The sequence below is a fragment of the Rhineura floridana genome, chromosome 16 (genome assembly GCF_030035675.1).
Source record: "Rhineura floridana isolate rRhiFlo1 chromosome 16, rRhiFlo1.hap2, whole genome shotgun sequence".
Classification (NCBI taxonomy): Eukaryota; Metazoa; Chordata; class Lepidosauria; order Squamata; family Rhineuridae; genus Rhineura; species Rhineura floridana.
In genome coordinates, this window is record NC_084495.1 from 9,602,983 (window position 1) to 9,891,340 (window position 288,358).

Sequence of the window (288,358 nt, forward strand, 5' to 3'; positions counted from 1 at the left end):
GGCTTATACCAGGATTGCAAGGTGAGGGTTTTCAAATGTGTAATGTAATCTAAGGGAGAGTTTTCGAACACATATCGAGTAGTCACACCTACCCATCTGGATGGCAGATCCAGCTTCAAGTGAATCTAGATTGAAGGCTGCATGTTGAGGACAAGCATGAATGATTCTGTATTGAGAAAAGCTATCGTTTGTGCTACAAATGGGCAAGTGTGTATGCAGCCTTAGTCAAATGTTTTAACTCAGTTTATTCAGCTGATAAGTCAGACAGCTAAATGGTGCAGCTCTAATATTAATGCCAATTTTCACATAAAGCTGTATATTTATCATCATCATCATATACTGTGGCCCAGGATGTGGATCTGGACACTTCTTCATCAGATAAACTGTTAGAAGGATACCAAGGACCCTGATAAAGCAAAATAACTATTTCAGGTGCTTCCTTATAAGAGGATGGAGAATCCAAAGGTCCAGTTGTGCTTCCACTTTCCATGCACCTGAGAATGTTTTCCTGGCCACATGCACAGATACCCAATGATTCCACCTCAGAAGTTCCTTCAGTCTCAGGCTTCCGCCACCAGACCCAGAGCCGCTCATCGATATACCAGCATTGTCAGACCATGTGCCTCAAAACAGAGCACTTCCCTTTTAACCGGGAGTTGATCTCCTCCGGGGAGGTGGAGCCCAGAATGCAAATGGCTCCCTGCAGCAGTATATAAGCCCTCAGTAGAGACAAAACACTAGAATTACCTAGTCTCTCTGGTGCAGGAGTCTTTCACAAGGCTCTAATGTTGGAGCAAAGCTGGTTGTTTCCACAAGTGCCCTCTGCATATTTTCAGGCACAGTAGCAGCAATGCCCATTGCCCCTAATGCCAATGGGCCACCAGCTCCACCCCCATCACTGCCTGCATATTTGGAAGAAGGTCTGAACAAGATGTATGCTGAATGCGTGGTGCAACAAAGGACAACCAAGGTGATCAAGGGGTGGAGCAACTACCCTAATAAGAAATGTTGGGGGCTTTTTATTAGCTTAGCAAAAAGGGAAGACATAACAGAGATGTATAAAATTATACATCGTGTGGAGAAAGTGGATATATTTTTGTCTTATTATTATCATTATTATTAACAACAACAACAATAATAACCTTTTAGTTCCAAGCAACTTACAACAATTTTTAAAACAAACATGCATTATATACTATTAAAAACAACAATATATATACTACATTGTTAATAATATACTGTTAACAAGCATCTCAATCTATCAAAAGCCTGGGAGGAAAGGCTTTGTCATGCCAGCTTGCCTGCCTTACCCTGGCCTGCATTTGAAATGGCTAACTCCCAAAGCTTTATGGGGAATTCTTCCCCTTAACATCTTCCTTGTTAGCTTGCTAGCAAGCAGGTAAATCTTTGATGTTTTTTCATCACTGTGACTTGGTGATTTTTACAACACAGCTGTACCAGCTTACAGTAATTTTGCACCTTCTTATCAGTGGAAGGGGCCTGGTTCCACCAAGGCCGTAAAACTCCTTGCTTTGTTATGGGAAACCAAGAGGAGGTGCCAGGTGCTGTGGGAACATCGTTTTTTCATCCCTTGTAATGAAAATGTTAATTGGGTAATTGTCTCTGGCTGGGAGGGAATTTTCCTCCATAAGAGGAGGCTCAGAACTCTGGGTTTGTGTCCTACTTCGGAGCACCACCTTGCCTATGGTGATGTTCTGTTGTGGCTCCATTTACATCTTGACTTGCAACTCCCTGGGGGGAAGAAGGCTATCCATTGAAAGATCCTATGCTCTTGTAAGTATAGCTAAGGCAGATAGCTTTGTTATTTTGATTTGTGCCAAGAAACTTTCTTTTACCTTTGTTACTTTACCCAATTGGGTGTATGGTTTTAGGATTCAATTTGCTGCTACAAATTATTTGTGTGTACCTTTTTGTTTTTTGTAACCTTTTTTATGCTTTTCTTATTTTCTTTTTTATAAACTTTAATTACTTTAAACCAATGTGTGTTTATTCCAGAGAAAGGGGTCAGTTCCTAAATTCAGTCCTTGCCATTTGACCACAACTACCGTGTAACCGAGAAACGTTTTTACCTAAGACTTCAGAAGGGGCCAGGAGGGTATCTAGCCTCTGGTCCTGAGAGGCTCAGGTGTTTAAGTGGGCTCTGGGGTTCCCTTTGCCCCAGAGTAGCTAACCAGCTGAAGGGTGGTGGCAGTACTACTTTGCAGGGTTGGTGTTGACGTGCACAACCTTGGCAAACCAGGATTTGCTGGGATCAATTGCCCAAGGCTGGGGATTGACTCCTAGGATAGTGAGAGCAGACGGGGAAGAGCTCCCCGCTTTCACTACATGTTGGCAGCGTTTGGGACCGAAAAGGACTGAACCTATCTCTGGGTAAACATACTCTTAAAAAGGTACATTTTGGGAAAAATTGGAAATTGTTTAGTTAAAGGTTTCTGGCACAAAGGTTTATTATTTTTGTAAAGTCAGGATGTCTACAAGATCTAAGCAAAAGAAGGCATTAGATCAGATTACTGCTGAAAGTAGCGAAGAGGAACAAACAGATTTGTTACCACAAGGCGATTTCGAAGCAGCAGGAGGCAGCGCTGCGGTGCCGCCGTTACAAACAGTTACTCCGGAGGGAGAACTGGCGTCATCACCCGTACGGAGTCGACGAAGTATGGAGAGTCAAGCCAGCCAGAGCGGGGGTGTGCCACCCATGGATATGTGGGCTGAAATGCATAACTTCTTCTCGAAACAAATGGCGCTTATGACTACTCTTGTGCAACAACAGCAGGTATACGCCCCACTGAGCCAAGAACTGAGGTCTGGAAGAGTGTGCTTGGGTGGAGCTGATCCAGCAGACTTTCCGTTTTACCAAGCGGGAGAGGATATTTCAGAATTCTTTTTAATCTCTGAGCAAGCGTGTTAGGACCAGTCATTAGATAAAAAATACTGGATGAAAATCCTACGCACTCAAGGAAAGGGAGAATTAAGAAGTTTAATGTGCAAACTCCCTCGAGAGTTAGCCGATGATTACGAGAACTTTGTAAAGTTGGCAACCACGCAATTCGCTCTGTCTACTAGAGCGTGTTACCAAATGTTTGAGACTTTGCAGAAAAAGCCAAAAGAAACGTTCTCGGCATTAAGTGCCCGTACTGCTCAAGCAATGGATTTGTGGATTTCGAGTAGTTAAGGACAGTGTATACTCTTGAGAAATTTTACAAGATGCTGCCGAAAGAGCTTGTGGCTGCTGTGAGAGGAAAGAGCTTCCCGCTTTCACTACAGGCTTTACTTGGAGCCAAAAAGATGCAAGCCAAGGTCTAGGTGGGGCTTGCTGGGGAGAGCGTTCCACAGGTGGGGAGCCACAACTGAAAAGGCCCTCTCCTTCGCCACCTTCCTCAGAGGAGGAAATCTGGAGAAGGGCCTCAGGAGAAGAACTAAGGGTCCAGCTAGGCTCATATCAGGAGAAGTGGCAGTCATTCAATCAAGGTTAAAGGTGGGGAATTCAGGACAGACAAAAGGATGTACTTCTTCATATGGCACATAGGTAAATGATGGAATTTGCTCCCACAGGTTGCAGTGATGGCTGACAGTTTGGACAACTTTAATAGGGATTAGTCACATTTGTGAAGGATATTCAATGGCTACCAGTCATGGCTATATATTACTGCCAGTATCATCAGAAGCAGTATGCTGGTGAATACCTCCTTCTGTGGAATGACAGTGGAAGAGGATTAGAATCATAGAATCATAGATTTGGAAGGGGCCTATAAAGCAATCAAGTCCAACCCCCTGCTCAACGCAGGAATCCAATTCAAAGCATTCCCGACAGATGGCTGTCCAGCTGCCTCTTGAATGCCTCCAGTGTCGAAGAGCCCATTACCTCTCTAGGTAATTGGTTCCATTGTCGTATGGCTCTAACAGTTAGGAAGTTTTTTCTAATGTTACGTTGACATCTAGCTTCCTGTAATTTGAGCCCATTATTCCATGTCCTGCACTATGGGACGATCGAGAAGAGATCCCAGCCCTCCTCTGTGTGACAACCTTTCATGTACTTGAAGAGTGCTATCATATCTCCCCTCAGTCTCCTTCTCTCCAGGCTAAACATGTCCAGTTCTTTCAGTCTCTCCACATAGGGCTTTGTTTCCAGTCCCCTGATCATCCTCGTTGCTCTCCTCTGAATCCATTCCACTTTGTCTGCATCCTTCTTAAAGTGTGGTGTCCAGAACTGGACGCAGTACTCAAGATGAGGCCTAACCAGGCCAAATAGAGGGGAACCAATACGTCATGCGATTTGGAAACTATACCTCTGTTAATGCAGCCTAATATAGCATTTGCCTTTTTTGCAGCCACATCACACTGTTGGCTCATGTTCAGCTTGTGATCAACAACAATCCCAAGATCTTTCTGCAGTATTGCTGAGCCAAGTATCTCCTATCTTATAACTGTGCATTTGGTTTCTTTTTCCTAGGTGTAGAACTTTGAACTTATCCCTGTTAAATTTCATTCTTTTCAGCCCAGTGCTCCAGCCTATCAAGGTCCCTTTGAATTTTGTTACTGTCTTCCACAGTATTAGCTATGCCCCCCAATTTTGTATCTTCTGCAAATCTGATAAACATTCCTTGTACCTCCTCATCCAAGTCATTAATGAAAATGTTGAAGCCCTGCGGTACCCCACTCGTTACCTTCCCCCAGTCTGAGAAGGAACCATTGATAATCACTCCTTGAGTGCGATTCTGTAGCCAAGTGTGGATCCACCTGATAGTTCCATCCAGCCCACATTTAGCTAGCTTGCTAATCAGAATATCACGGGGTACTTTGTCAAAAGCTGATTATTGCACTCATGTCCTGCTTGTGGGCTTCGCATAGGCATCTGGTTGGCCACTGTGAGAACGGGATGCTGGACTAGATGGGCCTTTGGTCTGATCCAGCAGAGTTCTTCTAATGTTCATATTAAGGGGGTTGACTCAGTAGGCACATAGACACTGGGAGCTGGAGCTAGTGGGTCAGGCTCTGCTTCCTCCTCTAGTTGTTCAGTGAATGCATGGAAGGCCCAAGTGAGCCTGTTAATTCTAGTTTTGTCTCCATGCTCATCTGTGCTGAGTTCTGAAAGAGCAACACAGAGACTAAGGAAGACAAAGCTCACAGCCCATGTCACCCCCTGGACTGGTTGTAAGTAACAAGACAGGCAGGCAGGGGCTGGCCGATCGCAGACTAAGTTGGTGGGCAGTGCCCCATGTGCTCTAATGTGCCACCCTCCACTGTGTGCATGCCTCATCATCACCTGGCTGTCAATCTTGGTGACCCATTTACACCCGGGACTTCATCAGGGACTTCACAGAGAATGAGCGCTCCCTCCTGTGAGCTTTAATCTCAAGCAATCAGGAGAATTTTATTTTAACAAGCAGCTGGGCGCCAGGAGCACTGTTTCTGTTTCTTGGCTGGCTTAATCCCCTCATCCAGAAAGAGATTTTTGTTTTTTATGACGGTCATAACTAATTGTTCAAGTCCATTGTGCATGTTGGGGGCAGCTTCTAAAAATAGATGTTGGCACAACTGTCTGTGATAGTCTCCAGCTGTGTTGGCCATCCTTGCAAAACTAATTTTACCTGCATGGATACTTCCAAACTCAAAACAAAGCAAATGCAGGATGGAGAAAATTGGGGGGAGGAGAGAGTCAATGGAAGAAGATTCAGCTTCTGCTACAACAAATCTTCTCAAGCAATTTTGATCATGGGTTTCCCTTTTCATCCAGGTACTAGATATTTGACATCAGACATTCATTTTATTTTATTATATTATTGCATTTATATCCTGCCTTTCCCCCTCCCCATTAGTCTGAGAGATAATGACTGACCCCAACTTCACCCAGCCAGCTTCATTGCTAAGGTGTGATTTGAACTCTGACCTCTTAGATCTCATCCCAACATTCTAACCACAACACCACACTGGCTCTCTCACCCAATCCACAACTTACACAAAGAAGATGTTTGCTTTATGTTCATTTCTGATTCTGAAATGCCAGCTTCCTATGAAAGACTGTTCTGAGTAAATCAATCAACAATACTCTTGCCTTCCATTCAAACCATTGTTAGTGCAGCCAATGGCAACTTGCTTCCTGGGATAAAGATCATTCTTGAGGGGGAGGGATTTAAACCTCCCCCATCCACATACCATCTTCCCACTCCTGACTGGGGTTCTCCCGCGGCTATTTAAATTGTGGAGGAGGGATGATACTGGAAATGTATTCAGGCATTTGAGGCATCATCTGCTTTGACCCTCTGATAAGGTCTCCAACAACTTAGAAAATGTATTTTCTAGGGTTGTCGTACAAGGGGCAATATTATAAGCAATGTGTGAAATCTTCTATTTACATCTGACCACATCTGCAGTGCCAGGAGAAACAAGGCACTTTATTATCCCTGCCACCATCAGAGCCAGCCAGGAGCTGTAGCAATTCTCTATAGCGCCACCATGGTGAGTGGCCAGTTAGTGATATTGCAGCTACCAGCTCATTAGGTGATATAAAAAGCTAATCAGGTCCTCTGGACCTATAAAGTTGCTGACCCCTACCTGGCTCCTCTGACTGAGCTGATATTAGACTCTCTCTCTTTTTACTTTACTGATTGTCACCTTGCCTCCTGAATACCGGCCCTGGTATTTTCCTTCTCTGGTATTAGTTTCTCTTAATTATTACCACTCGTGTATTTTTACTCCACAGAAGAAAATTCTAAAGCTGCAAAGCCATTAACCTGAATTTTTTTTGCAACCTTTCTGTTCTGCCATAATACCAACTCATTAGTCTGTATTTCCATCATTGTCAAGACAGCTACTCTGTTTCTTTATAAGAAGATCTCTGATGTTGTTGACATTTTTCTAGGCCATGGACAATTCCAATATGAGAGTATGTATGTGGGCCTGAGCATTTGGGGTTTGTTTGTTTTTTAAAACAAGGTTCATGGCCTGCAGGTAATCAATGCTGCAATAAGAACGGAAAAAGCGAAAGGAACGTAGCAATAGCTAAACTATGTTAGATCTCTTCTGACATCTGCCTGGGGTTCTCTCAAAATGAATTACTGAGGAATAATAACTGAGGAATTACTGGAAAAGCTGCACTGAAATAAATAGGAGTTGAGCAAGACCATGAAAGTTACTTTTCTTCCTTTTGTGTTTTGATCTGCTTTCTCGAAATCCAAGTGCAACTCTGTGTGTAAAAACCTGAATGCCTTTGTGGAAAATGATTTTAATTTTGTTATAAGTTGTTTGTTAGGATATTAAAAGAAATAGACGCCCACATCGCCCTGGGAGAAATTCCTTGAAGTAGCCCTTGTAGGGAATCCTGTAGCATCAGGGAGGTGTGTGACAAAGCTCATGTAGTAAAGATCAATGTTTAACTTGCTTAAGTAAGGATTGTAGTGTATCTAGGTAAAAGATGGCGCATGTACCCTCACCAACGCCCTAACCTAAAGAAGAAAAACACCATATAAGGGAAATGGAAACTAAAGGGGTCCACCACCAGAAGTAAACGAAACCGCAATTATGCGATTTCCTGTAAATGGGCTGATTTCGGGGAAAGGGGCATGGGCTTATGTTATACTTTCTATACGTAACTTTCCTGTAAGTAAAAAGGCTGGCTGCGTCCAGCTAAGGCAGAATCAGTCTGGCTGCTTCTCCACTTGCAAGTGTACTAATAAACTTTGGCATATTTTACTCTACTTGTTTCGTCGTCTCCTGGTTTATTGGAACCTTGTGATCTGGGAGCGAGCCTTAGCCTATCAATATTCAAATATTGAGGCGTTATTTTAACAAATTGGCGAGCCAGCCAGAAGATATCTTTTGCGACCCTCCGCGTTCCAGGCGTGGTCCACGGAAGGTCGGGAAGAGCGCTCCGGGCTGTTTGAGCCCGCCCCGAGGCCATGAGAGCGACTTGGAGCGTTGAGGTATCGCCACAATATCTCCCTTTGAAATTGAAACAAGTCTGAAGTTCGGGTGCGGGCTACGGAGAGGTGAGTCACCAAAGGGCTGAAGAAACGGTGTGAGAGTGCGTGACTGAGAGTGAAAGAGACGGGACATAGTCCCGAAGCGAGAGTGGACCTCGAGTACCACGTTTCCCACATCCCGTGAGGGACTGGGCCGGGAAACCAGGGAAGCGTGTGTCGTACGTCACCTGTTTTACGTTCGTCTCAGACATCTCCCCAGGTAAACGGCTACCAAAGGAAATGGGGAGGGGTGCATTGAAATGTGTGAAAACAGGGGGGACTGGGCACAGGGTCAGGGAAGAGAAAGGGAGGGTGCAAATGAAGGAGCGACAGACACCTTTAGAATGTGTATTGAATAATTTTCTGGACTTTGAAATTGCAATTTCGTCTTTGGGGGGGGGAAAGCCTCAGCCGGAAACATTAAGAAAGTTTTGCAGAATTGACTGGGTGGAATTGGGCATTGGGTGGCTGCCACAGGGCTCATTTTGCCAAGTAACCATACTCAGAATAGTCTCCACGCTTGCAAAAATGTTGCCTGATACTGCAGAGTCATGGCAATATGCGCAAGCTTGGCAGACGGTCAGCCAAGATCCACCAGAAGATTGTGCGCTGGAAATGGCCATGGCCCAATGTTTTATCCAGAAACTCTCCCAAAAGCCCCCAGTTCTGGAGGCAGAGGAGGAAACAGGGGCGGATCGGGCGTTTGCTGCGCCCGCACCCTCAGCGCCGCCACCGCCCTATGGCCCCACCCAGTCTCCACCTTATAGTCCCTCCCAGGTCCCAGCCGGATCACTTTCAACAGGATCCCAAACGCCTGGAGGGGTGGGATCATCCATATTCTCCCCCCTCTCCCCCCTCCCCTTGCAAGCTTCCAGTACACCCAGGGAAACAGGCTCAGCGGCAAGTGAACTCAGTAAGACTATTGAGATTATGGAACAGATTTCCAGACAAGCACACGATCAGTGGCAGGATGCGCTGGATCAATATTCAGACTTGATTAGAATGAATAAAAGTCCCGAAACCGTGCCTGGTTTAACTTCCCAACGTTTGGGCTTTGTGGAAAGTGCAAGGAGGGAAAGAGTGGCCCCAGCCATCGACTTAACACCAATGACGTTACGCAGTGGCGCCACCCTGCCAGCGCCAGCAGTAATTTGTCCTATGAGAGAAGTTATTGATGGAACTGGGGGACTGGCATATGTACATGTTCCCTTTACTACATCAGATTTGTTTAATTGGAAAAATCAAATGCCATCATTAAGGGAAGATCCAGATAAGCATTATCAGCTCTGGGACTCTATCTTTGCCAGCCACCACCCTACTTGGGCTGACATACAGACTTTATTTAATACCCTTCTGAGCCAAGAGGAAAAGACTTTAGTATTGAGCCAGGCAAGAAAGGTGGCAGAAGGAGAACAGAGGGCGGCAGGCGGCCTCCTGGCTCTGGCTCCAGACTTAGTCCTTCCAATGAATGCGGACCCGAACTGGCCCTCCGTACCGGGACAGGCCGCTGCTTTAGAGCGATTTAAGAGATTAATCCTGGCAGGCATTAAGGACGCCATCCCAAAACCCACAAATATGGCTAAACTGTATGAGGTGAGACAGGAAAAGCAGGAATCTCCCTCCTCATTCCTTGAGCGCCTCACTAGCACCATGAGGAAGTACACCCCTCTAGATCCACAAGGAGCTGATAATCAGCGCCTCCTTGTCACCCTGTTCATCGGACAGAGTTGCGCAGATATTCGCAAGAAATTACAGAAGGTTGAAGGTGTGATGGGACTAGGGCAGATTGTGGAAATTGCATACAAAGTATATGTAAATAGGGATGAAGCCAGTAAGAAAGAGGAAGGGAAGCTGATGAACAAACAATGTAGCATGATTGCAGCAGCAATTGCTACAAGGCAGGGGGAAGACAGGGAAAGAGGACCAAGGAGAAGACTAGAGAAAGACCAGTGTGCAAGATGCTTAAAACGCGGCCATTGGGCAAAGGATTGTAAGAGTGAAAGAGTGCCCAGAGCCCGGCAGGATGGAAGCAGGGATGATTATATGCACATTGATGGAGGCCAGAAGCTGTGGGAAGATGGAAAGAGGGCTGGACAGCCACCAAAGAAGAAAGATATTGGAAAGGAAATGGCCCAGTGGGCAGACAGTGGGGAGGAATCAGAATGAAAGTGGACGGGATTTGAGGGGGACCCGGCAGAAGAACCATGTATGCCATTAAAGGTCAAGGGAAAATGCATCACTGGATTAGTGGATACTGGAGCATCGTTCTCAACGTTGCCGTGGTCAAAATCCTGTCAGTATAACCCCAGTTCAGAGACAGTCACAGTAATGGGAATTGAGGGGACCCAACAAAAATTACCCCTAACCAAAGCAATGGCAGTCCAAGCCGGTGGCAGGTGTTTGACCCATCAGTTCTTATTGTCTGATGCTTGCCCTCTTCCAATCATAGGGCGGGATCTCTTGAGTAAATTACAAGTCCGTATTGAATTCAATGGTCAAAGCATGAAAGTTACACTGCCCAAAAGCCAAGAGTGTGCTTTCCAAATGATTGCCCAAGGAATCAAGGAAAAACAAAAGGCCCATTGGGAACCTGTGCATCTCCCCATTCACCCTGATGTGTGGGCACGAAAAGACAATCCAGCACGTGCCAGATATGCTGCACCAGTCAAAGTCACCCTAAAGCCAGGAACTGCACCCACCCCAGTGAAACAGTTTCCCTTGAAAGCTGCGGTCAGGAAGGGACTGCAGGAATTGATTGACCAGTTTAAAACATATGGATGGCTACATCAAACAGCCAGCCCACACAATACCCCCATATTCGGAGTCCCTAAGGAAGGCCGCCCAGGGCAGTACAGGTTGGTCCAAGACCTAGGAGTAATAAATGAAAAGGTATTGGAAGATGTGCCAGTGGTACCAAACCCACACACTCTACTGACCCATGTTCCCCCCCAAGCCAAAGTGTTCACAGTCCTGGACTTAAAGGACGCATTCTTTTCAATACCATTGCACAAAGACTGCCAGGACCTCTTCGCTTTCCAGTGGGATGATTCTGAAGTAGCTCGCAGTTGCCAACTTACCTGGTCCATGTTACCCCAAGGATTCATCAGTTCCCCATCTGAATTTACTAAGGCACTACAAACAGACATGGCCGACTGGTACGGGTCCAAGAAACAATCCACCTTATTGATTTACGTGGATGACTTGCTTCTATGCAGTCCAGACATGGAGAGATGTGTGACAGAAGGAGTGGAACTGCTGAACTACATCCATGAAAAGGGATACCGAGTATCGAAGGATAAGGTCCAATGGGCCCAAGATACTGTCAAGTACCTGGGATATTTGATCTCAAAAGAAGGCCGTGTTCTCTCCCCAGAACGTAAGGCAGCAATCTGTGCGCTCCCACCATCCCAGAACGTACATTCTTGGGACTCACGGGATTCTGCCGACAATGGATTCCCGGATATAGTGAACTGGTGGACCCCCTCTATGGCCTGCTAGGGAAGGAACATTTGGAAGGCAGAGTGGGAGTGATTACGTGGAAATGGGGAAAACAATGTCAGTCTGCATTTGAGAAACTAAAAGTTGTCCTTCAACAGGCACCAGCATTGGCACTGCCAGATGGACAAAAATCCTACCATCTTTATGTCTCAGAACGCAAGGGAGTGGCAGCGGGAGTCCTGACCCAAAAGGTAGGAATAAAGCAAGTACCCGTGGGATATTACTCCTCAAAGTTAGATCCAGTGGCACAAGGATGGCCGGCCTGCCTTCGAATCGTGGCCGCAACCTCCATTCTCCTAAAGAAGGCCGAGAAGATCATGATGGGAGCAAAGGTTAAAATTTTCGGACCACATGATTTGAAGAGAATACTAGGTGGAGCGGCATCCAAAGTCCTAAGTCCAAGCTGACAAACCCAATATGAACAACAGCTCTTGGCAAGACCAGATCTGGAACTTCGACCCTGCAATGTTCTCAACCCAGCTACGCTCCTACCTGAACCTGGACCTTTGCAACACGATTGTATCCAGACCATAGATCTCAATCTAAGGCCACGATCTGACCTTACAGACCTCCCAATTCCGGAAGGGACCTTTACATCGACGGGAGCTCACGTGTAATAGATGGCAAGCGATATGCTGGCTATGCAGTATGTGAACATAAACGGGCTCTCCACAAAATTAAACTCCCAGCACATTATTCGGCCCAGATGGCAGAATTAGCAGCAGCAATAACAGCACTCGAAGAATTAAGAGAAGTTGAAGGGAACATTTACACAGATTCAAAGTATGTGTTCCAAACAGCCCACGCCTTTGCCATGATCTGGAAAGAAAGGGGATTTGTAAAAAGTGGGGGAAAACCTATAGAAAATAATCCTTAATCAAGAACTTGCTTGAAGCCATATTATTACCTGCAAAGGTGGCCATTATCCATGTACTAGCGCATGGCAGAGAAAAGAACCCAGAGTGGAGAGAAGGGAATAGAATAGCGGATATGGAAGCAAAGGATGCAGCAATCAATGGAACCGAACCAAGACATGTCATGGCCCTAACACTTTCTCTCCCCACAGTGGAACCAGTATATTCCCCGAAGGAGATGCAATTGGCAAAGGATCAGAATGCCGAAATGTTACCATCTGGGTGGCTATAGATACCAACGGGACAGATTGTGATTCCACGGCCCCTACTTCGACACATTGTCCATGACATGCACAAACAAACCCACTTAGGAGGCAATGCCCTGGGAGACCTCTTAATTAGACAAATTATTGCCCCAGGCCTAAACACGAAGGGCGGTAATCAGTTGCGAAGTTTGTGCCCAAGTGAACCCCAGTCCGTGACCACCCGCCCCAATGGGAGGAAGACCTTGGGCTTATTATCCCTTTCAAATACTACAGATAGACTTTGCAGAGTTACCCCCGAAACAGGGCTATAAATATCTGCTTGTAATTGTAGACCAACTTACAGGATGGCCAGAAGCCTTTCCATGTAGACGGGCCACGGCCCTTATGGTTGCAAAAACCCTGTTGAAAGAAGTATTTCCTCGATACTCACTTCCAGAAACAATCGAGTCGGATCAAGGAACGCAATTTGTAAATAAAATTATAGAAGGACTTGAACAAGCCCTCGGTATTAAATGGACATTACACACTCCATGGCATCCCCAGTCATCTGGCCAAGTTACAATCAACACTTCATTGACATCAGTGAAAGGGAATACACATTTGAAGAGCTCACATAGAAAGTAGATCAATAAAAGTATCACCCACGCTAGTGATGATTTCAAAGCCAATTTAAAAAACAAATTGGAACAAAATAAGAATGAATTGGAAACCAGGTGTGGAGACTTGCTGCTTCAAAATTCTCTCCACAAAGATAGAGAATATCAGAAATGATAATTAATCCATTGGCAAATCTGATTATTGTAGAAACAGAACCCATCCCTAGTCTCCACTTCTGAAAACGGGAGCACACGATGCTAGTCAAACCCCACCACTTCTTACTGTAAAACCTGGTGAGAGCAGCTTGAGTGCATTTTTAAAAAAACAAATTCAGCTTCAAAGAGATTTCACAGCTGATCGGCAGATCAATGCATTACCCCTCCAGGTGTGACTAAAGGAAACTCTTTCATCTGGCATATCTTTGTAGTAGATATCCATCCAATATCTCCTAACTATCACCTACCAATCAGGGAGAGCTAGCAAATTCTGAACATCTTGCTGGAGCCATCAACAAGCCTCCTGCTGTAGCATTTTGCCAGGCCTCCTAATTTACACAGTCTATTAGTGAGAGCTGTGCTTAAGCCACCGATCAGCAATCCTGGATCTCATCCCTGTCACTCTACACATTGTATCACCGGCGTGTACCTCTGGAGACAGCTACTTTCAAAAGCACAAGGACAAGCAGAGCATATTACATCCAACAGAATATCACCTGCAGGTCCTGCAATATAATTTATGTCATCGAATGCAAAAAAACCAGGATGTCATATTCAACACATAGGTAAAACTGACCTAAGCACATGAAACCACAAATCAGCAATCCTAAGAAAGTAGAGCAACCGGTTGCAAAATTTTTTAATTTTTAAATAGCCTCTCTCGCTATGAACCTACCCGTTCACTTCGTTCAGAATCTAAGGCCCTCCTCTGGGTACCAGCTCATCGGGAAGCCCGGAGGGTGGTTACTAGATCTAGGGCCTTTTCTGTGGTGGCCCCTGAGTTGTGGAACAGCCTCCCCGAAGAGGTACGCCTGGCGCCTACACTTCTATCTTTCCGGTGCCAGGTAAAGACCTTTTTATGCTCCCAGGCATTTTAATCTTTTAATTTTCTTAATCTTTCTACTTTTAACATGTATCCTTCTTAATTTGTGTTCTATTTCGTTTTTGTTGTGCTTTCTGTTGTTTGTTTGTACATGTTTTTGTGATTTTTTTTTTTACTATGATATATTGTATTTTATCTTGTTTGTTCACCGCCCTGAGAGCTATTCTGCTAAGGGCGGTATATAAATTGAAATAATAAATAAATAATTAAGCCCTCTAAATTCAATGGAGCTTCCTCCCAAGCAGTGCAGGCTGGCTGGCAGCTTCATGTCAGTGGGGTAGAGGAATCCCCTCCGGGTTTTAGTGCTGAGCACCTTGGACAGCTCCTTGAAAGTTCGGACTAAAACTAAGTGGATTCCACTGCCCTGTCGACATGGAGCCTCCAATTACTACTTCTGCCAAGTAATTATGCACAGGATTGAAGTTGTGCCACTTGGCTGATCAGGAATGCAAATCCAGATATTCCCAGCCAAATTCCGACATATTGCTCTATGCCAGCATTTGTCAGTTCCCTATATTTCTAGGGCAGGCATAAGCAGAGTCCTGCCTGTCAGGGAGATGGGAACCCAGCAGTTGCCAAAGGATGTCATTCGCTAACGACAGGTCTACCAAGTATCTCTTTTAATAAGAAACAAATTGAAGACTACATTGCACTTAGTTGATTACATATATACTTAATGTTTGATCGCCACCTTGTGCTTTAAGGTTGAATTACACTGCCCTGGTTTTTTAATTATTGTTTCTTAAACATGAAAACACAAGATTTTGTACACATGTAGGTCTCTAACTCATTGCAAACAAAGAGAGAGTAAATGCACCTCCCAAAAAGAGGGTGCATACATGCATAATATTTGCATCTGTAATGTAAATATACAGATGTAAATGTAGAAATAATTACTATATGGGGGGGAGGTAAGCATATACGTTCTTAACCCTAAGTCATTTTTATTATAGAATTCTTCTTTTGAGAATATTTCTCTTACTTTTTTTTGCAATTTTTTAAATACGAAATCATTGTTAGAAATCTGATAAACTATGTTACATGAATGGTATTGCTCCCTCCCATTTAAATTTTTCTCCATTCTGCGCTTTTGCCAAACACCCTAGAACGGCACCCGTAGTTTTCTACGGTTCTCTTCTCAACAACCCTGGGAAGTAGGGGTAGGCTCTATTAAGTGCCAGCGACTGATTCGAGGTTGCCCAGTGAACCTCGGGGCTGCTGGGGGATTTCAGCCCCTGTCTTAGTTCTAGACAGATGGTCTTACAAACCAGTGCACTGCCCACCGCCCCACCTGAGCACGGTGGCTCTCCTTTTCCAATTGGTCCACTGTAATGTCTATCAGAGGTTCAACGGACATCCATTCAGGTAGACAAAGATGCTCTTAACAGTTAGAGTCGCAGGCAGCTCAGTTGTGGGCAGTTTCAGTGTGTAGTGGTTAAAGTGTTGGACTACAACCTGGGAGACCAGGGTTCGAATCCCCATACAGCCATGAAGCGCACTGGGTGACCGTGGGCCAGTCACTGCCTCTCAGCCTCATGAAAACCCTATTCATAGGGTTGCCATAAGTCGGAATCGACTTGAAGGCAGTACATTTACATTTTAGATCTTTCACAATGCTGATAGGAACACAACGCCTTGAACTTCTTCCTTGAAGCTTTTTTTTTGTCTGAAGGTGTGTGAACACAATAAAGTCTAATCCTGTTGTCCTGAGCATCAGGGAAAAGGAAATGTTAAAGATGTTCTTTTCCTTCCAACACTTAGTAGCATGATTTAAGTTTGTCAAACTTCCAAAACCTCAAAAAGGTACCTTCATTAATCAGGATTCTAGATGTATATTACATTTTACATGTGAAAATGAGCCACGAGTAAGCATTCTGAAAGTTCTCCCTTGGAGACAGGCAGAGAATACTGTGACTGGGGTATGTGTGTGTGAGAGAGACCAGAGAAAGAGATCAGCAGCAGCTCTCTGGTCTCCTCCATCTTTCTCCACCTGCTGTAGGAAGAGCCTTCAGAATTCTCAACTGTCTTACATGTGGCTCCTTTTCATATGGTGAGTGTAACTGCAGGAGTGGAGAGGGCTCTTGCACTCAAGTCCTGCTTGTGGGCTTCCCATTGGCATCAGCATAGCCATTGTGAGAAAAGGATGCCTGACTAGATGGGATATTGGCCTGAATCCTGCAGGCTCTTCTTATGTCCTTAACATGTACCCAGGCTCTGTCATTGGTTTTGGACACAATTAGGGCCCTATCTGTGCATTTACAGCATAGAACTTTAAACAGACATGGCTTCCCCAAAGAATCTGCAAAGTGTAGTTTGTTAAGAGTGCTGAGAGTTGTTAAGGAGTCCCCTGGGAAGAGGGGCTGATTGTTAAACCACTCTGGGAACTTCCAGACTTGGAAAACATTACATGGCTTGGATGTTAAACATTTGAATAAGAATGTATGGAATCTAGCTACTGCTATGAAATCAACTCATGAAATAAGGACATTAAGAGGAAAGGAAAAACAGCGCTGATTTCACGCTGTTTGGTATGGCTTCATTGCTTTTACAACATGATCTCTGAGGGATTGCAGTATGTTCCTTCACTGGCCTATCTGAAAATCTTGAACTCATGAACTTTAGAGTCTTCATTTAATCCTTCCTGCCTTCTGTAATGACCAACATTCTTTATAAATATATCATGGCAATTTTCCATTGTGAGGCGGATCGTTTTTTGTACTATCGGTATCTACTTGCAGGAATATGGCTTGATTTGTGAACTGGTACAATATGTGTTCTCTGCTTTTTCTTTATACTTGGTTGTTATCATGTTAAGTGCAGAAGCAATATTTTTTATTTTAAAAAGATAGATCATTGGTAGCCGAAAAGCGTGGTTTAATCATTTGCGCCATTTGACTGTGTAAGATGGCTTGGTTCGAGGACAATTCATTAAAAGAAAAAAATGTTGGAGGATAACTTCTTTGCTTCTTTTAACTTCAAGGCGAAGAATCAGAGCGAAAAAGGATCTGGCAAAGAGGTAATTCAAAGGACGTTTTCTTCCTTGAACCATCTAAGTAGTGCAAGCCTATCCAGACCCTTTAATTGAAAGAGAACACTTTTAAAAAAAGACTTACTCCTGTCTTTCCATGTGCCCCTCAAACTCCTTTCACTAATAATCACATTAAGTCTTTTGTTTTAGAAATTATTTCTTCCCTTCCTTCCTCCCCCACTCAAAAGCCCATGCATCAGCATTTGCTAACCCAGGAATGGTTAACATGATGCCCTCTAGATGTTGTTGGACTCCAGTTCCCATTAGCCCCACCGAGGATGGCTAGCGTTCAGGGATGAAGGCAGCTGTAATTAGGGACAGGGAATCTGTCAATTTTGGTTTCTCATTTTTCCAGTCTTAAGTACAGGTCTCCACACTTCCACATAATTTTAAAGTCCTTGTGAAAAGTGATCAGAAAATTTCCCTTAATATGCACATCTGCATGGCTTTTTCTACAGCTGTCCACCTGCACATAGGCAAATAGGGAAATGGCTGATGATGTGGACAACATAAGAGCAGCCCTGCTGGATCAGGCCAGTCTCCCATCTAGTCCAGCATCCTGTTCTCACAGTGGCCAAGCAGATGCCTATGTGAAGCCCATAAGCAGGACCTGAGGGCAAGAGCAGTCTTCCCTCCTTGGTTTCCAGCAACTGGGATTCAGAAGCTTATGTTGTCTCCAAAAGTGGAGGTAGAACAGGGATAGTTATCAGGGTTAGTCTTATTCATTGATTGTCTTATTCTCCATTAATATACTTCATGATAAGCTATTCAGTCCAACTAAAGATCCTTATTAGGATGTCCAATCTGATTTTGAACAAACCTGGTTTGTTCAACAACAAGTGCGCCCCAGAGGCGCTTCGTGTAAATGTCCCAGTCTGTGAATTTGCCCAGAGTCTTTGCAATCTTGAAACCTTGACAACAAAAGAGCGAACAAAAAACATGGACTGGGGAAGAGGGGGAGAGGATGGGGACGGAAGACACCAAAGTGAGTTATTAATCTATGGTAACAATAACCTTCCAGTGTTCTTCATTGCCTCGTTTTCATGCTGAGCTTTGTTAAATAATTAATCCAGTTAAGAGATTGAATAGATGTGTCCTAGATTTTCTCAGTCGCCCATCATCTTTTGTTGCAACTCCCTGCTTTCTGTCTTAATGCAGATACTACAGAGGAAATAAATGGACGGCTGCGAACCGAATGGGAAAGCCTTTCCTTTCTGAGTCACTTTCCTTTCCGAGATACAGAAGGAAGCAGGGCGATGCAGGGTGCTTTCGGGGCATGACTCTGGAGCAGAAGGCAAGGACCCTGCCAGCAGAACGAGTAGGAGGATTCCTGAACGCAGCAGCAAGTGAAATAACACACGTTGCCATCTTAAAAAATCCTCTCTCTCCCCGCTTCTCCCACAGGATTACCTAACCACACAACTGGAGGAATCCATCCAATATTGTCACACTAATATTTGGCATAGCTAAGAGTTCAAAGTGATTTAATCTCAAAAAAAAAATAAAGAGCCTTGTGGCTCTTTAAAGCAGGACTAAAGAACCTTTCTCAGCTGAGGGCCAGATTCCATTCTAGGCAGCCTCCGGGGATACATGTTGGTGGTGGGAGCAAAAAGTGGATGGAGCAATAAATGTAAATTTTAACATTTACCTTTGTACAATAGGCTACTTTCTCTACACACCCCTCTCTATCCAGGCAAGCAAGATGCATTATCAGAGTTCAGGGACACGTTCCAGATGAGCAAAAGTGCTCAAGGTGGGTGCAGGTCAGGTGTACCGATGGGCACGGCTTAGGGGAGAGGGTGTAGCGTGGGAAGAGTCCCAAGCCTTGTGGGGGGCTGCCCCGGGTCTGAGGCTTCCCACCCTTGTTTTAAAGCAGAGGTGGGAACCCTTTGGCCCTCCAGATGTCGCTGAACTACAACACCCATCAGCCACAGCGAGCATGGTCAGTGGCCAGGGATGACAGGAGCTGTAGGTCTGCAACATCAGCCGGAGGGCCCAAGTGTCTCCACTCGATTTAAAGACTAGCCAGTTTATTATGGCATTTTATTTATTTATTTATTTATTTTATTACATTTTTAGACCGCCCTATAGCAATAAGCTCCCAGGGCGGTGTACAGCATAATAAAACAGATTAAAATACAAGCGGATGCAAATACAATACAGTACACAATAAAACATAATTAAAAATTTCCAAATTTAGATTCAATTTTAAAAATTTTTTAAATGCCTGGGCAAAAATGCCTGGCGCCGGAAAGATAACAGAGAAGGCGCCAGGCGTATCTCGTCAGGGAGGGCGTTCCATAGTTCAGGGGCCACCACCGAGAAGGCCCTAGCTCTAGTTGTCGTTCTCCGTGCCTCCTTATGCGTTGGGACACGGAGAAGGGCCTTCGATGTCGAGCGCAGCGACCGGGTAGGTACATAGCGGGAGAGGCGTTCCGCCAGGTATTGCGGTCCGATGCTGTTAAGGACTTTATAGGTAAGAACCAACACTTTGAATCTGGCCCGGAAACATATTGGTAGCCAGTGCAGCTGGGCCAGAAGAGGTGTTATATGATCAATTTTTTTAGTCCCAGTAAGGACTCTGGCTGCAGCATTCTGCACCAGCTGAAGTTTCTGAACCGTCTTCAGAGGTAACCCTACGTAGAGTGCATTACAGTAGTCCAATCTAGAGGTTACCAGAGCATGGATAACTGTGGCAAGGTTCTCCCTCTCCAGATAGGGTCGTAGTTGGTCTACCAGCCGAAGCTGGTAGAACGCATTCTGTGCCACCGAGGCTACTTGAGCCTCCAGTGATCTAATAAGACCCCCAAACTACGGACTTGCTCCTTTAGGGGGAGTGTAACCCCATCTAGGGCAGGTCGGACATCATCCATCTGGGCAGAGAGCCCCCCCACCAACAGCATCTCAGTCTTGTCAGGATTGAGTCTCAGTTTATTAGCTCTCATCCAGTCCATTATCGCGGCCAGGCAGCGGTTTAGTACATTAACAGCCTCACCTGAAGAAGATGAAAAGGAGAAGTAGAGCTGCGTATCATCAGCATATTGCTGGAAACGCACTCCAAATCTCCTAATGACCTCACCCAGCGGCTTCATATAGATATTAAAGAGCATGGGGGACAGAACTGAACCCTGTGGGACCCCATATTGGAGTATCCAGGGGTTCGAGTAATGGTCCCCAAGCACCAACTTCTGGAGACGATTCTCGAGGTAGGAGCACAGCCACTGCCAAGCAGTGCCTCCAACTCCTAAGTCCGCAAGACATCCCAGAAGGATACCATGGTCGATGGTATCAAAAGCCGCTGAGAGATCAAGGAGAACCAACAGAGTTACACTCCCTCTGTCTTTCTCCCGACAGAGGTCATCATACAGGGCAACCCAGGCTGTTTCTGTACCAAACCCCGGCCGAAAGCCCGATTGACATGGATCCAGATAATCAGTTTCATCCAAGAGAGCCTGGAGCTGGCGAGCGACCACACGCTCTAAGACCTTGCCCAAGAACGGAACATTTGCTACCGGTCTATAGTTGTCAAAATTTTCAGGGTCCAAGGAGGGTTTCTTTAGGAGCGGTCTCACCACTGCCTGTTTCAGGCAGGGTGGTACCACTCCCTCTCGTAAGGAGGCATTGATCACCTCCTTGGCCCATCCGGCTGTTCCGTTCCTGCTAGCTTTTATTAGCCATGAGGGGCAAGGATCCAGAGCAGAAGTGGTCGCCCGCACCTGTCCAAGCACCTTGTCCACATCCTCGAGCTGTACCAACTGAAACTCATCCAATAAAACAGGACAAGACTGTGCTCCGGACACCTCATTAGGCTCAACTGCTACAATGTTGGAGTCAAGGTCCCGGCGGATGTTCGTGATCTTATCTTGGAAGTGTCTCGCAAACTCATTACAGCGGGCTATTGATGGTATTATTGCGTTCTGAGGCCCAGAGTGTAAAAGTCCCCGAACAACTTTATAAAGTTCCACTGGGTGGTTAGAAGATGACTGAATGGAGGCAGCAAAGTACCGCTTCTTCGCTGCCCTCACCACCTTCACATAGAGCTTGGTAGAGACCTTCACAAGTGCAAGACCACAGCCGTCGGGAGTTCGTCTCCATTTGCACTCAAGCCTTCTCCTTTCTTGCTTCATCACTCTTAGCTCCGAGGTAAACCACGGAGCCAATTGAGCTCTGCAGAGGAGAGGGCGCACCGAGGCGATCGTGTCACCTGCCCGGGTCATTTCCGTATTCCACAGATAGACCAGGGTTTCGACAGGAGCGTCAGTTTTATCAGCCGGAAAACTCCCCAGAGCCTTCTGAAAGCCTTCAGGATTCATTAGTCTCCGGGGACGGACCATCTTAATTGGTCCTCCACCCTTGCAGAGGGGAGAAAACATTGTGAGCCTACACCTCAATAGGCGATGATCTGTCCATGACAGAGGAATAGATGTAAAATCCCTCACTCCCACATCACCATCCCCTGTTCCAGTAGCAAAAATTAAGTCTAGAGTGTGTCCCGAAATATGCGTAGGGCCAGTAACAAATTGAGACAGCCCCATGGCTGTCATGGAGGCCATGAAGTCCTGAGCCGTCCCAGACAAAGTGGTCTCGGCATGAATGTTGAGATCCCCCAATACCAAAAAATGCATAAGCATGCATTGACTGGCATCCACTTCATCACATGTGTGAACGATTTGCTCAGTTGTCAAGTTGCCCTTCAAGCATCTGAAGTGAACTTTAGCCAAAGAAAGCTTACGCCAGGGGTTTCCACACCATGGTCCGTGGTGTGTGTGGATTTGTGGCTGAAGACAGGAGGTGCCACGTCCATCACATTAAACGTTCATATTGATTTTCATTGCTGCTTTTTCTGTTTTATTGTATTACAATTTGAATGGCAATGCAGGACTTACTAGCAAGTATATTTAGGAGTGTGGGATTACCTCTTAGGGCACAATCGCTTGGGGGCAAGCACTATTGGGCTTAAGAGAGAACCGAGGGACCTGCCAGACTAGTTGTCCACTGAGCCCAGTGTTGCTCTCCGCCTTTCCCATCACCTGCTACCTGATCCTTTTAACAGATTAAATCAGGGACTGAGCCTGGGGGTGGGGTCTCCTGCATGCAAAGCCTATACTCTTCCGCTGAGCTAGGAGGGCCCTTTTTGTGCAGTTCCAACAGGGTTTGGATTAGGCTGGCAGTAGTATAGCACAGTGGGGAGGAGAGCCTGGCTGAGAGTCCAGAGTCTGTGAGTTCAAATCCCAACTCGTGTCTCCTGGGTGTCAAGGGCCAGCTAAAGATCACCCCCACAGTGAGTGGCTCAGGGGTTACGTGCCCTTCCACCTGTGCAGCCATGGGCAGGCTGCATAGTCCCAAGGAGCCCAGTTGCCCCCCAGCTGGCAGTTGCGGACAAGGAAGGGGCTGGCTTGTGCAGCTGTGGCAAGCTGAGCAGGCTGGCGAGCGACCACACGCTCTAAGACCTTGCCCAAGAACGGAACATTTGCTACCGGTCTATAGTTGTCAAAATTTTCAGGGTCCAAGGAGGGTTTCTTTAGGAGCGGTCTCACCACTGCCTGTTTCAGGCAGGGTGGTACCACTCCCTCTCGTAAGGAGGCATTGATCACCTCCTTGGCCCATCCGGCTGTTCCGTTCCTGCTAGCTTTTATTAGCCATGAGGGGCAAGGATCCAGAGCAGAAGTGGTCGCCCGCACCTGTCCAAGCACCTTGTCCACATCCTCGAGCTGTACCAACTGAAACTCATCCAATAAAACAGGACAAGACTGTGCTCCGGACACCTCATTAGGCTCAACTGCTACAATGTTGGAGTCAAGGTCCCGGCGGATGTTCGTGATCTTATCTTGGAAGTGTCTCGCAAACTCATTACAGCGGGCTATTGATGGTATTATTGCGTTCTGAGGCCCAGAGTGTAAAAGTCCCCGAACAACTTTATAAAGTTCCACTGGGTGGTTAGAAGATGACTGAATGGAGGCAGCAAAGTACCGCTTCTTCGCTGCCCTCACCGCCTTCACATAGAGCTTGGTAGAGACCTTCACAAGTGCAAGACAACAGCCGTCGGGAGTTTTCATTGCTGCTTTTTCTGTTTTATTGTATTACAATTTGAATGGCAATGCAGGACTTACTAGCAAGTATATTTAGGAGTGTGGGATTACCTCTTAGGGCACAATCGCTTGGGGGCAAGCGCTATTGGGCTTAAGAGAGAACCGAGGGACCTGCCAGACTAGTTGTCCACTGAGCCCAGTGTTGCTCTCCACCTTTCCCATCACCTGCTACCTGATCCTTTTAACAGATTAAATCAGGGACTGAGCCTGGGGGTGGGGTCTCCTGCATGCAAAGCCTATACTCTTCCGCTGAGCTAGGAGGGCCCTTTTTGTGCAGTTCCAACAGGGTTTGGATTAGGCTGGCAGTAGTATAGCACAGTGGGGAGGAGAGCCTGGCTGAGAGTCCAGAGTCTGTGAGTTCAAATCCCAGCTCGTGTCTCCTGGGTGTCAAGGGCCAGCTAAAGATCACCCCCACAGTGAGTGGCTCAGGGGTTACGTGCCCTTCCACCTGTGCAGCCATGGGCAGGCTGCATAGTTCCAAGGAGCCCAGTTGCCCCCCAGCTGGCAGTTGCGGACAAGGAAGGGGCTGGCTTGTGCAGCTGTGGCAAGCTGAGCAGGCCGTAGCCAGCTGGGGAGGACTAGTCTCAGAGGGAGGCAATGGGAAACCCCCTCTGAATACCGCTTACCATGAAAACCCTATTCATAGGGGAGCCATAAGTCGGGATCGACTTGAAGGCAGTCCATTCCCATTTTCATCTGACAGATGAGGAGCTGGAGCCAGCTGGGAGGGAGGATGACTCTTTCAAGTCCGGTTGTTACGGAAGGGGTGATGGAGTCTCTGGCTTTTGTTCCCACCTCACCCCCAGAGCAGGACACATGGCTGGGTACTGGGGAAGCCTTTGCCTAGCCAGGAGGGGCAGCAGAACATCTGGAGGGACAGGAGCCTGTTCTTTCGCCAAGGGCTCGATGCCACCTCCAGCAGTGCCAACATTTGCAGCCTCCACACTGAAGCACCCACCTCGAAGCACAGTCTTCCTGTGCGGGGCAAGAGTCCTGCCCGCCATGCCTAGCTCTTTTAAAGTTACGCAGGAAGGGCACAGAGACTTATTGGGACATCTTCCTTGCTGCCGTCCAGCCTCGTACTCCAGACCCTGCTCTTAAGATGCTTGATTTGCGATCCCAGTAGCCTGAACCTGCCTCAGAACATGTACCAAGCTTTTCTGAATAAATCTCTCTCTGTTAACTTGAAAGAAAAGCCTTGCTGTGGAGTTTTGGGGCAGGAGCCAGGGCACCTTTAGGGATGGAGGAGAAATTTGTTCAGTCCACATTTCAATGCCAGCCTAGCTCATTCATGCACCTCGAACCAAAGCCCAAACCGAAATGGAGCTATCCTTTGAAAATCACCCTTTCCTAAATTTTGCTATGCAGCTCTCTGACCCCTCCCCAAATATGTACCTATATTAGTGAAAACAGCATGCAAGAAATGCGTATGTTAGGCAGAACTGCAGACAAAGATGTGTGTATCGAGAGAACTCTCCATTAAAATGAATATGAGTTTTTGGGCAGACTATTATTTTAAAACAAGGCAAATTGATGCAGAAATAGGTCAAATCATAAGGCTGAAAAAATGAGGAACTGAAACTTGACAGCTCATCCCAATGAGAACTAATGGGACTTTTTTCTGAAGAAATATGTGTAGGGTTGCCATTAACAGTGCATCAGTTCACATCTAATAGTTCCTCTTGAAAAATTCTGTCTAGTGGTTAACACAGGGCTGAGTTTCTTGTTCCTAGAACACAGTAATGATCTTGTTTCTTTTAACTACGGGCAGAAGCTGTCTGCTCCATTAATGAAAACTTGACACTTGGCATGGAGAAATTGGGGGGATAAAGCATTTCTTGGTACAGTACTAATTGTTATGTCATCTAAAGTGCTATGTGAGTATGTTTGCATTAGTCAGATGGTGCAAGAAGTCGGGCTGCCTGCCAAATGTGCTCCTCTGCCAAGAATTCTTCACAAATATGGAAATGAATGATTACAACGCCGCAACTTGAAGACTTTTTTCCTTCCCTGTGCAAGTAGAATATTAATATATTGTGAGTCTTATGATTTCCAACTGCATGGAGAATTAATTCACATCATGGGAAAGACAGATTTTCCATACAGCTTAACCTGAATTGCTTTTTAAAATGGCAACAAAAATCAACATATTAATTCATCACATTCAGCTTAATCTCCCAGAAAGAGAGGATGGTATTTTCTAAGCAGGTTTTCGTTCTGCTTTTACTTTGCAGTGATGGCAAATTCCAAAACTGCTGCTTTGCTGTTCAGTTAAGCCCCAGTAAGTTCAAGTGGATTTCAGCACTTGCTGAACTTTCCCACTGAAATTACTGGGACTTTAAAAATAGGAAAGAAAGATGCTTTGCTGCACCTAGATTGTCATCCTTCATGCTAATTAATTACAATTTCCTAATCCCTGATGAATTACTGTCAGTATTTTTAGTCACTATTTTTTACCTTTAATACACTGTTCCCAAACTTTTTCCCCCACAGACCACTCGAAAATTGCTGAAGCCCTTGGCAGACCACTTACTGATTTTCCTGCCTGTTGGAGCAATTGTCATGTGTTGTGCCAGATGCTGTATGCTTTGTAATTGCTTTTTAATTGTTTCTTTCTTATATTACATTTATTACAATTTGCATTCCATAGAACTCAAATTGTAATGCAATAAAATACAATTCAAGAAATAAAAAAGCAATCAAATATGTTTAAAAATCAATATAAATATGCAGATGTGCCACGGACCACCTGAATGAATCTTGCAGACTGCTGGTGGTCCACGGACTACAGTTTGGGAACGCCTGCTTTAGTAGATGCCCAGTTCAGATTGATTAGTGTGATGTATACTCAAATATTACAGAAATATCTTAAAGCTTCTTGTGACCTTTTCTTCCAAAGGAAATTAAACCCAGGTATACATGGTCCTCAGAACATGCATGCTACTCAGGGAACACATAAGAGTACGATTAGTTAGTTGCATCTTATTACAGTTTTCCTCCAAGGAACTCAGGGCTGCCCCCCTTCTTTAGCTTCTCAACATCCCTGTGCGGTAGATTAGCCTAGCAGTGTATGGCTTGTCCATGGTCACCCATTAAGATTCATGGCTGACTGGGGCTTTGAAGTAGGGTCTCCCCAGTTCTGCTCTGACAATAAAATCGCTATGTCTTAGTGGCCACATTCACATATCATGGTAAGCCAAGCTTCTTAGTAAACTATACTGTGCCCAACCTCTATGCTCCTACACTCAGCCCAATTGCTCTCACTTCATTCCTCCTCTGGTAACAGTGGATAAACAAAACTTAAAAGGGAGCAGCTTGAGCATTATGACCTAACCCATAGTTTTAACCATAGCACATTGTTGGCCAGAGGCAGTGGTGGCTGCCCAGCACCTTGGACAGCTCCCTGAAAGTTTGGACTCAAACCCAGCATGGATTCCATGGCCACACTGACATGGAGCCAGCAGCTGGCCCTGGCCAGAGGCAGAGCTTGGAAAAGTTACTTTTTTGAACTACAACTCCCATCAGCCCAACAGTGGCCATGCTGGCTGGAGCTGATGGGAGTTGTAGTTCAAAAAAGTAACTTTTCCAAGCTCTGCCCAGAGGCAACAGTGGGCAGAGAAACTGTTAAATTTTACTCTTGTGCAGTAGGCTAGTCGGCACACTCACAATCCCTTCTCTGTCCTTCATCCAGGCAAGCAGGAGGCATTATCAAGGTCCCAACCAGGCACCAAGTTTGGGGTGTGAAGCAGGGCCAGTGAGAGGCGTGGTCTGGGAAGGGTTGAGGCGGCAGGTGGAGAGGCCTTGGGAAGCACACTCGGCTCCTAGGCCTGATGTTCCTCACCTCTAGTTTATCCGATTGTGCCAGGAGTGACAACAGAGTGTGCACCAGTACACAGCTTGTGCACAGCATGGCTTATCCAGCAAAAGGGCTTACTCTGATATGAATACGTTTGATGGCTTTTGAATATAAGCCACTTAAATTCTGTCCTAGACTGGTAGAAAAGGTTGCTCTGAAATTATTTGTTTCCAGAGCAAAGGAGTCTGCGCTGGAGAGCTAATAAAGGCAGTCTGTCTTCCTTACTATTTACAAAGACAAAATTTCCACAGAGCTGAAGACAATTGTGCTTTGCTGAATTAAACAGGTCTAATTTTGTCTGTGCTGTGGCTGGATTTGGGTTAATGGGGTTAAGGGTTGGATGAATCCATTTACAACTTGCCATCAGCGGGTCTGTGGCTTGAGGCGGTAGGCCTTGGCTCAATGGAAACGGACTGCCTTCAAGTCAATCCTGGCTTATGGCGACCCTGTGAATGGGGCCTTCATCAGGGGAATAGCTGTGTATATACCAATGAATTGGTAGCAATTTTGTGCACAGAAAGATATTAAACACCAGCTATGCCCCTGATGAAGGCCTATATATAGTGGCTGAAACGCATTGGGCTATTGAATAAAATATATTTTTCTAGCATCTTGGGGTTCCCCCTCCCCTTTTTTCTTTTCCTGGTGTCAGTTCGAAAGCATTCCGTCAACCTTACACTATGGTTTCAGTTCGAGATCGTTCTTTGTCTACAAGCCACTGCTTTTACGAATCCGTTTTCCCCTCAGGAAAAAAAATATTGATATTAGTGTCAATATGTTTAAAAGAAATAATCATTTTTAAAGGAAATACTGAATAATTAATATCAATATATTCGACATGGATTTTTTTTATTTTTAAAAAATGTTTTCGAAAATAGCCATGGAAAATCACTACATAAAAGTCCAATTCGCAACAATAGTGGATTAATGGAAAATTTGGTACTAAATCCAAAATTGGCAGAATTCTAGCACATCCCTGATCCCAATGCATCCTTTAGCGGAGGAGGATTTATATCAGGAATATGGAGTGTGTGTTGGTGGGGGGAAGGGTTGACCTTAACCCGTGCCCCCACCCCTACCTCAATGATACAGCTTTAATCCAGTATCAAGCCCTGACCTCAACTCTCCCTAGGGGTGGTTCACATGTTACAGTCAACAAATGTACAATCTGTGTATTTGTGCGGAGTTGTATACTTGTACATTTATTTGCAGGTAATGTTCAGTGAGCACACAGTGTGTGTACCTGTGTTCACAAGGTAGCTGAACTGCACAAATCAACAAATGTACACTTTCACACAAGCACTTGTACAGGTGTAGACAGCTTGTACCTGGGTTCCGTGTAACAAGTGAACAAGTCTCCTGTGTTGTCTAGTTTGGTCCCCCAGGCCAAATGGTGCTTTTCTCAGCTTTTTTAATACTCAAGGGCTCTCTTTGACAGCCTGATGCCTTCCACATGTTTTGGAATCACAACTTCCATCATCCCCAGCCAGCATGTGCTATATAAGGCAAAACTTCAAACAAAAATATGTATATTCGAAATATGCACTGAAATGGTGATGAACTTTTGTCAGGACGTTTTGTTTAATTGCAAACTAATGTGGAAAATGGAACTAAAGATCGAAAAAATGAGAAACTGAACTTGAGAAATTTGTCCGCCCTTAGCTTCAAAGCTTTCTTTTCCAATTCCTTTTCCTGTTCTATTAGATTATGAGCCTGGCACCAGGGACACTCATCTTTTAATCTCTGTACAGCACTTAGAAAATTTTAGGTGCTTTATATAAGTGATAAATAACAATATTAGAGTTATGTGGTACAACACTGTGGTCAGAACATAGGAAATCAACAGGGATATAAACTGGACTGAAATAGCAGGTATATAATAATACATGCACATTTAAAATCTTAAAAAGACAGACGTAAAAGGCACACAAAAGCTAGCATTGGGTGGATAGAATTTTTTTTAAAAAAGCACACTGCATTATTAAAAGGGCACATCAGTTCAAATAAGATCTGAGAATGATGAGGGAATTAACCATCCCAAGGATGCTTCTAAAATGTAACTGTCACATACCAAATTTTGGCAGGGGATTTGAGGTTATGCTTCATCAGAACCCAAAGCGGATCAAAGCCAAGCCCTACCAGAATTTTATGGCAGGTCTGTTCAGCTTTTGTACATCCTTGGGCAATGCTAAACTTTGCTGCATGTGTATGGAGGGTGCTGGCACATTACACAGGTCGATGGCATCATTTATGTGTATCACTGTGTGGCAATATGCAATAATGGTGTCCCCAGATAGCGCAATATGCTGAATTGTTTCCATGCATACATACATAACACATTTGAGACTGCATGTCAGAACGTGGGAGACTCTCTTCAGAAATCAGTGGATTTCAGAACCGACCTGGAAGTCTAGCATAATCTGAACTTTATATTATAAACAAATCAACATCAACAATAGGTAAAGCCAAAATCTAAAAATTCTGAAATTGGGTTTGCATACCAACCTAAGAACCTTTAAATATATTTTCAGTAAACATAAGGGAAATAAAGTACCGTTTTAAGCTAATTGGTTAACCTACAGAGTACATTATGCAACACTGAAAAAGTGCTATTGTTAGGTATATTTTAAATGTTGCAAAACCATGGTTTATATCTTGTAACAACCTATTTTTCTTTCTACAGTCAATAAAAGGGCTCCAGTTAATCAGAAATATGACCTTTTGTCATATTTTTTTCTTTAAATCAAATATGAGTCAATTTAGCCATAGAAGCAAACTCCCACAATGCTATCTCTCCATTCTTTTAGTAGATGGCATTATCAGTCTCCTGCAAATAAGATCCTAGTGGCAGTTACATATGATACTAGTTCTTTCTGGTCTTACTAGACCATCCTTCCATCTGTAACCAGAACAAACTGGCGCTGACTCTATTCAGAGATCTACAGGAGAACATTTATCAGTCATGTTTTGTATCACAGCTGCAGCTCAGTGGTAGAGCATCTGCCTTGAATACAGAAGGTCCCAGGTTCAATTCCCGGCTTCTCAAGCTAGGGCTGGGAAAGACTCCAGTCTGAAATCCTGGAGAGCTGCTGCCAGTCAGTGTCGGCAATACACTGGTCTGACTCAGTGTCAAGCAGTTTCCTACGTTCCTAAGCATATACCAGTCTTCCTTCATGGAGTTCAGATAGGCATCTGTGATTATTCAATTTTATCTTCTCAACTAACCCATGCAGTAAGTTAGGCTGCGACAGTTTCATTGATTCAAATCCAACACTTGTGTCAAATGGGCTGTAATGGATAGAAACCTATCCTACAAAACAGTTAAGTCATCAACAGCACTAGCAGCATGTGAAATGGGGTAGGTAAACATGGTTAAAAAAATATACACTGTCTCTAGTAGGTATTCTTGACATCTCTGTAACAGAAATGAACCTGCTTCCAGTGTTTCAAATGTAAGTTGTTTTTTTTAAGTGCATTCTCACTTGCTGTCTGTTCCTAAATCCAACTCTTTCAGTGCTGAGATGGCTAATTGTGGGGAATCTGTAGCCCTCCAAATGTTGTTGGACTCGAATTCCCATCAGTCCCATTTAGCATGGCCAATGCTCAAGGATGATGGGAGATGTAGTCCAGCAATATCGATTCTAGAAGGCCACATTTTAGCCACCCCCTGCATTACATCTAAGGACTAGCATCTGAAGGACCTGATTCACGCATTAAAAAATACTGCACATATGTAAAGCAAACAGGCATTTATAAGCCTTCGTTTATGTTGAGTAACCTTGTATGTACTGTAAATCAATTGCAGAGTAAGCCTGAACGATAAAACCTATCTGCATAGCCTGGTTTTATAGTTTGCTTTCTAGTTGACTGAGATTAACACCAACAATGGCAAATGTTACTCCCTTCACCGTGTTAAAATAACTCCTACACTCATTCCTGCTACAGAACTGATCTGGCTATCGTGGCAGCACCACTCTGAATAAACTTCGCTCCAGGCTGATTCGGTCTTGTCTGGTCACCAGAGCCTGTTCTTGGGAGTTCAGGAGAGGATAAGTCACAGCCAACACAACTGAGCGGAAAGATGATTGTCATTAGGAAAAAATAATGTTTTTCTTTTCTTAATTTTGCATCGCTCAGGCTGTAGCCTGTGTGTGTGGTCCGTGGATCTAGCACAGTGGTAGAGTGTAGGCTTTGGCTACAGTTCACACCATATTCCACTTAAAACGGTCATGGCTTCCTCCAAAGATTCCTGGGACGTGTAGTTGGTAAAGGGGGCTGAGAGTTGTTAGGAGACCCTCATAGAGCCACAAGTCCCAGTGTTACCTGGGAAGAGGACTGACTGTTAAACCACTCAGAACTGTAGCTCTATGAAGAGAATAGGGGTCTCCTAACCACTTTCATCACTCTTCACAAACTACACTTCCCAGGATTCTTGGGGGGGAAGCCATGCCTGTTTAAGTTGGAATAAATGCATGGTGTGAATGTGATATTTGTGCAGAAGGTTCTAGGTCTGATCCCGGGGATCTACAGTTAAAACAGAGGTAGGGAACATTTCTGAGCCCAAGGGCTGCATTCCCTTGCGGACAACCCTCTGGGGACCGCATGCCAGTAGTGGGCAGGGCTAGAAACGTAATGGGCAGAGTAAGGGATAAGTCTCTTACCTTTGTACAATAGACTGCATTGATGCCACACAAAAGCCAGCGGTTTCTGCCCACCCCCTATATCTCTCCACCCAGGCAAGAAAGAGGCATTATCACAATTCAAGGGCACATTCCAGGAGTGCACAGACCAGGGCTTGTGAGGGGTGCAGCCTGGGAAAGAGCCCAAAGGCCTGGACAGGGAGGTCTGGAGTGCCACACTTTGGCCCCCAGACAGGAGATTCCTCACCCCTGACTGAAAGGGATCAGGGAACAGGTGATAGGAAAGAGCCCCTGGAGACCTGCTACCAGTCAGAGTTGACAATTCTGGGTTAGAAGAACAGTCTGACTGGAATCTGAGAAGATCCCTGCTACATCGGGCTAAAGGCCTGTTCTGGTTCAGTGTCCTGTTCTCACAGTGGTCAACCAGATGCCCAGGGGAAGTGCAAACAGTGTTCTCCCCACCTGCGATTCCCAGCAACTGATACTCTGAGGCATACTGCCTCCAACAGAGGAAGGAGAACATAGCCACCAGGTAAAAGGCACCTTCCTATGTGCAGGAGCATAGCAACCTTGCAGAATGCCAAGTTCCAGCTTGCTTGCTTTTTCTTTAAAAGCAAGTGCTAACCCTCCCTTTAAGGTTGCAGACATAAAATGTTTAACTTGTATGGGCAATATTTTCTCAAGTCTCTGATGCCAAAACAGTGGTTGAATAAGATTTCCTAAACCATGGGGCAACCCCCCTGTACAGACTCCTTTGCCCTCCATCTGACTAGCAAAACAGGGATACATTATGCAAAACAGTAAAAATGACAAAATAATGAGGGAGGGGGAATGCTTGTTTGCATAAACGGGTAAGAGAATTGATCAATGTGCCCAGGCAGAGAATTTGGATTCCCTTAACGCAGATATCCTTTTCTTTTTCTTTTTTTTAAAAAACAGAAGAAAACACACTGCTGGTTATAGCTTGGAGAAGAAAGGGTGAGTAAATGTTAACACCTTCCATAAAACCAGTCATATATAGGTTTGCCCTGTTAAAGATTCTTGAGCACTGGAAACTAGCATAAAGCCATGATGCAAAAACACTGTAGGGGTGAAAAACCAAACGTGGAATGGAAAACCATGAAGTTCTGGCAAATTGAGTAGAAAAATCGTTAGTATGCTTTATAAAAGGTGAAACACATTATCATTAATCGGATAAAAGGCCCGCCTTCGCTTTCTCTGTACGAAGTGTCCTTCGCCTTACAACTGGTATAGGTTCTACTTGTACGCAGGAGTCCAAATGGTGGGGTAACAGATATGTTACAAAATGTAGCACCATCAGCTCTTAATAACTTCCTATAAAGCAAAAGGTCAAAAGACTAAGATGAAAACAAGGCCCAGAACAAAACAATTGTGCTTACATCATGATAAACAGAAACAAAAGCTTAAGTCACGCTCGTAATTTTTCACTCGGACAAATGCTGGTCACATTTACGGTTCTACTGGAAAAAAGGGCAAAGGTGGGGTCTGGCTGGGTCACAAGTTTCCTCAATGAGCTTTCATTCATCTTGCTTCCTCTTGGGCTTCTTCGGATTCCGAGAGCGGCTTTTGGCTTTGCAGAGAGGGCAAATGGGCGCGTTCCGATGGATCTGCTGGTGGCATGATAAGCAAGCCTGAAATGCAACAAAACCATCCTATTAGGAAAGTGGGTTTTCCCTGGAAGGCAAAGATGACCAAGTTCTTCAGCTTGATGATTCCAAACACAACTTGGCCAAGCTTGCTCAGGAGACATATGCCCCTGCTGCCAGCAACTCTCTCATAACACGAGGACTCAAGAGCCACCAGTAAAAACAATCAGCAGTAGGTTACAAGATGGACAAATATAAAAGATTTCCTTACACAAAGCAAAATTAGCATCACAAGGCAAGGTGATGACTGCTAGAGTAGATAGAGAATTATATTTTTGTATGTTTGTTGGTGTTCTTCTTACTTTGCTTCTTTCCTGTGTTACTAATGTTTCTACAGAGAATCTAAACTAGAAAATTTTATTTCCCTCATTATTCATCCTAGAAATCTGTCAAATTAATTTTTTTTAATTTCAAATCCTTTTTATTGGTCAATGTCATATGATGGTGAAGACAGCCTTTTGTGTTTCAAATTGGAGGTTATGTTCTATTTCTATTTTGGGTGCATTAACAGTTGAATCTGAAACTGCAGTTTGATGTAAAATATATTGCTACTTCAGCAATGACTCTAGCTATTTGAAAAAAGAGGAAGCATGTTTTCACCCTGCTATGTTTCAACCACTTCATTTAAGGCAAGGTGGGCATGGTCAATTAAAAACAGAGCACACCTAGAATTTTGCTAGAATATATTTCACCTCCCACTGTTTTAATCTTGTGCAAATTGACACACTCCTGAGGTCCACTGGAGACTATTCTGCAGAAGTCAGTGCCATTATTTGTTGTAAACTGCCCAGAGAGCTTCAGCTATGGGATGGTATACAAATGTAATAAATAAATAAATATGTTTGGAGTTTTTTTAGTGTAAATTTTGCAAAGTGTTGCTGTACTTCACATCTTCACAGAAACAGAATCAAAAGAAAATGATTTCCTATAGGAAACTTCACTAAAATTGCAAAGTAAATCAGACATATTTAAAGTGACCATCCGAACTATATCAACTGTCTTAATAATGTTGCTTCCTCCCTGCTAAAACAAGATCAGCTCAGCACATGTCTTCTTTCTATTATTTGGGCTGGTTGCCGGTGTTGCCGCCACTCACCATATGCTCAGAGGCACATGTTACCAAATTCTTCCAAGCTACACATCAAGTGGATTGGACTGTGAAAGACCAACCCAAATGGTGTTTGCATTTTGACACATTTGTAGGGCAGTCCAATATCTCAGAGAGGAGCTCATGTCTCCTGCACCCCTGGTGCATTCACTATAGCTGCGCAATTTCCCTGCTTTTTAAAGTTTGATAGAAATATCTGTGGGCTATAGGTACGTTCTTAAACTGCAAGGTTTTTTGCCTATTAGTGAATTTCCCTGCTTTTTAATCCGGGAGCTAAGAAATGGGATCCTGCCCAAGTTTGCTGAGAATGGATTGATCATTTGCATGCTTATTGAGTTCAGTGGGGTTTACTCCCTTGCAATCATGCTTAGGATAGGTGAACCTGACCACAGGGAATGGGGAGGGGAGGAGGAGGAGGAGGGAAGGAAGGAAATGCAGAGGGGAGGACTGGCATGGGAGCAGGCTGGACGGGGAGGGGAGGAGAAGGATGGGTTTGATCATTTGCATGTTTATTGAATTCAGTGCAATTTACTCTCGTGCAATCATGCTTAGGATAGGTAAAAGTGACAAGGCGGGGAGGGCTGGAGTGGGCGAGAAAGAAGGAAGAGGGGAGGGGAGGAGGAAGGGAGAGGAGAGGGGAAGGAGGGGAAAAGCAGGTCTGATCATTTGCATGCTTATTGTGTTCAATGGGATTTACTCCTATGCAATCATGGTTAGGATAGGAAAAACTGACCATGGGGGAGGAGGAGGGGAGGGGGAAGGGGAAGGAGCATACTGGAGGGGGACAAACGAAGGGGGACAAAAGAAGCGGGAGGGGGGGACATTTGATCATTTGCATGTTTATTGAGTCCAGTGGGATTTACTCTCATGCAATCATGCTTAGGATAGGTAAAACTGACCATGGGGAGCAGGAAGGGGACGGGGAGAAGGGGGAATGCGAAGGAGGGGATTGGAAGGGGAGGGGGAGGGACAAAGGAAGGGGGAGGGAAGGAGCAAGAGGGAGGGGATAGGAGGGAGGAGAAGGGAGGATGGGTTTGATCATTTGCATACTTTTTGAGTTCAATGGGATTTGTTTCTGTGCAATCATTTTGAAAATGGAAATGGACTGCCTTCAAGTCAGTCCTGACTTATGTTGACCCTATGAATAGGGTTTTCATGATAAATGGTATTCAGAGGTGGTTTTACCATTGCCTTCCTCTGAGGCTGAGAGGCAGTGACTGGCTCAAGGTCACCCAGTCAGCTTCATGGCTGGGTGGGGATTCAAATCTTGGTCTCCCAGGTCGTAGTAGAACACTGTCCCGGGGGAGGGGCAGGGAGGGGAGGGGAGGGGAGGGGAGGAGATTGGGTGGGTGGGCACTGGGCAGAAGGGAAACCCTTTCCTTTCCAAAAGGAAAACATTGTAAACAGAATCATTCTTTTTCAGCCTTTCCCCCACCTTTATATTCTACAGCAGACACATGTAGCCTCCCACCCAAATTTAAACCAAAGCTGTCCCTGGCCACATCCACACCAGGCCTTTATTTCACTTTGGACAGTCATGGCTTCTCTCAAAGGATCCTGGGAAGTGTAGTTAGTGAAGGGTGCTGAGAGTTGCTAGGAGATTCCCTGTTCCCCTCACAGACCTTCAGTCAGAGTGGCTGACTGTTAAACCAGTCTGGTCACTGGAGGTCTCTCAGTGGAATAGGAGTCTCCTCTCAGCCCCCTTCACAAACTACACTTCCCAGGATTCTCTGAGGGAAGCCATGACTGCCTCAAGTGAAATCAAAGTCTGGTGTGAGTGTGGCCCCCTGATTAGCCAAGCCCAGCAGCTGTGAGTCTGGCTTTTAGAACACTGACAGTTGGTTCCTACTGAGCATGCCCAGGCTTATCATAGGGTCCCAGCCAAAATTTCTTAAATTAATTAAAAATCAGCCAGGCATTGTTTTAAACCTTTAAACTGCAGAATATGAAGGTCAGAGTATGGGGCAAGGTGTGTATTAGGATTACAGGTACTCTGTGAACATGGCTGATTTTTAATGAATTTCAACAGATTATGAGAACTCTCAGAGAAAAAAGTCCAAAAGGGCTCTGGGGTTTTCTCTCTCTCTTTTTAGACTTTGAACTCTCTCTTGTCTCTGGCTGTTTTGTGTATCGCCATGAAAATTGAGAGGGTTGTTAAGCAAGTGTTTCTGAGTTCAGGACTATACGTTTTGTAAGGTTTTGTTTTGAAATGAGCTTATGGAAAGCATCAGAATGGCTTGGGGGGTATTTTCAATTTAACATAGCGGAATGTGAAAAATCCCCGCTGGCTATAGTATACAGCCACTCTTGTGGCTGTATAATAAAAGATTTCCTCACACAAAGCAAAATTACCATCACAAGGCAAGGTGATGACTGCTAGAGCAGGGCCCATCTGCATCACACCACTTTGAAGAGGCGTGGCTTTCCCAAAAATGTGGTTTAACAATCAGTCCCCTTTCCCAGGGAACTCTGGGAATTGTAGCCCTGTGAGGGGAACAGGGGTCTCCTAACAATTCTCAGCACTCTTTTCAAACCACAGTTCCTAGGATTCTTTGGGGAAAGGCATGACTGTTTGAAGTGGTTATGAAGCTATTTTAAATGTACAGTGCAGATGGGAACTTCAATGGTTTTGAAAAAAGAATAAGATGACGGAGAAGAAGTATATTCACCAGACCATTCATCAGGATGGCTAGAGGGAACTTCCACAGCAGAAGGCAGCATGCCCCTGAATACTAGCATCACGCTAAGGGGATTCACATAAACTCCTCCATCAGCTGACAGAGTGCACAAAAGGGGCCGTGGGGCCATGATTTCTAGCTCTGTCCACCACTGCATGGTTTAGTCCCACCCACTGCCACGTTCCAACGACATCTGTGCATTCATTGGATGCCAGAAGGAGGTCTTTGCACTTACAGATGTATGAGACTCAAGCTCTTCCATGAGAGGAGGGGCCTTGACCAATCAGGCTCTCCTCCTCACATGCAGGAGCTCCACTAGCATGCATCTGTATGTGCACAGATCTTCTTCCGACATCCACAGGCCATGTCAGGGCTGGACCCAGTGATGGGCAAAGCCAGAGGCAAGAAGTGGGTGGAGCAATGGATGCAGTGCTTTGTAGAGTAGGTTGTATCCCAGCCACACAAAAGCCATAGGTTTATATATATATATATACACACACACACACGAGTTTTCCAGTAACTTTCTGCTTGAACAATGCTCCTACTGACTGCAGTCTTCACCAACCCAGATGCCCTCCATATGTTTTGGACAACAACTCGCACCAGTCACAGCCAGGGCTGACGGGAGTTGTAGTCCAAAATATCTGGAGGGCGCCAGGCTGGTGCAGGCTGCCCTAATGTCTCCTTTTGCTACTGGACTGACCCAAGCGGTGCGTCCTTACCTTCATAGGCGGGGGCTGCTGTCTGAATGTTGCTGTCTGTCTGGTGTCCTGTTTCCTGGCTACCTGTAGCTGTTGGGCAGCAGCTGCAGCCGCAGCCAAGGATTCTGGGATAGGAGGTTCCTGTGGTTCCGTCTGCCATTCGGCTTTCTGCTTTTCAAAGTAGCTAGACAAGGAAGAAGAAAAAGGAAGATACAGACTATTCAGAATCACAGCTCTTGGAGAGCTCACATTAGCCTTCACCAACCTGATGCCCTCCAGACATTTTGGGCCACAACACCTATCAGCCCCTGGCCAGCACGGGAGTTGCAGTCCAAAACATTGGGAAGGCAGCAAACTGGGGTAGACCTTTGGTTTAATCCAGCAGTACTTTCCTTATGTTCCTATGCTGCCATTGACAGGCACAGAAAAACAACGGAGACAGCTCTGCTTAAATATTATGGGAAGTATTCAACTTCTTCGTTATCATCATCATCAAGGCTTTTTATTAATTAATTAATTAGATTTATATCCTGCCCTTCCTCCCACCCAGGAGCAGTACTCACCAGTATGGGGTACAGACACATCTTTTTTTGCTGCCTATGGCAGCCTTTTTCTGCTGGCACCCATAGACTTATCAAGACATGAGTATCAGCATCTCATTTTTTAACCAAAAAAGCACTGATGCTGATGAACTACACTTATATCCTGCCCTTCGTCCTAAAGGAGCCCAGGGTGGCAAACACACAAATGATAAAACAATTCAAACATCTAATATATAATCACAATTACGTTTATATATATATATATATATATTAGGTGATTAACGGAATCCTTATAGGGATCCAGAGCAAGCTTGAGTGAAGTTCTGTTTGTTGCTTTCTAAACTGTCTTTTATATATATTTATATATATATATATTGATAATCCTTGACAAGTTCTGCATCTGTATTGGAATATATATATTCCAATACAGATGCAGAACTTGTCAAGGATTATCAATACTTCTGCCCAGTCATTAACCAAAATGGAGACAATAGTGAAGAAATCAGAAGAAGACTAGGACTGGGGAGGGCAGCTATGAGAGAACTAGAAAAGGTCCTCAAATGCAAAGATGTATCACTGAACACTGAAGTCAGGATCATTCAGACCATGGTATTCCCCATCTCTATGTATGGATGTGAAAATAGACAGTGAAAAAAGCAGATAAGAGAAAAATCAACTCATTTGAAATGTGGTGTTGGAGGAGAGCTTTGCAGATACCATGGACTGCGAAAAAGACAAATAATTGGGTGTTAGAACAAATCAAACCAGAACTGTCACTAGAAGCTAAAATGATGAAACTGAGGTTGTCATACTTTGGACACATCATGAGAAGACATGATTCACTAGAAAAGACCATAATGCTGGGAAAAACAGAAGAGAGTTGAAAAAGAGGAAGGCCAAACAAGAGATGGATTGATTCCATAAAGGAAGCCACAGACCTGAACTTACAAGATCTGAACAGAGTGGTTCATGACAGATGCTCTTGGAGGTCACTGATTCATAGGGTCGTAATTGACTTGAAGGCACATAACAACAACAACAACAAACAGATGCAGACTGGGAAAGATCTCTACTAAAAACAGGGAACACTTCATGAATTTGCATGTCTTATGGGAGGATTCAGCTCACAGGTACCAATTTGAACAGCAGCCACTTAGCAAGTATCATGTTCCATCTTGAGTACCTGTTCCTGAGTTTTTGTGTACTACTATCTTCAAACTCTGTATCATGAAATACAGTATAAAGGTGTATGATTCATATTTAATAGACTGCCTCTCCTTAAACCCCTACAGGGGCTCCTCCGTCCCTTTGATATCCATAGCAAGATTCTTTGTTTTAAGTCCTCCATTAACACCCACTCCTTTTCTCTTTGCCCTAAATATATCACTCCTTATTCATTATTTTATGTTATTTGTTAATTTATGGACCACCGTTTACATATGTGTCAAGGCAATTTATAAACATATCATTAAAAATAGTTTAAGAACAGTACCAAAAAATAACTGGATTGATTTAAAAGCAATAGAAAATGAACACCTAAGGAAAAGACCTTTTCATCCAGCTGGAAAAGCTTGTTGAAACAAACATATCTTCAACTGTTCCCAGAAAGAATAGATAGTGGAAAGTACAGATTTCCTTCAAATAGTGAAATCAAAATATGTATATTATATGGAGGGAACTTATGGAGCAATAAACAAAACCTCCAAAAGCAATCAAATCAAGACTGAGTACGCTGAGTGGCCACAGAATGCTGCCTGATGGTTTGGGGAAAATGGAAGGGAACACACTGGAAGAAAGCATAGCTGGCTGGAACCCTGAACAGGAGCACTCCATGATGCAACATTTTGTTGCAGCTCACACTTGACTCAATATATTCCTGCCTTTGAGCTTCACTTCTTCAATGTTATCATGTTCAAAGGTGCAAAGTTCTCCTGCTCTTTTAAACAACACCTGTCTCCCTTCCTAGCTCTTGTGCCCAGAACTCCCTCCCACAAAACTGGAATGACACCAGCCCTCTTCGTTTGCCCTTCAAATCAATCTCTCTCACGAAATCTTTGAACTAATGAGCCTTCAACTCTGACTAAGGGTCAAGTCACACATTGCATGGGAATGCATCTAACTGCAGTCTGAGCTGTTTCAGAAAGGGGCGACTGACAACAGAGAAGTGGCTGGGAGAGTGAACACTTAAAACCCTTTCTCGGGCTGTTGCCCCACCCCCAATCACTCCTGCAAATGACTTTTCACCCCAAACCCCACCAAGTCTCAGAAGTGTGCTTGGTTTTGCAAATGAAGCCCAAATGTGTGCGAATATATTTGCTCACATTCATCCCTCATTACCTTTGCTTCTCTCGTCCCTCCTTCCCCCCCTAATAGTGACATTTAGATCATAAGCTCCTTTGAGAGGAGTCTGCTTATGCTATCCTGCAACACACTGACTACAGTGATGTTGTTATGTGTCTTCAAGTCGATTTCGACTTATGGCGACCCTCTGAATCAGCGACCTCCGATAGCATCTGTCATGAACCACCCTGTTCAGATCTTGTAAGTTCAGATCTGTGGCTTCCTTTATGAAATCAATCCATCTCTTGTTTGGCCTTTGTCTTTTTCTTATCCCTTCTGTTTTTCCCAGCATTATTGTATCTTCAAGTGAATCATGTCTTCTCATTATGTGTCCAAAGTATGATAACCTCAGTTTCATTAGCTTCTAGTGATAGTTCTGGTTTAATTTGTTCTAATACCCAATTATTTGTCTTTTTCACAGTCCATGGTATCCGCAAAGCTCTTCTCCAACACATTTCAAATGAGTGGATTCTTTTCTTATCCACTTTTTTACTGGCCAACTTTCACATCCATACATAGAGATGGGGAAGACCATGGTCTGCATGATCCTGACTTTAGTGTTCAATGATAATCATTGCATTTGAGGACCTTTTCTACTTCTCTCGTAGCTTCTCTCCCCAGTCCTAGCCTTCTTCCAATTTCTTGACTATTGTCTCCATTTTGGTTAATGACTGTGCCAAGGTATTGATAATCCTTGACAAGTTCAATGTCCTCATTGTCAACTTTAAAGTTACATAAATCTGTTGTTATTACTTTATTTATTTATTAAATTTATTAGTCGCCCATCTGGCTGGTTGTCCAGCCACTCTGGGCGACGTACAAGATAAAAAAACAATATGTTAAAATGTTAAAATTTAAAACCATAACAGTAAAAACCTAACCCACCCCAAAAGCCTGCCTGAAGAGCCAGGTCTTCAAGGCCCAGCAGAAGCTCATCATAGAAGGGGCATGGCGGAGATCATTTGGGAGAGAGTTCCACAGGGTGGGGGCCACTATTGAAAAAGCCCTCTCTCTAGTCCTCACCAGTCTAGCTGTTTTAACCGGTGGGACCGAGAGAAGGTCTCCTGAGGCTGATCTTGTTGAGCGGCATCCCTGACGATGCTGGAGGCGCTCCTTCAGATAGACTGGGCTAAAACCGTGTAGGGTTTTAAAGGTCAAAACCAACACCTTGAATTGGGCCCGGTAAACAACTGGTAGCCAGTGCAACTCCTTCAGCGCTGGAGTGATGTGATCTTGCCGGCGGCTGCCTTTAATCAGACGAGCTGCTGCATTCTGTACCAGTTGCAGCTTCCGGACCGTTTTCAAGGGTAACCCCACATAGAGCGCATTACAGTAGTCTAGGCGAGAGGTGACCAGGGCATGTACCACCGGTGGGAGCAGATGGTTGGGAAGGTAGGGGCGCAGCCTCCGTATCAGATGGAGTTGATACAGCGCCGCCCGGCTCACAGCCGAGACTTGAGCCTCCATGGACAGCTGGGAGTCAAGAATGACCCCCAGGCTGCAGACCTGGTCTTTCAGGGGCAATCGTACCCCATTGAGCACCAGGTCTACATCCCCCAGCCTTCTCTTGTCTCCCACAAACAGTACCTCGGTTTTGTCAGGGTTCAGCTTCAGCTTATTCCTTCCCATCCAGCCACTCACCGACTCCAGGCACTTGGACAGGGTTTCTACAGCCAACCTCGGTGAAGATTTAAATGAGAGATAGAGCTGCGTGTCATCCGCATACTGATGACATTGCAGCCCAAATCTCCTGATGATTGCCCCCAGCGGCTTTATATAGATGTTGAACAGCATCGGGGAGAGGATGGAACCCTGTGGCACCCCACAAGTGAGAGGCCAAGGATCCGAGACCTCATCCTCCAATGCCACTCTTTGGTACCTACCAGAGAGGAAGGAATGGAACCACTGCAATACAGTGCCCCCCATGCCTAACCTCTTCAGGCGGTCCAGGAGGATGACGTGGTCAACGGTATCGAAAGCCACTGAGAGATCAAGGAGGACAAGGAAGGTGCATTCGCCCCTATCCCACGCCCTCCTCATATCATCTACCAAGGCGACCAAGGCTGTTTCAGTCCCATGTCCAGGCCTGAAGCCCGATTGAAATGGATCCAGATAATCCGCTTCCTCCAAGTGCGCTTGCAACTGCTTTGCTACCACCCGCTCAACCGCCTTGCCTAAGAATGGCAAATTTGAGACTGGGCGAAAGTTGTTCAGATCTTGGGGATCCAAGGAGGGCTTCTTTAAGATTGGTTTTATTACTGCCTCCTTGAGCGCTGATGGCATTACTCCCTCTTCGAGAGATGTATTTACCACCATCTTGATCCCCTCACCCAGTCTATCTTTGCAGCTCATAATGAGCCACGATGGGCAAGGATCGAGTAAGCAAGTGGTTGGCTTTAAGGTTGAAAGTACCTTGTCCACTTCATCAGATGGAAGAAGCTGGAACCGATCCCACACCACCAGAGCACCACTGGTCACCTCTGGCTCGCTCACTGTGTCCACAGCGCACGGAATAGCACTCTTAATACGATCAATTTTCTCCGCAAAGTGTTTAGCAAACTCGTCACAGGAGGCCTTAGCATGTTCCATTGGTTCCGGAGCAACTGGACCAACCAGGCTCCAGACCACTTGGAACAGTCTCCTGGGACAGCACTCTGCAGATGCAATAGAGGCAGCATAAAAATCTTTTTTTGCTGCCCTTATTGCCACATGATAGGCTGCCGCAGCTGCTCTAACATGTGTCCGATCGTCGTCAGAGCGAGATTTCCGCCACCGGCGCTCTAGCCGTCTCACCTCCCGCCTCAGAATTCGCAACCGTGGGGTGAACCACGGTGCCGTCTGAGTTCTATTTAGGGGGAGAGGGCGTTTCGGAGCCACCCGGTCTAATGCCCCGGCTATTGCGGCATTCCACCCCTCCACCAGGGTCTCAGCCGAGTGGCTGCGTGCATGCTCCAGAGAGTCCCCAAGCGCATTCAGGAATCCATCAGGATCCATCAGACGCCTGGGGCAGACCATCTTAATAGGTCCTCCACCCCCACGGAGGGTTTGTGGCACCGAAAAGTCCATCCTCACCAAGTAGTGGTCTGACCATAACAAGGGGGTGATGGATGTACCCCCAATTTTCAGATCACTCCCCTCCTCTCCCGAGACAAACACAAGGTCGAGTGCATGACCGGCTACATGGGTGGGCCCCATTGTAATAAGGTGCAGCTCCCAGGAAGCCATGGTTTCCATGAAGTCCCGAGGCGCCCCAGTAAGGATGGCCTCTGAATGTATATACTATACTTTATATAGTGATACTATACTATATTTAAAAAAACAGAGGAAAGGTTGTAACTCAATGCTAGAGCACATGCTTTGAATGCAAAAGATGTCCCGGTTCAGTCTCCAGGAGTTCCAGGGTAGGCCTAGGAATAGACCCCAGAAAGAAACCTTGCAAGAGCTGCTGCCAATCCACATACACAATACTGATTTAGACAGAGAAAACCTTCATCATATTTGGAGCATTCCTGCCTGGTCGCTTTCAGAAACGGAACTGGGCATTTTAGTAAGGGCTGTAGCTCAGTGGCAGAGCATCTGCTTTTTATGCAGAAGGTCCTACCCAATTCAATCCTTGGGTAAGGCCTGGAAAGACCCAGACTAGACCCCTGGAGAGTTGCTGTCAATCAGTGAGCAGAGACAATACTGAGCTAGATGGCCCTTGATCTGACTCGGTGTATGACAGCTCCCCATGTTCCTCAAGTAAACAGAGATCCAAGGGGTGTCGGAATACTGAGCGCAGCACATCATGCAACCGTGCACACATGTCCCCTTTCCACTGGCCTTGAGAAACTGTTTGCCTCCCAGTGCCAGAAAGTAGACGCCTGCACTTTTTACAAGCCATGTGTCAGCTTACTCAAGGGAGAGCTTCTCCTCCTCCTCACACAAATCAGGCAGTCTCTGCAAGCCCAGCGTCATCCTCAAGGCATCCACATGCTCCTTAAGAGGCTTGTACTCCTCATGCAGACGACGGGTGGACTCCAAGAGCTTATTGAGGTCATTCTCCGATTGCTTGATTGTGTTCTCCATCTAGAAAAGGAGCAAGGCACCATTCATTGGACAAGCCTTTGTCTTTATCAGGGGCAGGAACCTCAGGCCCAGGGGCCGAATGCAGCCCTCCAGGCTTTCCTATCCGGCCCTCAGAACGCTCTCCCAGGCCACACCCTCTCTTCCCAGGCCAGACCCCTCACTGGCCTGGCTTCACATACCGAGTGTTTCTGCCTGGCTGGAATGTGTCCTGGAACTGTGAAAAATGCCTCTTGCTTGTGTGTATATGTGGAAACAAGCCTACTGTGCAAAGGTAAAATTTACATTCATTGCTCTGTCCATGATTGCCTCTGGTCCTGCCCTCCACTGGCTTGTGGACCTCAGAAGGTTGCACAGAAGGAAATGGGGCCCTCTTAGGATTTTATCATTTCCACTTGACATTAAATAGTTGGGTCCTAAATTCTTTATTGCGAGCCAATTTGGTACCTTCTGCCAAAAGGTGGATGAAAATATTTTCAAAGAATAAAACACAATGCAGAGGTTCTTGCCTGTTTGCACAACATTCTGCTCAGTAGCAAACTGGGCCTGGCTTCTGACAGCTGCAGTTTGGTAACTTTCCTTTCACTTTCCTGAAATATGGTTTCTACGGGGCTGCCTTTGGGAAGTTCAGGAACAGTGGCTGTATGATGCCCATCCTAGCACATAACCCATGGGATTGCACCGAGTAGCATATAACCCATTTTAGCCTCTCTGAATTGACTACCTGTTAGTGTTTGAGCCCAATACGAAGGGGTGGCGCTTTATCTTTAAAGCCCCAAAAGAGTTTAGGTACAGCTGTCTTCGGGATCACCTTCTTTCTTATAATCCTCCCCATACCCTATGATCTCGGGCCAGGGTGGAGAACCTTACGCTGTGGGCATTGTATTGTATGTGCCTACTGTACAAAGGTAAGCGTCATACTCATTGACCCACCCACTTTTGCCTCTGTCACCACCCACCACTGGCATGCGGCCCCCGGAAGGTTGCCGTGATGGAATGTGGCCCTCGGACTGAAAAAGGTTCCCCCACAGAAAAAGGCCTTGTTTTGTGCCCTTGTCCTTTGTGCCGCTAAGCTTAGTTAAGCCACGGAACATGGCCTTTTTAGTGATAGCACACCTACTTTGGAAATACTTACCACTGGAGGTTCACATGGCCATCTTTCTATATGTCTATACCGGGGGGCTCTGCTCTGCTCGCCAGCCCCCAACTACCCCCTGCACCACACAGCACAGCTAGGCTGTACATGCCCAGGTGGCGACTGCCTCCCCTAAAGAAATGCTGCCTGGCCAGACTTTGACTGATTAGGCTGAAATATTACTGAGTAGCTGGAAGACACTCCGTGAGTTTCATGACACAGTAGGGATTTGAACCTGAGTTTTCTGAAAGTCTCGCCCAGTCCTGGTCTGACACTCTAACCCCTATACCACACTGGCTTCCACTTGGCTGATTGAATTGGTGGATGTTGTATAAGAACCAGGTGATTAATGGATTCTGTGCTCCCCCCCAGGACAAGCTAGTTTGTTTCTGGCTTGATTTGTACATTTTCGTACTGTGTTTTTGACTGCCTTTTCTAGCAGGGGAGTGTAACAGGTGAAATAAATAAGGCATAATGGAATCCTAGAGTGGGATGCCTGACGAGAGGTTCTGGTACACACACAGTACTTTCTAGGATTTCAGGAGAGAGAGAGAATGAGAGAGAGAGATTCTCCGCCATGCCCCTTCTATGATAAGCTTCCGCCGGGCCTTGAAGACCTGGCTCTTCAGGCAGGCTTTTGGGGTGGGTTAGGTTTCCTACTGTTATGGTTTTAAATTTTAATGTTTTAATGTATTGTTTTATCTTGTACATCGCCCAGAGTGGCTGGACAACCACTTTTGGGTCATTGACCGCAATTTTAATAAATCAAATCGGCTGGACAACCAGCCAGATGGGCGACTAATAAATTAAATAAATAATAATAAAATAAATAATAATGAATTCTATAGGAAATATGCACCAAGTAAGCACATACAGACCTGTCAGTATTGGAATTTAGAGGTATGGTATGGCAACAGTGGGCCTGATGGAACATATTGGTAAGCTGCAATAAAATGGCTCCAGTGAACTTCCAAGTCTCCACCCATGGAGAAGACCGTCTATTGCACCTCTGCACAATTTACTGCTCTGACCTTGCCTCCTTCCAAGCAACTTATCTTGGGAGTGGGTGATTCTGCCGTGTCTCTGCACTGAGTGGACTTGGAGCATTTGACCCATCCCAATTTAGAGACTCAGCAGACCCAGCTGATTTTGAATGTCTGTATGAATCCCTGGGATAAGCAGTCAGGAAGCTTGCCCAGAGCAGTGGCTCATCCAGAAATGTGGGGTGCGGGCTCCTCTGTGGGTGAGTGCTTCTTGCTCTTACACATTCTGAAAATAAGCTGCAACAGTGATGCATTCTCCAACTTTAAAATTTGGGGTGGGAGGAAGCACGCTGCAACTATCGGACGTTTGCGAAACACTGAACTGGGTGCTCGTTCACTACCGAGCCAGGGTCAGCTTAAGTCCAGGATATCTTAGGGGCGCCTGAACCCTTATATCTCAGCTCAGTCACTGCCAGCATCTGCAGAAGTGGTACCAGTCATCCCCTGAGGTGACGAGGGTTCTGTGTCATTGGCCAAATTTCTGGCATGCTCTGCCAAAAGAGATTCAGCGGGCGCCTTCTGTGTTAACTTTTGAACGCCTGCTGAAAACCTTTTCCTTCCGCCAGGTTTATGCAGGCAATTAAGAAGATGTCTTTTTGCAGTCGTTGACCTTTGTTTTTATTGTATTTTTAATGTTTTTATTGTATGGTGGTGGTTTTTCTGAACTTGTTGGAAGCCACTTTGGTGTTTTTAATAAAACAGCAGTGTACAAATACATTTATAAAAAAAAATAGAGACAGAGTTTTCATGTTCCCATCTGCTACTATAACTAAGCTTGTACTTAACCCTAAGAATGAATAACTTTCCCTTTCTCTGTCATTTACTCAGTGCTGAATCTTAACAGGCAAGACGGTAGGCCTCAACATCTCTCTCTCTCTCTCTCTCTCTCTCTCCAAATCAACATAAGACCATAAATAAGGAATATAGCATCTTCCATACCTGGGCTTGGGAACCTTTTATAGCTCAAGGGCCACATTTCTTTCTGGGCACCCTTCCGAGGGCCACATGCCCAGTGGTGGACAGGGCCAGAGCCAAATGTGGGCAGAGCAATACATATAAAATTTGCCTTTGCACAGAAGGCTGGTTTCTACACACTCTCACACACCTCTTTTGTTCCTCCATCCAGGGAAGCACGAGGCATTATCAGAATTCAAGGGCAAAGTCCAGCCAGGCCAAAACACTTGGGCTACAAAGCAAGGTAGGCTAAGAGTGTATAGAGAGAGGCCTGGAGGACTGCATTTGGCCCATGGGTCTGAGGTTCCCTTGCCCTGTTCTACTTATAGGATATCAAGCTCCAATAACATTCCTTTTGCCTTTTTCACAGTGGCAGAGAGTTCCACTGGTGAACGTTCTGTCTGCATACAAGTTGCTCTGAGTTCCTTTCTGCTTAGGCTATCAGAATAAATGCAATAACAAATTTGGGACAGATAACATTTCTGCAGCTGGGTTAGGGAAGCAAATGAATTTAGCACGTTTGTTCCTTACAAGCGGCATCTAAAAGGGAAAGCACAGCATTAGTAGTAGATAAGCCTTCACACTGGGCTGGATTACTCAAAAGTAAGCCCTTCTGAATGTGAAGGGACTTACTCCCAGGTAAGTGTGCATAAGACTGCAGCCTGAATGATCGTGACATCTCATTCCCACCATGCCTGGCTGTCACTTACAACGTTGATGTCGGCGTGGATGAGCCTCAGTTCTTCCACGTGTGCCATCTTTTCCTGAAGCAGGAGGTCCATCTCCTGTTTGTATTCCTTGAGGTGCCTTTCCTCAGATTCCAGCGCCTCGAATTCAGCCTTCAAACGGGCCTTGATCTTTTCCATCTGCAGAGTCTTGTTTCTGGAAGAAAAAAAACACCCATAGAATATGCAGGGGGAGGAAATAAGGCCGGGACAGATTTTTGATTTGCCAAGACAGAGACATTTCAATCACTCCGATGGCAGTCACAAGTGTCGGATGACGAGGCTGAGGGCAAAGTGAAGCACAGCCCCAAAGAAATGGGGTTTTACTACCAGGGACATAGAAAAGTCACAATCTGAAGCTTCAGCAGCATTCAAACTATCAAATCTGGTCCCTTCGCTGACATCTTTTTAGCACCAGATAAAGACTCACCTTTCCCCCCAGTCCTTTGATAGATTGAGTTGATTCTGTTCTATTGTTGGTGCACTTCCAAAGCTTCCTGTGGCTGTTATGAGGAAACTGTTTTTTTGTATGTTGTATGGAAATGTTGACATTTCATGCGATTTTTTCCCTTTTTCCCATGGTACCATATATTTACCTTTATGTTTTTAAATGTAAATCGCTTGGAGACCATTTAGGTAACAAGCCACTAATAAGTTTAAACAACAACAAGATGCTCTCAGTGGACTGCTCCTCTTCCATATGTTGTGTCCACCTCTTCTGTGCCACTACCCATTCCCACCTGGCCCAGCTTGAACAATGTCCCAGAGGCATGTGGGTGACTGTTCCTTCTCCCTGCTCAAAGAGGACAGTTGTACAGGCAGCAACTCCAAGGAAAAGGAACAGGAGGTTCTAGATTAAAGGTGGGTAACCTGTGGCTCTCCAGGTATCCGTCATCCCTGAATATTGGCCATGCTAGCTGGGGCTGATGGGAACTGGAGTCCCAACAATATCTGGAGGACCACAAGTTAGCCATGCTTGCTCTAGAGAAATGAGCCTTAGTAGCTGTTGTTTTTAATCAAATTTAAAATGCAGTTGTAAAGGTCAGTTGCCACCTACATAGTGTCATTTTTGGCTTCACATGTTGCTTGACCACCGTCATGTAGGCTGGCTGCCCGATCCAACAATTTACAATATTCTATCAGTCAGTTGTCTGGCATGCTGAATGTTCAACCAACATGTCTAATATAGGTCACATCCACATCATACATTTCAACCGCTCTTGTACCACTTCAACAGTCGTGGCTTCCCCCAAAGAATCTTGGAAATGCAGTTTGTTAAGACTGGGAGACCCCTGCACAGGGCTACAATTCCCAACACCCTTAAGAAATTACAGTTTTGCTTAATATTTCCAAATACCTCATGCAAGAAGTGGGCACAACTCAATGACTTAGAAGAAAAAGCACCGATGCCTCCAGTGTCGGAGACAGTGTGCCTCTTACGTACCAGCTGTAGGAGAACATGAGTGGGAAAGTGCTAGTGTGCTCATGTCCTTTTTGTGGGCTACTATAGGCATGTGGTTGGCCACTGTGGGAACAAAATGCTGGACTAGATGGGCCTTTGGACTGACAGGGTTCTTATTATGAGCATTGGTAGCTGCCTATACTACGTTGGGCTAGAATTGTCTACACTGACTGGCAATGCCTCTCCCGGTTTGCAGGCAGGAGTTTTCGCCAGCCATACCTGGAGATGCCAGAGATTGGACCTGGGAGTTTCTGCATGCTCTTTGCCTCTGAGTAACAGCCCCGCCCTGTTGGATCTGGGTCCCCACCACCATCACGTCTAAGGCTCCATCTGCACTATGCATTTCAAGGTGTATCATACCACTTTGAACAGCCATGGCTTCCCCCAGAAAGAATCCTGGTAACTGTAGTTTGTTAAGAGTGCTAAGAGTTGTGAGAAGACCCCTGTTCCACTCAGAGATCTACAATTCCCAGAGATTTAACAATTAATCCTTCTACCCACGGACCTCTGGGAACTGTCCTCTGTGAGGATTCCTAGCAAAGCACCCTTAACAAACTACAGTTCCCAGGATTCTGTGGGGGAAGCCATGACTGTTTAAAATGCCATGATACTGTTTTAAATGTACAGTGCAGATGGGACTCAGCTCTTCTTTTTAGCCTCTGTCCTGGTGAGAGCTGCTCCATACCCCTTATCTCTCTGCGACTTTCATTTCCTGTACGGCTTCTGTTGCACCTCCCTACTTTTGCAGGACATCATTAGTGCCGAGGCTTCAACAGTAGCACAAAGTGAAGCTGCAGGAAGTCTTTCTGCCACCCAGCTCTGCATGGCCCTCTCATCAGCCGCGGTGGAAATGATCAGAGGGATGCCATCCCTGCTCTCATTACGGCCTCACCTGCAATCCAGAATGCCGTGAAAGCTCTGCCGTTGCCTTTGTCAACCTTCCTCTCAGGCCTCACGTGCTCACACTTCCAAGAGCACACCGAACACAAAAGCACTTTGCACATACCTTTCCTGATCTCCTCACCGCATCTCCCCAGAGCTTAGAGAACAAATGGGAAGAGGAAGACCTGGGGAGGTGCCATCTTTTTGTCTAGAAAGCCCAATATAGTTATAATTGGCAAAAGGGGAGGGTGGCCAGAGCTCAGTGGTAAAGAATTTGCTTTTTATTCAGAAGGTCCTGAGTTAATTCCCTGGCATCTCCACTCCAAGGTGGATAGGAGTTTGCCTAAGATCTTGAAGGAAGATGCTGCCTTTAGGAATAGACCTTATTTTCTTAAGTGGGTCATAGGTTTAACTCAGTATAAGGCAGCACTAGTGATGGGTCACAGGTAGGGATGGAAAGATCTGTCCATTTCGGTTTTCTCTGTTCCTAGTTTTACAATCTTAAAGTCAGTTCTCCACATTTCTGCATCGATTTTGAGATTTTTTTTTAAATCCCCATGAAAATTCTCCAGCATTTTAGTGTGATTTTTCCCAATAAACACATTTTTGTAGGCAGTCTTAATTACACATTGTTGCAACCTGCTGCTCATCATATAATGATTTCTGCATGGCATTTCCACACATATATTCATTATGTACACTAACATGTGCATTTTTGTAAACATTGTTGGGGTGGCAAACTGCATCGCAAAATTCAAATAAGTCCACATTTCAAAGGATGGCTGTGTTTCAGTTCTCATACTGTTTAGGAAAGTGCAAATTGGATAGATTTGGCTTGAAATGTGAACTGAATCAAAATTCTCACCCATCCCTAGTCCTGGGACAGGAAAGGGGCCATTCCATCCGCTTGCCCACCCTCTTCCTAGGGTGCCCAGCCGGCCAGGACCACCGTTGCCGATTCCAGAGTAGGAAACAGCTGCGGCTAACTGATTTGTCTCCAGCCCACAGATCAGAAAAGAAGGTCGCTGCTGTGTGGACCTCTTGGGGTCTCTGTGAGTGCACCACCCCCTTTAATTTTGTACTGTGGAATGTGCTACTTGGAAGTGCGTGGTAGTTGGAGTTGTGTTTTTGCTGCCCAGAGCGAGAGTCTGGCTTGTCGTGTTTTTGCATGTTTCAGAGTCGCTCAGTTCCACTCAGGGTAGAGACAGACTTAGTGTTCTGCTGGTTCCAGTGCATCTCCACTTCTTGTTTCTGAAAACAGGGTCACTTGATGCTAGCCAACCCCCCCCCCCATTTTACTGTAAAACCAGGGTGGATCAGCTAGAGTGCTTTTTAAAACAAATCAGCTTCACACAGATTTCGCAACTGATCAGCAGATCAACCCCTTCTCCCTCCCTGTGCAGCCAATGGAAATGCTTTGCTGTAGGAGACTAGTTTGCTCACAGCCTCAGTGTGAGAGACTGAACTGGTAAAGGGCCCGATGTGGGAGAGTGACTAGGAGGGGGTGGTTACATTGCTGGTTGCACGACACGGGCAGAGCAATCCACCTCATGGGAAGCTGCTGGAAGGGGTGCCAGCAGAGGGGGAGCCCACGGGATGGTCTGTGGCATCCATTTTGCATTTGGGAGCTGCCGGGCCGGCTGAAAGTGGGCTCAGCCAGGAGCTGCACGAGGGGTCCGAAATGAACATCCCTACTGGGGAGTCAGCAATTTCGATAGACTTTCATTGTAATTATTTTCTTAGACCAACCTTTGGTGTGCATTGGGATCCACAGGGGTGCTCCAAAAGGAAGTTGGATGTTGCATAAGCCCCCCCCCGGCCCCTCCTCTGACACGCCCACAACACTCCATTTTGGGGCCTTCCACTGGCTTCCGCTGGAACCACTTCTGCTGGGCTGGGCTTTCCCAGTGGACCCCCAGCAGAGCCATCAGGGTCTCAGCTCTGCCATGACTGAGCCAGGGTGAGGGGCTTTTGCCGGCAGAGCCTGGCTGAGCTGGGACCCGGCTGGCTTAGCTGGAGGTCTGCCACATACAACTCCCCTCAGCTCAGCATAAATACGAGTTGGATTGCGCCCTACATTGCCCTAGATGGAGGTGGGTGAATGAGCTGGCTGTAATGGAAATGGAAATGGACTGCCTTCAAGTCGATCCCGACTTATGGCGACCCTATGAATAGGATGTTCATGGTAAGTGGTATTCAGAGGGGGTTTACCATTGCCTCCCTCTGAGCTAGTCCTCCCCAGCTGGTTAGGGCCTGCTCAGCTTGCCAAAGCTGCACAAGCCAGCCCCTTGTCCACAACTGCCAGCTGGGGGGCAACTGGGCTCCTTGGGACTGTGCAGCTTGCCCACGGCTGCACAGGTGGCAGGGCGCGTAATCCTTGAGCCACTTACTTTAGCTGGCCCTTGACACCCAGGAGACATGAGCGGGGATTTGAACTCACAGACTCTGGACTCCCAGCCAGGCTCTCCTCCCCAGTGTGCTATACTGAGCTGGGTGTAAATTATGCTTAATGCTGCTATGTATTTTTGTAGACCAAGCATTTGCTCCTCAATAAGTGGTTGGCAGGGGATTAGTTCTCTGTATGGTTGGTGGGAATGCATCAGAGTGAGGCTTGGGTGTGGAGGATGGCTAAGGATATATGTGGGAGAGGTTACTGTGTGGGCTGGGGCGGGGTGGAGAGTTGTTTTCTTTAAGTACTGAAGATGCTGATGTATTTTTTGGATTTCATTTTTATCCATAATGTTTTTATGTTTAAGAGAATATTTTTTTGTGTTTTGTTTTGTTAATTATGCTGCTGTAAATGAGCATTTTATATTTGAACCTTCATCTGCAATGTTTTATTTTGAGGTTTTGTAGTGCTTTATTTGATGCTTTAATTTAGGTTGTAAACCGCTTTGAGGGTTTTTTTAAGTGGCATAGGAATAAATAGATTTAAATAAACAAAAAATAAATATATGCCCAGGGTTCATCTCAGATATCCTTTGCATATTAGAAGCCGGAGTAGTCTTAGGAAAACAAAAACTAAACATGAAAAAGCTTTATCCATCGATCTATCCCACATTCCTCTTGCAAATCACACCTCAAAATTTGAAACCATGATGTTTTATTTTTATTTAGCATAGTCGTTCCCAAGTTCTTTTCCCCATGGACAACCTGATGGACAGCTTAATGATTTTTCTGTAATTCATACTGTAATATAATGTAATAAACACAGCAACAAAAATACAATTGAAAATCAATGTGAGTATTTAATTCGATGGATGTGCCGTTTCCCATCTGCAACCACAAATCCACAATCTCACTGTGGACCACCTGAATGAACATAAGAAGAGCCCACTGGATCAGGCCATTGGCCCATCTAGTCCAGCATCCTGTTCTCACAGTGGCCAACCAGTTACCAGTGGAAGTCTGCAAGCAGGACCTGAGCACCAGAGCACTGTCCCTTCCTGAGATTTTCTGGTATTCAGAAACATACCGCCTCTGACTATGGAGGCAGAGCATAGTCATCATGGCTAGTAGCCATTGATAGACTTATCCACCATGAATTTGTCTAATCCGCTTTTAAAGCTCATGGACCACTGGTGGTCCACGGACCACAATTTAGGAACCCCTGATTTATGACATTTGTATGCTGCCCATATAATTAAGTCTTCTGAGCAGTTTACAGAGAGAGTAAAAACCCCAAGGACAATCCAAAACTTGATGTAAGAAAAACACTAAAGCCAATGCTAAAAAAATAAAATCCATCTAAAATCAGCATAAGCACAACAGCTAAAAAAAAAAGTTTAACAACCAGCAAGATGTAAATTTGGTGCAAGAACCTAACATGCTAGTTTGATGTACCTAGTGTAAACAAAAGGCCTGGGGTACCTCCAGACTGTCACTAAAGATCCAAGAGAACCTCTATTTGATCTGTTTTCATGTTATTTCATTGGATTTAAATTTAGAGCAAAGAAATTCCTGCTCTAAGGCTGTGATCTTAAACACACTTACTTGCGAGTTAATCCCATTTAACTCAATGAGGCTTACTTCTTGGTAAACATGCAGAGGATTGTAAGCCTCATTGAACTCAGCAAGACTTACTTCTGAGTAAATGTGTACAGGATTGCACCACCAACCATTCTTGGTCATATTACATGTCAAATTCTTAGAATATATTCATTTTTCACATGCAAGTGTACCCAGGTATAAAAACCTCTCCTCCCCCCAAAAAATATGCCTGTTTGTTGTGTCAGTTGCTTTGCAGAACAGTTTCCCTCTTCAACATGTGACTTTACCATCACAAAAGTAGGCTTAGACAAGATAAATAATAATAACTATTATTATTATTATTATTACCACTAGCCCTTCACCCAAAGGTCTCAGGGGAGCTTACAACCATACAACCTAAAATCATAAAATAAGGTGGGTCTTAAAAATATACATCTCAGGAGTCAAGGGCCAGGATAAGGAGCTGTGTCTTCAGCATTCACCTAAAACTGTAAAATGAAGTTGCCAGATGCACTTTGGTGGGGAAGGAGTTCTACACCTTAGGGGCCACCACAGAGAATGCCCTCTCCTGGGCCATCACCCCCGGCTTGATGTTCACATTATAAAAATGCCACATTTAAAGTGAAAGAAGAAATGTGCTCAGTTCCTGTGCTGCTGACTGCAACTCTCCCAGGAACATGCTGTACCATGTGCTGTACATGAAGACCACTATAAAAATTAATGATATATTGGATTGCACAGAAAGAGTGGGCATTCTCAGCTTCTCATTTTGTGGAGGGTGCTTTGCTTGAGGAGACAGTGGCAGCCGTGTTCAATCCATTATGCCTTTTCTTTATTAACAGCATCCCCACCCCTATCCTTCTATGAATCTCGGATGTGCGGTCTAATCCCTTAATAGGCAGAGGAGTGGATCCCCCTGCAAATGACAGAAAGGAAGGAGATGTGACTATGCTTAGCATCCCTGCATGATCAAGTACCTCCTTTTTCCCACAAAGGGAAGGGACACTGAGTGCTTCCAGACTGTTGCTATTTTCTGGTGGGATTCAATCACATACCAGCAAATGTAGGTTGCAGAATTAAAAAAGATTTGGAGCTCTTGAACAAGAAACCCCCTTCTTCCCCTGAAATCAGGCTTTTTGCTTGAAGGAAAGTGACAGGAAAATGCACTAGACACAGAGTCATATAGTCTCTCTATAAACAAATAAGAATGGATGCTCAGTAAATAGCTGATGTGATCTAACACACACACACACACACACACACACACACAAAACTTGTGCAAATCAATCAGGATGAATGCTCAACAAACAGGTTGTATGGAAACTGACCACAGGCAAAGAAAAACTAGTTATGAAGATTTCTCTCTCATCCGCTCCTGGCAAAAAAATGTGCAAATTCTCCTGCCTTTTACCTTGACTATTTCCAAAGGTATTTCAGCTTAGGAGGAAACATTTCTTTGGCTTACACATCCATCTCCCAACCTCCTTCATTTTCAGAGCTGCTCATCCATTGGCCAGAGGTTTATTGTTGCTGAAATATTTACCGTTTCCAGTGCCCAGTTACTAGGGAGCAAGTCTCATTGACCCCAGTGGGACTTCCTTCTGAGTAAGCATGCACAGAATCAGGCAGCGTAGGGGGTGGGTTTGTTTGTTTTCTGAAGCACTCTTCAACAAAGAATGTAGCAAAGAAGCAGACTTTAACGCAGAGCAGCTTTTCGCCAACCTGGTGCCTTCTGGATGCCACTGGACTCCAACTCTCATCTGTCACGCTGGCTTGGGCTGATGGAACTTGTGATCCAAGAACATCTGGGGGGCACCAGCTTGGCAAAGGCTGACATAGAGCCATTTACATTTGAATCTGTGCTTATCGATCCATTGCTGTGCCCTTCAGTCCCAATTGCTATTACCTATATTATTTATTACAATGGATATTTTCCTGCAAATGCATGATCATCAACATTCCGCTGTGCATATTCCAGAGAGATGAACAAGTCTGCCTGTGCCTCCCCCCCACCCCCTAGTTTCATGCTTTCAAAAGAACCTCTACATAACATCCAACGGATCTTTTGTGTGAGTGACACTAACAGTAGCTACTTGACAGTGGGATAAATCCGTCGCTCTTACACAGGAGTAAAAGAAAACGGGGAGCGGGGAAGATTGACCTGGGAGTAAACCTCAGGGGGCACAGCGCGACTTCATTGCGAGTAAACATGCATAGATTCGCGATGCATACCATCCTTCTTGCTAAGATTGCACACACACACACGCCTTACCTGATCTCTTTGATGCTTTCAAGTTTGCACATGATTTCCTGTTCATCAGCCATGCTCTCTCATCCGCGATTTAAACCTCCCGTGGAAATGAACAAAACGATTACCAAAGACGGAGGGAGGAGAATCCACTACAATAGACACAATGTAGCCGCCCCGGCCAAGGCTTCTGAGCGCAAAGACTGCGGTAGGAGCGCGTGAGACCTGTCGGGACTTCGAGTTCAGGTCTTAATAGCCGTCCAGGCTCCCGCAGGCTGCCGAGACTACAAAGGCCACAATGCAAAGCGCGGAGCCCCGGCTCTTTCTTCCGGCAAGCGCTCTTTGCGTTTGCCACAGCTAATTGTGTCAATGGTTGTTCGGAGCGCAAAGGAGCGAGGTGCCTTTTCCTAGAGGGTTGGTTTTTAATTGTGAGGACTGGAGAGAGAATGCCGGAATGGGCTTTTCATAAAAATGCTGCGTAAACGGAATCGCACCTTGCAATCTCAAATCGGCGAATTGGAAAGCCACGTAACGCAGATATTTGATGCCGTATATATTCTATATACTATAGGAGAATTTATATTGCACAAAAGGGAGGGGGTTGTACAAAACTATATATATATATATATATATATATATATATATGGATGAAAATATTGCTTTGTCAAATCTTTATGCAATACAGACTCCCCCCTCGTTTGTCCAATATAAAAAGTATTGCTCCAAATATTTATACAGGAAGGAAAGCCCGATTAGGCAGTGGAGTTCCTGCAATGCTAAGAGTTTTTATTGTTTTATAAGGACTCAGATTGGATTACTTTTAATTTGCAGGATGATATGATTGATGTCTCACTTGGGAAATCTAACAAAAAAAAATGCATGTCAAGGAAATCTAAAAGCCTGTCACTACAAACAACTTTTATATTAAACAAGGGATCATTCATAGGTAAACAAATCACCCACATAATCTCAACAACTATAGGCCGGTAGCGAATGTTCCATTCCTGGGCAAGGTCTTGGAACGGGTGGTCGCCAACCAGCTCCAGGTGCTCTTGGATGAAACCGATTATCTAGATCCGTTTCAATCCGGTTTTAGGCTCGGTTTTGGCACTGAAACAGCCTTGGTCGCCCTGTATGATGATGACCTATGTCGGGAGAGGGACAGAGGGAGTGTTACTCTGTTGATTCTCCTTGATCTCTCAGCTGCTTTTGATACCATCGACCATGGTATCCTTCTGGAGAGACTCACGGAGTTGGGAGTTGGAGGTACTGCTTGGCAGTGGCTCCGCTCCTACCTGGTGGACCGGCTCCAGAGGGTAGGGCTTGGGGAGCATTGTTCGATACACTGGACTCTCCATTGTGGAGTCCCGCAGGGATCGGTTCTGTCCCCCATGCTTTTTAACATCTACATGAAGCCATTGGGTGAGGTCATCAGGAGTTTTGGAGTGCGTTGCCACCAGTATGCTGATGACACGCAACTCTATTTCTCCTTTTCATCTTCTTCAGGTGAGGCTGTTAATGTGCTGAACTGTTGCCTGGCCGCGATAATGGACTGGATGAGAGCTAATAAACTGAGGCTCAATCCTGACAAGACCGAGACGCTTTTGGTGAGTGCCTTCTCTGATCAGATGGTGGATGTTCAACCTGTTCTAGATGGGGTTACACTCCCCCTGAAGGAACAGGTTCGTAGCTTGGGGGTTCTTTTTGATCCATTCCTGTCTCTCGAGGCGCAGGTGGCCTCGGTGGCACGGAATGTGTTCTACCACCTTCGGATGGTAGCCCAGCTACGTCCCTATCTGGAAAGCGACGACCTCGCTTCAGTTGTGCATGCTCTGGTAACCTCGAGACTGGATTACTGCAATGCGCTCTATGTGGGGCCGCCTTTGAAGACAGTTCGGAAACTACAGCTAGTGCAAAACGCAGCAGCTAGAATGTTGACGAGGACCAGACGGTCCGCGCATATAACACCTGTTCTGGCTTGTTTGCACTGGCTACCTATTTGTTTCTGGGCCAAATTCAAAGTGCTAGTTTTGACTTATAAAGCCTTACACGGCGCGGGACCACAATACCTAGCGGAACGCCTCTCCCGGTATGAACCTACCCGTTCACTGCATTCAACATCTAAGGCCCTCCTCCGAGCTCCGACTCACAGAGAAGCTCGGAGGGTTGTAACAAGATCTAGGGCCTTTTCAGTGGTTGCCCCCGAATTATGGAACAGTTTCCCCGATGAGGTGCGCCTGGCGCCTACACTTTTATCTTTTCGGCGCCAGGTTAAAACCTTTTTATTTTCCCAGGCATTTTAATCTATCTTTTAGCTGTTAATGTACAGCAGGCTGTTTAACTGTTCAACATGTATGCTTCTACTGTTTTTCGCAATTTTATTGTATTTTTCTTATGTTGTGCACTGCCCTGAGAGCCTTCGGGCTGTGGGCGGTATATAAATCGAATAAAATAAATAATAAATAAATAAAATCTGCAGATGAAAATTCAGTTTCCTTGTTTGACAACAGCACTTCAAACAGAGGACTGTCCTCTGTAGAGTAGGACTTGCGGCCCTCCTCAATCCTGTATGCCATCCTTCCCCATCCTGGTGCCCTCTACAGTTTTGGACCAACCCCTGTCAAGCACAGCTAGTATGACCAATGGTCAGGAATGATGGGAGCTATAGTCCAAAACATCTGGAGGGCCCCATGTTGGAGAACTCAGCTATATACCATTTTCATTTTATTTATTATTACATTTATAGCCCACCTTTCCTCCAAGGAGCTCAAGTTGGCGTACATCCCCCCCCAGTTTTTATCACAACAACCCTGTGAGGTAGCTTAGGGTGAGAGACAGTTACTCGCCCAAGGTCACCCAGTGAGCCTCATGGCTGAGTGAGGATTCGAACCCTTGTGGTCTCCCAGGTCCCAGTTCGACACTTTAACCACTATGCCTCAGTTATGTGAGAATTAGCCCCATTGAACATAAAAACATTAGAAGAGTATATCTAGTCCAGCATTCTGATTCCCACAGTGGTCAGCCCACAAGCAGGACATAAGGGCAATAGCCCTCTCCTGCCATTGTCCCCCAGCTTTTACTTAAACATGCATGGGATCTGCCTCCATTCCCCTCCCCATTGATTCCTGGCATCTAATCTAAAAAAGTGTAACATTAGCATCGAGAACTGGGAGCCTTGGCCCATGAGCATGCCAATTGGAGGGTGGCCATTATCAAAGGTGCTATGGACTTTGAAGAAGCACGAATACAGGGCGAAAGGGACAAACGAGCTAAACAGGAGGCACGTCAAGCAAATCCTCATCGCGACCATCTTTCATCTGGAAACCTACGTCCTCACTGTGGGAGGCTGTGTGGATACAGAATTGGCTTCCACAGTCACTTACGGACCCACTGTTAAAGACCTTATCTTGGAAGACAATCTTACTCGGCCACGAGTGATCGCCAATGAATGAATGAATGAATCTAGATTCTAGCCTCTGTAGGGTAGTGACCTGTAAAACTGGCTCATTTAAAGTGCCTTGTATATAGATGAATTATTATTGTTGTTGTTGTTATTACCCACCCTTCATCCTAAGATCCCACGGTAGGTTACAACTATTTAACATACAACATTAAAAACAACTTTACAACAGGTTACAATCACAAAAGTAGGGTGGGTCCCAGGAGTGTAGTCATCTGGTGTTGATTTGTGTGTGTCTTAGACCCTTTATTTTATGGGGAGCAGGGTCCCAGCCGGGTCCCTATGTCTCAAGTGTAATGTAATGTAATGAATTGTTATTACGGTCAATGACCAGTACAAAATCATCAGCAACAATTAAAACTGTTTTTAAAACTATTTAAAATCGTACAACAATTGCCAGGGCCCAACTATGCAGACATTTGTCTTAACATCATACTACTTATGGTAGTAGCCATGGCACAAAAGCTTGCAACAGTATATGTAATTTGTGGATGATAATCCATTAGCAGGTAACTGGAATAGAATAAGGAATCACGGCCTGGGATCGATTGAATAATAGGGGTTATACTGGAAGTGCGGATGTCATGATAATAGGAACAGGACAAGAGTACATGGATTATTGTCTCAACTTCTCCCATCCCGCACAGGCGCAACTGCTCTGCGCATGGAATTCTGCGGAATCTACCCTCAAGCAGAGCTGACAGAAGCACATCAAATTGCACCATGGTAAATATTTTTCTATATCTAACATTAGGAAGGTTGCTAAGATATTGCGCAGGTGCAAAACCCCTGGTAGGGGTGGTAACGACGGGCTTAAGTGTGGTCAGTGATAAATGGGTTTGAAATTCTATATCCATTATATGTTGGGAAATAGCTGACCATGCTTTAGAATACCCTAGCATAGAGATGGTAGTAAGCGAAAAGCCAAGTGTTTCCAGTTTCCTGATCAGTAGTTTATGCCAGGACAATTGATATTTGTCAATAAGTACTAGGGGAGCTAGTCCCATGGGAAGGAACCGCAGTTTTAGCCACAGCTTTGTTTTGAGCTTCCAAATGCGTGTTTCAATGGTAGGCCGGCCGGCTTCCAGTCTTAGGGTGTTATTAGTGACACATGGCGGTATCCCGAAGACGGACCTCAGGAACTTGGTTTGTATGGATTCAAAAGAGACTGATTTAGGAAAGATCAGCGCCTGGGAGCTGTAAAGCATTTGAGAGATGACCTTTGCTACGAAAACTTGAATAGCGGAGGGGATATATTGACCTCCCTTAGAATAGAAGAATGACAAAAGTGCCTTCGAGTTTCTCCGAGCGATGGTAATGGCGTTCTTTATGTGGAGATGCTATGTTCTCAGGGCATGGAAGGTCACACCCAGGTATCAATATGCAGAGACCTGCTCAATTTTGAGATCATTAAGATGCCAAATGTGTTTCGTCTTTTTCTTAGTAAACACAAGCACTTTTGTCTTGGCGTGATTAATAATTAGCTGATCCTTGGCACAGTGATCCGCCAGTGCTCGAAGTACTCATCGCAATCCGATGCTTGTCAACGATAGCAATACTGCATCATCTGCATATAGTAGTATCGATAACGTTTTATTGGCGAGTCAGTGGGTGTGATGGAATCTGTGCCAGAGAGGTAACCAGGGAATTCACATAGAAATTAAATAAAGTAGGGGCTAAAACACAGCCCTGTTTGACGCCATCGTAAATAGGAATTGATTTAGTCAAGTGACCTATATTATTACATTTGACCCGCAGTCTGGTATTCTCATAAAGGGAGCGTATCAGAGCTAGAAGACGCCTGTCTATGTTAGTTGACTCGAACTTTTCCCAGAGTTTAGCTCTGGGTATAAGGTCAAAGGCACTTTTAAAATAAATAAAAGCCATGTAGAGGGATCCCCCTTTTTTAGTTGAGTATTTCTCTACAAGATGTTGTAAAACTAATATGCGATCCATAGTGGAACGTTCTGCTCTAAACCCAGCTTGTTCATTGGCCAGTATGTTCTCCTGGACCAGCCAGCTTTGTAATTTGTCAAGCAGGTGAGAAGCATATAATTTGCTGACTATATTCAACAAACTGATTGGCCTATAGTTGGCTGGGTCTGATCGAGGGCCCTTTTTATAGATTGGAATTACCGTGGATAAACCCCCGTCTTCAGGGATTTTGGCCGTATGATCAATTGTTGTAAATAGTGCTGCTACAACAGGAGCCCACCACTCGATATTTCGCTTAAATATTTCTGGAGGGATGTTATCAGGACTGGAAGCCTTACAATAAGGGAAGATACTTCCTTGGGAGATACCGGGGGCCAGTCACGGGAGTCGTTCAAGCAGTTCAAGGTGGGAGGATCACACTCCTGCCCCCTTGAATGAATATTATAGAAATACGACTCCCATGTTTGTACAGGAATATGATATCCAGGGCTCGGTAGGTGTTTGGGCCAACCCCTGGCTACAAGACGCCAAAACGTGACCGCATCTTTAGTTTTTGAGGCCTGTATTAAAGTTTTCCAAAGTTGTGTCTGGGCTTGTCTCTTTTTCCTCTTAATCAGCATTTTGTAGTTTTGCTTCAGAGCTATGTCTCAAGTGTCCTACAGCATGAAAGGGGAGTGTGTTAGCCACTGAGAAGAATCTTCGAGCTAGATTAGTTTGTAATGTTTAACTGATGTTTTTGATGTTAGTTTTAATTGATGAATGTGGTTGTATTTATTGTATTGTATATTGTATTTTGTTGCTGCTGTAAGTCGCCTAGAGTGTCCAAAAATTGGACAGATAGGCGACTAACAAATTAAATTTTATTATTATTATTATTTATTATTATTATTATTATCTTCTAACATGCTTCCTTGTCCTTTCCTGCTGCTGGAGCCAGAGTGAAAGGAGGTGAGTCAGCCAGCAAGAAGACTCTTCCCTCGTGCTGATTGGCTTCTAGGGATGTCTGTTGTGGGGGGAGGGCTGAGGAGTGTGGAGATGATGCTGAGAGCAAGCAAGTAAGTGAGGGGGCATTGGCTGTGAGGTGGTGTGGCATGACTACCATGGAGGGACGCTGTACTTCTGATTTTGCCAGGACACTACTGGTGGGTCCTAATAATATGCATCTCAGGTGTCAAAGGCTAGGGTAAAGAGTAATACGGTTTGCTATAATTACAGTAATACACATTGGTAGCCAGTTTAGCTCTTAGTTGAGCTATCATTGCATTTTACATGATGCCTACAATTTGGAAGTTTGACTAGAGAATGCAGTTTGCCTAGACCAGTGTTTCCCAAACTTTCTTTCCCACAGACCCCTTGAAAACTGCTGATGGTCTTGGCAGACCACTTAATGATTTTTTTGCCTGTTGTAGGAATTGTAATGCGCAGTGCTAGGCACCTTTAATTGTATTTGTGTTGCTTCCTCTAATTTCTTATATTGTATTTTATTATGTTCAATTTATTATATGTATTTAAATATCATATTTATTTAATTACATATTCAGATTGTAGGGGTTCTTTACAGACCATGAAGTTCGCAGGCCACTGCTGGTCCATGGACCAGAGTTTGGGAACCCCTGGCTTAGAATATTTTTGAATATTAGTTTTAATCTGCTGGGTTTAGTTTGTTTGGTTATTTTTTGCTGGGATGCATACTTTTGTAATCTGTGGCCGCTGCTCCTTGAGTGTAAAAACTGTGTTTTTGAAATGTATCCTTGATTTTGTAAGCTGGTCTGAGAGAGCATTGGCCAATAGGACAGCCTAGAAATCTTTCAAATAAAGAAATTATGATGTGAATTCTGTATTTATTTATTTAGAACATTTGCACCCCACTCTTCAACTGGAAAGTTCCCAGAATAGCTTACATGCATTCAATTAAAATATGACAGTTCCCATCCACAGGCTTACAATCTGAAAGACAAGGCGCAAAAGGAAAAAGAGAAGAGAAGGGAAGAGGAAAAAACAAGCTCAAATAGTTACCTGTCTTCTGTAATGAACAGAGATATTTAAGGCTCAATCCCATTTCGTTCCAGCTGCCCCATCTTACCAGGATAGATCTTATCTTTTTGGTACTGCTCTCCCTGGAAAATCCCTGTCCCCCTCGTCCCCCTTTTTTTGTTTACAGGGGGAGAATACATGTTGACTCTCAAACATGCTTTGGGGAAATGGGGTGTCTTTTGAAAAATTCTGTCTAATGTGCACAAATTTCACTCCAACATTCAAATTTCAGCCCCTTCCCTGAGTCCCTATAAGTATTGGGGGGGGGAGTGGGGGGAACACATCTTGATTCTCAAACATGAATATGCCAATGTCACAAAGTCTCGGTGTACTCTTTTCTGTTTATTCCCAAAAAAACTGTTACTGGGAGAGCAATTCAATGCTCATATTAGGGCAGCTGGAGAACTTTAGGATTTGCAGACCGTTCTTGTTGCAGAGGGCACTGGGATATCCATGTCTCTGACAAGTTGTGCCTTGTGTGTGGATATAGGATTGGAGAATGCCCTGGAGGCAGTTCCCTGTTGCCATACATGGCTTGGCTCCATTTGCGCAGGGCTGATGTGGGGGCGCTCTCAGCTTGGCTGCTACGTTCTCTGTGTCTGCAGAGTTGTCATTTTCTTCTCAGTTTGACTGCTGGGAGTGCCCAGGATTCTAACCACCTGATGGGTTAAGTCAGAACCATAGGATTGCCCAACTGGCTTCCAGACAACTGGTTTCCTGAGCATTCATCTTGACTTCTTTGCACAAAGTTTGCAGGCAGGTTATACAGTGGCCACTGTTTATAATTCCAGTCTGTGTTTGTATTTACAATATTTACTTACCACTTTTCAACACAATGTTTTCAAATAGTTACGAGACATTCCAAAACCACCTGAATTCTAAAGTTTCTGCTACGGTTTCATTGGTACTGTTCCTTGAGTCTTGCAGGCCCTATTGGGCAGAGGACATCCGCAACTCCTGGGTTTTAGAACTTTTGGTGGAGAAAGCACTGTTGAAAGCACTGGGGAAGCACAGCGATTTAAAAAGCGCTCTCCCCAACTTCCTTGTTGTTGCCTTGCCAGACCCACAGCAGTCTAATAGCCTCCCCGTTCATGCTGAATGGCTCCTAGGGACGTCTGTTATAGTGGAGTGCAGACGAAGACAACACAGAGAGCAAGGGGGTGAGGGAAAGTAGAAAGGGGGCGTGGCTGTGAGGGGGCATGGCATGATCACTTCTGAATTTACCATTTACTGTGTATGACCTCCATGCAAGCAGATCAGAATGAATGCTTGGTAAAGACCAGGCATGTTTGAATCTCTGTGTAAGCTTGTAATGAATCAGAACGAATGCTCAATAAATAGGCCATCTGAAGGAGTACCTACATGAATGCATAGCATCTATAACCAAGGGGTGGCTTCGAGAGCTCTGAGGGGTCCTTGGTCAATTGCTTTCCATGGCACCTCTCTACATTGCTATCTCCCCTGACTTTGGGCTTGCCTGGCAATAGTGACGGGCAGCTACAGACTACCATTTCAGATTTCCCACACTGCCCTGAAGCTTAAATCAGAAATATAAAATGATGACTCAAAGTTGCTTACCGCTGGCACTGGGGGACTTGGGGCAGGCCCCACCAGGGTTTCTGTGGTCCCGGCAGGTGTGCAAAGGTGTCAGGCTTGGTATAACCAACTGTGCAATAAGTATAACCAGATCCACTGAATTCTGCTACATTGTCCAAGGAAACCTTTATGGCCAGTTTCACGTTCAGTGGCAGACCATTGCATGACAAGGGAACAGAATCTATAGCACGCAAGGAAATGCCTTCTGCAGTGTACAGTGATAACTGGTGTGAGAATAGGTGTCCTTGTGGTACATTTGTGTGCAGTCTTGCTGCCATGGAACCAAGTTAGTGACATTCTCATTGGTTTCAGGAGACCACTTTAAAAAAAGCAACTGGGTCAGCTTAGAGCTGTAGGTGTGGACGATTCAGAGGACACCTCTGATTTAGTGAGAGGAATTGCATGTGATTGCTTTGAGGGGGTTGAAGGATGTTAGCTGCAGTGGGCCAGTGAGTCTCCTCCGGTTGCTAAGACACTGAGGGAGCGAGAGCTGGCAGGCTGAGGAGCCATGGGGAGAGAAGGGGAGCTAAGATTCCACAGAGCATGCTCAAGAGGTGAGCAATGGCATGGGCCTTGCCCGCCTTCTGTAGACATCATCCTAATGTTCTTACTCATTTATTTATTCATTTTGCCCAAGATCATATTTGCAGGCTGGAATTGCTTTGTTTTTAAAATGGTTTTCTTCAGTTCCCCATTTCATCAGTGAATGGAATACGACTCAGGCAGCTGCAATCTGCAGCCCACTTAAACGGGCATCCACCAAGGCCAGCCAGCTCAACAGGAACACAGGAAGCTGCCTTATGGCAAGTCAGAGCATTGGTCATCCAACTCACTGTTGCCAACATTTAAGGGCAGCGTCTCTCCAGGGTTTCAGACAGGAGGACATTCCCAGTATTGCCTGGAGATGCTGGAGATTGAACCTGGGACCTTCTGGGTGCAAAGGAGGAGCTCCAGCACTGGCCTACGAGCCTTCCCTCTTTAGCTGTCTTTTCACACAACGACAAGCCAAAAACTATGGCTTAATAAATCATATTGTGTTCCCACTACGTTTACCCTTTCCCTGGCACAAGCAAGTACACAAACTAGGGTGACATGTAAATCCAGAATCGTACTTTGTTTCTCCCTCACAGGCCAGGATCACCGGCCAATGGTCGAGCACCTGCTTAGCATGCCAGTGGCCCCAGTTTCAATCCCTGGCATGTCCAAGTAGAGCTGGAAAAAGAGTCCCTGTCTGCAACCCTGATTGCAACCAGTCTGATTGGCAGGGATAGATGGACTGATACAGTACAAGGCAGCTTCCTGTCTTCCTGTGGCTTTATGGGAAAGGGCCATAGCTCAGTGGCAGACGGTAGTGTAGTGGCACATTCAGAAGTGCAGGGTCCCTTCATGATTGTCACAGCCACGCCCCTCCCCCTTTTTTGCTGTGCTGGGTTGAGAATAAGATCCTTGTTAATGCCTTCCCACACAACAACAGAATCCTTGGGAGCCAATGAGCATGAAAGAGGAGGGTGTTAGCTACTGAGAAGAGTCTTCTCAGTGGCCAAATCACCTCCTTTCAGTCTGATTGGCTTCAATCAGCAGGAAAGGACAAGGAAGCATGTTAGAAGACTCTTCTCAGTGGCTACTACACTCCCCTTTCATGCTGATTGGCTTGTTGCATGCTGGAGACATAGGGAACCTGTTCCCAAAAAAGTAAAGGGTCTAAGACCCCCGAAGACCCTGGACAGAGCGCCTGCTTTGCATGCAGAATGTCCCAGGTTCAGTCCTCGGCACCTCCAGGCAGGGCTAGGAATATTCCATGTCTGTAACCCTAGAGAGCTGCTGCCAGTCATTATATACAGACAATACTGACCTAGATGGACCAGTGGTCTGTATAAAACACAATCAGCAATAAGACCCACAAATATGAAAATATACTTGTAATGTGCTTCAAAGAACAAACACATAAAAATAAGGCAGTAAGCAATAATTCTATGGGGGGAAAATGTTACAGATCTGCTTTGACCATTAAATCTTTTCCAGATGTCGCCCAATCAGTCCTAAGTCCTTGGGAAAGGTTTTCTAACCCACACTTGGGTCCCCAGATGTTGTTGGGCTACAACTCCTATCATCCCCAGACAGCACGGTCAATGGTCAGGGATGATGGGAGTTGTAGCCCATCAACATCTGGGGACCCAAGGTTGAAGAACAGTGCAAATCTAACCAATCTTCATTGGGAAAGGTGGGCAAATAATGCAAATAATTCCTCTTGTTCATCAGTAGCCAGTAAGAAGTATTTTAGCTGAGCAGTTTTCTTTTTGTTGAGTGGCTGCTCTTCGAAATGCAGCCTGGATTTTTCTTTGATACAAATTAGTCATTCACCCTTTCTTCCCAGGGCAAGACACAGGGACCCTTATTGCATATTGAACTGACTCAGTATAAGACAGCTCCATACGTTCCAAGCCTTGTTGTTGGCTTACAGATCCTGGTTTAGAGAGAAACAATCCACAATCCCAGTTTTGGATGTCACTCTTTACTCGCTTGTGCTGGAGGACAGGTGAAATGGGAGCAATAAGGCTGGGCAAGCCGCCTGTCGCTCATGCACAGTAGGGATCATTAAGCCGAGGTTCTTGACTTATCATTACATGCAAACATGGCCATTGACTCCAGCAAGATGAATCTAACTGGTTTGCACATCACCATGACCAACGTGCAAACTAATTGCGACAAAATAATCCAGAAAGGTCCTTGTTAGAATGTGAGATGTTTTGGTCAGCTATAGCAACTTCCTCATTTAGCTAGGTGGAAAATAATAGAAAAGGAGAAAGGGTTTTGATTTAGATTCTGTTTTAGTGGCTTAAATTGATTTCAGCACATTCTGAATGATGAGCACAACTATCACTTTCCTTTCCAGTGTGAAACTAATTGAGAAGTAGCTAACAAAAATACTATTACATTGTCTCAAGCGTAGAGATTACAATTTATTTTTTAGAAATGTTTATCTTGATCATGGTAATACCTCAGTTAACAAAAGTGCATGTGCTCCTGGACATGAGTTCTTCAACAGTCACTTTGGTACCAGAGGTAGGAATAACATGGAAAGAACAGGGATAGGTTCCTACACTACAAAAAATAAGAGCCGTTCAACATATTTCACCAAACTTTTTATTCAATCAATCAATCATTTATTATTACGGTCGATGACCAGCACTATAAAACGTGTTATTCGAAACTAACAATATGCATGTCTGAAATGAAACAACCAGGTCAAGAAAGCTTTGCATGCAGACCACTTGAAGGCTTCTTCCAAAATGCATCCAGGGATGCCTGCCTTGCCTTTTTTCTTTTATCATGTAGCATCTTGCTATAGCAACCTAAAGCTTTGAGCACAGTTCTCCTCTCCATACACTCAAGCAGGCAGGCAAGGGGCAGCCACCCACCCCCATGCTCTCTCTCTCTCTCTCTCTCTCTGCCATCCTCCCCTACACTCGAGCAGACATGTCTGCAGTAAACAGTGCTTCCAGGGCACCCAAAGCACTGTTTACTGCAGAGGCTGCTGTGCCACCTGGCAAGGAGCACCATTCCAGCCATGTGTGAGAGAGCTGCCCTCAGCAGCCACAAACCAATAGAGAAGGAGCCACATTCTGTGTCAGAGTGTGTGCCCTCCCACAGCCCAACAAGACTTTGTTCAAAGGAGCTACTTTTTTGGAGGATTTGTTATTGATTAATAAGGATTAATGATCAGCAGAGGTTCTGCACTTCCCAGCAGATTGGGATCTCTAGATTTTGTTGGGCTCCAACTCCCTCCAGCCTCAGCGAGCATGGCCAATGGTCAGGGATGGTGGAAGCTGTAGTCCAGCAACATCTGGAGGGTCACTAGTTCCCCATCCCAGCTGTAGATAAGTTCAATGAGTTTTGACAGCTATTATTTTTAAAAATTAGCATTGATGGCTGACGGCTGCTGACCTAGAACTCACACCACATTTTGGGGGTTGAGGCTGAAGAAGCCATTGAGAGCAACAGTGAGGTTAACAAAAATGAGTGTTGCAAGGAAATAAAAGAGAATGTAGGAAGGGACTCCAAATGGGTGCATCAGGTGGGGATGGGGGCGGGAAACTGATGATGTTTTATAGATTAGCAGGGTCAGAATATTTGCTTTCTTGTTCATGCTCAATGGATATATTTTTGAATATAGCAAAGTGTGTACATTCAGTATGATGGAGTTAAGTTAGTGATAGATCTCTCTCTCTCTGTCTCTCTCTCTCTCTCATATAACATTTAAGAAAACAATTAATAAATATGAAGTAATTGAGACATACTTTCCATAAGGTGAAAGAAGGATCATGGAACAGCTGAGTCACTTTACTTTTTAAAGGGCAAATCAATATGAGATAAGAGAAATAAAATGACTCACCATAATATTCCTTTAATAAACTATGGGGCCTATGGGAGCGTGGATCACATCAATAAGTCCAACCGGCTTTCTGGAAGTGCCTCTGTGTCTCAGGGCTGGATTTTGTTTTGTTTTGTTGGTACATTTGTTTCATCTCATTTCAGTTTAACTCTTGTATCATTTTGTAGACTGCTTTGAGACCTACAACTGAGCAGCAAGACGACTCAGATACAATCTATCAGAGCTTGGAAAAGTTACTTTTTTGAACTACAACTCCCATCAGCCCCAGCCAGCATGGCCACTGGATTGGGCTGATGGGAGTTGTAGTTCAAAAAAGTAACTTTTCCAAGCTCTGCAATCTATGCATATGCTGCAGTGAATGCTCTAAAACTAGGGAATACAGTCCCAGATGACTTTGTGAACTCCTGAAAATTTATCTTTTGCTATGCATTGAATTATAGGGGTGGGGGAAAGTGCCTTGATATTGGATGGCCTACATAACACTGCAAGATGTGATTCTGCAAAAAGTGCAAATGTGTTCTTGTACAATGTATTTTGAGCATTTGTTTTTTCAATGGTTTTTATTGTTTCTTTCAGAGTATAAACAAATATCAATGACAAAACAACAGACAAAACAACACAGAGGAGTATCCGAAACTGCAGAGGAACCATATCAGTCAGGACCAGCGAACATCATATCCAGTTTTTATCAACCAAGGCATAGGGGTGTAGCCATCTAGGGTCTCGGTGTGTGTGTGTCTTAGACCGTCTTCCCTGTTTGAGAGACAGGCCCCATCAGGGTCTGTATGTCTCCAGCATCCTATGAGCCGATCAGCATGAAAGGGGAGTGTGTCAGCCACTGAGAAGAGTCTTCTAACTTGCTTCCTTGTATTTTCCTGCTGATTGGAGCCAATTGGAATGAAAGGAGGTGAGTTGGCTACTGAGAAGACTCTAGCAGCAGTAGATAAACATGTAGACAATTAATTCAATAATTCAAACAATATCTGTGACAGTGAGAAGGGACATTTAAATGGTGACAGTGACAGAGAAGCAGAAAGCAGTATTCAAGCCTGACCAAATTATTCTCTAATTTTAGAAGATTGTATAATCTTAGAAAGGGGTGTGGCTGTGAGTATCATGAGGGCTCTTGCACTTCTGAATTTCCCACTACACTACTGCCAAGGAGTCCAGATCTCAACCGAGACTGTCTACTCATAAAAGACTGTGGGTCAAAGACAGGGCACAGTCCTGTTCTGATGTAAAGTATTAACTTATGAAATAAAGGCGAACAAGGTGAAAGTTGTCCATGTTAAAACTGATCCTCCTCGCTCGTACTGTATATGTTCATTTTTCCATAAGTGCCAAAGCGAAATGGCCACTTTCCATTCCTGTGCCGTTAGGATTGCAAGCCATGCTGCAGAATCATAACCATGTTTATATGGAACAAAATCCCCCATAAGTACAACAGGGAAGTGTAGGATTACTTGAGAGCCTATTAGTGCAGCCTTGGCTGCTCTCTGTATGCAGAGAAGAGCCTTGTGATATAGTGGATTCCAGAGATGCCCTCCCCCGGGGGTGGGAAACCCCATGGGGGAACTTTGCCAGGTGGGTGGGGGCAACCCACCTGCCAATCATATGGCATCACTATGATGTCATGTGATTGGCAGATGGGTTGTCCCACCCAGCTGTCGAAATCCCTCGCACTGGGTTCCCAACCTTGGGAACCACAGCATAAGAGGGGCATTGCCAGCCCTGTGCTTTGCAAGCGTCCTGGTCCCTGCATCTCTCCTTTCCAGCTCCTTCCGCTTGGAGTGGCTTGAAAGAGCACCAGCAGTAGGGAGAACCAGTTTCCATTGAATGGAAACCTCTCCTCCTTCTTGAGCAAGGCACAGTCTTGCTGCCCATCAGCTGATGGGTGGTTGGGAGTGTACCTTACTCCAGCAAAGGAATGATTGGAAGCTCCGCCCTTACCCACCCCACACCTGACATGATGTATGACATCAGATGTAGGGAAGGTGGGCATGGTTACCCCAAAATGGCCATGTGGGCCCAGTAGTGTAGTGGCACATTCAGAAGTGAAGGATCCCTTCATGATAGCTACAGCCATGCCCCCTTCCCACTTTCCCTAATTGCCCTTGCTCTCCATGTAGTGTCAGAATTCACACTCCACAACAACAGACGTCCCTCAGAGCCAATCAGCATGAAAGTGTGTTAGCTACTGAGAAGAGTCTTCTCAGCAGCTGACTCACCTCCTTTCATTATGATTGGCTCCAACCAGCACTGAAGGACAAGGACTCTTCTTAGTGGCTAACATGCTCCCCTTGTGTGCTGACTGGCTCTTACATAGGGGCCTGGCTGGGACCCTGCTCTCCAAAAAGTAAGGGATCTACAACCCCCCATGACCCCAAACAACTACACCCCTGCGTGAACCAAATGGGGAGGCCAAGTTTAGCCCATGGGACAGAAGTTCCCAGCCTTGCATTTCAGCTGATGTGAGATTATTATGTAGGAGCCTCTACACTAAGGTTTCACAGTGATGTTACACTTGCCCCACTTCTCCAAGAGATAGGAAGCTTCAAGGGCTTAGCGCTTAACCAGGCTTGTTTTCCTTTGAAAGCAGATCGATGGAGGCTTATTGGCATTTTGTAGTATCTGTGTTTATTTACAAATATACAGGTTGACCATAGACTTAAAGCATAGTTTAAACATTTCAACAGATGGGTCAGTGCCAACTGCTCCCACCTCAGATGTCTTGGGAGACAGCTAGCTGCCATAATACTTACAGTGCCCAAACCCAGCTGTAACTTTCCCAGGACCCCCTCACTTTTTTCCATATTTTTGGTGGGGCGACATGTCATTCATGCAATAATAGTACATTAGTGGTGTATTTATACTAGAGTAAACCTAACCCACACATAGTTCCATGTTATTAGTTGTTCTGTGATGCTTTCCCCTGTGAAGTGGCTAAACTGCCACTGCATCATCCACTATTCAGCATGGGCTCAAAAGTAACAAGGGCTACTGGGCTACCCTTGTGGCCATGATGGCTAAGTTCTCCCTCCACTGTTGCAGACAGTATGTCACTGAATGCCAGTTGCTGGGAATCAGAAGTGGGGAGAGTGCTGTGGCTCTCAGATCCTGCTTGTGGCCTTCCCATTAAGGCACCTGGCAGGCCACTGTGAGCCCAGGATGCTGGACTGGATGGGCCACTGGCCTGATCCAACAGCCCTCTTCCTAGGGTTATGTTGAAAGCCACCGTGAGCGGTTTTACATTAGAAAGGTGGGAAGTAAATGTTTTAATAACAGAAACAGACACAGTGTATTGCAGTGGCAAATTCAGAGTGCGGACTCCCTTCACGAGTCACAGCCACGCCCCTTTCTAAGATTACAGAATAATCTGAATATGGCTTTCTGCTTCTCTGTCCCTGTCACAATTTGCATGTCCTTTCTTGCTATCAGAGATATTGTTTGAATGACTGAATCCAGTTTCTGCATATGAAGTCCTGCTGCCGCCAAACCACTTGATGATGGAGATGGGATGCTGTCGTCAGAATTCACCGACTTGTCTCCTGCAATTACAGAATTCTCACTCTCTACAATGACCTTTTGATGGAGGAACTAATAAAAGTTTGCTTGCAAGTGACATGCCTTGAGACTCTTCTCAGTGGCTAATATGCTCCCCTTTCACGCTGATGAGTTCATAGGACGCTGGGTCAGTAGTGTAGTAGCAAATTCAGAAGTGCAGGGTCCCTTCATGTTAGCCACAGCCACAGCCACACCCCCTTCCCCTTTTTTTGCTGCTGGGTTGATAATGAGATCCTTGTTAACGGCTTCTCCCACAAACAGCAGACATCCCCAGGAGCCAGTAAGCATGAAAGGGGAGTGTGTTAGCTAATGAAAAGAGTCTTCTCAGTGGCTGACTCACTTCCTTTCACTCTGACTGGCTCCAATCAGCAGGAAAGGTCAAAGAAGCAGTGGCTAAGACACTCCCCTTTCATGCTGATTGGCTCACAGGATGCTGGAGACGTAGGCACCTGCTGGGACTTTGCTTCCCCAAAAGTAAGGAGTCTAAGACTCCCCCGACCCTGGACGACTGCACCCCCACACATGTAAATAAATACACACAGCCCATTCCATCGCACCAGGACCCTAACAACCTCAAGCCATTCCACTGCCCACTGACATGGAGCCCCCAGCCCGCAGTGCTCCCAGGTAAGTGCCTTCTGGATTGCAACCTTAGAGACTTTCGCCGTCCAGCGCGGCAGAGGCTGTACTTGCCCCGAAACAGCGCATGCGCGGCTGGCGCCGTAGCATCCTGGTGGCCCTGGCAAAGCCGGCACCTTCTCCACCTCCTCGGGAGCGGGCGGGGCCAGGCGCGGTTGCTAGGAGACGGCGCCCGAGCGGCCTGGCAGCCTCAGCAGGAGCCGCGAAGAGGCGGTGGAGGCCAGGCCAGGCCAGGCCGGGCCGGCTCCTGCTTAGCCCCGGAGCCGGTTCCCCTCCTCCGGAAAGGACGCCCCGCTTCACCCCTCATGCTGTGGGCGCCGCTGGGCGGGAGCGGCCGCGACGGGGCCCCCCAGGCAGAGACGCCGCCGCCGCTGAGCCGAGGGAGAGACGGGTGAGGAGGAGCGGGAACGCGGGGCTCTGGGCGGCGGAGCGGGTGGAGGGCATCCGAGGCCTCCCTGCCTGCCTGGGGGAAGGAGGAAAGAGGGATGCTGCCTCCCCTTCCTTAACCTTCTCCACGGCAGTCCCAGGAAGGGCGTCGAGGTTCGTTACTGCCTAGGAGAGTTTCCCGCGGCAGGGGCAGTGTATCTTGCTGCCTGGTTGCCACATGTTGCTTCTGGGGATTTAGAATGGCATTTCCCCCCCTTTGAAGGGGCTGGGGACTCTTCTGCTCGCATTTGATTGTATTTCACAGTATTACTGCTTGCTTATTAATTTTTATACGGATAGGTCTCTTATTTATTTTTATATTGATAGATATCTGCCTTCTATGAACTGTCTGACTCTCTTTCTTTCCCTACCCCTTTTAATTTTATTAGTAAGTATTTTGGTGTTAACCGCCTGGGGAATGTTTTTTAAAGGGAAAGGCGGTTTATAGCAACTCAGGAAAGCTGCCTTATACTGAGTCAGACTATTAGTCCATTTAGCTCACTGCACTGCCTGGGAGTGGCTCTCCAGGGTTTTAGATGGGTTTGCAAAGACTGGATTGGGAGGAAGCATAGGTGCAGGTTCTTAGTTGTAGAGGCCACGTGATGACTGGATGGAATTGAAATATTTAATGGAGGGGTGAGAATTCCAGATATTTCTGGGGCTTAAAATGGCTTTTAAAAATGGATTGGACAGATTAATGGGTGGAAATTGCAAAAAAGCAGATTTCTGCTGACAAATGGATGGTAAGAGTTGTTCAACAGTAACAGACTGTCTCAGGAGGTGGTGGACTCTGCTGAAGGTATTTAAGCAGAGGCTGGATGGCTATCTGTCAGGGATGTTGTAGTTGCATCCTGCATTGGAGTAGGAGGTTGGACTAGATGGATATTCATCAACTTTGGGTCCCCTGATAGTGTGGGTCTGCATAATGTCCATCAATTTTTGCCAGTGATCAGGAATGGAGTTGTAAGTCAACAATATCTGAGGACCCAAGGTTGAAGAACGCTGGACCATATTATGTCCAAGGTCTCATATCTATGATTCTAATGCACGAATAGGGCTTATGTGCAGCTATTAGCTGTCACAGCTATGCAGAATCTCCTAGTTCATAGGTAGTATTTCTCTAAAAGATATGTGTGTTTGTGTGTGTGTGATCCATTCATCCTACAGTCTTCCTGAAAATGTCTGTTTGCTTTCTATGGAAAACAAGGTGTGCATTAGATGGGTTTTTGCCTTGATCCTTCAGGACTGTTGAGTAACTGGTGTTTCACAGACATGCTTAACTGAGGAATGTAATGATAGCCACCGGTTTACACTACAATCCTAACCATGTCTACCTGGAAGTCAAATTGAATTCATTGGGTTTACTCTTAGGTAAATGGGATTAGGATTGCAGTCACAGATGGACAAGCAACAGAGGAAGGATACCACCTTTGTCTCCTGTCTACAATTGTCCCAGAAGCTGTGACTGATGGAACTTTGATTTGGCTTGATGGAACTTTGATCTGGCTTGATGAAACCTGGATCTTATTCAGCTCTTGTATTGACTGCCCACATATTGGCCTATAACTAAGCAGCACCTCTGATGGCTCTTTAAAACATGCAAAGAAACCTCTTGGATGATCTAGTGATAGTCCAACATAATATTTGTAATAGCAGCCAATCATATGTCTTTTGGAAGCTTACAAGCCATAAAGGCAGCAATCTTCCCCTTGTTTGTCCCTAACATACTGTAGTCTTAAAATATGCTGCTTCTACATGGGGTGTCTATTTAGATCTATTCAACAGCTATGAGTCAAGATACCTATCATCCATGCATTTGTTTAATGTTTTAAAGCCATGTAAACTAGTGGTCTTATCATCACATCTTGTGACATTACTTCATCCTGGAGTAATGAATCTAATCAGTTAAATTCTGGAAATAAATCTTATATTTTGTCAGTCCTGATGGTATTGCCAGATGTCTTCATTGAACAGTGCTGGATTTTAGAATTATGGGAGAATGAGAAAAAAATCTTGTCTCCATTCATAATTTTTACTAACCTCCATGATAGGTCTCCCTTTCTTTCCAAACCAAGTTCCACACGCTTGTCTTTCCTTTTGAGGAACTTGCTTCAACCTGAATCCTTTGATCATTTCAGTCCTACACTGACCTTTCCGAGATGGGGTGACCAGTGCACAGTATTTCCAGTGTAGATTTCTATAAAGATGTTGTGATGCTATTCATTTTGTTTTCAGTTGCTTCCCTAACTATTCCAAATAAAGAGCTTGCCTTTTTCGGTAAGGGAGCATAAATGAAAATGTACTGCCTTCAAGTCGATTCCAATTTACGGTAACCCTATGAATAGGGTTTTCATGAGGCTGAGAGGCAGTGACTGGCCCAAGGTCACTCAGTGAGCTTCATGGCTATGTGGGGATTTGAACCCTGGTCTCCCAGGTTGTAGTCCAACACCTTAACAACTATACCACACTGGCTCTCGCGGGAGCATACGGAGTTATATTTACAGTAAGCTCTCAACCACAGCTCAAAGATTACTTGTCTAGGGGTGGAGTGAATTAAGGGAGGGGTATGTTTCATATTTTTTGTTTGTTTGTCCCAATTTGAATAACTTTACATGTTTTTGTGTTGTGACTTATCAGTCATTGTATTGCCCACTCATCCACTTGAGAATCCTTTTGGAACTCTTCATATTGTGCTTGGGATCTTGCCTTCTTGAATAAATTGGTACCCCTTTAAGGTTTCTAATGATTCTTTGTCCTTTGACATGCAAAGAACCAACTCCTCAAATATAATCTACACTGTCTGCTGTATAGATTTCACATGCAGTGATAAGTGCATGTTGTTTATTTTCACCATCTCACCAGCTGTCTGATATATTTGTTGTGTATTTGGGACCAGGATACCTGAAAGACTGTCTTATCCCTTATATACCCAGTTGATCACTTTACAGGTGAGGGCCTCCTGCAGATACCATCTTATCAGGAGGTCCGCTCCACACAACATAGGAAGCAGACTTTTTGTGTTGTGGCACTGACACTTTGGAATTTCCTCCCCTCGAATATTAGACAGGCACCACCTCTGTTATCTTTTCGGCACCTACTGAAGTCCTTCCTCTTTCAACAACCCTTTTAAGTAGAGACCTTATCCCGTCTGCATCTGTGTTGGAATTGCTTTTTAAGATGTTTTAAAACCTTTTTTTAAAAGATGTTTTAAAGCTTTTTTAAAAGGATGTTTTTAAAGATGTTTTGTTTTAATAGGTTTTTAAAGATGATTTTTAGAAAATATATCAAAATCTGTTTTTAAGATGTTTTAGAGTGTTTTTAGTATTTTTGTTTGCCACCCTGGGTTCCTACTGGGAGGAAGGGCGGGACATAAATGGATTTTTTTTTAATACAAGCATTCCAGTTCACCTGTTTAGCTTTTGGGATTCTAGTATTAGCATATATAAATACTTTTCTATTTCTCTCTCTCTGTAAATGTCTTTTTGGCTGCCCTTTCCTTGACTGATGATAGTTTGTGCAACTTTGACAACGTGTACTTTCCCCTCCTGCCCCACTTGAGTCTTGAATCAGTTATACCATGATGAGTCATTTCAAATTGTATGGATGGTTCTCAACTTCTCTCTTGTTCTCTGTCCTGCATGCATTAGCTTAAAAGCTGCTCTGCTCTGTGACCTTTTTGGTTTAAAGTGCCAGTTATCCTGCTCCTTTGCAGTTTAGATTAAGCCCATCAATTTTATAAAGGTTCACCCCCACCCCAAATTTCCCTAGCACCTGGAACATCTAAATCAGCCTCCCCAACTTGTGCTGGCTGGGACTGATGGGAGCTGGAGGGCACTAGTTTTTAGAAGCCTGATCTAAACATTTCCTTGCAAAACTCTCTCTCTTTGTGTTGAAGTCCTGGTGTGGAATGGATAGCATTTCCAAAAAGTGCTGCTTTGGGTGACCTTGGATTTCAGCCTCCTATACTTGACTTCCAGAGCCTTTCAGCTACATTTTCCAATGCTGTTAGTTCACATGGCTACTAGAAGCACAACTCTTGTATGACTCTTTTGTATTTGCCATCCTTACCCCATGCAGACAGACCACCCGTGCACTCAAAATACCCATGATACTCGCTTTTCTGTGTTCCTAATTGTATTGCCCATTGTGAGGATGTGTCTCTTCTCTTTTCCTTTCTGTCCCCCCCACATCCTGTCTGGATATGTATTATTTATTATTGATGCAAAGGTATTGCTTGATTGCATTCTGCCTTTCCTCCAGGGAGCTTAAGGCAGTGTTTATGGTCCGCTCTGCTGTATTATTCTTACAACATCCCTGTGAGCTAAGTTTGGCAGAGAGATAGTGGCTGGCTGAAGGACAGTCGTTGAGCAATGTGGGCATTTGAACCTGGATTTTCCTGTTCCTAGACTGACCTGCAACACTACATCACAATGTAAACTTATTACACATTAAAAATACCCTGAGAGATGTCTCCCTATTAATGGATTGATTCCCACATTGTTTGTAAATGGTGGGTCTGCCCTAAGATCCTTGTTTTCTGTCTCTCCTTAGAGAAAGTGAGTTACTGGCAGTCTCCTCAGGTGCCTTAGTGCTATGCCTAAGGATTCTCCTTGTGGGCACCATACTCACTAATGCACAAAAGAATGTCTCTCAGCTATGCCCATGCAGAGGTAGGTGTTATGCAGGTTGGTGAATTGAGTGTCTGCCTCAGGTGAGGAGCTGTCTTAGATCTTGGCACCACTCCTGTGACTTGCAAGTCAACTTTTGGAACTGTGTTTGTGTATACAAGAGTGCATATTGCATAGGAGTTTCTCAGCCGAATATGAAATTAACTCCAAACTTAAGGGCTCCTCTGTCTGCATAGATGCAACACAGCTTCTGTAGATAATTACTTTTTATGTATTTGTATCTGGATGTGTAAATAAATCTAAACATCTGATAGCTGGCACTGATTTAAAGAGAACAGTTTCTTTAAATCTCACTGTGATCTGCTGGTGGGAGAGCTCTGCAGCTGAGGAATGCCTCACTGTGCCTGCCCAAATAGTGGGGAGAAGCCTGTGGTGTTCTTGCTGTTGGTAGCCAGTGGAAACCCCCAAAATGGGGCACTTCAGGGGCAGAGTAGAGGTAGATCATGAGCTGGCCCTGCTGCTGTCATGTGACGGCAATGGGCCAATCTGGGGCCTCTTTGTGAGCCTGGGAGATTGCGTAGCGATAAAGACTTTGCTTCCTCCCCCAACGTGAGCAATGTGGTTGTGGATGCATTGGTGGCTACATTGTTCCATTAGGCCCCACTTCTGCTGTCCAGGGGTTGGGTTGCAATGTTAAATATATAGATTTATTTGTAAATGCAGTATGGATGGCTAGCCCTTATTCTTACACCTATGACAATTTTATGTTTCTTAAAAGTACAACCTGTCATGCAGAATAAAAAAATAGAAACTCTTTTTTGTATGCATATCTGTTTCTTTTAGGTTTACATTACTGATAATATTTATAATAAAAGTTGATTATATTCAATTTTGTATTGACTTGTTTCTGTTAGGGTAGTTTCGTAATTTAGAACAACACTTAGAATATTTTGTGTTACAAAATAGAGCAGCTTATAAACTCTATATCAAGTTTAATGTGGATAATTTCTGCTTATTTTGTAATGCTGCAGCTCATAGCCATTAAAATCAGTGTAAGGTTTACAATTGGCCCTAGTGGAAACTTCCCAGTGGGAAGTTTATTGCAGCCAAAAAGAACAAATTGATACATCAGGAAGTTAAGTAACACATAGAAGGATAGTTTAAAGTGGTATATGGGCCTGGTACTGAAGTTTCGATGCAGTCTCTTTATAATGCTTAAATGACTAAGGAGCTGGCTTGTGCACCTCTCTGCCCAAGTTTCCCTTTCCTTTTTGGGATCAACCATGGCAACCAGAATTGGTATTAACTAGGATTTAACGCTGACCATGGTTGTGACAATACATCAAATGCTTGCAAGAGATGTCCTGGGGGAATTTGTGTGTGAGTGGGAGAAGGGCAAGGAGCAAGCACCATGGATAAAAGAGCAGCATCAGGCGATTGTTGCAAAGAAAAACGTTTGTTGTCTTGTAATATTCGAAACTTCATTCTGATTAGTTGCCAAAGTAGAATTGGTGCTCTGTGTACTGTTACTTCATTTGCAGGCCGTTCTACGTTTTTCCTTCCATACAATCAGATAATTCCAGCTAAGTTCAGTGGGACTTGCTCCCTAGTAGTGTGCTTAGGATTGCAGCCTTAATCGTTCAGCCATGCTCAAATAGCTTTCCCCAACTCGATGTTTGCGACTGCAACTCCCATCAGCCCCAGCCAGCATGACTATTGCTCAAAAATGATGTTATGCATTTCAATTATATCCTTAGCGGCAGCAAGCATTTAGAAGCAAGGCTATGATAGTGAAATTAAACCTCCACGTTAAGAGGCAACATACCCTGCATATCAGATGCCAGGAACAAAGAGCAAAGGAATATTATGGCCTTCATTCCTTGCTTATGGGCTTCCCAGAAGCACCTGGCTGGCCACTGTAGGAAATGGGCTGCTAGGACTTGGTTCAACTTGGAGGAGAGCCCTGTGAACCAACAGGGCACTCCTCAGGAAATATAGACACTGTTGCATGCAGTTATCCAAAAGTGCTGCAGGGCAAAATGTTTTACATAGATACAGCAATGTAAAGAAATGAACTCCAACTATAATACTTAGTGTTGACCGAAGCTTAACCTAAATACTTATGTATCTTTAAAGATGCTACATTTCTACTCTTGAGCAAGCTCACTAGCTTGCACTGTATGTGGTGTGTGCTAGTTTTGTGGATTGTTTGTCATGAGTACAAATTATAGTTTTGCACAAACCTACTTAGCCCAAATTGGCATTCAGATTAGTTTGTGCTCAAGATGAACAATTCAAGCATCCAGATTACAGTATGCACAGCACAGTCTAGTTTTGGTTGACTGGGAACCATTTTCCTTCCCCCTTTTTCATGCCTTTGTTTACATCTGTTGTTTTGTACCCTCCTAATCCATTCTTATGGCACATTGTCATCTGGAAGAATTGGTGAGAGGAGTTTGGAGTCATTCACAATTAGGTCAAATACAACCCAGTGATCTGGTAAATGGATTCTATAATTGTATTTTTGCTGTATTTAAGTAACGTTTGGAGTAGCTTCTCACCAAAGTTCTGACATTGCAGAACTTGAACTGAAAGCTACTTTTCAGTGCTACACCATCAGCTCCGTGCCCTAGTCTTGAAATTCAACACTTCCAACTAGCTCTTTAAGACATTCCAGTGACTGAATTTCCTCTGTAATTTATACCCTACATTGCCAGTAGTTTCCCGTCTTCTGGCTATAAACGTGGCAGCTTTAATGGTTGAGTTGGTAAAGTGTTGCGCAGGAAAGCACCCTACCTTGCATGTATGGTTTCATTGTTTGCCCGTACAATTCTTGTGTCACAGAATAGCTTTTCTAGCATGATGTCTGGAGAACTATTTAGTCAGAATTGTTTTGTCTGTAGGTGACTGGTAACTGCAGGATGAGCCTTTTAAGTAGGGACCTTATCCCAGTCTGCGTCTGTGTTGGAATTGCTTTTGTTTTAAAACCCTTTTTTAAAAAAAGATGTTTTTAAAGAAGTTTTGTTTTAATATGTTTTTAAGGATGTTTTGTTTGTTTTTATCATGTTTTAAAGTGCTTTAGTGCTTTTGTTTGCCGTCCTGGGCCCCTACTGGGAGGAAGGGCAGGATACAAATCATATAATTAAATAAATAAACAAACTTTACATCTGTAGCAATTTAAACCTGAAGCATTGGCCTGTTACAACTAGTAGCCCTGAATGGGAATGCATATTGTAGTCTACATCACATGAATCTAGCCAGTTCAGTCAGGCTCAGATGAACATAGTGATGTGGATCTCCATCCAGATGTCACTTGTCCTGTTTTCACAAGGATCCTAAAGAGGCAAGAGACTTCCCAGCAGAACCACAAGTGGGGGCAGCACAGGGGCAGTATCCAGGTGCAGTCTGAAGTTATAGTCCAGAGTCTACCACAACAACAAAGGGGTCAGGCACAAAGCAGAGTCAGAGCAGTCCAGGGTCAGAAGCCAATCAGTCCATAAGCAGCGCAGGCCAGGGGCAAGGCAAAAGTCAGGTCCAGAGTAGTCCAAGCTTGGGTTTGGTGTCAGCGGTCAGTCCGCAGACAGGGCTGGAGTACAGATGTTGTTCCAGCAACTCTTCCATCATAGCACTGGGTTTTTTATACTGGAGCTGCTGAACCATACCCCAACCTCAGCTAGCTCCCATCAATCCCCTGCAGGCAGAACTTTACTCTCGAGGAGTCCAGGCCTACAGTCGGGCACTCCTCTGGGTGGCCGGGTCTCCATCTGGCGTTTGAGGCAATGCCTCTCCCTTGGGCTCGGGGCTGTTCAGCTTCGCTGTCAGAGGCCAAATTTTCTTCATAGGACCCTGGCTCCTCACCCTCAGATGAGGATTCCCCTGATGAGGACTCGCCTGGCTGGAACCTGACACCTCTGCATGTGGAAGGCTGGTTCCATGTGGGCATCTCCCTTACTAGGATTGAGCAACTGAATTTACCAGAATAAATTATATGCATTTGTCTGCCAAGTTATGTTCTTAGGGTACTGAAGCAATTGGCTTTACTGGTGCATGGACATAAAAATCGAAAGACTGTGTGGAGACTGCTAACATGGCAAGTCATTTGTGTGAAATGGCTCCCAGTGATTCTGATGACATTTACCATCTATTAGAACCTTTATTTATTTGTACTGTGGTGGAATCACACAATGAGTTCTTCCATACAATCTTTCCATGCTTCCATAAAGTTGCATCCTGAATGACAGCCTTGCCAGTATTTGTATATAATGGAGCATTTTCTGTAACTCGTTTAACAGCAACTGACTCATTGTCAGTCTTGCTGTGGTTCTATTAAGGTAGTGCTAAGTCACATATTTTTATTGTTCTGCTGTGGAGGTGGCTGTGGGAGAAGAAGAATCTGCAGCTGATAAAAAAGTCATCTAAAGCTAAATACACTTTAAAAAACTACCTTAGTCTGAGAGTCCTGCTGAAAGAGACATGCCTCTTAGTAAAAATGAATGCAAATTGCTATGAGCAGGCATTACCTGAGGAGTTTTGTCCTATGTTACAATTCATATGGTTTGTTGTTGTGTGGAGGTGTTGTTTATAAACGTTTTGCCTGCGTAATCTAAAAAACTCTCAAGCAATTCACAGTAGACTGTAAAAGAGCACAGTCTTTTACTCCACAAAGGAAAACAAGCAGTTAAAACCTTCTACTATGCCTGTTGTGTTTGAATAGCTTGAGGATGAGAATATAAAATCCCCCTCCCCCAAAAAGTCTTGCAGAAACGTCTTTGAGTTTTCCTTAGTTAATAGTGGCCTGTTCCAGCTGTGGTTGGTTTGGACTAAATCTCATCAAAGTCTGTACAGCTTACAAGGTTTGTCACAATAACTAACTTGGACTCGGTTGAGGTGGCTGAATTACAGAAGAATTACATTTCCTAGGTGTAAAACTTTGCACTTATCCCTGTTAAATTTTATTCTGTTGTTTTCGGCCCAGTGCTCCAGCTTATCAAGATCACTTTGAATCTTGTTTGTGTCTTCCAGGTCATTAGCTATCCCTCCCAATTTTGTATCATCTGTGAATTTGATAAGCATTCCCTGCACCTCCTCTTCATTCATGTCATTAAAGAAAATGTTGAAGAGCACTGGGTCCAGGACCGAGCCCTGTGATACCCTACTTGTTACCTCCTCCTAGTTTGAGAAGGAACCATTGATAAGCACTCTTTGAGTACGATTCTGGAGCCAACTGTGGATCCACCTGATAGTTGCTCCATCCAGCCCACATTTAGCTAGCTTGTTAATCAGAATATCATGGGACACTTTGTCAAAAGCTGTGTTGAAGTCAAGATATATTATGTCCACAGCATTCCTACAGTCTACCAGGGAGGTTACTTGATCAAAAAAATGAGAGAATAGTCCGGTATGTTGGCTTTTAGTAATCACTACATTGTTTTCAAGGTGCTTACTGTTCGACCACATTATAATCTGCTGCAGAATTTCCCCAGGGATTGATATCATGCTGACCGGTCTGTAGTTCCCAGGTTCCTCCCTTTTGCTGTTTTTGAAGACAAGAACTGGGCTACCTGCTGGGGGCACACCTGAAGGCCTTTGCAGGTGCTATAGCAGCCATGGGCGATGGGCTAATGACCTCGACATAGTATCATACAGTATCTAGTTAGAGTTTTCTGTCCTTGTGCCTATGTAACATTTACTGTGCAATCAAGTGGGCTGAAATATTTTCTTAGAGAAGTATTTGAAAGCAAATCTAAATATATTCTTTTACTAACATCTGCTATTTGGGGTATTCAAACCTGTATTTTTGAAACTTACGTTCTTTCTTTTTTAAACTAGGAATGTTGGTAGCTGTCATGTTAGACCGAAGTTTAGAGATCCAAGATATCATTTTGGCATTTTAAGAAGTATAAGAGACCAGCTTTAACTGTAAGTAAAATTCTTGCCGTTGGGTAATATACAATGTCTTAATGTTATTTGATTGTTAACTCCAGTCTGTGTCTGTGTTGGAATTGCTTTTTAATATGTTTTTAAACCTTTTCTTTTTTTTTTAAAAAAAGATGTTTTTAACACTTAAAAATGTTTTTAAAGATGTTTTGTTTTCATATATTTTAAAGTCTGCTTTTATGATGATTTAACATGTTTTTAGTTTGCCACCCTAGGCTCCTACTGGGAGGAAGGGCGGGATGTAAATCAAATAATAAATAAATAAATAATAAAGAAAGAAACTCCAAGGCAGGTGTGAGCAAAACCTAAATCAGTTTATAGGAAAAGCTATTTTTTTTATCTGTTAGTAGACACTCCAGCTGGGATGTTTACTCAAAACTAAGTTTCTTTCCATGTGCACCCACCACCTTGCTGCTTGAAATGTTGTGTTGACTCACATAGTGTAAATTTATTTATGGCAAGCTTGATGCGTTCAATATATTTCTTGATATCTGTCTAGCAATTATGCAAGGGTGTCATGAGAAAGTTTGTATCAATGTAGCCCTTCATGCAAACTTCTGGGGTATATTTTGACCTCAGGCACACTTTTCATGGTGTAATTTACATATAAGTAGGCCTATAGGGATGTCCTTCGATGACATTGTCACAAATTTTAACCTCTATAACATCCCCAAATTTCAGCCGGTTACCACTTACCTTTTTCCTTCTGGAAACAAAAAACCCCCCACCTGGGATCCAAATATGCCCCAGAAAAAAGCCCCAGGGGCAATTTTTTGCCTCAAGTGCACTTTTCGTTGTATAATTTTACACATGGGTAGATCTGCAGGCTTGTCCTTCTAGGACAGCGTTTCCCAACTAGTGGGCCACCAGATGTTGTTAGACCACAACTCCCATCAGCCTCAGCCAGCATTGCCAATGGTCAGGAAAGATGGGAATTGTGGTCCAACAACATCTGGTGGCCCACTAGTTGGGAAACGCTGTTCTAGGACATTATTACAAGCTGTTACCTGTAAAACATCCCCAAATTTCAGCCAGTTGCCTCTTACTGTTTTCTTTCTGCAAACAAAAAACCACTTGGGTCCAAATATACCCCAGAAATTGTGTTGTACTCAATAGGGATGGGGAAGGAGTCAGGGTACACCGCTCAGAAAAACTCTGCCTCTGAATAAATGTTTTTTGGCTGAAGAGCCTTTGGTATTGTCAAGCACGCTTGTGCTGACACCACAGACAAAAATGGTCTCTGGGGATCAACGTTACCCATCCTTCCATTGGAACCTTCATAGTCTGCCAGTGCACTTGTATCCTTGAATTTCTTTTGTCTAATGGACAAAAATTAATGTCGTTTCCATATATTACCATTTATTTGTGCTTAAGGAACATGCTAAATTCGTGTTTAGCCTTGAGATGAGAAGTCTGAGGGGGAGATATCATAGTGCTCTTCAAAAACTTGAAAGGTTGTCACACAGAGGAGAGCCAGGATCTTTTCTTGATCATCCCAGAATGCAGGACATGATATATGGGCTCAAGATACAGGAAGCCAAATTTCAACTGAATATCAGGAAAAATGTTCTGTTAGAGCGGCATGACAATGGAACCAATTACAGAGGAAGTGGTGGGCTCTCCAGCACTGGAGTCATTCAAGAGGCAGCTGGACAGCCACCTGTTGGGTATGCTTTAATTTGTATTCCTGCATTTACCAGGGGGCTGGACTTATTAGGCCCCTTCCAACTCTACTATTCTATAGTAGATAGAGGGATTATGCTATTTGTTATTGACACTAGACAATTTAACACATTTAATAAATCAAACAAAACTGTCTTTTTCATTTTTCTCTCTGTTGCATCACGTCCACTGAAGTTGGTGTGCAAATATTAGGAGTGTCTCATTTTTTAAAATTTCAAATACTCATTGAGCCATGCAGCATGGAATGTGCAGCAGTTACTCATTTAGTGCTAGGGGTTTGAATCATGCAAATAGGTGTGCTACCTATAGTGGAAGGAAGTAGGAAATCATCATAGGAAAACTTGCATGGTGAAAGTATTTTTTTTAGGGCTAGGAGAGTAGCTGCCCCTGGCTAGCACCTTCCAGTACCCCATATAAGTCACAGAATGCCCCTTTTCTCAAACCATTGCCTCATCCTTTAGGCATGCACTGTTTCTGTTCGCTGAGAATCATTTGACAGAATCTGTCATCTGATGACAAATATGTAAAAATTGGAGAAGGTAGGTGTGTAATATAATTAGATTGAGAAAAGAGATCCCTTTCTCTTTTGGAGAGCGTAAAAGTTCTTGCAACATTCTTGAGGGTTACAGTGGGGGAAAACAGCCATAGGCTTGTGTGGCCCTAAGGATTGGTTCATTAATGCAAAGCAACAATCCCTGCCCAAAAAAGCCTATAGGAATTCCTTTTGTATGTATTCCCTTGATGAATGCTGCCCATTTTCCTGGGGCTGAGTGATCTTTCTCCTATTAATAGTAATAACAACAATAATATGACAGTAATATTTAAGGCCAAATCTTGTAATGGGAAAAGCTTAGATATCTGTGAGAGAATAACAATTATCTGAAATGAAATGTTTTGACTTTTGTATTGCAGATGGTTGATTAAAGTTCTTATATTTAATCAACTCTGCTCTTTTTCTGTCTGAAAAGAGGTTGCCAGTTCTCTGGCTCAGTCTTGTGTCACTCCAATAACATTTGAGAGATGGAGTGATGTGGGACAGGTTGTTGCATAGGTGGTACCCATGGTACATCCTTACCACCATTGCTGCCCCAGGATAGGTTGTCCACGCTGCGTGACTGTTCTCTTACAGCAGGGGTGGGCAATATGTGGTTTGTCTGGTGGCAGTGGAGGACGTTCTGTGACAGGGATGATGTCTCCCACTGGACTGACAGGCAGGGTCCATAATCCTTTGCCTCCTCTCCAGGGGGAGGAGTCGTCCCGCCCTCAGGTTTGACCCCGCCTGTGGTCGTTCACAGTAGGGTCCTTTAGTGTTCTATACGACCCATATTTATGTATAGATATTTCTGCTAACTGTGAGTGTTTATTCTCCTCTCCCTCTTTTGCTTGGCGTGTGCATGACTTTCCTTACCTTTTTGTTTTATTTGTTTTCCTGGTCTGCGTGAAAATATGCGTGTGTGTGAGGGAAGAGAGTTTGAAGGGCTTTTTTGAATTGCGGGTGGCTGCAGGGGGTCCGCCTCATGCATTTTTGGCTGTCCTTTCCCCCTCCTTGAGGGGGCCTTGGCTGTTTTAGCTAATCACTCCTGCTGGAGCTAGTGGTTGGTGGTGGTTCTTGTGAATGCAGCCTGATCACCCCTCAGAGGTTCAGCATTTTCAGTTACGTTTTGCTATTGCTGCTGGTGAGGGGCTCTCTGTGCTTTCAGTTTCAGTCAGTAGAGCCCTTGCTCTGGCAGTTCCGGCCGCTACTTGATACATATATATGGCGATAATGCCACTGGCATCTTCAGAAAGGGGCAGGAACACCATTTTGTTTGGCTTTTTCTGACAGGAGCTCAGATGTTGTTAGATGTCAGCTTCCTTCAGCCCAGTCAACATAGCCAGCGGTTAGGGATGATGGCTTTGTAGTATAGTAGCATCTAGAAGGCCACAGGCTTCCCATTCCTGTCTTGCATCATTCCAGCCTTCACACATTATGGCAGTGATGTGGGATCCATCCAAAGGGATGCAAGCAGTGCCATTCCAATAACACATGAATTTGGTTATGGTCTTCTATTGTTGAGTGACATTCCAAACCTTTCATTTAATAGATAGTTTTTCCCTGCAAATAACTTGTATCCACATTCTTTCCTTTTCCTTGTTTTTGGTTCCTTTGGGAACAGAAATTGGCTTCTCTGAACTTGTAACTGGAAAATTCCTGTTGATGCCTTCATAAAAATGGCTTCTGAGATGCATGCTGGCTATATCAGGACAAAACTGTGTTGAGAACAATGATTAACTGCTTTGTGTGCCTTAATACTTTTTAAAAACTGGAACTGAAAATGTGCAATTGAAAAATTATTATTTTTCATCCTGTTATAATCCTGTTGTAGTATATAATTACTGGGAAAGCAATTTTTTATTTCATTTCACAGAAAGTTGTATTGATACTTGAAATACAGCACTATGTGAACAGAATTCAAGTACTTCTGGAACACTTGTTCTCTCAGAATTGCATTATCAGCCCCACCAGTCAGTCGTGACTCTGCTGAAAAGCCGTGTTTAGGTAAGGATGCCCGGTTGCTAAGCAATGGGCATCAGAGGCTTAAACGTTTAAAGCTGTAGTGCAAAGTTTCCCCTTCTGAGTGAGATGTTTTCATGTTACAAATTGGAAGGTTGTAGTACTGTTTCTTTCTCTCTCCTTAAATTGCTATTCAGATATGCATTTTATACAAGGAAGACTGTTACTGGACCGAGGTTTAAAGTTATGACATTTTGCATGATTGGATGTGATTTTATTTTTAGTACTGTCTCTTACCGTATTTTATTCTGTTACCTATGGATGGACAAAAAGCCAACCCATTTCCAAGTAGTAGTTTTGGTGGTGTTTATATGCATTTTTAAAATGCTACTTAATTTAGTATTAACAAATGATATATAGCAGTATCTGTTAAAATGGAGGGGTAAAACTTAAAGTATTTCTTGGTGGCACATGAAAGAGGTAGATATGCTGCAGATAACGCCAAAGTTGATCACATCTAGTTCTCACTTCACAGTTTAAGCTGCAGAAGGAGACAATTTTAATGGGTCAGCAAAGGGAAGATCTCTATTTGTCCAGGCCAATAAATAAATAATAGCAGGGGATTGTTTTAAGCCTTGATGGGACTTATTCCTAACCTCTTCCTCAAGACCTAGAGGATGAGGAATGGTGGGCAAGGCCAGGTTTGGGAGGGAGGGGAAAGCAGACTTATCTTGGTCTGTGGCAGGGGCTTTGGTGATGGATGAGAGATTGGGAAGTAGGGTAGGGAAAGGACGGGAAATATCTGTATTCTTCCCTTCAACCTGCATATTGGACCCTTAGCTAGCAACTAAATATTTTGTCAAGAGCATACTGAACGAGTGTGAAAACCTGGGGTGGCTTAGAACAGTCTCCATTGTTCTGTCAGGCTGAGCTGGAACTACTTACGGTGTTCAGATCTTGTTCATGACCAGAGCTTGCCTGTTGGGTTTTGGTTAGCTTCTCAAGCTCTGGTGCATCATCTGGTAACTTCCTCCTTTCCATCCTTCAGCCAGAATGATAGCACACAGTTTAATACTAGTCAGACAGCACTAAGGTTGAAAACAAAAAGTATAACCAAACTTGCACAATTGTGTGCCCCTAACTGTCCTGTGAAAGGCTTGAGCCCTCCATGTATATGGAGCCTCTCTAATCCAGCTTTATGATTCTTGACATCAGAGCTGGCTCCAGAGAGTGGCAAGGTCAGCTCTTTCCTTGGTCTACAAGACTAGCAAAGGGCCCATTGCTGCAACAGCAACATCATTCTTATGTTGCACAAGACTCCAAAGACAATCCAAGAAATTGCCTTTGACAAAGACAATTTGGCAAAGGATGGACCAAATGTAGGCCATTAATGTACCTGATGGTACCTCTGCTACTTGGGTGGGCAGAGCAAGTGAGTAGCAGGGGCTCACAAATGAAGAATATCTTGTGGAAAGACGCATCTAACCACTGATTTTTTTAAAAAAAGAATTGTTGCAAAAGTCTAAAGAGTCTCCTCCATGGGTTCTGTTAGTTAATTGATGGAAAATTAGTGGAAGCTTTAATAATTGTCTCAACCTCTTAAAACATTAAGGCAACCAATCCCCTAAAATGTTTTGTTTCTCTGTGGAAACTTTTTCCAGGCCCAAATAATTGTAGATTCCGTATGTTACTACTGTCTGTGCTTAAATGTAAATGGACTGCCTGCAAGTCGGTCTGGACTTATGGCGACCCTATGAATAGGGTTTTCATGGCAAGCGGTATTCAGAGGGGGTTTACCATTGCCTCCCTCTGAGGTTGAGAGGCAGTGACTTGCCCAAGGTCACCCAGTGAGCTTCATGGCTGTGTGGGGATTCGAACTGTGGTCTCCCAGCTCGTAGTCCAACACCTTAACCACTACGTCACACTTACAGAACATAAAATTATGCCATTGGGAGTAATAACATGGAGTGACTTAACTGTGTCATTTTTATTGTTATTCTGAGTAAGTTATCACGGGGCAGTTGATATAATACCAGATTATTCTCCTGGTTCCCCTGCATCTGTTTTTGCTGTTGCCTAAAGCAGGATTGGGGAACCTTTTCCTGAGGGCTACATTTCCTTGGGGGTAGTTTGTTTAGGGCTGCATGCTGGCATTGGATGGAACCACTCTTTTTCTTTCTTTCTCCTGCCCAGTGGGCTTCCAAGGGAAGGACAGGTTTTTATTTTGTCATAGGCATTTATAGCACGTTCTTCACCATGCGATCCTAGGGTGAGTTACAGTACAGCTCAGTACAATTAAACCTTGTAATATCTTTCACTCTCAAACACCTGTGCAAAATGGAGTTGACATTGAAATGTATATAGTGACAAAGCCAGATGAGGAGTGGGCATTCCACAATCCAGGGGCCACCACAGAGAAGGTCCTCTCATGCATCTTTACCTCATGAACTTCACATAGAGGTGGAACTGCCAGCAGGGCCTCCCCTGCAGATCTTAGTACCCGAGCAGCTCTATTTGGGAGGAGGGATTTCTTCAGACTGTTCTTGACAGAAGTCTCAGCTGATCACTTGCAGAGGGCTTCTTCCATGTTCTCCTTCCACTGTTCCATCTGTTTTGGTTTCATCCCTTCCCTCTCCTCTTCCTCTGGGCTTCTCCCACCTTCATGAAATTAGGCTGAGGACCGGAGGTTCCTAAAGGGGAGAGAGAAAGAATATTGTTAAACATAGGTATACCACATAGAGAAAACAGTGTGGGAGGGAGGGGCAAGCAGGGGGTAAACTGAGCAATTCTTTTATCTGTTCTGTAACCAGTGCTAGTATTACATTTGCAGGCTGCCATATAATGCTTCATTTCCAAAGTGAAAGGGGCCACAATCATGAGGACTAGCCTGGCAAATGATTAATAATAGGAAGCTCTGTCTCTGCCACTGGCCCACAAGTTTCCTGCTTCCTTAACCAACTCTGCCCATTCTCCTTGAACAGCCCACCTTTTTCTGTAAATCGTTTGGCTTAGCCTGTCAACTGCCATCTGCAGCAAGAACACACCCTAATTACGCATATGCTCACTTTTCATTCCTGTCTTCCCCCATTTGAAATTTAGATGTTAGACTCATTGGGGAAGAATCCTGCCCTTTTGGGGGGGCTTATATTACTCTGTACTGTGTCATGTAGACTGGAATGACTGTATAATTGTTATCAAGTGTTTCCCAGTATTATGATTTGGAAGGGAAGGTTTCTAATACTTCGGAACCATGCAGCATGGATATCTGTCAGTTAGTGGTAGGGAATGTAATCGTACAAATAGGTGTTATGTGGGAATTTGATGCAATGGCTACCATTTGTAAAAGGAGTAGGAAATCTGCATAGGCAAACTCTCAAGATGGAAATATATTTTAAGGGGATGTAATCATGCTAATAGGTGTTAGGTGGGAATTTGATGCGATGACTACTATTCGCAAAAGGATCAGGAAATCTGCATAGGCAAACTTTCAAGTTGGAAATATATTTTAAGGCTAGAAGAGTATACACTTTTGGCTAGCTCCTTCTTGCCCTCTCCCCACTGTCCCACACGAATCACAGAATGCTCCTTTTCTCAAACCATTCATGGCCATATCCTTTAGAGACATGCTGTTTCTGTTCCGTTGTGGGAATCGTGCATTTGTCCCTGATGCCAGAGGAGAGGCATAGAAAAATTGGACAGAGGTAGGAGCTTAAGAGACTTGGGGAAAGAGATTCTCTCCCTCCTCCCCCTTTCTCTTTCAGGAAGCGCAAAAGTTAATTTAAGTTAGGGCTACTTAAAAACAGACATAGCAAGGGTAGCCAATGTGGTGTCTTCCAGATGTGGACAGCAACTCCCATTAACATCAGCCAGCATTGTCAAAACCCAAGGAATTGTAGTCCACAATACCTGGAAGGTATGATGTTGGCTACTGCCCGGTGTAAACTTTTCATAGTCCCTGAGGATTGCTACATGAATACACCCCCCAAAAAACTCTGCAAGAATGGCTTCTCCCCCTTGATGATTGGTGTCAATTTTTCATGAGGTTTTGGTGACCTACCCTTCCCCCTCAAATAATAATATGATGATCAAATGTTGAAAAGGCGAAAGCATAGTTATGACAGAGAAGCTTAACAGTTAACTGAAATGAAATGGGTTTTCTAAGTCTGTGGTGCAGACAGTTTATATATATATATTGGGTATGGGAACCTATGGCCCTCCAGATGTTGCTAAACTACATCTCCCATAATCCCTGGCCATTGACCATGCTTGCTGGGGATGATGGGAATTATAGGTTCCACACCCCAATAATAATTTTCCAACTCCTTGCATTTTATGAATACATTATTTCAGCTGGTCACGAGTGATACCCATGGCACAACCCTACCACTGTTCTTCCAGTGGTTGTGGGTGATCTCCATGCATTTCCATCTTTTACATGTTACAAGGGATGTGCCACTCCAGTAACATTTGAATCTGGTCATAGGCTTCTATTGCTGCAGACAGTTGAGTGGAAAATATTTTATTTATTATTAAATTTATATCCCATCCTTCTTCCCAAAAGGAGCCTAGCTGGGAAACAATATGTGATAAAACATTAAAACCTTTTTAAAAACAAGACATCTTCAAAAATATTAAACAAAACATTTTAAAAACAATTCCAGTACAGATGCAGACTGAGATAAAGGTACTATTTAAGAGGCTTGTTGAAAGAGAAGGTCTTCAATAGGCATCAAAAAGAAAACAGACAGTGCTAAAATTCTAACCCTTTCATTTAATAAATAGATTTAGTCTCCAGAAGAATTTGTATTCACATTATTTCCTTGTAATTTGGTTCTTTTCGGAGCAGCAATTTGTACCTCCAAACTTACTGGAAAATTCCTGTTAACTTCATGGTATGGTCAATGTATTAAACCAGGTTGATAAAACTCTCTGCCCTAAATGGATCTAACTTTCTCCTATTCCTCAATATGTACTAACACCATAGGGATGGAAAAACAATTAAAACAACCATACATAATTATTCCCTCAATCATTCATTTAGAGGCAGTTGTGATTTTTCACATGAAAGTGCTCCCCTCTGCCGCCTTTTAATGAAAAATGACACAGCTGAATTTTCTTGTTCATAGTCTTTCAACCACGGTTGACAATCACTTAAAAAAAACCCCAACAAGATACTCCTGTGAGTCATGGAAGTGGGTGTGTTTCTGCAGAGTGCAGCTTTCGTAACACCAATCCACCAATCTGTCACCAGAGCTGAAAGAATAGAAAACCCCTGCACACAGACACTGCTTTGGCAGAGAGTTATCTGCTTTACTACCAGCATGAGTTACAGCTGAGCTGCTGCTGTCTTAGAGGCAAGTGGAAGTGAGTATGGTAGCAGTAATGGCAACATGTGCTTGGAGGTGGATCCCCCGCCCCCCCGAGTTCGCTTTTAAAATCTGTTTTCAGTGACAAATATTGTAATTATATATTATTTTTTATATTGTAGTTCAAAAAGAGGCAGCCTTCAGGAAGTATGTGTGTAAAATTTTTGTATGGCTGCATGACACTTGTTGGCCTAAAATATTGAAGCCGATCAAAAGTGTAAATGACCCCAAAAGGTAATAAACGAAAATGTATAAATGCTAAAGATTAACGCTGAAGAAAGAGGATCTTTGTTAAATTTTGAGTGTATAAAATATAGTATTCCACCTGGGGGACCTACAGGTTACACTTGGAAGGGCAATTTTCATTGGGGAAAGGGGGGGGAGCGTGTTTTAACACTTCTCTATCAGAAGACTTTACTCTGAAACCTCCTTGCAACTGCTTTTAATTGTTTGTATCTTTCACCATTGCTTACCTCAGTGGTCTGGTACTCTAAGGATAAAAGCAGTTTGGGGAAGGGGAAATACCTGACAGGGAAAGGGTTAAGTGCCCCATTATTATCATTAAATTTATATCCTGCCCTTCTGCAAAAAGGAGCCCACAAAGGCAAGTTCTTGAGATCACTTTGCAACAGAAGCCTTCAGGCTTCATTATATGTGTCTTCAATGTAGTTGAGTAGTCTGCCCCACGTTTCGGCTATGTAACCTGTATCCTCATAACAAATGCCACACGAGGGCGTTCAGTATTTTGTAGGTATAAAACTTTGATTTATGATGAACTCAGTTAACAAGATATTGGCTGCTACAAGTTATAAGCGTTCAACAAGCTCTTCCAAGCCCTTATGGTAATCCTTTACTAGAAACCAGAACAGTAAATTGGAGAGCAGGGGAAGTACTGTAGAAATTGAATCATTCTCCAAGGGTGTGTTTGTGCAGGTATCCTTTTGTAACTTTTAATTTCATTTCTGTTTGGCTCCTCTTTCCTCAGCTCAGGATTGTGGGTTCAGGTTCCTAAATCATCTTGATAATATGGGATTTGTGGTTATTCATAAAGGTGGAAAAGCTTGAATATGTCTTTGGGATTGTAAATATCAGTGGTGGTTCAGGGTCAGACAGACATCACTCCTTCTTTCCTGTCCAAAAGAATTTTGCAAAGGAAATAGTGAGATCTGCAGTGAGTGTGTGGATTTGCACAAAACCAGCTTTAAAAATGGGAAAGAATCGGATAATGATTAAGGAGGACAATGACTGAGATGAAGAACCCCTTAAGCTACTTGCCCAAACTAAGTGTGTGAAAGTTCTTCTTCTTTACCAGATCCTTGTAGCAAAATTCTTAAAAAAAATAAAAAATTGCACATTACAGTCTGTATGTGCAGTGATGTACTCATGCATAGATAATTCACAAATTACAATCTATGAGTGGAATTTTTTGCAGTAGCCTACTTGGAAGTGACTCCAATCAAAGAACTTGGTAGCATGTGAAACATCTCAAACTGTTTGCAGGAAGAAAGCATGAATTGCAGCACTAACCTAGTTCTCATCTGGTGCTGCTTGTGAGGGCACTGCTACAGTTTCTTAAATTACTTTCAGGGACGGATCACACTCAAAAGCTCTTGTGAATACTACTGACTTGTAACACATTCTTTAGAAAGCTGAACAAGTTTTAATTGATTGTCCAGTGGTCTCCCATCCAGGCACTTATCATGTCCACATCTGCTTAGCTCACGCACATCATACATCTAGGATGCTAATTTTGCCAATTAGGCATTTCCTCATTTATAGGTGTGCTTCTGAACAACAACGGTGGTGCTTCCATGTTAAAAGGATCAGTTTTGGGGCAATAGTATTCTTTTTTTAAAAGGAAAAGTAGAGTGAAGTTGAATATTAATTGATGTGATTCATTTATTTTTTAAAAAATATTGGTGTCCGTTAGACACCTATCACTGAAAATATGTAAGTAATACTGTTTATTTTTAATTGGGATCTTTGGCAGCAAAGCAGAACAAATGACCAAAATGACTTGGATCTGGAGTTTTGAGCTCTGCTAGTATTGCTGCCACCCCTACGTAATAGTAATAATAAATTTTATTTTTAAGTCGCCTGTCTGGCCGCAACAACGTAGCACCTGTTTAGTGGTTCTGTGTACTTTGAGCATTTAGCCCACACTGAAAACTGATGTTTAATGTCCACATTGAACAGAGAGTATTTGTTAAATACTGTGTCATACTAGGCTGCAACTCTTGTGCAAGAGGAAATGAACTCTGGTAAACTTAAGGATTTCTTTCAGTTAAGAAAGTGTCTGCCAGGGTGTGCTTTGAGGTGTGTTGGGGATGAACAATGGTGCTTGTCTTTGAAACACAAATTCCTGTTATTTCCAGTCTTCCAGGGGAGAGTGCCACTGCATATCTAGCCAAAACAGAGACACAAGATGGTATCAATGGACTTTATCAGTGCTAGATTTGAATTATAGCAAGCCAGACCAAAGGCTAGATGTGATGGTGGCAGAACCACCCCCCCGCTCGTTTTCCTCTCTGATGCTGGAAGTGACCTTACCTGGAAGCATTCTTGTGATGGTGGGGAGATGGGGATAGGTTGCAGAACAGTAAAGAAGGGAGAGCAGCTCCTCTTGCCCATATACCCAGTTTTCTACAAGACTGGGTTCCACCCTTCTCTTTATATGTGATAGGTGTAGACCCAAGTTTTTCAAATGGTCTGTACTGTCATTTCTGTTCAGCCTGGCTCACAAGGAGCCATCCCTGAAGAACGGTGATGCTTAGGATAGACGTGAGGAAATGCTTCGGACAGAGGTGGGGAGGCAGTGGCCTTGTAGATGTTCTTGGACTCCAACTCCAGTCAGACCCAGCCAGCATGGCCAGTGGTCGGGGTGGTAGTCAGGCAACATCTGGAGGGCCACAGGTTCCACATCCCTGCCTTAGGATATTGGATTTACAAACTAAATCATTTTACAGCAACCAGGGTTGTCTATCATTCTTCTTGGACGGAAACCGTGTGAAACGTAGTGTTGCGCTTCCAGCAGAGTATTTGCTGGATATGCTGATGTGTGCTGTCATAGATGGAATCAGTAATGTGAAAGTCATGTCCATGCATGGAACTTTGTCTGCAGTGGCTTTTTTGATGATGCTACTAGTACACTGCTGCAAGTGCTATTCTAGCAGCCAGCACTCTTAGGATTTCTTCCTGGGCTGTGGGCTTTCTTGTACTGTGTTAATCAAGTTGAAGGTGCTAGTGAGAATAGGCCCATAGTTTCTTTAACACGAGTGCAAACTGAAATTTGTTTACTAAGCTTGGAATTCCCCTTTATTTGCATAGCTAACTTGGATTGCTAAGGTAGGGATTCACTCTTTTGTTCAAGAACTTAGCATTTCAGTTTCTGTTTCAGATAACAAGGGCAACAGCATACTTTGAAAATTGGAACAAGCAAACTATAGCATTGCAATGTTATTCCCAGATTGCAAAATATGTGTCTGTATTTTTCATGAGCATATTAATAGCTTATTTCCCCCCATTATTCCTGGCAGATATATAGGAGGAGGGGGAGGAGGGGAAGCGATGGTCAACAGTACCCTGTCTGCAGCTACATTCTTCTGGAAAGTTGGTCATAGCATGCGTGCAGCTGCCATAGTACAGAACTTTGTCTGCTGTGAAGGTGGCTGTGTGCCTGTTGTGTGTCCTGGGGGTGGAGAAGGCAAACGCAGAATCAGAGGAGAGGTGATGTCAGTGTTGCATTAAGGTCTAGCTCATTTCACAGCACTCTTCTGTAGGGGCAACTGCCCGACAGGCAGCAAGCCTATACTTAGCCCTATCTGGGAGTAAGCCTTATTGAACTGAATGGGACTTGCTACTTGGTAAGGATGTATAGGATCGTGCTACTAGTCACTTGAAGGCAGGGGTGGGAACCTTTGGCCCTCCACGTGTTGCTGAACTACAACTCCCATCAGCCCAGGCAAGCATGGCCAGTGGGCAGGGATGACGGTAGTTCAACAACAGCTGAAGGGCCCAAGGTTCCCCACACCTGCTTTAAGGCACAGTAGCTAACGTTGTTCTGCCTATTCGTTTGAAAAAATTGTGAGTCAATTGCCCCTGAAGTAGTTCTCTGTGGAGAACTCTGGTCACTTTAAAACAGGAAGTGGATACTTCTGGAGAGGGGAAGACCATGTGCTGTGGAAGAGAGGGAGAAGTAGCAGCAACAGCAGGTAGAGTGGAAGCATGGTTGCCCCCCCCCACAGCTATTCCCCTGACTCTGCAATGTTCACCTAAATAGCTATTGTAGTGAACATCTTTTCCTCTGCCTAATGTGCTATTAAAATAGACACATGCGCGGGGGGAGGTACAGGCAGCAGACATTTCAAATCGTAGCTAATACTCACGTGAGCATACAAAAAAAAAAAGCTGTGTGTGCCAATTCATGTCATGGTATAATGGCCATTTAAAGCACCCTACCTTTCAGATGTAGAACCTGAAATGCTTCTTTCACCTACTGCATAGCTTTGGGGAACCAATCTTATTACATTTTTGAACAGAGGGGCTGTATTCTACTGTGCTATATCAGCAGTGTTCAGGCAGAATGGGAAGCCATGGTTCCTGCTGTATCAAAAATGGGGAACCCTTGGCCCTCCGGCAGTTGTTGGGCTTCATCTCCCATCAGCACCAGCCAGCATAGCTAAAGATCAGGGATAATGGGAACAGCAGTCCAACATGTCTGAAGTACTACATGTTCTCCATCCCTGCAGTGTGTGAATAAGCCGTAGCAAGCCATGGGCTCTTGCACTCACCCCCTCTTTTTGCACCCACAAGGAGGCAGAAGCATCCCCTTCCCCTTTTAATTTATAATTTATTATATTTATATTGTTTCACAAGTTGTCCATACTTGGAGAAGTATGGTTTGTTTAAACTATGATTATTGGGAACAAGCCAGGATCAGTCTGTGGTTTAAGATCCTTGCTTGTTCTGAGACTGTAGTTGAAAGAAAGTGTAGGATGCCATCATGACAAACTAGTTTAAAATGGGATTATTCCAGTGTCCTCTCTAGCACACCTGAGACCTGATGGAACAGACTGGAAGCCCATCTTGTCCAGCATCCTGTTTTCCACAGTGACCAAGCAAATTGCCTATGGGATGCTGACAAGCAGAACATGAGGTCAGTTGTTCTCCCCTGTGGTCACTTCACAGCAGCTGGTATTCAGAGGCATATGACCGACACTGGAGATACTGCACAGCCATCACAGCTTGTAGCTATTGATAGCCTTAGCCTCCATTAATTTGTCTAATCCCCTTTTAACGTCAGCTAAGTTAATGGCCATCATCAACTCTCGTGGTAGTGAATTGCATAGTTAAACTATGTGTAGTGTGAAGAAGTTCTTCCTTTTCTCTGTCCTGAATCTCTCACAGTTCAGCTTCATTAAATGATTCCAACTTCTAGTATTTTCTGCTTGATGCATAATTTTATAAGCCTCTGTCATGTTCTCCAGAGAGCCAGTGTGGTGTAGTGGTTAAGGTGTTGGACTATGACCTGGGAGATCAGGGTTCGAATCCCCACACAGCCATGAAGCGCACTGGGTGATCTTGGCCAGTCACTGCCTCTCAGCCTCATGAAAACCCTATTCATAGGGTCGCCATAAGTCGGGATCGACTTGAAGGCAGTACATACACATCATGTTCTCCATTTACTTACCTTTCTTCTAAACTAAAAAAGCCTAAAATGTTGTAACCTTTCATCATAGGGGAGTTACTCATTTTGTTTGCCCTTTTCTGCTCCGTTTCCAGCTCTACAGTGCTCTTTTTGAGATGTGGTGACCAGAAATATACACAGTATTCCAACTGTGGTTGCAGTGTAGATTTGTATGAAGTCATTATGATGCTGGCAGTTTTATTTTTGATCTTTTTCCACGATCCCTAGCATGGAATCCCCCTTTTTTGCAGTTGCTCTATACCGGGCCAATTTTTTCATTGAACTGTCTTGTTGTTATGTGCCTTCAAGTTGTTTACGACTTATGGTGACCCTATGAATCAGCGACCTCCAAGAGCATCTGTTATAACCAGATCTTTTAAGTTCAGGTCTGTGGCTTTTTTAATGGAATCAATCCATCTTGTTTGGCCTTCCTCTTTTTCTACTCCCTTCTGCTTTCCCCAGCATTATTGTCTTTTCTAGTGAATCATGTCTTCTCATTATGTGTCCAAAGTATGATAACCTCCGTTTCATCATTTTAGCTTCTAGTGATAGTTCTGGTTTAATTTGTTCTAATACCCAATTATTTGTCTTTTCGGCAGTCCATGGTATGCACAAAGCTCTCCTCCAACTGTCTATCATGACCCAAAGATCCCTTGTTTTGGGTCAGTACTAGCTCAGACCCCACCCCATCAGCTTATATGTGAAGTTAGGATTTGTTTGCCCTGGTTGCTGGGAGACAGCAGGAGAGGATTATTGCACTAATGTCCTGCTTGTGGGCTTCCCATAGGTATCTGACTGGCCACTGTGGAAAACTGAATCTTAGATGGGCCTTTGGTCTGATCCAGCAGGGCTTTTTGTGTTTGCCTGCCAGAGAGGAGATGAGAAGCACCCACTTCCCCATGATGTCTATACTTTGGGCATTTCCATTTTTGGTTTACATTAATTTACATTGAACAACATTCGCCATTTTCTTGTAGATTGACGTCATGTTCATCATCTCCCCAAAAGGCAAATTGGTTTGGTGGGGACAAATACCAGAAAACAGGAACTATCCCTGATAAATACAAACACTTGGAGGATATGGGGCATGTGTGATTAGTAATATAGAAGTTGTTGCACATGTGTGTGTGTGTGTGTGTGTGTGTGTTGCATGGGGACAAGCATCAATATTAATGTGGGGATCTTTCTTTAGTTTACAATCTGGGTATTTGGTAAAGTTCTGCAAAAAGTGAAAAAGAGCTAGGACTGTGAACCTATGTACTTTGACAAGGGAGTATGTACTGTTAAGCTCAGTGGGAATGACTTTTGGGAACCTTGCATAGGATTGTGCTGTAATCCACATCTTTGTGCTGAAGAGACCTACACAAAGTACAGACATGGAACTGACTGATAGAAATGCTCATTGCGATAGAACACAAAGAAAGTAAGAGTGGCATTTAATGCTAGTCCTACTCAGAGTAAACGCATTGAAATTAACACATGGCTAATTTAGGTTCATTAATTTCAGTAGGTCTACTTTGAGCAGGATTTAGTTAAATGTGACCTTAATTTGTGCTGCAGTTAGTTGTAACTAACTTTTCCAGTTCAGTAAAACTGAAGTGTGACTAAAGGGAGGGTCACTCCTCGTATTTCACATGGGAATAAGGTATGAAATCATTGTGGGGCTATACTGCATAGTCCTGTTTTCCCTGTCAATACATGTGCCAGCCATATGAAGGGCCCCCATGTGCATATAGCTCCTCCTCACAAGGAGGTGGGGAGCCTGGCCCGATCTTGATCTCCCCACTCTTGGATGAAGGAGTTGCACATACATAGGGTCCTTTAACGTGGTAGTCCTTGTGATGGGGTTAGTAGGAGCATGCCTTGCAACCCCACATCCTCCTCATGCATTCTTTCAGTGTGTGAGGAGGTTCGAGTGAACCCTCTTAGTATTCTCTGGATTAGGCGTACAATTTCTTATTTACAACAGCTCTTGTGATAACCAGCTATCTGACAGTTCATTAACTTAGTGAATTCACTGGTGTGTGTATGTTGGTATAATTGCCATAAGAGGCCCAGTGTGCATGTCACATTAAACCATAGTTTAAAACAAACAATGGTTTAATGTGAATGAGCACAGTCTGCTCTATTGTTCTCTGTGTGCTCCTCCATAACTGAAACAGGCGGGACTCTGGCTTGTCATGTTCATGGTTTCTTTCCCTTAAAGAAACTACGAGCAGTAACCAAGGTTTATTTAAACTAAAGTTTGTTTTAAAACTACGGTTTGATGTGATGTGCAAACCAGACCTCTGTCTTGCGTGCAATTATTGTGGAGGACAAGGATAATGGAATTCAATTTATTGCCATTAAAAGCATAACAGAACTGCAAACTGTTACTTAATGATAATCAAATTAAATTAAAATGTGTTTTGTTGGCATGTTAATTATTTAGCATTGGCCAATAAAAATCTAATTATGCATGTTTTATATTTTCCCGATAAAGGAACACATGGTTGGCTTTGTGTATATCTCAGATCAAGCTCAGTCTAGTGGACGCATCAAGATGTAGTGTACAAATTCTGGGCTACTTTGGCAGTAAGAGAAATTTTGCAGGATTTGGCCAGAAGGTGAACGTGATGACGGCCTGGTCTATGGTGGAAAGGCTGAAAATGGAGAAGAGGCGCTCCCAAGAAGAGAGGACTACAGAACAAGATGGCGGGGATTGCAGTGCCGAATCTGAGGAATGGACAAGCTCCGAGAGTGAACTTGAGCAGCCTTGCTTCAGGGACAGCTGCAGCAACACACAGTGGGGGGAGAAAGAGATTTCCCACAAACCACATCGGCAACTTTGCCGCTCTCCTTGCTTGGATCGCCCAAGTTTTTCACAGAGCAGCCTCCTTCAGGATTTAAAATTGGAAGAGAATAAAACAAACTCGAATAAAGAATATCAAGCTAAAACTGATTTTGCTTTAAAACTGGGATATGCTGGAGATCAGATTCAAGCTGTGTTGAATAAGCTTGGGACAGATGCTCTTATCAATGACATCTTAGCAGAGCTGGTGAGACTTGGCAACAAGACTGAGAATGAAGGACCAGCCAGTACTGGAAGTGTCACTGGCCCCACTGGTACAAAGGAGACTGCCAGTCCTGAGCTGTCTCTAGAAGATGAAGTGGTAGACAGCTCTGACAACTTGAGGCCAATTGTCATTGATGGAAGTAATGTGGCAATGAGGTAGTTCAGCAATAATAGATTATTTTTAAGGAATGCACTCATTATAATGTGTAGTTTTGGTTGTGCTTTGTTTTTATATCTATATCTATCTATGCCCTGCTTTAAGGGTTATTAAAAATAACAATATCAAAATCAGTAAAAATGTCATGTTTTTTAAAAAATATGGATAATAGATTTTTAAAAAGCAGCTTCAGTAAGATAAGTTGAACAATCCCCTTTAATCAACCATCATAACCCCAGAGACCTACTAAAAGATGACTTGGTGCCTACCTACATGTGTATAAAAACTCAAATTTGAGGTCACTGTTAAAAATGGATATTTAGTGCTGTAATCTGTATTCTTTTGTCTGGGAGTATTCAGTGGGGGTTTCATTCTGAGTAGACATGAATAGGACTGGACTGTAATCACTTGTAGTATGTTATAGAATGGAAAATCTGCCCCTACTACTTGAATTATTACTTTAAATTCCAGATGGAATGTCAAGGGTTACTCTGTTAGATAAGAATGGAATTCACTTATGCAAATTGTCAAGGCATTATTCACTCTCTTCAGAGGTTTATTTCTCTCTGAAATACGTATCTGAAAAGCACTTTGAAATTTAAAGACAATTTGCTAAGCACTGGAGTTGCTAATCAGGGCTGGTTAGAACCCATTGAAATAAAATTGCCCCCTTAAAAAATATGGGTACTGAGTTTTTAGACACTTTTTCCCCTTTAAATTTGTTTTAATACTCTTGCTAGACTACAATAAACAGAGTCTCCTTTCTCTTTTTATTTATTACATTTTAATTCCATCTCCCAACGAGCTCATGTGTGTAGTCTCTTGCCCTTATGATCCTGTGAGGTATGTTAGTCTGAGAGACAGTGACTGGCCCAAAGTCACCAAGTAAGGTTGGAGCTGAGTTAGAATTTGAACTTGGATCTTCCTGATCTAACATTCTGACCACTACAAAATACTTGCTTCAGGTATTTTAGAAATATTACAGTACTTGAAACCAAAACTCTCTAAATTACTTTGCTCTGTTTTTCAGTCATGGGAATAAAGAAGGATTTTCCTGTCGAGGGATTCAGTTAGCTGTTGACTGGTTTCTGGAGAAAGGTCATAAAGATATTACAGTATTTGTACCTACGTGGAGGAAAGAGCAATCTCGACCAGATGCACCAATTACAGGTAGCAGTTCAAACATGCATTAGTTTTACTTCAGTTGCCATTACCAGGATGAGGTTAGTTACTGTGGCAGATGCTGATGTAGCTAAGTATCATGGCATTCTGTAAAAAAAGAAAATGGTACGGAAATTAGTTTGAGGCATTGTACATTTTGTAAAATTACAGTTCATCCCTCAGTAATTCAAAATACGCTTGTGTACCCATCACATGGCAAACTTGGTTGTTCAATTAATATCTGAGAATTTTAGCCAAGAAAAAGGGTGAAAGATTTACTCCTTCAGACCTACAGTGTGTAAGTTATCAGTGAATCATTGCCTAATTATCTGCACATAGAGCATCATTATGTGGTAGAGTGGGGACAGAGTTTCTAAACTGCAAAGGTCACTACCAATGAAAATGCCTCATCCAACTGTCAAGGCTTCCATCTGTCTTAAGAGTGCAAAGACTGGAGAGTTTCAGAGCACTGCTGCCTCTTCAAGAGAACTGGTTTCTTGGACTGGCTCACATTGGTATCCTTTGTTCAGTTAACAATTTTGTAGACTGCTTTTTGAGAAGACATCTTCCAAAGAGGTTTTTTTTTAAAAAAAGAAATACACACCAAAATATAAACAATGACATAATGTTATTACCAGCAAAAAACCAATCATCTCTCGTTTCAAAACACAGCTAAAACTAGCAGAAAACACACAATAACCCATCATAATTTGACCATACCAAACACAGCACTACATAGATTAGTCACTGAAAGTAGAATGTATCACAGCTACTGTTGACATGTGATCTATAAAGGCTAAACTGACTTTATATCCTTCGTATATAAAGAGGTCACATCTTCTCTGTTGTCCCATTGTTTCCTTCAAGATTGTGTGGGATGATACTATTCTTATTATTTATTTATTATTTATTTAATTAATTTGTATCCTGCCCTTCCTCCCAGCAGGAGCCCAGGGCAGCAAACAAGGCACTAAAAACACTTTAAAACATCATAAAAACAAATCTTAAAATACATTAAGACAAAACAGCGTTAAAAACATTTTAAAAAAGGGTTAAAAACATTGTTAAAAAACGTATTAAGCAATTCTGACACAGACTGGGATAGCTCTCAACTTAAAAGGCTTGTTGAAAAAGAAAAGTCTTCAAAAGGCGCCTGCCTATTCTTAACTATGAGATTTGTTTTTCCTAGAATGGGGTAGGCCAAGACCTGAATTGAGCATCTTGTGTGTGTGTGTATGCATGCACTCAGAGTAGTTGCTGGTATTCTAAACCTTTGGATAGTTATTTTATCTTAAAATACTTAAATGTCTATTTTACATCAGCCTTGTAAATAGTCCTTCAAAGTTACTAGCCTGCAGAAGTGTTTATTATCTTTTTGGGTGATGGCAAAGCAACAGTCTACTGCATTTCTGTGGTGGATGCGGAGGATTGGGCTTGCCTTTTCTAGTAGCCCACTTGGTTTTTGTGCTGGGCATAAAGGTGGGACAAAGCACGCAGTTTCTCCTCTGCCAGTCTGCTCCAAAACAGGAGCACCACCATGATGAGGAATCCTAAGGGAGCTACACTGTAAAAAAAGGTAAAGTTAAAGGTGTCCCTGCACTTGTAGTGCGAGTCGTTTCCGACTCTTAGGGTGACGTCTTGCGACGTTTACTAGGCAGACCGTATATATGGGGTGGTTTTGCCAGTTCCTTCCCCGGCCTTTCTTTACCCCCCAGCGTATGCCGGGTACTCATTTTACGGACCACAGATGGATGGAAGGCTGAGTGGACCTCGACCCCTTTTACTGGAGATTTGACTTCCTCCTTCCGTTGGAATCGAACTCCGGCCATGAGCAGAGCTTCGGCTGCATTACCGCCACTTACCTCTCTGCGCCACGGAGGATCTTACACTGTAAACCTCCCACCATTAGGATGGCACTGTTGTATCCCAGGGTCAATTCTACCAGATCAGGGAGATTCCCACTCTTAATGATTGACAGATCAGCTCCCACCTTCTAGCCAGTGAGGAACATCGAGATCCAGAACAGTCTTCTGGAGCTTATTTGTTTTTTTTTGTTTTTTTTTTATAATTTTTATTCAAATTTTTCCAAAAACAAACAAAACAAAGTCAAAAAAACATAACAATACAACAACAAAAAATGAAAATAAAATAGTTGACTTCCGATTTGTCACAGATCAGCTATAAGTATATAATATACATCAAACCTGTCCCTTAATATATACATACAGAATCCCTTTTCTCCATAGGCTGTCTTAATTAATCGTCAAATCCCAGTATCATCATTTTATTTTGATCTTTCAACAAAAAGTCCAAGAGAGGCTTCCATTCCTTAAGAAATGTATCCGTCGATTTTTCTCTAAGTAAACATGTCAATTTATCCATTTCTACTAAGTCCATTAATTTCAATAGCCATTCTTCCATTGTTGGTGTTGATTCCATTTTCCACTTTTGTGCATATAATAATCTTGCTGCCGTAATCATATATAATATTATTCTTCCATATTTCTTTTCTATTTGTTTATCCATAAAACCCAATAAAAAAAATTCTGGTTTTGACTGAATATTTATCTTTAGAATTTTTTGCATCTTCCTACCTATCTGTGCCCAAAATGATTTTGCCTTTTTACATAACCACCACATATGATAAAATGATCCTTCTTGTTGTTTACATTTCCAACAAACATTAGAAACATTACTATACATTTTTGACAACTTTTCTGGAGTCATGTACCAACGGTACATCATTTTATAAAAATTTTCTTTAAGATTATAGCATAGTGTAAATTTCAAACCTTTTTTCCACATATTTCCCCATTGATCCATTTGTATATTATAACCAAAATTTTTTGCCCACTTTACCATACACTCTTTTACTTGTTCTTCCTCCATATCCATTTTCAATAAGAGTTTATACATTTTCGCAATTATATTTTCATCATTTGTACACAGTCCTATTTCAAAATCAGATTTACTTATTTCAAACCCATACATTTTCTTGTCCATTTTATATCTTTCTAACAATTGTAAATAGGCAAACCATTGAAAACTATATCCTTCCTTTGTCAGTTGTTCTCTCTCTTTCATTGTATATTCTCCATGTACATTTTCTAATAGTTCTTGATAAGTTAACCATTTCTCTTTTCCAGCCATTTCTCTTCTATAAAACGCTTCTTGACTTGAGACACATAATGGTATTTTCGAATAAAACCTTGGTTTATATCTATTCCATATTTTCAACAGAGGACATCTTATAAAATGATTGTTAAAGTCTACATTTACTTTTACTTTGTCATACCATAGGTATCCATGCCATCCCCACTTCAAATTATGGCCCTCCAAATCCAATAGTCTTTTATTCCTCAATAAGATCCATTCCTTTATCCAGACTAGACAGCAGGCAGCAAAATAAAGTCTCAGATTTGGTAATCCCAGTCCTCCTCTTTCTTTGGCATCTTGTAGTAATTTAAATTTGACTCTTGGTTTTTTTCCTTGCCATACAAATTTAGAGATATCTTTTTGCCATTGTTTAAAAGGTAAATCAGAGGATATTACAGGTATTGTTTGAAACAAAAACATCATTCTCGGTAATACATTCATTTTTATCACAGATATTCTACCCATTAATGACAGTTGTAGTTTATCCCATCTTAGCAAGTCTTTCTTAATCTCTGTCCATAATTTTTCATAATTATTATGAAACAACTTTGAATTTTTATTTGTCATAATGATACCTAAATATTTCAACTTTTTCTCTATTGTAAAATCTGTCTTGTCCATTAACTCTTTCTGTTCCCTTAAAGTTAAATTTTTCACCAACATCTTTGTTTTTTGATTGTTGATCTTAAATCCTGCTAACGGTCCAAATTCTTTTAATTTGTCCATCAATACATTAATTCCTTCCAAAGGATTTTCTAGTACAATTATCAAATCATCAGCAAATGCTCTCAATTTATATTCTTCTTTTTTTATCTTTAATCCCGAAATTCTTTTATCTTGCCTTATATCTCTAAGCAGCACTTCTAAGACCAGAATAAATAAAAGAGGAGATAAAGGACATCCCTGTCTTGTACCCTTTTGTATTTCACATGAATCCGTTAAATCTCCGTTAACAATTATCTGAGCCTTCTGAGATGTATAAATCGATCTAATCCATTTTATAAAATTGTCCTTCTGGAGCTTATTTGTAAGAAATTCCTTTAGTCACAAAAACAGACCTCTCCGTTGTTCTTTGGGGAGAACCAACTGGGCCACCTGTAATACCCGATTTCCTACATTGGGCAAAAGCCAGACACAGGCAGGTCTGCCAAAGTTCCATTGATATTAGTGGAGGTTTAACTGTTCAGTTGACTAAGCCCCTTGCTTTTAATAAGACTGGGAGTGTGTTTGCATTATTCCTCATTTCTTCCATGATCTTTTCCTTTTCGCTCAGTATCTTCAGCCTCCACTCAGCATTTTTTCCTGCTTACACCCAGACACAACAAACATTGAGCTCCTACTGGGAGAAAGAGCATGATATAATAATAATAATAATAATAATAATAATAATAATAATAATAATAATAATAATAGAACTTAGCCATGGTTGAGAGCAAAGTAGTGATGTCTGTTCACACAATTTCATATTCTGCCTTTACTAGAAATTTGCATGAAGAAATCTTCTTTCCAAAGCTTGCCTGCTGTTGGGGTGCTCCACCATAATGATGTTCCTGAGCAGAGGTGCTCATGGAAATTAATGTGAGAGACTAAATTGGGGTTAATATGTAAACACCATAGACTGGACTGCATGCTAAGCCAAACCACCATGACTTTGGGAGGAGCAAAGGCTCTCTCCAGGAGCCTGCTTGTTTGTGCTGAGTCATGGTTTGGCTTAGGTTGATGTGCGAAAAGGAGCAATGTCTGTAATCCAATTACGGTTCATTGTTGCTGTCTTATGTGCCATTGAAATCAATAGAAGTTAGTCATGCTAGGCTGGCTGGCTCAGGACAATGTGTCCTGACAGCCAATTTATGGGGAAGGTAGGATGGGAAGACTTTGGTTAATATACACCTGATGTTTTTGTATGAAGATAGGACTATTTCTGGACTGTTCCTCTTTAGATGGCAGGTGGAGGATGACATATTTTAAAAAAAGTTTGCCCAGGGGGAAAAAGCTTCATGAAAAAAACATGCATGTGTGTATGCAAAAGCATTTAGTCATGGGATTAGAGTAAAGTTGTATTGTCCAGGAAGAGTTTCAAATGCAGTAAACTTGTTGTCTAGAATGGTCCAAAATGGGGAGGAAGCGGAGAATGAGCAGAGGTGGAGAAATGACATTTGAGATCATCCTAAAAACATGTGACTAGCATAATGGGATTCACACCAGAGATACCACTTTACCATTCTTACTATCTGCAGCAAAATCTGTGATATGGAGATAATCAGGTAGAGACACACTCTGTGATGTAAACAGCACTGGCTAACCATGGGTGGTGGGCCGGTGGATGATGCCTGTTTTCTGTAAAATTCCTCAGCAATCCTTGAATGCATCTTAGATATAAATATATAGCTCCCATGGCTGGGCTGGTGGCGGTTGTTGGGAGTTGCAGTCCAAAACGTCTGGAAGGCACTGGGTTGGGGAAGGCTGATCTAAGTGGACAATTGGTATACATTTCTGTTACAGTTACTGAACTGTAAAGCATGAGACACCTCAATAAATATTTCCTTATCCAAGTACCTTGCTCTTAACAGATTCTTCATAAACCTGATTTTGCAGATCAAGAAATTTTACACAAACTGGAGAAGGAAAAAATTCTTGTTTTCACCCCATCTCGGAGGGTTCAAGGGAGAAGGGTGGTCTGCTATGATGACCGTTTCATAGTGAAACTGGCATATGACTCTGATGGCATCATTGTGTCAAACGACAACTATCGTGATCTTCAAAATGAAAAGCCAGAATGGAAAAAATTCATAGAGGAACGGCTGCTGATGTATTCTTTTGTGAATGACAAGTAGGTTTCTTTCTTTCCAAAGTGTAATGATGTTGTTGTTATGTGCCTTCAAGTCGATTTCAACTTATGGCGACCCTATGAATCAGCGACCCCCAATAGTATCTGTTATATAAACCGCCCTGTTCAGATCTTGTAAGTTGAGGTCTGAGGCTTCCTTTATGGAACCAATCCATCTCTTGTTTGGCCTTCCTCTTTTTCTACTCCCTGCTGTTTTCCCCAGCATTATTGTCTTTTCTAGTGAATCATGTCTTCTCATTAAGTGTCCAAAGTATGATAACCTCCGTTTCATCCTTTTAGCTTCTTGTGATAGTTCTGGTTTAAATTTGTTCTGACACCCAATTATTTGTCTTTTTTTTGTAGTCCGTGGTATGTGCAAAGCTCTCCTCCAACACCACATTTCAAATGAGTTGATTTTTCTCTTACCCACTTTTTTCACTGTTCAACTTTCACATCTCTGCATAGAGATGGGGAATACCATGGTCTGAATGATCCTGATTTCAGTGTTCAGTGATACATCTTTACATTTGAGGACCTTTTCTAGTTCTCTCACAGCTGCCCTCCCCAGTCCTAGCCTTCTTCCGATTTCTTGACTATTGTCTCCATTTCGGTTAATGTTTGTGCCAAGGTATTGATAATCCTTGACAAGTTTAATGTCCTCATTGTCAACTTTAGTGTAATAAAGTGTAATAATGCTTAATGTTTATATGAGTTTTGAGTGGCAGCAGTCTGGTAAGATAAGCCATCTTTAACTCACTTTTGTTGTTTTTGTTCTGAGCTAGCAGGCCCCAAACATTGTAGCCTTTCCTTGTAGAGAAGGTACTCCAGTCCCCTGTTCAGTTTGGCAGCCCTTTCTCCATCATTTCCTACTCTGCAGTATTCTTTTTGAGATGAGGTGGGAGAAGAGGAGGGAGAGAGAGTGGCTTGTCTCCAGGGGCCCTGTTGAGCTAATAGCTGTGGCAAGATTCAGACTGGGAATTTCCCAGCTCATTCCTAAGCCGTTACATTCTTGCCACTGTGCCGTTTTAGGTAAGCTTAACACTAGGCAGGTAAAATTTGCCTCTTGGTTTTTCCAGGTTTATGCCACCGGATGACCCCTTAGGGCGCCATGGCCCTAGCCTTGAAAATTTTTTAAGGAAGAAGCCTGTTATTCCTGAACACAAAAAGCAACCGTGTCCTTACGGTGAGTGTTAATACTCTTGATTAAAAAGAAAAAAATAGCTGGCCATTTAAGATGTGTCATTGTAAAGCTTGAGTGGGATGGATGGTAGTGGCATGCTGAGACGTGGAGGAGGTAGATCATGTTTGGGTGTGCAGAGCTCACTGCTGTGTCTCTGTTTGGTTTTTAAAAATGCTTTCAGAGCTAAACACATTAAACAGGTGATTCGCCCTTGGTTGGTTGGTTTTGGCAATAGGGATGTTGGTGGAGGAGGAGGAGGATAGGGACCACAGTTCTGGCAAAGAGTGACATCCCCTCTTATTCCTATGCTGCAGTCTGACCCAGAACCACCACCCTTTTCCTCCCGTGTGGTTGCAAAAACAAGCATGTAAGGCTCAGTCATGTGCTGAATGTCATGTCTTGACTCTGTTATTTAGAGGGGAGTTCAGATGCTAAAATCACTGGAGAAAGACTGGACGGAAGTTAAACTTAACATCAGTGTTTGGAAATGTTTTCAAAACCCTTCTATGCTGGAAAAGCCATTTGACTAATCTAATATTAAGGACAGAGAGAGTCAGACAAACAAGTTGATAGGTGTAAACCGCCCTGGAATTTTTAAAATTGAAGGGCAGTATATACATATGTTAAATAAAATTTTTAAACCCAGTTAGATATTTGACAATGAACCCTCCCCTCTCCTGTTCAAGCTCCCAGCATATCCACAGCTAGAGGAGCCACTTTGTTAAGATCCTTATGAGTAACGCTGCATGGTCCTTGGCTGGGAGACTCGACAGCACAAGCCCATGCATGGCTACTCAAAAGTAAGTCCCACTGAGTTCAAGGTCAGTGGGACTTACTTCTAGATGAGGATGTATAGGACTGCAGCCTAAGGAGTTGCATCTTCACACTTGCAATTCACTTTCATAACACCTCTGTGTTATAAGTTCGGCTGAGAGATGGTGACCTAAAGCCATTATGTGTCCAGTTAAAAAGACGATAATGTGCGAAGCTGCCAGTTTAACAACAACAATTAAAAATCAGGGGAACAAGTAATGTGGAAGAACCCGAAGAACCACTGCCAGTCATTATAGGCAACGCCAGGCTCGGTGGGCCAGTGTTCTTACTCTGTACATAGTGATTCCCTGTGTTCCTATGAGTGGGAATTTAAACCTGGGTCTTTACTGTCCAACCCACACTGGTAATTGCACTTGCGGCCTTCAGCGAGGTTTATATCACTCAAGAAAGAAAATAAGGATATAGTGACTGGATGGTGGGTCATAAATGGCCTGCATTTGAGCTTGTAGTTCTGACTGTCACAAGGTGTGTAAAGGACCTTGGGTTGTATCCAAGTCATATTCCAAGTAGACTCATTGAAATCGGTGAGCAAGTTAGTCATTATTAACTTGAGTTCATCAATTTCAATGGGTCTCCTCCGAGCATGACTCTGATGCAACTCCTTGTGTTTAGCTGATGTATTTCTTGCAAAAGCCATGTCTAATCTGGGAGATTTGCCCCCCCCCCCAGGGAAGAAATGCACCTATGGACACAAATGTAAATATTACCACCCGGAAAGAGCAAACCAGCCCTTAAGATCTGTAGCAGACGAGCTTCGCATCAGTGCCAAATTATCTGCTGTGAAAACAATGAGTGAAGGCGCGTTGGCTAAATGCGGAACAGGGGCAGCCCTTTCCAAAGGGGAAATAACTTCAGAAGTGAAGCGCATTGCTCCCAAGCGTCAGTCAGATCCAAGCATTCGGTCTGGTGCTGTGGAACCTGAAGATAGACTTTCGATGACACGGAAGCCTGAGGCAAATTCTGTCCCTTCCCTCGTTTCAGCATTAAGCGTCCCAACTATCCCGCCTTCGAAAAGCCACGCTGTTGGGGCATTAAATACCCGTTCAGCAAGTAGCCCTGTACCTGGTTCATCTCAATTTACACATCAGAAATCCTCACTGGAACACATGGCCAGTGTGCAATATCCTCCCATCCTGGTCACCAACAGCCATGGCACTTCAATGAACTACACAGACCAGTATCCAAAATACGAGTCTTTGGGAGACCATGGCTATTATTCCATGCTGAGTGACTTCTCCAATTTGAGTATCAGCAGCATGCATAATACAGATTACTACGGGGCTGATGTTGACCAAGGTATTTACTCCAGAAATTCAAGTCCCTGTCCAGACAATTTCTTAAGCCATACAAGCAATGATTCTTACTCCTCATATACAGACTTGTACCTGGGTCTAGGAGATGCAAGCCCAGAAGACAATGTGAAGGGTCATCGACTCCCACCCCAAAACCGTCTTCAGGCTTTCTCCCATGGTTTTCATGAGTCCTTAGCAAGAGTTCAGAGCTATGGCCCCGAAGGGTCTAAACATCTTCCTCGCAAGCATTCAGCTTCCCAGTTAGCACTGCATGTTCAGCACCCAGTCATTGGGGCACGTTCCAGTTGCCCAGGAGACTACCCTGTGCCTCCAAACATTCACCCATCAGCTGCTGCCCAGCCAAGCCGTGCCCTTGTCATGACAAGAATGGACAGCATTTCTGACTCTCGACTTTATGAAAGCAATCCCACGCGACAGAAAAGGCCACCGCTCTGTCGAGAGCAGCATGCTAGTTGGGACCCATTGCCGTGTGCGACAGATGCCTATGCTTACCATCCCTACTCACTGAGCAGCAACCTCATGCAGCCGTCCTATGAACCTGTCATGGTGAGGAGCGTGCCTGAGAAGATGGAGCAGCTCTGGCGGAATCCTTGGGTTGGAGTCTGTGGCGAACCGCAAGAGCCACACATCATCCCAGAACATCAGTATCAAACGTATAAGAATCTCTGTAATATTTTCCCAGCTAGCATTGTCCTCTCTGTGATGGAGAAGAATCCCCACATGACAGATGCCCAACAGTTGGCAGCTATGATTGTTGCCAAATTGAGAACAGGGCGTTAAAAAGGAGCATTCCTTTTGCATTTCTAAAGATAATAATTGAAAATACAAACATTCTGGAGGAGATATCTAAAAATGACGAGAGATATTCTCTGCTTGTAAATAGTTTCTGACTGCGGTATACAATTTTGTATATTGTTGTTGTGATTATATTTAAAATGTGTGAAGCGGTCTGAAAAAGGAGATTGTATTTATAAATATGAGTATTTAAAGTTTTTTAAAGCAGGGATTTTTGAAAAGGCATTTTACAGGAAGTGCATACCTTATGCATGGATGTATCATTTATTGAATCCAAAAGGTCATATGTTGGTATGTCTAAAACAGGTCCTTCAAAACAGTTAGCAATTATATTGCATGAGTCAGTGTATAGTCTTCAGTATTAACTGACATATTGCTCCAATATAACATTGGGCTTTTAAAATAAGCTCTGTGCACTTGAACGTCCTCACTGGCAGAAGCCTGGCCTGCTCTTCTTACGCATCCCTCTTCACAGACCTACAATAAGACAAGCCCAGTCAGTTGACATGCCTTGTTGCCCACAGAGGGCATTTGCCTATCTAGTGGTTCCAGCATGAGGACACTATTTGGGGGAGGCCCAGTTCTCTGGGCAATCCACTTCATGTGCAGTGATGTCCTTTTGCACATGAGGAGCATTGCCTGGCCTTGAAGAGAATGAGATTGGAGGATGGGAAACAGACATTGGCTGCATGAAGCTTAGTGACTACTTGTCTTTAGGATAGCTTGAGCTCATGCCCTTTGTGGGGATAGGACCATCAATGTCAAATGGAGTGCTTGCAAATACATAATACCATTCTCAGCTAAATACTGCTGTGAGCTTTGCAGTTTTACATGTTGCAATTGGCATTTCTGACCTTTTCAGTCCAGTCCAGAAAGCAGTAAAAGTTGTAGCATCTGAGTTCTAAATTCTGCTTTTCTGTTCTTGTGCTTTGACCAAACACATACCAAGAACTTGTGCTGAATGGATGCCAATGAACAAGTAAAAAAATGAGTTTTGTTTTTGAATCCCAATTCATTTTGATTAGTGTGGGAAGGCAGGCTAGTTTTCAAAGGGATGCAATAGTATTGGGTTTACTGCAAACTTGCTTCAGTTTTGCACTTTAAAATCCATGCAAAGGTGAACATTTGCTTCCTGGAACTCTTTGTTTGACAGGCCAGAATCATCATTCTGTGAGTGGCAATGTTTGCACAATTAGTATTGTCTGCTCTGGGGTGGGCAACTTTGTAGCTAAATGCCTACCACAAGGGGCATTGATGGTGGCGGCTCTTTTGTTTTCTATTTTAAGGCTGCACTGACTGGACACCCTTTTTAAATCCAAATGTGTATTTCAACATTTTGAACCACTACTAACTCGATATGTCTCGAGCTAGGACTTGTTGACTTCTACTGTAGTTTTTTTTCATGAAAGTTGAGAAGGCCTGGTTTTCTGGCCTTTTGTTTCTTCATGAGAAGGTGTGACACTGCCTAAATGTTTCTTACTATGAAACACACGGAACGTGAGGCTGCAGTCAGGGTTGTTTCTGGTGTTTTGATAACGGCTTGCAAGCTGCTTTTGGGTTATTTGTTGATCCCGGATGGAAAACAACAGCAAAAGAAACCCCAAACTACTAGATACTGTGTCCTCTACTTGAATGATTACACTGATACCCAAAATGGCTGATGGCGACCCATTGATGTTTTCTGTCAAACAAGTACCCTTTGGGTATTCTGAGGAGGGATGCGCTTGCATTAGGTTGGACATCCTGCCGGCCAGGCAACGGTAGTAATCCTGTCACATGCTGATCCAGTCTGTTTGCAGTGGCACTGGGCAGAGCATAGCAGAACGGTGGCAAAAAGGAGGGGAACAAACCTGGCTGTGCATCTGCTTGAATACACAAGCGCTGAACCGAGACCGTTGGCGGGTGCTGTCTTGACACACCTTTCCGAATGCAAGAAAGAATGGCGGCATGGATTCCCCCACGAGGTCTGCTTTATAATCTCAAGGGATTTGGAGGTCCTCTGCATGTAGTAGGGTTGCTACTTCATGATATCATACTCCGTTTTCAAACAGTGTCAGCTTTATTTCCAGGCATTAAAATGCCTGAGGGCCAAGTGACAAAATCCACATCATTGTTGCTTTTTCCAAGTTGCCGCAGAAAGTTGTTGCTGGAGAGCTGGTGGCAAACTGGTGGTTTGTCATCTTTACAGGTTGGATTTCGGCACATAGTTCATTCAACCATTAGTACAGGACGGCACACACCACCTTGACTTATGTGAGCAGTTGTCCTGAGTGCCTGTCATCCTATCTCATCTTTTAAAAATGCACAGTGGAAATGCAGATCAGCCCTGCACCTTTAATCTGGGTATCAGCGCTAACCTTAAAAATACGTGGCATTTAAATATGAAAAACATCTTTTAAAAAAAATTGGTCAGCTTTGTGAGTCAGAATGGGATCCCTTTATTGTGGTGTTACTTTATCCTCCCTTGTGTGGTATACAAGCAGCTGGGAGCAATGCCTCAAATAACCAGAAACGACCTTTTGTTTGTTGATACAAATTGTATCTTTCTTGATTGTATAAAAAAATGTACAAAAGCCATCTCTAGATTAGTTTAAATACTGTATTTTCACCACTATGTTTGTGACACTGTGTGTCACAGGGGAGTAGCCCATGGCAGATTATGAATCTTTTTATTTAAAATGGGCACTTAACAATTTATAGAAAAAAACAAAGGCAACTTTTCAGATCCACTTTATTACTATAATGTGCACAGCTAGAGTGTACATTTAAGAGCACTACGCTGCATAAGTTATATTGTCTATTTATTAAATGAATGCATTCCTCAAATTTTTTGTAAAGCATCAGTGTTAATAAGGTTGATGTTCATATTTATACGGTTATTGACAGTAAAGCTGCTGTACATTCCGCTTTTGTTCTTAACAGAATTACTATCGTATGATTTAGGTTCAGTATGGAATTTTGTGCACTCACTTCTTGCATGGAGTTCAGTTCCTGTATGTATAAAAATGGGTGTTCTTCATTTTATTCCTATTTTAAGGCAAACTCTTGCAGGGGATTTTGGTTGAGTCTTTTCATCTAACCTAACGCTGAGCCGAAATTACTGCACAAGGTTTTATTGGGGACTAAAATATTTAACTGTTTCTATCAATAAAAGTTCCTTTATTTGTTTCGATATAGTTCTATATTGAAAAAATTTCAAGTCTTTTTTGAATGCTTGTTTGGGCAGAAATATGGCTGTGAACATGAAACTGGTTTCCCATAACAGTAGCCCAGCTTTTCCTAAAAAATAGTTCCCAAATCTTTCTGCTGTACAAGGAAGAAGTGGTGGATGAAATTTTTGAAGTAGTCTGCAAATTTTTTGCCTGCCAATTATTTTTCTTCCAAGAAACGTTTATATATATATATTTCTGTTATGTCTTGATCCACTTCTCCTTTTTCTGTCCTCTTGGGAGACTTTTCCCACATGAATTCAAAACACTGACATTTCACTGCCTTAATCTCTTAACGCAGAATTTCTTCTAAACATAGAAGGGATGGTATAAAAACAAGTCAGTCACCTGCATTGTAAACATAAGACTTTGCTTAAAAATGCTCTTTTTGAGAGCACAGTATTTAATTTTTTTAAATTGTGTACCAAACAGCTACAGAATGTATATATAAATAAAAAATGTCCCAGTATAGACCTAGATAACAGTAATCTCCTGCTTGTAAAATATTTTAATTTTCTGTTAGTTTATTATTGGAGTGTGGTTAATATTGTTTGTTAGGCAACTGAGTTGTGTCTGAAAAAATATTTAATATTTGTAAATATTAAATATTTAGTGTAGTTTTTGCTTGTACACATTTGACTACTGTTAGTCCTGTTGTACTATCGAGGTACGGTAGTTTGCTTTTCTTTGTAGGATTAAACTTAACTGTTTAATTGTTGTAAAAATGTATAAAATCTCTTTGGGTTTTTTTTGTTGACCCAAATATAATGTAAGTCTCAATGACAAAGAGTGTGGATAGACTGTACAGCCAATTGCCCTGACCTGCAAGAGCGACGCAAGCAGGGAAGCTGGCTTCCACAAGTGCTACAGGAGCAGGTGGCAATCCAGCCCCCTCGAAGTTAGCTGGATGTGCTGTTTGCTACAGAAGAGGATGCTCCCACTCGCCACCCGGAGCCAGTGCAGCTGGAGCTCGGTCAGGGCCAGCATGTGGTGTCTGTAATCAGTGTAATAGTTTGTGCAAAATGCTTTTATATACAGCTGCATGTTTCAGGCATCCTCTGGCATGGGCATGGTTGTTACTTTTGTAAAAAAAGAAGTGTTTTTTATAAACAAAATGGCTGAAATAATCACCAAAGCATCAGCTTTTAGGAGATAGAAACCATTTCCCCTTTAAAATGTGAACATTACTGCCTTTTCATTCTTTGTGATCTACAGCTGGCAGTGGCCTTAGTTGCATGAAACACTAAGCCAAACCAGGGCTTAACAGGAGTGAGCAGCTGCATGGGTACCCAGAGCGAACAACGGGTCTTTCTGCTTAGGTGCTGGTGTTGAATGTGAATCCGGGCTCTGTGGTTTGTCTTGCCCAAACAAACAGTGGTAAAGCAAGAACCTTGATTTGTTGGGAGCACGACAAACCACAAGTCTGGGTCCACATGTAACCCTAAGCCTAACTATGGCTTAGCTGTGTGCAGTGTGGTAGCAGAACAAGGGGAGGAGTGAATCAGCTGCAACTTTCACTGTAGGTATCCAAACGCCTGCTTGTTTTTGCTAAGCCATGGTTTGGCTCATTATTAAGTGTGAACTAGGCCTCTAAGGTGTAACTTTTCTAGCAACTCGTAGATGTCTCTCTGTAAGACTTCACAATGATGTATCTGAGTAACTCTCCACTGGGCCTGACCTCTGCTTTCTGGCATCACTGAAAAAAAACGCAGACATTTTGGCCCTGAATTCTTTAAGAGTTGTGTCTGCCCTGCAGAGTGAGCCAAGACAGCAGCACCGATCTGAACCCATGCTTGGCGAGTTTACTTCAGAGAGGAGTCACTAGTGCCAAGTTACTCACTTGGATAAGTAATCTGTGAAGCGTTACTGTTTTGAACTGCTGCTTACAAGTAGTACATGTAAAGGACCGCTGGATGTTTTAGTTCAGAGCATTAAAAAAATATTTTGTTAAGAGGTCTTGCCAAAAAGTGCAGTCAACATAGCGCTGCTACTGAGTAGCCATGTTAGTATAGCTTTGGCAAGAGCCTTACACGAAGGCCACTTAAACAAGTGGATATTCAGCAGCAGAACTGGTTGGCTCACACCTAGTTAGTGTGTGTGTGACACTTAGAGAATCTTTTAATTTTCTCTGACGGCTGCAACTTACACATGCATGTATGCTGTCATTTCATGCTGAAAGAATGTAAGTGCCCATTCACTTACAGTCACTCCCAGCTTGCTTGGATTTTGAACTTGCAATTTCTGGTGAGTAATGCAGGCAACAAAGTCTGTCTAAATGCATTTCAAAAGTTGTTATGGGGGAGGGATCAATATGTTTTTTGCACCCCCACCCCCCAATTAACATGTTTTGTGTAATGTTTTGTAGCCAGGCATGTATATAAACGTATTCAATAAACTGAGTCATTTGGTCACTACCTCTGAAGTAGTCTTGTGCGTTACTTTTTGCAACTAATACCAGCCAGTCTATAAACCTTGCAAATAGCTTTATGTTAATTTTAAAGAGATTTTAAACTTATTTTTTAAGTCCATAATTGGCACAATCATAGAGCACCATCTGATTTCCAGGTGCAAATACATATTTTAAAATGCTTTTTGAAGACTTAAGCAAACTTAAGTGAGGCAATCTAGTGCTATTATTCAAGCTTCTGAACTGGATATCAAGTTTCATATCGAAAAAGACATAACAGCCAAGAAAAAATAAAGGATGTTTTATTCAAATGCAGTCCGTGTTTATAAACAGTAAGTAGCTCTGCTATCCCTATAGTACACATTGCCTCCATCTTTAAATTTAGGGGGGAAAGCCAGTTTCTGCAATGTAGTAGATGAAGCTACACTGATAGGAAGACAGGGGCCATCTTCTGTTTTTCTCCCCTTGTACCCGGAATGCACCTTTTAACACTATATTCCTCTGTAATATCAGGACACAATCCACTTGTTAGAAAAGTTGAAGGCCACTTTTCAATTTATGGAGCTCACTCTGGGTCCATAATAAGCCCTCAGCAACAGAGCTGCCCCATTCTGAAGTGCTGTAGGAAAAGGGAAAAAAGAACAGCTTTAAAAACAAAATTGTAAGCAAAAAGAATCAAAGCACAAAGTTGATTCTTTTAAACAAGTCCTTGAACGGGAATTAAGAGCCAAGAAAACTAGAACGGACTACTATTTCTGTGTTTCCCCCTCCCTCCAAGGTTAAAAATCTACTTTGGTGTGTGTGTTTTTTTTGGGGGGGGAGATGAGGCAACTACTAGCAGACAGTTTCATTTTGTGTATAATCTAATACAAACTTGAAGATTGTAACTGGTTCAGAATGCAACGGGCCAGGGTTTTGGTGGGGACTACTGATCAGCTACACATTACATTAGCCCTTAAATGCCCTTACTGGTTCATGATGTACTTCCAAGCACAATTCAAAGTGCTTATGTTGACATATAAAGCCCTAAAGAACTTGGGCCCCAAGTACCTGAAGGACAGCTTTCTCCTATGTAGACCTGCTTGGCAGTTGAAATGTGCAAGGGAGGACCTGCTGACAGTTGTTCCGCCACGTAAAGTTCATGGGGCAGCGGTGCCTTTTCTGTGGTGGCCCTGAGACTGTGGAATACCTTCCCCTCCAAGGTGCATCTGGCCTCATCATTGCATACATTTTGACATCAGGTTACAATGTATCTTTTGTATAAGCCTTTTCTTTGGTGTGTGTGTGTGAGATTACATGGTATAATTATATTTATTTATTTTATTTATTTTTATTTTCATTTCTAGACTGCCCATAGCCAATAGCTCTCTGGGCAGTGTACAAACAGGATTAAAATGCAATATAGAATAAAATCAGTGACAGAGAAACACATTAAGCTAAAAACATTAAACATAAAGCATTAAACATTAAAATTTTAAAATGCCTGGGAGTACAGCCAGGTCTTAACCTGGCGCCTAAAAGAAAGAACCGTAGGCGCCAGGCGTATTTCCTCCGGTAAGCTGTTCCACAATTCGGGGGCCACCACAGAAAAGGCCCTAGATCTAGTAACAGTCCTCCGGGCATCCTGGTGAGTTGGTACCCGGAGGAGGGCCTTAGATACAGAACGAAGTGAACGGGTAGGTTCATAGCGGGAGAGGCGTTCCACAAGGTATTGCGGTCCCACACCGTGTAAGGCTTTACAGGTTAACACCAGCACCTTGAATCTAGCTCGGAAACAAATAGGTAGCCAGTGCAAGCGAGCCAGGACAGGTGTTATATGCGCAGACCGATTGGTCCTTGTCAACAGCCTGGCAGCCGCATTTTGCACTAGCTGAAGTTTCCGAACAGTCTTCAAGGGCAGCCCTACGTAGAGCGCATTACAGTAATCCAGTCTAGAAGTTACCAGAGCGTGAACAACCGAGGCGAGATCATCACTGTCCAGATAGGGGCATAGTTGGGCTACTAAGCGAAGGTGGTAAAACGCATTCCGTGCCACCGAGGCCACTTGAGCCTCGAGCGACAAGGAAGGGTCAAAAAGGACCCCCAAACTACGAACCTGTTCCTTCAAGGGGAGTGTAACCCCATCTAGAACAGGATAAGCATCCACCATCTGAGCAGGGAAAGAGCTCACCAACAGTGTCTCAGTCTTGTCTGGATTGAGTTTCAGTTTATTAGCTCTCATCCAGTCCATTATCGCGGTCAGGCAACGGTTCAGCACATCAACAGTCTCACCTGAAGAAGGTGAAAAGGAGAAGTAGAGCTGCGTGTCATCAGCGTACTGATGGCAACGCACTCCAAAACTCCTGATGACCGCACCCAGAGGCTGCATGTAGATGTTAAAAAGCATGGGGGACAAAACCGACCCCTGAGGGACTCCACAATGGAGAGTCCAGGGTGTCGAGCAATGTTCCCCAAGCACTACCTTCTGGCAACGATCCACTAAGTAGGAGCAGAGCCACTGCCAAGCAGTGCCCCCAACTCCCAACTCCGCGAGCCTCCCCAGAAGGATACCATGGTCGAGGTATTGAGAGGTACGTAACCTGCGTTGGGGCCGCATGCTGAAACAGCAGGCTATCAATGCCTATTGCATAAATAAACAGCAGTGGCTTACTGCTCCTAAGTGGCCCAGGTCTCCTTTAGTGAGAGTAAAGCAGGGATGGGGAACCTTTCCTGGTAGGAAGGCCAGATCTTTATGTCCCCACCCCACCCCTGGTGGAACAAAGTTGACAGGTGGGCGGCACAGCTCACAAGCAGGTGGGTATGGTTTGGGGGAAATGGCCTCACAGGCCAAACTGGACCCTTTGGGAGCAATGATTGGCCAGCAGGTTCCCCACTCCTGGAGTAAGGGATGGTCTTCCTGAGGTCTCCTTTAACGAGCAGAAGTTCCTTCTTCAGGACCAAGAAGGCATAGATCCCCACAGCTATGACGTTTTCTGTGTGTGCAATGGCGCTTTGCCCTCCCACCCCAAGCCTTGTGTGCATGAATGAAAATGGATGCTGCTCACCCCCCAAGGCCTTGGGATCCATCCGTAACCTTTTCTAATCTATCTGCACTTGCAGCACAAGATCCTAGTCTAGTGAAATCAACGTAAACATTTATTAGTGAAGTGTGTTACCGAGCTGTAAGTACCTTGCCACTACTTCAGCATTAGTTAACAAGTTACTTCTGACGTGTGAACCCTGGCGGAAGAAACTCCCTGTGGCACACACCAAAGATTGTGCCCAACAGCTCCGTGGAGAGAAGGAATTCCCCCGACAAAGTGCAAGTACAATCAGCTGGAGATGCTGTCAGTGATAGCAGGGATACTGATGCTTTGCCAGCCCAATCCCAGGTAGGGTTGTTACAAGTAAATTTCACTGAGGGGACTTCCAGATGACTTGTTTGTTGAGCATGCGGCCGGATTTGTTTGCAGAGAGATCAGACAATATTGGCTATTTAATGAGCATTCATTCTGATTTTGTATGTCAAAGCAACTGTTGCCTCACACTTTCCAGTGCATTTTGCCAACACTGTCACTCTTGCAGAAAGTCAGATCGTTTTGGAGAAGTGGGTTTGTTGCACAAGATCTCCCAATCAACTATAATTCCAGAATTTGCCAGTACGTGATTGAATCTCACCTGAAAATAGTGACAGTCTGAAAACACCCTGAGTTCAGCAGGATTTGCTTATTAACCCTACCTTGTTTTTTTTTTTAACCATCAGGCTCACAAAGTGTCCAACAGCATGTGAAAAACGCAATGAAAAGTCCAACTACAACTTTATAAAGGTAACAGCAAATTAGCCAGTAAAACAGGCAACTTAAAACAAAAATTGCCCTCCTAAAAAGGGACCACTGTAGGATGGGGCTGTACATATGGAGTCTCTAAGTATTTTACAACCAGGTTGCTTAGCGCTGGTAAACTTCTGTTTAGGCCTATAGCCTTAAGACATGCGCCTGCCTGATGTGTGCTGTGGTTTCTCATTTCCAACCCCATCAAACCACATCATCGGTGCGCCTTCAACAAGTAGGAACAAGAAAAGGTTGAACAGCACCTAAGAATTCTCCTAAAGCGAGACAGAGTGACGAGCCTGTGTCATGTACAAACCTCTGCGTAATCCCAAATAAATAAACTCTTTGGAGAAAAGGTGGGATTAAAAAAAAAAAAAGGTAACAAAGCAGGTATGAATTCAAGCCATGTTTGTTCATGCCTGAACATAGCTTACCAGGTAACACAAAAGATTTGCAGCAGGGCTGGTCTGCTGCAGCTGAATAAGATGGCAGAATCCTGAGGTGCAGTGGACAGCAAATAAGGGATGCTGGTTGTGACACCCCACTCCCCCCGAAATGAGAAACTGACAGCAGGTAAGAGGAAACAAAACGAAGCACATCTGGGTTTCAATCCAGCTTCCCATTTTGCCAATGTTAGAGAGCATTCACAAATGTGGCGTCCCACCTGCAGTCTGAAGTGGCAATCCATTCTTCCCCACCTCAGAACTCTGCCACCTCATTCGGCCACATGTATAGAACAGGCTGCAGTGCGGAAGTAGGAATGAGGACTACAAGCAAAATCAAAGCAGAACCAGAAGACCAACGGCACTTCTACTAAGTGGCTTATCAAGGCACAGGATGGCAGAAGAACACACCACATCTGGAGTGTTTCCGCCTTGTCACTTTCAGATATGGGACTGGGTATTTCAAGTAAGGGCTGTAGCTCAGTGGCAGAGCGTCGGCTTTGCATACAGAAGGTCCCAGGGTCAATTTCCAGTATCTTCCCCTCATCCCCAAACCTGGAAAGCCATTGCCAGTCAGTGTAGAAAATACTGAGCTAGAGGACCCATGGCTCACGGAGACGCCCGGAAGGCGACTACAAGAAAGAGGGCCTTCTCGGTGGTGGCCCCCGAACTATGGAACACCCTTCCTGACGAGGTTCGCCTGGCACCTACATTGCTATCCTTTCGGCGCCAGGTGAAAACCTTCCTCTTTGCCCAGGCATTTTAATGTTTTAATGTTTAATATTTTTAACACTCAATATATTAATATTTTAGTATTTGTATTTGATGTTTTAACAGACAGTGATATGATACATCCTTTTGTAACTTGATGACCAGTTGGTTTTTAAATGATATGTGAAGTGTTTTTATTTGATGTACCCAGAGAGCCTTGCTATGGGCAGTATAAAAGTCGAATTAAATAAATAAATAAATAAATAAATAGGAGGAAGCTTCCTATGTTGTGAAACTAATGAAGATTAACAATGCTAAACAGCAGATAAAGACTACAAACAGGCTCTGCCCAAAGGAAAATAATAGAATCTCACTGCCACAGGAGAGCTACCATCCAATGGCAGCAGAGGGAATGCTGGTGCTTTGAAAGGCCAGCAATACCCATGGATGCCCCTGGAAAGCCTTCAAACCTTGGATTATGGAAGTGGTCAATCTCAAAACAGATCCCGTCTAGGCCAGTAGGCTGGGGAGAATCTAGTTTCAACTTTGCTGCACAAACATGACCGACACCTTCAGAGAACAGTCTACACTCAAGGTGCTTTGAGTGGCCTGGTGGAGCAGTGTAGCGGAACGGAAGGAATCCCTGTCCAGCCAAACTAAACCGCGCAAATAAGGAAAACCACATGCTGCTACAGAGGGAAGATGAGTACATCACTTTCTTGGTTTTGCTAATCGCATGCAAGGACCAGCAATAAGCTGTGCGGGCACAAAAGCTCCTCATTCCAATCTCTAGAAATCCTATTAAGCCACTGCTTGGGTTTCTTGACTTCAGCAGCCATGCCCACATTATCTTTGCAGCGATAAGGGCTAGAGCCTTCATTGTAAAATGTTGAACTGTGTCTTCCCACACTCCCACAGACTCATAGTATAAACACATCCATGGTTATACCTACTAAGCCTAAGAATGTTAGGTCAGAATTCAAACAGCTCTAGGCACAATGCTTCCTTACTCTTTTTCACACAGGACGTCCCCTTAGAAATCTCTCTTCTTTAAGAAAACTGAGGAAGGCTCACAGCTCCTGCTGGGAGGAATCGTAGGATATAAATCAAATAATAAATAAATAAAGCACTGCTATCCTTTGGGATTCCTCTGAAGGGTGTTCAATTTCTGACATCTGACCTTAACCCCCTTTATTTGACCGTAGCTCGATAGATGGGAGCATGCTACGGTCTGAAAGCACGAGGCCAGCATTCTGCTGGAGCTGCTCTGCCTGGATGGGAGACCGCCTGGGAACCATATGTAAGCCGCCTTGGGTTTCTATTATGAAAAGAAAGGCGGGGTATGAATGTAATGAATAAATACTAGTGTTTTCACGTATCCCTGAGTCTGGAGCTTTGGGCAGAGTAATACTGTGTCCCAGGGCACTGAGACCCACAGAGAACTAAGCCACCTCCCTTTGGCACAGCCCTGCCTGGGTTTTATGTTTTGATTATGCTGGAACGAGAACGACTGTGGATCTAGGATTCTGATGTCATGACTTAAGCCCAGCTTAGATGTCATAAACCAGAGTAGCCAATGTGGTGTCCTCCAAATGCTGTTAGGACCACAACTATCAGCCCCAGGCAGCATTGCCAATGGTCAGGGATGGCGTGCAGTCTAGCAAGATTTAGAGGACAAAATGTTGGCTGTCCCTGTCATAGATTGTTCATCATGCTCTTAGGGATAACATGTACTGCAGAATCTATTTGGGGCTTCTGTGACATCACTTTGTGCAAGCCACCACAGCCCATCTTATGCGCTGCAGGCATGAATGGCTCCATTCAATTGTGTTTTCTTGCGGAAAACAGCTGCATCCTGTACCTCACTCGAGTCCTTCCTCTTTTGCCCACAAAAGAAGTTGGGGAAAGACACAGGGCTAACCCCATCTTTCCCCTCTCCCGGACATGCAAACTTTGTAAATAACAGCAATAGCAGACCCAAGGCCCTTTGGGAGATTTTCTTCTTGAGAGGTCTCATAAGGGGAAAAATAACCTTTTCCCTTTTTTAATCAAAATAGATTCTAGCCACCACAAAAGTCACACCTTGCTACCAAAACGAGACCTTGGGGATCTGCCACACTGATCTTTTCTGCGCTCTCGCAAAAGCAGCAGAAATCTCACAATGACGTACATTAAACCTCAAGGTGGGGGAAGAGGAAGGAGAGAGCTGCAAATACACAAAGACAGAACGGTGTTTTTAAAACAGATTTAGATAAAAACAAAAAAAACTTGTTAGTCTCTGTTTAGAAAACGAGTAGGGGGGATTTCTACACACACACATGCAACAGAGGGAGGATATAAACAACTGAGACAGGGTTGAAGCCAGCAAAGAATCTATAGGTATCAAACAAAGGGAGTGCAATTAATAACCGTGTAATGCTGGATATATCTGAATTTACACTGACTCAGTCCAATCAATACTTTAAAGAGGGGAGAAAATGTTCTCTTAGGTCCCTGAGAATCACGGCATGACAAAGCTTTGTGTGAGAGAGCCAGCGTGGTTAAGAGTATTAGAGTAACGCAGGGGTTGGGAACCTTTTCCTCCCAGACAGCCAAATCTGTATGTGCCCTACCCCTCCAGGGACAAATGTGAGAGGTGGGTGAAGCCTCCCACCTGCCAACCACCTGCCATCGCAATGACATCAGTGTGCCTTCAGAGACTTGCTCCAGGATCACAAAAGGGAGGCTTTAGAAGGAGGTTTAGTGCAACCCCTTTCGTGACCCTAGAGCAGCCTTTCCCAACCAGTGTGCCTCCAGATGTTGTTGGGCCACAACTCCCATCTTTCCTGACCATTGGCTATGCTGGCTGAGACTGATGGGAGTTGTGGTCCAACAACATCTGGAGGCATGCTGGTTGGGAAAGGCTGCCCTAGAGCAAGGCACACTCCTCCTGCCCATCAGTTGCTCCAGCAAAGGAACAAGCAGGAGCTCACTTTAGGTTCCCAGCTGTTCCTTTGGAGCCACATCAATACCAGGCCAACACCTGGCATCACGCATGATGCCAGGTTCTGGGCAGGTGAGCTGGGCAGGCCAAATTGGGACACCTGGTGGGCTAAAGTTGATCTGTGGGCTAGAGGTTCTCCATTTCCTGGACGAGGACCTGCCTGGGAGACCAGAGTTCAAATCTTCACTCAACCATGAAGCTCGAGGGATCTTGGGCCAGTCAATGCTTGCAGCCTACCTGACCCGCATGAGATAAAATGGGGAGGGAGAGATCCACATATGCCGCCTTGAGCTCCTTGGAGGAAAGGTGGGATCTAAAGCTTTACACACACGCACATGTACCCTTGATGAAAACAAGGTATAGGAGTTCTTTTCTAACCATGTATATTGAACTTTTTTTTTAATCTAAGGTTACAATCCTTAACTTCATAAGGAGTAGGCTCAAGCAGGCTTACGTCTGAATAAACATATTGCATGGGCAGTCCTGTTTAGACGCTAGACCCACTGACTTTCCTATTTTGGCAACTAGATTGAACAATGCAATGATTCAGGGATTTTAATGGTGCTTATCCAAGTCTTGTGCACTCATTCAGTGACATCACCTGTCACTTGTTTACAGAGGAAATCCCAGGCAACAGGGCTGGTGTTACAGCAAACTGCAGAAGAGCCCCATGCTCAGGGCAGGTTGCATATGAAACAGAAGAGAGGCTTGGAAACATTTCTACATCCAGGGAATTTTTTATGTATCGATTACTCTGCCAAGGAATCTCTGAGATCATGGGCATATTCCAAGACACGCCAGCCCAGCCTGTTGGGCCTTACAGTTACCCTAGGTGGACTTAGAGAATCCTCGATAATGCCCAGCACTCTTGTAGCGACACATTGCAGGGGAAGACAGATAGTAGTGGACAAGGAGTGACGCCATATACAGTAAATATTCAGCATTGTCCATCATAACTTCAACCAATCAAAAAATCAGGAAAAAATATATACAGTACAAGAGCCCATTTGTCTGCATTTGAATAAAAGTTCATTTAGAATATTCCAGAGAGCTTTGATAAGTGCCATTTGAACCCAATTTTATGCTTTGATAAGTCCTCAAGTCTTACTGGCTTTGATAAATTCAGTTCAATATCATAAATTAAATAGTGGTAACGAGAGAGGAAGTTCTAGGCTTAATGGACAATATAAAAATTGACAAATCACCGGGCCCGGATGGCATCCACCCGAGAGTTCTCAAAGAACTCAAAGGTGAAATTGCTGATCTGCTAACTAAAATATGTAACTTGTCCCTCGGGTCCTCCTCCGTGCCTGAGGACTGGAAAGTGGCAAATGTAACGCCAATATTCAAAAAGGGATCCAGAGGGGATCCCGGAAATTACAGGCCAGTTAGCTTAACTTCTGTCCCTGGAAAACTGGTAGAAAGTATTTTTAAAGCTAGATTAACTCAGCACATAGAAGAACAAGCCTTGCTGAAGCAGAGCCAGCATGGCTTCTGCAAGGGAAAGTCCTGTCTCAGTAACCTACTAGAATTCTTTGAGAGTGTCAACAAGCATATAGATAGAGGTGATCCAGTGGACATAGTGTACTTAGATTTTCAAAAAGCGTTTGACAAGGTACCTCACCAAAGACTTCTGAGGAAGCTTAGCAGTCATGGAATAAGAGGAGAGGTCCTCTTGTGGATAAGGAATTGGTTAAGAAGCAGAAAGCAGAGAGTAGGAATCAACGGACAGTTCTCCCAATGGAGGGCTGTAGAAAGTGGAGTCCCTCAAGGATCGGTATTGGGACCTGTACTTTTCAACTTGTTCATTAATGACCTAGAATTAGGAGTGAGCAGTGAAGTGGCCAAGTTTGCTGACGACACTAAATTGTTCAGGGTTGTTAAAACAAAAAGAGATTGTGAAGAGCTCCAAAAAGATCTCTCCAAACTGAGTGAATGGGCGGAAAAATGGCAAATGCAATTCAATATAAACAAGTGTAAAATTATGCATATTGGAGCAAAAAATCTTAATTTCACATATACGCTCATGGGGTCTGAACTGGCGGTGACCGACCAGGAGAGAGACCTCGGGGTTGTAGTGGACAGCACGATGAAAATGTTGACCCAGTGTGCGGCAGCTGTGAAAAAGGCAAATTCCATGCTAGCGATAATTAGGAAAGGTATTGAAAATAAAACAGCCGATATCATAATGCCGTTGTATAAATCTATGGTGCGGCCGCATTTGGAATACTGTGTACAGTTCTGGTCGCCTCATCTCAAAAAGGATATTATAGAGTTGGAAAAGGTTCAGAAGAGGGCAACCAGAATGATCAAGGGGATGGAGCGACTCCCTTACGAGGAAAGGTTGCAGCATTTGGGGCTTTTTAGTTTAGAGAAAAGGCGGGTCAGAGGAGACATGATAGAAGTGTATAAAATTATGCATGGCATTGAGAAAGTGGATAGAGAAAAGTTCTTCTCCCTCTCTCATAATACTAGAACTCGTGGACATTCAAAGAAGCTGAATGTTGGAAGATTCAGGACAGACAAAAGGAAGTACTTCTTTACTCAGCGCATAGTTAAACTATGGAATTTGCTCCCACAAGATGCAGTAATGGCCACCAGCTTGGACGGCTTTAAAAGAAGATTAGACAAATTCATGGAGGACAGGGCTATCAATGGCTACTAGCCATGATGGCTGTGCTGTGCCACCCTAGTCAGAGGCAGCATGCTTCTGAAAACCAGTTGCCGGAAGCCTCAGGAGGGGAGAGTGTTCTTGCACTTGGGTCCTGCTTGCGGGCTTCCCCCAGGCACCTGGTTGGCCACTATGAGAACAGGATGCTGGACTAGATGGGCCACTGGCCTGATCCAGCAGGCTCTTCTTATGTTCTTATGTTCTTATGATCTTAAATTACATCACTTCTGGCCTTCCCAACACTGGGATATCATATTTTACTATGCCAGTAAAAAATGTACTTTAAAATCCTGTGCCAAACCGGCTGTTCCCTGTTCCCAGTGGATGGCTTGCTGTTTTTCTTCCTCCCAGTATCTGGCAGATAAACCTGTTCCCCTCTTGAACGGCCTCCAGCCTGCATGCCTAGGTTTCCCCAAGTGGCCATTAAAAGCCTTAAGCACCATTTACAACCATGAATTAAAATGGCCTGAATATGGAGCAAGGAAACTCTTCCTGTCATTTCATTACGAGGGTTTGGGGGCTGACCAGGGAGTGGGTGGGCACAAGTTCTCAGAGTCTTTCACAAGGTGAAAATCAGGAGACGGCTCCCAAAGCTTAAAAGAGAAGGGGAAGAGCACAGGAGGCAGCCTTCTACTGAGTCAGACCACTGGTCCATCTAGCTCAGTACTGTCCACTCTGGCAGGTAGCGACTCTCCAGGATTTCAGATGAGGGGTCTCTCCAAGCCCTATCTGGAGACAGCAGGGACTGGACCTGGGACCTTCTGCACACAAGGCAGACGCCCTGCCACTCAGCAAGCTCTGTCTCACTGGCCTGCCACAACCAGGTCCTACTATTTCTCTTTTGCCAGATCTCTACATACCCCAAAGCATGAAGAGTTTTGCTGGTGTAGTTCTCCGGAGGGAGGCAGGCACGTGGAAAACAGAGCCTGGCTAGCAGCTTGATCATTTCTTTCAAGGTTGGCAACCTTTTGGGGGGTGCCCGGAGAGAGTCCTAGGGGCTGGATAGAGAAGGTTAGAGGGCCACATTGGGCTTCTGGGCCGGAGGTTCCCCACTGTTAATTACATGAACCTATTAAAGGACTCCAGGATCTCATAGGGGAGAGCATGAAAAACATTTCAAAGCAAGACTTTGACAAGCAAGAAGGTCACAGAAAGATGAGGGGATCCATCCAGAATTAGGGCCAGATGCAGCGTGAAGCAGCAGTGGTCGCTCTATAATTGCACGCACACACACACGCGCACACACAGGTTCAGAACTCAACAACTGGCTAAGATGCTACCATGAGGAGGCACATGAAAAGCTCCATCAATTCCAAAAGCTCCATCAATTCCAAAAGCTCCATCAATTCCAAAAGCTCCATCAATTCCAAAAGCTCCATCAATTCCAAAAGCTCCATCAATTCCAGGATTTTTGTCTCCAACAGTGGTCAGCCAAGTACCCCCTTTTTGGTGCTCATAAGCAGGGCACAACAATGACTACCATCTCCTATTGATTGTCTCTGATTGTGAAAGATATACTGCTTCTGAACACAGAGGTTCACTAGTAGCCATTATGTAGCCCCTTGAAAACCTCTCCATTATTATCCTTCAAACCTTAGAGCAATGGCTGCTAGAGAAATCCTCAGTCAGCTTAATAGCATTTATGTAGCATTTTCAAATATTCAAAGCGTTCCAGATACATGATTTTGTTGGCCTTCAGCCCCCCCCCCCTTCCCCAAACTACCTCTTGCTTCGGAGCAGGTGTGGAAGTCAGGCCCTCAAGCTCAACGTAGGGCCACTCACAACCAGCTATGACAGTAAAGAATCCCCTCTGCACCCACTTCAACGTCCCCAGCCCAATTCCTCTCTAGGCAACTCCTCCTTATTGCCCTCCCAGTTCTGACTTGCCACCGGGTATATAACACAACCCAGTTTTCCTCCCATCCTGCTCTCCTCCGCCTCATGGCCTACAGCTCAGCCTCCGCTGGCACTGATGAAGAGGTGCATGAGTACCATCTCTGCTGTTGTGCTCTCTTTCCCTCCCCAACTGCTTCCCCCCCCCTTTTTTATGATGTCTTAAAGTGTTTTTATGGCTTCTGTTTGCTGCCCTGGGCTCCTGCTGGGAGGAAGGGCAGGGCAGAAATCAAATAATAAATAAATAAATAATGTGACGGGGCGGAGGGGGGGGGAAGAGTGCATCAGACACACAGCTGGTGCCTCATCGCATCTCTCCTGGTCCGCCTGCAATGGTGATGAAATGTATTACCCAACCTTCATCAGGAGGTCCCAAGGCAGGTTACAACAGTTTAAAAGCCAATGTTAAAAACAATTACAACAAATTATAGTCACAGGAATAGGGTGGGTCCTGAAAACACACATCTCGGGTGTCGAATAAAGAAGTATGCCGTTAGCATTGCCGAAAACTGTACAGCGAAAGTGCCAGGTGTGCCTCTGTGTGGAGGGAGCTTCACAACTTATGGGCTGCCACAGAGAAGGCCCTCACCTGGGCCCCCAGGCCCCGAATGTCTGAGGAAGGTGGAATTGCTTCTGGCATGATTGGGGAAGAGGCCGGCACCAGCTACTTCCAACCCCTCACATCATTTTCATAACAACCCTGCAAAGTAACTCACTATTACTATCCTTACGTTGCGGATGGGGTCGAGGCTTGCTCTGTGGCTTGCCTAGGGGCGCATAGCGAGCTCACGGCAAAGGAGGAACTCAAGCCAGAGGCTTTGCAATTCTTAGTGCAATTTCTTAGCGACCATGCTTAAGCCAGACCTGTGGTTGCCATCGGAGTCGTGGCAACTATCACAGGAAGTGAACCCTGAGGTGTTGCATATGCTGCCCATGCACGGGCTTGAAGCTGACCCATGAAAGGGCCCTATCAGGAGATGTTCCCCATTTGTGAAGTCCCCTTCCGGTGAGGTGCATCTCTCTACCTCATGCTTAACATTCAGGAGGGATCTGAACAACATTCTTCTGCACTGAGGCATTTGATGACGGAAAGACACTGCTACTGGCAACCTTTAAAATTATTAGCCATGAGAGTATGTGACTGTTTTTAAATAATTTTAGAGTGACTGTTGTGTTTTAAATATGTTTTGGTGGTATTCTTAATGGTACTGTTTTTCTCCTTTAGCGTTTGCCGCCTGAACCTCCTTCTGGAGAAAAGATGGATGAAAATTTCATCCAGGACATAAGAACGTAAAGAAAGCCGTGCTGGATTTATTCCAGCACCCTGTTCTCACAATGGCCAACCAGATGCCCATTATGGGAAACCCACAAACAGGACCTGATCACAAGAGCACTCATTATCAACTGATACTGATAATGATGGCAACATTATGGCTAGTGATGCCATGAACCTCATTCACCCACACAAGCCTGCTTCCCTATTGCACAACCCCGGCCCAGCAAGAGAGAGTGTGTTGAGGGCACGTCAGCAGAAACAAAATACAACTCCAAACACTGAAGTGTAGCAAGGCTACCTGCTCCCCCGTTGCTGCTGGCACTTACTTCAGAGGATGCGAGGAGTGGACGGCCCTTTCCAACAGTGGTTTCCCAGCAGATCATGCTATAGTAATCATGGTACTCCAAGCTGGATTCATGAATACTGTACCATCAATGAAGAATAACCGGAGCACACGCAACCTTTTTTTTTATCACATTGAAAAGCTCCGCTTGAATGCGCCAAGAGCCAACTATTTTCTGCAGATCTCCACCCCGCAGTCTAGTGTCCAACAACCTCCCCTCCCACCCAGGCAGGAAGAGATTGCCAACATTACAAAGCCAGAACACCTCATGAGTTGAAGCAGCAAGGCAGGAGTGGCTATAATTGGCCACAATCGTCACAGCTGCTGTGGCAACTGGCAGTTTCCTGGTGACAAAAGGATGCAAGTCCAGGACACTGGCTCAAATGAACAGAAAACAATTAGAAGCCACCCCACTGGATGCATCCGGCTTTGTGGAAAATTACCAACTGTAAAACAAGAGCCTGCTGGAGAGACCTAAACTAGACACTAGCCAATCTAGGGTGAGAATGGTGAGGTGAGGTGTAGAACCTCTGGGAAATATTTGGTGGCAAAGGATCTTTTTATTGCCACATGAGCCTGGAGTGCTTGGCCTTCAAGCAAGCTCCACGCAATAACAGTCTCTGGGACAAGGCCAATGGGGTCTGGGGTAGACAAAAAAAGTTATGACCAGGGCTCTGTTACCCAATTGCAGAAATCTTAACCATACAAGTTATGATCAATTCACTGACTGAATAGGAGCGACCATGAGCAAATGTCCAAATATCATTTACTTATGGTCTATCAACGAAATAAAATAAAAAAGTTACAGACCATAACATTTGTATAGCAAAGGCAGAAAAATTAAAAAAGGAATCACAGAATCATACATTTAGAAATTCTGCAACTTGCTCTGTGATTTAAAAAAAAAAAAAAGAGCCCCTCCCCCTGAAAACAATCAACACAGACTCTGAAGAGTGTCCTGGAAAAGACTGCCTAATGGGGCATATCAGAGTTTCTCTATCCCACGTTAATCTGGTAAAATGGACTTCTACCGCTTCATTATTACAAGGGCAGTATTTTTTTTCTTACAGAACGTTATTATATCTGCCCTCTAAAGCTCTGGAGGTTAAGTCAGCCTTTCCCAACCTTTGGGTCCCCAGATGCTTCTGGACTACAACTCCCATCAGCCCCAGGAAGCATGGCCAATGCTCAGGAATGATGGGAACTGTAGTCCAGCAACATTTGGGGACCCAACGGTTGGGAAGGGTTGCCTTAGAGCATGCCATGGAGAAAACTTTGCTATGTTTAGCTTTGCTATGCCTTAAACTTTAAATAAGGCATCCAGTTCCTAGAATTAAGACAAGGCTTCTGGACCACCTGTTAGGCTCAGTATAACAATAAATTTGGCTTGCTCACATTTCATGGGCCCAATTAGCCTGGCACCTACTTTACCAACCTGGTGCCCCTACAGATGCTTTGGACCACAATCCCCATCAGCCCCAGCCAGCGTGTCTTGTGGGCCCCAATTTTCAAATAATGAATATGACTGACTGACTGCATTTTTTTAAAATTTTTTTTTTAAAATCTCTGCCTCCCAATCAGAAGCACTCGAGTCCTCCGAAAAGCAGAAGCAATCAATCAACCAAATTTTGGAGCCCCACTTTTAGGTTCAGGCTCATTTACCCAAAGTTATTTTTAAGCACTTAAAAAGGCAAGGCGCTGTACCATCTAAATACACACAATGCAACCATGCCCACGAGGTAATTATCTAAATTAAGCTGCACGGGGAAAGGAAAAGAGAAAAGATGGTGGCAGCACAGGAGACACTGGCAGTGCGATCCTCCTCATCAGGCATGGGGAATCTTTGGCCCTCCAGGTGTTGCTGAACGACAACCCTACAGCTCTGGTCATCGGTCATACTTACTGGGGCTGATGGGAATTGTAGTTAGTTCAGCAACATTTGGAGGGCCAAAGGTTCCCCACACCTCCTATACACGTCTCGGAGCAGACATCAAACCCTTTCCCAAGAAAAGTAAACACTGGACAGTCAGTTTTATGGGGCAGTTTTCTACACCAAGCCAATGTGTCTAAAAGTGATAAACTGTCCCAAAACAAAGCCACGTGCCAGAAGGGCACTTGTCTCCTTCCCTGGGTTGGTTTTTGTTTGAAAAACCTTATGCGGCATTTTTGACCCCAGTAGGTTAATAGTAACTGCAACAAGACAAAGCAGCTCCATGGCAAAAATCAACAGGTTCTGTGGGGTATTTGTTGTCCCCTGTGCTTTTCATCTGCAAAACCAAGTAAATGGCTGAGGAACTAGGAGGCTGCTTTACAATGAGGCAGACCCGCTGGTTCATCTTGCACATTATTGTCTACACTGGCGGGCAGCATCTCTCCAGGGCTTCAGGCAAGAGCCTCTCTCAGCCTCACCTGGAGATGCCAGGATTGACCTTGGGGCCTTCTGCATGCAAGGCGGATGCTCTGCCCCTGAGCTACGGTCCTCCCTCCTATTTGAAGATACTGTTTACCGCTATGCAGATTACAATAAATTAGGAGAACTACATTGTAGGTCTACGTCTATGGAAATTCTGCTATGAACAGTGATGTGGTGGTGGATTTCAACCCAATTTTCTTGGGACAAAGTTAAAATTCATGTTTTGCATAAACAAACACGCTATCAGCAGCACAGCTAACTAAACAGGGGGACCCACCTTTTCCACAGTAACTTTGTGTACTTGCTGCTTCCATTAGAAAACATCTTTTGTGGAATGCAAACAGGATAACACGAGGGAGTGTCTTCTCCATTACCAGGGGGCCCGCTTGGTGTGAGCAGCAGGAGATGTCCTGCTTGTGGTCCCAGCTTTGGCAGAAGCTAAGAGAGTGGCAGAGCAAGACATGGCATTCCCAGTGGTGGCACCCCATTTGTGCAATTCCCTCCTGGGGGATATCTGGTCTAACTCCCATGGTGGGTATATTTACATGTCAATTGAAAAAGTTGTTTATCAAGGTTTGTAATTTGTTTTAAGCTGGGGGTGCGGCCCTTGTAAATATATATGCTGCTGCTTTGCTATATTATATAGCCACAAGTGTGGCTATATACTGTAGCCAGCATGGATTTTTCGCATTCTGCAATGTTAAATTGAAAATACCCTCCCTGCCATTCTGATGCTTCCCATAAGCTCATTTCAAAACAAAACTTACAAAACTTATAGTCCTGAACTCAGAAATGCTTACTTAACAACCCTCTCAATTTTCATGGCGATAAACCAAACAGAGAGAATAGACAGTTCAAAGTGTAAAAAGAGAGGGAAAAAACCCCAGAGCCCTTTTAGACTTTTTTCTCTGAGAGTTCTCATAATCTGTTGAAATTCATTACAAATCAGCCATGTTCACAGAGAACCTGTAATCTTATTACTGACCTTGCCCCATACTTTGACCTTCATCTTCTGCAGTTTAAAGTTAAAAAAAATGCCTGGCCGATTTTTAATTGATTTAAGAAATTTAACATTGGAGTCAATGATAAGCCCATGCATGCTCAATAAGAACCAAATGTCAGTGTTCTAAAAGCTAGACTCATAGCTGCTTAGCTTGGCTAATCAGAGGGCCACACACACACTAGACCTTTATTTCACTTTAGACAGTCATGGCTTCTCCCAAAGAATCCTGGGAAGTGTAGTTTGTGAAGGGTGCTGAGAGTTGTTAGGAGACTCCTATTCCTGACAGAGCTCCAGAGTGGTTTAACAGTCAGCTGCTCTGATTGAAGGTATATGAGGGGAACAGGGTGTCTCATAGCAACTCTCAGCACCCTTCACTAACTACACTTCCCAGGATTCTTTGAGAGAAGCCATGACTGTCCAAAGTGGAATAAAGGTTTGGTATGGATGTGGCCAGTGACAGCTTTGGTTTAAATTTGGGTGGGAGGCTACATGTGACTGCTGTAGAATAAAAATGTGGGGGAAACCCTGAAAAAAAATGATACTGTTCACAATGTTTTCATTTTGGAAAGGAAAGGGGCTTCTCCTCTGCCCAGTGCCCACTTTCCCAATCTCCTCCCCTCTCCTTCCTGCCCTCCTCCTTGCCTCTCCCCCAGGTCAGTTTCACTTATCCTAAGCATGAATACACAGGAGTAAATCCCACTGAACTCAAAAAGCATGCAAATGATCACACCTGCCCTCCCCTCCTCCTATCCCCTCCCTCTTGCCCCTTCCCTCCCCCTTCCTTCGCCTCTCCCCTTCCCCTTCCACTCCCGTCTCCCCTCCCTCTCCTCTCCTCTCCCCTCCCCACCCTCCTCTCCCCCATGGTCAGTTTTACCTATCCTAACCATGATTGCACGGGAGTTAATCCCATTTAACTCAATAAGGATGCAAATGATCAGACCTGCCTTTCTTCTCCTTCCCATCTCCTCTCCCTTCCTCCACCCTTCCCCTGCCCACTCCAACCCTCCCTCTCTCTTCTCCTCCTCCCCCTCCATGGTCAGTTTTACATATGCTAACCATGATTGGATGGGAGTAAATCCCACTTTCTCAATAAGCATGCAAATGATCAAACCTGCCCTCCTCCTCCGCTCCTGCCTGCTCCTATGCCCCTCCTCCCCTCTGTCCTTCCTCCACCTCCCCTCCCCATCCTCCTGTGGTCAGTTTCACCTATCTTAAGCATGATTGCAGGGGAGTAAATCCCATTGAACTCAATAAGCATGCAAATGATCAATCCATTCTCAGCAAACTTGCACAGGATCCTGTATCTTACCTCCTGGATTAAAAAGCAGAGAAATTCACCAACAGGCAAAAAACCTTGCAGTTTAAGAACATACCTATAGCCCACAGATATTTCTATACAACTTTAAAAAGCAGGGAAGTTGGGCAGCTCTAGTGAATGCACCAGGGGAGCTGGAGACCTGACCTCGTCTCTGCCCTACGAATTTGTTAAACTGCAAACACAATTTGGGTTGGTCTTTCACAGTGAATGGGGCAGTGGAATCCGCTATGGGTTTTAATCCGAGTTTTCAAGGAGCTGCCCAAGGTGCTCAGAAAGTTTGGACTAAAACCCGGAGGGTATTCCGCTGCCCCACTGAAATGGAGCCACCAGCCGCCACTGCTTTAGAGGTATGTTACGGTAAGAGAAAGACTGGCGTAAGGTCTCCTGGTGATTTTCACAGCTGAGACAAGATTGAACCTTTCATTGTGGCTCTTTCACTCAGCAATGGAAGAAGCCACCCAATCAATCCCCACAGCGTTACTTACGTAGCACTGGGGGAGCTCTTCTTGTCTCCGTCCACCGGTTGGTCGAGGGCTGACAACGTGGAGTAGTTCTCCACCAGCAGGCCGTCAGGATCATCGGCCTGGCCTGGCAACTTCCCCAGAGGGAAATCTTTCCACTTCACCCCATCTGTGGAAGGAGACACACATTTAAGGGATGTAATTCAGCAAGATCAAATGCTTTGAAACTGGGATTAGTCCATGGGCAAAAATGTAGTACTTCCTGTTTCTGTTCTCCCAAAATATCAGTGAGGGTTAGAGTTTAAATGCAAGCTCACTTAAGGATGAGGCAAAGAACTTCTTTCAGCCTGAGGGCCACATCCCCTTGTGGGCAACCTTCTGGGGCCACCGGCAAGAATGGATGGAGCAAAGAATGTCATTCTCACTTTTTGCGCGGGTAGACTGCAGCCTGCCATACAAACGCACAGATTTATATACATACCCACACTCCCTCCCTCCAACTCTTTTGAATCACAGCTCTCATCAGGCCCTGCCAACGCAGACATTCAGATTTAGAGCTGTAGTCCAAAGCGGCTGGAGGACACTAGCTTAGGAAAGGCCAATCTTTATGCACGGTAAAAGTGTGGAAGGAAAGTTGAAGGGAAACAGCAAATTTGTTGGAACAAAGGGTCTCACTGGTCATCTGCCAGACAAGTTTTCAAATAGAAAACTATACTGCTTTTGAACTCTAAGAGCAGCACACGGTTTTATAAGAAAAAAAGGGAAATGATTTTTAAAAATACACCAAATAAAAAGCTAGATAAAAAAACACACACACCATTCTTCTGTTCTTTAATTCCTCTTTGAAGATAGTGAAAAGTACCCCCTCCATTTATAGGGTCTAGGGAAGGGGTAGCCAATGTGGTGCCCCCCAATGTTGTTGGATCAGAACTCTCATCAACCCCAGCCAGCATGGTGAATTGTCAGGGATGATGGGAGTCATAGTCCAGCAACATCCGGAGGGTACCACGATGGCTCTAGGGGAAAGCTGGGAGGGAATGCCTAAAGGGGGTTAGGGCTAACTCAACTGCGGTTAGCAGCCTTGCTATACACTCAAAAGGAAAATTTGAGTGCAGAAAGATGACTTGTCTTCCAAGGCATCTTTACACAGATATGCTCCCTGGCATGAGTGCCCAGTACCATCAAAGAGCATGTAAGGGGCAACAGGAATAGACCTGTTCTTGAAGCATATACCTGCACCACCTTCATAGCAGCCTGGATAATGTACAAGGGAGGGTCTCTATCTCCCCGCCAACCCATCACCCCCCTGTGCAATTGTATCACCTTTGAACGAACAGGAAGCCGCCTTGTACCAAATCAGACCTCTTGCCCATCTAGCTCAGAACTGTCGACACAGACTGGCAGTGCCTCCCCAGGGTCTCAGGCTGGTCTTTTCCAGCCGGCAAATGAATGTGGAACTTTTTGCATGTGAAACATGTGCACTACCTCCTTAGCTCATGCACGATGCCATTTGTGTGGCCCCGCAAAGGCCCCCCGCTGCACAAAGAATGATGCTGTGGGCTCAAGCGTCTATAAACCACAGATGCTCAGTGAGACCCCTTCCTCTCTCCGCTAACACCCCACCACCACTCCACACGCTCCAACTACGAACTGCTGTGCGTATGGACACTCGAGAGACCATCAGAAGAAAGGCCTGTGACACTCCAGGATGCTTTTCTCCCTGGTCTCAGGTAACCAAAAGGCCCTTTTTACCTGGGCTGACCTGCCAGACAGACCCCTGGAGCGCCACCTTTTTCTCAGCTAGAGCCATTGAGTTCTCGGGGCAGAAAGATTCTTGTGGAGGTGCTGGCTGAGTTTGCATCTCTTCTTCCTCCTCCACTTCTTCCTCCTCCTCTGTCGTCCCTTCTTCTTCAGTAGCTCCCAATGGCATCTTGCACCTCCTCGCTCTCTTGGCAAGCCGTCGGGTTGCGCCGCTCTGCTTTACTTTCCATTGTAAGCTCTCCACGGTGTAAATAGGCTGCCTGTGGAGATCCGGGGCTGAGCCCGGGCTGGGAAGGGAGCCATCTTCTTGGGTGTAGATGGAGGTCAAGTAGAGAAGCTTCTCCTGAGACTCGGGCGGCAAAGGCGGCTCCATGCTTGACAGAATCCTAAGCCAGGAAAAGGAAGGGGGGACTTGTGAAGAAAGAGAATGAAGCGAGGGCAAAACAACAGCTCTGAAATAGATTGATAATTGTATGAAAGTCTTTTAATGTCTTAATGTTTTGTGTTCAGTTCTGTTCTGCAGTGGTCTTTGGACTAAGCAATAAAGGTATTGATTGACTGATAAAAGAAAGCTTGGGGCAAGGACTACCGCTCAGTGTTAGAGCATCTGCTTTGCATGCAGAAGGTCTTGGGTTCAATCCTCAAAGGCTTCTCCAGGTAGGGCTGGGGAACTTTCTTTGTCTGAAACCCTGGAGAGCTGCTGGCAGTCAGTGTAGACAAAACTGAGCTAGATGGACCAAAGGTCTGACTCAGTATGAGGCAGCCTCCAAAGTTCCTAAGCTTGCATTTAACAAGCCGGTTGGTCGCCACAGGTGCCAAGAAAATCCATGCAGGTGAGTGTTATCTCCTAATCTCAGTGCTGTGCTGTGCTGCACTGCTGAGATTTGGAGACAAAAAGCCTCTAACAGCTCTTTGGAGATTGCTCTCTAAAGAGCCATTAGGGGCCTTTTGTCTCCTGACAAAGCACCATGGCACTGAGATCGGGAAATGAAGCTGTGGGCGCTGTTGGACTACTTCCTGTGGCTTGCTGAGCTGGATCCAGCCTGCTGGTTAGACCTCCCTGTCTTAAGGGAACACAAGCTTAAGGGAGGAAAAGCCTTATTCTGTCTTTAGACTTTATTCACTAATACGCAAAAAACCTTGCGGTTTAAGAATGTAGCTATAGCTCACAGATATTTCTACCAAACTTTAAAAAGCTGGGAAATTGGGCAGCTATAGTGAATGCACCAGGGGAGCAGGAGACCTGGCCTCCTCTCTGAGATATTGGACTTCCCTACAAAGTTGTCAAAATGCAAACACCATTTGGGTTGGTCTTTCACAGTCCAATCCACCTGCTGTGTAGCGTGGAAGAATTTGGTAAGATGTGCCTCTGAGCATATGGTGAGTGGTGGCAACACCTGCCATCTCCAAAGATGGAGAATTATATTTTTGTATGTTGGTGTTCTTCTTACTTTGCTTCTTTCCTGTGTTACTAATGTTTCTACAGAGAATCTAAACCAGAAAATTCCCCCCCCTCCTTTTTCATCCTAGAAATCTGTGTCAAATGTATTTTTATTAATTTCAAAGCCTTTTTATTAGTCATTGTCATGTGATGGTGAAGACACCCTTTTGTGTTTTTTTTATTGGAGGTTATGTTCTATTTCTATTTTGGGTGCATTAACAGTTGAATCTGAAACTGCAGTTTGATGTAAAATCAGACTGATCACAATATATTGCTACTTCAGCAATGACTCTAGTTGTTGGAAAAAAGAGGATGCATGTTTTCAGCCTGCTATGTTTAAACCACTTTATTTAAGGCAAGGTGTTCATGATCAATTAAAAACATAGAGCACATCTAGAATTTTGCTAGAATATATTTCACCTTCCACTGTCTTATCTTGTGCAAATTGAGATACTTCTGAGGTCCACTGGAGGCTATTTTGCAGAAGTCAGTACCATTATTCCACAATTATGTTTGGAGTTTTTTTAGTATAAATTTTGCAAAGTGTTGCTATACTTCACATATTCATAGAAACAAAAGCAAAAGAAAATGATTTCCTATAGGAAACTTCACTAAAATTGCAAAGTAAATCAGACATATTTAAAGTGACCATCTCAACTATATCAACTGTCTTAATAATGTTGCTTCCTCCCGGCTAAAACAAGATCAGCACAGGACATATCTTCTTTCTATTATTTGGGCTGATTACAGGTGTTGCCACCACTCACCACATATGCTCAGAGGCACATGTTACCAAATTCTTCCAAGCTACACAGCAAGTGGATTGGACTGTGAAAGACCAACCCAAATGGTGTTTGCATTTTGACAACTTTGTAGGGAAGTCCAATATCTCAGAGAGGAGGCCAGGTCTCCTGCTCCCCTGGTGCATTCACTATAGCTGCCCAATTTCCCAGCTTTTAAAAGTTTGGTAGAAATATATGTGGGCTATAGGTACATTCTTAAACCGCAAGGTTTTTTGCGTATTAGTGAATTTCCTTGCTTTTTAATCCGGGAGGTAAGAAATGGGATCCTGCGCAAGTTTGCTGAGAATGGATTGATCATTTGCATGCTTATTGAGTTAAGTGGGATTTACACACACACACACCAGGCAATCATGCTTAGGATAGGTGAAACTGACCACAGGGGATGGGGAAGGGAGGAAGGAGGGGTGGAAAGGCAGAGGGGAGGACTGGGATGGGAGCAGGTAGGAGGGGGAGGGGAGAAGAAGGACAGATGTGGTCGTTTGCATGTTTATTGAGTTCAGTGGGATTTACTCCCGTGCAATCATGCTTAGGATAGGTAAAACTGACTGGGGGGGAGGGACGGAGGGCTGGAGTGGGCAGGGATGGCGGAAGAAGGAAGAGGGGAGGAGAAAGGGAGAGGAAAGGGGAAGGAGGGAAAAGGCAGGTCTGATCATTTGTATGATTATTGAGTTGAATCGGATATACTCCTATGCAATCATGATTAGGATAGGTAAAACTGACCAGGCTGGGCCTGGCAACCAAGATGTCTTCTGTATCTTTCACAGTTGGGCAGGGACAATTCTACCTTGTGGTTTTTCTCATTACAATGTTGCAAGAACACCGGCACTTGGCTGACTTTCTCTTCTCATAAAGATACAGGATCAGTCTCAGGCCCTGAACCTGGCAACCCTACCTCCCACCCAAATTTAAAACAAAGCTGTCCCTGGCCACATCCACACCAGGCCTCTATTACACTTTGGACAATCATTATTTATTTATCTATTTATTTAGTGTATTTATATACCGCCCCATAGCCGAAGCTCTCTGGGCGGTTTACGATACCTAAAAACAATAAAAAGAAATATACAAATTTAAAAACACATCTTTTAAAAACAATTTAAAAGAATTTATCATGGCTTCTCTCAAAGCCATGGCTCCAAGCCAATCATGGCTTCTCTCAAAGAATCCTGGGAAGTGTAGTTAGTGAAGGGTGCTGAGAGTTGCTAGGAGACGCCCTGTTCCCCTCAAAGACCTTCAATAAGAGTGGCTGACTGTTAAACCACTCTGGCCACTGGAGATCTCTCAGGGGAATAGGAGTCTCTTAGCACCCTTCACAAACTACACTTCCCAGGATTCTTCGAGGGAAGCCATGACTGTCTCACATGAAATTAAAGTCTGGTGTGAGTGTGGCCCCCTGATTAGGCAAGCCCAGCAGCTGTGATGCTTTTAGAACTCTGACAGTTGGTTCTTACTGAGCATGCTCTGAGCTATCATTGGGTCAAAGCGAAAATTTATTAAATTAATTAAAAATCAGCCAGGCATTTTTTAAACTTTTAAACTGCAACAGATGATGGTCAGAGTATGGGGCAAGGTGTGTATTAGGATTACAGGTACTCTGTGAACACGGCTGATTTTTAATGAATTTCAACAGATTATGAGAACTCTCAGAGAAAAAAGTCCAGAAGGGCTCTGAGGTTTTTCTCTCTCTCTTTAGACTTTGAACTCTCTGTTCTCTCTGACTGTTTTGTGTATCGCCATGAAAATTGACAGAGTTGTTAAGCAAGCGTTTCTGAGTTCAGGACTATAAGTTATGTAAGGTTTTGTTTTGGAATGAGCTTATGGGAAGCATCAGAATGGCATGGGGGGTATTTTCAATTTAACATTGCAGAATGTGAAAAATCCCCGCTGGCTATAGTATACAGCCACTCTCGTGGCTGTATAATTAGGAGGATGCCAGGGAACCCAGGAGTCGTGAGTGGCACAGCTCAAGGGTGACCTGCAAAGGCCACCCCATTATTGCCTGAGCCTTTTTTCCTGGCTGCACATTCAAAGATGTCCAGGTGGATGGGCCACCAAAGAACCTGCATTTAGCCTCTGCTAGATCTCTGATACACAGGCAAGACCTCGCACTTGCTGGTCACGGTGAAACTCTTCTTCCTCAGGACAGGTAACCATCAGCCAGTGTGGAGCAGTGGTTAGGGTGTTTGATGTTGACCTGGGAGCCCGGGGTTCAAATCCCCACTTAGCCATGAAGCTCACTGGGTGACCTTGGGCCAGTCACTATCTCACACCCTAGCCTACCTCACAGGGCTATTGTGAGGTAAAATGGAGAAGGGAGAACTATGTACACCACCTTGAGCTCCCTGGAAGAAAGGTGGGATATAAATGTAATAAATACAACACAGTCTGCATCTGTGCTGGAATTGCTTTTTAATATGTTTTTAATTTTTTTTGGAAAAAAAATGTTTTTAACCTTTTAAAAAAAATGTTTTGAAAACTAAAAAAATGTTTTTAAAGATGTTTTGTTTTAATGTATTTTAAAGTCTGTTTTTATGATGTTTTAAAGTGTTTTTAGTGCTTTTGTTTGCCGCCCTGGGCTCCTGCTGGAAGGAAGGGCAGGATATAAACCAAATAATAAATAAATAGAGGTTTTTTCCTTCTGTTGATCTCTATCTTTCTCATTTCCCAAATCTCGCTGTTTTCCCAACATCGCACTGCCTAAACCCCATTCATTTGCACTGGAGCATATCCGTTAGGATGCTACTAAATTCATGCTGGATCCCCTAGAGGCCTTCTCCTCTCCTTATATGGCCACTCTCCACTTTCTGTCTATTCCTAGCTTTACTCTACTATCGGTGCAGTCAATGGGCTTTGGGCAGCCTATGCAATGTCCTGCATTAACTAACCATCTTGCCGTTCGGTAACAGGCCTCCTCCCCCTCAACTGTCACCTGGCAGGGCAGCCATCCCATCAGGCTGCCTCTGTGGGTGAGATGGGAAGCAGGGCGCGTTGCATCAGGAACTGGCACCTCCTACCCTTGAACTGTTTCTACTATGCCAGCAGGTCATTATAAGATCTACTATTTAAGAATTGGTGCCCGAGTTTGGTTATTTCCTCTTCCCTTCCTGCCCCTTCTCCCTCACATTCTTATTTATTGATTTATATTATTAGATTTATATCCCGCCCTTCCTCCCAGCAGGAGCCCATGTATTGTGTTCTTTAGATTGTAAACCTGCCTACAGGGACTGTCTTGTTTTGAATAATGGTATGTAAGTCTCTCTGGGAGCCTTTTTGGTTGAAGAGCGGGGTACAAATCAGCTTTTCCCAACCTTGGTGTTCTCAGATGTTGTCGGACTCCAACTCCCATCAGCCCCAGCCAACATGGCCAATGGTCAGGAATTGTAGTCCAGCAATATCTGGGGACCCAAAGGTTAGGAAAGGCTGCTCTAAATACATAAGACACTGGATCTGGTGTTTCAAGCCACAAAGCCATTCCACTCACTGTCTGCCATTTTGACTCATGTAAACAAACATCATTTTATTCAAATTTGTCTTTACACTTATTGGTCCTTCTCCAGTTCTCCCAAGCAAACAAGAGGTACTGGCACAGAGTGCAATGACCTCCTTTTTCAGGGAAGTTGGAAGAGAAAAAGTGTCTTTACAAAGCAAGGCTTGAGATCCAGAGGGGTGGGTGGGTAATGGCGATCTGAGCTCCAACTCGTAACTACGCTCTCAAAGAACTGAATGCGGGACTGCAGGGACAGAACAGGCAGCGATTCTGTGTCTCGGCACAAGCCTTGAGGCAAACAGATTCTTTCCTGTTTTGGGGCCGGAGCTCCTTCACATCACTTCAGCTGCATTCCACTGCCCACTCCTGGGCCTAGGATAGGTAATCTCTCCTGCCTGTCAGTCCTTATAGTAATAGGGTCCTTTGATCTCTTTAAAGTTATGAATGGGTTAGGATATTAATAATTAATGCTGCCACGCACCCAGTAATTTTGTAATGTTATTCTTCTCTTTTCTCCCAATAAAAGAAAGCTTTGCTTTGGTCTGGTTTGGACCTGCATTCCTTGGGTTATACCCACACCATTTAGGCACACTTCAGTGCAAAGTGCTTGTTTTATCCCTAGCAAAAGATCCCCCCCCCTCAAGGAGGTGGTTTCATGGGGCATGTGGGTGGCAGGTTCACACACCCAGGTTCCCAAGGACATGTGTCGTAAGACAGAGCAGGGGTTGAAGCGCTGGCTGCACATCAGTTGGTTCCCTGAACTGACTCCTCTGCACTAATGCTCTGCAGCCCAGCTCTCTGCGCCAGGCACACTCCAGTAAATAGACTGCACACTTACAGATGCAGGAGACGGGGGCTTGCCCAGCAAGGAGCTTCCAAGCAACCATCAAGGAGTTTTTGCCACTGCAGCGAAACGTGATGGAGAAACAGCTCCGGGGAGCTTTTGCTTTTGTAAGAACGCTTTAGCTTTTTCTCTTCGTGCAGAACCATGGAAGAAAAAAGACAAGGAAGAAACAATTAGGTTGCACAGAGAACTGCATAATCAAATGAGATGGCTTTAGAAAAGGGAAGACCTGGGCTGAAATTCCAGATCTACCATCATGTCACTTTGAACAAGCATTGCTTTCTTTCAGGCTTAGTTGTCCTAGCTGTAAAATGGGACCAGGAGTGACCCATTTCACAGGAAGTGTTTTTTTTAAAAACGAAGAGCAGAGAGAGACAGAGAGAGAGAGAGAGAGACAGAGAGAGAGAGAGAGAGAGAGAGAGAGAGAGAGAGAGAGAGAGAGAGAGAGAGAGAGAGAGAGATTAACCTTATATTGTCACTTGCCTCAGGCAGGACGGATCAGTTTATTACTGTATTTACTTAAGACATTTATATACCACTTAATCATTTGCATTTCTAAGCCGTGTACACGCCCATACACCTTGACAACTTGCCAGTTTTGAGACGTCTAGGAGAATGTATCAAATTTTACTAACACAACAGGAACTGGTGGGAGCCAGTTTGCTCGGAACAATAGCAGATTAAATGCCATCTGACAGATGGTTTTAAAGGGAGATTAGACAAATTCATGGAGGACACTTCTATCAAAGGCCAAGCAGAACCTCCATATTCAGAAGCAATCTTTCTGAAGAGCAGTTCCTGTGAGGGACAGCTACTGTCCTCATGCTCTGCTTGTGACTTCTCTCAGAAGTCCCTGCTGGAAATAGGATGCTAGACTAGGTGAATCTTTGTTCCAGTACAACAGGGCTATTCTTGCGTTCAATTTCTTGAGGCTTAAGGAAAAGGTATCCTTAAAAAAAAAGAAAACCGGGATGTAGAAAAGCAACCCTGCTGTGAGATGAGTGGGTTTTGTCATTCACCTGTACCCCCCAAAACAGAAAATTAAACTGGCAAGGAACATTCATTCACATGCTACAATAAGAAAGCCCACTCCTCATTCTAGAACAATGTTTCTCCAAGTCTTAATAGAAGTAGTATCCCTTTTCGGAATGATTCAGAAAAGCATCCTCCCCCTTTATGCCACTGGAGGGGGCAGGAATTCCTTCTGCATCAATCATGGTTCAATCACATCCAACACAGAGAAGCAGCAGGGGTATTCCATTTTAATTATTTTATTAAATTTATACCCCACCCTTCCCCCTACAGGAGTCAATGGCAGCATCCCAAGCAGTTGAGCTTACACACACAATCAGGACACCGTCTGCTCTACAAACGCCATAAAAATAATAAAAAGTGGCTTTTCTCTCTTTAAACCAAGTTTGTATGCAAGTTCACAATTTCTACTGGCGACAGCAAATTTTTATTAGCCTATGTATCTGCAGACCCATCTGTCTGCACTAGTCACCTGGAGGCAATGCTTGCTCTCTATAGGTGACCAGGTGAGTGACTATTTACAAGTCTGTTCTAAATACTGTGTGGCAAGGTGTTCCTTTACCCAAGCTCACATCACTTAAGGTGAGCTGGTATGTTTATTCCAGACCTTCAAAAAGCAGTTTGAGACTTTAGAATATACACTGTAATTTAAGAAGATTACGTAAGAGATTAAAAAGCAGCAGCCTCAAAAGATTTTTAAACCAATTCTTAGCTCTAGAAATTACTTTTAGAGCAGCCAAAGAAATGTGACGCTTCAGAAGAAGCCGTCTTTCTAGGCCAGAGAGAAAGAGTCTTCCCCCGCCCCACCCCCCAGACAGACACAATCTTTAGGAATCAACAAAATATCCCACATCAGTTAACAAGCAATAATAATAATTTGCTGTATTAGTTTGTATGTCTTATATCAGCCTTCTTCAACCTGGTGCCCTCCAGATGTTTTGGACTACCACTCCCACGACCAATGGAAGCTTTATTCCAAAGCATAGGGAGGACACCAGGTTGGGAAAGTCTACTTTAAATAAGAATGATTATTTATTTATTGTTTATTTGTTAAATTTATTTCTTACCCTTCGCCCAAAGTGACAAACTTTATCAATACTAAAACAATACAATTAAAAACTTCTAAAATCAGTTAAAAACAACCTTCTAAAAACATATAAAGACTCCTAAAAGCAATCACCTACTCTCAAGCTAATTATTTCAGGGTTGCCAGGAACAGATCTTTCAGACATCAAATGTCTGGGTATACAGGAATGCTTTAAAATTTATCCTAAAAGTTAATAATGAGGGAGACTGGCACACCAAACTAGAGAGGGCATTCCACAAATGGAGAACCACCACCACCAAGGCCCTGTCACGGTTCACCACCAACTTGGACCCCCAGTGGTGGCACCTCCAAGATGGCCTTTCCTGCTAACTGTAGGGCTCAAGATGGTTGATACTGGGTATGCTAGTACTAATACCTTGAATTGGACCTGGTAGCTCATTAGTAGCCAGTGTAGTGCTCTAAATGGGCTGGCCCCCTTATCAACTAGCAGTTGCATCCTGGACTAGCTGCAGCCTCTAGTCTTCAAGGGCAGCCCCATGTACAGCACAGTACAGTAGTCCAGATGGGAGGTCACAAGAACACGGACAACTGAGGCCAGGCTGCTCTGATCTAGGAATGGCTTTAGCTGGCAAACTAGCCTAAATTGGCATTAGCTCTCCCAACCACAGAAGCCACTTGAGACTCCAGTGTCAAGCTGGAATCCAGACGTACTCCCAGATTACAAACCTGTTCCTTCAGGTTAAATAGCACTGATGATTAAGTAATACTTTTTTTTAATTAGTCCGTTAACCACACTTGGAAATATAATCATATGTCAAAGGTGCAGGATATAAATTAGACAAACAGGTAAGAAATAAAACCAGGCAGAGTGGAAGTATCTGCTTTACGATACTCACTAGATTGCATGTTGGCCTTCAGAATTTTTGTGATCCACTTGATGAGATACTGTGAGCTACACTCGGAATCCCGGGTGTGTTTTTTCAGCTTGTTGAACATTTTCTCAAGCAGAGTCTGTGTGAAGTCTTTGGAATGCAGGCTCTTCAGAAGGGGTTGCCAAAAGCGGAGAAGCGTAGGAGGAATTTTAAAATCCCACTCTTTGCTTTCTATACCACCACCAACAACATTGGGAAGGAAAAAATGTTTTATAGATGTAGATATTTTAAAAAGCAGCCACACAATATTTTGACAACCACCTGCCTCCAATAGTGTTCCAGTTTCAAAATTATGTTTCTGCATATATATATTTTTAAGGAGAGGTGGGTAGAACCACAATCACCATCTCCAGAGTAATGTGAATTTTGTTGTTGTTATGTGCCTTCAAGTCGATTTCGACTTATGGTGACCCTATGAATCAGTGACCTCCAAGAGCATCTGTCACGAACCACCCTGTTCAGATCTTGTAAGTTCAGGTCTGTGGCTTCCTTTATGAAATCAATCCATCTCTTGTTTGGCCTTCCTCTTTTTCTACTCCCTTCTGTTTTTCCCAGCATTATGGTCTTTTCTAGTGAATTCTGTCTTCTCATTATGTGTCCAAAGTATGATAACCTCAGTTTCATCCTTTTAGCTTCTAGTGATAGTTCTGGTTTAATTTATTCTAACACCCAATTATTTATCTTTTTCGCAGTCCATGGTATGTGCAAAGCTAAATACTGAAAAAAAGGAAGAATGAGAGAAACAAAGAAGAAGAAACCAAAACAAACTTAAGACATACAGGATTGCAGCAGACACTTGTGCAGGAATAGTCTTTGAAGATGAAAAAAAAATCTTGGAAGAGTTACATCAACCGCTCCTGTATTATCAATGAAACTTACAAGGCAAGAGGAAAATAGAGGAGGGGTTAATATGAATAGAGATGTAACTGGGAAAAGGAAAGGGCAAAAGGTTTCCATTTCCTTTTCCTGTTTTTGTCCCTCCCCCTTTTTTTTCCAAATTACGTTTGGTCGTGCAGGTGATTGAGTGCAAAAGCAGTTCATTTATATTGCTTACAAATGTTAATATGGCTTTGAACATAACAAATTCAGCTTGCTGGGATCTAGCACAGATTTGTTTTATATATTGCGAGTGGCCAACCGCTGACACGATAAGCACTCACCCGTCCACCCAGAGAAAGAGAGAAATCTAGGGCACCAACCTTGAGAGTCAATATTCAAGATGTGCAGCTCTTCCACGGTTGGAATGAGAAAGCCGTCGTCAAGCAAGGCTCCAGCCACAATCTCCCTAGAGCCATAACAAAAATCAGTGAGAGCCCTCCGCATGTTCCACGTTTGCCATCATGGATCTTGCACTGATCCACAACTATTCCTCCCACCCCTCACTGTATTTTATGAATGAATGCTTGCATTCCCCTCAGATGAGGCCTGATGTGGCAGACTCATCTCATGCTATCCAAAGAGTGGCGGAACAACAAAGTGAGCCTTTGTCAATTGGTCCTGCATGGGGCAGGGTTTGGTCCTGCATGGGGCAGGGTTCGAGCTACGGTTCCCAAACCCCCCCCCCCGACGACCTGAAAATTGCTGATGGTCTGAGGCAGACTACTCAACGATTTTTCTGTCTGTTGTACCAACTGTAATGTGCTGTTTTGCTTTTTAATCGTGTTTTCATTGCTTCTTTTATTTCCTGTATTTTTATTGTATTGCAACTTGCATTCCAGAGAATTCAAACTATAATACAATAAAATACAATATAGGATATAAAAGAAGCAACAGAAACACAATTAAAAATCTGTGTGAATATTTCATGCAGACATGCTGCGGACCACCTGAACGAAGCTCATGGACCACAGTTTGGGAACCTGTGAGAGCTTTTCGGCTGCTTGTTTAAGACTGGGTTGCAAGTACAGCACAGCCCGGAGGAGGCTGGTCCATTAGAGTGAATGAGCAAGTGCCCAGCAACCTCTGCCCTCAGTCAGCACCCACCTGCCTGGCTTCTTTCTAACAACCAGTTTTTTACTGGGATAGGGGTGATGCTACAACTTTTTTTTTTTTAAATTGTTTTATTATGTTTATAATATTGAAAAGTTGTTTTGGCTTGCTGTTATACTTGCTACGTTACTGTTTTATTGCGTTTTGTTATTAGGAAATCGTTTTGCAATTGTTTTTGAATGTTTCTGTTCCCCTTGTTGTAAGTCGCCTTGAGCACAATTTGTTGCGGAAAGGCGGCATACAAATAAAATGAATGAATGAATGAACCAGTCCACGGGGTGGCAGAGTTTGTCAGCTTCCTCTTCCCCTTTCACTTCAGTCTCAGTGCTGCCTTGGTAGAACTCAGCAGGGAGGAGGACAGTATTAGTTGGCTCTGCCTGTCACTGCCTCTGTCACTGCCTACCGTTGGCCTCCCTGCCTTCCACCTTGCCACTTCTGATGGGCACCAGTTGCCATGTATATAACCCAGCCTTCAGAAACCTGAAGGGCTCTGCTGGGAGGAAGAGTGGGATATAAATCAAATAATAAATAAATAAATATATAAACCTAGTGCCCTTCAGCTCCTTGGGACTACCACTTCCTTCATCCTCAGCTGGTGATTTCATTCTAGACAGAAGTCTGTGTGAGGGAACTGACATCACTGGAGACATTATATAAGGGCATCAATCTAGGCAGAGTTTGCCACTGATAAAACTGGACTTTATAAAACAATTCCTCACCTTTTAACATTCACCAATCTTCCTGTAATGCTGTTCCATTACTGACACCATTCTAAAAGACGTGTGTATGTGGATACTGCATTTCAGGCAAGATACTTCCAATCCTTCATTAGAAATTCATTTTGGACTTGCATACTTCCTCTGCGGTTTGCCATGATGTCTGAGGTCGGGCAAACTATGGTTTATGCAAACTATGGTTCACTTCCAGTTCATGGGTTGTACAGATGTGATACCAAACCAAACAAGTCTTGAGGAGTCTGCACACTTCTTCCTTTGCTTCTGATCTTGGTGTAGTTATAAACCATTGTTTATTGGAACACCCCCATGGCCAAGCTTATCTACAAAGTAGGATCTGATCCTAATTTCTAAGCAGACGCAGATCCTACGTTGCCTGTTTCGGAGTGTTTTGTCACAAACCAGGAATGGTTGTTTCTTCTAATCTCCGTATGTGAGAGGAGACTGCTTGTTTTCTTTATGCCATTCTATTGTTCAGTGTTATGCCTGAAGAGCCATTTTGGTTTGGAAGGAAGTCTATGGCTTGTGCAAACCAAACGTGACGGAAGAAACATGCAAGTCCAACTCTCATTGCTGACCCTCAAAACCATAGTTGATAATCAAAACCAGCCCACTGATAAATCCTTAATATACAGTTTGAGTTGCTATATACAAGTTGGACAAATTTGTTGGTTCAAAAACAGGGGGGGAAGGAATCAGTTTCTAAAACAGGCACATACTACTGCTAATGAAAGAGGGTGGGGAGACACAACTCTTCTGGAAGCTTCATATAACAGTGTTGGTTTCTAAAAGAAAACTTCTAGCTGGAGAGGGAACACGTTATTGTAGTCAGCGCCATCAGTCCAAGCTGCTGGAAATAGACACAGCCTCTCTCCCAGGCTGTATAAATAGCAGTTTGTGCTATAATTCAAATGACATGTTCCTCCAGAAACTGGGAAGTGAAAACCAGATGAAAAGGAACAGGGAGGAAGCCAGCCTCTGGTCCATTTGCTCAGGGACTTCTATGATGGTGCAAGCTCCAAAACTGTATTAATTTTGCATTCTCTCTCCTGTCCCCACCCCCACCCCAAAACACACACCCCTTTCTCATTAGCACCCTGACGCCAAGAACATAAGGAGCAACATAGGAAGCCGCCTTATACCAAGTCAGACCATGGGTCCATCTAGCTCCATACTGTCTACACTGATTGGCAGCAACTCTCCAGGATTTCACAGCCCAACCTGGAGATGCCAGGGACTGAAACTGGGACCTTTTGTATGCAAAGCATAAAGCTCTGCGACTCAGCCACAGCCCTTCCCAGAAGACTCTAAGCCCTTTGGTGGGGAAGCAGCTCAGAAGTAGGAGAGGCTTACAAAAGAGGAAAAGCAGGCACCGTCAGGAACGGTGATGCACCCACACAGCTGCTGCATCGTGGAAAGGTCTCCCTTCTTGCCATGCAGTTATTCAGGGCCTGCTCCAGGTTTAAGTGGGGCCCCTAGCACAATGCCCTCAGGCGGGCCTCCTCCATTGGGTGGCCCCTGCAGCAATAGGAATGACACCATTTAAACTCCCCACAGCATCCTGGTGTGATGTTCTGTCAGGGGGGAATTGTGGGAAATCTAAGTGGTGGCAGCCAGTGCTTATTCACCATTCAAACTGCTAATTCACCATTTAAAGCAGCCAAATGGGACCAAGTGTCACCGGTCTTGAAAAGTGCTGCACCGGCTGTCAGTGAGCTACTACTGGGCCCAATTCAGTACCAGCACACAAAGCCTTAAATGGCTTGGGGCTCAGGTAGCTAAAAGAATATCAATATCAACCATATCAGATCCTATGATTCACAGGCGACACCTTGTTGGTGCTGCCGTTGCCACTGGGCGCTGCTCATCTGGCGCTGATCTGTGACAGGGCCTTCTCAGTGGCAGCTCCCAGTGGTGGAATTTCCCTCCTGATGAGGTGTGTCTGTCTTTCTCCTCTCAGGAGGAACTTAAAAACATTCTTGTTTATCCAGGCATTTGACGGTTGAAAGACACTGGTCTTGGCAACTATGAACTATTTGGCTGAGAAAATGCGTTTTTAGAATGCTTTTAATAATACTGTTACTGATATGCTTGCCACTCTGGGCTCCTTTGGAAGGAAGGGTGGGATATAAACTGAACAAAGAAAGAATAGTCACAACTTTGTAGGCTAGAAAAAAAAATGAAGGGATGGATGGGCTAGAGTTGGCATCAGTAGCTGTCCAGGATGCTGTGTGGTGATGACAGGCCTGCAGCCACTGACAAGCCCTAGCCCTTCTTAGCTTCAGGAAAGTCAGTGCATCACGCATCCATGGACCATGCCTCAGGAAGGTGATGATGGTGGAGCAAACCCCTTACTTGCCCAAAATGTATTTCTGGCCTAATCTGGCAGCAAGGAAAGGACTGGACCACTTCTTCAAAGGCTTAAAAAGAGAGAGATGCACTCCGTGGTATTTGCACACAAGCTTCACACGCATATTTTGTACCCTGGAAATTCAAGAGTATTTTAAAATGTGAAAATCACCCCCTCCACACAAAGGCTTCTTCAGAGTCCCTCCAGTGCCCATCCAAAGTCTGGGGAAGTCCTGCAACAGAGAGACAGCCATCTGACTTTGCACCTCGAAAAAGCTCCAAACTTTTTAAAATGAAGGTCTCAAAGTTTGTGGAAGGTAACAGGCCCAGTGCTCTTGCACTCAAACCACAGCTCCACATGTCTCCGAAACCAAGGAAATCCTCCCCCATGAAATGAGGAAGCGAATGCTGACCTACTTGGTCAGCCACAAAGCTCCACCTCAGTGCAACTAACTCAGCTCAGGTGACCTGCTGAGAAACCCCCTTGCTGGCTTGACCATAACTACAAAGGGTGTGCCTTCTCTCCAGAGTTTATTTTTAAAAAATAAAGTTTCAAAAAACTCCCACTAGCCCAATGTGACAAAGAATTGTTCAAACATTAAACCACAATCACAATCTCACACAGCACTTTAGTGTCCTGAAAATGATTTCGGCTATATTGAAAGTAGCAGCTTATACCAGGGGTTGCTCAGGAATTTTAAGAATGCCCCCCTCCCAAATCAGTGCAGTTTTTAAAGGTTCATCTTGATGCAAAATAGCATCCAATCATATCTAACAAACAAAAACCTGTTCCTTGATCTCTGGAACCATCATGCAAACTTTGGTTATGATATCAGGAGGTAACTAAATGCATAGCAAACAGAGAACCAGGTTCCAAAATGCATATTGTGTGGGGGCTAGGGAACCACTACCATTAGGAGGGCCAGATCCAGAAGTGGATATTGATAGTGATATTGATATTCTTTTAGCCATTTTATGGCTTATTGTGTTTTTATGTCATTCTACAGCACTAGGGGACTTTAATATTGGAAGCGGTACACTGTATAACAAAAAAATAAAATACTTAATATCACAAGAACATTCGTATAAACACAGCAGGAAAAAGACCCACACATTTTTTTTAAAAGAAGTCTATACAAGAATAAAAATCAAATGCCACAATCTAATACTCCCTATTCATCCTAAACCGCTTAAATCCATCACCCACCATTTTGCACATGTCATTTCAGATCTAACTGAAATGGCTGCTTTTACTTGACATGAGTGGACCTCCACAATAAGAAGCCACAGCATGGTGCTCTCGGATTACAATTCCCATCATCTCCAACTATTGACTACACTGGCTGGGGCTGAAGGGAGTTGGGGTCCAACATCTGGAGGGCCCCATGTTGGCCATCTTTCAGCTGCAGCTCATTGCATTTATATCACACCTTTCTTCCATTGTGGAGATAAGTGGTATCTGTGGGGTTTCCAGGTGGTCTCCTATCCAGACCCAGCAAGACCCAGACCCACCTCCTTTCAGCAAGATGGCTGCATTGTATGTCTTCAGGGCATGCCCTGGGATCAATCACTGCTTCAACCATTGCTTCATTGATAAGCCAAAAGTTTTTAGGCATCAGGCTAAGACCTTTCTGTTCATGCAGACCTTGGGTAACTAAACTGGCCTCTGTTGTGGTGCTCATCTTTTAGTGGGGTGGGTAGGATTGGTCCTTTTTATTGTGTAATTTAATGAGAATTTTAGGTATTTTTTGGTATTGTACATAGTTTTAATTTTCTTTTCTTTTAATAGTTTTCATCAGTATGAATTTTATCTTGTTAAGTTGCCTTGAGCCTTTTTTCTAATAAAGCAGGTAACAGATATAAATAATAATACCAAACCATAGAAGCCACACCACCAAGCATCCCTCAGATTAGATAGCTTTGGTTAAAGTTATATTTGCCAAGTAGTCATATTCCAGCCTAAACACAAAGGCTCTTCAGAGGCATGTTGCTTGCTGATAGGTTTGGATAGGCTTAGTGTCTGGGCACGCACTTTGCACGTATAGGTTCCTGGTTTAAACAATCTAAAGCGGCAAGAGTGGGGAAAATGTTCCATCAAGATACTACAGCAGTGGCTCTTAAACCTTTTTTTGGACCACGGACTCCTTTGAGAATCCAACGAAAACTATGGATCCTCCATAAATACATTTAATTTTACTGCGTTGGAAATTGTTTTTTTTTTTTCACCCAGTTCACAGACCCCCTGAAACCCATCTGTGGACCACCTAGGTGCCCAGGGATCACAGGTTAAGAACCACTGTATTAGTGCATATAGACTAGGTCCATGGGGTAGTCAACATTGTGCTTTCCAGATGTTGCTGGACTCAGCCTTAGTCAGCTTGGCCAATAGTGAAGGATCAATTATTTATAAAACTGTTTGTGCACTGCTACTTATTATTCATTAAAAAATGAAAGTGGTTTACCACAATCATACATATACACAAAATAAAAATCATGTAAAAATCAGAAATCATTGACTATTACAGAAAGGTATTTTCTTCAATGCCTGCATAAGCGGCATAGAAAAGTTTTCAGCAGAGGTTCAAAGGCGACAACCAAAGTTGTTGATGGGAGCTGTAGTCAAAAAATGTCTGGAAGGCCAGAGGTTCACCATCCTGCTCAACAACATCTGGACCAGAGGATCAACGAGCGGCAGCACAGGACCAAATCCAGGAATCTAGTCAGTACTGAATTAGGTGCACCAATATACCAAGCAGAACATTCATTCCTTATATGCAGGGCTGCAAGTCCCATAGAAGCATAGAAAACCCACTGATTGCACTTCTAAATACAGCTTCATGGAAAAACCAACTATCATTCTTTTCTTAAAAAAAAAAAGCAAATTTCTAGCCCTTTTGACTGCAAAGATATGCTGCAGATCATGTGCTTGTGCCCACACAACATCAGCCGAAATTAGAAGTCAGAAGATTCCACTGACAGTCTGCAGGTCTTCAATGCCATGCCCAATTTACTACCCCTTCCCATGAGTAGGAAAGTATGGAAACGTAAGTAAAAGTTGCCAAATTAGGCAAAACAAGTATGGCATTTTTCTCATGAATCTGCAATTTACACAGGCATGCAATCTGGATTGCCTGATTGCACAATTTTATTTCATATATTCAGACCCAGGTAGATAATGGATGATGCTTACATCCATACTCACGTGGCTACCATGGTCATTCCACACCATAAACCTCCCAGTATAATTCAAACCAAGGGCCAATACCATTTAGAGATGTGGTCAGCCACCAGCTACCAAGAAAGAAAACAACTGCTCTTTTCTTACATTCAACTGAGTACGAGTGGAGGAAAGTGGGGATTGGGGGTATACCCACTGCTCCCCCCTGCCCCACCCTCCATATGTTTAAAAGGAGCACCTGAAGGGAGCCTACATGCGTGCTCCGCAACGCGCATAAGCGCCTATATATGTGCAATCTGGTAGCTGGAGAATGGGAGGGTCACAGATCAAGCATTCAGGATGTAAAACCAGCATGTTTTAGTGCCTGTTAGTGTGGTTTAGTGGTTAAGGTGTTGGACTACGACCTGGGAGACCAGGGTTCGAATCCCCATGCAGCCATGAAGCTCACTGGGTGACCTTGGGCCAGTCACTGCCTCTCAGCCTCATGAAAACCCTACTCATAGGGTCGCCATAAGTCGGAATCGACTTGAAGGCAGTACATTTACATTTTTATTGGTAACCAATGTGCTGCCCTCCAGTTGTGGCTGAACTTCCATCAGCCCAAGCCAGCGTGACCAATTGTCAAGGGTGATGGGAGGTGGAGGTCATGATGTTGGCTACCCCTGGTGCAGAGGATACTTTAAATGCATGGAGGTCAGGGAAGGGGCCACAGGCAAACCTCCAATTGCTCTACTCACCCATCCATACCTTCCTTTATTTGGGTACTAATGAACACATGAAAAAGGACAAAAAACAAAGGGCCTGGAAAGATAACTCTGCCGTGGGACTCCTTCCCAAAGATCACCTGAGGAAGAGTCACCTTTGGATCATATCTTATCATGGTTCAGTTCGAGGACGTGGACAAGGTGCTTGGACAGGTTCGTGCGACCACTTCGGTACTGGATCCTTGCCCCTCTTGGCTAATTAAAACTAGCAAGGAAGGAACAGTTGGCTGGGCCAAGGAAGTGATTAATGCCTCTTTACGAGAGGGAGTGGTCCCTGGCTGTCTGAAAGAGGCGGCAGTGAGACCACTCCTGAAAAAACCTTCCTTGGACCCAGAGGATTTCAGTAGCTACAGACCAGTAGCCAATGTTCCGTTCCTGGGCAAGATCCTGGAACGTGTGGTTGCTGACCAGCTCCAGGAGCTATTGGATGAAACCGATTATCTAGATCCATTTCAATCAGGGTTCAGGCCTGGTTTTGGCACTGAGACTGCCTTGGTCGCCCTGTTTGATGACCTATGTCGGGAGAGAGACAGAGGGAGTGTAACTCTCTTGATTCTCCTTCACCTCTCAGCGGCTTTTGATACCATCGACCATGGTATCCTTCTGGAGAGGCTTGCGGAGTTGGGAGTTGGAGGCACTGCTTGGCAGTGGTTCTGCTCCTACTTAGCGGGTCGTCTCCAGAAGATAGCGCTTGGGGAACATTGCTCGACACCGTGGGTTCTCCAATGTGGGGTCCCGCAGGGTTCGGTTCTGTCTCCCACGCTTTTTAACATTTAAAAATGTTAAATGGGGGCGGTCATCAGGAGTTTTGGAGTGCGTTGTCATCAGTATGCTGATGACACGCAGCTCTACTTCTCTTTTACATCTTCTTCAGGTGAGGCAGTCAACGTGCTGAACCGTTGCCTGGCTGCGACAATGGACTGGATGAGAACTAACAAACTGAGACTCAATCCTGACAAGACTGAGATGCTGTTGGTGGATGGTTTCTCTGATCGGATGGTGGATATATACCCTGTCCTGGATGGGGTTACACTCCCCCTAAAGGAACAGGTGCGTAGTCTGGGAGTCATCTTAGACTCTTCCCTCACACTTGAGGCTCATGTAGCCTCGGTGGCCCGGAATGCGTTCTACCAACTTCGGTTGGTAGCCCAGCTACGTCCCTATCTGAGTAAGGAGGACCTCACATCAGTGGTACATGCTATGGTAACTTCGCGTCTGGACTACTGCAATGCGCTTTACGTAGGGCTACCTTTGAAGATGATTCGGAAGCTACAGCTAGTGCAAAATGCGGCGGCCAGACTGCTAACAAGAACTAAGCGGTCTGAGCATATAACACCTGTGCTAGCCCGTTTGTACTGGCTTCCAATATGCTTCCGGGCCAGATTCAAAGTGTTGGTACTTACCTATAAAGCCTTATATGGCACGGGACCACGATATCTGTCGGAACGCCTCTCCCGATATGAACCGGCCCGTACACTACGGTCTACTACGAAGGCCCTCCTCCGGGTTCCGACTCATAGGGAAGCCCGGAGAGTGGTGACAAGATCTAGGGCCTTCTCAGTGGTGGCCCCCGAACTATGGAATGGTCTTCTCGAGGAGGTGCGCCTGGCGCCAACACTATCATCTTTTCGGCGCCAGGTTAAAACCTTTCTCTTCTCTGAGGCATTTTAATTCCTGTTAATTCTAAATTATTATATTTTGATTTTAGACTGTACAGTTTTTTGTACAGTTTTGTATTGTGATATACTGTATTGTGTTATTTTTATTGTATTTTTAATGTTCACCGCCCAGAGAGCTGTTGCTAGTTGGGCGGTATATAAGCTTAATAAAATAAATACATAAATAAAATAAAATACAGATACTGTAAGCAAGGGGACTGTGCCAAGAAGTTCTGTTTCCTTCTGAATGCTATCCTCTTCTCCAAAGGACTTCCCCACACTCAACACACTGGGAAAATTTCTAGATGTTCTGCAGCTGAAGTCACACTCATGTGCCAAATTTCACTGAAAAGGAATAGTAAAATAAAAGTGGGGGAGAAGAGGAAGCAGAAACCAAACCACTCACATTCACATCCCCAAAGAGCTTGAGATCCAGTTCCAATTTCTCGCCCAGAAGAACATCTACAACAGCCTTTGCCAACCTGGTGCCCTCCAGGTGGTTTGGATCACAACTCCCATCAGCCCCACCCAGCACCTACCACTGATCTGAACTATCCTCTACGGCAGTGGTTCTCAAACTTTTTTGGTTCGCGGCGCACTGTAAAACATATAAACATTTTCTGGCGCACTTTGTGTACAAAATTAAAAATATATTCACACATTTTAAACTATGAATAAAAATAACTATACAAATGGGTTTCTTCTCATTTTTAAAATATACTTTCATAATATTCGTGGCACACCTAGTCACCTCTTGCAGCGCACCAGTGTGCCACGGTGCACCATTTGAGAATCACTGTTCTAGGAGAAGACTTCAAGCCAAAAATGGATTGGAGCTAGTGTTAATAAGATGCTAAGTAAAAAGGAGACTGTCACAAGAACTGTAAGCTCAAAAGGCGACGAAACAAAACAAAACCAGGCTTCACACTTAACACACCTGTGTGCACTTAAGGGGGAGGAAAAGAGCAGGTCTTCTGCCGAGGAGGTTTGTACAACAATTCCGTCAATGCTTGTACGAGTTCAGTTGTGGGTCAGGAATGGAACCTTTCCATATTTTGTCTGAGATCACAAAGTTATTTTATGTAAAAGTCCTGAAGTCCCATCACCCAAACCTCCCTTATTCCCCTGACAACCTCTCCGTCTTTTCCTAAAAACAAGCAGCTCTAGTCAGCACCGCTTTTCCTTTCTGGTAACACCTTCACCCCTTCCCTTGATCACATCTGTTTTCCCATCTGCTCCTAGGAATGCTTTTAAGAATAACTCTTCTATGGGTTTCAAACTCTTCTAAACTCAGCGTAGTGTTAGCATGCTGTTAATAGATTTTGCTTAAGAACGTTAGTAAATGTTCTAATTCCCTTTTGGGATGCTAAGCTAATTCCCTTTTTGATATAATCAAAATTTTACTTCCGATTTTATCTCTTTCGTTTGCATATTCTTGGGGTGCCAAACTCTGGAGTGTGTCCAGGTCTCAACATCAAAACATTCTACAAGGAGATATCTAAATGTGCTGGTTTTGACTAAAGCCCCATATGGCGAGGACCACAGTATCCTAAAGAACGCCTCTCCCCAAATGAACCAGCCCGAACTCTGCAGTCTTTATCAGAGGCCCTTCTCTGTGAGCCCCACCCAAGGGAGGTGTGAAGGTTGACCACACGAGAACAGGTCCTTTCAGTGGTAACCATCTGTGGAACGCTCTACCACAAATTATGCAGCTGACTTTCCCATTTGGGGAAATTGCAGGGGTCAGCATACCTGGGACACAATGGATGAGCCTCACCCTGGGAAAACCACCAGCTTAAGACCTTTCTCTACACTCAGGCCTTTAGTAAATGTTGCCTCTTACACTGGTGCTCATCTTTTAATGGGGTGGGTAGGACCCGGTCCTTATTAACATATTACTGTAGGAGCATTTTATGGATTTTGTATTGTTGTGATTTTAATTCCCCCCCTTTTTAATGCATTGTATTTTATCAAGTCACTCAGACTTTTAATTGTATAAAGCAACAGGCAAATGAAATTATTATTATTATTATTATTATTAGCATGTGAGAACTGCAGGATTGTGTGAAAACTGCACACTTCATAACTTCACTGAGTTTGGTCGTCTTTCACTTCTATAGACTTCCAGACTTGTTATCCATTTGGCACAAAGATTAACCAGTATAGGGGTGTGTGTATATAAATATAGACATTTTGTGACTTTGTACTACAATTATTTTTAGCAATCCTATTGACTTTGCAACTTCCTTAAACGCTTGATTCTACTGCCATCTCCGGCGTTTTATTTCCCCCCCGATACTACTGATCCGACACTGCCCGCGTTTTGTTGGTATGTTCCACAAGAAACAAAGTTGGAGAATGCACATCGAAAAACATTTTTCACTGATGACAGATCATTAAAATCTGAACACTGATGCTTGTAGAGAAAGACAGGACCAAATCACAAGCAACCTTTGAAATTAGCTCACCTGTCCATGTATACCTAATGCTTGGCCTACACATGTGGCCGAATGAGGTAGTGAAATCGACTTCATCACTTTATAAACAGACGATATACACAACAGATGATATATACAATTTTTGAATGCCCGCCCCATACAAGAAATAAAAATCCTGCAAATAGAAATCTAGTACAAAATGGGTGTGCTAGATTTTTACTTGCAGGGATTTGTTTGTTTTACATGAGATTGATTCTAAACTGGCAGCCCCTGCCTTACAGTCTGAAGTGGTACAATCACCCTAACATGTACCTATAACATTTTCCCCTTTTGTGGCACGTCATTGGGCCAGAAAGAAAAATTAATCAACTGTCTTCCCAAGGTAAGCTAGTTTCTTTCAACCCTTCAGACAGAATAAATTCCAAACTCAATTCACCGGAACCACTTGGGAGCTGGAGGCTGTGGCAGGCTCACAAACTCTTTATTGGTAAATTAATTTGAGGATATCTATCTACATCTCTTAAGGCACAACATCATCCTCAAACAAGAGAAGTGGGGAAAACCAAACTTCCTCAAGGTTTCAAGCATAATAATTTTAGGTCCATTTCAAGATCTCTGAAGAGTGAACGCAAAATCACAGTTACCCCCATATGAGGCCAGCAAACCTGGAATAAGAGCAGCATAAGGAAAGTGAAATGTAAGACTTTTGCCAGCAGTTAAATATTTTTTCAAAGTATAAGCTGTTGGGATGCATGAAGGTTCTCCAAGGCCCTCAATAAGGTGACTCACTGGGTGGGCTTTTCCTCACGCTCAGGGCCCAGCCAAGTGACCATATTTGGAGTGAGGAAGGAAATGTGCTTTTGACAAAGCACTGGTTAGTTGCGTTTCCCTGTCGTTTGAGTAGGAGAGCAGCTGACAGTAACCCACGGTCTGGATCACTACCATGAGTCATCTGGAGCTATACTGTCACAGCCCTACATCTTCTCCCTGTATCTCTGGGGATAACAGGATGCAACGCACTCTCACCGTGAGTGACTTTCCCCACCCTCACAAGCAGCAGTGGAGAACCTTGCAAAGCAACAGCATGTTCAAGCTGTTGAGAAGGACACAGGGGCAAAGGACTGCTGTTTACAGAGGGAAACTCCAGAATATCTAGTTCCAGCTGTGCTCAACTGAACACCTGTTTGGCCATAGTCAGATATAGTCATCTACTCATGCCCTTGGCAACACATGAAAACACATGCCCCATCCTCTCCTGCAAGCATCGCTGAATAGGAACTCAAAGCTCAGGAGGAAGCGTGAAACAAAACCAACACAATTAACCACTGAAGTCTGGTGCATGGGATAGGGACGCAGGTCAGTGGTACAGCCCTTGCTCTGGATGCAGGAAGTCCCAGGCTCAGGCCTTAGCCATCAGCAGCGAGTAGATGATGTGAAAGACCTTTGACCCAAGACCCCAAGGAATAGCCACAGCTGGGTAAGTAGACAAATGGTCTTGTAGTTTCCTGCGTTCACATTCATATGGGAAGGAAGAAGCTCTGAACGAAATAATAAAATGGGATCCTCGGGAAGGGAACAGGACCTTCTCTTTGTTGCTCTCAGGTTCAATCCCCAGCAACTGCAGACAAAGAATCAGGGAGCAGGTGAAGGAGAACTTCTGCTTAACACTTGAAGAGGCTCTGCCTGTCAGAGAAGCCATACTGAGCGAGATGTGGAAGCATTTCTTCTTATACAAATTCGTGGAGAATAAAGCTATCACCGATGGCTAAGTTCTGTCTCCACCAGTTACTTGGCATCATGACCAGGAGAGCTCTGCTGCCCTGAGGTCCTGCTTGGGGGCTTCCCAGAGAGGCGTCTCGTTGGCCACTGTGAGAAGAGGATGATGGAACTTGGATGGACCACTGGCCTGGTCCAGCAGCCAGGCATCTCTTCTTAAGTTCTCGTGAGCAAATAGGCTGAGCTGGTGTCAGGCAATTTCCCACGTCCATCAGAAAACTTTTGCACTCTGCACAGTCCTCTGTTCTTTGTTACTATTCAAGCCAATTAATGCTTTAAAATAACTGACCTATATTCAACGTGCCTTTATTTTTTCCTAGTCAAATACTAAACTGATACTTGCTCCCTGCCTGTGACATGCGGCGCCCTGGATTGTGCAGGGTGATCTGGGGAAGAGGGTGGGTGGGTGGACAGCCTTGCCTGTGGGCAGGAAATAAAACCAGATGAACACCACAGATGGTGGATATAGCCATTTAAAAAGCTGCTGCAACCTTGCCGCCGCCAATCCTGTTTCTTCCAGTAAAGCACTCCTTGCAGAACAAATTGCCTGCGTTGGTCCCAAAGAAAGCAGCTTCAGCAGAAATGCATTTCCCTTCCCCCTTCCTTGTGCAATGCATCGCAAGAATGCACTGTGGTCTGACTCCGCATCAAGATTCCTCAGCAGGATTTGGGGTGGGGAGGTTGCCCGTGTTGAGAATCCCCTCCTTCTTGTGGCTCATCACTAGAAAACAGGAGGCCCTGCTGAAAGGCTGAGGGCCAAAATAGTCAGAACAAGAGACAACACGACATGCTTAAAGCTCATGCACACAGAAAAGTAAATAACAGAGGAAGATGCTGAAGCATCTCTTCTGTGCTGTCAGGACAGAGTGCAGCCAGAACAGCTGCTATGAATGCGCCATCATCTGAAGGGAGTCCAAGTTCTTTGGTTGGGGAAACTTTGCAACTTTTTCACAGCAGGGAGGTTCTGATGATACTCTTCCCCTCTATACATGGGAACAAGATTGTGCTTTTCTGCCCCTACTACGTATCCATGACTGGGCATGTCTGAATAGGGTGTACATGTGTAAAAGCCAAAGTGCATGAACCTGAACAGTGCAATCAATAGAGCAGATGAAATCTGGGTGGCAACCTGGAAATCTGAGCCTATGTACTCTACATTTTACACACTTAACACTCTATTTATGGACATCTAGAAATAGGACCGGTGCATCAGGTGGGCAGGGAAAGAAAGGACACATTCACTTCCCCATCACAGATGAGGAAAGAGCATCAGGAAAGAGCATTGTCCAAACTGAGACAGCATCTTAACGGCCTAAATAGCATGAGAAGCCTAGTATCCCAAACGCTTTAAAAACCCACTCTAGAAGGATCCAGAATGGGGTTGTTGGAGAGAAAAGCCACAGCAAATATTATTTATTAAAAATATTTCTAGCCTGCCTGTCATCGGTAGAGATACCAGGGCAGGGTACAACACACAAACGAAACAAAATCATATAATACGCACTAATAAAAAACTCTAAAAACACCTCAATCAACAAATGGTGACGGTCACCAACGTGGATTACTTAAAACAGGATTAGACAAATTCATGGAAGATAAGGCTATCAGTGCCTACTAACTCCAATGGCTAAGTTCTACCGTTGGAAACACTATGCTTCTGAATACCAGCTGCTGAAAACCGCAGGAGGGGAGAGTGCGCTTGTGCTCAGGTCAAGTCCCGCTTGTGGGCTTTCCCATTGGGGTATCAAGTTGGCCACTGTGAGAACAGGATGCTGGACTAGATGGGCCACTGGCCTCATCCAGCAGGGCTCTTCTTCTGCTCTTAATAAGAACCCTGAAGAAGACTACATCAACACCAACTAACACAAACATGAAAAATGCCTGGGCAAAGAACTATGTTTTATAACCTGGAGCTCAACAAGAATAATGTCAGTGTGAGTTGCACTAGCTGCATAGAAGGCTCTGTCATGCACCCCCAAAGAACACACCTCACACCCAACAGTGGAACTTGCAAAAGAGCATCCTCTGAAATGCTTAAGACATAGGTGAGGCACTTCAAGCAAAATACATAACCCCCCCCCAGTTTTATTACCCCCTACTTTTTTTGCCCCAAAGGACCAGAGAGATGCAAAGCCCACCCACATTGTTGTGGCAACTCCTTTCACTCAACGCTGCATGACGTAGCTCTGACACCTGCCTGGACAAACAAACAGAATCCAAACAAACTGCCAAAAAGCTACCAAGCAGCAATTTCCCCAGCAGTCCAACAAGATTTGGGGCAGTTTTCATTCACTAGCACTTTTTTCCTGCAAAGTCAAAAAAGGAGGCAGATCAAATAATTGCTGGATTTGGGGAGGGGGGGGCTGGGGGATCATTACAGTACACTACAAATCATTACATATAGATTAAAAAAATCTCATAAGCATCTGGGTTTCTCTGTGCAAGAGGTTTTGTGGGGTAGGCACAGAGAAGTATTCAGTTCCGAGCACCCCTGCCAGCAATCTAGAATGGTACAAGCAAGGCACAGGGTGACCACATGTGTCAAATACAAGTCTTAAACAATCTGCACTTAGGAGAGAACTAAAATAAAGGTGTACAAAAGCCGAGGGGGAAAAAAACCTCTTAAAAACCTTGAAGTTACAGGCAAGCAGATTTGAAGGGATTATTTGCACAACACGGAACTTTGTTTCATATGATGTTGCAATGCTTGCTAGGATAAGTGCCTTTAAAAGGGGGTTATATTGATCCCTTAGTGCTTAGCCAACAATCCACCTTCTACGTTCAAAGATTGCTGACTACAAAACACTGAGCACCATGTCCTGCTTGCAAACCCACTCTGGGGCATTGTATTGTCTATTGACAGTAGACAGGAATGTCAAGCAAGATGGACCTTTGTTTCAGGTCCCACCGAGGACCAAGCGAGACATCCTTCAAAGAGAAGCAGGATTCTGCAGCAGCCTGAGAGAGAGTCAGGGACCCCAGCAAGAGGCTACCCCTGCCCCTTCACCCAAGGAGATATTCACCCAAGGCTGCAGTAAGGCCACAGCTCAACGGTAAGAGCCCATGCTTTGTATGTACGGACTCCTGCATTCAGCCCTTGGCATCTCCTGATAGGGCTGGGAGAGACTCCTGCCTGAATCCCCGGAGAGCCACTGCTGACCTGACCTAGCATAAGGCACCTTCTTCCTATGTTCCTATAGTGAGGAACTCAACGCATCTTTGCTTGGACTTCCCACCTCAGCTGTGGCCTCTCCTCCTTGCCCCTGGAGCCCTCGTGCTGAAGCTCAAATCTAGCTACAGTGCCCATTTGGCAGCCTAAAGCCTCCTCTTCCATTTCGCCTACTTAGGACAAGGAGGCAAGCCCTGCACACAATCCAAATCGGGGCCCTGATTAAAAAAATGCAGAACGAGGTGGAGTCACTAGCTCCTCCCCCCCACCATAAAACCACCAGTCCCCAGCTGCTCAGTGCCCATGCACCAGCTCTCCAGGGAGACCCAAGAGTTCTGCTGGACAGCTCCCTCCTGCTCCAGGTCTCCTGACCATCCAGGTCTCCTGACCAAACCTCTGCTCTTGACATTTAGGTGCCGCTGGACAGTTTGCCCATTGCTCCAGGTCTCCTGCTGAGTACTCACTCCTGCTGTTTGCATTCTCCACTCTGCTCAGGGTCGACGGAAACAGGCACTTCGGTCTAACTTTCCATGCTGACTTCCCCTGCCTTCGGAGGAGGGGCCGTGTTACTATAGCATAGTATCTAACTGAACACACTGCGAATTAAATTCTGCGCGCTTCAGGCATGGTAGATGCCAGCCACTGCAGGCTTCAGCCTCGACCAGAAGTTGCAGCCCTTACCTGTTCTCTTGCAACAAGTCTTTCATCTGGGCCACAATCCACTCAATCTCCGAGGAAGAGCTGCACCACACTTTGCAGGCCTGACTGATGTTCTGCAGCTGCTGGAGAACCTAGCACAAAGAGGAAGACCCTTGCCAATGAACAGAAGGCACCCTGGTGGACATGACAGACTTTGGCTACCAACATTCCTGTTACTGATATGGAAACAGAGGTGGTACAGGGCCCGTTAGCACATTTAGGCTGAGCAAGGCAAAGCGCCAAGCCTTTCGGCTCTATCCCCTTGACCAAATTTCACATTGACCTACAGATGGCAGAAACAAGGTCTCTTTGCCACCGTCACCACTTTAACACAGGCCTTCAAACAGGCTGCAAGCTGTGCTTTGGTTTGGCACAAGTCTTCCGGCTCAAGTTGTCTCCCTGGCAATTTCATTGCTCAGTGGTAAAATCCAGGAGAATCATTGGGGAGCGACAGAGTCAAGAGGCTGGGACAGCAGCTGATTCAAACCATCAAGCAGGCTACAAACAAAAAGGCCAGTGAGAAAGACTGGCAAATCCCAATCAGTTATATCCATCAGCATCCAGGAATGGATCATCTTAAGTTCAACTGGCTCCCTGTGCCAAGGACTTCCATGATCTGTACTTACAAGCCAGCTAAATGGCATTTGATACATATGTTTAGAACACAATTGCCTATTTCGAGTTCAAATCCCTGGTTTGATTCTCTACACCAGCTGTCAAAAGGTCCATGGAAAATCCAGCGATCACAAGCAAAGTTCTTTGCATCTGTCTTCACAGTGGAAGATATAGGGCAGATCCCTGAACCTGAACTAACATTTGCAGGAAGGGATTCTGAGGAACTAAGACAAATAGTGGTAACGAGAGAGGAAGTTCTAAGCTTAATGGACAATATAAAAACTGACAAATCACCGGGCCCGGATGGCATCCACCCGAGAGTTCTCAAAGAACTCAAAGGTGAAATTGCTGATCTGCTAACTAAAATATGTAACTTGTCCCTCGGGTCCTCCTCCGTGCCTGAGGACTGGAAAGTGGCAAATGTAACGCCAATCTTCAAAAAGGGATCCAGAGGGGATCCCGGAAATTACAGGCCAGTTAGCTTAACTTCTGTCCCTGGAAAACTGGTAGAAAGTATTATTAAAGCTAGATTAACTAAGCACATAGAAGAACAAGCCTTGCTGAAACAGAGCCAGCATGGGTTCTGTAAGGGAAAGTCCTGTCTCAGTAACCTACTAGAATTCTTTGAGAGTGTCAACAAGCATATAGATAGAGGTGATCCAGTGGACATAGTGTACTTAGACTTTCAAAAAGCGTTTGACAAGGTACCTCACCAAAGGCTTCTGAGGAAGCTTAGCAGTCATGGAATAAGAGGAGAGGTCCTCTTGTGGATAAGTAATTGGTTAAGAAGCAGAAAGCAGAGAGTAGGAATAAACAGACAGTTCTCCCAATGGAGGGCTGTAGAAAGTGGAGTCCCTCAAGGATCGGTATTGGGACCTGTACTTTTCAACTTGTTCATTAATGACCTAGAATTAGGAGTGAGCAGTGAAGTGGCCAAGTTTGCTGACGACACTAAATTGTTCAGGGTTGTTAAAACAAAAAGGGATTGCGAAGAGCTCCAAAAAGATCTCTCCAAACTGAGTGAATGGGCGGAAAAATGGCAAATGCAATTCAATATAAACAAGTGTAAAATTATGCATATTGGAGCAAAAAATCTTAATTTCACATATACGCTCATGGGGTCTGAACTGGCGGTGACCGACCAGGAGAGAGACCTCGGGGTTGTGGTGGACAGCACGATGAAAATGTCGACCCAGTGTGCGGCAGCTGTGAAAAAGGCAAATTCCATGCTAGCAATAATTAGGAAAGGTATTGAAAATAAAACAGCCGATATCATAATGCCGTTGTATAAATCTATGGTGCGGCCGCATTTGGAATAGTGTGTACAGTTCTGGTCGCCTCATCTCAGAAAGGATATTCTAGAGTTGGAAAAGGTTCAGAAGAGGGCAACCAGAATGATCAAGGGGATGGATCCCTTACGAGGAAAGGTTGCAGCATTTGGGGCTTTTTAGTTTAGAGAAAAGGCGGGTCAGAGGAGACATGATAGAAGTGTATAAAATTATGCATGGCATTGAGAAAGTGGATAGAGAAAAGTTCTTCTCCCTCTCTCATAATACTAGAACTCGTGGACATTCAAAGAAGCTGAATGTTGGAAGATTCAGGACAGACAAAAGGAAGTACTTCTTTACTCAGCGCATAGTTAAACTATGGAATTTGCTCCCACAAGATGCAGTAATGGCCACCAGCTTGGATGGCTTTAAAAGAAGATTAGACAAATTCATGGAGGACAGGGCTATCAATGGCTACTAGCCATGATGGCTGTGCTCTGCCACCCTAGTCAGAGGCAGCATGCTTCTGAAAACCAGTTGCCGGAAGCCTCAGGAGGGGAGAGTGTTCTTGCACTCGGGTCCTGCTTGCGGGCTTCCCCCAGGCACCTGGTTGGCCACTGTGAGAACAGGATGCTGGACTAGATGGGCCACTGGCCTGATCCAGCAGGCTCTTCTTATGTTCTTATGTTCTTAAAGTTTCTTGTGTTTTAATAGATTAAAAATGAATTGTGAGGGGTGATCACATTAAAGATCTGCAGAGCTTACCTCAAACTGTTGATTTTTGTAGGAAACCAGAACATCTGCAACTTTCTCTGGGGGGAGAGAGGGAGGAAAGCAAACATTTTCTGTCAAAAAGATTTTATTGAATTTTAGTTTAGTTACATTAATCCTTGATACAAATAAGCAAAAACAGAAAATATGAGAATATAGCAGTACAATACAGAGAGAAATGGTTTCAGAACATTTGTGAACATGATATACAAAGGGTACAGACATCAAAGGAAGACTGAATCCTAACCTCCCAAAAAGAGGAACCCCAAAACTTTCATCTGTTCCATATGAGTGTTCCATATTCGGTTTCTAAACATGATTTTAAGAAAAGTATCTGGCCTATTAATAACTGTTTATCAAAACTTAACACTCGTAAAGGGAACTGAGCAACCAATATTTGTGAAAAAAACCAAAACCATACCATATAGCGAAAGAAAAAAAAGTCTTGAGTGCTTTGTTCTCTGGTCACTTTCAACTTCTGCAATATCTTTTCAAGCACAGCCACTTGTCAAACTGTGCTGTACCAGTAATCCAAAATGTGGTGATTGTGGCCCAGGCTGCCATCAACAAATGAATAATATGTTCCCTATTCTTAATATCTTGATTACTTCCAATAAGTAGAGCAAATTATGGAGAACGTTGAACAGACTCAAGAGGCATTTGGACAGCCAACTGTTGGGGATGCTTTAACTTGGATTCCTGCATTGAGATTGGGGTTGGACTCGATGGCCTTATAGGCCCCTTCCAATGCTACTATTTGATGACTGCTTGGCTCTCAATGAGATCTGGGCAACCACCTTCACCCCAAAATCATGCATCTTGGGCTATTCTACTACATGTGGTTATATGTCCCCAGCTAGTGACAATCCTTCCAACTCAAAGGGGATGTGCCTGAGTGTAGCAATGAAAATTGTCTTGGGGTTAGGTACCAGCCATGTGCAATTTTTAAAAAACATTTCTCTAGTTTGGGCTGACGGAGATTTATATGGGGCCTTAGACCATAATTATTTCCAACTCTCATCATCTACTGGGGTACCTCAGTTGCATTTCCACCAGATTTTCTGGCTCAGGTTTGGGCCAAAAGAAGCATTTACAAGTATTTTATATAAAGCAGAAGCCAAACGTTTAACAGAACCTGATTCCTCTACCATCTGTTGCTCAAGGGGGAAGAGAGATTTGCCTTGTGGCATCTTTTTTCATTGTTGGGTTAAGCGGGAAAGAGCATTAACTGGCATCCTAGAAGCCATGGAATGGGGATGTCTCCTATATTTTCCTTTAAATTTGACAATGTTAAATTCTTAACCATTCAAAGATGGGATGCGACCCCTGGTTCCTTTCCCCCTCCCTGCCCTGCCCCCATCTTGAAAACCATCTACCAAAAACAGTGGAGAAATCCAGGATTTTAGCATAGTTGTAATTGGGTAGCAGAGTGCCCCCCCCTCCCCGCAGTGACTATACTCACCCTGGAGCTCCTGGTGTTTCCGACAGCCTGGAGACTGTGATTTGTCAGGCTCCTCTGGACTGCTGTCATCCCCAGTATCTGTTGATGGTGAATCCTCCTCCTCCTCCTCCCAGTCTCCAGCTAGGTTATTGCCCAGCTGACGGCTCCAGTATGTGCGCCGGAGCCAGTCCAGTACGACATCACAGCCTGGAGGTGACAACATGTTACACAGAGAAGAGAGCTACAGGCCACTGGTCAGAACTGTGTCACACAGGATGTGCAGAGGGTGGCAGTGAGAGAAGAGGCCTTTTCAGTGGCTGCCCCTCAGCTGTAGCCTGCTTGCCCTAAGGAGGTCTGTGTTGCGCCAACATTGTCAACTTTTAGCTGGCAGACAAATATATTCTTGTTCTCCCAGGCATTTGGATTTTAACATTGTTTGGTTTTTGTTTCTGGCCTGCTTTTGGTCTTCCTCTTTTCGTTGGATGAGGAAAGGTGTTTTCCTCGTTATACTATGCAATGGTTTTACTGCTTTCGCCTAGTTTAGGATCTCTTTGTACTTTTAGGAACATAGGAGAGTTGCCTTATACCAACACTGTTACCTTTTCAGTGCCCGGTCAAGACTTTCCTCTTCTCCCAGGCATTTTAGCCTGTGTTTTTCAAGTGCTTTTTAAAAAATGTGTTTTTAAATTTGTATATTTGTTTCTAAAGTTTTTAATTGTTGTAAACTGCCCAGAGAGCTTCGGCTATGGGGCGGTATACAAATGCAGTAAATGAATAAATAATACCAAGTCTGACCAATGGTCCATTTGGCTCAGAGTTGCTGACACTGACTGGCAGCAGCTCCAGGGGTTCAGGAAGGGCATCTCTCCTAGCCCCTACCTGGAGATGCCAGGGACTGACCCTAGAACCTTCTGCATGCAAAGCAGATGCTCTGCCACACAGCGATGGCCCTTACGTTACTGTCAATATGGCTGGCAGCTAGACAATCAGCAACTGGAGCAAGTTCACGCCAATAAATATCTGGGTGTGACGTTTAAGCCCTCTGGATCTTGGCTCACCCACTTGAGTGCTGCTGCCTTAGCAGCTAATGTGCTGTTCTCTGTTATGCAGCTGGGCCAGGAAGGAGGCTACCGGCGCCCCTCCTTGAGCTTTACAGGACTAAGCTCTTGCCCCCGTTGCGCTATGGGGCCCTGTGTGGGGACACTCAGGCACAGCAGCCTGACAGTCGGAGCATAAATTCCTGACAAGAGCCCTGGGTGTCCCCAGATCTACCCTCAAGACCATTGTACGTAGGGAGGCAGCTTGTTGTTTAGTAAAAAACTTAGCCCTGAAAGTAGCCATTTATTATTGGCTCAAGATAATTTTCAACAGGCTTGTCCTAATGGCATACAAAGAAATGGGATCAGAATCATGGGCCACTAAAATTGGCCTGCCTGCTGCTGACTTGGGTCTCTCAGTGGGCTATCTGATTGCAAGGGGCTTTAGTGGCGCTTGCTTGGAAGTCACCAGGCGCTTAATTGATGCTGACCTCCAGGCTACTTCCACACTAGTGCCTAATTGTTGCTCTAACGCATCATACAGATATCGCCTCTCCAGGGAAACCTCCCCCATATCTGGCATTTATTTGCCCTCATGGCCTTAAGGGGCTTAACATCAAATGTAGGCTCAATACTTTGCAGCTGATGGAGGCAAAGGGACATTATGAAGGACAGGATGAGCAGCTATCGCCCTGCTGGATGTCAGAAGGGAGAAGACTTTCTTTTAGAAAGGTTATTACATTCAGTTTTAAGATCTCGATACTTTGATCCTCTTATTGCGGATTCCGGAGATAATAGCTATCTCCAGATTCTTATTCCTGCCAATAAGAATATGATTTTGTTTCAATGAGGTAAAAATACTTGTTTAAACAAAATTATATTCTTATTGGCAGGAACAGTGACATGTCGGGCTGCTAAATTTGTCAAATTAGCTTTAGAGAGGCAGAAAGTTTGTATTCCCCCAGGTGTTAATATCTGTTCCTGTTGTTGTTGTTATGTGCCTTCAAGTCGATTACGACTTATGGCGACCCTATGAATCAGCGACCTCCAAGAGCATCTGTCATGAACCACCCTGCTCAGATCTTGTTCCTAGAGCCATTTTAATCAATCTATTAAATTAAATAATTAAATAAAATTAAATAATCAACTTTTGGCATATCTCGGGCTCCTGCTGGGAAGAAGGGCGGGATATAAATCAAATAATAAAATAAATAAATAATAAAATATTTTACATTTATATAACTTATTTATTCTATTTTCTTTAATTATTGTTTTAATTTGTTCCTAGCATACGCATATGCAAAACGCCTGGTTGGCTATCATGCAATAAACTGAACCTTGCTGTAAGTCTTCTTTTTTTTTTGTAAAAAGCAATGAATAAATAATAACGTATAGCCATTGTGCATGGAAGGCTATGGACAATTTTTGTACAGGAAGTCAAGTCCTGCAGGGAATACTTCACTTCCACATGCCCACTTACCCCACCCCACCCAAAGAGTAGACTCCTTGGTTGCACCTTGCCTTACCTTTATCATTTACTTGCTTACTCTATGTATATACCATTTCTCTGCCAATGCGCTCAAGGCACTCTACAATGTGAAATGGTAGCTGCAATAGGATTGATGGCCGAATGAGTCTGCTCTTGTACTTGTGTAAGAAGAGGAGGAGCTGTGCAGACGTACATATGGGTCTAGGCAGGGAGGGGGCAGGCTAGGCCACTAGAGCACTAGTGCCACAGGGCTCTATCCTCTCTCCCATGCTATTTAACATCTATGTGAAACCGCTGGGAGCAATCATCAGGAGTTTTGGGTTGCAGTGTCATCAGTACGCAGATGACACTCAGCTCTATCTCTCATTTAAGTCCTCACCAGAGTTGGCTGTGAACACCATGTCCAAGTGCCTGAAATCCGTAAGCGGATGGATGGGAGAGAATAGGCTGAAGCTGAACCCCGACAAGACTGAGGTATTACTTGTGGGAGATAAAAGGAAATTAGGAATTACTGACCTGATGCTTAATGGGGTAAATTTGCCCCTGAAGGACCAGGTCCGCAGTCTTGGGGTCATTCTTGACTCCCAGCTGTCCATGGAGGCTCAGATTACAGCAGTGAGCCGGGCAGCTTGGTATCAGTTACATCTGATACGGAGACTGCAACCCTATCTTCCTGGTCATCTGCTCCCCCAAGTGATACATGCCCTGGTCTCCTCTCGCTTAGACTACTGCAATGCGCTCTACGTGGGGTTACCCTTGAAAACGGTCCGGAAATTACAGCTGGTACAGAATGCGGCGGCACGCTTGATTACGCATAGCCGTCGCTGGGATCATATTACCCCAGTGTTATTAGATCTTCACTGGTTACCAGTTGTCTACCGGGCCCAATTCAAGGTGTTGGTGCTGACCTTTAAAACCCTATACGGTTTCGGCCCAGTATATCTGAAGGAACGCCTCCAGAATCACCGATTATGCCGCCTGACAAGATCAGCCTCGCAAGACCTTCTCTCGGTCCCACCGGTGAGAACAGCCAGGCTGGTGCGGACCAGAGAGAGGGCATTCTCTATTGTGGCCCCCACCCTCTGGAACTCCCTCCCTTTTGATCTCAGACATGCTCCCTCCTTGTCCAGCTATCGCCGAGCCTTGAAGACCTGGCTGTTCAGGCAGGCCTACAAGGTTGGGACAGATTAATTTTACGTTATAACGGAATTAATGGATGGTTTTTTAATTTTAAAATTGATGATGTTATTATATATATATGTATTGTTTTATTCTTGTTGTTCGTCGCCTAGAGTGTCCCTAACCCGGACAGACAGGCGACTGAAAAATAAAATTTATTATTATTATTATTATTATTAGAGCAGGAAGACCAGTGAGTGCTTCCCTCTTTCATCTATAGGGTGATTCACTGCCGTTTTCTTTGCCCCTACAAATGGCCACACATACCACATCTGTCCAAAGCAGGCCAGGGTTTCTCCAGCAGATTTCAGATGAGCCAGCCTCTCTTTCGCTGAAAGCGCTAACCAGTCCCTGATGTCACAGCACCACCTGGTGGAAATACCAAAGCACCGCACCTAGAGGCAGCATTTGCTGAGAGACAGCAACCTACCAGGGCTGGTGATGGACAATGGCTTTTAAGAAAGATGAAGGTGGAATGAAAGTTGTTTCTTTTATTCCCATTGTTGCCTTTGATCAGGTAAGTCTTCAAATACACAAAATGGAAATAGACTGCCTTCAAGTCGATCCCGACTTATGGCGACCCTGTGTACAGGTTTTCATGGTAAGCAGTATTCAGAGGTGTGTAGTGGTTAAGGTGTTGGACTACGACCTGGAAGACCAGGGTTCGAATCCCCACACAGCCGTGAAGTTCACTGGGTGACCTTGGGCCACTCACTGCCTCTCAGCCTCAGAGGAAGGCAATGGTAAACCCCTTCTGAATACCGCTAACCATGAAAACCCTATTCGTAGGGAATCGACTTATCAGTCGACAGTCCGTTTCATTTTTCCTCTGAGGCTGAGAGGCAGTGACTGGCTCAAGGTCACCCAGTGAGCTTCATGGCTGTGTGGGGATTCGAACCCTGGTCTCCCAGGTCGTAGTCCAACACTCTAACCACTATGCCACAAAACACCTGCAAACCCAGGTGAGTGTGCTCACTGCAAGATAATGATTTTTTGCCAGACCAGCTTCAATTTTTTGGGAGAGGGGGCAATGTTTCCAAGCTAGATGACAATTCAGGAACTGCCTGCAAAAATACCTAGATTGTCTATGACTCTGTTAGTCCATCTTGATCAGCCTCAACCATTCTGATCTGCTCCCTTGAAGAACTCTGCCCTCTCTCACCCTCGCTGCCCTCTACGCCTAGAAAGGACTCCCAGAACACCTGTCTTACTTGCAACTTCAAATCTTTCCTCAAAAGCTAACCTTTTCATGAACCCTTTGGCAAAACCCCTTATCTGCATACCATACAATAACTCACTGTTCTTCAACCTTGGGCCTCCAGATGTTGTTGGACTACAACTCCCATCATTCCCAGACACCAGGGTTGATGCAAGTTGTAGTCCATCAATATCCGGGGACTCAAAGTGGAAGAACACTGCTCAAACGAAATAAATATGCATAACCCAAAGAACCACATATTCTTCCCATTTACCTGGGCTCTGTTTCTAGGGTGTATACCCATCAGGGCTGGAACTTGTCCTCCCATACCCTGTAAAATATTCTGTGCACAGATGACACTGTACAAAACAAAACTGCACTCACCTTTTTGGCAAGCAGCCAGCTGAGGAAGGTTGCTGTGTGTCAGTTCGTGGCGGAGGTTCACAATCCAGACTGGGATGTTCATCTTTGAATGAGAACCAAATGGCTGTTAAAAATCACAGAAGGAAAAGGACCACCCAACATTTGCTTTGGATCAGGGGTCTCAAACTGTGGGTCCACAGCATGTTTGAAGATGCAAGTCAGCACACCCATCACATTCAATATTCATACTGATTTTTAATTTAATTTTTATTGCTTCTTTTATGCCATATATTGTATTCTATTGCATTGAATTCCACAGAGTTCACATTGTAATGCAAGAAAATGCAAAATTAAGAAATAAAATAAGCAATAAAAATCCAATTAAAAATCATACAGCATCCAGCACGGCACATTACAGCTGCTACAACAAGCAGAAAAATCGTGAGTGGTCTGCCAAGACACTCAGCAATTTTCAACTGGTTTGTGGGGGAAATGTTTGGAAACCACCGCTTTGGATGTACTCTGAATACTATTTGTGGGCTGTTCTCCAACTGTCACAGGAGGAGGGGTGGTGTGGGGTGATGACTGTAGCTTGCAAGGACTTTTAATATCTTGGATGCTTTACCTCTTTAGCTAGGTGTCTCAACGGGATGTTGAAAATTTTTTGCTTCCGCTCTGTGATGAGATTCACAAACCTATGGGTGACAAAAAGCAAAATGACCCCACACACAAGTAAGGCAATATTTCCGGGATACAACATTTGTAGTTCCAGAAAGTCAAATCAAATTGAGAACTGGAATGAAGCTTCTATTTCCCCACCGAACCCCGCCAGCCCAAACAGAACCCAAACCGTTATCCGAAAGTCTCTCTAGAACGTGAATCAGAAAAAAGACCCACACAATAAAATAAGTAAAGAAACCATGGGTCAATCAAGAAGTGATACGCTCAGTGACCACCATCGATCTGTTTAAGTGATGTGTCATCTCATGTCACCACTAATGTCGCAAAATTTCTCCTCACTACAACGCAAATCAGGAAAAAATGTTGTCAGTCCACTCTTTAAAGAATTATTCACGGATTTTAGGAATTTTGGTAGTTTTGTCTTTTAAGTATTTTAATCCTTTGTGCTGTGTTTTTTTTCTTTCTTGTTTTAATATGTGGTCTGTGACCGTAATAAAACGATTCATTCATTCATTCATTCAATGGCCATCATCAGAATCAGCTGGGATGAGTACACTTTAGGGTCATCATACAGTGTGGCAAATTGCTTCTGTTAGAAAAGTTAACCCCCAAAATTAAGTGTAGCCCAAGGACAAAAGGAACGCGATACCTTTGAGTCCATCTGGGTTATTTTTATTTGTTTTGTTAACAATGTGGTTCATGGCCTTATGCCATCCTTGGCATTCGCTCACCTACAGACCCAGTGACAGTGATTTCTTGCTTTCATAGCGATATTCTTGCAGTCACTCTTGCCAGGGAACAAGACAATATTAAGATACTGTATAATCTGATAATGTCACTCTGTCATATTTACCAATGTCTTCATATGTATGTCCTCTGCTCTTTGGATCCATTTGTTTCAAGGGTGTCTGCTATATAGTGTATGGAGGGGGGTTGCTTTGGTTTCCCCCCTCTATATTTTCTATATTTTTCTTTATACTAGTTTTTTCAAATATTTAAAATGCTCAATAAAAAGGTTATATTAAAAATCAGTATGAGTACACAGAATGCACATGTCTCTAACTGTACAATTAAATTAACTATTTCAAGTTTATTATATACTTAGAATTTCATGCGCTTCATAGTCATAACCATTTTAGACCTATTACCTTGTTGTGCTTCACTATGCAAATCATCATCATAACATGGCTTAAAATATTTAAGTTCAACTTCGAACCACGTCCGCAGAATATCCGATTGGTAAAATTCTTTAATAAGCCAACAAATGATTGTCTTTTGTGTATGTGGATCAGACCAGATGAAAGACATTGTGTATATAATACCCTTTATGCAACTCATCTAGGGCTAGATTATTCACTTTAGAATTTTATAGGTCAGTCAGATGATTTCAAAATGAGATGCTTGCTGGCCAATGTGGACAAATTTGTTACCTATAGAGCAGCTGTATATACGGCAGCAAAGAAAATATTGATTACTTTTCTGACCCAATAAAGTCTTGACTGCCAAAAGGATGTTTTAATCTAAATGAATTGGGGAACCGTATAATTTTAAGTTTTGATCATTTGCAATTCTGAAAATTTGGTATGTTTTTACGTACTTGGAATTGTTTGGCTTTTATGATCTATAATGTAATGGCCACTGGCTATTAAATCTGACGCAGTTGGTTTGTGTGTGCCAACTTCGTTATTGAACCTTTATTCACCTGAACTGGAGTCAAACCAGAACTTCAGCTGTACATGACCCTGAACTAGAGCCAACACCAAAAACAGAGAGAGAGCTTCAGCTATGGGGCAGTATACAAATGTAATAAATAAATAAATAAAAATAAACAAAAAACTGTTTGACTTCTAGAGCACCTACATAATTAGGGATTACATATAGATAGATCCAAATGGGGGGGGGAACAGGCTTTGCCCTCAGGTTTACAATCTGAAAGACTAGACACAGAAGGAAGTGGAACAGAGGAGAGGAACAGGATCAGTCTGCAAATGCCAGAGCCACAGCAGAGAATTAACAGAGCTTTAAGCCAATTTGGGACGAGGCTGATCTTCCCTTGGTGGTTTTCTGGAGGTGCAGCTCCATAGCAGTGCCATAAGCAGCTAAACTAGAGAGAGAGAGAGAGAGAGAGAGAGAGAGAGAGAGAGAGAGAGAGAGAGAAAGGGAGAGGGAGAGACAGAGACAGAGACACACAGAGAGAGAGAGAGAGAGAGAGAGAGAGAGAGAGAACACGTTTCCAGCAGATGATGGCCCTCTGGTCAATGGCTGCAGCCAGCCTTTGCTTTGAACTCTCCTTGCTGCAAAGGCACGGCTAGAACAATCCCAGGTGCCCAGCTGCTCAGAAGTTGGGGGAAATGCCCAGTATTCAGCTGCAGGCATTTAAAATACTTTTCCAGTCCTATGGGAATAAGCATGGTGCAGCCTCTTTCATTTTACTAGCCTTGGCACGTGTAATCACAAATGTAGATGAATAAAACAGGTTAGCGCTGCTAACTTAAGGCTATACTGACACCTAATCTAAAGGAGAGTTTCGACAAGTATAAACCACATGTGTTCAAGGGAGCGTGGCTCCAATTAGTTACATATGCAGATGGGCCACACGAACACATTGTGAAGCCAACCACAAATTGTTTTCTTCTTATTTATTGGTCACTAGCCATTTTTAGACTGATCAGCATGGCTTAAATCTTATTCAGTTTCCCTTTTCATTAAAACTTATATCGTTCTGTATTAAAACATATATGATTGTTATTGGCTTCAGCAGTGTGGAGTTCATAGGTGTGTGTGTATAATACACATGTGTGTGTACGTATGCATGTGTAAATATTATTGCTTCAATAATGTTTATTTTATTATTTCTTTCTATGTTCTTTGCTAAACATTAAGAGTATTATATTTATTTGTTGCTTTTTACACCCAAGTGTCTCAAAGTGACTTACAAAAAGAATAAATGCAAAACTAAAGGATATCTCACTAAAGGATGAGTACAAAAGAGGTCACAAACACAACCAATTGCCCTCCAAACTCAGGGCCAAAGGCCTGGGTAAACAAAAATGCTTTGGCCTGGCATCTAAAGACAGAGAATGATGGTGCCACACTTGCCTCCCTTGGGAGAGCATTCCACAAATGGGAAACTATCATAAACAAAGTGAGGGGGAGGGACATAAAAATTCAGATTTAAGATGAAGCCATACCAGAGAAACTGTTGTGCTGTTAAAACATGAGACCTTTCTACATGAGTAGAATCTTCTCTCCTCCTTTGGCACAAGCCTCATACAAAGGGTTGTGGAAGTACAGATTAGCATAACCCCCTCTTTCTGGCCTTCCATTCTTCCTCCCTATCCCACTTCATACCTCACAAGAGCAAGACCATACGTAAGGACCAGATCATGGGATTCCAGAGTTCCAGAGGTATCCAGGATTTTACAACGAATCAGATCTGCGGTGCATTCCACCGCTAAAGGCATCCGATGTCCATATCTAGGTCCAAAAAGGAAACACAGCAATGTCAGGATTATCTTCATCCCCTAGTCAAAAGGTATACTCTTACCTTCTACACTCCTAAACTCCTTTACCAAGGTTTCCTCAAGGGGATCAGCTGCAAAAGACAAGCTTACCTGAAGTGCGGCTTGTACCCATAACTGATCTTCCCTTACAATGCATAGCTGCAGGGTGCATTCTGGGGCGCACTTCAGGAAATGTCTGTGCCCAACAGGCGCAATCAACAACCCTTCGTTGGCAGATGTTCCATGGGTTCAGCAGGCAAAACTGACAGGTGAAGAGTTATCCAAGGGCAAGTATGTTTGAAAACCACAGTTCATTTTTCCCAGAACTGGGACTCAAAAATTAGATTAAAATTAAAACGATTTTAATTTTAAAAACAAACAAACCCAAATACACTTAAAACATATAAATAAAGCATAGAGATTAAACTATAAAAAGAAAACAATTTAAAACAAAGCAATTAAAAAACCCACAAAATACAAATAAGTAAAAACAGCACCCTATTCAATAGCCCTTACAGTCAGTTCCCAAAACCTGTTGGAAAAGAAAAATCTTCACCTGCCGGCGGAAGGAGAGCAGGGAGGGAACCAGTCTAACCTCTCTAGAGAGGGAGTCCTAGAACCTAGGGGCAGCCACCAAGAAGGCTCTTTCCCATGTTCCCACTAGATGTGCCTGTGAGGGTGGCAGGACTGAGAAAAGGGCCTCCCCTGATGATCTCAGGGCTCGGACAGACTCATATGGGAAGATAGTCGTACAGGTTATAACCAGCACTTTGAATTATGCTGAGAAGCAGACTGGTAACCAGTGGAGCTGTTGTAACAAGGGAGTTGTGTGCTCCCTGTAACCCGCCCCAGTTTAATAATCTGGCTGCAGCTCTTTGGACCATCTGAAGATTCTGAACACTCTTCAAAGGCAGCCCCACATAGAGCATGTTTTGTTGTTGTTATGTGCCTCCGAGTTGACCACGACTTATGGCGACCCTATGAATCAGCGACCTCCAAGAGCATCTGTCATGAACCACCGTGTTCAGATCTTGTAAGTTCAGGTCTGTGAATTCCTTTATGGAATTACGGCTCTTGTTTGGATACAGCATGTTACAGTAACGCAAATGGGATGTGACTAAGGCATGTGTCACCGTGGCCAAATCAGACATCTCCAGGAATAGGCGCAGTTGGCGCACGAGTTTTAAATGTGCATATGCACTCCCGGCCACCCAGGGCTGAATCCAAAGTACACCCAACTGACCAATACAGTTTGATCAGGCAACTGGAAAATTAGTTCTTCCTCTGCCCCAGAGACACCAGTTATGTGGAGTTGTTCACTCAGGATACATCACAAGGCCTTGCCCCAAGAAGAATACTCTGCTTTTGGCAAATGCATTCCCTTGGTAGCAATGCAAAGAGATCAACACTAGACCAACGAACTGAGTTGTCAGGGATGCCGTTATTTTCATTTGGAGATGTGAACGAGAGGTGCAGTGTGAGTCTGACTAGGATCTAGATCAGGGGTGAGGAACCTGTAGCTGTCCAGATGTTGAATTCCAACTCCCACCAGCCCTAGTCAACATGGCCAACGGTCACGGATGATGAGAGTTGTAGTCCAACAACATACAGAAAGCCACAGATTCCCCACCTTTGGTCAAGATTCGAGAGAAAAGCCGAGATGATATGACTGAGAAAAAAGAAGAAGCTGTTCAGCAGAGGAGGAGGAGAGAAAGGAGTGGTGGGTATGACAACACAGCAGGTCTTCCCTCCTAGGAAACACAGGACAGAAACTGACTGGCCTTCTCTGAGGCAGCCCTTCCTTTGCTCTTCCTCTTCTGATTCCTCCCACCTTGTTATTCTGTCCACATCCCCCTTACCTGCTCTTCCAAGCAGATACTCGGTCCAATGCATCTCGTTGCATGTCAGCGTCCCCACAATACAGGCCCACCATCACTTGGTCCCATTCAGCCTTGCTCTGCCAGGCCACCACGCTCCGTGGCCTCTTCCGCTCAGACATTGCTGCCAGATGCTTCCGCCCCGGGCTAGTGCTACTGGGACTGCTAGCCAAACTGCAGCTACACTCTTCCACAGCTTCCCAGGATCCAACACTACCAGATCTAAGGATAAAAGAAAACTTCCATGAACACACAGCCATGTCGGTGCTTCTTGGGTATTCTCAAGCTGACAAGCTGTTTCCCCTAAGCTTCACACTCATTCAAAGGTCAAAATATTCAAAAGATATTAAGGTGCTGCCTAAAGTAAAATCCACCTATGCTTCTTCATACCCAGGAACTGATAAGCATGCTTTGCCAAGGATCGCAGCCCTCTCTATTCCCAAGAATCAGTTCCACCAAGTGCCTCCACCTCACTTCTGCTTCCTAAGCTTTGACGCTGCCCAGGCTACGGATCCTGTACAGGTTTTTAAATGCAAAGATAAAATACATGTGATCCTATGGGGTTATAACTGGCGATAAGGTTTTTTAGGTTTCCCTGCTTTAAGACGGCATCATGCTGATTTGGTATCAATCGATCAATTCAATTTATTCGACCAATGGTCAGCGTAATAAAAGAAAATAGAAGACATGTGAAGACATATCATGTACATATCATACAGCAATATTAGTATATCAATAGATAAATTTTAATTTAAAAGAAATATAAAACTAATATAAAACAGCATAGCCATAAATATTTATAAGTCAATTTAAATTAGATGTCGCTAAAAATAATTAAGAAGACTTTGCTGATTTGGTAAGGTTTTTATTAAGGCTAGTCTTACAGAATTATCTTCTGGTATCATACAATTGTTTTTGTAACTTGTATTAATTAGTTTTGGATTTCAAATACTGTACGGAAGCCACCTTGTGAGGTTACCCTAAAAACAGTTCATAACTTAACTAACTTGCAACGTTCCTTGCCATAATTTCTGCCCTAACCAAACTGCAACATCCATCTCTCAAGTTCTCCCTATATCCACTTCCTAAAGCAGGCATTGGGTGCCAGAAGAGGGAAGCTTCTGGTCCCACAAGTATTATTGGGCCTCCAAACTCCCATCAGGATGAACAATAGCTACAATACTCTTTCTGTTGTTTTCCTGTGTTTCCTCAGCAGTCATTTATATACATACACAAACAAAATTAATAATAATAATAATAATAATAATAATAATAATAATAATAATAATAATAATAATAATAATAATAATTTATTGCCTGCCCTTCACCCAAAGATCCGAGGGCAGGTTACGACTTTAAAACGCATAATTAAAACTGTTAAAAACATCACAGAAAATAGGGCAGATCCTAAAAATATACATCTCAGGTGTCAAGGACGAGGGCAAAGAGGTGCATCTTCAGCATTTGCCAAAAGTTGTACAATGGAGTGCCAGACGCACCTCTGCGGGGAGGGAGTTCCACAGCTTAGGGGCTTCCACAGAGAATACCTTCTCCCGGACCACCACCCCCAAACTTCTGAGGGTGGCGGGACTACCAAAAGGGCCCCCCTCTGCCAATCTCAACACCCGAGAGGATCTGTAGGGAAGGAGGGAGTCTTTCAGATAGTCGTTTAGGGCTTTAAACACTAATGTGAACACCTTGAACTGGGCCTGGAAACTGGCAACCAACCAGTCACCAACCAACCAACCAACTATACACACACGTCTATGCATCTGTGTGATATAAATATAGACAGGGAAGTAGAGAGAAACCATTTTTAACATTCATACAGTACTTCAGACAAGTTTGCTCTGGATCCTCGTAGGATGCAGTTAATCACTAAAATAATATATTCACTACAATGATTAACACGTTTGTAATACACACACACTTGATATACTCATACACACACACAACTTTGCTGTTTCTGGTGCATTTACTCAGCAGTGATAAGAACATAAGATGAGCCCTGCTGGTTCAAGCCAAAGGCCATCTAGTCCAGCATCCTGTTCTCACAGTGGCCAACCAGACAGATGCCTATGGAAAGCCCACCAGCAGGATCTGAGTGCAAGAGTACTCTCCCCTCCTGTGGTTTCCAGCAACTGGCACTTGGAAACTTACTGCCTCTGACCACGTTGGAAGAGCATAGCCATCATGGCTAGCAGCCATTAACAACCTTACAGTCATTCATATACACACACACAAGTATATATTACATACACGCACACACCCACAAACATGCACATATATTATATACATGCATATATTATATTAAGCATTATACACACACAGAGTACATAAAATGTATACGCTTACACACACACACACAAACGTATTTTTCTTAGCACTGCTATACTTATGAGCAGTCATTCATACAAACAGGTGTAATATGTATTCAGACATCCATACAACACACAAAGACGCATGCATATGAGTGTGCGCGCATTCTATACATCCACACACACGCATATAAACTTGTTTGTGTGTGTGTGTGTAGAGAGAGAGAGAGATGATTTTGTACTCATACATGCAAGTTACACAATGCAAGAGGCAGGCAGCTTAGGTTCCTTCCCCTCAATTCTCTGCCCTCTATCGTGCTGTGGAGGGACGGTCAGAGGCCCACAACCACACCACACCGCCCGCCCATTAGGGCTCAGCCGCCCACAGCCCCGGGCTGAGCCCACCTTGCTCAGAGCATTCGCTGGGGGGCAACGAGACCCGGCAGCCCATCCAAAGCCGACGAAGAGCCGCCTAAGTGAAAGAGGAGAGCAGGAGGCAGCGCAGCCAATCATTACAGGAGGATCCGTGGGGGCGGGGCAGGCAATAAAGCAATCTGATTGGATACTTGGCTACTCCGTGACACGGAAGTGACCGAGACAGAAGCGGAAGGAAGGCAGAAGACTTAGGCGTGAGTGGCTAGCCCGCCTGAGAAGACTCAACTTCCGGGTCTTGTAGGTGTTGTTGGTCTTCCCGTGGGCGGAAGCGAAAGTAGAAAACAATGGCGAATTCTAGGGCAGGGGATATCGAAAGGTGTCTGCTTTAAGTATTCAGGAAGGTTTTTAGGTGTATATTAATTGCTCCTTTTCTTTCTTATTATATTAGAGTTCTGTGGGATGCAAACTTTAATAGAACAAAATACGATATAAGAGAAGAAGCAATAAAAATACAACTAAAAATCGTACAGCACCTGGCACAGTGCATGACAGCTACTACAACAGGCAGGAAAATCACGAAATGATCTGCCAAGACCATCAGCAATTTTCAAGAGGTGTGTGGGAAAAGCAATTTGGGAACCACTTTTATATTCTAAATTGCTTTGGGTTTTTCTCGTGGCAACTCATAAATGAAATAAATTATTATCTATTAGCATCATTTTGTTGTAGAAATTTTCAATTAGTCCATGGGAAAAGGAGTTTGGAAACCAGTGGTCTAGGGTTTTTTTTAGAGCCGCTGTGACTGGACAGCATCTGCAACAGGTTCTCTCATGCTGTGTTGTGTGTGTATTTCTCTCAATCTTAACACGTTCGGATGTTCACGTGAAGGGTACCAGCACTGAGAAGAGCTCTTTCTCTTAGTAACTCAGGTCTTACTTCATTTGGGGTATTATCTACATAATTATTTATGTACTGTATTTTTATCCAGCTTTTCCTCCAAGGTGGCAAACATGGTTCCCTCCCTCGCCCATTTTATCCTCACAACAACCCCATGAGGTAGGTTAGCCTGAGTGGCAGTGACTGGCCCAAAGTCACTAAGTGATCTTTGTGGTTGAGTGGGGATTTGAATCTTGGTCTCTGCAGGACAGGAGCTTCTGAGCCGCCCACCATCCCCTTCTTCACCTACCTTTCTCTCCGCTGTTTTTTGCGGCTGCGCGCACTGTGCTTGCAGGGTTGCCATCAATCAGGATGGCGGCCGAGGTTTCCCTAAGGGGCTGAAGCCTCTGCCACCATCTTGGCTGATGGCAGCAATGTGCGCGTGTAGTCGAGACCTTATCCCAGTCTGCATCTGGGTTGGAATTGCTTTTTAATGTCTTTAAACCTTTTCTTTTTCAAAAAAAAATGTTTTTAAAACTTTTAAAAACGTTTTTACAGATGTTTTAATATATTTTAAAGTCTGTTTTTATTATTTTTAAAGTGTTTTTAGTGCTTTTGTTTGCCACCCTGGGCTCCTACTGAGAGGAAGAGCAGGATATAAATCAAATAATAAATAAAATTAAATAAACTTCATTCACCCAACCCAAAATTCAGAATCATGCCACTTTAAGCTGTTTTGCAACTGTTTATACTTGTTTTTATGGTTATTGGATTTTAAATGGCTTTATTTCTTGTTGTAAGCTGCCTTGGTTTCCAACCCTACCTCATAGGGTTGTTGGAAAGACTACACACGCACACACACGCACGCACGCACGCACGCACGCACGCACACACACACACACACACACACACACACACACACACACACTGCAGATGTATAAATACATACACCCCATATAATAGTTTATTGTCAAACCAGTTGGTCATTGCAGAACATTTTTTAAAAAAATCAGTGTTAAGTTTCCTACATAATAAAAAATGTGATACCTAGGTAAACCCTGCCTAATTGCTTTAAAAATAGGATTGAAGAGGGAGGGAAAGATTTACAATACAAACACAATTCTTTGTGATGTTTACTCAAAAGTCCCATTAATTTACAGCACAATCCTAACCATGTCTACTCAAAAGTAAGTCCTACTGAATTCAATGGGGTTTACTCTAGATACATGGGATTAGCATTGCTTTATTCCCAGAAAAGCAAATATTGGATTAAATACTTTCATATTGCCAAGGTTTTCAAAGCACTGCCCTCTCCAACAGCCCAGTTTAAGTTTATTAAGCGGTGGGCAATTTCAGAAATGGAGATGAGGCCAATTAGGAAGGGTATTAAGATTTGTATCCTCCCCATTTGTACTCGAGCTACTATGGCTCTTGGCAAAAATAGTTCTAAAGTATGATTCCCAGACTCCAGCAGGGATATAAAAATCCTTACTGGCAAGCGTGGGCTGCCCAATCTTGGATACAAGCCGCCAAAAAGCAGCCGAGTCTTTCGATCTGGATGCTTTTATCAGGTTTTGCCACAGGTCTCTCTGGGCTTGCTTCTTTTTATCTTAATTAAGGTTTTGTAGCGTTTCTTAAGTTCATAGTACTCAGGGGGCATGGAAGGTAGATCAAGGATTCTGTATAACTTGTACATTTCCATAAGGGAATTCTTAAGATCGATACATTCAGAATCAAACCAGGATTTGGACTCTAGGTGGAAAGCACGGGATTTTTTCAGTCGTTTAGCAGACAGCTGATTATAAAGGGAGCAAGTCAACTCCTGATAGAGTTCTAGGACTGATTCAGGGCCCTCAGCAGTTAATATAGCCTCTCGCAGGCATTGGGGACCCTCTGACTGAAGGTTTGTCATTTCCTTGGCTATTTTGGGAGTCCATTTAATACGGGAGTCCCTGTGTTCCGCTAGCAGATTTAACATAGGGACTCTAGCCAGTTGAAGTGGTTCATCTCCAAGATTAAGGAGCATCGATAGGGGTAAGTGGTCACTATCACCACGTACGCCTACACAGCAACTTGACACACAGTTCAACAGGTTATAGGAAACCATGAAGTAATCTATGGTAGAAGCCCCCGAGTTCGTTACAAAGGTATATTCGCTGCTCCTGTCACCCCGTACACTCCCGTTCAATATCACCAGATCTAAAGTATTTGTCATTCGTAATAGGCACAGTCCCGCAAAGTTGCATTTCAGATCTTTAGCCTGTCTAACGGGGAGGGGGTGAGCCGTCTCCGGTTTTGGGGAGACAAGATTAAAATGGGAATACAACTCTTCGTCATTGGGGCCAATTCTCGCATTAAAATCCCCGGCCGCTATAATGTGGGCAAAGGGGAATTCCCTTGTCAGCCTGCTAATAAACACCTCCAACTTTCCCCAGGGGACCTTGATTTCCTGTTTCCCAGATCGAGGGGGGAAGTATACATTGATTAGTAATAGGTGGCATACAGGGGATTTAAGCAACAGGGCGATCGTGATATATCCAGTTCCCCAATTTTCCTAGTATGTATTCCCAATTTAGTCGAAACTAATACTGCTAAACCACCTTTAGAACGTCCCCCCCTGGTACTGGGGATTGCATCGAGGGAGTATGCGTCGAAGCCACTCAATGCAGGCTCTTCTCTCAGCCAAATCTCCTGAATAAAAATGATGTTGTAACTGTTAATATATATAAGAAAAGCTGGATCAGAACACTTATTAGCCCAGCCTGCAACATTCCAGGATAACATCAATATTTGGGCATGCCGGGTGGGCTTCTGTCAAAAATGGGGCGAGACGAACTTTCCTACCATGTCGAGTGTGGGACTAGCCTTCTCAACAGGGTCTGAAGTAAAGTCTGTTGTCATTACTTTGTCTTCTTGACATTCAGCTGTAGTCCTGCTTTTGTGCTTTCCTCTTTAACTTTTATCAGCATTTGTTTAAAATCATTACTGGTTTCTGCTAGTAGTATGGTATCGTCTGCATATCTTAAATTATTGATTTTTCTCCCTCCAACTTTCACACCACATCTTGGTCCAATCCTGATTTCCTTATGATATGTTCTGCATATAGATTAAACAAGTAGGGTAATAAAATACACCCCTGTCTCACACCCTTTCCGACTGGGAACCAGTCGGTTTCTCCATATTCTGTCCTTACAGTAGCCTCTTGTCCAGAGTATAGGTTGCGCATCAGGACAATCAGATGCTGTGGCAACCCCATTTCTTTTAAGGCATTCCATAGTTATTTTCACATTTAATTCAAATAAAATCTGGTAAGTTAAAGAAAACACAGACAGTAAATCTGCATTTAAAAAAAATGGGGGAGAGGTTGGCATTTTAATGAGGATGAAGTTGTGTGGATGCTGTGAAAAACATGCGATGCCCAATTTGCAATAAATTGTCATGTGAAAGTGCCCTAAGAGATTTCATGGGTTTGAGGCTGCTTGAGTCCAGAATTTGTGGGCATTGTTCATGTGACACTGCCCTCAGCTAGAACCATCCACCACCACCCATTTTTTGTAGAGTAAATTTGGATTTTCCCAATCCTGGAAATATCTGAAAAGAACAGAAAAATCCAAAGCCAACCTGCTGTTGCCTGGAGGGCTGCTGCTGTTTGCATTCTCTTCAGTTCAAGTGGCATCAGAAAGGTCTATGCAATCTGAGAGAAGGAGGGGAGTGGAATTTGTGTTTGCTTGCTTGTAGAGTGGAAGGAAAAGGAGGGGCTTTTTTCCTGTTCTCCCACTTCCAGCCACTCACTGAAGTCTGGGGAAGTGGCCTACATAAGTATATTAGCGGGGGAGGCTTTGTATTTGACAGAGGACTGAGATTCGTTTGTGGGGTCACCTTAATCCTTGCCAGTGCATTGGACCTCGGGATAAACCAGAGTTTTGGGACCCAAGCGCTTCAAGGAGCAATGGTGTTTCGTTTGGGAAACTGTGGATTCAACTCAAATTGAACTTGGGATCTTGCCTTTATGTGAACCTGCCCCACAAAGATGAACAAATGCTTGTTTGGACATATCTCTGGACCAGAGGTGACATGATGTACAAACTATTCTTTATTATTCTTTATTAAATGTATATCCCACACCTTTCTCCAAAGGAGCCCAGGGTAGCAAACACCGCAATACTAAAACAATAACATTAAAACTTCTAAAAACAATTAAAAACAACCTTCTGTGTGTTTATTTTTAATGTTGCTTTAGGCTACTTAGATGTGCAGCAGCCAAGGCAGCGCTGAAATTAATTGTAGTGATTACTTTTCAGAAAAAGTAATCAGTTACTTTCAGAGCAATTGTAACTGTAACGGTAATTACTACTTTTTTGGGCCACATAATTGTAACTGTAATTTATTACTTTTAAAAAGTAATCTTCCAAGCTCTGGCATGGAGGACCTCTGATTAGTTTGAGCCGACCTTAGGATACAGTGCTGGTATGGATCCTTAGATGGGTCACATCTAATGTGAGTTCCAGTGTGTCTAGTCCATTGAGTGGGTGGTTCCTTTGTTCCAGGTTCTGCTCCTCCCTTTGTTCCCTGAGTCCAAGCCCAGCTGATGTCATTGAAAATTCTTAGTTGGAATACCGGGGGACTTGGTTCCCTTAGAAAAGGTAGCAGTTCTTACATAACCTTAAAAAGGTAAAAGCAGATGTGCCTTTCCTTGAGGAAACACACCTCCCTTCAGAGGAGAAGGATGGACTGTGTAAAGAATGGGTAGGGAAGGTATCTGCTAGCAAGTCATCTAAGAAGTCCAAGGGGGTAGCTGTGTTGTTACACAAGAAAGCCCCTCTCTCAGTTCTGGATGGAGTCGCGAACCAGGATGACCATTATCTCATTCACAGTGGAAAGGTGCAGATAGAAGTTCACTCTGGTGAACATCCGTGGACATCCATGAACCCAAATGAGATGCCCTAGTGGGCAAAGACACCAAGAACCAGCCCTTGAAGCTGCAGCCTGATGTTGCCCTTGATCTTCACCTTGTCCAACTATGATTTTCCTTGCTCATCCAACCCTCACCCCATGAAAAAGGACAGAGGTTGTGCAGTTTCTGGACAATTTTTGTTTATTAATTGTATAAATCTTTATTTAGTTTCATATAGATAGAAAAACCCACAGGGTAATAATACAATGTAATAATCACAAATATCTAACAGCCAACCCCCCATCCCTGCCCTGCACATGTGAGCATCTCGCAGAAAAGGCATCACAGGCTCTGTCCAGCATCCGTAGTCACAGTCACAATTGTGCCATCAGTTCCATTGTTCACTCTGGTATTCCTTTATCAGTCCCATTTTCAAAGCATTAGAACTATTGAGGATAACTCCAGGTCTAAACTGCTGTCAGTTGGTATCCTGTAGAAAATTAGACTATGGGGCATAAAAATCTAAGGCAGAGCACATTCCTTGCGGAACATGAATGTTAACCTCTCATGGGCATCTGGTTGGCTGTTGTGAGAACAGGAGGCTGGACTAGTTGGGCCACTGGCCTGATCCAGCAGGATCTTCTCATTTTCTTCCATGCAATTTTTTGTTGCTGTTTTGTGTCCTCTATAAATCTTCAATTATGAGATCCTATAGAAAAGGTCAGAAGGAAAGCCAAATGAATGTCACCCCACCTCCTTCATGTGGGATGCCTCCCAAGCCTCCTTGAATCAAAGCCCTCCCTCCTTGCTACCCAATATTAATTGGCCTCCCAACAACTACCTCTCAGCCCAGGACATTTCCTCACCTGAACTGCCCGACCCACTCACATCCAACCCCTGGTCCTCGGGCCTCTGAAAGATGACTTTTATTTGTTGTTCTTTTTTGGATACCAGGGGATGGACCTTGCACTTTCTGCAGCATTGTTGGAAAATATTTAGAATCCTTTTGAACCTAGGACAGAATACAGAGAAAGTGAGAAACCGGGGCTGTCCAGTCTTCATCCACTGAATCTGAGGCACCTGATACCTCTGGGCTTGACATTCATTTGTTGTCTTGTAGAGACTGCAGCACAGAGTTAGGCCCCCTGAGGACATCTTGGCAACAGATCCTACTTACATTTTCAATGATCCCCCGTCTTCTCGTGCCACCTCCTTCCCTGTCGCCTGACTCTCCACAAAGAGTTGAACTTGCCAAAGTTCCCCGGCAGGTCATCCAGCTGGGGGACGTGTTACAGTGGAGGATATGTCACCGTTACTTTTCCAGCCTTGCTCAAAAATGGGCATTGCTCCTCTTACTATTAGTTTTTATAGCTTTCAATGGATTCACCTGGTTTAATTTCTTTCTTTGCTTTTTAAAAAACCTAGACTACCTTCAGTTCAATGAATCCCCTTGCAGTGTCCAGTCATAAGACTACAATATAAATCCTCTCCTCCTCCAACCGTTCCCTGCATATGCTCCAAAAGCCTTCTACTCACACTGTACACTCAGAGCTTGGAAAAGTTACTTTTTTGAACTACAGCTCCCATCAGCCCAATCCAGTGGCCATGCTGGCTGGGGCTGATGGGAGCTGTAGTTTAAAAAAGTAACTTTTCCAAGCTCTGCCTCCGTTGACTAAGGCCTATTCAATAAACTCTGCTGAGCCAAAGAAGACACAAATAGAGACAGAGAGAATCTCAAAAAGCAAAGGATGATTGGGACAGGAAGAGTTGTATCCCAGTGCTGGGGAGCAAGAATGTTTCTCAGTGCCTTGGAAATTAAACAAAACCATTGCTTTCCTTGTTTCCTTATTTTTCTCTGCAGCTGTCCCTCCTTCCCCCCAGTCAGTTTTACCTATCCTAAGCATGATTGCCTGTGAGTAAATCCCACTGAACTCAATAAACATGCAAATGATCAAACCTGTCCTTCTCCTCCCCTCCCCCTCCTTCCTGCTCCCACTCCCCTCTGCCTTCCCTCTCCTCCCTCTTCCTCCTGCCCTCCCCGTCCCCTGTGGTCTGTTTCACCTATCCTAAGCATGATTGCAGGGGAGTAAATCCCACTGAACTCAATAAGAATGCAAGTGATTAATCAATTCTCAGCAAACTTGCACAGGGTCCCATTTCTTACCTCGTGGATTAAAAAGCAGAGAAATTCACTACCTATAGCCCACAGATATTTCTATCAAACTTTTAAAAACAGGGAAACTGGGCAAGTATAGTGAATGCACCAGGGAGCAGGAGACCTGACCTCCTCTCTGAGATATTGTACTGTCCTACCAATTTGTCAAAATGCAAACACAATTTGGGTTGCTCTTTCATAGTCCAATCCACTTGCTGTGTAGCTTTGAAGAATTTGGTAACATATTGATATCTTTGCAGAGGATCCCTAATCAAGTTTACCAACAGCACAATCCTAACCACGTCTACTCAGAAGTAAGACTTGTTGAGTTCTAGCCTAGTCTAGGGGTTAGTCCCTTTGTAAGTGAAAATAACATACAAGAATGCATTAAATTGGGAGACATTGCTTGCAAATCTGTGTACATGAGTCAAAACTGCATATAAAAATGCTGAAGAATTGCTGCAGAAATGTGAAGAACTGAATTTAAGGCTGGAAAAAAGAGAAACGGAGAGGACCAAAGTGCAGAGATCTTTCCATCCCTGTCTGTAGCCTTTTACATTCAAAGGATGTGCATTAACGCTGTGGCCCCTTAAATCCACAACACCATATCATTTCTTTCTCAATACCAGTGCTAGATACTGGCCATCAGGGGAACTTAAATCAGAAAGACTTGTATAACTGCATACCTCTCTGCAGCAGAGGCATTCTAGCTCAGCTCGCAGCATTTATTTATGGCCCTTTTGGTCAGAGAGGGCTGAGCGACTTCATCTGAGCCGCTATTGTGCATCATTTGAAAGTGGGAACGCCTGATCACAACTGTCAGAGAGTGCCCCAAAAGGTGGGTTCAAAAAGATAATTACTTAAATTCGATTCATTGTCAAATCAGATTTAAACAGGCACGCCTCTGCGAGAGAGATTACAGCTAATGTGTATTTGCCAACCGAGGAAAGGAAATCTTTTTTTTTTTAACAAGCCTTTCTTCCCCGAGAGGCTGCAAAATAGAGAATGCCTCCTGAGAATTGAATTAGTCTGTAAGCATCTTTCAGCTTTTTGTAGGTTGTGCATCTGACATGTGGGAAGGATAAAGGAGGAGACTTCTCCACAGCAGAGGTTCCTCAGGGGTGACTGTTGAGTATTGGCTGGTTTTCCCATCACTTTCCTAACCAGAAAAAAATCCAGTTTTTTTTAAGTGGATTTGTCATGCTAGGACAACAGGGTATTTTAATCCACTTTAATTGTGCAAATCTACATTTCCAGTATGCCCAGTCACTCCTGCAAAAGACGGACAGTCTGGAAGTGGCTTTAAATTGACAGAGTAAGCCGTCTTGACACAATGACCTGATGATGTCCCATCGCTCTCAGAGGAAATTGTAAAAAAAACACACACATATGGCTGCCCTTATGGCTGCTGCATCAGACTACTTCGTAAATACTTAAATAAAAAACCTTTGTATTTTCATGCAATTTTTAAAGGATTTTCCCTTTTAAATCTGCACAGAAAAAGGATGGGGCAGATGTAGTCCTGTCCCCATGTAGAACAGGGACAGACTGTGATCCAAAGGGTCCAATGATCATATGTACCTGGGACAGTATTCTTTAGAATGATCTCCACACAGCAGTGGCTGGTGCCCAATGGGACAGGTGGGGAGGAAGGAAGGGAGCCCAAACAGTAGGTGGAGCTAGCGAGCCAATTACCAGGCAGAGCCAATTAATTCCAGTTTGGTCCCTGTCCTCCTCTCCCCTGATGAGTGCTATAAGGAGCAATTCTGAGACTAAGGAAGAGGAAGCTGACAGACAGGGCCACCCCCTGGACTGGCTGTAAGTAAGAACAGAGCTTGGAAAAGTTATTTTTTTGAACTACAACTCCCATCAGCCCAATCCAGTGGCCATGCTGGCTGGGGCTGATGAGAGTTGTAGTTCAAAAAAAGTAAGAAGGCAGGTAGGTAGGGGTTGGCTGCTGGCAAAATGTTGGTGGGGCAGAGCCTCATTCACCCTTATGGACCAGCCTTCGTTGTCTCCATGTCTCCCTGCTGCCTAGGACCAGCCAAAGACTTTTTGTGAGCTGAAGCAAAGGACAAGATGGATCCTCCCTGTATTGTTCCATGTTACCTCCATTGCACTGTAGTGGATTTTCTCCTTATGGAGTCCTTGTCCAGGAAATGACACTGAGGCAGGTTGAAGCTTACAGCTGTTTATTATACTTACAATTGTGAGGAGTCCCTGCGAGCATGTGCTATGGCGGGAGACTGCCTTCTTCCCCAAATTGAGGGTCTTTTATAGCTTTTTACAATGTACAGTCATGTGTCCCAAAGTACCCAATAAGGGGCTTTACCTGTTTCCCACTCCCACCTAGCTCTGTGATTCTCCATTAAGAGGAAGTATGGACACACATACTCACCTTTTGTCCGCCCCATCCTGTTGCAACAGCCAAACCCTTCCACCTTATTTACATACTAGTACAATTGACCCCTGAGAGTGGAAAATTCCACTTCAGCACCTGAGGGCAGGACACTCAGGGGTGTCTTGTGTGACACTCAGAAATTTGCCTTCTCCCACAACAACAGACATCCCTAGGAGCTAATCAGCATGAACAATGCTGAGAAGAATCTTCTAACATGCTTCCTTGTCCTTTCCTGCTGATTGGAGCCAGCCAGAAAGAAAGGAGGTGAGTCAGCCACTGAGAAGACTCTTTTTAGCAGCGAACACTCTCCCCTTTCTTGCTGGGTGGTCTATAGGATGCTGGAGAAATAGGGACCCTGCTCCTAAAAAAGTAAAGGGTCTAAGATCCCCTGAGACCCTGGACAACTACTCCCCTGATCAAAATATTAAGAGTCAAAAATATTTATGAATATCACACAAGATGATTGAAAGCACAGGCCCCCGGTGGAAGCTGATTCACCTGGGCAAATTGGCCACTGCCCCACCAATAACACTCTGGCCTCAGCCAACCCCCACCTGCCTGCGTTCATATTTACAGCCAGTCCAGGGAGTGCCACAGCCTGCCAGGTTCTTCCTCCCTATTATCAGTGTTGCTCTTGTAGAACTTGGCAGGGAGGAGGAGGATGGGGATAAAACTAGACTTAGTTGGCTCTGCCTGTTTTGGGCTCTGGCTCCACCTACCGCTGGGCTCCCTGCTGTCAGCTTTGGGGCTGGGAGCTGGGCTGCAACTAATCAGCCGGCAGTTAGCTGGGCCGTAAATCTGCCAAGGCCAGCAGATAACAGGAGCCGGCTGGAGAAAGGAATGCTTCTAACAACCGTACCAGTAGCAGTGTCCAAAAGTGTCATCAAGGAGGGGAAGCTGGGTTCAGGAAGCCAGGGGTTCAGTCCGAAAGGTCTAGAGTCTGCAAACTATGTTTCACGGGGAGGTCACGCCCGACGTTGTAGCCAGCAGCCTGCTGCAGTCACAAACTGCCTTTTAAAACCCACTTCCTAGGCAGGTGCAGGTGATTAGTCCCCCAACTTCTCAGAGTTGCTTGTTCTTAAACGGCCCGACCTCCTCCGTTGCTGTGATACTCGCTCTGCAGGGGGGAGGGGAGCCTCCTGTTCAACCCCTGCATCTGCTTGAAAGGCTTCAGCTGGGACCTGGACATTCTCCAGCTGGGGAAGAGCTGGAGTTGCGTCCTCAGGGATTCCGCTTGTTCCTTTTTCTGGGTCCGGTGCCGCTGCCTCTTCCTCCTCCTCTGGGGAGTCCTCCGAAGGGGCCATGGCACCTGCTTTCCACCCCACCAGTCCCAATGAGCACCAGCTGCCACAGCAGAGCCCCGCAATAACTTTGATATACTGAACAGGCATAGTTTTTGCTGCTCCGGCAAAATTTTGCCACCCTTGGATCATTGCCTTAGAGCAGACAGAGGACATAGGTCTATCCTGGCATAAGCCTATTTGCACAGTGCAATGCTTCCCAAACGCTTTCCCCCATGGACCCCTTGAAAATCACTGTGGGTCTTGGCGGGGCACTGAATTATTTTTCTGCCTGTTGTAGCAATTCCAATTCCATGGAATTCAAACAGTAATACAATAAAATACAGCATAAGAAATAAAAAAGAAGCAATAAACATGCAATTAAAAATCCATATGAATATTCATTCTGGATGGATGTGCCATCTCCTGTCTTCAACCACAAATCCAGTCGCACCGTGAAGCTTGTGGACCACTGATGGTCCCTGGATGACAGTTTGGGACCACCTGGCACAGAGTGTAAAATATCTGCAAGAAGCCTGCATTTTGGTTGATTATACGGAGCAGGGGTGGGAACCTTTTTCAGTCCAAGGGCCTGATTTCCTTGTGAGTGACCTTCTAGGGGCCGTGTGCCAGAGGCAAAAAGTGGGTGGAGCAATGGATGTAACCCTCACCTTTGTATGGTAGGCTAGATTCCAGCTACGCAAAACTCAGAGGCTTCTACCCCCAGCCCCCAATACACCTGTGGCCTTCTGTACAGTGTTGGACTCTAGATCCCATCATCCCTGACCATTGGCTATGCTGGCTGGGGCTGATGGGAGCAGGAGTCCACCAATACATGGAACGCCACAGGTTTTCTATCAATGGTGTAGACCAGGTTTCTCCAAACTGGTCCCCTTCAGGTGTTTTGGACTACAGCATCCAACATCCCTGACCATCGGCCATGCTGGCTGCAGATGATGGGAGTTGTAGTCCAACAACATCTGGAGGTCACCAGGTTGTGGAAGGCTGGTGTGGACAATACTGAGCTGGACAGAATAATAGTCTGACTTGATAGCATTCTATGTTCCTATGCAGTTTGGGCAATCTGCTCAATAACGCACTTTCAAGCTCAGTGGCACTTTAAAGACCAACACATTTCTTAAGCCATAAGCTGGCATATGACAAAGTGAGCTCCAGCCTGTAGAAGCCTGTGCCATAATAAATGTGTTCATCGTTAAGGTGCTACAGACCTCCCTGTCATGTGTGCTGCTCCCATCTCACCCATCTACCTCTCTGGAACTTGCTATGCAGATGCATTTCCAGTATGGCGGTTGTTGTGTTTGAATTGTAGCATTGTACTATATTCTGCCGTTCCTCAGACCCATGAAATGCAGCTGTCCTCCAGTCTGATGGGATTTGCGATGGAATGAAAGCAGAGCCTCTGATTGAAATGTCTGACCCATCGTTGAGTGATGATTTCATAATTTCCATGAGCAATCCCACCACAGCAAATTTTAGCAATGGAGTGGCATGAATCAGCAAGGGTTTAGGGAGGAAGAAAACACACCAAGGAGGTTTAGATCCTCTACTTTAGTGGCTGGGAGGGCCTTTCTTTTTCTCCCACAGTTTTTCCTTTTCATGCAATGTGAACACAACTCAAGAGTTTATATCAACCAATGGCAGTGGGGAGGGGGAACCCATCATCAGTGCTTGTATTGAAAATATTTTGTTCTAAAAAAACAAATAAAGATCTGCTGGCCAATTTCACTTTAATCAATGGCATCTCCAAGGTGTCTCCAGCAGGGTTTTAAAAAATTATTTAAATCAGGTGTAAGAAACCTTACCAGGATCAGCCTTACAGGCCAATTTGACAGGTGAATGGGGCCTATTACCTATCAATCACATAATGCCATGATGACATCACATGAGTGACAGGTGGGTTGTCCCACCCACCTCCTAAAATCCCTTACATGGGATTCCAAGGACCTGACAGCCAGCTGGTAAGCTTCCGCTCCTCTCTGAACCTCTGGCTGTTTGAATGGATTAAATCCTGCTACCTTGGCTGTGCAGTCCTGCTGGGAACAGCATGTGCAGCCAATGCAGCGTTAAAGCCTGTCCTCCTGCCTGTCAGCTGATGTTCCCAGTGACATCAGCTGATGAGTGGGTGTGCATGGTTTGGGCAAAATGGCCTTGCGGACCAAATGTACCCCCTGGTGGGCCAAGATTGGCCTGTGGGCTGGAGAGTCCCTACCCCTGTTTTAAATACAAGGACTTTAAAAAGCTGTCAGTAGCAGGCTCATTTGGATGTAGCACTAAATTTATAATTTAGCATTTCAGGAACGAACCTTGGGGTCACATGCTCCCCCTGGGCACTTTCCTTTTTAGGTGTGGCTGCAAGGAGAAGTTTGGAAGCTTGTGCTTTTGCTTTTGCTTTGAACTCACTGTTAGAAGTTGGCTTGTTTCAGTAAGCCATAGTTAAGACTAACCACAGTTTGTCCAGGCTAAGACATAATGCTAAACAGCAGTTAGTTAAAAATGAAAGCAAAAAGCTTCCTGTTTCCTTATAGTAGACACAGCAGAGGGGAAGGGTGGAGAGGTTGAGTGCAGGAGCCCAAGGTTCACCCAGGCTCATCCACAATATGGTAAACCATAGTTTAGTGTTAAGTCAGAATAAGGCCAGTCTTGGAAAATGTATTCTACCCCCCCTCTCTCTCACACACACAGGAACAGAACACATCTTCCAAGCCAATGCCTGCTGAAAAACAGAAAGGGATCACCTAAAACAGGTGTGGGACCCTTTGGCTCTCTGGATGTTGTTGGACCACACCTCACATCATCCCCAACAAGCATGGCCAATGACCAGGGATGAAGTTAGCTGTAATTCAGCAACATCTGGAGGGCAAAAGGTTCCCCACACCTGACCTCAAAAAACAAGGAGACTAGCTTTGTATTCATATGCAAATGCATGAAGATTTCGTTCAAGGCCCTAAAGATTATTTAAGTGGGTGGGCAGGCTTCCTTCCCCCGGCAGCCCCTGTCTCATGTTTTAATCCATTCCCGATTTGCAAGTGGCAAAGAGTTCCAGGAGCTGCACTCCCCTCTTTTCTTTTGCTGCTGGGTTGAGAATGAGATACTTGCTAATGCCTTCTCTCACAACAGATGTCCCTAGAAGCCAATCAGCATGAAAGGAGAGTGTATGCCATTTCATTCGTTTATTTATTTTTATTTAACTGAATTTACATACAGCTTAATTGTAAATAGAACTCCTAAACGATTTTGTCAAACACAGATGCAGACAAGGCATCATGGAAGCAAGCAGACTCCTACAAACAGAACAAACTGCAAGCATAGGCAAGGGACATGAGCACATCATTTGCCTTCCCCCCCACCGGATGAAATTTAACACTGCCACAACCAATGTAATAAGCCATGAGATTGACCTGGGAAATACATATGCATCCCTCCTCCTAATAGCAAACTCAGCTGCTGAATGCCGACATGAACTGTATCCAAAACAGGGGCACTTCTCTGCTACCTCTGCATTTTATCTCTCTGCAGCAAGTTGCCGATGTGAGCCGCAGTGTGGAAAGTCTGACAGAAGAGGGCCTGCGTGGGCCACACAAACATCACACAAGGGAATGGGAAGGCGGTTTTCCGGAATGCAATGTCATTAAATTTGCCATCATTACCGATTGGGTCAGTATATAAGCACAGCAATAGGAACAGCTGGGGGTGTTTCTCCATATAGCACATTCCCTTAAATCAAAGTCTGGCGGGTAGCAGTGGTGCTTTCAAGCCTTTGTGTGTGTGTGTGTGCTTAAATTGATTTTCAAAAAAGATCGTGCATCTTTGCACAATGTTACTTCAGTACAGATTTAACAAAAGTCATTTCCGCTGACACCATATTAATCATAGAGGTTCTTTCTGCTCGTAACTCCAAAGATTATTGACCTAAATATGCCTGATGGTTCCATGTGTTCCCTTTAAAGGCAAGGACAAAGATGCACAGGCACTGTTTTTGCATAGATACTTGCCATTTGTATTCACTAACAATGGTGGTGTAGTGGAGCAGGGTCAAAGCGCATCCACTTACTCCACAGCAGGGACAGTGTCATCTTCTGGGGCGTTCTTTGCCAGTCCTCTGTGCAATGCTGTCTTGCGGCCTTTGGAACTGGTGGGGCAGGAGGCAGGGAGACCAACATTAGGTGGAGCCAGAGACAGTGATTGGCAGAGCAAGAGCCAATGAGAAGCAGAGCCAACTCCATTCTAGTTTTGTCCCCATCTTCCTCCTCCCTGCTGAGTTCCACAAGGTCTGCACTGAGACTAAGGAGGGGGAAGCTGACAGCCAGGGCCACTCTCTGGATTGGTTGTAAGTAGGAAGGCAGGTTGGTGGGCTGGCTGAGGGTGAAGTGAGGTTGGTGGGGCAATGTCCCTTTTGCCCTAATGGACCAGCAAATAAATAAGCTGTTTCTCAGAGAGAAACCCACCACATAAGCTACTCAGAGGAAGAGGTAGGGTATACTGGCATGCATGGCTAGAGATGTGAAGTCCCAGAAAAAAACCCAGAAAAATTAGGGGGAAAGCCACCCTCCCCCCCATTTTTTCCAAAGCTTTTTTGTTTGCTTGGGTTTTTCAAAAAAAAAAAAATGAAAAATTGAAAAATTCAGGGGTATGATATGTAAAAGGGTATGGAAGCTTTCAATTTTTTGAAGTCCATGATAAATAAGATGACAAATATGGAGGAGAAACTGATAGTGATAGCTCAGAAAATGAGACTGATTACATTTCATGTCATCTTCAGTGAGATTGGTTCCCCCTCCCCCCCGCTTCTTTTCTTAGTTTTTTCTATGGAAGCAAATGCTTTATGTCTGCTTGACAATTTGGAAGGCTAGAGGAGACATAATAGTTTTCAGAATACATAATGATTTTCTTTTCTTCTCTGTAATGTTGATGGTTTCTCCTGGTTTTATTGTTTTTTTATCTTTTGCCTGCTCCTCATAAACAGGCGAGCAGAGCAATCCAACTCAGGGGAAGCCGGTGGAAGGATGCCGGCAGAAGAAGAGCTGGCTGCAAGGTCCGCAGCATCCAATAGCCATTCGGGAGCCTCCGGGCCGGCTAAATGCCGGCTCAGCTAGGAGCTGTGAGCAGGGACTGGAAAGTAAAAGCCAGTGCCCACAAATACCCCTACTGGGCAGTAAGCCGTCTCCATAGACTTCCATTGTAATTCTTTTCCTAGACTGCGGGGATTTGCCCAGTATAACTTTTACCCAGATTGGGACCTGCAGGAACTTACCTTTACACCACAAAGCAACAGATACAAATTCCACTGGAACTGTGTGTGTGTTGTTTTTACTAGGGCTGTGCACAGCCCCACCCATCCGCCCTGGGCCCCCAATCTGCGGGCCCCAGGGAGGGCCAATCCACCCTGTCCTGAAGAAGAGACCACCCACTCTGGCCCAGATCCAGTCCTGCAGCTAATTGGGAGTGGGGGGGGGCTAAGGGTTTTTTAAAAATTAAAAGTTTGGCTGACTGAGAGCAGGAGGGTTCAACCAGCACCATGCAAGATAGAATCATCCCTCTTATCAGCTGGTAAGCAGGAAGATTCCATACTGCAGGTTGCTGGTTGCTCCTCCTTGGCGAGCAGCTTCTCTGCATGCAGGGAAGCTGCCCGCGAACAAGCAATGCCCAGCATGAATCCTCCCACTTGCCAGGAAGAGGATTCCATACTGCGGGGTGCTGCTTTGCAAACAGTTTCCCTGCCTTCAGGAAGCGGCTCGTAATTGTCCAGTTCAGAGCGAGAACCACCAGTCGGAGACGAGGGTGCAATCAATTCTTGTTTTATTAAAGTAATGGATACATCAAAGGCTGTGCGCCTCATAGAAACCCCTATGCTAACTCACTACAATCCCTAACTGCACTCTAGACATGCTCTGCAACTTGTGAGGAAAGTTGACTCAGTGCCCACTTCTGGGTGCGGTAGCCTCAAATAGGAGAGGTCTTGGGGCGTAACCTCTCACTCCGTCGCACACATGCCCCCTTCTGCCCTGTCCGCTTCTCCCAACGTCGTGAGCGCGGTGAGGGTGGGTGAGCCTCCAAGGGCTCATTGGAAAGCACAGGTTCCTGATTGGCAGGCGGGAGACCGGAGGGCAGGGAAGCGTCAGGCGTTTCTAAGATACTGCTTGGTGAAGGAGGAGTGTCTGCTCTCTCAGGAGCATCCCCCAACAGTCCCGTGGGAGTGCTGGGGGGCTGAGCGCTGTCCCATTGAGGGGCAGGACCAGCCATGGGAACTGGCGGGGTGGGCAACTTGCTCTCTTCCCCAAGGTCAGGGTTAGACTCAACAACAGCTGGATCGTCCATGCTCCTTAACGACTGAGGCTTCTGAAACTCATGCCTTCCCCCTCCTTCCTCGGGAAGGAGGCTGGGTGTGTCACCCCCGGGCTCAACAGAAATGGGGATTTGGATACCACACAGGGCTTGGGGAGGAGGAGAACTTGTGCGGGAAAGGCACCTTCCTTCTCCCGTGAACAGGTGACTCCTCTTTCCAGTTCCTCTTTCTTTCCATGCCTGCATGCCTGCCTCTCCTTTCTTCCTCACAGCCCAACCCCTCATAGCCTCAGATCACTCTGGGCTGCCCAGCTCAACCCAAGCCGCCCCACAGAGGTCTGGAGCTGTCATCTCAGCCCGACTTGGCTGACGCCCAAATGTTCAAGTAGGCCCAATTTGGCTCGGGCCTCAGCTCTATGTGGCTCACAGCCCTTGTTTTTACTGACCATTAGTTTTTTTTATTTGTTTTTTGTAAATTGAATATTCTGCTTGTTTTTTTAAAAAAATGTTAATTTTTATGAGGTGTGTGTTTTTATTATTTGGATTCATTGTTGCTTTATTGTTTGTTTTTAAACATTTGTCTATTTTATATTTGTTTTATGTGTTTTTATATTCCTGCAAATCACCTTGGACTATTTTGGGGAATTAATTTACTTTCTTAAACAATATCATAACAAAAGCAGGAGCAGCAGGAGCAGCGGCAACATCCCCTTTGTGGACAACCTGCTTGAGTATGTGGCGGCTGCACAACTCCAACCCACTCTTGGATGAGACTGATTTTCTGGATCCATTTCATTTTGGGCTTGGAGTCGTGTTTTGGGCTTGGGGACAGTGGAGACTGGTGGCTCCATGTCTGTGGGGCAGTGGAATCTGCTCCAGGTTTTAGTCTGAACTTTCAGCACCTTGGACAGCTCCTTGAAAATTTGGACTAAAACCCGGAGTGGATTCCACTGCCCCACTGACACCGGAACCAGGGGCGTCACTACCGGGGTGCGGAGGGTGCGGACCGCACCCGGGTGACATCCTGAGGGGGGTGACACCCAGAGACACCCTGCCCTGTGCCATTGCCCAGCAAAGGAGCCGAGAAGCGCTCTGGGTCAGCGCAGCCAACTCCTCCTCGGAGGCGGGCGGGCAAGATGGAAAGCAGGCGCCCGCTCGCTGGCGGTGAAGCCGGGACGGAGCGCGTGTGTGCGCGGGCACAGGTGGGAGGGCACGTGCCAGAGGTCCGCACCCCCCTGCACTCCTGCTAGTGACACCACTGACCGGAATCACCAGTCTGGAGCAGCCTGATTGTTGATAACCTGTGCTGGAAAGAGACAGCGGGAATGTGACCCTGTTGTTTCTCCTGGACCTCTCAGTGGCTTTTAGTACTATTGACCACCGTATCACTCTGGATAGGTTGTCTAGATTGATAATTGTAGGTACTGTCTATGGAGGTCCCATTTTTGTCTAGATACACTCCATCTAAACACTTCAGAGGAATAAAGGTTGCAGGTGTGCACTGTCATCATGCTGAATGTTGGCAGCAGAAAGTAGTACACAGGTGCAATTCCACAGCTGCTGGGAGTTGGCACTTAGACCAACAACATTCCAGCCACCTCCTGCTTGCTTTCATTCATCCTGGAGTCCAAGGAGGGATAGAGGGAATTGGCCACAGATGATATGCCCACTTAGAAATGTCTCCTCTGAACTCAATTCCCCATCCACAGCATCCTTTAAGCTGTGAAGGGTAATGCCTCATCATAATCCCAAAACTTCACAGAGACAGAGTGGACTCTGTCTTGTTTATGAGCAACATCATTGTCACTGTCCAATAGGTATTTTACACCATTGCCTAAAAATGCACAAAGCTCAATAACAGGAGCACTGCTCATTGTTCCGGGTGGAAGTTTCTGATTTTGGCAACCCCTCTTGAGGCATTCAGAAAACCTGGTAGTGGCACTTAGGGTTTGTAGGGTGTGGAAATCTGAGTTCAACAAGATGAGTTGTACAAAAATGTAGATTTTGTATCCCTTCTTATCTGAGTTTAGTCTAGGCTGTACAAAAGAAGCAGAGGGGAAGGCAGGGGCCTTTAAAGGGGTAACCATGCAATAGGTTTCATTCCAGATGCTGAGAGAGTTGAGTCTGCCCCCTAAGTGGTTAATGTACAAACCATCTTAATGCTATATTAATTGTTTCACACTGGAGGGTAAGACATAAATTATAACCCATTGGGCTTTAATTGCATGTTCTTACCTTGTTGCTAATTATCCTTTATTCCTGAAAAAAAGAGAGAGTGTTAGAATGTTTAATTTTGGATTCCAAGAAATAAAAAAAAAGAGTACTTCCAAAGAAGAGGTTATTTGAATCAAATGCGTGTGACAGCTACATCTGAATCTTCTCAGGAAATTTCAGTGCAGTCTCAAACGGGGACCTGGCTCACTTTGACCTCAGTGCTCCGTTTCTCAAAAAGAAAGAATGAAAGAAAGAAGGGTGCTCATGGTTGCAATGAAACCACATTCAAAGTGTGGAAGCCCTTGTCATGTGATCCCCAATATTTCCCTGTGGACGAATAGGTGCATTTACTCAGTGCTGCAGGGCATATGTTTGGAAATGCTCTTTGCATCCCCCAGGCTCTAACTTTGCATGCTCTGAAGGAAAAGCAGTGTGATCCATGACTAGCACCTGGTGTGGAAGTTGGGACAGAGGAGATGTATTTATTTATTAGATTTATATCCTGTCCTTCCTCCCAATAAAAGCACTAAAAACACTTTTAAAACATCATAAAAACAGACTTTGAAATATATTAAAAACAAAACATCCTTAAAAGCATATTAAAACAAAACATCTTTAAAAACATCTTTTTAAAAAGTTTTAAAAACATATTAAAAGCAATTCCAACACTGACGCAGCCTGGGATAAGGTCTCTGCTTAAAAGGCTTGTTGAAAGAGGAAGGTCTTCAGTAGGCACCGAAAAGATAACAGAGATGGCGCCTGTCTAATATTTAAGGGGAGCGAATTCCAAAGAGTAGGTGCCACTACACTTAAGGTCCATTTCCTATGTTGTGTGGAATGAACCTCCTGAGAAGATGGTATCTGCAGGAGGCCCTCACCTGCAGAGTGCAGTGATCGACTGGGTATATAAGGGGTAAGACAGTCGTTCAGGTATCCTGGTCTCAAGCCGCATCGGGCTTTGTACACCAAAACTAGAACCTTGAGATGGGGTATTTATGAGCTCAAAAGGGAGCTGTTAAATCAGGAAAGGTCCAAAGGAGACTTATCTATTTATTTTATTTATTTATTTATTTATTTAATATATTTATAACCTGCTCTATTTCAGAAGAATTCAGAGCGGCGAACAGAAACTACCGTATATACATACAATTAAAATAACATAATAAAAACATAGTTATATAATTAGTACAACAACAAATTAAAATTTCTAAAACAATCTAAACATTACAATTAAAAGCGTGACGAAATAAAAACGTTTTGACCTGACGGCGAAAAACTGCAAGAGAGGAGGAGAAGCGTACCTCCATCAGTAGGGCATTCCAAAGTGTAGGGGCAACCACCGAAAAAGCTTTGTTTCTAGTACCCATCTGGTGGATTTGGGAGAATGGAGGGATCATAAGACCAGGGTCCGTAGAGGATCTCAGGAGCCGAGAGGGTTCGTAAAAGGAAATACGATTTGACAGATAGAGAGGGCCCAAGCCGTGTAAGGCTTTAAAAGTTAAAACTAGTACCTTGAAGTGAGCCCAGTAGCAGATTGGTAGCCAGTGTAGCTGTTGTAAGAGTGAGGTTGTATGGGCTCGTAAGCCAGCTCCTGTTAGCATTCTGGCAGCTGCCCTTTGAACCAATTTAAGCTGCCGGGCTGTTCTCAAGGGAAGTCCTGTATAGAGCACGTTGCAATAGTCCAACCGGGATGTAACCAAGGCATGCGTTACTTTCGTTAGATCAGAAATCTCCAGAAACGGGCGCAGTTGGCGGACCAGTTTTAGCTGGGCAAAAGCACTTCTGGATACCACCAAAACCTGGGCTTCCAAGGTCAAGGCCGAATCCAGAAGTACACCCAAACTGCGAACCTGGGTCTTCAGGGGGAGTGTAACCCCATCCAACACTGGTAAGTTCCCTATTTCCAGATCAGTCTTTCGACTAACTAGAAGCGCTTCTGTTTTGTCTGGATTTAGTTTCAGCTTATTCAGCCTCATCCAGTTCATCACTGCAGTCAGGCACTGGTTTAGGGGCCGGACAGCTTCTTTAGCATCTGGAGGAAAGGAGAAATAAAGCTGAGTATCATCAGCATATTGATGGTATCGAACTCCAAACCTCTGGATGACCTCTCCCAGCGGCTTCATATAGATGTTAAATAACATCGGAGATAACACTGAACCCTGTGGAACTCTGCATAATAGCTGCCACGGGTCCGAACAGAAGTCGCCGAGTGAAACTCTCTGTGTTCTACCCTCCAGGAAGGAGCAGAGCCACTGCAAAACAGTACCGCATAGTCCCATCCCGGAGAGGCGGTCCAAGAGAATACTATGATCAATGGTGTCAAAGGCCGCTGAGAGATCGAGAAGGACCAACAGGGACACACTCTCCCTGTCTAGTTCTCTACGAAGGTCATCCACTAAAGCAACCAGAGCAGTTTCAGTCCCATGACCAGGCCTGAAACCAGACTGGAAAGGATCGTAATAGTCTCTTTCCTCCAGAAAACGCTGGAGTTGGGTGGCAACTACTCGTTCAATGATTTTACTTAAAAATGGCAAATTGGAAACTGGGTGAAAGCTATCTAAACAGGAAGGGTTCAAAGAGGGTTTTTTCAATAAAGGTCTTACAATGGCCTCTTTTAAACATCCGGGGAGATGGCCTTGTTGGAGAGAGGCATTAATCACCCCGCAGGCCCAATTGGCCAGTCCTCTTCTGGACTGTTTTATGATCCAGGAGGGACAAGGGTCAAGTGAACAGGTAGTAGGTCTCATCCCACCGAGAAGCTTATCAATATCATCAGAGTGAACAAGCTGAAAAGAATCCAGTTCAATAGGACAAACAGAGTCCGAGAGTACATCCGTAGAAATTACAACAATGTTGGCATCCAAGTCGGAGCGAATTTGAGCAACCTTGTTGTTAAAGTAAGAAGCAAATTCCTGGCGGCGAATGAGTGAGTGGTCAGCATTGGCCTCATGATGGTCAGGATTGAGCAAGCCTTTGACCACCCGATACAGTTCTTTTGGTTGGTTGTCAGCTAAAGAGATGGCAGCCAGAAAAAAAAGTTATTTGTGCCGCACGCCTAGATGCCGTATAAATCTTTGAAAATCTTTTAACACAAAGTTGGTCAGATAAGCTCTGAGTCTTCCGCCAGCGGCGCTCTAAACCTCTATAAGTGCGCTTCATGGTTAACAGCTCACTAGAGAACCATGGGGCTGATCTAGCCCGAAGACGCACAAGAGGGTGTAGGGGAGCAATAGAATCCACTGCTTTAGTCATTGCATTGTTCCATAAATTGACTAGGACTTCAACTGATTCATTTACTCGGGAATCGGGAAATTCTTCGAGTGCTGACAAGAAAGTGATAGAATCCATTAATCTCTTAGGGCGGATCATTTTGATAGGTCTCTTTTCTCCGGAAGAGGTATGTATTGCTGATAGTTTAAATTTAATCAAATAGTGATCCGTCCAAGACAACGGGACAGTTGATAAACCCTCCACTCCCAAATAATTTCCATCTAATCCAGCATAAAAAACAAGGTCCAGGGTATGTCCCGCAATATATGTAGGGTCGGAAAATTGTTGAAGCAACCCCAAGGTTGTCATAGTGGTCATAAATTCCTGAGCCGCTCCATAAAGAGAAGATTCGGCATGGATGTTGAAGTCACCCAGCACTAACAGTCTGGGGGACTCCAACATCAACCCCAAAATTAGACTGGAGAGCTCAGGTAAGGAAGTCGTTGGACAATAAGGAGAGCGGTATACTAATAGAATCACTATGTTGTCACGACTACCAAGCTTTAGACAGAGACATTCAAACCCAGCGTTTTGCTGGAGAGGGAGCCTAGTTAGGGAGATAGTTTCACGGTATATTATTGCAACTCCACCTCCCCGACTACCAAGTCTAGCCTGTTGTTGGACAGAGAACCCGGGTGGACAAAGACTGGTGAGATTAACTCCACCAAGTTCAGCCAGCCAGGTCTCAGTGATACATGCCAGGTCGGCATGTTCATCCAGGATAAGATCCTGGATGATCGCAGTCTTATCATTTACTGACCTGGCATTAAAAAGCAGGACCAAAAAACCAGGGGACTTATCTTCTGAGTATATCTGTCCATTTTGCTGGGGTAATCGAACAGGAGTTAATAAGCAACGATGCGCTACATTCTTCTTGGAATGGTAAGATGGATTTTTCCAATTAAATCTCCCCCTTTCAGACATGGCTATTAAGGGCTTTATTTCTAAAGCCCTCAATGAGTCAGAACAAGATTTACCGGGCACTAAAGATGGAAGGGAAAGTGCAAAATCTAATTGGGTTGTATGAGGTCAAGGTAAGTGGAAATCTAATTGATGAACTAGACTTTCTGATGGTAACATATGTCTGGAGGTGTTCATATTTGATTGTTTTGATAAAGAAGAGGATAATGCCATTTCAATAGGATGGATTTTACTTGAAGAGCCTAGTTCAGTCTCTTCACATGGATGGGGAGGGAATTTCTTGGTCTGCAAAATTCTAAGAAGTTTTTGCAGATCATCAATAATGTCCTGCTGAGCGCGATCTGAAAAACTAGAAAAATTAATCAATAATTCTTCAGCCTTATCACCAGAAAATATAAGCGATTGACCTTCTGGCTCTTCTTGACTAGAATTTACTGATAGTGATTGAGATGGAACAATCTTTAACAAGGAATTAGCAGGGGCACTGTAACTGTCTAAAACAGTAAGATCATGACTAGGAACATCACTTAAGCCTTTAGGCGTAGCCGAATAAATGGGGGTTATAGGTAAGGTATAATCCCGAGGTAATTCTCCTATAGTTGATAATTGATCATGGGTTCTTGAACAAACCCTGGGTCGCTTGACAGTTAAAGGATAAGGATTCGCTAAATTAAAAAAATGCCTATGTACATGAATACCCGATCTGCAAAGAAAGGATCTCTTAGTTAAGAGTATATTCACTGGTCCACAAGATTTAAAAATTAACAGTAGTGTCATATCAGTAAGAGTTTTAGACAAAACTTCAATTTTGGATAGATCACCAAATTTAATTGGGCCTATGTTCCAAGATTGAAAAACTTTCAAGATATATAACTTCAAATTTGAAGGTTGTACATTATTACTGGGATATGGCACATGGGACAAGACTATCATATTTTGGCTCAGTTGTAAGGCCCAGTGGTCTATGGTCTCCCTTTTTTTAGTGGTCTGAGTCCGACAAGTTATTTGTCTATTTAAGGATGCAGGAGATACAATTACAGAAGTTGGCTTCCGTGGAGGAGATAAATTCCGTGGAGGAGATAAATGCTTCGCAGGAGATGCCCTAAAGGCCTCATGAGCTGAGCATAGTTGTTCAGAGTTCCTCTTGGAGTGTTCGATAGAGAGCAAGTCTTCCAGTAATTTGAAAAGTTTACGAAAGTCCATCTTTCTTCCTCTGGGTAATTTACAATTTTTTATGTTCTTAGATTTCTTTGCTTTTGTTACAATCTTAGGACATTTCTTTTTCTGTCTTTGGTTTTGGAGTGGTTTCTGCTTGGGGGCAGGAGATGTAACAGTAGGCAGTATATTTTCAGAAGGAGCACCCGGTTTGGCCAAGGGTAGTATCTTCAAAAATTCTTCAGTGAGAGTTCTTAAAAGGTTATTGGTCACTGAAATAAAGTTTTTAATAGACATCAGTTGGTCTGAAAGTGTCGCCAATTGAGGGGGTAAAAAGGAATGATTAAAAGAAGGCTGAAGTTGTCTAGAGCCTTCATTAAAATTGGACGAATTCAAGGCCTCTAAGGAATCTAAAGTCCGAACAGATTGTGTCCTATTTACAGGAGAGGAGTCAGCTCGAGTTAACTCTGCCTTCTGTGAAGAGAGAAACTCAGCTTGAACTAATTCAGCAGCCAGGTTTGGGGTAACCGGTAAAGGAGGCTCTTGTAATAGATGAAATACTTTAGAGTCCAAAGACCAATTCAATATTTCATTATTTGGGGTAGTTGATGGAGTTACCGTCAAGGACAAAAGGCGTCTCCTTTAAGTTAAAAACAACTGTTGGAAGAGAAGGAGGACATATTATTTTCGTCTCTCTATTCTTCCAGTGAAAAAAATGAGTGATTTTGAGTTGTTTCTCACTCTTCTGGACGTCTTTGTCTGCTAAATTGCTCTCCTGTTGGATTTCACGGTCCCGATGCATTTTCCTGGTAAGAACCATGCCAAATAATGCCAAATAAAAACAGTTGAAGCTAATTGAAGGCAGAAAGCTGAAGGCTGAGACAGCGTTGTTTGTAATCCAATACAGCTAGAGCTAGTATCTGGGAGCTCCTTCTCTACCTGGTTCTTTTTGGATCCCTGCTTGCTGCTGGGTCTTCTCCCTCTGTTACAAACAAAACGCCTCAGTCCCTTTTAGGGGTCCTGATGGCTTGAGTTCACTCCCAATACTCACCCCAATAGAGTTCAGAAACGACGAAACAAGATGGAGAAGGAGTATATTTATTACTAACAAGTGCACATGGAGAAGCAGCCAGGCTAGTTCTGACTAAGCTGAGTACAGCCAGCCTTTTTATTAACTTTGATATGTCAATTACATTAGCATCATCAAGCATCATTCTAATACATGCCCATTTCTCTAAAATCATGTGCTTCACAAGAAATCAGTACGTGCAGTTTCTATCTTTTGTAATGTTGCTTCCATATGACATTCCATTGCCCTTTTATGGTGTTATTTTTCACTTGTTTTTCACTTCAGCACAGTTGTTTTCCACATTCTTATCAAAACATGGTCTATGAGGACAGCATCATTTTTATCTCAAAACAGGCATATTACCCATTTACTTTCAGTAAACAAGGCCACAGTCAGCAAAATACATTTTTAACTCAAACAAATAGAGTCCAGTGTCACAATTCCCCCCTTAGAAGCTTTTTGATATTTAATATCATATAGCTTCTTCATTCTGAATAACTTGTTGATACATAATTTTGCCATACATTTGCATACTACTTTTAGCTGCTGCATTATCTGCTATACTGCGAATACCATTCATGATTATAGGTAATAAGCAAGGTAAAAGCATACATCCCAATAAAATCAGAACAACCAATACAATCATTGTTTTCATTCCTCCAAACCAATTGAACCAACTTCCCCAACTTCCAAGATCTATTCCTTTCCAAGTTTGCACTGGGACATGGGCAAGCTTTTTGATTTTGTTAGCGATGTCTTTTATTATCTCACCATTATTATCAATTTTCAAACAACATTCTGTTAGATTGAGGAGTCCGCAGATCCCTCCTTCTTTGGCTAACAAATAATCCAAGGCCAATCTATTTTGGAGTATACCCTCTCTCATTTGTGTTGATTGATCTGCAAGTAACATTAAAGCTTTCGCTGTTTGATTAGTAATGATTTCCACTACTGCCTGTAGTCGAATAAGTCTATTCAAAATATATATTGGACCCCGGTATCCTGCTGAACCATCATGTGCCCATGAGGCAGGATCATAATGTTTAATGATCCTTTCTGGAGGCCAAGTTATCCCCAATTATTTCCTTGGCCTTTGGTCAAGGAGGTATCAATTGCCCGTTTCCTCCTCACAAACTGTTCTTCATCAAATACTGGAATTAAGGGACTCAAATTTCCACCTTTTATATTATACATTGGTTGTATAATTCCAACATAGCAAATGCCAGTCCAATTTAAAGGGAGAATTGCATAAGCCTTTTGACCACAAATCCAATAGTGTCCCTTTAAGGCTGGCATAGAAACATTATACGAAATTGGGGATACTCCATCATATGGAAGATAATAGGTATCCCATGGACCAAGGGGACTTGTAACGTATGACACATTTTCTCCTTGTTTCAGGGTACATTTCCATAAATGTGGTTCATCCTTATAATTACAAGATGTATCCTCCTCACTTTGATTCCAAATGGCCCAATAACTTTGGAATCCACGTACAAGAGTACCATTCAGATGTTTCCACATCCAGGTGTGGCTTTTAAAAATTTGTGGTTGTTTACAACTCGTTAGTTGACACAACATTAATTCCATCTCTATTCCCTTGCATTTGTACCCACACATTTCTTTGTCATTGGTTCCTGGAGTACACTTACACCATGTACCGTTCTTAAATTGTACATGTGTACTGTTCCATTTAGAGGCAAATTTAGTACAGTTAGTGACTGGACAATTGGCTAGGATGCAGTACTCATGCCATCCCATCGTCCAATTACAACTACTATATCCAAGTTGTTTTCCTCCTGAAACATTTTGTTGAAGACAGTATTTGCCCAAACTTGATTCATACAGCTCCCATTCGTGAGGCTCTGTCCAAGTACTTAGATTAACATGTACCTCACTTCTATTACTTAAAAGCCAACGAGGTGCAAGGGGGAATCCTATCCATGGCCACTTTGGGAATCCCTTGGGACTTCCACAAATCCAACAATTTGTGAGGTTAAATCCTTTGGCTACCTCCTGGGCAAGTTCAACAAACACATTTTCCCTTTTCTCCTGGAATGAGCACCTTTGACGACTGCATACCCTCGTTTCTTGCGCGGGAAAAGAGGCTGAGAAGTAGACATATACCATAAATAGAGAAACAAAACACAAAATAATACCAAGCATAGGCTTAAAGCTAAAGGAGTTGGTACTTGCGTGGGTTCGACCCATTTTAACATAAAGTATAACTAATTATAATCTAATTCTATATTAATATCTTCTAACCCTAATCTCCAAAATGTTAACAAACCCCAAGTCAGCACTTTCCAACGGTATCTTGTTCGTACGTAGCCCTTCTGATTTAACCTAGGTTGAGCGTACAATACTATCACATCTACCGCTGGTCGGCTATCTCCTGGAAATTCTCGTACAGCTGTTTTCAAAGGTAAAGGTCGTACAGAGCCTCCCATTCACTGCAAGTAGTTATCTAACTGTAATTTGAGTATTGGTAACTGGATGCCAAATATATCGGTCACGTCTATAATGGCCCAGCGGAGGTCTCTCTTGAATGACTACTACTGGAATCGTGACCCTAAACCTATGAAATACTGGTGCTCCACTGGGCAAGGCTTGCATTGGGCGAGGGGGAAGAGACCCGCCCATTCAAGTTTATTGTTTCTTGAGCGTAAGCTTCAGGCTGAAACCCGGTACGGTTTCCGACAGACACTTGGCTTCAGGTGTCTGATCCTTCACCCCTCCAGGTGGGGAGTCCTTGGCTACTCCCTGCTCGGGTTCCTGGATAATTACAGGCTTGGCTCTTTTTATACGACTAGCATGGACCCATCGCTTGTGGCCTACAAGCTTTACTGCCGATTCTGTAATTAAAATAATCAGCTCCGGCAGTCCCCACGTGGGCTGCAAAGGCTCTTGCTTCCACTTCCGAACTCGTACCCAATCACCAGGTTGGTATTGATGGATCGCCACATACAGGGGTAACCTCTGAAACTCACGATTGTGCCTGTGAATAGAGGACAAAACACCCTGCAAGGCAGTAACATACTCCAATAACTGTCTATTCCCCAATTCTCCACTAATCTCTGTCTGGGGCCCAGGCTTAATGGGAGGTCTGCCAAACAGTGACTCAAAAGGAGTCAATTTTGTTTTTCCCCTTGGAGTGTTTCTCATAATGGTCAAAGCCAGTGGTAGTGCTGTCACCCAATTCAACTTGGTTTCTTGGCACAATTTGGTCAACAAAGTCTTAACCGTCCGGTTAGCACGTTCAACTTGACCGGATGATTGTGGTCTCCAAGGTGTATGAAGGTTCCATATGAACCCCAAGGCCGCACTTACAGCGCAAATTATCTTACTCACAAAGTGCGGACCTTGGTCTGACTCAAATGTCTCTGGCATGGAATATCTTGGAAAAATTTCCTTTAACAGTATCTTTGCTACTGTAATGGCTGTCGCCGTTCGCATGGGGGAGGCCTCTATCCATCCTGTCAACTGATCTATTATGACAAGTAAATACTTGTACCCCGCACATCTTGGTAATTCTGCAAAGTCTATCTGTAGTCTCTGGAAAGGGTAATAGGCCCATGGTCTTCCTCCCATGGCCGGTGGTGGTTTTGGAGCAGGGTTAGTTGCTGCACAGATAGTACATCCATATACCGCTCTCTTTGTTTCTTCATATAATCCTGGTGCAACTACTTGTCTGATCAAAAGATCTCCTAAAGCATTGCCTCCAAGATGAGTCTGTCTATGAGTCTCCATTACAAGGGCTCGAAGCACTGCCCTTGGGACAAAGATTAATCCTGTAGGTAACTGCCACCAACCACTAGGTAATTTCTGAGCTTCATACTGTACTGCAGCATCTTCCTCTTTCTTAGAATATTGAGGGACCAACTCCTTCCATGGAATCATAATATTCATTAAATTCCTCTCCAATGGTCGTCCACTCAGCACTGCTTCCTTTGCTGCCTCATCTGCTTGATGATTTCCTTTTTGCCGAACTGGATCCATTTCTCTTCCATGAGCCTTCACATGGATAATAGCTACTTTCTTTGGTAGTTGAACACATTCCAGGAATTCCATTATCATTTGTTGATGCTCAATTCTGTGTCCATCACTTTTAATAAAACCTCTTTCTTTCCACAGCATAGCGAAAGCATGTGCAGTTTGGTATACATACTTGGAATCAGTATATATATTCCCCATTTGCTGGTCCAGTTCTCGCAGGGCATCTATGGCTGCAGCCAATTCCACCATCTGGGCTGAATAGGTAGCCGGCAACTTAACACTCTTTATAGCTTTCAAGTCCTCACACACGGCGTAGCCTGCATACCGCTGTCCATCTATCACCTTCGAGCTTCCATCCACATATAAATGTCGCCCTGCTATTGGCTGATCAGTCAAGTCTACTCGGGGTTTCAATGAACATTCCATTGTCTGGATGCAATCATGCACCAACTCTCCTGGTTGAGGCAATAAGGTCGCTGGATTCAAAGTATTACAAGTTCTTAGGCATAAGTCTTGCCGCCCCAGCAGCTGTTGCTCATACTGGGTAAGCCGGCTCAGACTGAGAACCTTAGCTGCCTTCTCTCCCAGGATCCTTTTCAAATCATGCGGTCCCAATACTTCCACAGGGGCTCCCAGCATGATTTTCTCTGCTTTCTTCAAAAGGATTCCTGTGGCTGCCACAATTCGTAGGCAAGCTGGCCATCCTCTTGCCACAGGATCCAATTGGGAGGAATAATAACCTACAGGTAGGTAATCAGGACCCCACTGTTGTGTTAAGACTCCACTAGCAGTTCCCTTATTTTCTGAAACATACAATCTGTATGGTTTAAGTCCATGTGGCAGGGCCAACGCTGGTGCCTTTTGTAAAGCTCGTTTGATATCTCCAAACGCTTGATGACATTCTTTAGTCCATTTCCAATCAGTTTCCTTCTTCAACAACTCATACAAAGTGACTTCCGGGAAGGGTGACTTAGCCTGTGCCTGCTTTTGGGACGGGCTCCCGCCGCAAAAGAAGCTTATTCAGATATAAATCAGTCAAAACATTTTTTTTTTTGACTGATGAAACTTCTCCCGGGCAGGGAGAAACGAAGAGATTAACCTCAAAGCCTATTTTTGTTGGGAGGACTAGATTTCATTGATTTATGAGACGAGGTCCAGCCAACAAGGAAGGACGGATTTTCAACAAGCTCTATCTGATAAAGCGACACGTTCATCTTTTCTTTAGAGAGAGAACGGACTAACAGGCAAGCACCCTTCTTTCTATATTTTTTTACTTGACTTAAACTGTTGCAGTAAAAGGAGATTTGCCAGATGGATCGGCTTTGGACATCTTTTCGGTGAGCTATAACTCTTCTCTGCTATGCACTAATTAACAGCTTATCTCTGTTTTTGTTGCAAAAAGCTGTCCTGGATTTGCATTCTAAAGATATACACAGAAGAGAGATTTCTATTCCTGATTTCTATTCTGAAGAATATTATATTGTCTGAGATTACTCTCTTTTTGGTTTATTTTATTTTGACGAATCTGTTTCCTGACGACGCCATTAATTGTTTCGATCCTGGGAACTACATTTTGTTTTCCTAAGCATAGTGAGATAAGGCTGGCTGTTCTGTTTATACTGTGATGTCATCAAGTTTGGAGTATTAACCCAATTGTTGCTGAAATAAGAAGTGGTTCTCTTATATTTTTCTTTTAAAATGGCAATCAAGAAAGTGGCTGAGAATCTGGAAGTAACTAGGTTTCAGAAAATAATGGATGAGATTGAGATAACGAAACGAACCCTGCGACAGGGTTGTAAGGAGCTGAAAATTGAATTGTGCAAAATGATCCAGGAGTTTAAAGAAATAGGGGTCCCTGTGAGAGAGGAGACCCTGGAGCCTGGAACAAACGTGGAACAGGAAAAAGATTTGGAATTTATGGATTTTAGAAATAAAATCTACTGTTTGGAATTCAATGTTATCTCTGAAGAAATTAATGAAGATATTGGAGATAAGGTTGTCAATGGCATGGATAATCTTCTGGACTGGAATGATGTGATGGAGCCTAATATGGAGAAGACCTATGGAATTAACTGCAGCCATGTGACAAGGGAAAAACTTTCAAGAGATGAGCCAGTACATTTTGTAAAAAAGAACAGAGATATGTTTTTACTGCAGTATTCCAGCAACCTATTCAGAATGGATGGCAAGAAAATATTTGGGATAGAGGAAATTCCCATTAGACTCTTACTATATGACTATGGTTATGACAGCAAGATTATTACGGAATACTGATAATGGAAGATTGGACACTGAAATTACTGGAGTTAACAAGACTATTGAAGATGGAAGATGGAACTAATAGGGATAATAGAATAATGGCTATTGAAATTATTGAACCTAATAGACTCTGATGAGATGGATTAATCGAAATGTTTATTTTGACTATGGTTATGACAATAAGATTATTATAATTATTAATGAGATGGATTAACCGACATGCTTATCTGGAGAAAAATTGATAGATATATTTCTTAAAGAATTGAAACCTCTCTTTGACTTTTTGTGGAAAGAATAAAGTAATGTTTATGAGATTTGATGATTAAGTAAGATAACTACTGGAGGAAAGTGATTTTATAATATGATTTAAGAGACAGGATTGTTATACATTGTAGACCTATAACTGATTTGATCTGTGACAAATGGGAAGTTAATATTTCTATGGTTATGACAGCAAGATTATTACGGAATACTGATAATGGAAGATTGGACACTGAAATTACTGGACTTAACAAGACTATTGAAGATGGAAGATGGAAGATGGAACTAATAGGGATAATAGAATAATGGCTATTGAAATTATTGAACCTAACAGATTCTGATGAGATGGATTAATCGAAATGTTTATTTTGACTATGGTTATGACAATAAGATTATTATAATTATTAATGAGATGGATTAATCGACATGCTTTTCTGGAGAAAAATTGATAGATATATTTCTTAAAGAATTGAAACCTCTCTTTGACTTTTTGTGGAAAGAATAAAGTAATGTTTATGAGATTTGATGATTAAGTAAGATAACTACTGGAGGAAAGTGATTTTATAATATGATTTAAGAGACAGGATTGTTATACATTGTAGACCTATAACTGATTTGATCTGTGACAAATGGGAAGTCAATATTTTACTTTTTATTTTTTTTTGTCTAACTATTTTTGATTTTGTTTTTTGTCTTTGAATGTTTTATGGTTTTGTTTTGTATGTTTTATGAAAATCTGAATAAAAATTATTGTAAAAAAAAAAAAAAAAAAACAACTCATACAAAGGAGTAGCATAACTACTATAATTTGGTATCCATTGCTGACAGAAGCCGGCCAGACCCAAGAATGACCGCAGCTCCCTAACATTTGTTGGTGATGGTAGGCCACAGATCGCCGTCCGCCTTTCAGTTGACAACATGCGTCCTTCTTGTGACAGTTGGTATCCAAGGTATGTCACTTTCTCCTGGTTCCATTGTACCTTATCCTTGGACACTCGATATCCGCACGCATGCAAATGGTTCAGAAGGCTCACGGCGTCTTGTTCATTACTCTTTTCATCTGGGCTACAGATCAAAAGATCATCCACGTAGACTAGTAATGCTGACGTTGGTTGTTGTTGATACCAAGGTCCTAAATCTTTCTGTAAAGCTTTTGTAAACTCAGAGGGGGAGCTGATGAATCCTTGAGGTAACACAGACCACGTTAGCTGACACTGCCGAAGGTCAACTGGATCTTCCCATTGAAATGCAAAAAGATCTCTACTATCTTCATGAAGAGGTATTGAGAAAAATGCGTCTTTTAAGTCTATGACCGTAAACCGAATCGTCTTGCCAGGAACATGGGCCAACAAAGTATGCGGATTTGGTACCACTGGAACATCTTCCAGAACTTTCTCATTAATAATTCTTAAATCTTGCACCAACCTATACTGTCCTGGGCGGCCTTCCTTGGGAACTCCAAATATGGGGGTATTGTGTGGACTAGTAGTTTGATGTAACCATTGGTATTGGATGAAGTCTGTCACTAATTCCTTTAAGCTTAGGCGTACTTCTGGCTTCAAAGGGAATTGGCGTACTGGAGTCGGGCCTACCCCAGGCTTCAATCTGACCTTCACTGGTTCAGCATTGACCGCACGAGCAGGATTATTCTTCCTGGCCCAAACATCAGGGTGAATTCCTTCCGGAGGCTCCCACTGTTGTTTCTCTTTAACTTCCGGCTCCCCCCTTAAGATCATTTGGAAAGCGCATTCTTGCCGCTTTGGTATCACCACTTCCAAGGTGTTTCCTCGAAAAGTAATTTGGGCCTGGAGCTTTGCTAGAAGATCCCTTCCAAATATTGCAATGGGGCAACCATCCGAACCCAAAAACTGATGTGTAAAATATTGTTGTTTATCTTCTCTTCCTGGAAGGTGTACCTGTATGGGTTGGGACAAAGGGATTCGACGGCGCTGTCCTTCTATTCCCATTACATCTTTAGTTTCTTTGCTGAGGGTCAAGGGTAGACGGGACATTGCTCGTGGGATCATAGAGAAGGCCGCTCCTGTGTCCACTAGTCCTTGGACTGCCGAATTATTCAGGGTAAGGGACACATATGGTTCTTCCCACGAGCCGCCCTCATATCCCGTCCACCTTCATTCTGATTCCTCCTCCTGCCCTCTGGCGGCCACGATCCGAACATAGGGTGGGTTTGGATCAGAACTTGAGACCATCCTGGATTCCCTATAGTCCCGAGAGCCAGGAACTTCTCTATAATCGCGGCGTCCATCTTGACGGGGCCTAGGAACCCTCTCACTTTTACAATCCTTTGCCCAATGGCCTTTCTTCAGGCATTTGGCACACTGATCTTTTTCCAGTCTCCTCCTTGGCTCTCTTTCTCTGTCTTTTTGATTTACACCCACCACTGCCGCAATCATGTCGCATTGCTTTTCAATCATACTATATTGCTTTTTCATCAACTTTCCCTCTTCCTTCTTACTTGCTTCATCCCTATTTACATAGACCTTGAACGCAATGTCTATTATTTGTCCAAGTCCCATACCCATCACTCCTTCCACCTTCTGTAATTTCTTTCGAATGTCTGTAGAACTTTGGCCAATATACATGGAAATTAGGAGCCTTTGGTTTTCAGCAGCCTCGGGATTAAGGGTAGTAAATCTCCGCATAGCTGTAGTGAGGCTGTTAAGGAAAGCAGAAGGAGTTTCCTCTTTTTCCTGATGAATTTCATATAATTTTGCCACATTCATTGGTTTAGGAATGGCATGCCTAAGTCCATATAAAATCAGCTGTTTATACGTGGTGATTTCAGGGGCCGCTGCTCCTGGGGTTTGGATCCACCTATGAGGTTCTACTGTTGGTAAAACACGTGCTGGGGCCAAACCGGGCGCGTTGCCACCTTGTCTCTGCTCTTCTAATGCGAGAGCATTGGCTTGGGAAAGTACCAATGACTTCTCCTCCGGACTGAGGAGAGTATTCATTAATGTCTGTATATCTGCCCAAGTGGAGTGGTGGCTGGCAAGAATAGTCTCCCACAATTGGCAGTGCTTATCTTGGTCTTCTCTCAAACCTGGCATCTGATTTTTCCAATTAAACAGATCAGAGGTAGTAAAAGGCACATGCACATAAGCAATCTGTCCATGGCCATCAAGCATTTGTCGCATTGGTCCCATAAAGGTACCGCCAGCCAAAACATCTTCCGATTCGGGGTTGCCTCTATCTGTGCCTTTTGAAGTGGAAATTAACTGTGTGCCACTTCGTAGGGTCATTCCCTCATTCTCTTTCCTAACTTCCTCAATTATGCGAAGGCATGGTTGTATTGTTTGAGGCTCCTAAGTCCTGGCTTTGTAGTACAGAATGGGTATAACGATCTAAAATATCATATTCTTGTCTTAGCCGCCCTAAAGATTGACTTAAATCCTGGAACGTTACTGCAGTTCCGGACGGAGTTCCAAAACTAGTAGACTGAGTTTGCAGGGCAGTCGACTGTTGGTATGTTGGGGGCTGGGTTTGAGGTGGCGGAGTCTGAACTGGTGGCAGAGTCTGAACTGGTGGCAGAGTCTGAACTGGTGGCAGAGTCTGAACTGGTGGCGGTTGAACCGCCTGTGGTGGCACTGGTAGTGCTGGTGCTGGTAGGGGAATCACCGGAGACTGAGGCGGCGGTAAAGGAATCACGGGTGGGGCCGTAGGTGAAACTAAACATTCCTCTTCTTCTGCCTGGAGGACTGGGGGCTTAGTTTTCAATTTCTTCCCCTCATTAATTTTACATTGAGCCAGCGCCATTGTCAGCGCACATTCTTGTGGTGGGTCTAGACAAATGGCTCTCCAACCCCGTGCATACCACCACGAGGTTGCCTCATCTGGCAGCAACTCGTAAAGGATGGCTTCCAGCTGTCGAGCCTTAGTAAAGTTAAATGTCCCACCCGGTGGCCAACCAATGCCCAGCTCCACCCACTCTTCATCACAAAACATTGACAATTGTTCTTCATTTGGGACCGGCCCTCCGGAAGAAATAACACTTGTTTTAAATCTAGGAAAATTTTGCAAAACACATTCAAGGGGGGCCATTTTCCAATCGCCCTTTTTCTTTTGACTCTTTCCAGACCCTTTCTTAACTTTCCTGTGTCCTATCCCCTCTGCCCCCTCCTGTTTCGATGCACCTTTCCCCATCTTTCCCGTGTCCAGTCCCCTCTGCCCTCTGCAGATGACGTATGACACTCGGGTAGCCTACCTGCCTTCTACCAGGTGAGATGTCTGAGATGAAACGACGGACAGATGACGTACGACACTCGCTTCCCTGTTTTCGTGGCCCAGCCTCTCACGAGGTATGGGAAACGCACTACTGCAGGTCCGCACTCACTTCAGGGTAATCCACCTGGGGATACGCCCTGTCTCATATACACACTTTCACACACCACTCTCTTCACGCTTAAGCCCACTGGGCTCCTTACCACTGTCGACCAGAGACGTTGGAACTTTCAATCCCCCGCTCCACTCCAACCTTGTTTCGATTTTAAAAGGGAGTCATTGTGGCGCCGCCTCAGCGCCTCGGATCGCTCTCACAGGCTTGGGCGGGCTCAATGCGGCCCGGAGCGCTCTTTCCCAACCTCCTGTGGACCACACCCGAGACACACAGAGGAGCGTGAAAAATGAGTCCCGGCGGAAGTCGCCAGTTTGTTACAAACAAAACGCCTCAGTCCCTTTTAGGGGTCCTGATGGCTTGAGTTCGCTCCCAATACTCACCCCAATAGAGTTCAGAAATGACGAAACAAGATGGAGAAGGAGTATATTTATTACTAACACGTGCACGTGGAGAAGCAGCCAGGCTAGTTCTGACTAAGCTGAGTACAGCCAGCCTTTTTATTAACTTTGATATGTTAATTACATTAGCATCATCAAGCATCATTCTAATACATGCCCGTTTCTCTAAAATCATGTGCTTCACAAGAAATCAGTACGTGCAGTTTCTATCTTTTGTAATGTTGCTTCCCTATGACATTCCATTGCCCTTTTATGGTGTTATTTTTCACTTGTTTTTCACTTCAGCACAGTTATTTTCCACATTCTTATCAAAACATGGTCTATGAGGCCAGCATCATTTTTATCTCAAAACAGGCACATTACCCATTTACTTTCAGTAAACAAGGCCACAGTCAGCAAAATACATTTTTAACTCAAACAAATAGAGTCCAGTGTCACACCTCCTCATGAGTAGATCCTTCCTCCTGAGTGGATATCTGGCAATCTTGCAGCCCTATGGACACTCCTTCAGTAAGGAGGGGAGATAAATTAAATTCAGTCCACATTTAAAACTGAGTAGATCAAATCCACACTTTCTGAAACAGTATGAGAACCAAAACACAGCCATCCTTTGAAATTCACACTTTTCTGAATATTGCAATGCAGTTTGCCAACCAAAACATGTTTTCAAAAATTCATGTAATACAGGAAAATGTGCTTAAAAATGAGTATATTCATGAAAACGTAGAAATATGCATTATACTAGGAGAAATTGCTTGCAAAAAGGTGTACATTAGTCAAAACTGCAGACAAAAATGTGTTCATTAGGAGAAATTCACACTCAAATGCTGAAGAATTTTCATGAGGATTTTAAAAAAGAAATCCGCAAATTGCTGCAGAAATGTGAAGAACTGAATTCAAGACTGGGGAAGTGAGATTTGGAGAGTGCCGAAATAGACAAATCCTTCCATCCCTATCCTCTGGTGACTTCTTGGGCTTCCTGTCAGACCCGCTGCTGGCTTCATTTCTGGGGCCTGAGGGATGATGGGGGAGAATCAGGGATCAAAGGAGGGCTCAGGATGGGCTCAGAGGGCTTCATGAGAGGCCCTGGCAAGGCATCCTTGAGATGATGATGATGATAGGATTTAATACTCGTCCTTTACTGGTAGGTCTCAGGGCGAGTCACAATAAAAAATACATTATTAAAAATGGTTTAGAACAAATTAAAACAGATTACATTCACAACTAGAGAGGGGCTCTTCAAGCTGCCTTTGAACTACTGCAGGTTCCTCCAGGTCTTCAGTTGGAGCAGGGTTCTCCATGAGGGCCCAAGCCTCTTTTCTGAAGAGTCCTCTCCAGGGTCTGGGTTGGATCCTAATACCGGGTCTAGAACAGGGATGATGCACCTGTAGCCCTCTGGGTGCTGTTGAACTACAACTCTCATCATCACTGACCATTGGCCAGGCTGTCTGCAGCTAATGGGAATTGGAATTCAACAACATATGGAGGGCCACAGGTTAACCACCTCCGGCCTCTTCCTCTTTGCCCCTCTGTGGCCCATTCTTTCCTTCAGTCTCTACCATGTCTCCCTAGAGCCCCTGGTCTGGGTGTGGGGAACCTTTGGTCCTCCAGATGTTGCTGAACTGCGATTCTTGTCATCCCTCACCATTCGTCATGCTTGCTGGGGGCTGATGGGAGTCATAGTTCAGCAACATCTGGAAGGCCAAATGTTCCCCACACTTGCTCTATTCCATCACTATTCTGGTATCCTTCCGGACCATCTTGCCAGGGTTGCAGGCAGTGATATTATGCTTCCAATCCTATCTGGTGGGCTTTTGTCATATGTGCCATGAGGTTCTGCAGGGCGCTACATTGCCCTCCCGTGCTTTCTAGCATCTTTGTGAAGTCACTGAGCAAGGTCATCCAGGAAAGTGTTGAAATGTTGCCTGTAGTCAGTAATGGACTGGGTGAGGGCCACTTAACTGACGCTGTATCCAGAAGAAAGACAAGATGTTCAAAAGAAGACATGGATTTGCATAAAAAATTGTACTTCCCTCCCTCCCTCCCTCCATTCATCTCTCTCTCTCTCTCTCTCTCTCTAATTTGTCTGTCTGTCTGTCTCTCTCTCTGCAAATTTAGGAATGACTATTATAATTTAAATAGAAATATGATACAGCTCACTATAGAGGTGAAGACTGTGACCAGGTATCTTGTGTGCCTGCTCAGTCCATTGTCCAGGTGCTCATTGCTGTTGATGGGCAACCTCTGTCCTGGCTCCCAACCAGAGAAGCAGACTCAGGACTTGAAGACTGGTTTGTTCTGCATAAAGCTTTATTCCAGAAACCAGAACAGGGATCTAGCATCTCATGCTAGTCCTAAGCCAGGATTCAAACAGAGCAGGCATCTAGACACTGGAAGCAGCAGCAGATGAGTTGTTGCAACAGCAAATACAAGCAGTGCTATTTCTGTTTATACAGAAAAAGGGTGAGCGCTTGACACTATGAATTAATTCAGGTTCTTTCCAGCACGCTACAAGGCAGGAGCTATAATGGGTGGGTACAGGGACATGGCAATCGCTGCCTCTCCTGAATTACTTTCGCTGTCCATTGCTGAAGACATTCTATGGTGTTTGTTAGGGCTTCTCTCTTCAGCCGTTGTGCCTGGCCTTGATGCTAGCAGAAAGTTCGCAGCAGCCAGCTGAGACGAGGAAAAGCTGGCTGAACTTTTCTCAGCAACTCTAGCAGCTGACTTTAACACTTCTGGAGACACCCCCTCCTGTAACCCCTCTCATTTCCATCATCAGTGCTGGCAATGTTCTCCCCAATGTCTGTACCCCACTTTCCATTCTCCCAACCTTGCCAGGGGTTCTCCTTGGGGCCAATGACCAAGACTCCTCCTGTTCTCCCTTCTTATTTTTTTTTATCTATATACCAGACTTGGACCAGACAATCCTTTGAGTAGAAGATGCCTTCAAACAGAGGACTGTCCCCTGTAAAGTAGGACACGTGGGCACCCTAGCTGGACCAAACCTGGGAAAAGGCGAGGGGTTAAAAAATGTTGACAGTGCCTATGCATATCTACTTGGAGGTAAGCCCCATTGAGTTTAATGGGGCTTACTCCCAGGTAAATGTGTATAAAATTGCAGCCTAGACAAGTTAATAGGCCATGCAAAGGCAGACATACAACAAATCAATTGGGCAGCTTCAGGGCCACTCCTGTTCTTCCTTTTAAGATTCTAAATCTGGACTGGACATCTCTTCAAATAGAGCATGACATCTGTAAAGTGTACACACTCTATGTTTGAACTGTTTTTCATGGTTTTTAATTTTTACATATTGTACACTGCCCTGATATTTTATGAGACGGCAGTACAAAAATACTTTTATAAATAAATAAATGTTTGAGGAACAGCCACAGCAGCTGCAGAAGTATCTGAAGCAGCGGCTCCCAACCTTTTTGTTATGGCAACCCACAAATCCAAATTTTCTTGGTATGGTTAACCATCAGTTTATTGTCACACGAGTTTTGGACCTTAGGTTTTCAACAGCCATCCGTTTTCATGCATTTTAACTGCAAGTTTGCCTATTTTTAACTATTATTTGAGGCATCCAATGCCCTTATTAATGTGGAATTTGTTGCAATATTTATAGTACTTAACAAAGTTTTTCACAGATCTTTTTATGGGAACGTAAGGGCATCAATCATCTGATTGTACCTTAATTTGATTGCACCTTTGGTACCTGTGCACCAGAGGCAAGCTGTGATGGTCCCTTAGCACCCCTTATGAGCTCCTTGCGTGGACCAGAGAGTGGTCCCCAAGCATTAAAATGTAAGACTCGAGCCTTTCTGATGTTCAGTTACAAGTGTCAACATTTGTATTATGTCAACAAAACAAAAAGTTATGAGAAATACTCATACCAGTTTAAGGATTAAAAGCAATAATTATTTGGGGTTTACTTATACAGCCTATGACCCACTTGCACAGGCTTCGCAAACCACTTGTGGGTTGTGACCCACAAGTTGAGAAACACTGATCTAAGGCACAGGGAATTCTCCTTCATCAGTACCCACTGCCTTAAAAAAAAACTCATTATGTTTATTCTGCATTAAATGGTGCTAATTGTCAGTCACCTTGAAGAACTATTGCCAGGCAAAAAGGCAAGATAAAAAGTTACAAGCAGGAGGCTGGTGGCTCCATGTCATTGGTGCAGTGGAGTCCACTCTGGGTTTCAGTCCAAACTTTCAAGAAGCTGAAAGTTCAGACTAAAACCTGGAGCGGATTCCACTGCCCCACTAACATGGAGCCAGCAGCCTCCATTGGATGCAAGGCAAAATGGCAGGATACAAGGACATATATCCAAGTATTTGTTTTAGAGCAGAGAAGGGCGGGGGGAGACTTGGCAAGCTAGTTCTAAAACTATAATATGGAGAGAGTGCATATAGACCAGGGATGGGGAACTTGGTGTCCTCCAGGTGTTGTGGGACTCCAATTCCCATCAACCCCCACTGAGTGTGGCCAATGGTCAGGGATGATGGGAGTTGTAGTCCAACAACACCTGGAGGGGCCACAGGATTGCCATCCCATATATAAACAATGCACAGTATTTGTGGTACATTGGGAACATTTTGGGACAGAAGAAAAACAACACTAAACTAACCCCAGTGCAATGATTCTAAGAGAGGAAGGGTATAGAAGCCCACACAGTAATATCCCCTCCAAATAACCCTCTGGGGATACATGCAGAACGCTCATGTTAAAACCTGTCAAAATGCACATAACTCAAGCTGCCAAGATCTGACAGCCGTGTTCTTGTTTTGCTTGTGGGGAAAGGGCCTCTTTCCCCAATGAAAGGAAGATAATCACTCTTCAAGGGTGAGGTGTTTAATTTATTCCACAGGGATTCATTTCCATCCTTTTCGGAAGCTAATCCCCGCTTTGAATTCCTGGCGTCTGCCACTGGGGAAGGGCAAATGAGTGAGGGAGACTCAACACCCCCCCTTTTAAAGCCCTGTTTTTTTAAAAGAGCTTATTTTCCCCTTCCAGCTCCTGGTTTGAGTCAAATCACTGGATGACCCTGGGTATAGCTGGTTGCACTAAAAGTGCATTTCTTGAGTCTGCTGTGACAATTGCTCATGTGGTAAACAAGATGTATAACAACCAAGGGTTTAGTTAGTTAGTTTACTGATTTAACATGTGGCCCCACTTCAGAACAGACATTGATGCCTTCTTACATCCCTAGCGTCCACCACAGCTTGTGCACTCCCTCTCTGGCACGGCCACGGGGAGAGGTTTGGAAACTTTAGCTTTCATGTTTATTTAACCAGCTTCGTGTTGTGCCCGAACCCAAACTGTGGTTTCTCTTAACTATACCCATACTTAATTGTGGTTAACTATGCCCGCTTACCAGTTTCGTAAGGCTTATTTTCACGAACTATAGCTAAGAATAATTGAATATAAGCCTCACAAATATAGTCTGAAAAGCTACCAGATAGATCTAATTCTGGGTAATTTTATCACATGCAAAGATATACCTAGCCTGAATCTGGGAAATTCCTTTTTACCTGGGCTTTTAGCCCTCAGTTTGAAGGGCTTTAGGTATGTAAGCTGCTTTGGGTTGCTTTGCAAGGAAAGTTAATAATAATAATAATAATAATAATAATAATAATAATAATAATGGCACTTCAACATGTCAAGCCAATTTGCCAATCCCCCCCCGACCCAGTTCAAAGTGCTGTTGTTGACCTTTAATGTCTCCGGACCACTGTACCTAAAGGGTCACTTCTCCCCATATGAACCAAAGAGATGATGATGTTCTCTGCTTGCCACTTCCAAGGTAAGTACTGTTATAGGTTTGGGACTGAGATAGATGATTTCTATGGGTTCCCTTCCAGCCTCTGATTTGGAACCCTGCACCTGGAGGTGGGCTCTGCAGCAAAGAAACCTGCTCCGCTGGTCAGATGAGTCTCTTTTGTTAATCTAATAGAGTGGCCAGGTGGGTTGATGGGTCTATGAAGTGCCCACTAGCTGGCAAATGGGCCAGTGAGACCCCATTGGTATTGAAACTCTTCAGGAGAGCCCCCTTCTTCCTGGAGCCTAAGAGAGGGTTGTATTTTTTGTTGAGTCTGAGGAAAGGCTGGGAACTGGGGGCAGGCAGAGAGGCTGGCTCTCTGCACCATGGCTTTAGGATGCCTCCTGTAAGCCTGATGGAAAAGCAAGATCTACTGGACTGCTGATGCCTTGAACCCTTCCATTCTAAGCTCAGGTTGGAATGTGTGTAAATAAAAAAACCATATTTCATGAAGATACCACAGTCTCTGTTGATCTTCTTTCCAAGGAAACCAAATCCTGGGTAAGCACAGGGACCCCTGGAAATCTCTCACCGCTTGGAGATTGGGGTGGCGCGCAATACTGGTGTCAAGAGTGTGACTGAGTGTGGGCAGCTGGAGAGCTTGTACTGTGAGGAGTTGCCATCAGTAACAGAGAAGAGGTCTTGATTGCCCAGGTGCCTGCCAGGGGGGAAGACACCAAAAGGCTGGAAATGAAGCCCCAAGAATTGAAGGAGAACAGTCTGGCAAATGAAGAGGAATGTGCTTCAGAAGAAAATGGGGTAGTGGCTGGATAAGAGATGCTGCTGATAGATTTCTCTGCTCCACATGTGCCTGCTGCTGAAGAAGTGATGCAGGAAAAAGGAAAGGCCTTGGGGAAATGTGAACTACAGGCTGGAGAAGAGCAGCTGTTGATAGATTTCTTTACCCCGTGTGTGCCAGCTGTGTAAGAGAAAGTGCAGGAGGAACAGTTAGAGACGTGTGCAAGAGGAGCTTGCCAGTGCCTGGAGAAATGGCTGTGCAAGAAAAAGTGCAGGAGGAGAAGCCTGAGGTGGGAGGGCAAATCCAAGAGCAGCTCCCAGCGCCTGGAGAGATGGGTGAGATAAAATCCAGAAGTGACTTTGCCCCTTGGGTGCCCCATAATGGCCTCATAGGGTGGGATCTGGTGGGTGCAGTGAGCAAATTCCAGCAGTGAGAGGCACCCAGTACCCTCTGAGTTTGAAGGGCAAGAGACAATGGGAGGGTTACCTGCCTCTGTTTGGGCCCATGATTTACGCTGGAGGTGGCGAGGGACAGCACAGAGGAAGATTTCTTTCTGCCAACCTGGGTGGGCTAGGCCAGCTAGTCCTGAAGAAGAAGATGCCCCCAGATAAAGACTTGTGGCAGGACTTTGATTTGGAATTTGGGGCAGGAGATGAAGTGGACTGGCTTAAAGGCTTTTCCCAGGGCAGCGAGTGGGAGGAAGATGGCTACAGTCTGCCATGTGCAAAAAACAGAGAAAACAGGTGTGATCTTGGAGATGCGTCCCAAGATCCTGCAGGCAACAGCAGGGATCAGCTTGGACTGGGAACTCCATGAAGCAGCAAGACAAAAGGCCATGTGGGCAACTGCATGGTTTTGGGGATTGTGTTGATGGGACTGTGTATTGATTTGCTGTAGGAATTCTTCCTGATGGTTTTAATATTGCCTTTTGAAATGCTTTTGATTTGTGCTGTTTGCATGCTTGTGGGGATACAAACTGTTTAATGATTTTTTTAGGAATTATGCTGATAGATTTTTGCATTACTTTACTAGTGGCACAAGACAGGACAAAGGAGCTCTAGTACTGAGGTTGCAGTCTGGCTTAAATATGTTGGGAATTCACTATCTTAGGCACCGCCAAGTATGAGGACTGGGTAAGCATTTTGGATGCAGAACTGTGACTGGGAGCTCCAAGAAAGAAGAGGAAGCCTAAAGAGAGAGTTATTAACTGAAAACGTGCTGTAAAGGAATGGACTGTTTTTGTATTTGTGTCACGTGGAAATGTAATGGCGCTATGATTATGCTTTTGATGATGCATATTTCAGTGTCTTTCTAACCTGTATCTGTTATTTCTTTATAGGAAAAACTGTTATTCTGCTGTTTGCAGGTCTGGTACAAAACTCAGGTTGGAATGTGCGTAAATTGAAACCGTATTTCCTAAAAGACACATTCCTAAACGACGCTGACCTTCTTTCCAAGGAGACCAAACCCTGGGTAAGAGCAGGAACCCCTGGAAGTCTCGCAGTGCTTGGAGGTTGGGTTGATGCTCAACACTGGTGTTAAAAGTGGGATTGAGTTTCCTGGAAGAAACATTGGGAGCAAGGTGTGCCTGAGTCAAAATGGAGGGAGAACCACCAGTACTTCTGGAGTAGATGTAATTGTGGTGCCAGGGAGGACCAGCAGCAAAGGCAATGAGAGCACCAGGAAGACCAGCAATGATTTGAAGAGAGAATGGAAAGCCTCTTTGGAGAGAAAAAGGAGACCTCATGTGAGGAAGTGAGAGCTGTGCCTGATCAGCCACTGCAAGGTGTTGAGAGTGACCTGGGAGCCCAGCTGCAGAGCACCCAGATGGCTACAGAGATTCAGGTAATGGATGGGCAGCTGAAGGACTGTGTGGAATTGCAGTCAGTGGTGGACGAAGAAGAGGCCTTGATTGCCCAGGAGGCTGCCAGTGGAGAAGACGCCAGAAAGATGGAGGTGAAGCCTCAAGAACTGAAAGAGGACAGGCTGGAAAACGAAGAAGATGCCTCAGAAGAAAATGGGGTACTGGCTAGAGAAGAGATGCTGCTCATGGATTTCTCCTCTTCATGTGTGCCTGCTGTTGAAGAAGTGCAGGAGGAAGAAAGAATCTTGGAGAAAGGTGAACTACAGGCTGAAGAGGAGCTACTGCTGATAGGTTTCTCCACTCTGTGTGTGCCATCCGTGGAAGAGAAAGTGCAGGAGGAACTGTGTGTGCAAGGGGAGCTTGCCAGTGCCTGGAGAAATGGGTGTGCAAGTTAAAATGCAGGAGGAGAAGCCTGAGGTGGGAGGGCAAGTCCAAGAGGAGCTCCCAGCGCCTGGAGGGATGGGTGAGATAATATCCACAAGTGACTTTGCCCCTTGGGTGCCCCAAAGTGGCCTTGCAGGGTGGGATCCAGCTCCTATGGTTGGTGTAGATCCTGAGCAAGTTCCAACAGTGAGAGTCATTCAGGGTCCTGTGAGTGTTGAGGGCAAGAGATACGGGGAGGGTTACTTGCCTCTGTTTGAGCCCATGATTTACACTGAAGATGGTGAGGGAGAACAGAGAGGAAGATTCCTTTCTGCCAGCCTGGGTGGGCTAGGCCAGCTAGTCTGGAAGAAGACGCCCCCAGATAAAGACTTGTGGCAGGATTTTGATTTGGAGTTTGGGGCTGGAGATGAAGTGGACTGGCTTAAAGACTTTTCCCAGGGCAGCGAGTGGGAGGAAAATGGCTGCAGTCTGCCGTGTGCAAAAAACAGAGAAAACAGATGTGATCTTGGAGATGCGTCCCAAGATCCTGCAGGCAACAGCAGGGATCGGCCTGGACTAAGAACTCCATGAAGCCCCAAGACAAAGGGCCATGTGGGCAACTGCATGGTTTGGGGTGGGGATTGTGTTGATGGGACTGTGTATTGATTTGCTGTAGGAATTCTTCTTGATGGTTTTAATATTGCCTTTTGAAATGCTTTTGATTTGTGCTGTTTGCATGCTTGTGGGGATACAAACTGTTTAATGATTTTTTTAGGAATTATGCTGATAGATTTTTGCATTACTTTACTAGTGGCACAAGACAGGACAAAGGAGCTCCAGTACTGAGGTTGCAATCTGGCTTAAATATGTTGGGAATTCACTATCTTAGGCACCGCCAAGTATGAGGACTGGGTAAGCATTTTGGATGCAGAACTGTGACTGGGAGCTCCAAGAAAGAAGAGGAAGCCTAAAGAGAGAGTTATTAACTGAAAACGTGCTGTAAAGGAATTGGCTGTTTTTGTATTTGTGTCACGTGGAAATGTAATGGTGCTATGATTATACTTTTGATGATGTATGTTTTTCAATGCACAACGGCTTCAGGATGCCTCCTATAAGCCTGACGGAAAAGCAAGCTCTATTGGACTGCCAGTGCTTTGAACCCCTCCATCTTAAGATCAGGTTGGAATGTGTGTAAATAAAAACCATATTTCCTAAAAGACACCACAGTCTCTGCTGACCTTCTTTCCAAGGAAACCAACCCCTGGCTAAGCGCAGGAAGCCCTGCATGCCTCACACCACCCACACATTGGGGTGATGCACAACAGTACTATTCATGAGAATTGCAAGAAGAGCCCCACCGGATCAGGCCAAAGACCCATCTGGTCCAACATCTTGTTCGCACAGTGGCCAACCAGATAGATGCCTAAGGGAGTCCTGTAAGCTGGACCCGAGTGCAAGAGCACTCTCCCCTCTTGTGATTCCATTGAATGGCCCTGAGTTCTAATATGATGGGAGAAAAACATCTCTCTCTCCATTTTCTCCACACTATGCATACATATCCCACCGCTTACTGACCTTTTTTCCTAAACCAAAAGCCCCAACTGTTATAGCCCTTTCTTATAGGGGAGTTGTTCCAGCCCTTTCATCTCCATGTTGATCTTTTTCTGAGAAGGAAAAAGGAACACTTTAAATAGAAAAGAATAAGGAGATTTTTTTTTGTTTTGACATAAAATTGTGGACAAATAATGGTTATAAATGTTATGTGCTGTATAAATTCTTAGGAGAAGCTTTATTAAGGGCTCCAGCATAAGGCACACTCTCCACTATAGCCTGAATTGTACTTATTCCACTTTCTGATTTTCTTTTAGTCTGTTACGATTTTGTTCTGAGAAGTTAATAAGAGATACAGGAAATGTAAAGAATACAGGTAGGTTCACTGAATCATATGTTTGTAGTCTTCAAGTTGCAGAAGAAGTAACTGGAACTCATTCTTTATTTGTGAGAATGAAGATCTCTTGGTATGAAAGTGTTAAAAGTGTAACATATTGTGATATATTTTAAAAGACAAGACATTGCATGGACCGATAATGTTCATTCATGCAAGCATGATTCATAAGGGGATTCATCAAAGGCATGGCATGTTTCAGGATAGCTGCCAGAGTTCTGAGATGGAGATTTGGAAATGAGAGAACCATATTATTTAACCGAAATCACACACCTTCCCCCAATTGCAGCAGCATACATGCAAAACAACTGTGCAGAGGAACTGATGCTTGATTCAGAAGGTAGAACTTATTAGTAATTTAATGAGCAGTCAGACTCCAGCTGACACATTCCTTTGGGCTTTAGGACTGAGGTCCAGGTTTCTGGGAACTTGTAGAGCTGAACTACAAAGGCTTATCCACAGATGGTCAGGAAGACAGACTCAGAAGTGAGGAGGTGGCAGTAAAGCTGACCAATAAAAGCAGCCATCGTAATGTTTTGAAGGGGAAAGGCATAACTGGGGGCTATGAAGGCCATTTGAAGAAGAAGAAAAAGACAATGATACTGCCTTTATAAATCTCCTGTTATATGAGGTCTCAGTTTCTGCACGTTTTGCCTCCTGCAAAATGTAAGTGTTCACTAAAGTCTCACTGACTTTGCAAACTATGGGAGGCAGTTCTCTTCCTCAACTTTCCCACCCACAAATACTTATAACATACAGGTGTTTTACTTTGGAGGTGCTCCTGGATTCATCTTTGTTGTTGGAGGCTCACATAGCCTCAGTGACTAGGAGTGCCTTTACCCGCTGTGGCTGGTACGCCAACTATGGCCGTTCTTGGACAGGGATACCCTGGCCGAGGTGATTCATGTATTGATACATTCAGGACTCAGTTATTGCAAGGTGCTCTGTGTGAGGGAGCCCTTTGGCCTAGCCCAGAAGCTCTTGCTGGTGAAAAATGTTGTTGCTAGACTGTTGGTGTGGACAGAATACTGTGAGCACATATCTCCAGTGCTTAAAAGTGTGCACTGCCTGCCTATAAGTTACCAGACCAAGTTCAAGGCTATTGTACTATTTTACAAGACTCTTATGTATGTATGTATGTATGTATGTATGTATGTATGTATGTATGTATGTATGTATTGCACTTGTATACCGCCCCATAGCCAAAGCTGTCTGGGCGGTTTACAGCAACCAAAAACATTAAAACAAATATACAATTTAAAACACATATTTTAAAAACATTTTAAAACACAATTTTAAAATTTAAAACAATATAAAAACAATTTAAAACACATGCTCAAATGCCTGGGAGAAGAGGAAAGTCTTGACCTGGCACCGAAAAGATAACAGTGTTGGCACCAGGCGCACCTCATAAAAGGGATCATTCTATAATTTGGGGGCCACCACTGAGAAGGCCCTCTCCCTTGTTGCCACCCTCTGAGCTTCCCTTGGAGTAGGCACCTGGAGGAGGGCCTTTGATCTTGACCATAGTGTACGGGTGGGTTCGTATCGGGAGAGGCGTTCCATCAGGTATCTTACTAACTTAGGTCCAGGATAACCTAAGGATCACCTGATTCCTTATATCCCTTCCAATCACTGCAGTCTTTAGGGAGTTGCTGTTAGTGGTCTCCCATGGTTCAGATGCATGAGTTGCATCCACCAGTATTTTGGGATCAACTCTGTGGAAATCCTGCCCAGACCTCCTCTCTCTTGAACTTACATTGTCTAATGAAGACCTTTTTCTATTTCAGCAGTCATTTTAAGTAATCTTTCTGATTTTATTACTACTTTTAACTGGGGATTGAAGGATCCATCAATTTTGGTTCTCTCAGTTTCTCTTTTTTCCAATCTTAAATCCAGTTCTTCACATTTCTGCAGCAATTTGGGTTGTTTTTTTTTAAAAAAAATCCTCATGAAAATTCTTCAGCATTTTAGTGCAAATTTCTCCTAATAAACACATTTTTGACCGCAGTTTTAGTTAATGTATGAATTTTTTCAGCAATGTCTCCTAATATAATGCATTTTTGTCTGCTATTTTCACTCATATGTTTGGTTTGATGCACACTTTCCCCCAATGCATGGATTTTTGTAAGCATTGGTTGGAAAACTGCATCACAACATTTTGGATAAGTATGAATATCTTGAGACCCAGTGCAAACATAACGCATATTCTTCCTCTGTTTATTCCTGCCTCCATTCCTGCCTTCCTGTGCTATCTCTCCTGTGCTTTATAGTTTGCGAGTTCCTTGGGGCAGGGGCCTGTTTTCCATACCATGCATTGCATATCAATGGCATCACCACCATTGTAAGAATGCTAACATCATCTGGAGATGAGACTTCAACAATGATATTCAGGATGATTCTTCGTAGCCTACATCCCCCCACTCTGCGTGTTCTGACGGAATATGAAAGGGAACATAGCAATCTGCCTGATATAAAATCAGACTATAGGTCTACCTCAGTATTGTCTACACTGAATGGCAGCAGCTCTCCAAGGTTTCAGATGGGATACATTCCTAACCCTACTTGGAGATACTGGGGATTGAACCTGGGACCTTCTGCACGCACAGCATGTACTCTACCACTGAGTTAGGGCTCTTCCCCAAATAAAGGTTTGTCCAAGTAGATTTTTTGGTCACTTCATCTTTAGAGGCATTGGTAGCTGCTCTGTGTTTGTTTCGTTTCAGTATATGTTTCATTAATTCCCATCAGGCTCCCATTTCTGTCTGTGAACTCTTAGGCAAAGGAATCGTTTTCTGGCAGAGGCCCTCCTCTATTGCGCAATTAACTTTCGGTTGGAGGCCATTCTCTGCTTTTCATGACCTTTAGGTGTGTGAATGGAAGCTCATTAGTACAAGCAAGAATGGCTCCTTTCATAGGAACCACAGAACGTAATGCTTCATTTGAAATACTCGCCTTCCTTGCTATGTTTTGATTAACAACAAAGAGGTAGCACCTGAAATACTGTTCTGTTGGAAGTAGGATCAGGCCCACATAAAGTTTTGACACAAATTCCTTGGGTGGTTCTACTCCATGGAGGATTTACCCATGAAAAGCTTATTGATTGATTAATTGATTATGCTTACTAGCCACCTTTTAATGTAAAATGTCTATGATAGGCGTTCCCAAATGGTGGTCCGTGGACCACCAGTGGTCTGCGAGCTTCACTCAGGTGGTCCATGACAGGTTTGTGGATTTGTGGTGGAAGACCGGAGATGGGACATCCATATGGCCTTAAATAGTCACACTGATTTTTAATTCTATTTTGATTGCTTCTTTTATTTCCTATATATTGTATTTTATTGTACTACAGTTTGAACTCTATGGAATTAAAATTGCAATACAATAAAATACAATATATAGGAAATAAAAGAAGCGATAAAAATACAATTAAAATTATACAGCATCTAGCATGGCGTATTACAATTGCTACAACAGGCAGAAAAAAAATCATTAAGTGGTCTGCCAAGATTCTCAGCAATTTTCAAGTGGTCCATGGGAAAAAAACGTTTGGGAACCACTAGTCTATGAGAATACAATAAATTAAATATAAAACAATGGCTAAAACCAAGACACTACAATCACATTCAACACTAACATTCAAAATCAGCACACCCAAAATGAAGCTTACGTCAACCATATTGAGCATGAAAATGATTGTTTCTTTTGGCTGGGATGCCCAAGCAGAAGATTCCATTTGGCTGCCTCAGAGGGAGATAGTGAGGCCCCTTCCATCGGGCTGGAAGGGAGGGGCCAACTGCCATTTGGCTCCTCCTCTCCTAGGACTGTCTCCTTTGACAGTTGTTCCATTTGGCTATGACTAATGGAAGTGTGAGGCCTTCTCCGTCAGTCTGGCTGGAACCAACCTCAGGAATAGTAGTAGTAGTAATAGTAGCAGCAGCAGCAACAGCAGCAGCAGCAGCAGTAATGATGATGATGATGATGATGATTTATTACTTGCCTTCACCCTAAGGTCCCAGGCTGGATCACAACAACTTAAATACAACATTAAAAACAGCTTAAAACAAATTACAATCACAAAAAATAGAATGGCTCCTAAAAACATACACCTCAGGTTGGCATCAAAGTCCAGGATAAAGTGGTGTAACCTCCAGATCCCACACAGGGTCCCAGTTTGAGTTGCTTTCTTTTCTGAAGCTCCATCCTTCCTGACCTGGGGAAACAGGCAATATGCTTGCTTTTTATCAGAAAGCATCACAAAGTGGCTTATTATAGTGATGTCCTTGCTGTTAGGTGTCATGTTTTCCCTGAGATTAAGAGAAGGATGGATATCTGACTAAAGGGGTGTGTGTGTGAGAGTGGTCCCATAGTGAGTTCAACTCACAAATGATGTACATCTGGATGTACCCAAGTGGGTACCTACCCAACACAAAGCTTTGTCTAATAGTATTCTGTAAAGTTGTACACAGGTCTTCTGATCTGATGATTTGCATCTAATTATTCGGAGTGACCCTGACCTGTCTTGGATCTGGACCCTGACCCTGAACTGATTCAGAGGCCTTGCACAGTCATGCAGTTGTCCTCACCACCAGACCACTTAACCCAATCCAGTGGAATCCCAAGTCACCCCTAATTGGTTTGGTTACCTGGGATTTGGGCAGATCCGGTCCCTGGGGAGAGCATTCCACAAGCAGGGGGCCACGATTGCGAAGGCCTGTTCTCATGTTGCTATCCTCTGCACCATCTCTGGTTTCCCGAGTACTGACAGATTTGTCCTAATACATTTGTACCTGATCCACTCCTCCTGGATTAAGGTATATAACATGTAACATTTGGATTGCATTAAAGGAAGATGCCCATCATTGGGAGTTTGAAATGTTCAAGCATTCAAACTGGAAAAATTGCAGGTGGGAGAAGTGGATCCTTGGCTGCTCATCATGCCACGTTGGCCCCTAACTCTACACAGAGTGAATGTTTCCTTACTGCTGCTCCTAAGGGGATGAGGCATGGTAGTGGTGGGCTTCGTCCTAGATAAAAAGCTATGGGCTTTCCAAACTCAGGCTGTAATCCTGTATGTACATGTTTACCTGGAAGTCTACTTTTGAATGGAGGCAGTATGCCTTTGAATGTCAGTTGCTAGGAATCACAGGTGGGGACTGGGGAGAATGCTGTTGCATTTGGGTTCTCCTTGTGGGTTTCTTACAACTATCTGACTGGCCACTGCGAGAACAGAATGCAAGACAGATGGGTCTTGGGCCTGATCTAGCAGGCGTCTGTTGTTCTTATTTTTATAATTAGTAATTATAAATAATATATAAATATATATAAATAATAATTAGTCGCTTTCCTTGCAAAGCAACCCAAAGCGCCGTACAACAAGATTAAAACAAATTATAACAAAAACATTAAAACAACAAAGACAGCACAACCTAAAAACAGATCACTACAAACAAAGACAGGCCTTGCAAGACCAGCCCAATTAAAAGAGGCCATTGATACCTAAAGCCCTTTGAATTAATGGCCAAAGGCCCGGGTAAAAAGGAAGGTGCCAGGCAAAAAATGATAATGATGGTGCCAGGAGTACCTCTCTGGGGAGAGCATTCCACAAGCGGGGGGCCATCACTGAAAAGGCCCATTCTCACGTTGCTACCTTCCACAACTCCCTCGGAAGGGGGCACACAAAGAAGGGCCTCAGATGCTGAAAGCAGGTTCCAGGTTGGTTCATGTGGGGAGAGGTGGTCCTTGAGGTATTGAGTTCCTGAGCCGCATAAGGCTTTATAGGTCAAAACCAGCACTTTGAACAGAGCCCAGGAACTAATTGGTAGCCAGTTTAGTTGTACCAGAATAGGTGTATTTATATTTATATATCCTTATTGTGCTCAGTGGGGCTTATTTTTGAGTGGATGTATATTTTTGCATTCTTGTCAGTCTATTCACTTCCAGTCCTTTCAGCGTTGTGATAGTACTATTCCTGCCCTCTGTAGTGAAGCAGCCCTGGAGGCGGAGGGCCCTGACACGGAGTATCATTCATGCACAGATTATTTGTGTCTGACATCGGCTTCTGTCAATGGCATATAGAAGACTCTGACAAATTGTATTGAATCAAGAGTGAACTTTCTAGTGGATCCAGTGAATGTTTTGACATATATCCAGATGGCGATTCAGTACAGCTAGAAGGATTTTCAACAAGTAGAAGGAGCCAGGTCTGGAGCAGGGATAGAGGAGGAATTTGTTCCGTCTGCTTTTCACATTGGAGTGACTCAACTGAATGGTCCCAAACTTGATTGCAGGTCAGAACCCAAACTGGTTTGTGGATCAGAATGTGACTCCAGGTTTGATTATACAGTTCTCTAGGTTTTGCAATGCAGTTCTGGTGTGCAAAAAGTACACACACAAAATACATATTTAATGGGAACGCAAAGTGAAGGCAAGTCTTGTAAGTGGAGATTTTTATCCCAGTCTGTCTATGTCCTGCCCGAACCAGTCGAAGTCAGACGCAGACACATGGGTGTGCTTTTCTGTAACAGATCTAATGGAAAATTAATGGAAAATTTAAATTAATGGAAAATTTCAATTCAGAGCACTTCATGAATCAGCTTATAGGTTTACTAGGAACAGCCAGGCACCACTACACTGTGCTAAGGTGTCATAGCAATTGGACGTGCCTCCTCACCAAGCTAAGGTAAGGGTGGGCAGGCTCCTTGCTTGCGTGAGAAAAATGGCACAGTTGGGAGCGAGCGCATGTGCATGCAAGCACTCCCCCTTAAAGGGACAATGGGAACCCTTTGAGCCTGCCGGCACCACAGCCTACGTGTTCGAGGTGAGGGTGGCTGGACCACTTCAGCAAGGTTCTCCTCCTCAGGAGGAGGCCTGCTCGGTGGCGACGTGAGGTGAGAGAGGAAGGGGTGAGGGGAAAGTGGAGAGACAACTTCTGATCAGGCTGTGCCTCATCAGTGGTACTTGGATCTAAGGGGGTGGAGCTGGCACTGTCAGCAGCATGGAGCCTTCCATCTCAGCCATGTCTGAATGCACGTCACCAGAGCCTTCACCCCAGTCCAAGTCTCTCTTCCTCATTGCCCCACGCTCTTTCTGCAGGCCTCATGACAGCGTATGTATTGGCTATGAAATTGTTTTCACGTATGAAATCATTACACTTGTTGTTATGTGAAATTTATTTATTTGTTTATTACATTTATATCCCACTTTTCCTCCAAGGAGCTCAAGGTGGCATATATTATTATTATTATTAAATTTATTTCTACCCCGCCTTTTGGCCAAAGGCCCTGAAGGCGGCTTTCAAAAAAATAGGCACCAGCATAAAAATACATCAATAAAGGCAATACAAAAATTAAATAACAAATATCATTATTAAAAAAACAAAACAGCAATTACAACATTATTAAAAATATATGGTTGTCCCCTCTCCATTTTATCCTTACAACAACCCTGTGAGGTAGAGGTTAGGCTGAGAGACAGTGACTAGCCCAAGGTCAGCCTGTGAGCTTCATGGCTGTGTGGGGATTTGAACTCTGGTCTCCCAGGACCTAATCCAACACTCTAACCACTACACCACACTGGCTTTTAATGGCTTTTATGTATGGAATTGATTTAATTGCATTAGGTATGAAATTTCTGCTATTATTTTATTGTTGATATTTTTATAGTTAAAATTGCTTCTAGATATACAGTATTATAGAAAGCAAACCATAAATGGAAGGCAATAAATTAAAAAATGAAAAAAAATAATTTGGGGAAATGCATGCGTATTTAAATGTGATTTTTTTTATGCATTCTTTCGAAATATCTGCACAAAATGGGATGGAACGGATTGAGCACTAGAGAAATTAAACAGGACTCAAACCTGCATTTCCAGCATCCATTTAAAGCACATGACTTCCCCCAAAGAACCCTGGGAACTGTAGTTTATTAAGGGTGCTGGGAATTGTACCTTGTGAGGGGTAAACTACAGTTCCCAAGATTCTTTGGGGAAAGTCATGTGCTTTAAATGTATGGTGTATACTCAGCTGTAAGCTGATATGTCCATCCCTAGTCTGGACAGGTATACTCTCAAAATCTGCTGGGAAAATCTCATATTGGCAACCACTATGTGGGGAGAGGTGGAATTGACCCTAATCCAAATGAGAACAAACAATCTCAAATATACGGTGCCTTTGCTTGATATAATTACACGGCCAGAGATTCTTGGTGCCCTTCTTACAAGAAAACACATGCACACAGACAGAAACAAACACAGGAAGAGCAACAGCCAAAGGATGATGATGATAGCAGTGTCCTCATTTGCTTCTCCCCCCGTCCCTTTTGCACATTATATATGCAAGCCCGCATAGCACATCATTTTCCTAATCATGTAGCGCCATTGAAATGCTTTGCTAAAATTATAAGCATTAACCAGCATGCAACATCATACAATAGTGTTGCTGTCACTGACAATTTTACAGCCCTTCAAAAGAAATCCGTCCTGGGCGTTATTTTGCTTCCTTCCTTCCTTCCTTCCTCTGTCCCATTGTGACAATTGCTCCCTCTTTTTTGACTAAATCAGATGATTTAGTCGTAATATCAAAGCCTGCAAGGGCAAAGGAGTGAAGTCAGGCGCTGTATGTGGAAGAAGAAGAATTTGGGGAAAACTGACTAGAGGTGGAGATACGGTATATGGCAGGGATCTATTCATGTATTTATTTATACCCTGCCTTCACCAAGGAACCTTCTCCAATTTTATCCTCACAACAACCCTACAAGGTAGGATAGGCCAAGAGAGAATGACTGGTCCAAAGTCTCCTAGTGAGCTTTACAGCTGAGGAGGGATTTGAACCTGGAGTCTCTACTACTCGAGCATTCTTTCTTCTAACCAGTTGTTCTGTGAGCGGGAGACTCTATGCCCCTTGTAGCAGGGAGGGTTTGCGCACCATTGATCCCCTTCCATCAGTATATGGGGCAATGACATCATGCAGAGGTCAGGACTAAGGATGTACCAGGATTCCTGGTAGTAGCCATGCCTTGGTTGACAGATTCACGGAATCTCAGAAGTAGTACCATTTTGTCCAGAAGCATTCCAGCATTCTGACCAATGGGGAAAAGGGGAGGGTCGGATGCCAGCAGGAGGGATGGGGGAGGAACTCAATGCAATTTGCATTTAAAGCAAATCTACCTAATTTACCCTTTCCAACACAATGTGCAAACTGAAACATGGCTTGCTTTGAATGTAGACCGGCGAATCGAATGCCGAAGAATTGGTTGTGCAGCCACTGCTGGTGAGTCCTAGATGCCTTTTCGCCTGCAGCGCTTGACTTCTTTGCAATGCATTTGTAAGCCAGGAAGGTGACATGAGTGACACGCGAGTAGGAGGAAATATGACAGATGGGATCAAAAGTAATTGCCAAGTGTGATGCACTTACAGGATTTCTTCTTGTTAAGGCTGCATTTGCTTCTTGCCCTGGTGCTGCAATCCCCTCCAATTGTTGCTTCATCAGCTTTTGCAGAGAACAGAAGCTGGTCTTTGAAATCTAATAGCAAAATGTCCTCCATGAGGACTTGTGAAGGGAGAGTCTGCATGCTTTAAATTAGGTCCAGGTTTGGCCAGCCATGTCTCTCCAGTTGGCTTTCAAGGCTGTTTTCCCCATACCATGCCTAACTGCTCCACACTTGATGTCATATGAGGTGAGGGGCATGTGGAGGTGTGGCTGATTCCTGCACAAAGTGGGAGTGAGCTGCTGTGTGGGGAATTCAGTCCTGTTTGGTCACTGTCTCCCCCACCCCTGCAGGCCAACTTTGCCTGATGGGCAGGACAACTCACCTGTCAATCACCAGGCATTGTCACGATTAGGGATGGATGAGAAATTTGATTCAGTTTGCATCTAAAGTTGAATCTATCAAATTTGCACTTTCTAAACGATATAAAAAGTGAAACCGAGCTATCCTTTGAAATCTGCACTTATCCGAATTTTGCAATGTAGGTCTCCATCCAACCACTGTTTAAAAATCATTTATTAGGGGAAAGGGTGCATAAGAATGAATGCATTAGTGAAAATAACATAAAAATATACTTATTAGCAGAAATTGCTTGCAAAAATGTGTATGTTGGTCGAAAGTGCATACAAAAAATGTGTTTATTAGGAGAAATTCCCACTAAAATGCTGAAGAATTTTCATTTTTTAAAAAAATAAATGCAAATTTCTGCAGAAATGTAGTCAAGTTATCCAGTATACCTACTTGTTTTCAAATAATAACCTATTGATACATAGGCTACATCCATATCAGACATTTATTCCCCATTTATTCATGGCTTCCTCCAAAGAATCCTGGGAAGTGTAGTTTGTGAAGGGTGCTGAGAGTTGTTAGGAGACTGTTATTGCCCTCACAGAGCTCCATTTCCCAGAATTCTCTGGGAAGAGGGGCTGACTGTTAAACCACTCAGGATATTGGACTTGATGAGCCTTTGGTCTGCTCCAGGAAGACTCTTCCTATGTTCTTTTGGCTTGTGTCACTCCAAACTGGAAAATATTTTGGGGGAGGGGCAGACAGAGGAATCAGATCCTACTCACCTCATTTTGAGAGGGGCAGGTTGTGTAGGGCTAGTATCAATGGCTACTAGCCCCACTGTCTATGTTCTGCCTCCACAGTCAGAAGCAGCACATTTCTGAATACCAGGTATTGGGAATCACAGGGAGAATGCTCTTGCACTCAGATCCTGCTTTCAGGCTTCCCATGGACATCTGGTTGGCCACTGAGAGAGCAGGGTGCTGGACTAGATGGGCCATTGGCCTGATCCAGAAGAGCTCTTCTTATATAATTATGAAGTTCATTGGCATCACTACCTTGAAGGTCAAAGGCTGAAAGATGAACTCTCTACCTTTCTCAGACAAGTTGCTATGGAGTAAGCGTATGAGCGTTTGCTTACATACAGCAAATTTCTACTCGTGCTCCTACATCTTCTAAAAGAAAGACAACTCCCGCTCTCTTCAAGGGAGCACATGCTTGAAAAGTGAGAGAGGCCCATCTGAAGATCCCAACTAGTTCAAAAATTGGCCCTTTAAGAAAAGTGCTTCCCTCTCTGGCAAATTTTGCCCCCGCTGTGACTTTCATCTTTAATTCATTAAGCACAACTGCACTTAGTGACGGTGATCATTTATGCCTGATGAGCTGGCAAAGTTCTAGTGCGCTTTTATGCAAGGAAAAAGGTTGCTATGGAAGACATCACATTAAATCCTGGCCTTTTTCATTTGTTGCCATATTAGTGGCTGACAGTAGGAGATGAACAATCAGGGATGAAGAGATTCCCTCCCCTGCCTCCCTGTTTCCTTCTTTCGGAGTGTCAGTCTAGAAGTGAATTTAATTCTATTTTAATTGTATATTTTTGTATGTTTTTTATCTATGTGTAGTTTTTATTTGTAAGCCGCCCTGAGTTCCAGCTTTGGAAAAAGGGCGGGGTAAAAATAAAGATTGATTGATTGATCCTCGTTCAAATTCCACTCAGGCCCCATCTGTGCTATACATTTAAACCAGTACCATACCACTTTAAACAGCCATGGCTTTCCTCACAGAAGGCTGGGAACCATAGTTTGTTAAGGGTGCAGAGAGTAGTTAGGAGATGCCTGTGCTCCTCACAGAACTATAGTTCCCAGAGTTCCCTGGGAAGAGAGATTGATTCTTAAACCACTTTAGGATTTGTAGCTCAGCGGGGGGCATAGGGGGTCTCCTAGCAACTGTCAGCACCTTTTACAAACTACAGTTCTCAGGATTCTCACGAGCAGTTGTGCCAATCAGGTGTTTGGCACAGAACTAGAGATTAGGGCTGCTTTCACAGTGCTCTGTGTTCCGTTATTCTTCTGATTTCTTACCTGGTAATTTGCATGTTTTATTTGATCTTTCACACATCATAAGAAATTTCAAAAACAGTAGAGGTTTCACGCTCATTTCAGTGATAGATGATTCTAGAAATAATTCATTTGCAAGTTTGGGAACCTGGGAAATCATGGAAGTTTTGCACTAGCTTCAGCTGCTCATGTGATAGCCATCCCGGCATGCAGTGCTTTTCCGCCTTTTAGAATCGCATGTATACATTTGCCTGATGAAAATTGTTCCACTTTCCGGCATAGGCACAGGTAGCAGCTTCCCCTTCCTCCTTTTCCCACACACACCCCTGCGTCCAGACACTAACTTGCACGGTGACTTTTTGGGGAACTACAGTGTGCATGTGTATAACAGGTAAGAGCTGAAAAGAAGATGCTGTTTGTCACAGCAATGTGAAAAACATTGCATGAAATGCTGTTAAATTGGCTGAAAAAAGAATGTTAGAAATCAGGACAGAAGCGCTACCATTCTAATCTGCAAAACTGATGCAATAAGCCTCATGTGTGAAAGCAGCTTATGTCCAGTCCCCCCCTTAACAAATGGCCAGAGCTGTAGCTGATTATCTGCTTGTGTTGGGTACAGGGCCGGCCCCAGACATGCTGGGGCCCTTGGGCACAAGCCTGCCCCAGGCCCTGGCGCTCCCCTTCTGTGATTTGTGGCAGGATCGCTGCCACGGATCGCATGCCCCACCATTCCCTTGCTTAAACTACCTTTCTCAGCTGTTCTGCGGTTGCACACACTGTGGTACCCTTAACAAAGATGGTGGCTGGGGTTTCCCTAAGGGGCTGAAGCCTCTGCCACCATCTTGGCTCATGGCAGGGATGCATGCGCCAACTTTTAACAGCACATCAAATCGCTCTTAGAATCATAGAATGGTAGAGTTGGAAGGGGCCTATAAGGCCATAAAGTCCAACCCCCTGCACAATGCAGGAATCCAAATCAAAGCATTCCCGACAGATGGATGTCCAGCTGCCTCTTCAATGCCTCCAGTGTCGGAGAGCCCACTACCTCTCTAGGTAATTGATTCCATTGTCGTATGGCTCTAACAGTTAGGAAGTTTTTCCTGATGTCCAGTCGAAATCTGGGTTCCTGCAACTTGAGCCTATTATTCCGTGTCCTGCACTCTGGGATGACCGAGAAGAGATCCCGGCCCTCCTCTACGTGACAACCTTTCATGTGCTTGAAGAGTGCTATCCTATCTCCCCTCAGTCTTCTCTTCTCCAGGCTAAACATGCCCAGTTCTTTCAGTCTTTCCTCACAGGGCTTTGTTTCCAGTCCCCTGATCATCCTTGTTGCCCTCCTCTGAAGGAAGATGACTTTATCAAACCCACACCTTCAGAAACAATACGAGAACCTAACCACAGTCATCATCCAAAATTCACACACTTATACAAATTCTCCAACCAAACTATGTTTGCCAAAATGCACCTATTGGGGGAAACATACATTAAAATAAATATATAATATAGAAAAATGCATTATACGAGGAAAAATTGCTTGCAAAAATATGTACATTTGTCAAAACCGCATACAAAATGTGCTTATTTGGAGAAATTTGCACTCTAATGCTCAAGAATTTTCATGAGGATTTTAAAAGAGAAAATTTGCAAATTGCTGCAGAAATGTGGAGAATTTAAGGTTGGAAAAATGAAAAACTTGAGAGAAATGAAACTGACAGATCTTTTCATTGCTAGTGTGTGTATGAGTGTGTGTGGGGGAGTGAAGTGGCTATACTCAACCCCCAGAGAGTTGGCCAAGTGTAAATGCAGCCCTGTGGTTAAAAAGAAAAGTAGCTTACCCACTCCTCTTCTAACGGAGCACCACACTTTCTAGCCAGCTTTGTGTTTCATCAAGGTTGTGAGCTTCCTTAGCCCGTGGAAGAAAGGAAGCAACCAGCCCATGTCTGCTAGAAGGCATGTTAACATAATTTTGATGTAGCAAGTTTAGTCAGCCAGGCTCCTTGGGCCGGCCACCCGGCAAAGCAAGCACATATTGCTTCAGGAAAACATTTTATTTAATAAAGTTGACTCTGGGCTGAGTGATGGACGCCATCCAGAGATTACGTACTGAACAGAGACAGACCATTCTTCCCCCTTTGGCTACCCTTGAAAGAGCTCAATAAAAATGCATTCATAAGTTCAAGAAAGGTTTAAGACACTTCCACAAGGGACATTTAGACTGGATTTTGAATAGGTGGTGACATCACACAGTCTGCATTATGTCTGTTCAAAATGTTAACATTTCTACACTCCCAGATGATTTAATAAAGCGAGAATTGACAGTGCATCTCGGCACACATTTACTCAGAGGTAAGTTCTAATGTGTTTAGTGGGGCTTATTCCCAGGTAGGGATGTCAAAGAAATTCAATTCAGTTCACATTTCAAGGCGAATCCACCACATTTGCACTTCCCGAAACAACATGCAAACTGCAACACAGCCATCCTTTGAAATTCGCACTTTTCCAAATTTTGCAGTGCAGTTCTACAGCCTAGTAACGTCTATAAAAAAAATCACATCCTAGGGTAAAGTGTGCATAAAAATGCATATGTTAGTGAAAAAAATACAGAAAGGTTTTATATTCCAGAATATTGCTTTGCAAAATTGTGTAGATGAGGCAAGATTGCATACCAACGTGTGTATATTAAGATAACTTTTCACTAAAAGGCTGATGAATTTTCATGAGGATTATTTTTTGTTAAAAAAATTGCAGACTGACGTGGAAATATAGAAAACTGAACTAAGATTGGGAAAAGGAGAAACCAAAAGTAACAGATGTGCCTATCCCTACTCCCAGGTAACAAATGTATAAGACTATACTTCTTGATCTTAATCACAGAATCATAGAATAGTAGAGTTGGAAGGGGCCTATAAGGCCATCGAGTCCAACCTCCTGCTCAATGCAGGAAACCAAATCAAAGCATTCCCAACAGATGGCTGTCCAGCTGCCTCTTGAATGCCTCCAGTGTCAGAGAGCCCACCACCTCCCTAGGTCATTGGTGCCATTGTGGTACCGCTCTAACAGGAAGTTTTTCCTGATGTTCAGTTGAAATGTGGGTTCTGTTCATGTATATATATATTGAGTAGAAGGACCATGGTGGGGAGGGCTATGGTCTGCTACTTAAGCTACTTGGAGGAAAGGAGGGGCAATTAATTAATTTTGCCCCTATCAAAGCAAGGGGGCAAGCCAGAGTGTACCCCATTTTTTTCTGTCCCATATCGTAGAGTTTATTGTTAACTTATAAAAATATATACCCAACTTTTCTGAACACAAGACACTCAAGATGGCTTATAACAAGTAAAATAAAATGCGATATAAAAAACATCAGATGCAATCTAGGGATGTAGGCTAAAACCATATCTCAAAAGGCACAGTGCTAAAAAATCTTGCTGACTTTTTACTCTCTGTCTAAATGTGGGTCATGACAGGGCCAGGCATACATACCTAGACTATGCCACAGAATTCAATGGGAGGCCGTGGGAGCCAGGTGTGTCATTGTCTGGGGTCTTGGGGCGGGCTTAGACCTCTTACGGTTTTGGAAGCAGGGTCCCAGCAAGGTCCATATGTCTCCAGCATCCTATGAGCCAATCCGCATGAAAGGGGAGTGTGTTAGCCACTGAGAAGAGTCTTCCAATGTGCTTCCTTCTTCTTTCCTGCTGGTTGGAGTGAATCAGAATGAAAGGAGGTGAGTGAACCACTGAGGAGACTCTTCTCAGGAGCCAACACACTCCCCTTTCATGATGGTTGGCTCCTTGGGCCAATCTGCTATTTTGAGAGAAGGCACCTGCAAGAAGGACTGAGGAGTGTGGAGATGACGGTGGAGAGCAAGCAAGCGAGTGAGGGGACATGGCTGTGAGGGGACGTGGTATTCCAATCATAAAGGCACCCTTCATTTCTGGAATTGCCGCTACACTCCTTCTGGGAAGCAAGGTCATTCCTGTTAGTATGTAGCCGGAGTGGGGAACCTTAGGCCCAGGGGCCAAATGCAGCCTCCAGACCTCTCTATCTGGCCCTAGGGTCTCTCCCCAGGCCAGTCCTCAGAAGGTCCCAGGTTCAATCCCTGGCATCTCCAGGTAGGGCTGGGAGGGACCCGCATCTGAAATCCTGAATAGCCGCTGCCAGTTAGTATAGAGTAGACAATACTGAGCTGGAAGGACCAATAGTCAGACTTGGTATAAGGCAGCTTCCTATGTTCCTGTTGCCTCTCTGAATGATTCCCTGCTCTGGCATTGCCCCCTTTCCAATCACTCTGCCCTCTCTCTACAACAGGTGTGACTCAACAGAGCATCTAATCTCCTGATAACAAGGCTGCAGCAGAACTGATTACCCACTCCGCTACCTGTTGAATCTCTGGATGAGTCTGCTTTAGTGACTTCTTGGCTCATCTGAGACTGGGCTCTTTTCATTTCTCTACATTTGCGGGAGATGAGAAGGGATGTAAGAATGGAATGTCTTCAGCGTTTTAATGCGGGGGAGGGGAATGTTTTGGAAACACTGTGTAGAGCAGAATCCATCTCTTCAGTGGAATGGAAGGACCTTGCACAAGTCTACTCAGAAGCAAATTTCATTAAGTACAATGGGGCTTACTGCCAGGTAGGGATGGAAAGATCTGCCAATTTTGGGTCGCTCGGTTTCTCATTTTTTCAGTCTTAAATTCAGTTCTCCTCATTTCTGTTTTTTAAAATCCTCATGAAAATTCTTCAACTTTTTAGTGAGAATTTTACCGAATACACACATTTCTGTGTGCACTTTTGACTAATGTACACTGTTTGGCAGGCAATGTCTCCTAATAGGCGTGTATATTATTTTCACTAGTATGTTCCTTTTTATGCACATTTCTCCCAACTATGTGCATTTTGGTAAACATTGGTTGGAGAACTGCATAGCAAAATTTGGATAAGTGCAGATTTTGAAGGATGTGTTCTCATATTGTATCAGAAATTGCAAATTTGATGGATTTGCCTTTGAATGCAAACAGAATCAAATTTCTCCCGCATCTCTAGCTGCAGCAGAATTGATTACGCACTCTCTGCTGCTTGTTGAATCTCTGCATGAGTCTGCATTAGTGACTCATTGACTTGTACAGAAATACATGGGATGAGCTCACCTGAGCAGTAGACTAGTGGCAAATTCAGAAATGAAGGGCCCTTCATGATAGCCACACTCCCCCTCCTTCCCATTCCCTTTTTTTCCTGCTGGGTTAAAAAATGAGATTCTTGTTAATGCCTTCTCCCACAACTAGGAGCCAATAAGTATGAAAGGGCAAGTGTTAGCTACTGAGAAGAGTCTTCCCAGTGGCTGACTCACCTCCTTTCACTCTGATTCACTCTAATTAGCAGGAAAGAGCAAGGAAGTATGTTAGAAGACCCTTCTCAGTGGCTAACACATGCCCCTTTCATGCTGATTGGCTCACAGGAAGCTGTAGACATGGGGACCCTGCTGACACCCTGCTTCCAAAAAACACAAGGGGTCTAAGACCCCCTGAGACCCTGGACAACTACATCCCTGCACCTGAGACTGGGTCCCTCTCATTTTTCCACATTTTCGGATGAGGAGAGGGAATGTAAGAATGGAATGTCTCCAGGGTTTTAATTTAGGGTGGGTCAGATAATATTTTGGGAACCCTGAACAGGGCAAAATTCATCTCTTGAATAGGGATGGATGAATCTGCCAATTGTGATTCTCTCAGTTTTTCATTTTTTGCATCCTAAATTCAGATTTCCACATTTCAACAGCAATTTGCATTTAAAAAAAAAAATCCTCATGAAAATTCTTCAGTGTTTCAATGGAAATTTCTCCTAATATACACATTTTTGTATGCAGTTTTAACTGAGGTGCACATTTTGCAAGCAATTTCTCCTAATATAATGCATATAGTAATTTTCACTAATATATTAATTTTTATGCAGTTTCCCCTAATATATGAATTTTTGTAAATATTGGATTGTATTCAACTAAATCCTACTCAGAGTAGACCCACTGAAATCAATGAACCTAAGTCAGCCCTGTCTATTAAGTTCAATGGGTCTACTCTGAGTAAGACCAGCACTGAATACCAGCCATTGGTTGGAGAACTGCATTGCAAAATTTGGATCAGTGCGAATGCGGAAGGATGGCTCTGTTTCGTTTCTCGTATTGTTTTGGACGGTGCAACTTTGATAGATTCAGCTTGGAATGCGAACTGAATCAATTTTCTGCCCCATCCAAATTCTTGAGTCATCAAAGGAAATCAAAGACCCTAAAAGGAAGATTTAATGATGGTGAGGGTAGGGGTGGTGAGACATTTAGCGCCATGTCAGCCTGATGGAAGCAGTTTTCCAGCCTACATTTTTTGCATCCCTATGGAAGACAGATTTAGACGTTTCTGCCTTCCAAACACTTAATCCCTCATTATTTCTCCCTCCAACTGTAGTCATCATTAGTAGCACTGTAGAGCCCCCTCCCACCTCCAGTTTGTGTTGACTGACAGCTTGATTCTTTCATCCCCACAAGTGGTGATTTATCTTTTATTCATCTCTGCACATTAAGCGCCTGTCAGGCTGCCAAGGCATTCTCTGTCTCTTCTGTACAGATTTATCATTGTTAAGGGAACTGCAAATTTAAAGGACATGACATAAGCACTACAGCCACCAGTTGCTTGGAAGAAAGTGCTGACTTTCATGTTGGAGAGGTGCTCTCATGTAGCTACGGGGCACAAGGGGTCACTGGGAACGGGTTCTCCTGGGCAAGCCCTTTGGAAAGAAAGGAAGACGGGCAAATGCTGATTTGGCCCTTAAATGTCTTTTCACTTTGGGCTCCTCCAGATGACCTGTTTATTGAGCATTCATCCTGATTTCCCGTGTCCCTATGACAGATGCAGCTCAGACAGGATTAAGTCTTTCTGTATACCTTAACGCACGTGTGGGGAACCTTTGGCCCTCCAGCAGTGCTGAACTACCATTCCCATCATCCCTAGCCATTGGTAATGCTTACTGGGACTGATGGGAGTTGTAGTTCAGCAATGGGGCAGGTCAAAGGTTCCCACACTTGCAGCTTGAAGAGGCTAACCATATCTCCCTTGGGGAGATGTTCCATAGAGTGTGACTGCTATTGGTAAGGCCCTGCCCCTAGTGCCCACCAGTCTAATTAGTCTTAAGCAGAGGCAGTCCTTCAAATACTCTGACCCCAAATAGATTAGATACACAACTTTGTATATTGTATGACATGGCAACCAAGAGGTCTTCTGTATCTTTAAAAGTTGTGGAGGGAGAAGGGAGAATTCCACCTTGTGGTTTTTCCCATGACAGCATTGCAAGAACACCTGCACTTGGCTGACTTTCTCTTCTCCTAAAGATACAGGATCAGTCTCAGGCCCTGAGCCTGGCAAGCCTACCTGGATCAGAGGTGGAGAAGCTTTTCTGGCAACTTTCCAGGGCCACCCAATGGTGGGTGGGGGCTGCAAGCAAAAGTGGGCATCACAATTGATGTGCCTCTGTCTTTAGGTACAACGGAGGTCATACAAAAGTTAGATGTTCCTATGCACATGCACATCGTTGCATCCAGGTAAGCAGGGGGCATTATCACAGTTGAAGAGCATATTTTGGCCAGGCAAAAGCATGCAAGGAGGTCACCACAGGGCCAGAGGGTGGCCTAGAAAGAGGGCTCGGGCAGCTAGATAGGGAGGTCTGAAGGGCTACAGGTTTCATATCTCTGGTCTCAAGATTACTGTGACACAAAATCTCTAATATAATCTACCACTTGTGTAGGTACCACAAATTGACCCCAACACTTTTGTGTGAACATCCGTGCAGTTCATTGCAAAGTGTTATTTGACAAAACAACACAAGGACTGACCCCAACTATGTGAAAGGGAGACAGAATAATCTTGCCACATTCCGAAACACTTGGAGATAGGAAGCGGGGATGTACAAGGCTTTTCTTTCGAGTCTTAATTTCTAGGTATGTAACTTTAAAATCTGTTTTATATGGTAGGTTTTTAAATCTGTTATAAGTCGCCCAGAGACCTTGAAGGATCACCCCTTCTCTGTAGGCATATGCCAGCTGTGACATGGGAAGCGGCTACAAGGGCCTCACTTTATGTATTTTAATTACACGTTATGTATTTTAATTTATTTTAATGTTTTTGTGATTTTTATTGTGTACAATTCTATTATGTACATGCTCGATTTTATTGAAAGCAGCCCTGAGTGCCCTATTATAGGGTAGAAGGGTGGGATAGAAATATTTTAAATAAATAAATAAGTGCTGCACAATTTAACTTAGACATGAATGACCTGTGGCTCAAACGCATCCCCCCCCCCAGCATATAGGGCATAAGAACACAAGAAGAACCTGCTGGATCAGGCCAATGCCCCATCTAGTCCACAGTGGCCAACCAGATGCCGCTGGGAAGCCACAAAACCGGACTTGAGCGCAAGAGTGCTCTGTAATTTCCAGCAACTGGTACTTAGAGGCTTAGTGCCTCCGACAGTGGAGGTAGAACATAGCCATCATGGCTAGTAGCCGTTGATCGCCTCCTCCTCCATGAATATGTCTAATCCTCTTTTGAAGCCATCCAAGTTAGTATTATTAAAGCTAGATTAACGAAGCATATAGAAGAACAAGCCTTGCTGAAGCAAAGCCAGCATGGCTTCTGCAAAGGAAAGTCCTGTCTCAGTAACCTATTAGAATTCTTTGAGAGTGTCAACAAGCATATAGATAGAGGTGATCCAGTGGACATAGTGTACTTAGACTTTCAAAAAACGTTTGACAAGGTACCTCACCAAAGACTTCTGAGGAAGCTTAGCAGTCATGGAATAAGAGGAGAGGTCCTCTTGTGGATAAGGAATTGGTTAAGAAGCAGAAAGCAGAGAGTAGGAATCAACGGACAGTTCTCCCAATGGAGGGCTGTAGAAAGTGGAGTCCCTCAAGGATCGGTATTGGGACCTGTACTTTTCAACTTGTTCATTAATGACCTAGAATTAGGAGTGAGCAGTGAAGTGACCAAGTTTGCTGACGACACTAAATTGTTCAGGGTTGTTAAAACAAAAAGGGATTGTGAAGAGCTCCAAAAAGATCTCTCCAAACTGAGTGAATGGGCGGAAAAATGGCAAATGCAATTCAATATAAACAAGTGTAAAATTATGCATATTGGAGCAAAAAATCTTAATTTCACATATACGCTCATGGGGTCTGAACTGGCGGTGACCGACCAGGAGAGAGACCTCGGGGTTGTAGTGGACAGCACGATGAAAATGTCGACCCAGTGTGCGGCAGCTGTGAAAAAGGCAAATTTCATGCTAGCGATAATTAGGAAAGGTATTGAAAATAAAACAGCCGATATCATAATGCCGTTGTATAAATCTATGGTGCGGCCGCATTTGGAATACTGTGTACAGTTCTGGTCGCCTCATCTCAAAAAGGATATTCTAGAGTTGGAAAAGGTTCAGAAGAGGGCAACCAGAATGATCAAGGGGATGGAGCGACTCCCTTACGAGGAAAGGTTGCAGCATTTGGGGCTTTTTAGTTTAGAGAAAAGGCGGGTCAGAGGAGACATGATAGAAGTGTATAAAATTATGCATGGCATTGAGAAAGTGGATAGAGAAAAGTTCTTCTCCCTCTCTCGTAATACTAGAACTCGTGGACATTCAAAGAAGCTGAATGTTGGAAGATTCAGGACAGACAAAAGGAAGTACTTCTTTACTCAGCGCATAGTTAAACTATGGAATTTGCTCCCACAAGATGCAGTCATGGCCACCAGCTTGGATGGCTTTAAAAGAAGATTAGACAAATTCATGGAGGACAGGGCTATCAATGGCTACTAGCCATGATGGCTGTGCTCTGCCAGCCTAGTCAGAGGCAGCATGCTTCTGAAAACCAGTTGCCGGAAGCCTCAGGAGGGGAGAGTGTTCTTGCACTCGGGTCCTGCTTGCGGGCTTCCCCCAGGCACCTGGTTGGCCACTGTGAGAACAGGATGCTGGACTAGATGGGCCACTGGCCTGATCCAGCAGGCTCTTCTTATGTTCTTATGTTCTTATGCGGCCTCACCATAGATTTATACAACGGCATTATGATATCGGCTGTTTTATTTTCAATACCTTTCCTAATTATTGCTAGCATGGAATTTGCCTTTTTCACAGCTGCCGCACACTGGGTCGACATTTTCATCGTGCTGTCCACCACAACCCCGAAGTCTCTCTCCTGGTCGGTCACCACCAGTTCAGACCCCATGAGCGTATATGTGAAATTCAGATTTTTTGCTCCAATATGCATAATTTTACACTTGTTTATATTGAATTGCATTTGCCATTTTTCCGCCCATTCACTCAGTTTGGAGAGGTCTTTTTGGAGCTCTTCACAATCCCTTTTTGTTTTAACAACCCTGAACAATTTAGTATCATCAGCAAACTTGGCCACTTCACTGCTCACTCCTAATTCTAGGTCATTAATAAACAAGTTGAAAAGTACAGGTCCCAATACCGATCCTTGAGGGACTCCACTTTCTACAGCCCTCCATTGGGAGAACTGTCCGTTTATTCCTACTCTCTGCTTTCTGCTTCTTAACCAATTCCTTATCCACAAGAGGACCTCTCCTCTTATTCCATGACTGCTAAGCTTCCTCAGAAGTCTTTGGTGAGGTACCTTGTCAAACGCTTTTTGAAAGTCTAAGTACACTATGTCCACTGGATCACCTCTATCTATATGCTTGTTGACACTCTCAAAGAATTCTAATAGGTTACTGAGACAGGACTTTCCTTTGCAGAAGCCATGCTGGCTCTGCTTCAGCAAGGCTTGTTCTTCTATGTGCTTGGTTAATCTAGCTTTAATAATACTTTCTACCAGTTTTCCAGGGACAGAAGTTAAGCTAACTGGCCTGTAATTTCCGGGATCCCCTCTGGATCCCTTTTTGAAGATTGGTGTTACATTTGCCACTTTCCAGTCCTCAGGCATGAGGAGGACCCGAGGGACAAGTTACATATTTTAGTTAGCAGATCAGCAATTTCACCTTTGAGTTCTTTGAGAACTCTCGGGTGGATGCCATCCGGGCCCGGTGATTTGTCAGTTTTTATATTGTCCATTAAGCTTAGAACTTCCTCTCTCGTTGCCACTATTTGTCTTAGTTCCTCAGAATCCCTTCCTGCAAATGTTAGTTCAGGTTCAGGGATCTGCCCTATATCTTCCACTGTGAAGACAGATGCAAAGAATTCATTTAGCTTCTCTGCAATCTCCTTATCGTTCTTTAGTACACCTTTGACTCCCTTATCATCCAAGGGTCCAATTGTCTCCCTAGATGGTCTCCTGCTTTGAATGTATTTATAGAATTTTTTGTTGTTGGTTTTTATGTTCTTAGCAATGTGCTCCTCAAATTCTTTTTTAGCATCCCTTATTGTCTTCTTGCATTTCTTTTGCCAGAGTTTGTGTTCTTTTTTATTTTCTTCATTCGGACAAGACTTCCATTTTCTGAAGGAAGACTTTTTGCCTCTAAGAGCTTCCTTGACTTTGCTCGTTAACCATGCTGGCATCTTCTTGGCCCTGGCAGTACCTTTTCTGATCTGCGGTATGCACTCCAGTTGAGCTTCTAATATAGTGTTTTTAAACAACTTCCAAGCATTTTCGAGTGATGTGACCCTCTGGACTTTGTTTTTCAGCTTTCTTTTTACCAATCCCCTCATTTTTGTGAAGTTTCCTCTTTTGAAGTCAAATGTGACCGTGTTGGATTTTCTTGGCAATTGGCCAGTTACATGTATGTTTAATTTAATAGCACTGTGGTCACTGCTCCCAATCGGTTCAACAACACTTACATCTCGCACCAGGTCCCGGTCCCCACTGAGGATTAAGTCCAGGGTTGCCGTCCCTCTGGTCGGTTCCATGACCAACTGATCTAGGGAATAGTCATTTAGAATATCTAGAAACTTTGCTTCTTTGTCATGACTGGAACACATATGCGGCCAGTCTATGTCCGGGTAGTTGAAGTCACCCATTACTACCACATTTCCTAGTTTGGATGCTTCCTCAATTTCATATCTCATCTCAAGGTCTCCCTGAGCATTTGGATCAGGGGGACGATAGATCGTTCCCAGTATTAAGTCCCTCCTGGGGCACGGTATCACCACCCACAACGATTCTGTGGAGGAGTCTGCCTCTTTTGGGGTTTCGAGCTTGCTGGATTCAATGCCTTCTTTCACGTATAGAGCGACTCCACCACCAATACGTCCTTCCCTGTCCTTCCGATATAGTTTATATCCAGGGATAACCGTATCCCACTGGTTTTCTCCATTCCACCAGGTCTCGGTTATGCTCACTATATCAATGCTCTTCTCTAAGACCAAGCACTCCAGTTCTCCCATCTTGGTTCGCAGGCTCCTAGCATTAGCGTACAGGCACTTGTAAGCAGTGTCTCTCTTCAAATGTCTTTGGCACTTGTGGTTAGGCCTGTGGTAATTTTGCTCTTCTGAATTTATATCCTGTGCCGCTGCTCTCACAATGCCTACTTCTAGGCCTACCCCTTTTAAAATTTCATCATTTCTTTGGTTTTTATCCCAGGGGGGAGGTTTATTCTGAACCGGACCTTTCTCAGCTCCTGGCGGGTTTCCCCCCTCAGTCAGTTTAAAAGCTGCTCTGCTACCTTTTTAATTTTAAGTGCCAGCAGTCTGGTTCCATTCTGGTTCAAGTGGAGCCCGTCCCTTTTGTACAGGCCCGGCTTGTCCCAAAATGTTCCGCAGTGCCTAACAAATCCGAACCCTTCCACCCGACACCATCGTCTCATCCACGCATTGAGACTGTGAAGCTGGGCCTGTCTGGCTGGTCCTGCGCGTGGAACCGGTAGCATTTCAGAGAAAGCCACCTTGGAGGTCCTGGCTTTCAGCATCCTACCTAGCAACCTAAATTTTGCTTCCAGGACCTCACGGCTGCATTTCCCCATGTCGTTGGTGCCAACGTGCACCACGACCACTGACTCCTTCCCAGCACTGTCTACCAAACTATCTAAACGACGGGCGATATCCGCAACCTTCACACCAGGCAGGCAAAACACCTTGCGGTCTACACGCCCATCACACACCCCACTGTCTATGTTCCTAATGATCGAATCACCCACTACAAGGATTCCTCCACCCCCTGGAGATATATCCTCGGCACGAGAGGATAGCTGCTCATCCCCCAAGGAATGGGTCCCTTCTAAGGGATCGTTTCCCTCTTCCTCAGCTGGATGCTCTCCTTCCCCGAGACCATCATTCTCCATGATAGCAGGAGAGCTATCATCGTTGGAGTGGGACACAGCTATAACGTCCCTGAAGGCCTCCTCCACACACCTCTCTGCCTCTCTCAGCTTTTCCAGGTCCGCCACCTTGGCCTCAAGGAAATGAAGTCATTCCCGGAGAGCCAGGAGCTCATTGCACCGAGAGCACACCCACGACTTCTGTCCAACAGGCAGATAGTCGTACATGCTGCAGGCAGTGCAAAACGCTGGAAAGCCCCCACACCCCTGCTGGCTTCTTACCTGCATAGTTTTGTTTAAGGTTTATTACGTCAATGGGTTGGAGACTGCGGTTTAGTTGAGGTCAGGGAACAGACGGGCAGAGTGGGGGGCCCTGGACTCCTCGCCCTGCTGCCGAACTCGCTCTGCTGCTTAACTCGCCTTGACGCTTCATCAGCTGGGGCTCCCTCTAGCTCGTGGAGCAGCATTTGGAATACTGTGTACAGTTCTGGTCGCCTCATCTCAAAAAGGATATTATAGAGTTGGAAAAGGTTCAGAAGAGGGCAACCAGAATGATCAAGGGGATGGAGCGACTCCCTTACGAGGAAAGGTTGCAGCATTTGGGGCTTTTTAGTTTAGAGAAAAGGCGGGTCAGAGGAGACATGATAGAAGTGTATAAAATTATGCATGGCATTGAGAAAGTGGATAGAGAAAAGTTCTTCTCCCTCTCTCATAATACTAGAACTCGTGGACATTCAAAGAAGCTGAATGTTGGAAGATTCAGGACAGACACAAGGAAGTACTTCTTTACTCAGCGCATAGTCAAACTATGGAATTTGCTCCCACAAGACGCAGTCATGGCCACCAGCTTGGATGGCTTTAAAAGAAGATTAGACAAATTCATGGAGGATAGGGCTATCAATGGCTACTAGCGGTGATGGCTGTGCTCTGCCAGCCTAATCAGAGGCAGCATGCTTCTGAAAACCAGTTGCCGGAAGCCTCAGGAGGGGAGAGTGTTCTTGCACTCGGGTCCTGCTTGCGGGCTTCCCCTAGGCACCTGGTTGGCCACTGTGAGAACAGGATGCTGGACTAGATGGGCCACTGGCCTGATCCAGCAGGCTCTTCTTATGTTCTTATGTTCTTATGTCCTGGGGCAGGAAAGGAAGAGGCAGGTGCAGGTGTTGGACCTTGGATGAGCTGCTAAGCCAGGGACGGGGAACATTTTTGTAGCCTGAGGGGCCACATCCCCTTATTAGGGCACATGACCATGGTGGGTGGGGACAGAGTAAAAAATGGGCAGGCCAACAAGTGTGATTTTTTATTTTTTACCTGAGTATAACGGTCTAGTTTCTACAAACACTCACACACCCCTCTCTAACCTCCAACCAGACAAGTAAGAGGCACAATCAACATTCAAGGATGTCTTCCAGCCACGCAAAACCACTCAAGGAACATGTGAAGCAGGGCTGGTGAGGGGTGTGGCCAGGGCTGGCGCCAGGCATGACTGGGCCCTTGGGCACCAGCCTGCCCTGGGCATGCGGCTCCTGCCTGTTCCACCTACCTCTCTCCTGTCTTCGCTGCTGTGCGCGCAGGGCTGCCATCAACCAAGATAGCGGCATAGGTTTCTCTATGGAGCTGATGCCCCCACAGCCATCTTGGTTGCTGGCACGCATGTGCAGTATGCTACATGCAGGCACATGCCTGTCATCGACCAAGATGGTGGTAAAGGCATCAGCCCCTTAAAGAAGCCTCCACTGCCATCTTGGTTGATGGCAGCCCTGAGCGCAGCTTGTACAGCAGCGAAGACTGGAGAGAGGTAGGTGGAGCGAGTGAACAGGCAGGTGGCCTGGAAGTTCCCTCCCTGTGATCCGTGGCAGGGACCCTGCCGTGGATTGTGAAAGGGGAGTGCTACTCTCCTACCCTAACAAGGGACCCTTCAGGGACCCCTCTGGGCTAGCGGGGCACTCGGCCAGTGCTCGACCTGGCAGCCCTTTGGTTCTGGCTCTGGGTGTGGCTAGAGAGGCCTGGGGGGCCACATTTGGGACCCAGTCCTAAGGGTTCCCCACTGCTGTGCTAAGCCAGGAGTAATGGCACCTGATGTTCTGTTTAGCTTTAAAGGTAAAGGTGTCCCCGCACTTGTAGTGCGAGTCGTTTCCGACTCTTAGGGTGACGTATTGCAACGTTACTAGGCAGACCGTATATATGGGGTGGGATTGCCAGTTCCTTCCCTGGCCTTTCTTTACCCCCCAGCATATGCCGGGTACTCACTTTACCGACCACGGATGGATGGAAGGCTGAGTGGACCTCGACCCCTTTTACCGGAGATTTGACTTCCTCCTTCCATTGGAATCGAACTCCCGCTTACCACTCTGCGCCACGGAGGATCTGTGTTTAGCTTTACATATATGCAAAAAGCAGGCAGCCCACACTCCTCTTCTATATTCCCCTGGAGTGACAGGCCTTTTTATTCAGGAAGGAGATTGACCTGGAATTGTAGAGCGCTAGATTCTCTGTGCTTTGGGAGCTGTTGTATTCTCTCCTTAATTACTGTTGAGAAGAGAGAGAGAGAGAATGCTTTTATATGGAGATTCTCTTTGAATTGATGATAACAGTTCAACCCTTCAGCCCATATTCTCAAGCTGGAAACTCACACAGTAATTGTCATACTGTAGTCTGTGGCTGCAAATACCTTCAGGGCACTCTGTAGCCAGCAAACGCTGAGCTGAATTTTGTTGACAGGTAGACCTGCTTGTCTAACTTTACCTTCACGACAATCAAATCAAGAATGAAAGTGGAAAAGGGGCTGCATCTGATGCCTGAGTGCTGCGGTGGGGGAAGAGTTTGAACCTCTTTCAATCTTTTTGTTTCCAGATTTTGAAAGTTTGATGCTCCAGATTTTTTGGGTTTCACTCTTGGGTTTCATTTGAGATTGTAATGGAGGCAATAAGATTTCAGTAGGTGGAAAGTGATATCAAGGTCACTTCAATAACACATACGGAGTTTAGAAAGAAAAGTTCTGATGACACTTTACTGAGCAAACTGAAAAAAAGTCTATAATTTGAGGAGAAAGGAACAGGGAGGTTTTGTCTTTCAGTTCAGGCCTTGTACGTAGCAGGGACACAAAACCAAACATACAGAGGAAAAACTCTCTTAGAACTACGAAGCCAATCAGAGCACATGCTACCTCCATGAAGAGCATGCCACTGTCTGTTGCTAAGCAACACCTCCACCCATCCCTTCTTGGCTAGTTGAGTTTAACACTAACAGAATTAACCCTTAAGTTACAAACGGAAAGATGTAAGATTCAGTAAGGTACAAAGTCTTGCAACAGGATTTTCAAAATTAAACATGTAAGAGGAAAAATGGATGATGATGATGATCCCGATGCCCTTCTTCCCCAAGGCACCTGAAGTAGAGAGTCACTGTGTGAGGGCCCCAGTGGAGACAAAGAGGGGGCATGTAAATGGCAGGCACCAGTAGTGGCTGCTACCCATTGGGACTGGTAGGATGGAGCCCAACAGTAGGTGGATCCAGAGCCAATGACAGGCAGAGGCAGTGGTGGCTGCAATGTGGCAGGTCCATATGACTCTTAACAGCACAATCGTAAGCATAATGCTTGCTCAGTTGTACTGGACTAACAGTGAAATCCTAACCATGTCTGCTCAGAAGTAAATCCTGTTGAATTCAACAGGGCTTCTTCCCTAAGAGTGCAGTTTAAGTGTGCTTAGCATTGCAGCTCAAATTTTCTTTTGCACATCTTTGCAAGCAATTTTCCCTCGAATTTTTATACATTGTTTTCAATCATCATCACCATCATTTTTACCAGACTGCCTTCTCGGTCTTCATCCGTCCTTGCTTTTTAAAAAAAGTGTTGCTTTGCTTGCTGGGGGGAAGGAGGTCTCTTCTGAGAAAGTCGCCCAAAGGAGAGTGAAATACAGATGTCAACACTCTATGGATTACTTCTGAAACAATGTTTAATTAATAACAAAATTATGCTATTTTTCTTTTCCTCTAATATTGTTGTCTTCTCCCAGGGCCTGGATTTGGGCTGCGTTTACCATGAACAGTATGCTGTTGTATCAGGCAGCAGGTTCCATGTGAGTTTTTTTGGGGGGGGATTTTCTTCCCTCCAATAAAATCTTTGTCTAACATTAAAAAAAAATCTGTCCTGTTCTGGGACCATCATTTTGACTTTTCATGTCAGGTAAATGAAAAATGAAAAAAAATCTATACAGGTAAATAGATTTTTTTTAATGATCTCTGTGTTACTCCCTAGTTTTAGTATGGCTGTTTAGATTTATGGAATTTATCCCTTTGGCTGTCTATATTAATTGACTGTTGCTGTGAAATTTTACTGTCTAGTTCTCTGCCTTTGACTTTTTAAATTGTTTTATTTGCCCTGCTATTGATTCTTGTTTTATTGAAATTTTAGACTTGTTTTATTTCCTAGGATGCCCAGAGAACTGTTACTGCTGGGTGACGGATAAATGCAATGAATGAATGTCTTCTATTCTAGTGCAATGCAACAACCTTTTAAATCCCCTTTAAAGGGGGACTAGACAAATAAATGCGTAGGAGTGCAAACAGCTATTAGCAATGATAGCTAGATCAAGCCTCCATATTCAGGGGAAGCATACTACAGAATACCAGTTGCTGGCAGGCAAAGATGCAGAGCTTGGAAAAGTTACTTTTTTGAACTACAACTCCCATCAGTCCAATCCAGTGGCCATGCTGGCTGGGGCTGATGGGAGTTGTAGTTTAAAAAAAGTAACTTTTCCAAGCTCTGGCTGCCCAGCCTGTGGACTTTCCTGAAGTGTCTGGCTGGCCACTGTGTGAAACAGGGTGCTGGTCTAGACAGACTTTGAGTCTGATCCATCAGGCCTCAGCTTATCTTCTTAAGTCAAGGGTGGGGAATCTCCAGCCTGCAGGCGAATCTTGGCCCACAAGGGGATCAGATTTGGCCCATGTGACCGTTTCTCAAAAACTACACTGATATCACGGGGGGGGGGAGTTGACTGGTGAGCAGGGTTCAATTCTGCATCAGATGCTCATGCCAGTTCCCTTGCAAGCTGATGAGTGGGGGATTAAATCCTGCTCAGTTTGGCTGCCTGCGAGCTCCTCAGCTGGGCACAGGTATGTATAGTCAAAGTCCAATGTGGAGCAAGAGTGTCCACATAAATATTTTGGGTGGGGGGAGAGGCCTGTGAATTGTTACAAGAAGTCACTGGCAGGGCCTGGCAAGTGTTACGATGGGGGGATGTTGCCGATCTGTTGAGAACAAATGGTTCCTACGGTAGAGCCTGACGGCTGCATGTGTGTAAAGGGAACACTTTTGCTGCATCTCTCTTTTCATGAAGAGAAAGTGAGAGATTGATTGATGGCAGCCTGCTAAGGAATGCTCTGGTTCTTTTACAGATATCGATCCCCATAAATAAACATGTAAAGCCAAGCAACAAATCATATAGGTTTTCAGACAATATGGTGCAGTGTTCATGAGGAGACTTGCAATTTCACTTAGTTTATTGATTAGGTAGGCTTACCCATATTCCTTCCTTCCTTCCTTCCTTCCTTCCTTCCTTCCTTCCTTCCTTCCTTCCTTCCTTCCTTCCTTCCTTCCTATCTTCCTTCCTTCCTTCTTAAAATAATTTCTATACTGCTTTTCATTTATAGAAAACCAGTTGATGAGACAATAAAAAAGACAACAAACACAATAATAAAACATTCCAATGAATTTTTAAGAGCGAGGTTGTATACAAAATAAGCATAGAATCTCCAAGGGAGGCTCCAAGGCAAAACTGCTGAGTTACAGTTCATCAAGATGCTCAATCCTATTCATTTGGGTCTTTATACAAAAAAACTCACATTGACAGTATAATCTGCTCACATTATCAATACAACAACTGTCAATACACCCATCTTAGTTTACATATGTAGTTCGAGATATTTTATTTATTTATTTATTTATTACATTTTTATACTGCCGCATAGCTGAAGCTCTCTGGGCAGTTTACAACAATTAAAAACATTAAAAACAAATATACAAATTTAAAAACACATTTTAAAAAACAATTAAAAAAACATGCTAAAATGCCTGGGAGAAGAGGAAAGTCTTGACCTGGTGCCGAAAAGATAACAGTGTTGGTGCCAGGTGCACCTTGTCAGGAAGATGATTCCATAATTTGGGGGCCACCACTGAGAAGGCCCTCTCCGTTGTTGCCATCCTATGAGCTTCCCTCCGAGTAGGCACCCGGAGGAGGGTGAGCTTAGTGTACGGGTGGGTTCATGTCGGGAGAGGCAGTCCATCAGGTATTGTGGTCCTAAGCCATGTAAGGCTTCATAGGTTAAAACCAGCACTTTGAATTGAGCTCTGAAACATACAGGCAGCCAATACAAGCGAGCCAGAATCAGTTTTATATGTTCAAACCATCTGGTCCCTGTTACCAATCTGGCTGCTGCATTTTGCACAAGCTGCAGTTTCCGAACCGTCTTCAAAGGCAGCCCCATGTAGAGGGCATTGCAGTAATCTAACTTGGAGGTTACCACAGCATGGACAACTGAAGCCAGGTTATCCCTGTCCAGATATGGGTGTAGCTGGGCCACCAACTGAAGTTGGTAGAAGGCACTCCGTGCCACCGAGGCTACCTGAGCCTCAAGTGACAGAGATGGTTCTAAGAGAACCCCCAAACTATGAAGCTGCTCCTTCAGGGGGAGTGCAACCCCATCCAGGACAGGTTAGACATCCACCATCCAGTCAGAAGAACCACCCACTAGCAGCATCTCAGTCTTGTCTAGAATGAGCCTCAGTTTATTAGCCCTCGTCCAGTCCATTGTCGCAGCCAGGCACTGGTTCAGCACATTGACAGCCTCACCTGAATATCAAAAGGAGAAATAGAGCTGCATGTCATCAGCATACTGATGGCAACACACTCCAAAGCTCTGGATGACCACACCCAAAGGTTTCATGTAGATGTTGAACAGCATGGGGGACAGTACTGACCCCTGTGGAACCCCATATTGGAGAGTCCAGGGTGTTGAGCAATGTTCCCCAAGAACCACCTTCTGGAGTTGACCCGCCAAGTATGAGCAGAACCACTGCCATGCAGTACCTCCCACTCCCAACTCAGCCAGTTGTCCCAGAAGGATACCACGGTCGATGGTATTGATAGCCGCTGAGAGATCACGGAGAATCAACAGAGTCACACTCCCCCTATCTCTCTCCTGACAGAGATCATCATATAGGGCGACCAAGGCTGTTTCTGTGCCAAAACCAGGCCTGAAACCTGACTGAAATGGATCCAGATAATTGGTCTCATCCAAGAGTGTCTGGAGCTGGCCTGCCACCACTTGTTCAAGGATCTTGCCCAGGAATGGAACATTTGCCACAGGCCTATAATTATATATGCCATCCAAGTGTCCGAATAGGTATCCAAATGAAGTTGACATTTATAAAAAGTGATTTCAAAGGTGGCAAGGGCTTTAAGGTCTTCAAGCCATTGGGTAATAGATGGTGGGTGTTTATCCGTCCAGGTTCAGCATATAAGTCTCTTTGCGACCCTAGAAGCTCACAAAATCCATTTTTGTTCTGCCATTAATCCCCATAGTACAGGATTAAAATGTAGAAGTACAGGAACATCCACAAATGTCATTTGCATCTTACCAGAGACAATGGTTTCCTTTCCCACTACAAATGTTAATAAACTCCACTGCAATATCAAACTATTTGTTCTATCATTGTTGTTGCAAAGGGCCATGGTGCTTATCTGCACACCATGCACAAATGTCCCTAAAAGGGGCACTGATCTATTCTCTCTCTCTCTGTATCTAAAACAGGCCCAATTATTACACTGAGGAAATGCAAAAATGAGCCACTTGTTTCAGCTTAGCTCTAATCAAAATATACCAAGAGCTTCATGTGAAGGGAGGGGGCATTAACCCTAATCAGGATCTAAATAGGAGATGACACTATCATTAGTAGATCAAATAAGGATTAATGGTATTTAATCCTCACTGCTCTACTTGTTTCCTTTGGAAGAGTCCATCTCTCTTTCACACAAAATAACCTTCAGACCTCTGTGGCCATCTGGAACAAACTGTACTATAAGCTGAGAATGTTCAGGTGATATAATGTTTTCCCCTTGCTTACCAAGCTTGTGATGCATGAGTGGTTCTTTATCATCTTCCACCTACCTAGTATGGAACTGGTGCAGAATAAATGGGAAATTGTGTTGAACTTTTTAATGTTTACATAAGCAGCCACACAATCTGACAATGGGTCTGTGTAACTGGGGACATCATCATGGAAGACAAGATACTTTACCAAGGACAGGGAGAGACTTTCACTTATATAATTTAGAAGGAAAAAAGGGAACAAACTAGCCTATGTTGGTATTACAATCCTAATTCCATCTGAAATGAAAACCACCCTGCTACCCCGTCTGACTCCTCAATCTGTACTTGTGCTTGAAGCTCACTGGAGAATAAGCTGATTTTTGTTGGAAGTACAACATCGAGGCCATTCAGGGTGTGACTTAAGGGGTTAATTCTGTTGTGGGTCTGGATGATCAGCAGATTCTGATTGACCAAAGGTTCTAGTTTGTTGGGAGTTAGCTGTCAGTAAAGGAGGCTATTAAGATTTGACAGCTGGAGTCATTGGAAGGAAAAGTAGTTCTGAAGGAGTTTTCCCCCCCTCTGTAGAGGCCTGACCTAAGAAAAACAAACCTCTCTGTTTATTTGTTTATTATTTTAATTGTATATTGATTGTTTGTCATAAGAACATAAGAACATAAGAAGAGCCTGCTGGATCAGGCCAGTGGCCCATCTAGTCCAGCATCCTGTTCTCACAGTGGCCAACCAGGTGCCTGGGGGAAGCCCGCAAGCAGGACCCGAGTGCAAGAACACTCTCCCCTCCTGAGGCTTCCGGCAACTGGTTTTCAGAAGCATGCTGCCTCTGACTAGGCTGGCAGAGCACAGCCATCACGGCTAGTAGCCATTGATAGCCCTGTCCTCCATGAATTTGTCTAATCTTCTTTTAAAGCCGTCCAAACTGGTGGCCATTACTGCATCTTGTGGGAGCAAATTCCATAGTTTAACTATGCGCTGAGTAAAGAAGTAGTTCCCTTTGTCTGTCCTGAATCTTCCAACATCCAGCTTCTTTGAACGTCCACGAGTTCTAGTATTATGAGAGAGGGAGAAGAACTTTTCTCTATCCACTTTCTCAAGGCCATGCATAATTTTATACACTTCTATCATGTCTCCTTTGACCCGCCTTTTCTCTAAACTAAAAAGCCCCAAATGCTGCAACCTTTCCTCGTAAGGGAGTCACTCCATCCCCTTGATCATTCTGGTTGCCCTCTGCTGAACCTTTTCCAACTCTATAATATCCTTCTTGAAATGAGGCGACCAGAACTGTACACAGTATTCCAAATGCGGCCACACCATAGATTTATACAACGGCATTATGATATCGGCTGTTTTATTTTCAATACCTTTCCTAATTATCGCTAGCATGGAATTTGCCTTTTTCACAGCTGCCGCACACTGGGTCGACATTTTCATTGTGCTGTCCACTACAACCCCGAGTTCTCTCTCCTGGTCGGTCACCGCCAGTTCAGACTCCATGAGCGTATATGTGAAATTAAGATTTTTTGCTCCAATATGCATAATTTTACACTTGTTTATATTGAATTGCATTTGCCATTTTCCCACCCATTCACTCAGTTTGGAGAGATCTTTTTGGAGCTCTTCACAATCCCTTTTTGTTTTAACAACCCTGAACAATTTAGTGTCATCAGCAAACTTGGCCACTTCACTGCTCACTCCTAATTCTAGGTCATTAATGAACAAGTTGAAAAGTACAGGTCCCAATACCGATCCTTGAGGGACTCCACTTTCTACAGCCCTCCATTGGGAGAACTGTCCGTTTATTCCTACTCTCTGCTTTCTGCTTCTTAATCAATTCCTTATCCACAAGAGGACCTCTCCTCTTATTCCATGACTGCTAAGCTTCCTCGGAAGTCTTTGGTGAGGTACCTTGTCAAACGCTTTTTGAAAGTCTAAGTACACTATGTCCACTGGATCACCTCTATCTATATGCTTGTTGACACTCTCAAAGAATTCTAATAGGTTACTGAGACAGGACTTTCCCTTGCAGAAGCCATGCTGGCTCTGCTTCAGCAAGGCTTGTTCTTCTATGTGCTTCGTTAATCTAGCTTTAATAATACTTTCTACCAGTTTTCCAGGGACAGAAGTTAAGCTAACTGGCCTGTAATTTCCGGGATCCCCTCTGGATCCCTTTTTGAAGATTGGCGTTACATTTGCCACTTTCCAGTCCTCAGGCACGGAGGAGGACCCGAGGGACAAGTTACATATTTTAGTTAGCAGATCAGCAATTTCACCTTTGAGTTCTTTGAGAACTCTCGGGTGGATGCCATCCGGGCCCGGTGATTTGTCAGTTTTTATATTGTCTATTAAGCCTAGAACTTCCTCTCTCGTTACCACTATTTGTCTCAGTTCCTCAGAACCCCTTCCTGCAAATGTTAGTTCAGGTTCAGGGATCTGCCCTATATCTTCCACTGTGAAGACAGATGCAAAGAATTCATTTAGCTTCTCTGCAATCTCCCTATCGTTCTTTAGTACACCTTTGACTCCCTTATCATCCAAGGGTCCAATCGCCTCCCTAGATGGTCTCCTGCTTTGAATGTATTTATAGAATTTTTTGTTGTTGGTTTTTATGTTCTTAGCAATGTGCTCCTCAAATTCTTTTTTAGCATCCCTTATTGTCTTCTTGCATTTCTTTTGCCAGAGTTTGTGTTTTTTTTTATTTTCTTCATTCGGACAAGACTTCCATTTTCTGAAAGAACACTTTTTGCCTCTAAGAGCTTCCTTGACTTTGCTCGTTAACCATGCTGGCATCTTCTTGGCCCTGGCAGTACCTTTTCTGATCTGCGGTATGCACTCCAGTTGAGCTTCTAATATAGTGTTTTTAAACAACTTCCAAGCATTTTCGTGTGATGTGACCCTCTGGACTTTGTTTTTCAGCTTTCTTTTTACCAATCCCCTCATTTTTGTGAAGTTTCCTCTTTTGAAGTCAAATGTGACCGTGTTGGATTTTCTTGGCAATTGGCCAGTTACATGTATGTTTAATTTAATAGCACTGTGGTCACTGCTCCCAATCGGTTCAACAACACTTACATCTCGCACCAGGTCCCGGTCCCCACTGAGGATTAAGTCCAGGGTTGCCGTCCCTCTGGTCGGTTCCATGACCAACTGATCTAGGGAATAGTCATTTAGAATATCTAGAAACTTTGCTTCTTTGTCATGACTGGAACACATATGCGGCCAGTCTATGTCCGGGTAGTTGAAGTCACCAATTATTACCACATTTCCTAGTTTGGATGCTTCCTCAATTTCATATCTCATCTCAAGGTCTCCCTGAGCATTTGGATCAGGGGGACGATAGATCGTTCCCAGTATTAAGTCCCTCCTGGGGCATGGTATCACCACCCCCAACGATTCTGTGGAGGAGTCTGCCTCTTTTGGGGTTTCGAGCTTGCTGGATTCAATGCCTTCTTTCACGTACAGAGCGACTCCGCCACCAATACGTCCTTCCCTGTCCTTCCGATATAGTTTATATCCAGGGATAACCGTATCCCACTGGTTTTCTCCATTCCACCAGGTCTCGGTTATGCTCACTATATCAATGCTCTCCTCTAAGACCAAGCACTCCAATTCTCCCATCTTGGTTCGCAGGCTCCTAGCATTAGCGTACAGGCACTTGTAAGCAGTGTCTCTCTTCAGGTGTCTTTGGCACTTGTGGTTTGGCCTGTGGTAATTTTGCCCTTCTGAATTTATATCCTGTGCCCCTGCTCTCACAATGCCTACTTCTAGGCCTACCCCTTTTAAAATTTCATCATTTCTTTGGTTTTTATCCCAGGGGGGAGGTTTATTCCGAACCGGACCTTTCTCAGCTCCTGTCAGGTTTCCCCCCTCAGTCACTTTAAAAGCTGCTCTGCTACCTTTTTAATTTTAAGTGCCAGCAGTCTGGTTCCATTCTGGTTCAAGTGGAGCCTGTCCCTTTTGTACAGGCCCGGCTTGTCCCAAAATGTTCCCCAGTGCCTAACAAATCTAAACCCTTCCACCCGACACCATCGTCTCATCCACGCATTGAGACTGCAAAGCTGGGCCTGTCTGGCTGGTCCTGCGCGTGGAACCGGTAGCATTTCAGAGAAAGCCACCTTGGAGGTCCTGGCTTTCAGCATCCTACTTAGCAACCTAAATTTTGCTTCCAGGACCTCACGGCTGCATTTCCCCATGTCGTTGGTGCCAACGTGCACCACGACCACTGACTCCTCCCCAGCACTGTCTACCAAACTATCTAAATGACGGGCGATATCCGCAACCTTCGCACCAGGCAGGCAAAACACCTTGCGGTCTGCACGCCCATCACACACCCCACTGTCTATGTTCCTAATGATTGAATCACCCACTACAAGGATCCCTCCACCCCCTGGAGATATTTCCTCGGCACGAGAGGATAGCTGCTCATCCCCCAAGGAATGGGTCCCTTCTAAGGGATCGTTTCCCTCTTCCTCAGCTGGATGCTCTCCTTCCCCGAGACCATCGTTCTCCATGATAGCAGGAGAGCTATCATCGCTGGAGTGGGACACAGCTATAACATCCCTGAAGGCCTCCTCCACACACCTCTCTCCCTCTCTCAGCTTTTCCAGGTCTGCCACCTTGGCCTCAAGGAAATGAAGTCATTCCCGGAGAGCCAGGAGCTCATTGCACCGAGAGCACACCCACGACTTCTGTCCAACAGGCAGATAGTCGTACATGCTGCAGGCAGTGCAAAACGCTGGAAAGCCCCCACACCCCTGCTGGCTTCTTACCTGCATAGTTTTGTTTAAGGTTTATTACGTCAATGGGTTGGAGACTGCGGTTTAGTTGAGGTCAGGGAACAGACGGGCAGAGTGGGGGGCCCTGGACTCCTCACCCTGCTGCCGAACTCGCTCTGCTGCTTAACTCGCCTTGACGCTTCATCAGCTGGGGCTCCCTCTAGCTCGTGGAGCAGCATTTGGAATACTGTGTACAGTTCTGGTCGCCTCATCTCAAAAAGGATATTATAGAGTTGGAAAAGGTTCAGAAGAAAAGAAATAGAAGCTTTCCTGCTTTTTCAGTTCATAACTTATTTCTCAATTTAGAATGAATTAGTGCAAAGGAAGAAAAAATACTTTCTACAACTGCGGAAGAGGCTACTGCTGTTAAAAGCTGGATTACCACTTTAATGGTCTCAGAATGCAAATGTTTAAGTGACTTCCACCAGCTCACTGGTGTGACTTCCTTTAACACTTCTTCAGCAATCTTGTATTTCTTGAACTGGCCACTCTGAGTCCTGAAATTTATTGTAAGTGGTATTAAGGAGGGATCATTATTAGATACCCATGTCATAGCCAACTCCTCTTCTTCAGCTGTTAAAAATTGGCCCTGATATTGAGTATTGAGAATATTGGTTAATTATTTTAAGAAAAATTTAAAATCTGATTTTAATTTTAAAATAGTGATTTAAAGAAAAAAATCTGATTTGTTTGTTTGTTTATGTCATTGATTTTTATCAGCCCTGCTCTGGACTCCACCTGCTTTATTCCAGTGACTCTGCTTACAACTTTATGGTCAAATCAGAATTCCAAATAGTAAAGCATTTTTTTTCTAAGCCGGTATTACAGATAACTTAATTCAATGGAGCTCATCTCCCAGTAAGCGTGTGTATAGAACTGCAGCATATTAAATAAAACTGTGGGGGAGGCGTGGCTGCCATCCGGCAGAATGGCGGCGTAGAGCCGAGGCTCCTGCATTCACAGAACAACTATCGCATGTAAAACCCTGCAAATCGTAAGCAGTTTTCTTCTAACCATTAAGATCGCGTAGGTGATGTCTCAGACGACCCAAGGATCCTCAGCAAAAATCCTTAAATTCAGCACAGAAGCTAAAATTAGCACAGACTTCACAGGCCTGTCAGAGAGTGAAACTGACATGGCTCGGGGAGGCCAGAAGGCCCTCAAAGGCGGGAAACAGACAAGCTTACAACCTAGATGATTACATAGATGAAATTAGAAAAGCTCTCTCAACTGATTGGGCAAAGGCTCTACAACCACTAAAGGGGAAAATAGAAAGCCTTTCAACACAAATGAAGGAAATGACTAAAATGGCTAATGCAGCCACGGATCTAGGTTTAAGACACAACAAGAAGTTAGAGAGGCTAAACATGGCGACTAAAGAATTAGAGCTGAGAGTGGCAGAACAGGAGGATCGAGCCCGAAGAGGCAATATTCGGGTGAGAGGGATCCCTGAAAAAGAGGAAGGGGCAGATATGTCCAAGTTTATTACAGACTGGTTTAATACACTTAATCTGGGAGTAACTCTCTCAGCTGAAGACATTGAGAGAGCACACAGGGCACTAGGAGCTCGCCCTAAACCTGACAGTCCTCCAAGGGACATAATCATCAAATCTGAGCGTTTTAAAATAAAGGAGAAAATCTACAAAGCACTATGCAATCTTAGGGAAATCAAGAACAATGACAATATAATTGATATCTTTCAAGATCTTAGTCCTGACACGCTGAGCAGGCAGAAAAACTTTAGACCATATACAGCTGCACTACGTACCCATAGTGCATAAAGACCTGGTTATCCTGTTGCTAGCGGCAGCCCGCATGGAAATCTCATTTCAATGGAAATTAGCAGACCATCTTTCAACTGAACGATGGATGGGCAGAGTCTGGGAAATAGCACTTTCTGAAAAATTTATGCGACACGATAGAAAAATTTGCGGCTTAGCAAAAACAGACAAATTTGACGATGTGTGGTACCTGTTCATAGTTTATATTAACAAAACTCTTACCAGTTTTCTCTCCCCCGATATCCCAGGTCTCACTATGGAGAGGGTCTATCTTTCACACTAACACAGAGAAACTTATAGAACGACAGAGAGAATAAAGTCAATGAGTGAAGAATAATTATAAAATGCCATTTTGTTTTTATTAAGGTTTGGACACAAGATTAGATTATCAACATCATTTGTATATACAATGTACTCCATGTTTGTTGATTAACTTTTCATTTTGCTATATATTCTGAAAAATAAAATAAAATATAATTATAAAAAAAAAACTATGGAGGTTTGGGGAGCCAAACTGTCCCAATAAAGGGTGGAGAGGGGGTGCTACATGTATTGTTGGCCAAACCTTGAGGATTACATTCAGACTGCACATATCAACAACATCTTCTGTTTAATTCAATTCTTTGCAACTTTTCTAGCTTCAAAATCTGTAGGAGGCACATTTTCTTGCCCCAGCCACACTCCTTGGCCCAGTTCAGACATCAGACACACATAGCTGGGCTTAATAAAATGAAACATGAACAAATCTTGTGCTTGTGTGCATAGTCCCTTCCCACTTCCCTTTTTGGTACACCACCATTAACCCTGGAAATCTCCTAACCATTGTTTCCTGCTAAGTACAGATGAGGAAACCATGGTTACCAGGCATGGAACAAGCCTTGATGTTAAACCTTTGTTTCAAGTTAGTTTCAGATGCTATCTTGTTTATTATTTATTGATTTATCAAATGTATATCCTGCCCTTCCTCCTAGTAACTATAGATTTCCGAACTGGACGGAAACGATGGTTATCTGATGACTTCCTATGTAGGTCACACTTTGCCAAAAAAGAAGGATGGAGGAAGATGGAGATGGGCAGAAGGCTCATTCCTGTCTTGGCTTGTTAAGCTACAATATGTATGCCTGAATTGGGCTCTTACGATGTCTGTTAAATATTGATTATTGAATGTATTCTCCATATACAGTATATGCCAGGCACGTAACAGATTCCTGTAAGGCAGGGGTGGGGAACCTTAGGACTGGGGGCTGAATGTGGCCCTCCAAGGTCTCTGTCTGGCCCTCAGGACTTTCCCTGCTGTGCCCCTCCTTGAGCTTTTTTGCCAGGCTGGAAGATGCCCTTGAACTTTGATAATACCTCTTGATTGTCTGGACGGAGGATAGAGAGGAAAGAGTGTACATGCAGAAACTAGCCTACTGTGTAAAACTTATATTCATACTTGCTGCACTACCCCTAGGAACAGCAGGGCCAGATGCTCTTCCATCACTTCCAGGGGGACTTCCTATATTTGCACTCAAAGCATGCAGTAGCAAGGAGGGCCACCTTCTAGGGAGAGTGCTCTTGCACTCTGGTCCTGCTGGTGGGCTTCCTATTCGGGACTGTAGTTGGCCTTTGTGAGAAAAGGGTGCTGGGCTAGAGGGGCCACTGACCCAGCTAAGCTCTTCTTGTGTTTCATGCAGGGCTCTCGAAACTGTGGCTGTCTGTCTGTCTATTTGAAACGTTTAAAAGAATATATATATATATATATTCTTTTATATATGCATATATATATATGAACAGAAGCAGTGTGCAACCCTTGGGCCACCTCATACGCACTTTCTTTATTGAAAAAAAGTAAATGAATTTTCACAAAGACTTTAAGAGAATGGCAAAGTGATGTGGCAATGTGGAGAGCTGAACTTAAGACTGGAGTAATGAGAAACGGAGAGAAACCAAACTGACCGATTCGCCCGTCTCTACATGTAGCACCGCGGTGGCTGCTGCCTGTTGAGACCGGTAGGGCAGGGAGTCCCACAGGAGGTGGAGCCAGAGCCAATAAGAGGCAGAGCCAACTAATTCTAGTTTTGTCCCCGTCCTCCTCCCCGCTGTGTTCCACAAGAGGAACCTGAGACTGAGGAGAAAGCTGACAGGCAGTGCCACCCCTTGGACTGGTCTCAAGTAAGAAGATAGATAAATGGGAGATGGCTGAGGGCAGACTGAGGCTGGTAGACCAGTGCCCCACTAGTCTTAATGGACCATCCACCACTGATGTAACCCATGTGCTTTATCACCGCAGCACGGCTCCTCCCATTCGGATTCTTCTCCCAAAATTTGATTCCTTGCAAATCCCATGCACATCTGTTTTTGTTGCCTTGACTGGTTTGAGGTTGCTGTTGTGTGTCCACCACCTCCTTCTGATCTCTCTCCTGCTCCTTAGGCAGCCAGCATTCTCATGCCCTGACTTTGTCCCCAACTTGGGAATCGTGACAATTCAGCAACAGAGTGAAGCAAGGCAGGTTTCTGATGCCCTGGAACACTCAAATGAGTGACATGAGAACCATCTGCGACTTCTCTGTTCTAATTTACAAAGCAAAGAGTGCAGGTCCCCAGGAGATTCTATTCTTAGACCTTGTCTAACACAATGAAACAGCAATGGGTTGGAAGAACATTTTCGAGTACTGACTTAACTGTTGTGCCCAGTTGCTATAAATGAAGTCCATTGTGCTTTCTGCCTTATATTCACCTCTCTGCATCTTTGTCCTTCGCCGTTTAATTACCAGGACAGTATTTGGATGCATCATCAAAAGATGCTCAAGTGAATTTATTTATTGATGAGGTGATCACAAATGTGCGTGGACATGCATACATATAATTCTCAATGGACAAAGTGAAAGCACTTGCAACACTCTGATAATTTAGAGTTAGGGTGGTTTTTTTTAAAGATATGTCATTTAAACTACATTGGTAAATTTATCAAGCATATAATTAAAGTTAAACCCAATCTGTCCACCTCTGGTTAACATGAGGCAAAACTGAAATCTAAATGATGACTATCTGCAGTCAGTCAAGCAGCCTTGCTAAATTCCACAGTTCTTGCTTTTTGCTCCATTAAGCTCTAAATGACGACGACATAGACATGACAATGATAAAACCAGCCTTTTGCAAATGTAATTTTCTGGGATGAGTGAGGATTGGCCCACAAAGTTCACGAAAAGATGTGAAATAAATTAGGGCTGTTTTATAATCTGACACCATAATCTGATCAAATTCCTTTTACTGCTTAAATGAGGAACTGAATTTAAAAAATCCACTCTCCACCCTGGTCATCATGTTCAAACTAGGATCGAAGCAAAAATTCAGTTCAGTTTGTATTTGATGGTGCATCTGTCTAATTTACACTTTCTGAAGCAACAAACAAACCAAAGCACATCAGTCCTTTGATAGTCACACTTCTCTGAATTTTGCAGGGCACTTCCCCTGCCAGGAAATGTGTACAAAAGTGCATATATTCATGAAAATAACATACAAATATGCATTACATTAGGGAAAATTACTTTGCAAAAATATGTATGTTAGGGAAAATTGCATATAGAGATTTACATATAAGGAGAAATTTACACTAAAACGTTGGTAAATTTTCATGAAGACTTCAAAAACAATCACAAAATGATGTGGAAATGTGGAGAGCTGAAATTGAAAAATGGGAAACTGACAGGTTTGCTCATCCCTAGTTCAAGCCTAGAATAAGGAAATTGAGACTTGGTGTGGAAGGGTGCAACTGCTGTTAGGGTAGCAGCCCCTACTGTTGTCATCAGCTCATGCTGGGCTCTGTGGGTGCTGCTGGCGGAGCCACTCCCTGCCTCCATTTTGCCTCTTTATAATTGCACGTTTGCTTGCCTGTCCCCTTGGATCACTATTCATAGTTCCTGCCAACAAAATGCTGTACCAACTGGGGGCACTTCCAGATGACCTGTTTATTGAGCATTCATCCTGATGTCTTTGCAGAGAGGCTGGATGGGACCGACTGATGTTGTGTCAAAACAAGTGTTATCCCCACGCTTTCCAGTGAGTTTTACTGTCACTTTCCTTATTGCAAAAAGTCCCAACTTTTGGGGAAGTGGATTTGCTGCACAAGACCTCCCAATCAACCATAATTGCGCAACCTGAATTTTCTAATATATGAGCGAATCCCACCTGCAAAAAGTGACAATCTGGAAGTGCCCTGGTAGATTCAAGGTGTTATGCCTGCTGTATAAAGCCCAATATGGTTCTGGACGAGGCTGGTGGCTCCATGCCGGTGAGGCAGTGGAGTCTGCCCAGGGTTTTAGACATAGACAACTTTTAAGCTGTCCAAAGTGCTGATGTTTTGGAATAGGTTTCAGCACCATGGACAGCTCCTTGAAAGTTTGGACTAAAACCCAGAGTAGATCTCTCCCCATGGCATCCCTGCAGTGCAGCTGAGATCAGGCCAATAGTTCCTGCCAGTTGTGCATGGAGTGAGGCTCCTCCTGGGCCTACAAACGTCCCAGTTCAAACCTGCCCCACAAGCTCATGAATGGTGAGAAATTGGCCTCTTGGCAAATATGAAGGCCACACGTTTAAACCTATGTCTGCATTCCTTAAAAACACTTGGAGGCGTTATGTGTGGTGTGTGTGTATCATTTCCTCTTCTGAGTATTCTAAAGGAACACCGGAGGCTGCCTTCTACTGAGTCAGACCATTGGTCCATCCAGCTCCGTAGTGTCTACACTGACTGGCAGTGGCTCCCTGGGATTTCTCACCTGCTTCTCTCCCAGCCCTCCCTGAAGATGCCAGTGGGGATTGAACCTGGGACCTTCTCCATGCAAAGCGGATGCTGTGCCCCTGAGCTATGGCCCTTCCCCCAGTGTAATGTGGCAAATTTTACCCAAATATCCTTCACATGCCAGAAAACTTATGTAAATTTGACTCAGGTGTCTTTATTCAAGCGCAAAATGTAGAATCAGAATTGGCTCCCAGCACAGGTGTCCATGGGGCGGAGGTGGGAGCAAGAGAGGTAGCCCCCCAGATGAACCATGGTCTCCTGAATCACAGCTTTCATACATTTTTTAAAAAGTAGACATTTCTAGCATTTATTGAACCTCAGATACGAGACAAAATGTACAGGTACTATTTTCCTTTTTTTGTTAGAAATTAGCCTGCTTTCCTTGTTTTAACTTTGCCCCCCTGCCCTCAGACAATTCTTGCAGACACCCATGGCGCCCAGTTATCTTCTAGCCTAGCCATCCTCAGCTTGTGCCATCCAGAAGTTTGAGACACCAACTCCCATTTCCTGTGATTATTGGTCTTGCTGGCTGGTGATGATGGGAGTTGTAGTCGAAAACAATTGGAGGGCACCAGGTTGGGGAAGCCTCTTCTAGCCTGACATGGACATCATTCTGTTCCCTTGAGTTTGATGATAGTGCAGCTGGCAACATGCTATAAGACTATCCTATTAAAAAAACTCAACTGTTTTGGGTCTCTCTGAAATTTAGGTCAGTTTCAAATATACTTCTTTAATGTTTAAAATGTCGCTAGTCCCTAGGGTATATAATGCAGCAAAATTTGCCTGGCTAAATTCTAAATATTTTAATAAAAATGGCCTTTACAAAGATAAAGGTTTATGGAAATGAGGGACTGCAAAACCCAGTGAGGCAAGCAGTCCCCTGCCCCCTGAAAGAGGATATGATCGTAAAGGGTTTGCAAAGGGTTCAGCTGACAATTTTTTATTCCTTGAGCCAACTGGGTTGTTAGTTTAGCAAGCTTTGGATCTGTGTCAAACTCTTGAAGCCAAATCCACAGCAAATCCTTTAGAAAGCCCTAGTAAGTTCAATATGATTCACCAGAATGAAACCAAACACACCCTACTTGCAAATAGGGATGGAAGGGAAATGTGGCTCAATTTGCATTTTAATATGAACCTACCTACTTCGCATTTCCTCAAACAATATGCAAACCAAAATATGGGTATCCTTTGAAATTTGCACATCTCCTAATATTGTGGTGCAATTCTCCAACAAAATATTTTCACAAAAAATGTGCAAGTGTGCATAAAAATGCAAATAGGAGTGAAAATAACATACAAAATGTATTCTGTTAGAGAAATTTGTTTGCAAATTTGTAATGTTTGTACGTTAGGCAAAATTACATGCAAAAATGTGACTAAGAGACGTACTAGTGGAATCCTAGTTATCCTTAAAATGCTGCCGATTTATTGTGAGGACTTATAGCAAAACTGATGTGCAAATGCGACGAACTGAACTGAAGATTGGAAATTGGGAGAAAATAGAGATCCATCCATCCTCTATGTATTTATTATTATTTTATTTATTTATTAAATTTATTAGTCGCCCATCTGGCTGGTTCTCCAGCCACTCTGGGTGACACACAACATAAAACATACAATTCACATTAAAACCTTAAAATTCCAACAGTAACACTAAAAACCTAATCCACCCCAAAGGCCTACCTGAAGAGCCAGGTTTTCAAGGTCTGGCAGAAACACATCATGGAGGGGGCATGGCGGATGTCATTTGGGAGGGAATTCCATAGGGTGGGTGCCATGATTGAAAAAGCCCTCTCCCTAGTTCTCACCAGTCCAGATGATTTAACTGGTGGGACGGAGAGGAGGTCTTTTGAGGCTGATCTTATTGGGCGGCAACAGTGATGATGCTGGAGGCGCTCCTTCAGATAGACTGGGCTGAAACCATGCAAGGTTTTAAAGGTCAAAACCAACACCTTGAATTGGGCCTGGAAAGCAACTGGTAACCAGTGCAACTCCTTCAGCACTGGAGTAATGTGGTCTTGGCGGCGGCTACACTTAATCAGGCGAGCCGCCACATTCTGTACCAGTTGCGGCTTCCAGACCGTTTTCAGGGGTAACCCCACGTAGAGCGCATTACAGTAGTCTAGGCGAGAGGAGACCAGGGCATGCACAAGTCATCAAGCTTACTCAGGGAGAAAAGCAAATGTGTAATACCCTTTTGACTTGGATCTTGCCTCCAGGCCCAGCATCAGCACTTGACGTCATTAGGCAGCTGCCTGGGCCCCAGAACTCCAGCTGGTGAGACCTACCCATGACTCCTTGCAATGTACACCTGTGCCTGGGAGCTGCCACTGTAAATTTCCAGTGCAAGGGTGTATTGCTAGAACCCTGGAGATAAGCAGCCTTGATATGTACAAATGCTTGTGCACATTATTTTGTCCAGGCTTTTATAAATGTGCATGAGCACATGTGGACATCAAGATCACTCCCCCTCCACTGGAAAGGCAAAGAAGAAGCATGGGGGGGGGAGAAGGATGAAAGAAATGGAAAGCTGTGGCAAGCTACACATGCAGAAAGATTATAGGAGGGGGACCATTATGGGCTGTATGTAATGTTGTCCCTTAGTTTCAATAGGTCTACTCTGAGTAGGACTTAGTTGGGGACAACCCCATGGAACAATTCTGAAAGCATTGGTTTGTTTTTGGAAACAAGACCAGGTGATCTGGGATTTCAAAATCCAGGGAGACGAGAATTTCAGTTTCAGAATCATTCCCAAGTTGCATGGGTGGCAGCCCAATGTGAGTAAGGAAACCCACGTATAGAAGCATGGATCCCTATGGGTAGGGTGGCCATGGATCCTACTTTAAAGAGATCAGTCCTCTGTTCAAAGGGCTGTCAGACATCAGATATCCGTCTGAAGGAATCTTCCATTTGAACTGTTATCTGGTTCACGTCTATTTTAATATAAAGAACTGGAAGAACAGATAGCAAGTCTTGGAAGCTGCTGCCCATCAACAGTAAGCACTTGCACAGCAGATGGAGCAAGCATACAGGGCACCTGGTTACAGCCTGCCACGTTATGGTGAGACAGATTGTATTTCTACTTAAATTCTGGCAATTATTTCTAAGTGTGCACCTAGGCATATCAATTAGAACATACAAAATGTATGCCCTCTTTTGGCAGTGCATCCGTGGTCACCTGGCCTGGCTCCTGCCCAACAACGATAAGAGGCTTTTACATGGAAGTAAGGAGGGAGAGCTTTATTAAAGCAAAGAAACAGTACAAGCTCAGCAGCAGGCACAAAGCCGTAGCAGCCCAGATTTCAAGGAGATGGGATGGCAGGACCAGCCAGGCTGGGAGCAGGAGGCAAAGTTTAGGATGTCAGGAACAGAGTAAGAAGTTCAAAACCGCCCAGAAGCACACCCACCTGCCAAGCTTTGGGGACAAGGCTGAGCCCTCCTCTCTTTTTGACTCCAGTTCATCCACCCCGACTGGTGGGCGAGTGCTCTCAGAGCCTGATGATGCCCTCCTCTTCACTGGGCTCCTGCCTCTCCATCCAGAACTGTGGAATCAGGGATGGGTGAGGACCTCCCTCCATCAGCCTTTATTCCAGTGTCTCAGCCTCCCCCATCCAGTCTCCTCAATCCAAGCCTGAGCTCACCAGTGCCGCAGGGCTCATGACATCATCCTAATCAGGAGCCAGGGAAAAACTGGATATACATGAAACTGTACAATTATACTTCCTCTGACCAACTGCATTGCATTATTTCCACTGATGCAGTCTATGTACATTATTTATTAAGTTTATATCCCGCCTTTCCTCCCAGTAGGAGCCCAGGGTGGCGAACACTAAAAACACTCTAAAAAACTTTAAAAATAGATTTTAAAGTATATCAAACATCTTTAAAAACATATCTTAAAAAAAATCTTTAAAACATTAAAACAAAACAACTTTTAAAAAAAGCTTTAAAAACATCTTAAAAAGTAATTCCAAAATAGATGCAGAACGGGCTAAGGTCTTTACTTAAAAGGCTTGTTGAACGAGGAATGTCTTCAGTAGGTCCCGAAAAGATAACAGAAATGGCGCCTGTTTAATGTTTAAAGGGAGGGAATTCCCAAGGTGCCATGATGCTAAAGGTCCGCTTCCTATGTTGTGTGGAATGGACCTCCTGATAAGATGGCATCTGCAGAAGACTCTCGCCTACAGAGCACAGCGGTTGACTGGGTGTATAAGGGGTAAGACAATCTTTCAGGTATTACCCCATTGGAGACACCTCTGTGGCATGAGCCTACACAGTCCCCTGAGGCACATTAGGTTGGGCCCCAGCTTCAGATCCTGCACTTCCTGTTTTATGGCCTGGAACCTCTTTCAGCTTGATAAGCATTCCCTGAGTGCGTGTTCTAGCCTGCTCTGGTACACAGAATGTACAACCATCAATAAAAGGGTTTACTTCAATTGACTACAGACGCTCTTTTTCAGATCCCTACGGATGCTACATTCACAGCAGTTCAATGCTTGCAAGATAAACTCGATCGATCCAGGCTCAAAGCTGTTTTGTGTAATGATGAGCACTCCAAAACAACACACTTGTTCTTCTGACAAAATAAAGATTTTAACGGCTGTCTGAATCACATACATGAGTAGAGAGCTGGGGCACTGTCAGTGAGAACAGTGATTTCCAAGCTGCCCCCCCCCCACAGACCACTTGAAAATTGCTGAGGGCCTTGGCAGACCACTGAATGATTTTTCCATCTGTTGCAGCAATTGTAAGGAAATGTGCTAGATACTGCATGGTTCCTAATGGTATATGTACAGATTCCTTTATTTCTTATATTGCATTTTATTCTATGACAATTTGCATTCCATAGAATTCAAACTGTAATACAGTAAAATACAATATTGGAAATAAAAGAAGCAAAACAAATATATTAAAAATCAGTAAGAATGTTTAATGCAGACATAACACGAACCACCTGAACTGAAGCTCTTGGACCACTGGTAGTCCACGAGCCACATTTTGGAAACCTCCTAGTTTGAAGATACTCACAGGAAGAAAGTTCACAGTTAACAAAAGCTAGTGAGGCCATCATCCAGATCACATTTACCAGACAGTGCTGCTCTGCTCATGCCATGTTTGTGGGCTTCTAACAGGAATCTGGTTGGCCACTGTGAGAAAAGGATGCAAGACTAGATGGCCTTTGGTCTGATCCAGCAGGGCTTCTCTTTTGTCCTCTTGCCTGCCTAGATGGCGAGATGCATAAGTGTGTGTAGGAACCTCTGACTTAGGTGGCTGGAAGGTAGACAGCCATACAGAGATAGCAGTCACATCCATTGCTCCACCCACTTTTCCTCTGGCTCCTCCCTCCACTGGCTGGTGACCCCTGAAAGGTTGTCCACAAGACAGTAATGCCCATAGGCTGAAAGAAGTTCCCCACCCCTGCTATGCATTGTGGGAAGGCATATGTCTGTCTGTCCTGAGTTGTCCAACATTCAGCTTCAAGGGATGCCCCCATTATGTTCTAGTTTTATGAGAGAGGGAGAAAAACGTCTCCCTATCCAGGGTGCACCTCATGTGAGGGAAATTGAAGTCACCCATTACTACAGCACTTCTTTGGGATTTCGTCTCTCTCTCAAGATCACCCTGCACATTTTCGTCAGGGAGATGATAATGTATCCCCAGTTGAACATTACTGTTGGGGTCCCATTATCACCAACTACAGCAGTTCTGCAGTGGACTCTGCTCCTTTGGGGATTTCTAGCTTATGGGACTCCTAAGCCCTGTTTGATGTACAGAACAACACCTCCAGTACACCCTTCCCTGTTCTTCCCACAGAGTTTTATCCAGAGATAACCATGTCCCACTGGTTCTCTCCATTCCAGATTTCCATTATGTCCACTGTATCTAAGCTCTCCTCTGAAATCAAGCCCTCCAGCTCATCCGTCTTCACACAGAGACTTCTTCCATTAGCATATGAACACCTATCACGGTGTCTATCTCCAAATGTCTTTGGCATGTGCATTTTACCTTACGGTGCTTTGGCATCTATGAACTGCTATCGTGGGTCTCTCTCTGCAGTCTTAAGCCCTGGTTCTCGGCATGAGAGGATAACTGCTTTTCTCCTAAGGAATGGGTCCTTCCTAAAGGATTGTTTCCTCCGAGTGATGTCTGCCTTCCCTAAGACTGTCATTCTCCGTGATAGTAGGGCAGCTGCCATTCTGGGAATGGCAGGTACCTATCAAGTCCCTGAAGGCCTTGCCCAGCAACCTTTCTGCCTCTCCCTCATTCCCCGAGAGCCAGAAGTTCATTGCTCACAGCAGGCAGAAGAAAGACTGCAATAGGCTGCAATAAGAGGCATTATCACTGTTATTATTAAAAACAGTTTAAAACAAATTCCATTTGCAACTAGAAAAAT

At 44.1% G+C, this 288,358-nt stretch overlaps 3 protein-coding genes and 1 long non-coding RNA gene across 8 annotated transcripts; 1 reads left to right on the forward strand and 3 right to left on the reverse strand.

Moving 5' to 3' along the window:
• Nucleotides 1-28,135: 28,135 nt before the first annotated feature.
• On the reverse strand, nt 28,136-57,647 carry ZC4H2 (zinc finger C4H2-type containing). Its single transcript, XM_061598834.1, has 5 exons — nt 57,470-57,647; nt 48,849-49,020; nt 44,837-45,009; nt 38,081-38,243; nt 28,136-33,557 (listed from the first exon to the last, which is right to left on the reverse strand). Exons 1-5 carry the CDS (start codon nt 57,520-57,522, stop codon nt 33,444-33,446), a joined length of 675 nt encoding a protein of 224 aa, XP_061454818.1. The 5' UTR covers nt 57,523-57,647; the 3' UTR covers nt 28,136-33,443.
• A 17,220-nt stretch (nt 57,648-74,867) lies between these two features.
• ZC3H12B (zinc finger CCCH-type containing 12B) lies at nt 74,868-121,378 on the forward strand. Of its 3 annotated transcripts, none has more exons than XM_061599028.1 (7): nt 74,868-75,054; nt 85,950-86,039; nt 103,769-104,497; nt 105,529-105,668; nt 111,411-111,645; nt 112,719-112,825; nt 114,326-121,378. In XM_061599028.1, the coding sequence occupies exons 3-7, from the start codon at nt 103,902-103,904 to the stop codon at nt 115,747-115,749; spliced, it is 2,502 nt and encodes an 833-aa protein (XP_061455012.1). In that variant the 5' UTR covers nt 74,868-75,054; nt 85,950-86,039; nt 103,769-103,901; the 3' UTR covers nt 115,750-121,378. The 3 variants fall into 3 exon arrangements, with proteins under 3 accessions (XP_061455012.1, XP_061455011.1, XP_061455013.1); XM_061599027.1 differs by lacking the exon at nt 74,868-75,054 and adding an exon at nt 75,171-75,457; XM_061599029.1 differs by lacking the exons at nt 74,868-75,054; nt 85,950-86,039 and adding an exon at nt 95,543-95,598.
• Nucleotides 121,379-121,665: 287 nt separating this feature from the next.
• Nucleotides 121,666-189,094, reverse strand: LAS1L (LAS1 like ribosome biogenesis factor). 3 transcript variants are annotated; one of them, XM_061599030.1, is made up of 15 exons: nt 188,952-189,094; nt 186,211-186,450; nt 184,200-184,325; nt 180,793-180,862; nt 180,189-180,270; nt 174,923-175,108; nt 173,455-173,501; nt 170,789-170,898; nt 153,252-153,337; nt 152,017-152,223; nt 149,035-149,170; nt 142,457-142,851; nt 140,729-140,873; nt 138,200-138,360; nt 121,666-121,999 (listed from the first exon to the last, which is right to left on the reverse strand). In XM_061599030.1, the coding sequence occupies exons 2-15, from the start codon at nt 186,348-186,350 to the stop codon at nt 121,932-121,934; spliced, it is 1,959 nt and encodes a 652-aa protein (XP_061455014.1). In that variant the 5' UTR covers nt 186,351-186,450; nt 188,952-189,094; the 3' UTR covers nt 121,666-121,931. The 3 variants fall into 3 exon arrangements, with proteins under 3 accessions (XP_061455014.1, XP_061455015.1, XP_061455016.1); XM_061599032.1 differs by lacking the exon at nt 138,200-138,360 and adding an exon at nt 127,354-127,422 and having other exon boundaries at nt 121,929-121,999; XM_061599031.1 differs by lacking the exon at nt 138,200-138,360 and having other exon boundaries at nt 188,952-189,093.
• Nucleotides 189,095-194,957: 5,863 nt separating this feature from the next.
• Nucleotides 194,958-200,223, reverse strand: LOC133371460 (uncharacterized). Its single transcript, XR_009759325.1, has 3 exons — nt 200,107-200,223; nt 195,558-195,703; nt 194,958-195,400 (listed from the first exon to the last, which is right to left on the reverse strand). It is a non-coding gene; the product is annotated as an uncharacterized LOC133371460 (long non-coding RNA).
• Nucleotides 200,224-288,358: the final 88,135 nt, after the last annotated feature.

Excerpts from the sequence above, each read along its gene's own strand:
- ZC4H2 (XM_061598834.1), bottom strand. The coding sequence starts at position 57,522 with ATGGCTGATGAACAGGAAATCATGTGCAAACTTGAAAGCATCAAAGAG. Across the intron at positions 38,244-44,836 it reads GAGGAGAAGCTCTCCCTTGA|CTACTTTGAAAAGCAGAAAG; the intron begins GTAAGCTGACAC and ends TTCCTTGTCTAG. Across the intron at positions 33,558-38,080 it reads AGCAGCCCCCGCCTATGAAG|GCTTGCTTATCATGCCACCA; the intron begins GTAAGGACGCAC and ends GTTGCATTTCAG.
- LAS1L (XM_061599030.1), bottom strand. The coding sequence starts at position 186,350 with ATGTCTGAGCGGAAGAGGCCACGGAGCGTGGTGGCCTGGCAGAGCAAG. Across the intron at positions 180,863-184,199 it reads TATGGTCTTGCTCTTGTGAG|GTTTGTGAATCTCATCACAG; the intron begins GTATGAAGTGGG and ends TGTCACCCATAG. Across the intron at positions 122,000-138,199 it reads ACAAAGTTACTGTGGAAAAG|CACTTCAGAATGGGGCAGCT; the intron begins GTGGGTCCCCCT and ends CTTTTCCTACAG.
- ZC3H12B (XM_061599028.1), top strand. The coding sequence starts at position 103,902 with ATGACGGCCTGGTCTATGGTGGAAAGGCTGAAAATGGAGAAGAGGCGC. Across the intron at positions 111,646-112,718 it reads TATTCTTTTGTGAATGACAA|GTTTATGCCACCGGATGACC; the intron begins GTAGGTTTCTTT and ends TGGTTTTTCCAG. Across the intron at positions 112,826-114,325 it reads AAAGCAACCGTGTCCTTACG|GGAAGAAATGCACCTATGGA; the intron begins GTGAGTGTTAAT and ends CCCCCCCCCCAG.